At 49.8% G+C, this 258,093-nt stretch overlaps 11 protein-coding genes across 15 annotated transcripts; 8 read left to right on the top strand and 3 right to left on the bottom strand.

Annotated features, from left to right (window-relative positions):
- Positions 1–3,681: 3,681 nt before the first annotated feature.
- Positions 3,682–54,175, top strand: EBF4 (EBF family member 4). Its single transcript, XM_040981161.1, has 16 exons — positions 3,682–3,874; positions 13,353–13,509; positions 13,705–13,768; positions 13,910–13,965; positions 14,277–14,350; positions 15,293–15,361; positions 46,846–46,927; positions 47,644–47,761; positions 47,868–48,001; positions 48,100–48,226; positions 49,365–49,453; positions 49,555–49,620; positions 49,715–49,892; positions 49,964–50,149; positions 51,653–51,850; positions 54,082–54,175. The coding sequence occupies exons 1-16, from the start codon at positions 3,738–3,740 to the stop codon at positions 54,150–54,152; spliced, it is 1,806 nt and encodes a 601-aa protein (XP_040837095.1). The 5' UTR covers positions 3,682–3,737; the 3' UTR covers positions 54,153–54,175.
- A 9,714-nt stretch (positions 54,176–63,889) lies between these two features.
- Positions 63,890–70,304, bottom strand: CPXM1 (carboxypeptidase X, M14 family member 1). 2 transcript variants are annotated; one of them, XM_040981164.1, is made up of 14 exons: positions 70,071–70,304; positions 68,520–68,678; positions 68,238–68,347; positions 67,965–68,104; positions 67,784–67,874; positions 66,704–66,854; positions 66,526–66,614; positions 66,185–66,308; positions 65,900–66,096; positions 65,625–65,804; positions 65,470–65,545; positions 64,956–65,095; positions 64,339–64,441; positions 63,890–64,257 (listed from the first exon to the last, which is right to left on the bottom strand). In XM_040981164.1, the coding sequence occupies exons 1-14, from the start codon at positions 70,243–70,245 to the stop codon at positions 64,001–64,003; spliced, it is 1,992 nt and encodes a 663-aa protein (XP_040837098.1). In that variant the 5' UTR covers positions 70,246–70,304; the 3' UTR covers positions 63,890–64,000. The 2 variants fall into 2 exon arrangements, with proteins under 2 accessions (XP_040837098.1, XP_040837096.1); XM_040981162.1 differs by having other exon boundaries at positions 65,248–65,545.
- Positions 70,305–75,817: 5,513 nt separating this feature from the next.
- On the top strand, positions 75,818–76,440 carry CUNH20orf141 (chromosome unknown C20orf141 homolog). Its single transcript, XM_040981165.1, has 2 exons — positions 75,818–76,083; positions 76,203–76,440. The coding sequence occupies exons 1-2, from the start codon at positions 75,818–75,820 to the stop codon at positions 76,438–76,440; spliced, it is 504 nt and encodes a 167-aa protein (XP_040837099.1).
- A 560-nt stretch (positions 76,441–77,000) lies between these two features.
- On the top strand, positions 77,001–78,159 carry TMEM239 (transmembrane protein 239). The gene is made up of 2 exons (XM_040981166.1): positions 77,001–77,089; positions 77,677–78,159. Exon 2 carries the CDS (start codon positions 77,688–77,690, stop codon positions 78,144–78,146), a length of 459 nt encoding a protein of 152 aa, XP_040837100.1. The 5' UTR covers positions 77,001–77,089; positions 77,677–77,687; the 3' UTR covers positions 78,147–78,159.
- A 9,641-nt stretch (positions 78,160–87,800) lies between these two features.
- Positions 87,801–93,265, bottom strand: PCED1A (PC-esterase domain containing 1A). The gene is made up of 8 exons (XM_040981733.1): positions 93,023–93,265; positions 92,576–92,729; positions 91,736–91,815; positions 91,389–91,627; positions 91,133–91,283; positions 90,455–90,701; positions 88,524–88,799; positions 87,801–88,169 (listed from the first exon to the last, which is right to left on the bottom strand). Exons 2-8 carry the CDS (start codon positions 92,697–92,699, stop codon positions 87,931–87,933), a joined length of 1,356 nt encoding a protein of 451 aa, XP_040837667.1. The 5' UTR covers positions 92,700–92,729; positions 93,023–93,265; the 3' UTR covers positions 87,801–87,930.
- Positions 93,266–93,291: 26 nt separating this feature from the next.
- Positions 93,292–110,508, top strand: VPS16 (VPS16 core subunit of CORVET and HOPS complexes). 2 transcript variants are annotated; one of them, XM_040981730.1, is made up of 24 exons: positions 93,292–93,545; positions 104,019–104,107; positions 104,384–104,481; positions 104,566–104,694; positions 104,778–104,922; positions 105,014–105,129; positions 105,225–105,347; positions 105,476–105,531; positions 105,829–105,918; positions 106,032–106,126; positions 106,256–106,332; positions 106,774–106,905; positions 106,994–107,121; positions 107,239–107,274; positions 107,471–107,579; positions 107,748–107,882; positions 107,986–108,094; positions 108,187–108,284; positions 108,380–108,487; positions 108,796–108,873; positions 108,963–109,132; positions 109,213–109,309; positions 110,013–110,116; positions 110,226–110,508. In XM_040981730.1, the coding sequence occupies exons 1-24, from the start codon at positions 93,400–93,402 to the stop codon at positions 110,368–110,370; spliced, it is 2,613 nt and encodes an 870-aa protein (XP_040837664.1). In that variant the 5' UTR covers positions 93,292–93,399; the 3' UTR covers positions 110,371–110,508. The 2 variants fall into 2 exon arrangements, with proteins under 2 accessions (XP_040837664.1, XP_040837666.1); XM_040981732.1 differs by lacking the exons at positions 106,032–106,126; positions 106,256–106,332; positions 106,774–106,905; positions 106,994–107,121.
- Positions 110,509–115,435: 4,927 nt separating this feature from the next.
- PTPRA (protein tyrosine phosphatase receptor type A) lies at positions 115,436–226,655 on the top strand. 3 transcript variants are annotated; one of them, XM_040981734.1, is made up of 23 exons: positions 115,436–115,509; positions 150,012–150,084; positions 176,820–176,898; positions 177,379–177,720; positions 184,883–184,909; positions 193,501–193,585; positions 194,655–194,728; positions 194,934–195,070; positions 207,968–208,058; positions 209,785–209,861; positions 211,847–211,883; positions 214,722–214,819; positions 216,010–216,129; positions 216,770–216,936; positions 217,351–217,486; positions 217,949–218,098; positions 219,187–219,280; positions 219,597–219,673; positions 220,184–220,318; positions 223,571–223,696; positions 223,776–223,927; positions 225,705–225,840; positions 226,359–226,655. In XM_040981734.1, the coding sequence occupies exons 2-23, from the start codon at positions 150,049–150,051 to the stop codon at positions 226,431–226,433; spliced, it is 2,451 nt and encodes an 816-aa protein (XP_040837668.1). In that variant the 5' UTR covers positions 115,436–115,509; positions 150,012–150,048; the 3' UTR covers positions 226,434–226,655. The 3 variants fall into 3 exon arrangements, with proteins under 3 accessions (XP_040837668.1, XP_040837669.1, XP_040837670.1); XM_040981735.1 differs by lacking the exon at positions 184,883–184,909; XM_040981736.1 differs by lacking the exons at positions 115,436–115,509; positions 150,012–150,084; positions 176,820–176,898; ... (2 more) ...; positions 193,501–193,585; positions 194,655–194,728 and adding an exon at positions 202,893–202,986 and having other exon boundaries at positions 194,993–195,070.
- Positions 226,656–231,980: 5,325 nt separating this feature from the next.
- Positions 231,981–233,506, top strand: MRPS26 (mitochondrial ribosomal protein S26). The gene is made up of 4 exons (XM_040981167.1): positions 231,981–232,236; positions 232,317–232,463; positions 232,564–232,687; positions 233,116–233,506. The coding sequence occupies exons 1-4, from the start codon at positions 232,010–232,012 to the stop codon at positions 233,248–233,250; spliced, it is 633 nt and encodes a 210-aa protein (XP_040837101.1). The 5' UTR covers positions 231,981–232,009; the 3' UTR covers positions 233,251–233,506.
- Positions 233,507–242,470: 8,964 nt separating this feature from the next.
- On the top strand, positions 242,471–243,199 carry OXT (oxytocin/neurophysin I prepropeptide). Its single transcript, XM_040981168.1, has 3 exons — positions 242,471–242,590; positions 242,855–243,056; positions 243,144–243,199. Exons 1-3 carry the CDS (start codon positions 242,471–242,473, stop codon positions 243,197–243,199), a joined length of 378 nt encoding a protein of 125 aa, XP_040837102.1.
- Positions 243,200–245,626: 2,427 nt separating this feature from the next.
- LOC121157149 (60S ribosomal protein L13a-like) lies at positions 245,627–246,302 on the top strand. The gene has a single exon (XM_040981169.1). It carries the CDS (start codon positions 245,648–245,650, stop codon positions 246,257–246,259), a length of 612 nt encoding a protein of 203 aa, XP_040837103.1. The 5' UTR covers positions 245,627–245,647; the 3' UTR covers positions 246,260–246,302.
- A 3,662-nt stretch (positions 246,303–249,964) lies between these two features.
- Positions 249,965–251,674, bottom strand: LOC121157150 (arginine vasopressin). The gene is made up of 3 exons (XM_040981170.1): positions 251,507–251,674; positions 250,304–250,505; positions 249,965–250,194 (listed from the first exon to the last, which is right to left on the bottom strand). The coding sequence occupies exons 1-3, from the start codon at positions 251,624–251,626 to the stop codon at positions 250,013–250,015; spliced, it is 504 nt and encodes a 167-aa protein (XP_040837104.1). The 5' UTR covers positions 251,627–251,674; the 3' UTR covers positions 249,965–250,012.
- Positions 251,675–258,093: the final 6,419 nt, after the last annotated feature.

Below are 258,093 nucleotides of genomic sequence, written 5' to 3' on the forward strand. Positions count from 1 at the left end.
GTCAGGGGGTTTGAGAGTGCACCTTTGGAGGGTAGTTCTTGAAAGAGAGTTGGCTGGAAAAGCCTGAGTCGGGCCCAGCCATTCCCTCTGCTTGCTGGATCACCATTTGACCATGCCCTGAGACCCATTCTGCCACAGCCACCCTGCAGCGTCACCAGGTGGACAAACCAGTGGTCTCAACACCTACTCAGACTGTTCATTTGCCAAGTCAGAAGCCAAACAAGCCTCCTCCTTCTATAAGTAGTTTGTCTCTGGTAAAAAAAAAAAATTACAGTATTTTTTTTTAATTGGAAAGTCAGATACACAGAGAGCAGAAGAAATAGAGAGAAAGATATCTGTCCACCCATTAACTCCCCAAGTGGCTGCAAAAACTGGTGCTGAGCTGATCCAAAGACAGAAGCCAGGAGCTTCCTCTGGGTCTCCCATATGGGTGCAGGGTCCCAAGGCTTTAGACCGTCCTCTGCTGCTCTCCAGGCTACAAGCAGGGAGTTAGATGGAACGCGAGGCTGTGGGGATTAGAACCAGTGCCCACATGGAACCCTGGCGAGGACTCTAGCTGCTAGGCCACCGTGCCATGCCCACAAGCAACTTTTTAAAGTATGGCAGGAGAAAGGAGGATGTGTGGAGAGGAGAGCTGGGGACAGGGCGAGAGCTGAGGGGACTGCAGGAGACCTGGACAGCTTTCTCTTCTAAGCCAGAGTGCAGACCCATGAAGGGCAAGTTTTACTGCTTAAGATCCTCTCTGGAACCAGCATGGTACACAGCAGCTAATCTCCAGCCTGTGGCGCCAACACCCCATATGGGCACTGGTTCATATCCCATCTGCTCTATTTCCCTGTTTGTGGAAAGCGGTTGAGAACAGCCCAAAGCCTTGGGACCTTGCACCCACGTGGAAGACCCAGAGAAGCACCTGGTTACAGATGAGCTCAGCTCCGGCTGTTGCAGCTACTTGAGGAGTTAACCAGCTGACGGAAGTTCTTTCTCTCTGTTTTTCCTCACTGTGTGATTCTGCCTTTCAAGTAGATTAAAAACTTTTTTTTTTCAAGTTACTGTGTGGGTCCTGGGCTAGGGAGAAGGTTGCAGGAGCCAGCATCCTTCAGAGCCAGCCAACAGGTAGGAAAGTACTGGAGAGGCCTCCCAAGTCCAGGTCTGGTGGGCAGCAGATCAGGGGTCTTGGACACATCCAAGGATCCAGGGCAGCACAGGTGTGTGGGTGGCAAGGGAATGGAGAACAAGCAGCAGCAATGCAGCCTTGGGGTTGCTGGAGACAGGCATTCCCCCCCTCCCCAAGGCGTCCTTCCCCATTGACAGAAACCCACACTGGGAGTTCATGTCTTCCCAAGAGGGCCTCAGACAGTGTGGGCACGTGTGAGATCAGGGCAAACGGGAGAAGGGGCAGGTCCAGCAGCCCGGGGCCCACGGAGGACAGAGGAGACAGGGCGCATGCTGTCCACCTACATGGCTTCCTAGGTGCAGATGTGGTGCCGGGGGTGGAACGGAGGGAACGAGGCTGCAGGGGGGCTGCAGGGGGGGGGGGCTGCAGGGCTGAGGCTCCAGTGAGGAGACCATGAGGTCTGAGCAGAGGCAGGCAGGAAAGGAGCCAGCACTAAGCCCGGGACTGGCACTGCAGCATCCTCACCGGACAACTACTGTGAACTTGCTCCAAGACAGGGCGGGCAGGAATCAAAGGAGGAGGCAGCAGCAAGGCGAGGGTTCTTGTCAGGATGGGGAGATTTGCCACAGGAAAGAGACAGAGCTCTCAGGTGGATGGGTACAAGGAGGGGCAGAAGGTGGACTGCACAAATAGGCCCCACACCCATGTCCAGGGTGCAGGGAGAAGAGAGATACGTGAGGAAGAGACTGCATTTTCTGGCTTTTGTTAAATCTTGTGATTTGCAAGAGTTGGGCAAGGTCTCACATTCTCCGTCTGACCAGCTCCCAGGTGATGGCAGAGATGCTGGTGCAGGACTCCTAGGGCCCAAGGAAGGAGTCATCCATCCGGGTCAGTGTGGGGCAGGACACCAACTCCCCGCCGGGTGCCTTGCCTCTGAAGAAGGGAGCTGACAGCAGCAGGAAGGTGACCATGTGGGGTATCTGAGTGCAGGGCCATCACAGCGGGCCACCTTCGGGCAGTGCCTCGGCAAGGCTCTGGGCTCACAACCTGCCTAGGACGCATCAAGCCAGCATGTAAGGATGAGGCACAGAACGGCTCTGCCCCAGGTCAAGGTCAAGTGACTCCTGCTCTGGAAACTAATACAAGAGAACAGACCGGGAAGCTAGAGCAAAGATTGGCCATAAGCAACCCAGAGGTTCCTCCAAGGCACAGGTGGGCAGGGCCAGGCAAAGGCCAGGGATGGGGTATCGGGACAGGGGAGGCCCTCCGCCAGAGAGGGAGATTTGACGACTCCTCGGAGGGGAAACAGAGGCAGGTTCTCCCTGCCAAGAGCGGGCAGGAGAGCCCAGGCGGGGCGTAGCACACGAAGAGCGCAGCTCCGAGGCGTCAAAGTCAAGGGCTGATGCGGGATGCGGGAGGCGGGCGTCGGTGCAGGGGGACGGCGGGCACGGAGCACGGGGACGAGGTGACTCCGAGCGCTGCGGGGCGCGCTCCTCCCGGCCTGGGGCCCCGGATCCCACCGGTCCGGGGGTTCCTCCCTCGACCGCAGCCAGGCCGCAGCCCGCAGCCCGCAGCCCCCAGCCCCGGCGACCGACTCGCCAGGGTCCGCCCTGCCGCCGCGGCCCGAGCCCGGCCGCTCCTCCCCCGATGATGTCACGTCCCCGGCCGCCCCTCGGCCGGCCGCGCCGCCCCGCCCCCGCCGCCCCGGCCCCCCGGTCCCCTGGGCCCGCCCGCTGCCGACATCCCTCCTCCCGCCCGCGCTCCCTCCCTTCGGCTCCCGCTCCCCCGGGAGCGGCGGCGGCGGCGGCGGGATGGCCCGGGCCCGCGGCCAGGCCCCGGGGAGCGGTGCGCGTTGGCGGCGGCGGCCGCGGCGGGGCGGCGCGGGTGCCGGGCCCCGGGGGGAGTCGGCCGGGCTACTGCTGCTGTTGCTCCAGGTGTTGCCGCCCGGGGCTGCGGCAGGGCCGGGGCGCCGGGGCACGCGGGGCGCGGGCGGCGGCGGCGGCGGCGTCTGCTGGCCCGCCGCTGCCCCTGTCTTTCCCCGGGACGCGCGGCTGCTGCTGCTCCTGCCGCCGCTGCCGCCACTGTCGCCGCCGCGCTCACCGCCCGCAGCCTCCGCCTCCCGGATGGTAATCAGCGCCCCGCGCCGGCGCCGCGGGCGGGCGGGCGGGAGGTGGGAACGACGGTGGGGGGGTGGAAAGGGCGGGCGGTCCCGCGCCCCCGCCTAGCCCGTGGCAGCCCCCGGGGGCGCTGGGGGCCCCCCTCCCTCCCTCTCCGACGACCACGGCCCTGGGCCGCCACCAGAGCGCGCCTCTGGGGCGCCGAGCGGGTGCGGGCTCCACTCCCCGCCCTCCCCGCCCCGCTCGCCGAGCGCCCGCCAGCGCTCAGGCCGCGGGGGAATCCCTCCATCTCCCCGCCCTGCGCCCCGGGAGGGGAGGGGACAGCGGCGGCGCCGGCGGACCCGCTTTCTCCGAGGGAGCGCCCTAGAGGCGAGCGCACACTGAGCCGCCCGGACTGCGCGCTGCCTTGCGTTCCTGGAGGCGCCTGGTGCCGTCGGGTCGGGCTGAGCCACGACGCCCCCAGCCTCCTCTGGGCGGTGGGGGGCGCCCACCCACAGAGCGCCCTTATGTTCCCTGCGCAGGATGCTCTGGCCCGCGGCGGGCTGAGCCTGAAGGAGGAGCCGCTGCTGCCCGCCAGCCTGGGCTCGGTGCGCTCCTGGATGCAGGGAGCGGGCATCTTGGACGCCAGCACCGCGGCGCAGAGGTAAGCGCTTGGAGCGGCCCCAGCGCTCCGGGGCTCGACGGCTCCGTGCCATCTTCTCTCTCGGCTGCCTTAACCAAAGACGTGAAGGGGTGGAGGGAGCCCCAAGTCTGGATGGTCCCAAGTTCTCCCGCCCACCCCGTCCCGAGCGCCTGCGCTTGCTCCTGCCGCTCTGGGGCGGGGCTTCTGGCCGCACTTGCGGCTGGCTGTCCCGGCTCTGATTTTTGACGGCCGCGGCAGCAAACGCCAAGTGAGGCAGAGCATCCCAGGGTTTAGCAGCGTCGCTGCATGGGTTTCCTGAGCCGTGAGTTACCCACAGCTAGCAGCCGTCTACGAACAGCCAACTCCTTCCTGGGCAGCCTGATGCCTCTGCGCGACTTTCCCAGGAAATACCAGAAACGCAGCTACTGGGTCTCCTCTTCTACGCGCCTCATAATTGGAGAATAGGAGACTGTGGCTAGGGGCAGCATGGGGACAAGACGAAGTGGACAGTCGGCCTGGCCGGGACTGGGACTGGGTCAGGGCCCCGCCTCTCCATCAGGTGTTTTTCTGGTAGTTCTGTGGGAAGCTGGGAGCCCATGGGAATCTGGCACCCACGCCTATCTCCAGCTGACTCCTTTGCTTGGGAATGGGGCTGGGATGGACTCAGAATTTGGCCTTGACCTTTAGAAAGATTTGTTGACTCAGAGATCTTGTGTATCCAGCGCTCTGAGCATGGCGTCACGCCCTGGAGAGGGGCTGGGGCCCGGTGGGCACTTGCCTCCCTGAAGGGTGGGCTGCAGTAGCCTGAAATGATCCTGGTAGGGAAGTGCCAGGGGGGCCCACATTCACATCCCCAGTGGGCTTAACACCCAGCAACAGACACACTGTCTTGGTTTTTGAGGGGACAGAGAGAGAGGAAGAGTTTCTATCTGCTCTCCCCAGTGGCGTGGCATGTATCAGAGTGACCCACCTCAGAGCCAGGAACTTATTCCCAAGTTTCCCATATGAGTGACAGGGACCCAACTGCTTGAGTTGTCACTTGCTGCCTCCCAGGGTACATATGAGCTGGAAGCCCCCCGACAGTATCAAACTCCTGCTGTCCCTTAGGGGCCGTGGGTAGTCTGTTAGGCCAGACAGGTGCAAATGGAAGCCTTGTGTCTACCCCCACCCCCATCCTTTCACGGCTGCCAGAGGCTGGGCCCATTTGGGCTGTGCGATCTCTCCAGGGTGAGGAAGGGTCTTGCAGATGACTTGATTTCTGTAATTTTTCACCGAGGGGCGGGGAGAAGCTGGAAAAAAAAAATTGAAGACCAAATTCTACTTTTCTCGGATCTGCGTTTTTCTGTGCTTTCTTCCCATCCTCCTCTACTCTAAGTTGTTTCTTCTGTGTTGTGGCTACAGTTTGGTGCCCTGCCAGTCTTTCTGTCGGTCCTAGCCTTTTAGCTTGAGATAGTCCATTTCTTAAAGTGGACTCGCCTTCTTCCCCTGTCTGAGGGGGTGGGAAATTCCCTGAGGGTGGGGTGGGGGCCTGGGTTCTTGAGTTTCTCTGACCTTCCCTCCTTGCTACAGGCTGTGTGGGGTGCGGGAAGTGTGGGGATGAGGCCCCTGCGAGGGCCGGCCCCAGCAGCGTGGCCTCTGCCTGTGGGCTCTGGAGTGGTAATGAGGTGGCCAGACTGAGTCTCCAGGGCCCTGTTGCTGAGCCTCAGGGGCTTACCTTATTGTCGATGGGCATCCTTCATCCCTGGGCTGCCTGTCCCCAAGTCTGGTGACTCCTCAGTCTCAGGACTTGGAGTGGGAGTCCCCGTGTGTGTGGTTGACTGTCGCGCAAGCTCCCTGTCCTTGCCCCTCTTTCCTGGTCCCTCAGTCGGTGCTCTGCCCTGCCCTGCCCTGCCCTGCCTGACCCCCTCTCTGGGCCTGGCTTGGCTTCCTGCATCTCCAGGCTGCTTGGGGCAGGAGCAGCTTCTTTGCTGCCTTCCTGGTCTTTGTCCCACAGCCACTTGGTCATTGAGGTTTTTGGCTGTGCCCCTCTGGGTCCTGGTCCCAGCCTCAGTGCCCAGAGCTAGCACGTTCAGCAGTAAATCTCCTCCTTGCCCTTCACCTCATTTTTCCCTGGCTTGAAGATGCACTTTATCCTGGTTTATGGACTTAGTCTTCTGGCCTCTTTTCACTCCCCTAAAACTGCCTTCCTTGCATCGGGACCCAAAGCAATGTTGCTAGCATCCTTTTCTCCAAGTCTCCCCCACGATGAACAGTAAGATGAGGCCACACTTCTCCGATGTACAACACACAAGGCCCCCCACCGACCTCCCTTGCCATCCTGTGTGACTCTTAGCCTGTGATGCCAGAATTGGTGGCACTGACAGGAAGTCCCCTGCAACTACCCCCTTTCCCTTGGCACCCACACAGCCACTGAATAAAGTCACCAACCTCAGGACCCCTTCCCCACCTCAGCACCTGCTTGCTCTGTGCCCTGTCCAGAGGAACAGTTCCGTGTGCCACCTAAGGATGCTTACCTGAGGCCATACTGGGCTTCTCGGTCTACACGCTGAGACACGAGGTTGGTGGTTCAGCCCTCTGTTGTTCATAGCGCCCACAGTGGGACAATGAACATGGGCCAGAGAAAGCAGGAGGGCATCTCGGTGGCTCCCAGGCCGCTTTCTGCTGGGTTCCCATCTCCACCTTGGAGAGCTCCAGCATCCGGGAATTGGAGCAACCACTCCTCCCTGGTTATACAACTTGGCATTTTTGACAAACGTCAAGGTTTTACAGAAGGTGGTGAGGGGAGGACCCAGGAAATGTGTCAGGAGCAGTGGGAGGCTGTCCCAGTTGGAAAGAGAGGCCTGGGCAGAAGAAGCAGGGCATGGAGAGAAGGGACTACATTCGCTTACATTTCAGGCACCCAGGGAGGAAAGCCCTGAAGGAGGAAGGCAGTGGTGAGGGCTCTTCTGTGCCTGCCACATTCTCCATATCAGGAACAGCTATGCAAAGAGCCCTTGCTGGGACTGCCCCAAACCAAGGGGACTTGGTCCCTCAGTCCCATGGCTCAAACCCCCTTCCTCCTGTTTGGCAGGCTCAGTTCCAAAGCAGCTTTCTTCTGCGACACTTCCTAGGGTGGGGAGACCCTTGGTGGGCCCAGGCCAGCCTTCCCTCTAGGGTGGGGAGGGGGTTCCCTGGAAGACCGAGCCTAGCCCTTCCCCTGGAGCTGGTCCCAGCATACTCAGGGCTCCCAAGGAGCAGCCAGCAGGGGCTGCCTTTCCTGTAAGCAGCTGCAGGCTAACCTCCCTGCTAGGAAATGCTTTTGTTTGCTTTAATAATTAATAGCCACTCCTCAGCCTGGGACCTGGCAGGCAGGCCTGTGGGTGGGTGGTGAGAGGATGGGTAGAAGAGAAGTGGGGTGGGCAGCCTTTACGTAGATTCAAGAGCCGGAGGAAGATCTCTTCCCCCCTATCTCCTTCCCTTTCCATCTCTTTTGAGGCCCTGAGCCAGTTTCTTGGGGCAGGTGCACAGAGCCACTGCTGGGGCAGCAGGAAGAAGGGGTATGAAGCCTCCACAGCCCCAAAAATGCCCTCCAGCTGGGTCATTAGGATATAATCCCTTCCTCTGCCCATTTGGGATGTTCCTGGGAGCTGTGGCTTTTATCTCCCTGGATTACAGCAGAGCCAGTCTCTGGGTATGCCTGGGGTTGGACAAGACCAGGCCAATAGTGCTTGCTGGAGGCAGGAGTGCCAGGCCAAGCCTGACACACGTCATGAAGCCCAGGGGCCTACAGGGGAGAGTGGGTGAACAGCAGGGTGCTCAGGGGAGGGTGGCTATGGAGGAGAGGGATGGGGACAGCAGACCTGGGTGTCATAGAGGAAAGGGATGGGGACAGCAGACCTGGGTGTCATAGAGGAAAGCACAGACCTGCCACAAGACATAGGAGACGTGTATACCTCTGGCCCCTTCCACCTCCTGGCTGGGGGAGCACCAGCACTGAAACCCTCTGTACTGTGGCCTCAGGACTCACCCCCGCCACTCTTTCCCCCATCATCCCAGAACCCAGGGCCAGTCAGGCACCAGCCAAGGCACCGCTGGGGACCATGGGCTGTGGAGGAGGCCAAGAGTTAGAATTTGGTGAGTGAGAGAGAAAACAGAGAGAAGGCTTGGGTGGAGGGGCTTGAGGAGAAACGAGAGCTCCACCCTCTTAACAATTGTCCACAGGGGCAGGGGTTGGGGAGAAGGGGCTTGTTAAATTGCAGGCATTCGCTGAGGCTGTAAAGGGCTGTGAGCAGCCTTACGCATGGAGAAAAGAGATGACAAGGTGGCTGTGTGTGTGAGTGAGCAGAGGGGCCCTGGGGCATTCAGAGTCCAGCCACACTCTTCTGCAGCGCCCCCACCAAGGCCCCACAGGGATCCCTTGGTGGCCTCGTGGCCCAGGTGGGACCTTCAGGGTCGTCCTTGGTGTCGACTTGAGTGAATTTGCAGCACCACATCCAGGAAGCCATGCTTGCACCAGGCAGGTTTCCTTCCTGCAGAAAGTTCCTGTGCAGGCTGAAGCTCCCTAGTCTCCCAGCTGCTGTTCATGAGCTTGGGGTGGATTTCAGAACAGGGGCGAGGGGGAGTGGGTATTGCAAAAATGTGAGGGGGGAATGCTTTGTCCTCCCACATCTGGGCTCCTTGGTACAAAATCAAGGGCTGCAACATCTCGGCGCAGTCTGGGGGTTCCCCGGGAGAGTGTTTTGAATGTCTTGTTGACAACAATTATTAAGACAGTGAGAAATTCCATCATTCACTTCCATAAATGGTTGATGCGGCTGTTTTCATCACTACGCTGTGTGTTTTCTGGAAAAGATACTTGTGTGGTGTGCTTTGCTCACTAGTGGTGCTAAGTAGCAAAATGTTTCCTAATTATGAGTTCCAGTATGTGTGCGAGGTGAGGCGGTTCTTGGGTTTGCCATGCTGTCTGGCAGGCTGCACGGAGGCGGCAGCTTTGCTGCCTTCTATCTACCTCCCGTGTACGTCCTAATGCTGGGTCTGGTCATCCGTAGCTCTTCATGTGTCCCCAGAGCCCCAGCTCGGCTTCTCTTGCTCTTGCTGGCTCCCCTTGACCTGAGGCCTTATTCAGGGGGCCACAGGCAGCACTGCCCTCCTGGCAGGCACCCAGAAGCACCTGCTGAAACCACAGCCTTAGCAGCTCTCCGTGCTTGGCTGGAGCTGTGGGATAAATACTCTGGCTGCCTCACCCATCCCATGGGGATCATTTGGAGGAGGCACCTGCTCTAGTTTCCAGAGTTTCCTGTGGGATGGAGCTGCACCACACCTGGAGGGGACTTGGAAATATACCGCTTGTGGGCTGCCTTTTCACTTTCTTCTCTCCCTGCCCCTCAATGCAAGTAAACTGTGACTGTCTCAATCTGCCTCAGGGTCTGCTTGTGGGGAAACCCAGGTCCCTACCTCCATTCTACCTTCTCAATTGCTTTTAGATAAAGGATATACCCATCATTCCCCACACCACCCAGTGGGTGTTTTGGGCAGACCACACAGTCAGACATCAATCTTTGTCCCCATCACTGGCACTGAGCCAGTCTGAGAGTAGGCAGTACCCCCACCTCCCGCCTGGGTCCCACTTGTCTGCACCCAGGCTACACCCATCCAGGGCTCTCACTCTCAGACCACTTGATACTTCTGTTGTTGCATTTCTTGTTCCTTTCCATTCTTTAACCTTGGCCTGTTTTCTCATTACAAGAACATCAGCTATTCCCAGTGGGAGAAGAGCAAACCTTTTGGGGCTCGCAGTTCCATTCAGCGACCGACCGTTGATTGGTCACTGGTGTGGTTGGTGGGGGTGGGGGGCAGGCACTTCCCCACCTACCTGTCTTCTCTCCTTTGCCTCGAATGTCTTTAGAACAAAGCCTTCTAATTATTTTGCGTTGATGGCCTCAGCTAATCCAGCCACCATGCTCCATGGATGGGTGTGAACCTCATAGCACCTGCTACCCCGCCCCCCCCACCCCCCCGCAGCTGTGGTGGGGAAGGGCAGGTGACCCTCAGGGCTGTCTCAGGGTGAGGGGAGCTAAGCCGAACCCTGCAGGGATCAGGTCGCAGTCTGGTGAGGTGGTACAGCCCCCTGGTCCTGCACCTGGCAGCATTGCATGCTGCTCCATGGCCACCAAAGGCACCTGCTCTTCTCTGCCCACTCCCACCCTGTGCCCTCTCTCCCCAGTAATCCTCTCCTACCTGAGTACAGGACCTTCCATGAGAGCTTGGCTTGGGGCTCAGGCCAGACTTCCAAGGAGCCTGGCAGTAGCTGGGGCAGCCAGGGCCCCGGGGCTGGCTGATGTTTGCCAGTGGGTGAGAGAGGATACTTATATCAGGTGCTCTGCACTTGCCTGGGATTCGGCCTGTGGCACAGGGGTAGCACGTGGAGTGATCTGGGAGAGACTGTTATTTATTTAGTGTCCTGGCAAGGTGACCCAGGGGACCCTCCACAAGCCTCTGCCCTCCTCTTTCACTTACTTGGTGGTCCTGTTCCCCAGGTAGAGGGAAGAGTTCCAGGTTGGGTCCATTAGCATATTCATGAGCTGTAATCAGGGACCTGCTGAGATCCAAAGCCCTCTTTGGGCTTCCCTGCCTGGGGCTAGCTGGGGAGGAGGCTGGGCATGGTCAAGGTCCCTACTGGGGCTGTTGGCTGAGGGCAAGGGCAGGAAGCAGAGGAGGGTGGATGGAGCATCTGTGGTGAGAGAAGGTATGGTGGCCCTCGGTTTTGCACACTAGCTCACCATTCCCAAGGGCCATCCTTTCATGATGATTGTAATCTGCAACAGTAACACCCAGCAAGCCCCTCCTGCCGGCTCAGCTCAGGAAGAAGCAGAAGAAACAGTTGAGTGTAAATGCCTAGAATAATGACAGAATGGTGGCATGCCGGTGCTGAGTGCATGGGGGGGGAAAACTTGGGTGCAAAACATCTTGGAAATCCGTGCATGTAAGGCAGTCTTCCTAAAGCCAATGGAAAATACAGATTAGGGGCCCTGCGCAGTAGTTTAATGACTAAAGTCCTCGCCTTGCACACACCAGGATCCCAATATGGAAGCCAGTTCATGTCCTGGCTGCTGCTCCACCTTCCTTCCAGCTCCCTGTTTATAGACTGGGAAAGCAGTTGAGGAAGGACGGCCCCAAACCTTGGGACCCTGCATCAGTGTGGGAGACCTGGAAGAGCTCCTGGCTTCAGATGGGCTCAGCTCTGGCTGTTGCAAACACTTGGAGAGTGAACCAGTGAGTGGAATATCTTTCTGTCTCTCCTCTGTGTAATTCTGACTTTCCAATAAAAATAAATAATTCTTTTTTTTTTTTTTAAGATTTGTTTTATTTTTGCTGGAAAGGCAAATACACAGAGGAGGAGAGACAGAGAGAAAGATCTTCCATCTGTTGATTCACTCCCCAAGTGGCCACAACAGCCGGAGCTGCGCCAATCCAAAGCCAGGAGCCCGGAGCCTCTTCTGGGTCTCCCGCTTGGGTGCAGGTCCCAAGGTTTTGGGGCATGCTCACCTACTTTCCCAGGCCACAAGCAGAGAGCTAGATGGGAAGCGGAGCTGCCAGGATTATACTTGTGCCCATATAGGATCCTGATGTATGCAAGATGAGGATTTTAGCTGCTAGGCTACCCTCCGGGCCCAATAATTCTTTAAAAACAAATAAACAAACAGATTAGGAAAACCCTGCCTGGGTCCCAAAATGCTTCTGCACCAAAGTCTTCTGCTCTCTGAATTCCATTGTCCATAAACTTTTTGAAGCATCTTCATGTCAGTTGTCTATTGCTGCATAAAAGGGGCCAGAAATCAACAGGGCAGACATGTTGCATCCTGCAGCAGAGTTCCTGGGTTTGAGTCCCAGCTCCGGCTCTCAGTTCCAGCTTCCCAAAAAAGCAGACCATTGGGAATAGTGGGTGATGGTTTGGGTAGCTGAACCCCTGCCTCATGTGGGAGAGTTGGATTTGGTGCAACCCAGCCCAGTCACGGCAGTTGCAGATAGGTGGGGAGTAAATCAGTGGATGGGAACTCTGTGTGTGGCTTTCAAATTAAAAGAATCACTCCCAATGTTCAGCAAAAACTCGGCTGATGACTTGGGCCCACCCTCTAGGCAGGCATCACGCAAAGGATTGACTGGACTGGTGGTTGGGCTTCCCAGGGTGCTCCCAAAGGCCCCTTGGTGCTGGGTTTTGTCAGGAGGGCCTCAGGTCATCACCATGGGGCTGCTGGAGTGTTCTCCCAATGTGATAGCTGGTTTCCCCTTGAGGGACTGTCCAAGGGAAGCTGCCATGAGTTGGTGGTTGAACCTGGGAAGTCTCATGCTGTAGCATCCACAGAGTTGTACTGGCCATGCAGAGCAATCCCCAGAGAGCGAAATTGGCAAGGAGCAGGGTCAGGGTCTGCCTCCTGGAGGTTGGGCAGGGACTGGCTCCCGCAGAAGCAGCGGCCATTCCCAGGGCCTGCCAAAGCACACTTACATGGTGGAGCTGTACCTCCCAGCACATGTGGCTCCAGCACCCTTTTCTGAAGGAAAGGTCTGGATCAGAGATGAAAGGCCAACTCCTTCCTCATGGCTCATGAGCCCAAATGGAAGGGCATGGACTTCCAGTTAGAAACTCAGTTCTCCTCACTTCATTTCCTAAACTCCATGGCACATGGCAGTGACCTGTGCCCTCCAGGGACCGTTTCCTATGCTGTCGGCTCTGCCCTTTGGCCTCGTTCTGCGGAAGACTCTAGGGCAATGGGAGAGTGGCTCTCTGCACAAAGTTTCCCCCTCATCTGCTATGAAGAATTGGCTGTTTGCTTCATTTGTTTATTTAATTTGTCACAGAATGGCATCCTCCTGGTTCTGTATACCTGTCTCTTCTTGTTCTCTTTCTCTTGCTCTCATCCTGGCCTTGTTTCTGGGGATGGTGTCTGATGAACCAGAAGATAGCCCTGGACAGGGATACCCAAACCCAAGGTGCAGTGCTGGCCATTCATACACATCTAGCCCTGGGGAGGGCCTTCTGTGGCTTCAGCCAGAGCCCAGGAGCCAGCCTCATGTCTCAGCCTGTCTGAGCAGCCATGCTTATAGGCTCATGTAATCCTCAGCCATGGCCTGGGTACCATAGGATATTCCTTCCAGAGCCTTCCCAGTGCCCTTGACACCCTAAAGCCCAGTCCTGGGACCCCCATCAGTGAAATGGATTGGTCCCTATTTTGGACTTGGAGATCAAAAATGGAGGGACCCAGGAAAAAGAGTGGCACGGAGAAGAGGGGCCAGATGGGGGTACCTTTGTCACAGCACCTGCTGTGCCCCTTTAGTCCCAGGGGAACAGGCTGGGGCCGCTTCCATCTGTCCCGAGATGGCCACTGGACAGGGTGGAAAGGGCTGGCTGTATTTGATTTCCATTCCCCTGGGGCTTTGGCTGTTTGTGCGGGTGTGGCCGGAGGCATGGGGCCCCTCTTACCGAGGCCGTTCCGGTGGTTTTCCAGCTCCTTTCCTCCCGCAGTGGCGTGGGCCTGGCGCGAGCACATTTTGAGAAGCAGCCTCCCTCCAACCTCAGGAAATCCAACTTCTTCCACTTCGTGCTGGCCATGTATGACCGGCAGGGGCAGCCCGTGGAGGTGGAGCGCACAGCCTTCATCGACTTTGTGGAGAAGGAGCGAGTGAGAGGCTCATGGGCTTGGCCGGGAGGGAGGGACTCCCCCTTCCCCACATGCACTTTGGGATGGGCAATGGACAGTGGATGGGTGGGGAGGATTGGAGGCTGGTGAACGGGCATTGGGGAGTGTGAGGGAAGAGGTCTGGGAAGTTGGGGTACCCCTGAGCAACTGAACATCCTCTCCATCTTGTCCCTGCAGGAGCCTGGGACTGAAAAGACCAACAATGGGATCCACTACCGCCTGCGGCTGGTGTACAACAACGGTGAGCGAAGGCCACACCTGTGAGGTGCTAAGACCTGTGAGGTGCTAAGAACCTGGTCCAGGAGGGTGTGGGTGTGGCCATCAGCGCAGGCTCCAGAGGCTCCTCCCCTTCTAGTAGGTGCTCTCCCCCTTTCCCCCACAGGACTGCGAACAGAGCAAGACCTCTACGTGCGACTCATTGACTCCATGTCCAAGCAGGTGAGCCGGCCCAGTGGGGGCTGTGGCTGAACCATCCTTCTCTCAGATGCCAACTGCTGCTCAGTTTGAACATGCACCTGCCTTCCTCTCTCCTGTGCCCTTCGCACCACCACCAGCCCCCTCCAACCCCTGCTGACTAGCCCCCCAATTCCTGCTCAGTCCATAGCAGAATGCTACTGCAGCCCAAGGATCTTCAGGAGACCCTGGCTCAGACCATGTCCCTCAGCAGTCTGGCCCCAGGCCCTCCTGCCACTGCAGACCCACAGGCCCTGAGCCTCCTCTGCCTCAGCCTGTGCACGTCTCCTCCCCAGGCCATCATCTATGAGGGGCAAGACAAGAACCCCGAAATGTGCCGCGTGCTGCTCACCCACGAGATCATGTGCAGGTGAGGCCCTACCCCCTCTGGCTGCAACTCCCTCCTTCCCAGCCCCCCTGCTCCCTTGGGGGGAAGGCTTGTGGGGGTTGGGCAGGGGATTGAGGCTCCTGGGCACAGCTTGGCTGAGGAGGTCCTTGAGGCCCCATTAGCCTGGCCTGTTTATGTGGCTTTGCCAAGTGTTTTTGTAAGCACAGCCTCCTGCGGCTTCTGGAAGCTTCACTAATAAGGCTCGGGGGAAGGGCTCGCTGGGGAGGTGGGGGCAGGGTGGGCCAGGCAACCCCAGGCCCCCATGGATTAGCTCTAAGAGGAAACTTTGCAGCCAGCCATGGAAACCTCAAGGCAGCTAGCTCCTTGACAGACAGGGTGGCGGGTGAGGGATATGGCTCATAACCATCTCTTCCTTTACCCCTAAACTTGGCGTTTAGAGCAAGGTCTGCCTGGGTTGATGTCAGCTGTGCCAGGCACTTGAGGCCATTCTCGATGCCAGAGGGGAGCATTCAGAGCCCTGTGGCTGTGGAACTGGCAGCTGCCTTTAGATAGGGCTGCAGGGGGATCCTGTGGTGCTGGTCCCATGACGTGTCTTGTTTTGGATGCTAGGGACCTGGGCAGGTGCATGTGGGGATCTCTCCTGAGCTTTGAGCTGCCTGTCTCAGCTCTTTCTTGTCTGCTTTTTGTGCATGTGGGAAATCGTGCAGAGAGAGGCCCTGTTCATGGGCTCCGCCTGTCCTCTCCTGTATCTTCCAGAAGCTACACGTCTTTGGGTCTAGGGTTTCCAGCTAGCCCCATGCCCAGGGTTGGGCTTCACGAACTCAGCTGGGCCCTCCCCTGCCTTTCTGCCCAGGTCTCTGGAGGGGGCCCTGGGATCCCACAGCCGGGGGGTGGGGTGCCAGCCCCTCCCCTGGAGCTATCCCCCTCATGCCCTCTCTTTGTTCCTCCTCCTCTCTCCTTCAGCCGGTGCTGTGACCGGAAGAGCTGTGGTAACCGGAATGAGACACCCTCAGACCCAGTCATTATTGACAGGTACAGACCAGGGGAGGAAGCCTGGGGTTGCAGGCCAGGGCTGCTGGATTCAGCCTCACTTCGGGGGGGGGGGATCTGGGGAGGAGAGTACCACCTGTGTGGCTCTAAGTTAGAGAGAAGAAGCTGCAGGCACCAGAGAGACACTTAGCCATGGCTCTGGAGGGAAGACCCTGGGAGCAAGTTTCTGGAGCTGCATTCCCTGACCTTTGACCCCGACCCCTGACCCCCAAGGAGGAAGGCATCGAAAAAGCAGGGGGTTGTAGCAGGGGCTTGGGAGGGACAGAGGTAAGAAAGGGCCAGATGGCAAGAGGTGACCTAGCACCCAGGGTCTCAGGGCACCTGGTAGAAGGACTGGCACAGGCATTGGGAGAGTGTGGTCCCCTCTGCACCTGCACATTGTGTGGCTTGACTTTTGTCAGCATGTGTTTTGTTCACTGGGAATCTGGGGGAAACCTGGGCAGTTGCTAGGTGTCAAGGTCGTGTGCGTGAAGATGCAACCTCCCAGTGTGAGTTCCGAGTTTTTTGTGATTTCTTTTCAGATGGGGAAAGCGCACACCAACGGTGCAAAACACAAACCCCAGTGCCACACAGCCCACGTCCTCTTTCACCTTACTTTCTTGGGGGAAGGGGAGAGACGGTGTATCTTAGGTATCTTTCCAGAATAGAATGTCAGTCTTGCCTTATTTTCCTTTTAATACAGCTAACCTGCACAGGGTGCAAACATTCAAAACATTTTAAAGGGGTTGCAGTGAAGTGTCCTTGCCTCCTGCCCCAAGCAGCATCTGCTGTTGCCAGGTCCTTGTGTGTCTTTCCTGAGATAGCTGTACATTCACAAGGAGATGCAGGCAGATGTTCCTTTTTTATCAAAATGGTGGCATCGCAATCGCTCTCCTGTTCTCTGAAAAAAAAAAAAAAAACTATATGGGAGTTCATATCAAGATGCAGGAAGAATGCTTATTCTCATTTGCTGCCATGAGCTGCTCTATCATGTTGCTTCCCAATCATTTCTGTAAGCAGTTGACTGTCAGGAACATTTTGGCTGCTTTCATTCTCTTTCCAGGATCCAGCATTCTGCAGGGCGTGACTTTGTGTCATTTCACGCATGTGCAAATGTGTGTGAAGGATATTTATTACAGCGAGAATTACTGGGTCACAGGACATATGGGTCTGGGGTGTTGATGGTTACTGACAATTTGTGCTTCGTAGAGCTTAGGCCACTTGCCTTCACACCAACAGTTCGCAGAAATGTCTATTTTGTGCACTCTTGTCAGTTAAGTAGTTCATTTGTCCAACATAAGTTTTGAGCCTCATTACTGTGCCGGGGTCTGTCTCTCTCCACCTCCCTGCCACTCCAAGACCTTTATTTTGAAAGAGCTAGGGAAAGAGAAGAAGGGAGGGAAGAGAGAGAATGATTAAGAATCTTCTACCTGCTGGTTCACTCCCCAGATGGTTGCAGTGGCCAGTGCTGGGCCAGGCTGAAGCCATGGACTTGGGTCATCTTCTGTTGGTTTCTTGGGTGCATTAACAGGAAGCTGGTTTGGGAGTGGACAGTAGGACTCGAGCTGGCACCCATATAGGATGTAGGTGGCTGCTTTACCTTAAATGCACAGTGCTGGCCCTGTATGCTGTGACAAACAAACAAACAAACAAACAAAAAAAAAAACACCTGTATTCAAGGAACTACAGGTGGGATATAGACATGACCTGATTAAACAAATGCAGCATAGAGCCTGTCGGATGTTGGTAACAGCTGCCAAGAGAAATCAGTCCACCAAGGAAGTGGAGGAAGTGCTGAGGAGGGGTGTTGCAGTCCTGAGAGAGTGCAGGAGTGAGACACTGCTGCATCTAGGGGAGCTGGGCTGACGGGTTTCAAAAGCAGGTGGGTGGAGGGATGGGGATGGGAGACAGAGATGATGTCAGAGGGAGCGGGCTGCTCCTAAGGAAGACCTGCAGGGAAACACAGGCTATGCGTGGGTCTCAGCTTATCAGCCCTTGGGAAGGCTTTGGCTTTGACTCATGTCCTGGAAATGGAAGCCATTGGATGGGTGGAGGGGCGATTTATGTCTTGGCAGGGTCACCCCAGGCAGTGTTGATGATGAGACCATCATAGGAGGCAAGGGGGTGAATTTTCAAGCCGTGACAGTAATCCCGGTTCAAGGTGATGGGGTCTGAGCCTGGAGTTTATGGTGCAGGTCCTAAAAGGTAGTTGGGTTCCGGACACAGGCGGGTCTGATTTGTTTGGAGAGGAGAGAGGGAGGGAGGGAAGCAGGGAGGGAAGGGAGAATGAGGAGCGGGGAGGGAGATAGAGATGACTCCAAGATCATGGACTTAAGAGGCCTGAGTCTCCTGAGAGGGGAAGAGATTTGGGGAGGAGGAGGAGGAAAAGGGTCTGGCCCAGCTGTGTTTAAGACACTCTCCCCCAGGTGGGGATGCTGGGAAGAAGGCGAGAACTGGAGTGAAGTGCTCAGGGAAGCGGCTCAAGCTGCAGATGGAGATCTGAATTTTTTCTAGAAAGGCTTGGCCTTTCCTACTGATGCGCAGCACTTTTCTGTTCAAACATTCTGTGGATGTGGCACACACTTTTTTTTTCTAGTTGACTGTTTTAACTTAGGCTGTGGTGAAGTCGCCTAATCACTCCCTCTCTTACCTACTGCTTGTTATTGTTGTTATATGAAATATAAGGTTATTTTTAATTATGTTTTCTATGGTTTCTTCAAGTATTTTGATGACTGCTACTTACTTATTGATCCATTTGAAAAAAAATTTGGGTTACTGTCCTTATATATGTGAAAGAAAAGTATAACAAGATAGAAATACTGAAGCCTAAAAATCTACATGTAACTGTAAACTTGCTCACAAACATAAAATGGAAAGATTAAAAATGCCAGTAGGCCCGGCGCAGTAGCTAAATCTTCACCTAGCCAGCGTTGGGATCTTAAAAGGGCGCTGATTCTTGTCCCAGCAGCTCCATTTCCCATCCAGCTCCCCGCCTGTGGCCTGCAAAAGCACTGTACGATGGCCCAGAGGCTTAGGACCCTGCACCTGCGTTGGAGACCGATTAAAAACTCCTGGCTTCAGATTAGTTCAGCTGTGGCCATTGCAACCACTTGGAGAGTTAACCAGCTGATGGAAGATCTTTGTCTCTCCTTCTTTCTGTAAATCCGATCTACCTTCAAAATAAAAATAAATCTTTTAAGAAAAAAAATGCCACTAAAACCTATTTCATTTCCTTTCCACTGCCTACCTCTCTCCTAATGATAGACCAAGTTTGTGTTTTCCGTGATTCTGCCTTTTTTTTTCTTTTAAGATTTATTTTTATTAGGAAGTCAGATATACAGAGAGGAGGAGAGACAGACAGAAAGATCTTCTTCTGTTCGTTGACTTACTCTCCAAGCTGCCTCAAGGACCGGTGTTGAGCCAATCCAAAGTCAGGAGCCTGGTGCCTCTTCCAGGTCCCCCACGTGAGTGCAGGGTCGCAAGCCTTTGGGCCGTCCTCAACTGCTTTCCCAGGCCACGAGCAGGGAGCTGGATGGGAAGTGGAGCTGCCGGGATGCGAACCGGTGCCTATATGTGAAGCCGATGCTCTCAGGCAGAGGATTAGCCAGTTGATCCATCACACCAGCCTGTGTGTAAGTTTTCTCTAAAATATATTTTATTTATTTGGAAGGCAGAGTTACAGGAAGAGAAAGGCAGGGAAAGAGGTCTTTTTATCTGCTGGTCTGCTCCCTAGATAACTATAAGAGCTGAGTTAGAGCAAAGCCAAAGCCAGGGGCCTGTAAGTCAATTCTGTGTCCCTAATGAGTCACAGAGCTCCAGGTGTTTGGGCCATGTTCTGCTGCTTTCCCGGGCGTATTAGCAGAGAGCTAGATTGCAAGTGGAATGCTCTGAAATGGGATGCTGGCATCGCCAGCTGTAGTTTAACCACTCTGCCACTATACTTGTGCACTCTTTTTAGATTTATCCATGTTGTTGCATGTATCAGTAGTCCAATTCTCTGTACCGGTGTGTAGTATTTCATTGTGTGAATATGGCAAAATGTTTATTTTAGGACCTGCATTTATTAGTCTTAATATGGATAACTATCTTTTTAAATATTTGTTTGAAAGAGTTACGGCAGTGTGTGTGTGGTGGGGTGGGATTGATTGATCTTCTATCTGCTGGCTCACTTTCCAAATGGCTGAAACAGCTGGGGCTGGGCCACACTGAAGGCAAGAGTCTTCATCTGTGTCTCCCATTGCGTGCAGGGGCACAAGGCTTTGACCCATCTTCTACTGCTTTCCCAAGCCACAAACAGGGAGCTGGATGGGAAGTGGAACAGCCAGGACATGAACTGGTGCCCGCTGGGTGGTGCTGACGCCACAGGTGGGAGATGAACATGATACACCCCCATGCTGGGCCCTCCCTGTATTTTCTTTGGCAAAATGTCTGCTGAGATCTTCTACATATTGAGCCATCACACTAGCCCTAGTCTACATACACTTTAGATTAGTTTTTATGGATTGTAAGAAATCTGAATTCAAGGCACGTTTTGGGGTTGCTGGCAGATTAGCTGACTTGCTGGGTAGGCTGTTTTGCAATGAAGGTGTGGTTGTCCCCATTTTTCCCCACACTGTCTCTTTTCAAAAGCTCTTCTTTTCCCCTTCATTCCTTTGTCAAAAGGAATGGTCTGGGCGGTGTTTATCTCTGGACTCTATTCTGTTGCACGGATACATCATTTTGGCTTTTCTGTTTTCACCGCTATCGCTTCACAGTACTTCTTCAGTCAGGCAGTGGTGTCTCCCAAGAGTTGTGTGACTGCCTTTTATTTATTTATTTTGCATTTCCATAGGTGTTTAGGCATCAGCTTGCCAATTTCTGTATTTTATATAAAAGCTCACTAGCACCTTGATTGGTATTAAATTGAATTTCTAGAACAATCTGGAGAAACTGATATCTTAATAATATTGAGTGTTTCTTTGTTGAGCTAGATTTCCTGTTCTCTTAGGTCGGTATTTTGTAGATTTTAATACACCAATCCTTCGTATTTGTTCAGATTGACCCCTAAGTATTTCATTGTTTATACGCCATTGGACATGTTATTCTTAATTTCCACTTGTTTGTTTCTGTATACAAATGGCAGGGGCAGGTGTTTGGCATAAGAGCCAAGTCATCATTTGACATGCTGACATCCCAGAGCAGGTGCCTGATTCAAGTCCTATCCAGCTTCCTGCTAATGCGCGTCCTGGGATAACAGAGGACGTGGGTCCCTGCCACTCACACGAGAAACCTGGATTGATTTCAGATCCCTGGTTTCCACTTGGTACAGGCCTGGCTGTTGAGGACAATTGGGGAATGGAAGATCTCTGTCTTGTCCCTGTTCTTCAAAGGAAATGAAAATAAATAAATACAAAATTACTAAAAAGTCAATGCAAACCATTTTTGTATGTGTTGAGGTTACAGCCTGTTGCCTCACGAAACTTGTTTATTAGATTTCATAGACTAAAAGTTTTTTCTTTTTCATTTGAGACGCAAAGATACATAGAGAGGGAGATGGGAAGAGAAAGAGAGAGAGCTCCCTTCTGCTGGTCCTCTCCCCGAATGCCTGCCAGGTCCCCAAATGGCCTGGACTTAAAGCCAAGAGCCAGAACCCCGGGCCGGGTCTCCTGAGCTCTCACGGCTGTCTCCCAGGCCAGGAACCAGGGGTGGGCGGCGCCCAGGCACTCCGATGGTGGCTGCTGAACACCCACCCCTCCAGCAGCTGTTTAAATACTCCATCAGATTTTCTACACACAAATAAAGACACTTTTTTTTTTCCTTTTCAATTGGGCAGCATTTTATCTTTTTTGCACGTCTCTACCGCCGAAACTCATCATGACAGTTTTGAATAGTAGCAGTGAGGTTGGACGTCGTGTTTCTGCTCTGGGATGAGAAGCAGCCTGTCTCAGCATTGTCGATGATGCTGGCTGTTACAGGCTTCTCACACATGCCCTTTGGAAGTCAGAGGGAGTTCCCTACTGTTTTAAGGTACGGGTAGCTTTTTTTCAACACCAGTTGATTCCCAAAATGCCCACAGCAGGGGGTTTAGACCACGCCCAAACCTGGAGCCCAAAATTCATGTTGGGTCTCCCACACAAATGGCAAGGACTCAGCTGGTTGAGCGTCTTGGGAATGCAGCAGCAGGAAGCTGGAGCTGGGAGCAGAGCCAGACCCTGACCCCAGAGGCTCTGCCGTGGGACGGCAGTAACCCAGCTGCTGTAAGTACCCACCTCCCGTTTCCTTCTAGCTTTTGTCAGGAGTCACGGTGGAGGGCATCAAATGCTTTTTCTGCATTTTCCTACACATTGGAACAATCATATTTTTCTTTCTTTTTTTAATTTAATATGGTGAATGCCATTCATTTTGCAGAGAATCTCCACTTGACAATGGTATTTTTTAAATGTTGTTTAATTCAACGTTAATAACATTAATTAATTGTTAACATTAATGTTATTAATAACAGCTTTATTTAGAATTCCTGCTTCTATCATGGTGGATTTTTTTTTAAAGATTCATTTTATCTGGGTCAGGTGCAGTAGCTTAGCAGCTAAAGTCCTCACTTTGCAAGACCGGATCCCATATGGGCACATATTCTATTCCCAGCGGCCTCACTTCCCATCTAGCTCCCTGCTTGCAGCCTGGGAAAGCAGTCGAGGACAGCCCAAAGCTTTGGGACCCTGCACCCACATGGGAGACCTGGAAGAGGCTCCTGGCTCCTGGCTTCAGCTTGGCTCAACTGCAGCTGTTGCATCTGCTTGGGGAGTGAATCAGCACATAGGAGAGCTTTCTCTCAGTCTCTTCTCTCTGTATATCTGGTTATACAGTAACAGTAATAAAAAGATTCATTTTACCTGGAACATCAGAGTTAAGACAGAGTAAGAGAGAAATCTGTTGTTTCGCACCCCAAATGGCAGCAACAGCCGGAGCGAAATCAACCTGAGGCTGAGAGCCAGGAGTTTCTTCTCGGCCTCCTATGTGAGTGCAGTGGTCCCTGTGAGCCATTCTCCACCACTTTCACAGCCGAGGGGGCTGGATGGGAAGTGGAGCAGCCAGGACACAAGCTGGCGCCTATATGGGGTTTCTGGCGAAGTAAACCAGCGATAGAAGATGTCTTTATCCATCTTGCCTTTCTCTTTATAGTTAACTCATGGGTGGGCATTTGGTCCAACAGCTACAATGAGGGCTGAAACTAGCTCCTACCTTCTCATACAAGCATCGTTGGCCTCTCCTCTCAGCTCCGTATCTGAGGACGTCATCTTGGTAGCTAGAAGTCAGCCTTGGAGGACAAAGTGGATTTGAGAGGGGATGCTGACTTGGCGTTTGGCCCAGCAGGTTGACGCGAGTTAAGATCTCCACATCCCGTATCAGAATGCCTGAGTTGAGGACGTGAGTCTGGCTCAGACCCAGCTTCCTGCTGTGATACACCTGGGCAGCTCCAGGCAGGTGGGTCTCTGTCACCATGTCATAGATCTGGACTAAGTTCCTGGTCCCAGTCCTGGCCTGACCCAATTGTGGTCATTATGGACATTTGAGGAGCGAACCAGCAGATGGGAGCTCTGTCTCCTCTGTCTGCCTCTTCAATTAGAATCCCCATCAAATTAAAAAAAAAAATCCAAAATTTCCATTAATTTTCTGAAACCTCTTTGTATAGCAAAGAGGGCATCCACACTGTCAACCATGAATTTTTCATCTTCTGTAAATAGCTATAAACATTGACCAGCATGACTCTGATCTGAGACCATTCTATATCCCGTTTTTTTAAAGATGTACTCATTTTTATTGGAAAGGCAGATTATACAGAGAGAAGGAGATACAGAGAAAGATCTTCCATTTGCTGGTTCACTCCCCAAGTGGCTGCAACAGTCAGAACCAAGCTGATCCAAAGCCAGGAGCCAGGAACCTCTTCCAAGTTTTCCATGCAGGTGCAGGGTCCCAAGGCTTTGGGCCATCCTCGATTGCTTTCCCAGGGAGCTGGGTGGGAAGTAGAGCAGTTGGAACACAAACCAGTGCCCATATGGGATCCCCAGCAGATGCAAGGCAAGGACTTTAAGCACTAGGGTATCATGCTGGGCCTGATTTTTCTTGTTTTTAGTTGAAAGGCAGAGTTACAGAGAGAGGAAGGGAGAGACACAGATTTTCCATCTGCTGGGTCAGGAGCTTCTTCCTCGCCTTCCACATGGGAACAGGAGTCCAAGCACTTAAGCCATCCTCCAGCTTTCTCAGGTATTAGCAAGGACATGGATCAAAATGGAGCAACCAGAACTCGAACCAGCACTCACATAGGATGCTGGGTGTTGTAGGTGATGGTTTAACTTCCCGTGCCACAAGGCCAGCCTCTCTACTTTTCTTATTAAATGTAAATACTTGGTATTTGGCAACTTCTTTGCTCATCTTTTCTTCTTGCATCTCACCACTTCCTTTGGGGGTCATTTTCTTTCTAAGTTCCTTTAGTGAACCGTCTGTAGGTGCTAAACAATTTGTTTGCTTTGCTGTAAAAGCCTATCTGTCTCTACAAAGATAGCGTTCTGGGACTGCCGTTCTAGGCATGCAATTACCTTCCACCATGTTTGCTAAGTCCAGGTGATCATCATTCTTTCGTGGCAAGCCGACTCTCTGCTCTGGCCATATATGGAGCATCTCTCGTTCAGAGTCCCTCAGTTTCATTCGGAGGGAGGGTGAGGGAGCAGGGATCCAAGTACTTGTGTGTGTCTCTATGGTGCTGGTGTTTACTGGGATAGGCATTGTGACCAGCAAATTCAGCTTTTGCTTAGGACACCTGTATCCCATATTAGACAGCCTAGGATCAAAGCTCACCGCTGAGTTCCATCTAGCTACTTGTTCTCTGGGAGGTAGCAGGTGATGCCCTCGTACTTGGATCCCTACCCCAGATGAAGTTGCTGGCTCCCAGCTTCACCCTGGCTAGCCCCAGCAGTTGCAGGCTTTAGGGGAGTGAACCAACCAACGGAAGATGGATCGATCTCTCTGTGTGTTATTTCAAATAAACACCAATGAGTAAACATTTTAACCAAGTGAATTTGTGGTCCTACTTCTCTCTCTGAATGTAGAAGCATACTTCATAAAGTAGGTGCTTGGGATTCTGTATTCCACATTGGAGCACCTGGTTTAAGTCCAGCTCCTGTACTTCTGGTATAGCTTCCTGCTAATGTGTAAGTTATTAAATAATTGGGGTCCCTGCCATCATCTGCTGCTTTCCAAGGCCATTAACAGTGAGATGAATGGGAAGTGGAGCAACCGGGGTATGAACCAGTGCCCATATGGGATATCGGTGCCACAGGTGGAAGAGTAACATGCTATGCTACCAAGCTTACCCCTTTAAAGTTTCTTTATTTATTGTATTTGAAAGACAGAAAGAAAAGGCTCCCATATGCTGCTTCACTCGTGAAATTCCCATAAACGTCAGCAGGTTGACAGCTGAAGCCGGAAGCCAGAGGCTCAATCCAGGCTTCCCAAGTAGTTAGCAGCAACCTGGACTCTTAAAGACTCGCCTGTGACTGTAGGGTACACATTAGTAGGTAGCTGGAATCCAGAGCAGAGCCTGGACTTGAACCAGCCACTAACAGAGGATGCAGGCAGCCCTCATTGTAGCTGTTGGACCAAATGCCCACCCATGAGTTAACTATAAAGAGAAAGGCAAGATGGATAAAGACATCTTCTATCGCTGGTTTACTTCTCAAATGGCCACAACAGTCAGGACAAGTCCAGGCTGTAACCAAATCCCAGAATTCTATCCTGTTCCTCCACTTGGGTGGAAAGGACCAAGAATTTGGGATATCTTCAGATGCTTTTCTAGGCCATTAGCAGGATTGGATAAAAAGTGGAGCAGCTGGTACTCGGACCTGCATTCTGTAATGGGATGTCAGCATTGCAGGCATCGGCTTAACGTGCTTTGCCACGATGCCAGCCACAAGTAACTTTGTTTGATTCATCTTCCAGTTCAGTAATTCTCTCTTTAAGAGTATTTCATTTGTTGTTTAATTCATTCCATGGTCTTTTCATTTTAATGATCATATTTTTCTTTTATGGAAGTTTTATTTAAGTTTTTTTTTAAAGATTTATTTTATTTTTTTATTGGAAAGGCGGATATACAGAGAGGAAGATCTTCCGTCCGATGCTTCACTCCCCAAGTGAGCGTAACGGCTGATGCTATGCCGATCCGAAGCCAGGAGCCTCTTCTGGGTCTCCCACGCGGGTGCAGGGTCCCGAAGCTTTGGGCCATCCTTGACTGCTTTCCCGGGCCACAGGCAGGGAGCTGGATGGGAAGCAGGGCTGCCAGAATTAGAACCAGCGCCCATATGGGATCCCAGGCGTGCAAGGCAAGGACCTTAACCACTGCACCACCGCACCGGGCCCTTTAAGTATTTTTAAAATGTGGGCCCAGCGCAGTGGGCTAGCAGCTAAAGTCCTCCCCTTGAATGCGCTGGGATCCCATATGGGTGCCGGTTCTAATCCTGGCAGCTCCACTTCTCATCTAGCTCCCTGCTTATAGCCTGGGAAAGCAGTTGAGGACAGCCCAACTTTGGGACCCTGCATTCATGTGTGGGAGACCTAGAAGCTCCTGGATCCTGGCTTCAGATCGATACAGCACTGGCCATTGTGGTCACTTGGGGAGTGAATCATCGGACAAAAGATCTTCCTCTCTGTCTCTCCTCCTCTCTGTATATCTGACTTTGTAATACAAATTAATAAGTCTTTAAAAATATTTTTAAAATGTTTAAATGTGCCTAGTTATTTACATGATTTGCTGCTTATTTTTAAAATTAATTCTTATTTATTTAAGCTTTCTGTAGTTACTCCTCATTCAGTGCTTGGCAATTCCAGGTTCCTAGAAGCTTGTAGAGCTCTGAATCGGCTCCTCGTTGCTTTTGCTGGCTGCTTGTCTCTCTCTTGTTACTATAGTCGTGGTTTTAGCTCTCTTGGTTGAACCGTATCTGGGTCAGAACTGAGTATGTTTTCCTCGGAAGGAACTTGGTTGATCTGTTGGATCCGCAGTTGCTACCAGCCTGAGACCTTTCTAGATTCCTCAGAAGTCCTTCTCTTGGGTCTCCCTATTTTCCATCCCAGTGTTTATACCGACATTTGCCACAGACACGATCCTGATACTTGGGTTAGCTCAGAATTCGAGGTCCCCTGTCTGTTTTCAACTCACTTGTTTTTGTCATGTCTTTACTTTTCTGATGAAAGCCGAGGATCTTGTATTGGCACAATCCTGAAAAACGAAGCCCAATACTGGACTCTAGTCCCTGAGTCCACCTTCCTGCCATTGCAGACCCTGAGGGACACACCCAGATAGTTGAGCTCCGGCCACCCGCACAGGAGACCTCACTGGGTTCCCGGCTCTGGGCTTCGCCTTCCCGGTCATTGTGAACATGCGGGTGGTGAGCGAGCCAGTGGGAGCGCTCATTCTCTGCTTCTCAAGTGAATAAGCAAGAATAAAGAATTTGTAAAAGGAAAGTTAACTCTAGTGAAGGCAGGAAAATGGATCCACCTGTACTTTTCTCCTCATGTCTGCTGTGATCCCAAATGCCTTTTTGTTGCATGAGCCATCTTTTTTACACTAATTGGAAATATTCACACCATGGTCTTCATTCCTAAAAGTAGATGCGTATATTTCTGGACTTCTAATTCTTTTTCATTATTCCATCTGTTCTTGTGGTAACATAGTGATGTTCTAATTTTTGAAGATTTAAAGCACATCTTAATAACAGGCAGATCTAATTCCTTCTCCCCATTAGTCTGACATTGCAGAATTTTTCCAACTATTCTTATTTTTTTTCTTTTTTTAAATAAAAAGATCTATCTACTTTTATTGGAAAGGCAGATTTATAGAGTGAAGGAGAGACAGAAAGATCTTCCATAAGCTGATTCATTCCCCAGATGGCCTCAATGGCTGGAGCTGAGTTGATGATCTGAAGCCAAGAGCCAAGAGTTTCATGCAGGTCTCCCACCTGGGTGCAGGGTCCCACAGCTTTGGGCCATCTTCTACTGCTTTCCCAGGCCGTAAGTAGGGAGCTGGATGGGAAGTGGACTAGCTAGGATGCCAACTGGCACCAATATGAGATCCTGGCACTTGCAAGATGAGGATTTAGCCACAGAGCCATCACACTGGGCCCATTTTTTTTTCATATGAACTTTACAATTAGATTTTCAACTTAGACGTTATCATAATTCTTTGATGTCATTTTTAAACTATAAATATATATAACATAAATTTATTGTTTTTACATTTTAAAAATATTTATTAATTTGAGAGCTAAAGCTCCCATCTGCTGGTTCACATTTTAAATGCTCACAACAGTTGGGACTGTACTAGACATAAAAGTCAGAGCCAAGAACTCCAACCAGGTCTCCCAGGTGGCTGGCAGGCACCCAATCAGTTGAGCCATCACCGCTGCTTTCCAGGGTTTGCAGAAGCCAGAGACCGATCCTGAGAGCTGGCGTCAGGTATCGCACCTGGAGACTGGGATGCAGCAGTTCTAACTGCGCAGCTGCGCGCTTGCGCCCTTCCATCTTTAGGAGTGTAGCTCAGTAGTGCGGTGTGTTCAATGGCTGTGCAACAGACCCCAGAACTTTTCCACCTGCCACAACTGGAATTCTGCGCCCATTCAACAACTCTCCATTTTCCACTTGCCCTGGTAGCCACCATTCTACTGGCTATTTCTAGGCGCTGGACCACTTCAGGTGCCTGATGTAAGTGGTCGAGTACGTAGTATTTGTATGTTTGTGACGAGCTTGTTTTACTTTGTTTATTGTTTATTTACTTTGTTTACCTTGTTGAAGTGTACGACAGGCTTTCCTTCATTTTTAAGGCTGAATAATAGTCCTGTGCATGTGTGTAAGCGTATATTGTACATGCATCGTGTTCATGATTAATGTGTGGTCATTTGAAAACCTCAGGGGGTTTTGTGTGGTTTTTTTCCTTCTTTCTTGAGTACTGGAGTGATGTTGCTGTGAACATGGGTATACAAATGTCACTTTAAGGATTTGCATCCAAATATTTTGAGGGTACACCTGGAAGTGGGCCTGCTGGATCAGAGGCTGATGTGTTTCCAAGTGTTTGAGGAACCACCGAACAGCTTTCTGGAGAGGTTTTGCCGTTTGACAATTTTCAGTCCCACTAAGGGTGCACACTCTTCAGTTGCTCCACATGCTTGGCAAACACTTGCTAATTATCTTGTTTTAAATAGTAGTCATCCTAATGACTAGGAGGTGATGTCTCATTATAGGTTTGAGTTTCATTTTCTCTAATGATGTTGAGCACCTGTGTGAATATCCATTGAAGTCCTTCTGTCCATTTTGAAGTCAAGTTATTTGGGATTTTGCTGTCTTGGGTTGCAGGAGTTCTTTATAGATTCTGGACAACAGTGCCATATCAGCTGCTTGACTTGCAACTATTTTTCCTTATTCTACATGTTATCATTTTTATTAATTCTGTCATTTTTGTGGATGTTTAACTCAGATTAACCTAGGGGAAAATGAAGTCTTCTTGATGCTAAATCTTGAAGGTACTTTGTCCTAGGGCTGGCACCCATAGCATAGTAGGCTATGGTGCCAGCATCCCATGTGGATGCTGGTTTGAGTCCTGGCTCCTCCACTTCCAATTTTGTTCTCTGTTTATGGCCTGGGAAAGAAGTGGAGGACGGCCCAAGTCCCTGGGCCTCTGCACCCACATGGGAGTTCCAGAAGAAGCCCCTCAATTCAAACCAGCCTGACTGACAGCTGCAGGTCACAGACCCACTCTGGCGTCTGTTGCCAGGTGGCCCTTGTGGTCTAGCAGCCCCTCCTGCGCTACCTAACCTGAGCCTCAGCTGTAGCCCAGGAGCACTGGATGCTACTATTTATAATCTTCTAGAAGCAGAGCCTGAGGCTGAGAGGACTGTGTGCTAGGGATTTCCACAGGAGGAAGCCCTTGGGAGAGAAGGCAAGAGAGGCAGGGGAGGCATAGAGCTGGGAAATGGGATAATGCTGGATGCTGGAATCCACCCTGTGACAAAGAGCTGATCTTGCACCCTCTGGAAGAGTAAGTCAGCCTCAGGCTGCAGGCAAGCACTTCCAGGTGTCCTGCCTGCAGAGGGAAGTGTGACCCAGCAGCTCCATGATCCCAACAGGTGCACTGCCCCAGTAGTCTGGCATTGCCATTGACAAATCCTCGCAGACCTGATGGCTGAAAATTGAGTCTAAATCCTTCATAGTTCTGGAGACCAAAAGTCCAAAATGAAAGTGCTGACAGGGCAGGGTTCCATCCCAGGTGAGGACCCTAGCCCCTGGGAGCTGTCAGCCACCCCTTCGTGGCCGCCACACTCCCGTCTGTGCCTTGGACTGCTCAGTGCCGCTACCTCCTCTTCCAATCTCACTCTGCCTTGGTATTGTAAAAGATGCTGTTGCCAACTTTAGGATTCATTCAAATAGAATCTGTAGCTTAATTATATCTGCCAGGGTCCTGTGTTCCCATCGGATCACACTCACAGGTTCTGGGTCATGGGACCTGCCCACATCCATTGCGTGGTGTTTGGAAGACTGAGACTGGGAACCCTCCAGCGTGTCAATCCCAGATGGAAGCTCTGGAGGCCATTGCTGTTCCATCACTGTCCAGGAGGCTGGGAAGCCACTCTGTTGGCACGTGTAGAGTGCCCACGGCACACAGGGATCTGCAGACAGATGACAGTGGTGTGGGCATAGAGCTTTCTCTCATCCGCCCATCTCTGAGCCAGGACTTCCATCCTGCAGGCTGTTTCCTCTCCCTCCGACCCAGCCCGGCCACGGGATGGCACTTTACGAATTGGGGTGATCCCTGGAGCGGAGCCAGGGCTCAGCTGACTGGTCTCCCACTCTCTGCTGTGGGCATACCCACCTGCATAGCACAAGCAGGCTCCAAAACCCCTGAGGCTGGTTGAGGCTGTGGGATAAGCAGCTTGTAAAAACAGAACCTAAAGGCCACTTGTCACTTCTGCTCATGCCATGGACTACAGCTTACTGCAAGGGCTGCTGGCAGGGAGGGACTCTGACTGGGCATCCCTGAACCCAGGGGAAAAACTCAGGAGATTCTGACATTAGAAGAAACAGGCAAGGTGGGCAAAGGGACAGCAGGCAGCATCCTCACCACCAACACGCTGTCTGGCTCCTCTCCTTTGATGGACAGACCAAGTTTTCCTTTGTGGCAATTAGGTGCCCTGTCACCTGTGGAACTCCCTTTAGAAGTGGGAGCTGAAATCCAGCATTATGGTTAAGCTGTCAGAGTGCTGGTAGGGGTTCCTGCTGCTCCATTTCCCACCCAGCTCCCTGTCAATGAGCTGAGGAGGCAACAGAGGATGGCCCAAGGTCTGCTACCTATGCAGATCATGATGGAGTTCCTGGATTCAGCCTGGCCCAGCTTGGGATCAGGAACATTTTTTTCCCCTCGAGTTTTATAATTTTAGGTTTATATACATAATTGTTTTAAGTTTATTTTGTATATGGTATTATCCAGCTTTTTTTTTTTAAGAATTATGAAGGATTGTTTTAACATTTGCTAGAATTCACAATTAAAGCCATCTGGGCCTACGGTTTTCATCATGCAAAGAATCATGAATCAAATCTCTTTGTCATAGTTGTTTTCTGATTTTCTGTCTCCTCTGAGTCATCTTCAGTCATGTGTGGGTTTCAAGGATTTGGGTCACCCAGTGTTTACACAGTTGCTCGTAATACTGCCTTAGGATCCTTTTCATTTCTGTGGAGCTGGTGATGTCACCTCTTTGATTCCTGGTTTTGATCTTTTGAGTCATTTCTTTTTAAACCCTACTTAAATATTGATCAAATTTATTGATCTTTAAAAAGAATGAATCTTTTTTTCCTCATTGATTTTCACTTGTTTTTCTATTCTCTGTCCCTCTACTTCAGCATCACCAGTCTATGGAATTTCTTTCCCTGCTGTTTCCTTTGGATTTTGTTACCACTTGTTTTTCTAGTATTTTTTAAGGCAGAAGGAAATGTTATAGATTAGGGAGATTTCTTAACTTTTTACCATAGATATTTATTAGCCTTTCTTCTTCGACCAATTGGTTATTTGGAAGTGGATTGTTCACCTGTACATATTTTAAATTTGCTGAGCTTCCCTCTGTAATTGATTTTTAGATTTAATTCCATTGTGGTCATGTTATTTCAGTCCTTTTAAGCTCATTAAGGCCTTTTTGTGGCCTAACATCTGATCTATGCAAGAGAATGTTCCAGGTGTACTTGAGAAGAATATTTATTGTCTGTTGGGTGCAGTGATGACAGATCCTTTAGATCTGATGGTTTATTGTGTTGTTCCTTTGTTCCCTTGTTATCCTCCTTCTAGTAGTTCCATGTGTTGTTCAAAGTAGTGGGTTGAAATTGCTGACTATTGTTGAATGATTTGTTTCTTTCTTTAGTTTTATACTTCATATATTTGGGATATATTGGAGCTTTGTTAGTAGATACTCACGTTTCTGTTTTATATATGTCTATTTCTATTCTATATACATCTTTGATGCGTTAGCACTTTTCTCATACTATGTCTTCTTTTGTCTCTTCTGATGATTTTTGTCTCATATTTTGTGTGATGTTACGATAGCTACTCCAGTTCCCTTTTGATTAGACTTTTATGGTGTGTATTTTTCCATTCTTTAATTTTTAAACTATTTGTACCTAAGATGTCTCAAATAGATAGCATATAGCTTGTATTGTGAGTTTTTGTTGTTATTGTTATTTATTCATTTATTTTATTCAAAAGGCACAAAGAGACAGAGACATAGAGAAATAAAGATTTATTTATTTTATTGGAAAGTCATATACACAGAGAGGAGGAGAGACAGAGAAAGATCTTCCATCCACTGGTTCACTCCCCAAACGGTCACAAAGGCCAGAGCCGAGCCAACTCGAAGCCAGGAGGCAGGAGCTTTTTTCGGATCTCCCATGCAAGTGCAGGATCTCAAGGCTTTTGGACTGTCCCCTACCACTTTCCCAGGCCACAAGCAGGGAGCAAGACAGGAAGCAGGGCCACTGGGACAAGAACCAGTGCCGATATGGGATCCTGGCATGTGCAAGGCTAGGACTTTAGCTGCTAATCTACCACACTGGGCCAGAGAAGTGCTAATTTCTGATTCACCTCTTAACCTCTCCATGCCCACATCAGCTAGAGCTTGGACATGTTGAATCCAGGATCCTAGAATTCAATCTGGATCTTCCATGTGAATGACAGAGCCCAACTACTTGAGCCCTCCCCTGGTGCCTCTCAGGGAGCCCAGGAATCTGGAGTCAGGAGCCAGAAGCAGATTCTAAGCACATTCTTGTGGGATACAGGTTTCTGAAGTGGCATCTTCATCACTGTCAAATGCCCGCCCCTTTTGTTTGCTTGTTTTTATCCATTCTGCTAATCTGCAACTTTTAATTGGGAATTTCATCCATTTATATTTAATGTAATTACTAATAAAGCAGGACCTTTGTTAGGTGGGTTTTTTCGTTTTTGGTTTTGGTTTAGGTTTTTTTGTTGCTCCATTCTTCAAATACTGCCTTTTGCTTGTTGAGTGGATATTTTCCAGTGTACTCTTTTAGTTTCATTTTTGGTTATTTTCTTGTGGCTGCTGAAGGGTTACAATTAATATCTTTTTAAAAATATTTAGTTTACATGAAAGACTTACAGAGAGAGACAGAGAGAGAGAGGTATTTCATCCACTGGTTCAGTCTCCAAATGGCTGCAATGGTTGGGGTTGGGCTAGATTGAAATCAGGAATCAGGAGCTTTTGAGTCTCCATGTGGATGTAGAGCCTAAGCACTTGGGCCATCTGCTGCTGCTTTCTCGGGCATTATCAATAGGGAGCTGGATTGGCAGTGGAACAGCTGGGACTCTAACTTGTGCCCATATGGGATGACAGTGCTGCAGGCTTCACCCACTGTGCCACAGCACCAGCCCCTACAATCAACATCTTAATTTAAAACAACCTAATTTAGAGAGCATGAACTTACTGTCAGAACTGTCTAGCTCATTGTCCTCTCTGCTCTGTGAGTCACTCATTGTCAATCACGTTCTGTCTTTACATGTGATGGTCACACACCCCATTTTGTAATTAATGCTTTATCCCATTACCTTTCCTTCATAGACCTTATTTTCAGAGGAGTTTTAACTTTACAGCAAAATAAGCAGAAATTAAATTGTTCTCCTATAGCCTCTGCCCCAGTAATATACAGTTACCTTTTACATTAGGTAAGAAAACAAAACAATTATAAGAAAAAAATATGTTTATACTGCTTTCATATTTATCAGTGTGTTACAGTGTTTTTATTTCTTTGTGTGGATTTATTGTCCTTTCTTTCATATTGAAGGACAATCTTTAATATTTCTTCATAGGACAAGTCTGTTAATGAATTGTATTGGTTTTGTTTATCTGAAAATGTCTCAGCTTCTTAAGGTTGATCATTTTGTAAAAAGCGAAAGATTTATACGATCTGAAGAGAAACCAGAGTATAAGGTTGATCATTTTGAAATCAATACTTTTGCTGGATAGTTTCTGGTTGTCTGTGAAAACTTCCAGTGTAAGTTATCATCCCACTGTCTTCGGCACTCCAGTTTCTTTTCCTTTCTTTCTTTCTTTTTTTTTTTTTTTTAAGATTTTTTTATTGCAAAGTCAGATACACAGAGAGGAGGAGAGACAGTGAGGAAGATCTTCCCATCTGATGGTTCACTCCCCAAGTGACCACAATAGCCGGTGCTGCAGTGATCCAAAGCCAGGAGCCAGGAACTTCCTCCAGGTCTCTCACACTGGTGCAGGGTCCCAAGGCTTTGGGCCGTCCTCAACTGCATTCCCAGGCCACAAGCAGGGAGCTGGATGGGAAGTGGAGTTGCTGGGATTAGAACCAGCGCCCATATGGGATCCCGGTGCATTCAAGGTGAGGACTTTAACCGCTAGGCCACCGTGCTGGGCCATATTTTTATTTTATTTCAAGAGCAGAGTTACAGAGATGGACAGAGACTCATCCGTCATCACTCCTCAAATGCTGCAACAGCTCTGGTTGGGCTAAGCCAAAGCCAGGAATTTCACCCTAGTCTCCCTGTTGGTACAGAACCCCAGGGGCGTAGTCCATCTTTCACTGCTTTCCAAGGTCATTTGCAGGGAGATGGATAGGAAAAGCAGAGCAGCCAGGAATTGAACCAGCACCTTTTGGGGATGCTGGGGTCACAAGTGGCTGCTTGAGCTGATTAGCTGCAATGGTCACTCCCTGAGCTTCGTTTTCTGATGAGAAAAGATGTCAGTCTTATTACAGATGTCTTGTGTGTGCAAGTTCCCTCTGTTGCATTCCAGTTTCTTTATCTTTTGACAGAGTACAGTTGTCTCTGTGTGGATCTCTTGAAGTATGTGAGGAGTTCATTAAGTTTCTTGAATGTATACAATAAAACTTTCCATCAAATAGGAGATATTTTTGACAATTTTTTCTTTATAAAAATATGTATTTTGAAAGGAATTGTTTCAGTGTAGGTACAATTTCTATTGCCATTATTATAATTTGTGTCTATTTATTGATATTCTGTCTTTTTGGCGAGGTTAACTCAAATTTGTCTTAAAATTTTTAAAGGTGTATTATTTAAAAGGCAGAATCTCTCTCTCTCTCTCTCTCTCTTTCACATACACACACACACACACACACACACACACACACCTTCCATCAGCTGGTTCACCCCCTAACGGCCACAATGGCTGTGACTGGGCACATCCAAAGCCAGGAACCAGGAGCTTCTTCCAGATCTCTCACATGGGTGCAGGGTCCCAAACATTTGGGTCGTCCTTCACAGCTCTCCCGGGTACATTAGCAGGGGGCAGGATCAGAAGTAGAACAGCTGGGAACTCAATCCAAGTGCCTATATGGGATGCTGGCCCTGCAGACCACAGCTTTACCCACTTTACTTCAGCACCAGCCCTCTTGAATTCTTTAGTTTCCTTCTATAAAGATATTCATAAAAGCTGAATCAACATCTTCATCTGGAAGGTCTAACATCTGGGCTTCTTCCTATTGATTTATTTGCTACATATGGCCGTTAGCTTCCCTGTTATTTTGCATGTATGGTAATCATTTGCTGAAGAGAGGCTATTTTGATAGTCCTTGAAATCAGAGCTTCCCTCCAAATGGAGATGGTTGTTGCCTTTGTTTATTTAGTGCCTTTCTTGGATTCAGAAATTCTGTGTTTCTGGTCTATGTGGTCACTTGAAGTTTTAACTGTTAGCTTAGCGGGCAGCTCGGTCCTTAGATGCTTTGTAAGTCTTCATTTCTTTGGTGACAGGCCCCACGTGTGTTTGGGGACACACTCTCAGGGCTTCAGCAGTTTACAGCTCTGCCTTGCCCTGTCCCTCCTGAGGCTTTTCCCAGCCCTTCCACGATTACACGTGTCGCATCCTGGCACCTGCTGAGAGCTGAGCACTAGGACGAAGGCTTATGAGAAGTTTAAACAATGACTCCTACCCTCTTATGGAGCAGTTGAGCCATGGAGGCAGCTAGGAGCCATGGGCTATGGATGCTCTCTGGCAAATCATTGTGCCTGCTGCATGACCCTGGATGGAGATTGGAGTAGAGGGCGATGTTGTCAGTGACTGCTGAACTACCTGGCAGAAATGAGTTCCAGTGCACTTTTTAGAGGCAACTTAAACGCAGCACAAGCTAGCAAATGTGGCTCCATGAGAAAGGGTGTGGGAGCTACAGAGGGATTACCTTGCTTCCTAACCCCAAAGGGCAGTGGAATGTTCCAGTTTCTTACACGGCCACAAAACAAGCCCACCATGGTGGCCATGTCCTTCAGCCCTTCCCAGCTGGTTCTCTATGCCCACACTCACACCGCAAGCACAAGGACCTTCCTGGCAATTCCCTTGAGGGCCGGGCACCTCCCTGCTGGGTCACATGGAATTAAGGGTTTCCCTCTTGTCCCTCTCTTGTCAGAACCCTGAGCATTTGAGGGAGCGGGAAGCCAAGAGGGTTCAAGTGCTCCCCCATCTGCCCTGATGGTCTTGTAGCCTGAGATGTCAGTCATAAGGACAGGGGATCCCAAGGACCCCTAATTTAGAGCAAGGACTTATGGAAAGACCTCTGGAGAGCTGAAGCCAAGGAGTGTCCGCTGGCCTCCACTGAGGCAGGAGCAGAACTCTGGGTAGTGTCCCCAGAGAAACTGGAGGAAGAGGGTGGGCAGGAGGCAGCCTGGGGACCATGTTGGTGGAGGGTTGGCTGACTGTGAATGGGCTGTCTGCTGCATGAGTTCTCGAGAAAGTGGCAACTATCCCAGGTGAGGGACTCGAGCCAATGTGGGACATGTATGACTTGGAGCAAGGTCTCACTTTCCTTGGCTTTATTGGCAAATCTGTAAAATGACCCACTGATAACCTGGCTGGTAGGGAAGAGGGAAGAGAGGGTAAGGTGAGTTTAGCGCCCAGCATAACATCGGATTGCCCCCAGCTCTCCCTGAATAGGAAGAGGATCAGCTCCCTTTCTGCCTCTTCTCTGCCCTGGTTCACTTGGTCTTGCACCATCTCTCTTGTGACCCCATAAAAAAGGAGGGGAAATAGTCTCTGCTTTCGAAGACTGGCCAGTCCTGCTCTCCCAAGGCCAAAAGAATACCCAGCTTCATTCTTTCAGTCTCAGGGCTGCCACCTTGCCCTCTGCATGCCCATAGCATGCACGAACCCACCCCGCCACCAGAGCATCCGTCTGCCTGTCCATCTCCCTCGCCTCACCTTTCCTCCTCACTCTCCCCTCTCCTCCTCTCCCTGCTTCCCTGGGAGTTCATTATCTGTGTTTGCAGAAGACTCTGTGTGTGTGTGTAAGCATGTGCATGCTGGCACAGGGCGGGACATGTAACCTGAGGTCACCCTGAGCCTGGACTCTGTGTGTGTGTCCATGCGGGCACAGGGTGAAGGTGTAGCACTCAAATCACCCTCTGAACTTGGACTGTGTGTGTGTGTGTGTCCGGCCATGTGGGCATGGGGTGGAGGGTATAGCACGAGGCACCCCCTGAGCTGGGCTATGCGTGTGTATGTTCATCCATTTGGGCATGAGATAGGAGTTGTAGCAGCAGGCCACCTTCTGAGCCATGCTGTGTATGTGTGGGTCCTGCCATGTGGGTATGAGGTAGGGATGTAGCACTAAGGCCACCCCCTGAGCCTGGGCTGTGTGTGTGTATATGTCTGTGTGGGTCCAGCCATGTGGGCACAGGGTGGGGTTATAGCACCAAGCCACTCACTCCCTGAGTTGGGCTGTGTGTGTGTGTTTGTGTGTGTGTATGTGTGTGTCCATGCACACCAAGCCACCTGCTGAGCTGGGCTCCAATCCATCGCCACCATCCACTCACGTGCTAGGTAATCTCCCTCCTCTGCCTCAGGCCCTCAGTGGGGATGTGGAGGAGTCCCCACCGCTCTTTCCGGGCAGCCGGGGGCCCCTTGGCAGTCGCTCCACCCTCCTCCCCTTCTCAGACCCCATGCCCAGCCCTGAGGTTTGGAGAGCCTAGTAAGTGCCCTATCAACATGTTAATCAAATTACTTAGGAGCTAAAATTGACGCTGTTCATTAATTATACAAGATTATGCTAATTGTGCATGCAAATGCATGCAGGGGAACAGAAGGTGTTCAGGCGCATGGTGGGCCATTAGCATAGAGGATGGGGTGCGGGTGCATTGGCATGCTAATGTATGCGCTCGGGCTATTTATAGTGCCCCAGCCCATCTGCACTGCAGCCACCTCTAGCCTGGATGGGGAGCCTATGGGGAGGCCAGGTCCAGACTTGGCAGGTGGGGATGGCCCTGGGGACACTCTTAGCTGCTTCTGCACACCAAGACCAGGAGGCAGCCTGGGTCAACCCACATGGACCTGTCGAGGGCAGCGACTACCCCATTGACCTCTCTACAGCCTTGGCCCCGGGTTCCTGCTTCTCCCTGGGGACAACATGACCCTACCAAATGACACCATCAGGGTGGCACCCCCAGGAGATACCCCATTGCACACAAAGCCCAGATCCAGCATAACTTGTTACCCACCACCAGTCCTGCCACACTGGGTGAGTAAGCCATGTGTGCCATCACCCCTTGGCACAGCTGTGGTTTCCTGTGCCTGCTATGTCTCCTTGAGGTCCTCCAAGACCCAGTGCCCAAGGCCAAGTGTGAACTCTAGGAACCTTTCCCCCTATTCCGGGAAGAACAGGAGGCTGTTGCAGATGACACCTCAAAGGGGACCCTGCTATGCCCCCCAACCAGACAGTGAGCTTTCTTCTGCCTTACTGGGTTGTAACGTCCAGATCCGGTTCACCTCTAGATCCCCAGTGACTGGTGTATGGAAGGTATTAGCCACACTCTTTAAGTGGGCGTGTGGAATGATGAGCCCATGGATGGCCTAGCTACCTGCTTCCCCCTCTGTCCTTGACAAGGGGCAGATGGCAGCAGGTGACAGAGACTCTCACCAGTGTGTCCCACAAGGTGTCTGGTTTCCTCCATAGTTCCTGAGTTCTAGGGCAAATCCTGGAGGGGTTTCTCCCTCTACTTCCCCCTCTCAGGCCATGGTGTCAGTTTGGGACTTGGAAATACACGTCCTGTGTTACTCTGCGCTTGGCTGCTAGTCTCGTTCCTCCCCCAGGGTTTCTCGGGATCCTCTGTGCTTGTGAATTCCTGCCCCAACTCATGCATCTGTTCTCTGCATTGTCTGTTGACATGCACTGTCCAATATGACTCCCAAGAACTCTGTATGACATTTTAATTTGATAAATATTTATTTATTTGAAAGAGAGGTGAGAGAGATTTTCTACCTGCTGGTTCCCTCCCCAAATGGCCGTAAGCCAGGAGCTAGGAACTTCATCCCAGTCTCCCATATGTGTATAGGGGCCCAAAACCTTGGGCCTCTTCCACTGTTTTCCAGGTGTGTTAGCAGAGAACTGGATCTGAAGTGAAGCAGCAGGGACTCGAACTGGCATCCATATGGGATGCTAGCATCACAGGCAGTGGCTTGATTCATTATGCCACAACACCCCAACTACCCTGTCCCCAACGATTTAATCAAACGGAAATAAAATTTAAAATTTAGCTTCTCAGTCACCCTAACCACATGGCATGTGTTCAGTAGATGCTTGGGGCCAGCGGTTAGCATGCTGAAGAAATTTCAAGTGGATAGTACTGATGTCTAGATGCTCATTTCTTGCTTCCGGCACATTCCGGGATGGGATGTGCACTTGGGCTCGCCGTTCAGCTCTTTCTGTTACTAACAGCTTTCTCTCTGGAAAGTGGCCACATGGTTTCTAACCCAAGCAAGTGTCCTGTGGGAATGCAATGAAAGTCTCAGCTCCATGACCTGGTTTCTTAGGATGGGATTCCGAGAAGCAGAGCCGGAGATGAGGAGCGTGTGAAAGTGGCATCCTGGGGAGCTCTTGGGAGAAGGGGGTGAGGGAAGGTAGCAATATTGGATATGGGGAGATGGGTGAGAGCACGTGATAATGAGGTCATCTTAGGCAGAGCGTCACAGGGATATCACAGTGCCAGTGACTCCAAGAATGGGGGCGTCGCCTGCTCCTGTCTATGGGGCTGCTACACAGGGGGGACAGGAGAGTCCTTCTGGCCACTAGGGGAGGCTGGAATCCATCAGGCACCACCCTAATGTTGACTTGCAGAAAGTCAACCCGGCCGGTTGTCCTCTGCCCTGCACCACTTGGCTCAGTCACTGCCCGGTTTCCTCACTCCACTTCTGAGTGAAACCTGCCCCTGCTCGTCCATCCATCACCTGGCCCTGTGCTAGAGGAGTTTCCTGTGTGCTAAGGGGGGCGGGGACGTCTGGAGAGGCTCTGTATTTACACTCTAGTTACACCCCCACCTGCTTTTGCATCTGTGATTGAGAATATTCCACTGACCAGCGAGGTTTGGTTTCCTGTTACCTTGAGCAGTCCTCACCTCTCAAGAAAGGAACCACATTGACAGCAAGGTTCAGTTCTGGCTGTGGCCACAGGCAGGTGTGTGCCTGAACTCTTCCTAGCTCTCTTCCTGCATCTCTGGCCTCAGATTAATGAAGTGCCGTGCTCCGCCAAGTGCTGTGTGAGCTGGTAATTGCACGCCCAGCTCTCCAGCAGCAGCCTGGGATGACGCCTCCTGACACCACCCAGCCTGCGCACAGAAGCAGAACGCGCTAAGCAGTCTTGCATGCTACCAAAATGCCAGTGGCGTCCCTTAAGGTAATGAGCCCCTGGTGACCTTCACCCATGACCAGCGCTTGCCTCCTCTTGCTCCATTGTCCTGTAATCCCAAAGACCCCAGTGCGAGAGCAGCAGTCACAAGAGCCGGGGCCCCAAACTGATAGCAAGGGTTTCTGCTTTGTAACCCTGATGAATTTGTAACCTTGAGATCCCCGTAAATGAACCTCATAGTCCACTCCCCTAGGGCCACTTTCTGAGGAGGGCTCACTACACAGCCCCGCAGGGCCAGCTGTGCTGCTAGGGTGGTTGCCCTCTGACAGCCCCACTTAGCAGGACTTCTCCGTGACTGCTGTTGGCATCAGTGGCTCCTAAGACTCAAGTTCAAAGAATAGAGAGAAAAAAAAGATTCGAGTTCATATCCCAACTCCACCTTTTATGATGATGGTAGCTTATTGTCGCTCAGTTATCCAGATTTTGTCATTTGAAAGGTAGTTAGAGAGACAGACTGACTTCATTCTGCAGGATCACTCCATATATGATCACAGCCGGGAGCCTCCCACGGGGGTTCGAGGGGGGACCAAGTACTTGAGCTGTCTTCTTTCCCAGGTACGTTAGCAGCAAGGAATTGCATCAGAAGTGGAACCCCTACTCGGTGCCCCTATGAGATGCCAACATTGCAAGCAGCAGCTTAGTCCACCATGCCACAGTGCCAGCCTCCAAAGCCCCAGTTTTCTCATCTGATCACAGACCTATACCAAATTGGGGTTTCAAGGGCATTAGACAAGCTACTGCCAAGCAAACAGCTCAGCAGGTGTTTGATGGAACAGGCCTGCTTCATTCGGGTTTCGAATTTTTCGGGTTGGTTTGCGTGTTTACCTCCCTGGCATGTTTGGTTGTGACTTAGATGCTTGTGTTGATGGTGTTTCCTTCCCATAACTCTCATGGCAGCTTCTGAGACTTGACATGTCACTTGCCATACTTTCTGTGATGCCCAGGGGAGAGTCGATGCACCACAATAGCTTCACGGCCACCACAGGGAAGATCCTGCACAGCGCCCAGCCCCCTTGGCCTTGCCTTGCTACCCCCAGCCTTTGGCCCAGCCTGGTTTCCCTTGGTGCCTTCTGGCCCGAGAGGGCCGGGCTTGGAGGGGGGCTGCTCCGAGAACATTTTAAGGCTCATCAGGCTTGAGGGATAGAGTTCTTTCCTGTCAATGACATTTTCACAGAGCACACACTCGTTCCTGTGTCTGGTCCTCACGGGGACCCAGAACTTGGCTTCACGAACTTGGACCCTGCCTGGCTGCCTTCTCTAGGGGGAAGTGTCCTGCTTTCCACGGTTGCAGGTGTATTTGTCTGCCTCCACTCTGCCTCCAGAGCTTGCATGCCAGGCTCCTGGGTCCTCCCTGCTACCCAACCCCACTCAGGCCTCTCGCCTCTTCTTTACTCTCCCCATCTATTTCCAACAGCTCCAGGGCAAGAGAGGGGCTCAGCCAAGCCCCAAACCACTACCAGCCCCATGGGAGCCAAGGAGGGACCGGCACCATTCCTAGTGGTCCCAACTGGAACTCTAGGCCCACCCTTGCAAGGCAAGAGCCTTTTGGGACAAGTCACCTGTACCAAAGCATAACCTTCCAAAAGGAAGAAACAGGATTCCTTGCGAATTGCTCCAGAGTCTGAGCTGGAGTTTTTGGGTATTGATGAGAGAAGTGGTGGGAAGACAAGGGCAGTTTGAAGATGAGAGAGTGAAAAGAGACTGAAGTACACACAGGTTCATAGAACATGCATATTGGCTTTTTATCCCATTTTCCAGAAACTCTGTGAAATTCCTTCATATAGAGATAGACACAATGAGAGGGAGAGAGAAAAACTAGAGGGGAGGGAGGAGATAGGAGATTCCTGAGAAGTATTGGAGATTGCCAAGGGATGCAGCTGGCATCATGGTGCAGTGGGTGACACTGCCATTTGCAACGCTGGGCTTTTCTATGTTGGAGTCCCAGCTGCTCTGCTTCTGATCCAGGTCCCTGCTGAGGCACCCAGAAAAGCAGCTTCCTTGAAATTTCCTTGAGAGCTTGGACCCCTGCACCAACGTGGGAGACCCAGAGGGCACTCCACACTGCTGGTTTCAGCAGCCTGGCCCGACCTTAGCTGTTGCAGCTACTTGGGGCATGAACTAGTGAATGGAGGACTCTGTGCCACTCTGCCTTTCAAATAAAATAAATCTTTTTAAAAACCATATGTTCTTGGACCCAGCGCAGTGGCCTAGTTGCTAACGTTCTCGCCTTGCATGCACTGGGATCCCATATGGGTGCTGGTTCAAGCCGCAGCTGTTCCACTTGCCTTCCAGCTCTCTGCTTATGGTCTGGGAAAGCAGTGGAGGACGCCCCAAGCCTTGGGACCCAGCACCCATGTGGGATAACTGGAGGAGGCTCGAGGCTCCTGGCTCCTGACTTGAGGTTGACTCAGCTCCGGCTTTTGCAGCCACTTGGGCAGTGAATCAGTGGATGGAAGATCTTTCTCTCTGTATTGCCTCCTTTATGTATATCTGACTTTCCAATAAAAATAAATGAATGTTTAAAATAAACAACCACAACAACAACAACAAAAAACCCATGTTCTTAAAAATTGCCAAGTTAAACATCCAGCTAATTGATGTCCATAGGACAATAGAGTTGTAGCCCTTAGCACTAATGTCTCTATAAAACAAATGATTTATTCTCTCAGCAAGTATCATTTTCAGCTTATCAGTCTTCCACAAATCCGAGGCAGTTACCTCCCCAGAGTGCGATGACCTGTGGGTGGCTCAGTTGACTTGATACCCCAGATCGGCAGCAGCCAAGCCTCTAATGCAATGTGAAACTTTCTAGTAGCCACATTTTAAACCCCTCAAATAGATAAAATTGTGATAATATGGACTTAACCCAATTTGTATAAAATATTATCAACCTGTATCAATAGCAAAAAAAAAAAAAAAAAAAAGTTGTTTCACAGTGTTTTCTTTCCTAAGTCTTTGCAATCCGGTGTGTATGCTGTACTTATAGCTCAACTAGGCACATTGCAAAGGTTCAAGACCACAGAGTGGGGGCCGGTGCCCAACCTGTTGGATAGCACAGTCCTAGGTCATGGTTCTCCAGCTGCAGGACACCTGAGAACCGCCTGGAACGTTGGCGACTGCATGCTGCCTGACTCCCACACCCCTCAGGCTCTGATTCAGCAAGTCTAGAGTATGGTGGGGTCGGGAAAGGCATGCTGAACATCTGCCTTTCCAGCAAGTTCCTGGGTGATGCTGCTGCCAGTGTGGCCCCCATACCTTGACATCTACCATTCCAGGGTGATGATGGTAATGATAATGGGTAAGAAACAGGGAAAGAGTGAAAAAACAGGAAGACTGGAAGAGGAAGCTCCCACCCCTTTAGTTCACTCCCCAAATGCCTACCATTGCTAGTACTGGGCTGAGAACCAGGAGCCAGGAACTCCATCCTGGTCTCCCACATAGGTGGCACAGATCAACCCAAGTCCTTGAGCTATCCTCCACTGCTTCCCAGAGCCTGCGTTGGCAGGACGCTCGATTCAAAGTCAAGACCTGTGATCTGCTATGTGGGCATCCTAATCCACGCTTTTAACTGCTAGGCCAAACACCCAAAACAAGTGAGAGAGCAGCTTTCTTCACACCTCTCTGGCAGGCAGGCGGGTAGAACAGTGGGGCCTCTGCTGAAGGCTGGCCTGGCGCTCAGCCTCTAAGCTGGAGCAGCCTCGATCTCCAGGGGCCCCCTAAACCCCAGCTGGAAATGGGCTGCAGTGCCTCTATTAATGGCCTTGACTGTGAGTTGGCTTGGAGGTGAGCCCTAATATCCTGGCTTATACTCATTCATTAGTGGCCTGAAGACATGCCAGCCAGGCTCAAAGTCTGCAACATCCTGGAACAGGACAACAGCTATGGAGGTGTTGGCAGGGCCCCCAACCTCTCATGGGACAGAGCCTTGGAGCCTAGTATGTTCAGAAGAGGGCAGGTGGGGCATGTGAACTGCTGTGGACCAGGGGATGGATGACTGGGACTTGTCCTGAAAGGGAAAGCACAGGAGGGTGCTGGAAAGGCTGGCACCCTGCAGAGACAGGGCCCTTGGGGGTCGGACGTGAAGGACACCCTAGGATCAGGGCTGAGGGGCAGGCAGCCTTCAGTAGTGGCTGAGTCCATCCCACGTCACATGCTGAGTTGTGTCCAAGCCATAGCCCCATCCCAGAGACTCTTCCTCTGGATTCTGTAAGGCGTTCAGGGGTGCATGTTATTCCTGGGGGTATCTCCACACTTGTCTCTCGCCAGGGTGCCTGAGGGTTGGCATCAGGGCCCTGAGGACGTCCCTCCTTGCAGCACCTGGTGAAGGACTAAGCATGTGTTACTGAACATACAAGAACTGCTCTGCCCTGTGTAATGTGTCTGGGGATGTACTCGGTTATATATGAGTGTTGGACACATGTAAGGTGACTCCTGTGAGTGTCAGAGTATGTACACCATGGAGTATCTTCATGGTACAGAGGGTGATGGCCGTGGCATTGAATGTGAGGTCAGTGGAGTGTCTCCACTGTCCAGGGATACTGTTTGGGAGCACTGGAAGTGTTTGTATCTGGGGTGGGCTAGGGGGCAGTAGTGGCATCTGCCCTTGGTAACAGGGTGATATGTGTGTGTGTATAGTAGGGGTGCACTGTGTGGGATCCCTTGGGGTATCTGTCCTTCACAGCACCCTCTGGGACGTAGATGGTTTACAGTATGTGAAAACCTGGTCAGGGAGTTCACATTTTGGATACTATATCTGATGCCATGTCTAGAGGGAAAGGAACATAAAGAGAATGGGGATGACAGGTGCCATGGATTGAAACGGGGCTCGTGGACGTGTAACTCTGGAAAGGGACTGTCACCAGCTCTCTGTTTCAGGACCCACAGGGATCCTCTATTTGGGGTCGGGCAGGAGGGGAATAAATTTTCAGAGCTGGCATCAAGTCTTCCTGTGAACTTGATTTTTACCTTTGTAAACTTTAGAGGCAACTCCGGTGAATTTAGGCCCATAAGTGTGTGTGGCCCCTAAGTCACTACTATCTGTAAGAGTCAAGGGTCCACTCCCTGGCTTGGGACCCTTATGTGGCACATAGCATGCTAAAAATAACTCCCAAAGGGGTGAGGGTACAATAAGGAAGCTGAGAGCAGAGTTCAGGCAGCATCTTGGGCAGCTGTGGCACCTGCCAGAATCACCTGCCCCTGCCCCACCCCACCAGGCAGACTAGCCCTGCACTCTACAGTTTATAAAGGCTATCTCCTTGGATGCCCAAGTCCCCACAGGAGCTAGGACAGATACTGCTCCTGTTCTAGGCTTATTAAGAGTACAGAAGCTAACAGATTGTCCACGGCTGCCTTCTTGATGGGTGGGCCAGCCCCTGCCACCTGCCAAAAGAACATGAAGGACCAAGTGCTTGGAGGTCTCTCAGGAGCCAGCCTCATCATGGTCATATGTGGAAAGGCCGACAGAAGCCCCTGCTGTAAGCACTGGGTAGGCTGGCTGTGTAATTAGGTGTTTGCAATGTGGGTGATGGCCACATGGCCTGAAAAGAGAGAGTCTGTCCTGTGAGATAGCCTTTCAGTGTTTGCAGTAGCTGTATTCCAAGTGATCGTGTACAGCCTGCCATGGTGTGTTAACGCATGCACTCTAAGTGCTCCACACTCCCGTTTGTGCACATAACTGTGTTGGATGTGTTGGACTCACTGCCCGCAATGAGTCTAGACCGTATGTGGGATGGGTGTAGACCTGGTATGGGGTACGTCGTGTATGCATGTGTGATGGCTGGTTTTTGTAATAGAACATAAGACAAATCCAGCGTCTGTCTTGGAGATGCTGTTTTGGATGGGTCCATTGCGAGCTGTGTGAGAGCTGGGGTGCGGGGGGAGATGCAATATACTGCATATGTGGTAGGTGAATACTACAGCGGATACACAGGAGTAAGTGCATTTGCTGGATGGAGAGGTGATGGAAACAACTTGTAATTATATATGGTGGACATCGATGTATGATGAGTGTACACTGTGAGGAGAAAGCCCACCATGTGGTTGGTATCCTGAGTGTGTGTGTGAGCAGGAGGGATCTTACAGTAGTCATAGCAGTAGGTCCATTTGGTGAGATATCAGGCGCCTATACACACAAAGCATCATGGGGGTGCACCTGTATGGTAGATAAATGGCTATACTGGGAGGGAGGGCATGGACCAGAGCAGCTGCACTTTCCTCTGTCTCTGGAGTCCCAGCCCACCCCGAGCCCACCGACCACACTGTTTCAGGTTCTTCCTCAAGTTCTTCCTCAAGTGCAACCAGAACTGTCTGAAGAATGCAGGAAACCCCCGAGACATGCGCCGCTTCCAGGTGGGTTTGGAGAGAGGATGTTCCCCTCCGTCCCGCCCCAACCCAATCCAACCCATGAGAGTGGCAGGAAGCGGAGTGGAGGCCATGACCCAACCTGGACAGTACATCTCTGCTCCGCGGTAGGTCTCTGGGCCGGGCGCCAGCTGGGGGCGGGGCAGCTCCGTCTCAACTTCTGCTGGCTGCCAAGGGAGGCTTCATTAGAATCCCACTTAAGAAGATGCTAATTGTGACATTTTTACATGATTAACGACCCAGGTAATTTGCATAGTGTGAAGCCGAGAGCAGCTGCCCTTAGCACATCTTCAGCCTGCACACCCCTCCCAGGACCAGGGTAGTGGGAGATGGCAGCCCCTGCTTCCTCCCAGGATGGGTGGGGGGGGCCTTCTGCTGACAGTTTTTCTAACTAATATTATCCTCACCCTCCCCCCCACCCCAGCCCACCCACCCCTTTTCTTAGATCTAGCCTGGGGAGCTGTCAGCCTGGTGCTCCTGGGCATGCAGGCGCCACGGTCACTCAACCTGGACAGCCAGAGTGCCAGAGTTTTCTCAGGGTTCCTGGGGTGGGAGTGGGGGCAGTCAGTTCAGCTGGGGATGTCACCTGATCCAGCCATGTCCCACCCCCTTCCATCAGCTTGGGTGCAGGACTCAAGTTGTTAGTTCCCCAGCACAGTTCCCTCTCAGGACCCCCATCAGGCTGGCTGTGGCTCTTCGGGCAGGTGGTGGTGTCCACAACAGTGAGTGTGGATGGACACGTCCTGGCTGTGTCAGACAACATGTTCGTGCACAACAACTCCAAGCACGGCCGCAGGGCCCGCCGCCTGGACCCTTCTGAAGGTCAGGATGATCCCCCTACACCTGGCTCCGCGGGTTGTCCCAGAACCTGGCCAGCCTCACCTGGCTGGACGTGGTCCCCTCACCCGGGTCCCCTCCTGCTCCCCAGCTGCCACCCCTTGCATCAAGGCCATCAGCCCCGGGGAAGGCTGGACCACGGGCGGCGCCACGGTCATTGTCATAGGCGACAACTTCTTTGATGGGTTGCAGGTCGTATTCGGAAATGTGCTTGTTTGGAGTGAGGTGGGCTCCCCCTCTTGAGTCTCCCTGCAGGGCTGGGGACAGGACCCTCCCTCTTGCTGGGATGGGACCTGCAGGCCTCCTCTCTCGCCTCCTCGCAGCTCATCACGCCCCATGCCATCCGGGTACAGACGCCCCCGCGGCACATCCCCGGGGTGGTGGAGGTGACCCTCTCCTACAAGTCCAAGCAGTTTTGCAAGGGAGCCCCGGGTCGCTTCGTCTACACAGGTAAGGAGTCAGGCGGCAGGGGGGAACTGACAGCAGTGGGGCCACGCCCCCAGCCCTCCCACCTCCCATCCCTCCTGATGCGGGACCTTCTGTGACAATCTCTACCTCACCGCAGTCCACACCCACCCACCCCCTTGCTCCAGGAGGAAAAGGCCCTCCCAGCTCCCAAGAACATGCCTGGGCCACGTGCACACCTGCACACATGCACGATGCCAGAGTGAACATTGAATGTGGGGGTTCCTGGATCGTAATCCTCCATGCCTGCTCTGGCTGGCCCCTGGCAGGATCGTCGCTATCAACCCCGCTCTTTATCCCCATCCCCATCAGGAACGGGTGCTGGCTGGGCTGCACAATACACGCACCCCCTGGTGACCCTCGGGGCGCTTGGGTTTAATCGGGAGAGGCTGAGCAGGAGCCGAGGCCAGAGCGCAGGGCAGGGCGGAGAGTCCGCAGGAGCACACCAAGTTGAGCCAGGAGAGACAGTTAGACCCGGGGAAGGTAGGACCTCCTGGGAGAAGAAATAGCAGGTGGCACAAGACCGGAAATAAGTGCTTTATGCTGGGGGAGAGAAAAACCGAAAATGACTACATCTGGAGTCGGAGATGGGGAAAGTGCGTGTAGTGTTCCAGGTCGATGTCAGGCTACCCTGAGCGGGGCGGGGGGAAAAAGAAGAGGAGGAGGAGGAAGGGGCGTGAGGAGAAGGGCTTGGGTTAGGGGAGCCTTGTGGACTCCTCCTCCCCCGGGGACTTAGGAGATTGGGGGCGTGAGTTGCGTGCAAGCTGACCGGAAGGTACTGCTCATTTGAGACCTGCAGATGGAACCAGATACAACCAGAAAACTTGTTCCCCAGTCCCACCCCTGGGAGCACAGACGCTAATAACCACGCCCTATTTCCTAGCTGTCTTTTCTGCTTGCAAATGGGATTGCGCTGTGTGGGCGCTGATGCTTCGCGCCTGGCCGGGAGCCTGGCGCAGTAAGCGTGCGTGGAAGGCGCGGGGGACCCTCTCCTGAACTCACTGGCTGGGCGGGTTTGCCGGCCGTGGTCTGGGCTCGATGCAGCGGAGAGGGGCCGGGTGTCTACGTCCAAGCTACGTGGGGAAGGGGCGCGCCCCAACCCCGCCGCTGCTCCTCCCTCCAGCCCTAAACGAGCCTACCATCGACTACGGCTTCCAGAGGTTGCAGAAGGTCATCCCTAGACACCCCGGGGACCCGGAGAGGTTGCCCAAGGTACTTGGAGGGGCGGGATGGGGTGGAGTAAGGAAGGGCCCACCGCCCGCAGGGGCTGCTCCTCGGTCCCGCCGTCTCCTCTCCTCTCCTCCCCTCCCCAGGAAGTGCTTCTGAAGCGGGCGGCAGACTTGGCAGAGGCGCTGTACGGAGTGCCGGGCAGTAACCAGGTATAGCCCCATGCTGCCTCCGACCCTACGGGCTTTTTCTCACCTGGCCCCTGCAGCCAGCTGCCCGCACCTTGGCCGGCTTCTGTCTTCGCAGGAGCTCCTGCTAAAGCGCGCAGCCGACGTGGCTGAAGCCCTGTACAGCACCCCGCGCGCGCCCGCGCCGCTCGGCTCCCTGGCCCCGAGCCACCCACACCCCGCCGTAGTGGGCATCAACGCCTTCAGCAGCCCGCTGGCCATCGCCGTGGGCGACGCCACGCCGGGAGCCGAGCCCGGTGCGTGCCGCCGCCGCCTGCGCGCTGTCCTGTGGACGCAGCCCCGGCCCTGACCGCGGCTCTCCCCGCAGGCTACGCGCGCAGCTGCGGCAGTGCGTCCCCGCGGGGCTTTGCGCCTAGCCCCGGTTCGCAGCAGGGTGGCTACGGCGGCGCCCTCGGGGCTGGCCTGGGTTACAGCGCGCCGGGTGTGGCTGGCCTTGGAGTGCCCGGGTCCCCCAGCTTCCTCAACGGCTCCACGGCCACATCACCCTTCGCCAGTGAGTGTCCCCTGCCTGTGGTGGGTGGAGGAGACCCAGGGCCGGACCGGGGATAGCACAGAGGGGCTCAGCCCTAACCCGGGAGGTCAACTCTACCCTTGCCCGGAAACGTGCCCGGTCCTCCCTGTGGGTGACCCCTGGCGGATATTGGATCTCAACTCTACCCAGGGAGAGCCTGGGGCCAGAGTGATTGTACCTTTAGCTCCCAGCGCTCGGTTCCCCCCTGAAGCTGACTTTTACTGTAGGAAGATCCTACTACAAACTGGCAGAAGGAAAGGGATCCCCCCCCTCCCCCACTTGGCTGGCTTCTGCCAGAACTTTGGGCAGAGGATGGCGGCCCCTGGTGGAGGCCTGGAGGAACTCCGGGCTCTGGAGAGGCCTGGCGGGCAATGGGAGGACAGAACTCCCCCGCCTGCATTCCGAGTATGAGTGTCCAGATGAGGAGCTGTCCGACACTCAGCAAGTGGCTAGAATTCCCTGAACTCGTTATTTCTCGGCCGGGTGGGACCTGTAGCGTCCTCTGGCTAAGGGTGTTGGCAGGTGCCAGTATCCTACAGTGCATAGAGGGTTAGACAAACTGGGGAACCAGTGGGCTAGCCCTGCTAGTGGGTGCTCACTAGTGGGGGCAGCTAACCGCGGGGTGCATGGGCCTCTTGGGCAGCAGTAAGCATGGCCATCAAGGAGAGGGTGACCCATAAGGCTGATGTCCAAGGAAGCTACTTGCATCCCACCCCGGCCCCGCCCTGTGCCTGCAGAGGGAACAGCACCCAGCTGCACTTAGAAGAGAGGGCCGAGAAAGTGGGTCCAGAGGTGGGTGCTGAAAGATGGGGCCTGAAGCAGGGAGGCTCTGAGCCCCCAGTTCCCATATGGCCTGGCCATCAGAAGAGAGAGGTCCCTGCCCTTTCCTTTCAACATAACCCATGGGGCAACAGGGGGAAAATATCCAGGGCCCAGGCTGAGACCACAGGGACCCGTGTTAAACTGACACGGAAGGGAAAGGGGCAGAGGAACCGCTCTCTACAGGGGAAGTTAGGATGCTGCGTGCCCTATGCACCCCAAATGTCATCCCGGGCTGCTTGCTCTAGCTCCTCTGGGACCCCTGACTAGCCAGGTTATCTCTGGCACTCCAGGGCTCATTGTGTATCTAGGCACCTCCCAGTCCCAGGGGGCTGTAGTGGGAATGCTCACACACACACACACACACACACACACACACACACACACACACACCCCTCTTGCCACTCTGCCTTCCCGGGATGCCCTAGTCATCCTCTCTGCCCTGGGAAAGGGTCCCCCCATGAAGACAAAGACTGGCCCAGGACTCCCAGGGCTCCAGGCCAGCCCCAGCCCCGCAGCCTGCTCTAGTGGGGGATCAGAGTCTGGTGCCTGGTCAGCAGCCCCTCCCCAGGGGCCCCAAGCCGCTGCTCACTCTGGTGCCGTCTCCCTGTTGTGTCTCCCACCGCCTTCCCTGCTACACCTGCCCCTCCCCGCCCCGACCCGGAGTCATGCCCTCTAGCCCCCCGCTGGCGGCTGCCTCCTCCATGTCCCTCCCGGCCACCGCCCCCACCACCAGCGTCTTCTCCTTCTCGCCTGTCAACATGATCTCCGCCGTCAAACAGAGGAGCGCCTTCGCCCCCGTGCTGCGCCCACCCAGTTCCCCAGCCCAGGCCTGCCCCAGAGCCCACGGAGAGGTGCTTCCAGGTGAGTGGTCCATGCTTGCTCACCACGTGAGGCCAGCTAACTACTGTTTGCTTACCTGCCGCTCACGCTGGTCGATCAGTTCTTCCTGGAGGATGCCCAGCAAAAGGCTTAGCAGGTTCCAGCTGGACTGCACTTCCCTGAGCCCCAGCAAGCAGGGTGGTCACCACCCTGGATACCCCGCCCAAGGCGCAGGTCCCAGGTTGGACAAGGTCTGGAGGCAACCTTGCGGTCTGCGCGCCTGCACCATATGTTCACTAGAGGGCAGCACACACACGTTGAAGAGGCTGGGACCAGCTCACTGCACCTGCCTTTCCAGGCTGGCTGCTGTGGGGCAGAGCATTCCCGCCTGCACACAGGTGGGAAAGGCAGAGTGGATGGGAAAGGCGCTGTTTAGCAGAGATGACTGTCAGTGGAGCTGACTGAGAGGGGTCTTCCCCCAGGGGCTCACGGGTGTTTGGGTGCCTGGCACACAGCACCTGTCCAAGCAATGTGGTTGAATTAGTCTAAGACAGATTTTTTAAATACCACTTTCTACAAGCTTATTTGACAGAGAGCTTTCACCCACTAGGTCACTCCCCCCAATGGCCACATCAGCCCCTGGCCAGACTGGGGCCTGAAACCAGGAGCCAAGAAGCCAGGTCTCCCTGGAACTCAGTCCTAATAGCTGGTATTGCTGTTTCTTTTTTTTTTAAGATTTTATTTTTATTACTTTTTCATTGGAAAGGCGGATATACAGAGAGGAGAGACAGAGAGGAAGATCTTCCGTCTGATGATTCACTCCCCAAGTGAGCGCAACGGGCTGATACTATGCCAATCCGAAGCCAGGAGCCTCTTCCGGGTCTCCTACACGGGTGCAGGGTCCCAAAGCTTTGGGCTGTCCTCGACTGCTTTCCCGGGCCACAGGCAGGGAGCTGGAAGGGAAGCGGGGCTGCCGGGATTAGAACCGGCGCCCATATGGGATCCTGGGCGTGCAAGGCGAGGACCTTTAACCACTTGCGCCACCGCGCCGGGCCCTGGTATTGCTGTTTCTTAGGGGCTGCACGAGCAACAAATTGGGGTCAGGAGAATGAAGGGTAATGAAGCTAGTCTGGGATCTGGGAGGACAGCTAAGGATGACAAGGAGCAGAGACCGAGCAACTGGCCCTGGGGGCACAGGGAGCAGCGCAGCACAGCCCAGGAGCTTGAGTTCCAGGCTGTGCCCTGCTCTGCGTACACTGCCTGCAGGAACCACTCCTGCAGCCCCGGTGGGGTTTGAAGAAGGGCAAGGAGGAATGCCCCCTATAAAAGGAGCCTTGGGATAAGGGGAGTGAGCAGTGAAGGTAGGGATGTTAGGGCCTGCTAGCCAAGTGTTTTAGACAGAACACGCCCAGATACAGGCCCAGGATTTTACTTGTTCATGTCTGAGCTGTTCCAGGAGGAAGAGCATTGGTAAGGAGACTGTGTGGCACTGGAGCTAGGAGCTCCGGAAGGCCAGAATACAGAGCACACAGCTGGGGGCAAGGGCAGTGGTGCCAACAGCCCACATGGGCGTTGGTTCAAGCCCCGCGTGCTCCACTTCCCACCTGGTTCCCTACTTAAGTCCCTGGGAAAGTAGCAACAGATGGCCCAAGACGTTGGGCACCCAAGAGAGACCTGGAAGAAGCTCCTGCCTCCTGGCCTCAGATTAGCTCAGTTCTGGCCATGTGGCCATTTGCAGAGTAAACCAGTAGATAGAAGGCCTCTCTGTTTCTCCCTCCCTCTTTCTCTAACTCTGACTTTCAAGCAAAATAAATAACATCTTTAAAACAAAACCTACCTCCTGGGGCTAGCAACTGCTGTGCATCAGCCTCCTGCACGTTGGCGCCCGCCTCACAAAGCCCAGGCACAGACCTCGGGTTGCGGAGGACAGCTGCCTTACCCTTGGGGAGGACACACTTCTGTTCTGCCCCGTTTCCAGTTGTGGACCATTTGTTTTCACACAAGTGTGTCTGGAGGCCCACGGTCTGCATCTGCTGCCCACACAGATGTCAGGACTCCTGGGGTCTGGCCCCTTCCCCGCCCTCCCCTGCTTGGCAGGCTGCTGCCACCTTGCCACCAGCCCTTGGAAGGACACAGGCCTGGGCAGGGGAGCCCAAATCGTGGCTGAGCCACAGGGCTGGAGTACTGATGGCGTCAGCCCCCCGTGCTGTCCCAACCTGGAGAGGGCCAGGCTGCATGGGGCTCACAGCTCCTTTCTCCCTACCATTCTGCAGACCAGCCTTTTGAAGATTCTGACAAGTTCCACTCTCCAGCCCGGGGGCTCCAGGGTCTGGCATATTCCTAACCACGGTAGGTCTCAGCATGGCTTCTTGTTTCTCCAGCCTTGGCCTGGGCTGCCCATGGCAACGATGGGGAGCTGGGTCCAGGGTCTCCCCAATCAGGGCCCACCTGGACAGCTGTGGACCACACATAGCCCACCTCCCTGCCCCCACTGGCCCCTGGTAGCCAGCCTTCCTCCAGGATCTTCTTCCCCCTCTTCCTTCCTCTCTCCTCCTCCACCAGGACTGCAGGTGTTGACCACACTGAGCCCAGACCTCAGATTTGCATTGCCGTGGATGGCATCATGGATAAATCCAGGGTGGTGGCTGCAGACAGACCTCGACCCCTGGAGTGCCAGGGCAGGGGAGAGACCCTGCTGCCCGAGCTCCAGGTCCCTGTGATACCCCCAGGCTTCTGTCACCTCCCTGTCTTGGGGCAGGTCCAGAGCACACACTGTGCTGACAATGCTCTCGGCCAGAGAGCACTGGGGAGGCGGGTCGGAAGTGTGCAGGCCAGGGGTGGTGGTGGTGGCGAGGGGATGTGGGGAAGAGGACAGCTCAGGGAGAGGTGACCGTGAAAGGTCCTGCTTGCATCTGACCCATCTCCCCTGGCCAAGCTTCCCAGCTTCCCTGGGGCCCAAGCTCCCATGGAGCATGTGACAACTGCTCGGCCCTGTGGCTGTCCCTTCCACCCCTCAGGCCCTGTGCACCTCTGCTCACCGCCTCACACCTCCTGAGGGCCCAGGGGGGCATGGAGGATACGGAAGAGCAGGTGTCAGCCCTCCTGCATCTGGGGTCTCCCACTCCCCAGGGAGTGGTGGTGTCCCACGGATTCTGGTGCCCAAGGCCCCACTGCCCCCTGCCTAGGGAGGGGGGCTTCATATTCTGCTAATTTTGGAGCAAGCAACAATAAAGCAGATGCAGGTGCCTGCTTTCTTGGTGTGGGTCTGTTTTTTGTTTGTTTTTGTAACATCACATTTTGTGAGTCTACCTTTCTAAGCGGTTCTGCAGCTCTGGGGTGGGGGGACACAGGGGAGCTGCCAACTGTGCCCCCCAGGCAGTCTTTAGACAGTCCAGGGGCTGCACTGAGCTATCCTTTCTCGCTTCCATTGGCTCTCAGGTCCTAGGCTGGGAAAAGCAGAGCAAGCTAGCAGGTCTGAACGCCCTCTCCTACCTCCCCCCCTCCCGGCCCCCGGCAGACCCCACCCCAGGAACTGGACCAAGGCCACAATTTGGCCACCCAGGACTTAATGCTGCAGCCAGGAAAATGCTGCTGGGAAACAGGACAGAGCACATCCAGTACTTTCCAAAATGTAGAGAGGGACTAAGCGATATGAAGCCTCAAGCAGGCCACAGCTACCACCCATCATGGGATGGCAGGGCTGCCGGTGGCTCCCAGGGCAGCCTCCCAGTCCCCCTCCCCTGACGTAGGCATCTCTGGGTTCACCTGCCTCAGAATCAGTGAGGGAAAGAGGCAAGCTTCTTAGAGCTGGTCACCACCCACCCAGTGCCCCCCACATTCAGCTCCCAGCACTGCCCAGGGCCCTCCAGGCTGAGCCCGTTAGAGGGCTCATTCATCCTGGATATGGGCATGAACAGTGGTCACACCCTGGCTCCCCGGCTGGGTGAGGTGCTGACAGCAATACAATGAGATGTGACATCTGACCTCCATGGTCCCACAACCCTACTCCTGGGAAAAGCAGAGCAAAGCTGCTACTGGAAGCTATACTGCCCTCTCCTTTGCATGTACACACACACACACACACACACACACACACACACACACACACACACACACACACAATTCCAGGTGGGCTGTAGATCAAACCAGACATCTAATAAAGCACCATGCTTTTAAAGATAGACAAGCAGGGGCCCGGCGGTGTGGCCTAGTGGGTAAAGTCCTCCCCTTGAACTCCCGGGATCCCATATGGGCACCGGTTCTAATCCCAGCAGCTCCACTTCCCATCCAGCTCCCTGCTTGTGGCCTGGGAAAGCAGTTGAGGATGACCCAATGCTTTGGGATCCTGCACCCGTGTGGGAGACCTAGAGGAAATTTCTGGCTCCTGGCTTCAGATTGGCACAGCTCCAGCTGTTGCGGTTACTTAGGGAGTAAATCATCAGACGGAAGATCTTCCTCTCTGTTTCTCCTCCTCTCTCTATATATATAGCTGACTTTGCAGTAAACGTAAGTAAATATTTTTTTTTAATTGTCTTGTTGGGGCTGGAAAGCTCAACAAAAGGGGCTGGTGTGGTCGCTCACAGGCTAATCCTATGAAGAAAACTGATGAAGTGACAGTTGAAGCCATCACCAGCAACACTGGCAATGCTGACATCTCCCATGAACACAGGTACCAGGAGTCCTGGCTGTTCCACTCCCCATCCAGCTCCCTGCTCAGGCACCTGGCAAGGCAGCACAAGATGGCCAGGTGCTTGGGTCCCTGTCATCCATGTGGGAGACCCAGATGGAGCTCCAGGCTCCTGGTGTCAGCCTGGGTTAGCCCCAGTAGTTGCAGCTGTGCGGGGAATGAAACAGCAAATGGAAATTCTCTCTCCCTTTGCCTCTCTCTGGAACCCTGCTTTTCAAATCTTTCAAATGTGTGTTTATCCATTCATTCCTTTATTCATTTATTTCTTTTAAAGGCAGGGAGACGGAGAGCTCTCATCCACTGGCTCACTCCCCGAACACAACAGCTGGGAGTGATCCAAGCTGACACCAGGAGTCAGAAACAACCCACCTCACCCACACATCATCAGCCAACGCCTCCTCTGCCTTCCCTACAGCCCAGGATGATGGTGCTGCATTGCCAGCAGACCCACAGTCCTGGGTGGTAGGAACCCGGGCTTGCAAACCCACTTGCTGTTCCCAAGAGCATGCATTATTACAGGGAGCTGGAATGGGAAATGAGCCCAGACTGGAATACAAGCAGGGTGATGTTTTCCAGGTGTCCCCAGCAGTGTCTTCAGCACTATGACAAAGACCCTCCTCTTTGTCAGATTGCAAACCGTGACTTTAACTGCCTAAGTATGTAAGTTTGTCTGCATCTTTCTGACAGGGTATGACAGTTGCTAACAGATAATCCTGTTCTCTGCCTCTTTCTCTCTCTCCCAGCCTTGCAGAAAGCCCTCACCCCTCTCTCCTCCCCCTGGGAAGCTAGGTTTCTGAAAGCAAAACCGAGAGACCCACAGACCGCCTGGGTACTGTGGCCTACTGCGCTGGTCTCTGCCATAGCGTAGGAACACCCCTCTCCCCGCTGAACTCTAGCTCCAGGCTAGCTCTCATGAGTCATCTGTCCACCCCCACCCCCGTTCACTTTCCCAGGGTCAAGGCATCCAAAGCCACCTTGGTAGGCTTTGTGACCTACCAAGCAGAGTGACCACCCCTAGCCTGGCCAGGTCAGTGGGTGCTGGGTGTGGGAGCAACAGGAACATTGGGAGGGCGGGCTGAGGGGTTCCCTCTCTCCACTGCAGATAGAATGGAAGTGAGTTTGTGACTTTAAAGAGGCAGAAGAGGTTCCCCAGTGGGGCAGTAATGGCCACAAGAGCTACAAGACTCTACGCATGTTCCTTTGGACCAATTCCTTGAGTGGGAAGCATCCAAGCATCATTGAATGGAAGGGAAAACGCTCTCAAATAACAGCTCTGTCATTCCTTGGGGCCCAGCACATGAGCATCTTGCCTTTCCTGCCCTCTGCCCTGCCAACTGGGCTGTGAAAGCTGCCCTCAATTCACCCTTGGCTTGAGCCACGGATTGCTCCAGTTAGGCTGCCAGGGCTCCAGGTAGCTCGCCTGAGTCTGCTTTCCAAAGCGCTACAAAACAAAACCAAAAAAGCGCCTTGGGGCCCAGCACTGTAGCATAGTGCCTAAAGCCCTCACCTTGCACACAGCAGGATCCCGTTTGGGTGCCAGTTCATGTCCCAGCTGCTCTACTTCCCATCCAGCCCTCTGCTTGTGCCTTGGGAAAGCACCAGGGGATGACCCAAAGCCTTGGGACCCTGCACCCAAGTGGGAGACCCACAAGAAGCTCTTGGCTCCTGGAATCAGATTGGCTCAGCTTGAGCCATTGCAGCCACTTGTGGAGTGATCAGTGGAGGGAAGGCGTTTCTTTTTGTCTCTCCTCTCTGTGGATCTGACTTTCCAACAAAAATAAATAAATGTTTAATTTAGAAAGGAAAAAAGCCCCCTAGCCAGGCTCTACCCAACACCCGGGCTGCCCTCTCCCTACCTCTTCATGCCCTGACCTGCTCACCCAGCACTCAATCCACCTTCGGGTGGGGACTGGAGGAGCCAGCTCCTTTCAGGGCTGGCACTGACCCAGGGCCAGACCAGTTTTGACTACAGTGGCAAAGGACTGGTTTATCTGGGCAGCTTCCCAAGGAGCCTTCCTGGAACTGGGCCGAGAGCTGCTCTTGCCAAAACAAACGGCGGCTGCCAGTGGGACGCGGCGGATGGCCGCTGAGCAGACCCAGGCCTGGCAGGCCTGCAGCGCTGCCCTGGCTGGACAGAGCCTAGCAGTTCCCCAAGGTCACACCAGGCCTCAGGAGCAGGTGCCAAGAGTTGGCTAAACAAGCATCTCCCTGACTGCTTGCTGGTTTAGGAAGACAGGGACATCCCCTCTCTTGGTTCCATCTGAAACCAAGAAACCTGCCATTAAGCCTCAAGGTCAACAGAATTTCTCCAAAACCACTTCCCCTTGGCAGCACAAGGTGTCAGAGAGAGCGCTTCAAAGTATGCGTGCCCACACGGGCGGGAGTTTGCAAAAGGAGTGTCTAGCACACGGGAGAGTGAACCCCTGCAAGGCTCCTCTGTCTCCCACACAGCCCAGAAGCTGAGGCTGCTGCCTTGCCACCAGGGCCATGGTCCTTCAGCGCTTACCCAAGCTTGTGAGGTTAGGTGGGCTTCCCTACAAGCAAACCCAGACATCAGGAGCACATCAAAGTGCTCCTTGGAGGAGGAGGGGATAGGACAGGGGAAAGGGCTGGGCAAGCACATGCTCTTCAGGGAGTACTGTTCTTTGAGGACCCTCCTGGCAGCAAGCACATGGCTTTGTTACTCCAGGCCAACCAGTGTGTTGGTTGCGGCTGCCAGGGCTGGGTGAAGCATGGCACCTCCTGCATAAAAAGGGTGATGCAGCAAAGGGCAGTCCAGGGCACACAATTCCGAGTCCAGTGAGCGAGAAAGGCAAGGAAGTAGGAAGCTGACAGTGTGGGAGCAGAAGGTGAAAATAAAACAGAGGTATAGCACGTAGAGCCTCCACTGCAGTGCCAGCATTCCATTAGGGTGCTAGTTCGAGTTCCAACTGCTCCACCTCCAATCTCCTTGGGGCTGTGGCCACCAGCCATCCCAGCCTGCTCCTGCCTGTGCCGCCCCAAGCTCCTGGTTGCAAAGCGATGGGCAATGGACAAGTGCTGCTCACAGTAACAGTGACACAGTCTGCAGGAGGTGGCACAGGACCTTTCCTGCCAAGATCCACACACACTGAGGTCTTCCTCTGCACTACACTCAGAGAGCCTGGAAGAATCCCCGAGCCTCACTCTCCAGGTGTCAACAAAGGTCAGGCATCACCACCTTTACCTACCTGCGCTGCTGCCCCACCCAACCTGATTCTGAATGGTGTCGGAGAAAAGCCAATTCAGAAAGCTCTAAATTGGGGCCAACACAATAGTTCAATTGGCTAACCCTCCACGTTTTTTTTTTTTTTTTTTTGAGAGCTGGGGTCCCATATGGGTGTATTCATGTCGTGGCTGCTCCACTTCCTATCCAGCTCCCTGCTATGCTAATGGCCTGGGAAAGCAGTAGAGGATGGCCCAAGTCCTTGGGATCTTGTACCCACATGGGAGACCTGAAGAGGCTCCCAGTTTCTGGCTTTAGATCAGCTCAGCTCCGACTGTTATGGCCATTTGGGGAGTGAATCAGCAGATGGAACAACTTTCTCTCTTCTTCCTTCTGTAAATCTGCTTTTCTAATAACAATAAATAAATAAAAATAAAAGTGTCAAGTAAGACCTGGAGTCTTAAGACTTAATACAACTATGCTGTAATCCTAAATCACCTGTCATGCCCCAAACCAGGAAACTTTCAGACCAAATGAAATAATATACTTCAGCATCTACTGGCCTAGATGACAGAATCAACCAGCAGGGACAGTGGTCCAGGCATGCTGACCCCTCAACACTGTGAATATGCTTAAGATGAATGGAAAACATTGACCTTAGCAAAGAAATAAGAAAGGAACCCAGATAGGTTTTTTTAGGATTGAAAAATACCCTAACAAATCAAAAACCCAGTGGATAGTCTGACCAGTCAAAGGGAGGAGCCCCTGGACTCGGCAATGGAATAATCTGAAATGGCCAAGCCTCTACAGAGAGAAATCAAACTGCAAAATCAATCAGGAGTCTTGTGGCGGGTGTGTGGCCTGACCATGAGGGCTCCAGCTGGGACGCCAGATCCCATGTCAGAGTGCCTGGCTCAGATCCCAAATAAGTAAAAGTTTTGTGTGTAAGAGTGTGTGTGTGTGTGTGTGTGTGTATGGCTTGTTTATTTGAAAGGTAGAGTTACAGAGAAAGAGGGAGAAGCAGAGAGAAGGATCTTCCAGCCACTGACGGGTTCTCTGCCCAAATGGCCACAACAGCCAGAGCTGGACCAGGCTGAAAACAGAAACCCAGAGCCTCTTCTGGATCTCCCATGTGGGTTTATGGGCCCAAGCACTTGGTTCAGCACTGTGTTGCTTTCCCAGGTACATGAGCAGGGAGCTGGATCGCAAGTGGAGGAGCCAGGATCTGCACCAGTGTAATACCTGCTTAAGCCACTTGTGCCACCATGTTAGTTCCTAAATAAAAATCCTTTAAAAATGTTGATTGAGGGCCCAGTGCAATAGCATAGCGGTTAAAGTCCTCGCCTTGAATGTACCAGGATCCCATCTGGGCACTGGTTCTAATCCTGGCAATCCCGCTTGCCATCCGGCTCCTACCTGTGGCCTGGGAAAGCAGTTGAGGATGGTCCAAAGCGTTGGGACCCTGCATCCGCGTGGGAGACCTGGAAGAAACTCCTGGCTCCTTGCTTTGGATTGGCTCAACTCCAGCCATTGCAGCCACTTGGGGAGTGAACCATCAGATGGAAGATCTTCCCCTCTGCCTCTCCTCCTCTCTGTATATCTGCCTTTCCAATATAAATAAATGAATCTTAAAAAAAAAAATGTTGATTGAAAGAGAGAGCCTTCAGCTTTGTTGGAGTTTCAGGAAAGGAGGCGGGGCAGAGCAGAGGCAGCGCTAGAAAAACCGGAGGCTGAACACCTTTGTCACTGGTGCACTAACAACCCCAGTACTGATGAGCCCCCCACACTGAGGAGCCCCCCCTCACTGAAGAGGCCCCTCCCACACTGGGGAGTCCCCCTCACTGAGAACCCCCCTATTGACAAGCCCCCCTCACTGACGAGTCTCCAATGAGCCCCGATTTCGGTACCCCAGCTCCCTTCTCACACAGTGGTACCTGAAGGACCCCTGGCTAAAGAGCGCAGCCGGAGTGAGCTCGTGCGGTCCCAGCCTCCACCCTGTCCCCCTCCCCGCTTCCTCCAGCACACAGACCTTGGGAGCGACGGCTGGGTGGGCTCCTCCTCCAAGCTGCCTGCACCCCTCAGACGCTGTCTCACAAGCTGAAGACCGCTTCTGTCTTCTTCACAGGTCCCAGCTCCAGTGGGTTACATCTCAAACCCAGCACATGCGATAGCTTTGTGCCAAACAGGAAAAGGTGTCCTTTCCTCACATTCTTTAGAGTATTTTATTGGGGCTGGTGTGGTGCATAGCAAGCTAATCCTCTGCCTGTGGCACCAATATCTTCTATGGGCACCAGTTTGAGTCCCTGCTTCCCATCCAACTCCATGCTTGTGGACTGGGAAAGCAGGAGAGGACAACCCAAAGCCTTAGGCTACTGCACCCACACGAGAGACCTGGAGGAAGTCCCTGGCTCCTGGCTTTGGATTGACTCAGCTGTGGCCATTGCAACCACTTGGGCAGTGAACCAGCAGATGGAAGATCTTTCCCTCTGTATCTCTTTCTCTGTAAATCTGCATTTTTTGTATGTGCTTTTATTTATTTTTTTTAATAAATCTGTATTTCCAATAAAAATAAATAAATCATGGGCCCGGTGCAGTAGGCTAGTGGCTAAAGTCCTTGCCTTGCAATATACTGGGATCCCATAGGAGCACTGGTTCATGTCCTGGCTGCTCCACTTTCCTTCCAGCTCCTAGCTTGTGGCCTGGGAAGGCAGCTGAGGATGGCCCAAAGCCTTGGAACCCTGTCCCTACACGATAGACCTGGAGGAAGCTCCTGGCTTCTAGCTTCGGATCAGCTTGGCTTGGACTGTTGCGTCTGCTTGGAGAGTGAATCAGCAGAAAAGAATACGTTTCCTTCTCTCCTTCTCTCTGTAAATCTGACGTTCCAATAAAAATAAATAAATCTTTTAAGAAATAATTCAATAAAAAATAAATAGTAAAAACCAACTTTTGTATTCAAGAAGAGAAACCCATGCAGGTGCAGGGTCCCAAGGCTTTGGGCCATCCTCGACTGCTTTCCCAGGCCACAAGTAGGGAGCTGGATGGGAAGTGGGGCTGCCGGGATTAGAACCGGCACCCATATGCAATCCCCGCTGTGTTCAAGGCTAGGACTTTAGCCGCTAAGCCATCACGCTGGGACCTGAATCTTGTACTTTCTAGGTGAGTCTGCAATCTAGCCTGACAGGACTTGCCCCCAGTCCCAGCACCTGCTAGCCAATGCTATAGCAAAGCCAAATTAGCCCGCACCATGGCTCCTGCACACACCAGTGGATACGGTTAACAAGCCCAGACTGGTTCTCCCCCAACCCAGTTCACATGCAGGCCAGTGGGTTTTGCAGTCCTGCCCCACCTAGTCTGCCCCAGTCCTAGGTCTCATACTCACCAGCGGGAAGAGTGGCCCAGCAGGGGAGTCCTCGTAACCCACCCTACCTGGCTCACCACGCCCCGAGTCTTACACACGCTGGTAGATGCCACGGCCTAGTCTGGAATGTCTTGCCTCACCTTGACATTCACCAGCATGTGCTGCAACCTGGTGTGGCCCGGTTTGCCCTTACAGCCAGCTCATGCTGGTGGGTGCTGCATCCTAGCCCAGCCTGGACTGCCACCAATCCTGGCTCTACTATGAACTGGCTGGTGTTGTGCCCCACCCCGGCCTGTTCTATACCCCATCCTGGTTCTCACGTCTGCCAGTGGGTCTTATGAACTGGCTCAGCCTGGCCCAGCCCCAGACTTGAGCCATAGTATATCAGTGGGTGCTGTAACCTGGCCTGGTCTGTGCTTCTCCCAGCCTGGGTTCCTGCACTCAGTAGAAGGAACTGCATCCTAACAGAGGATTTCCTCAAGATCTTCTATCAGGTCACCTCCCAGTGACAGATCTCAAACACACTGCACACTGACGCGGGTCTCCATTGTGCTCCTCCCTAATGTGCTGCCCTGCCACTCTCTGGCTGGGAGCCCCGGGAGGTTGGGCAGGGCAATGAACAGGCACTCAGAGAATCGAACAGCCTTGTAGTGAAGCCTGTAACCGCTGTGGGGCAGAGACCTCCGTCCAGCGTTGGGTTGAAGAGCCCAGGGAGATCCTCTCACCACATCATGTGGCTAGAAGTCAACTAAGAGTCTGCAAGGTGTGTGTGCAGAGCAGGGACCGGGGAGGTGTGCTGAGGCCTGCCCTAGGGCGCGGGGCCGGAATATAGAGATGCCAGCAAGATTGGCACAGGCGCCAAGTAGCTTTAATGAGCCTGAGCACCCCGCTTCCCCAGATTTGTCCCCCTCTGTTCCATTTCAGTTCCGGCAGGTCCAGCCTGCCCAAAGTCCTGGGGCGCTTTCAGCCCGAGCTCTCAGTTCTCCTGCGTCCTCTCAGCCGCTCCAGGCGCCTGCGCAGGTCCGGGGGCAGCTTAGCCCCTGCTGCCAGCAGCTCTCGCAGTCTCTGTTTGGGGGTCTTGGTAAGCTGGAAATTACAGGGAACAGGGCCCTCTTCAAAGGTGACCCGGCAGCTGCGGGTCACGGAGTGGTAGCCCTCAGCACTGGCAGTCACCATATAGTCCCCTGGGGTCAGCAAGCGCCAGTAATCTCCGCCCCACGCTGTGGAGATTGAAGGGCAAGGTCAGGGCCACTGGGCTAACACCAACCCCCACGCTTCCCTCCGCCCTCTCCCCTACACACCCGTGGTGACGTCATGGTTGATTCCGTCCACAGAGATGACTGCATCCGCGATCCCGAGCTCTGTGTCCTTGTCCCGCACAATGCCCGCAATGCCCATGCGCACCTGGCGGGGGGTGGGAAGCTTTTGAGTGGTTGTCTTCCGTGGGAGGAGGGGCTCAGCTCCCCTTGTAGCACGTGGAGGAGCCAGTCTCCTACCTTCCCAAGTGACAGCACTTCTGGGAAATCCCATCCCAGCTGCTAAATCACATCTGGAGTAGTGGGAAGACAACCCCAGCCCCTACATCTTGGGGCCTGCCCAGGGTCCAGAACCCTTGGTTACGCTCAGGGGCCCCGGTTCCTATGGTCCCTATGCCAGGGTAGCTGCTGCTCCTACCCAATGTCATTTCTGAGGACAGAAGCTCTAGGATGCCCCGTGGGGGCCACTTCCCCCAAGCTATGTCTATCTGACGCTGCCTTGCAGGCTGACTGGTCTTCCCATTCTAACTTTCCAGGGACAGATGGGAGTCAAGTGTGGCCTGTGGCATCATGGAAGACACACACCAGTTGGACTCCCACCCGGACAGCCCCTGGCAGGAGCTGCAGCCTAAACAGAGACACCCAGCAGCCTCGGCCCCCACCTGCTCCAGGTAGGTGAGGAGGGCGTCTTTATTGTTCTCCCACTCTTGTGGCAGCTCGTTCTCATGAGGGAACTTGTCACAGGACAGCTCCACGGTGACCTCAAAGCAGTTGGTGTGTAGGTAGCTGAAGTCATTCATGCCTGGGGAACCAGAAGGCGCAGACTAGAGGTCCCACCCTCCCAGTGCACTCCTCTGGGAGACACTTGGAACTGGGAGCTGACACCATGTTGTGGGCGGCAGGAGGGGGGTCAGGGCAACAGGGGCAGGGCTGGCTCATGCCCTGAACACATACTCCCAGGCACTGTGTGCCAGTCGGCGCCATTGATGACGTTGCCATGCAGGGTAAAGTCCTGGCTGTGGCAGGGCCGGCGATCTGTGTCCTGCATGACCCGGTTGGTACCAGCATACACGGTGCTGAGCCAGCGGAAGACAGCATCGTCTGCTGTGGGTGTGAGTTCACGGGCAGCCCATGGGGTCCGAGTCATGTCAAATGGGTAGGACACCACAAGCTCACCCCCATGCAGGTTGGCACTGAGCACAAAGGGGATCCGCTTCATCCAGTCAATAACTGCCCATGTCTCAGGAGCCACCTGCAGGGGAAGGGGAAGCTCAACAGGGGTGGGAGATGGTCCACCCCTCTGGGTCCCCTCCTCACCCCAGAAAACTCACAGTGGCATTGGGCAGGGTGTAGTAAGTAGGCAGTGGTAGGTGATGATTGGGGACGGTATGGGGTACCAGCCCATCATCCTCTGCTTCCCACAATGGGGTGTTGAGGTCAGCGAAGTTGTGGTTAAGATCAATGCCCTGGTAGGTCCAGCGGCCCTCTGCCCAGCCCACCAGCTCCGAGCCCTATCAAGGGAGAGGTTTGTTCAAGCAAAGCAGGCTCCAGACACCAGAGCAGAAGGGGCAAGGTAGTTCCTGTGCCAGCTGGCCAGCATGCCTACCCGGCGGTAGGCAGTCTCATAGCCATCAGGGTTCATGGAAGGCAGCAAGTGGATGCGTGTCTCGGTGAGCAGCCGGGTCACTCGAGGGTCGCCCCGTAGGTACTCCTGGCACAAGAACTGCATCAGTAGCAGGAGCAGCTCCCGTCCCAGGGCCTCATTCCCGTGCATGCCGGCCACGTAGCGTACCTCAGGCTCTCCTAGGGGACACACAGCGTAACTCACGGGTGCCTCCAACCAAGACCCTGCCCTGGGAGGGACCCCTCCCCAGCCCACCCCTGCCAGTACCCAGCTCATGTTCCCCAGGCTGGTCTGACATCTCCATCACATACAGCTTCAGGCCCTGGTGGCTCTTCCCGATACTGTAGATGCGCGTGATGTTGGGACATTGTTCGTTCACCTGCTTCATGAGCTGGTGGGGGAGGAGGAAGGACACAGGACAGAGTGACCAGAGGCTGAGACACCCTGTGGCCATGGACATACTTATAACTATCAGAGCTGTGGGGGCAACATGGGATGGCTGGGGCAGTGGGGGCAACAACAGACAGGGAGGTAGGGGAAGGTCAGAGGAGTGGTTCCATTACAGGCATGGGGTAGAGTTTAGGAAAGGAGGGCACGAGTGCTCTGACCTTCCTCATGGCCTTGTAATCGTGATGCCGGAAATCCAGCAGATCGGTGGATACCGCAGCAGGGGCCTCAGGGAGTAAGTTGTTCGGGTCTGGTGGAATGGGGGAAGAGGTGGTCTGGGTGAAGGGAGAGTTCCTGATAAGGATGCACCTGCCTACACAGCCTCTGCCCAACACTCACCTGACACTGGGCAGGCCAGGATCTCTGCCCGGAGGCAAGGTGAGCCTTCCTGGAGCCAGGTCTGGGGCAGCAGACGAATGAAGCGAGCCACCTGAGGCTCAGGAAGGAGGTTCAGTACAGGAGTTTCGGGGTCTGAATTGGCAGGAAACACCTGGAGGAGGGGCACCAAGTGCTTGGTCAGGACCGGTCGAACCCCTGCAGTCTGGCCAGGAACGGGGAAACTCAGGTCCTTGAACACCTAGTCAAACCTTCTGTAGTGGCCCCAGCTAGAAATCTGTACTCTGCATCAAACACAGACACTGGCCATGACTCCTGCCTATGGGCCCCTTTCCAGCTGGGTCACAACTCCTTGGACACAAGGCCATGCAACACAGGAGCAGTCTGTCCTCAAGCTGTCCAAAACCCTCTACTGCAGCCTAATGCAAAAAGGGGTACAGGATGGGGCCAGTGTAGTGGCGAATCAGGCTATTCCTCCTGCCCTATGGTGCCAGCATCCCATATGGTTGCTGGTTTGTCTCCTGGCTGCTCCATTTCCCATCAACTCCCTGCTTGTGGCCTGAGAAAGCAGCAAAAGATGGCCCAAAGCTTGGCCCCTGCTCCCACGTGGGAGACCCAGAAGAGGTTCCTGGCTCTTGGCTTCCTATCAGCTCAGCTCTGGCTGTTGTAGCCATTTGGGGAGTGAACCAGCAGATGGATCACTCTCTGACACTCCTCTCTGTGTAAAAATCTGCTTTTCAAATAAATACAAGTAAATCTTTAAAAAAAAAAAAAGGCGGGGTGCAGAAAATGGCAAAGCCAGAAGTCCCACAGTACAAAGGACCACAGTCAGAGGGCGCTCCAGCAGGAGCTGCAGCACAAAGCGGGACCTGCCAGCAATGGAGTTAATGGAAAAGATGGATGCAGCGGTATCCCAGAGCAGCTGGGCTCCTGAGGCTGCCTGCCGGGGTGCCAGCTACCACAGATCCTGACAGACATCATTCTACTCCTAGGATGCTCAAATGAAGTCCTCATCCTTGTCCCAGCCCAGCCAAGCCCGTGACTCCCAGCACAGATGGCCCTGGCTGTTATGGGCACACTCACCGCGTCCATCCCACTGCTGTGGTTCTTGCTCGCCCACCAGGTACGACTGTCGTTGCTGAACTGGACCTTGTACGATGTGACCCAGTCATACCTTACAGGAGAGGTGGGGAGACATTGTTGGTGCTCTCGGGGACTCCTGTGTCCACAGGGGACTTCCCAGCCTGAGGCTGGCCTGCCTCACCTCCACACAGAGTTCCTGCCCTGTGTGATGACGCCAGAGAAGCGGCTGAGGGTCTTGGCATCCACCTGAAGCCATGGCTCACTGTCCTGCTGCTCGGCACACCAAGCCCCGTCGTAGAGATCACCATCCTCCAGGCCAGACTGTGGCATAGGATTTGGTGGTCAGGCCCAGGTGGGATGCCCTCCAGGACAGAAAAGATGGTCCCAAGAGTTTCTCTGCCTCCTTCATCCCGCCCACCCCCAAAAGACCCTACTTGGTGCCAGGGCTGCCAACCTGGATGTTAAGCCGTCCTCGGTGTGGTCCAAGACCAAATGATTGGCTGCTGGATGCCTCGAGCTGGCTGTCTGAAACTCGCAGGGACTCCAGACCTAATGGGGGACAACCTGAGGCAGGGACAGGGCAGTGAGAAGCACTCACAAGGCAGTCAGAGTAGCCAGGAAGCTGAGCTCCTGTGCTCGTCCAGCAGGGGGAAGGCCTGCACCCATGAATATTAAGAGCTTGAGGGGGACGCACAGGTGCAGCAAGGCCCCGGGGTACCTGGTGCCCAGGATGTACCTGGTTCTGGCTTCCCAAGAGAGGGGAGGGTCACTGCAGGCCTGGCAGTCCCAGAAGGTCTGGTAGTCACTGGGTGTCTGGGACGAGTTGGTTTCTTTCGCTTCTTCACCACGACCTTCTTTTTGATGACTCGAATCCGGATGTGCTGGTCTAGGGTCCCTGCAGCAGAGGGAACAGGCACAGCCCCAAGGGAAGCAGGCATGTTTTGAAACACCATTGGAAGGGTCTGCCCATCCAGGAAGGCAGATAAGACCCCAGCAAACTCCGGCAAGAGACTGTAAGTGCCTCAGCCTGCGGCATGAGAGATCTGCAAGCCAACCTCAGCCTGCTTCGTCCGTCCCACGCTTGGCTCCTCCTGGATTGCTAGACTCAGCTGCGCACTGAGACAGACTCATCTCTCACCCTCCACCCTCACAGACAGCCACACGCAGCCACTGGGGACAGTTCAGCTGCATTTGGTTGGTAGTCCCTGTGCTTCTACACCAGCTGTTCCAACCCCTACAATACCACCCATCATCCCTAATTCATTCATTTATTTATTTATTGTTTCCTTTGAGTGTTCACCCAGAGTCCTTTGGAGATGACTTCTGTGGCTCCATCTAGGAGCCCTATTACACCTCAGGATTTGCCAGGGTACCAAGGCCCTGGGGGTGGGGCTGGCACAGTCTTGCTCACAGCAGGGGCTGCCAGGTCCCCACAGCAGCCTCCAGACTACACTGCATCTTTTGCCATCTGGCGTCCCTGTGCCTCTGCCCATGCCAGCCCCTTCCTGGCGACTCTCTCCCTGGCCACTCCTCCTGCCCAGTGCTTCTGGGGCCAGCTGCTCATTCCTCCCTAGAGGCCCTGGGCTGCTTTCTTCCTCTCCCACACCGAGGTGGTGCAACCTTCTTCCCTTCCTCTGTCCCCTCCCCCTCCAGCCCTAGCTCCCAGACCCTCTCCTACACAGCCTGGCTTTGCACCTCCTTCTGACCTCTTCTTGGCTCTGGCCTCAATTTCTTCAGCAGGGAAGTGGCGGGGAGAGGGCTGGGGCTGGAGGAGCCCCAGTGCACTGCTGTCTGTCCTGGACTGCTAAGTCCCTCCCCTTGGAGCTGCTGAGTCAGCAGCCATTGCGAGTGTCTGAGTGTGCATGTGTGAGTGAGTGTGTGCAGCTGGGGAGGGGGCGCCCCGCGGGCTGGGGCGAGTAATGCCAACTGTGTCCCCGCGGGCTGGGGTGAGTGATGCCAACTGTGTCCCCGCGGGCTGGGGTGAGTGGTGCCAACTGTCCGTGTATCTGTGTGTGCATCTCTGTGTGAAAGAAAGAAGCTGTGTATGTGTGTGTACCCGTGCGCACGCATCTGGGGAAGGTGCGCCCCACCGCCTGGGGGAAGTGGTGCCACTCTGTCCGTGTATTCCTGTGTGAATCTCAGAGTGCATATGTGTGTATGAGAGAGAGGGAGAGAGAGATGTTTGTGTGTGAGGGTTGGGGAGGGGGCGCCCTCCCGCTGTGCCAGGGCCGGAACATCGGGCGGGCAGCCGATTTGCCCAAGAAGTGGCAAGGGCTCTGTGGCTCACCGTTAGCCTTCTCCGTCGGCGGCGGCACCGGGCTGCTCCGAGGGGCGGGGGTCGAGCCTGTGGCTCCGGTGGTCGTGGGCGGCGCCAGATCCAGCCCGGGGGTTCCGGACGCCCCTAGCCCCTGGCCGACCGCTGGCGCGCAAGCGGCCAAGGCGAGGAGCAGGAGGCCCCGCATGGCTGGCGTCGGGGCGGCGGCAGCCGGTGGGTCTTCTCTTCCTGCCGGATCCGCGCAGCCCCCCGCCCCTTCCTGCAGCCTCCGCCCGCCCACAGCTCGCTTGCAGGCCTAGGACCTGGGATGAGGGGCGGGCCCGCCAGTGGGAGAGGGTGTACCCCGGCGGCTGCTCGGGCCTTGGGGACCCTCCCCCGGCGCCCGTGCAGCGCCCTTTCGGACCCGGGCTGCTGGCTTCCCCCGTGTTCACTTTGGGCCAGCTGCAAAGCCTCGCACTTATATGCATCCCACGAGACGGTGGGTCCTGCTGTGTGAGTTCCTACCGGGCGCTTTACCCGGGTCCTCCCATCGAACGGGTAAACTGAGGCTCGCAGCGGTCATCGAACTGGCAGGGTGACCAAGCTGAAACTTGGGGGGAAGGAAGCCACGACCCGAAATGGAAATCCGTCCAGGGTCCCAGCACCCCGCCGCATACCGGGGAGTGATTAGCGAGTCATGGGGAAACTGAGGCAGCGGGAGGGCGGGAGCTCCAGGAACACCGAAGGACAGCCCTTTGGGCACACACCCCCCAACTCTGCCCCGAGACCGTGCTTCCCCTCCCCCACGCGCGGCCCCGCCTCCCGCCCTGCGGCTCCGCTCGCCTGACTGCCACGTTCGGGCTTACATAACCGGGAAGCGGGGCCAGAACCGATACCCGGCGGGGCTGGGCTGGGAGGTGGTGGCCCGGGACTGGATGCGCCCCCTGCCCTTCCCTTCCCTCCCCTCAAGGAGCTGGCGGCCCTGGGTCTCCGTCCTTCCTTTGGCCTTAGGTAACCCCATCGTCCCTGTCCCTCCGAGGGAGCCCTTATGGGAGGGTAGGGGTGGCTCTCCAGATATAAGAAAGCCCATACCCTGCGTGCCTCTGGCCAGAGTCTGATCTTTGTTGCTGTCCCCACGGAAGCGACACCCAGAAGTGACCCCGATTCCTCCCAAGCGCTAAGGGGGCTGTCTGCAGAAATCATTCCAATCACCACCACCCACAACCCCTCCAATCAGTATGCTAACCCGAGATCGCAGGGTCCCTAGAAAGGAACATCGGGGTGGCTCTCCAGGACCGGGTCGATCCCTTCGGGGACACAAGTCCTGGAGCTCTCCCCTCCTGGGTGCCCCAGGAGAAGTCCTCAAAAGGGAGTCGCGGCTCGGGGCGCATGCGCTGCCAGCTCCCTCCCTGGAGCTCCGTGTCAAGTCCAAGGCACAGGCGAGGGGGACACAACGGGAGCCACGCCGGAGCCGGGAGCGCGTGGAGGAAAAGCAGCCCAGCATTGGACCGAAGGAGGGAGGCGGCGGCTTGGGCGGGTCCAACCTTCTGCCACCGCCCAAAAGCTGTCACCTCCCGGCCTTGGCCCCTCCTCCCAGGTGTGAAGAGGCCAGGCCAGCACAAGGAATCGGACTCCGGAGTTCCTGACAGCCAGAGCGTCCTCCAGGCGGGAAGCAGCCCAGTTGCATTCAGTGTTCAGTGTTTGCTCACCTTCCAGCCTATTGGGGACCAGGTTTTCCGCAGCCTTCTCCCTCCTGTCAGTTCTCCTGGATGCTTTGCCCCTGGTAACACCGGCCTTTTAGCTTCTCCTGCAATGCAACAACCCCATCTAGCCTCCAGTCGCTGCCCTTGCCCACGGAATCTGAGCCCTGGAGGGTCAGACGTGCCTTGATTGTCTCCTGCTCACAAAGCCTTCTTCTTTTAAAAGATTTATTTATGTTTAGTGGAAAGGCATATTTACAGAGAGGAGAGACAAAAAGATCATCCATCCACTGGTTCACTCCCCAAATGACTGCAACAGCCTGGGCTGAGCTGATGTGAAGCCAGAAGTTTCTTCTGGGTCTCCCACGTGGGTGCAGGGTCCAAGGCTTTGGCCCGTCCTCTGGTACTTTCCCAGGCTACAAGCAGGGAGCTGGATGGAAAGTGGAGCAGCTGGGACACAAACTGGCATCCCTTTGGGATCCTGGCATGTGCAAGGGAGGATTTGACCACTAGGCTATCGCACCAGGCCCCACAAAGCCTTCTTAAGACCCCTGGGACTACCGCAAGCTCTGCCCCACCATACTGTTCTCTGCCCCTTTCTCCACTGAGTCTTCAAGGCGTTCAGCATTACCCCAGATGCTCTTCTCTTATTCCCAGGCCCTGTCACCTGTCAAGAGGAAGCTCCCTTCTCCAAGAGGCTCTGCCCCTACACGTTCATGACTGCACCTAGAACAGCACCTAGTACCGAGTTAGTGATCAGAAAGTCTGTGTAGATGGGCAAGGTTAAAAGGCAGAAAGGAGACTGAGATGGGAGCCAATGTTGGGGTCTTTTCATAAGACCCCTACTGCTGGAGCTATAGCTGTCCAGAAGTGACCCACAGTTAATTATTATACTAGTGTCCGGCTGCTGGAAACTCCAGGGAAGATAATAAGACCTACAGGTGCAAGCCACGGTCAAGCTAAGCTTGACGCAGTGCATGCCAGTGCCCCAAAGCCTTTTGTCTTCATGGAAAACTACGTCAGTAAATGGTCACAAGATAGTTGAGGTCGGGAGTCGTGACATGGGAGCTAGACTGCTCGGCACCTGTGGCTCTGCGTGGATGGATTCAGTGGCTGAAAAACAAAGCCATAAGTCACCATGTGTGTTTCAGATTGTTCTTATTGATATCCTGCATTACTGTATTGTCTGATGTTCTCCACAAGATCTACACTCACGGGGTCTTCTCTTTCACTTTTCCTCCTGCCACTATGGCAGGGGGTAGGGTCATTTCTATCTCAGAGCCCTCTCCTGTCACTAGGACGGGAGTCTCCTTTCTCAACTTTTCTAATAAATCTTTTTTTAAAACTAAAAAAAAAAAAAAATCTACACTCACTAGTACTATAGCCCCAGCTTTCTGGAGATCACAGTGGTACTGCATGGTCCAAGGCCCCCAACACAAATCCTGTGTTTTGGCACAGATGGTGGTCCTTGACCCTAAGGGAAACAGACACTTGTGTTAGCAAAATCCCACCAGGACTTCCAGGTTAGTCCCCAGGATTCCAGCAAGGGCCAAACTGCTCTTGGCAATAAGTGAGCTTCGCTTACTGAGTTACTGGTCCCCCCCCAAACACACACCCCGAAATTGTGAGTGGTCAACGCTCACAGGTGGCGGTAGTCTCGTCCCCAGACAATGCCCTCAGGAGATAGGAGGTCTGGCACCTGGAGGGCCACACTTCTCCAGCTGCTTCCCTCCCTGCCTCCACCCCCTTTGGTACACTTGGCCTTCCAGAGCCACCCTGCAGCTAAGAGCACATGCTAGCATGGCTCCCTGCCTGCGCTGGCCTGCCTCCCTCCTCGCCCATCATTGAAAGCTGTACTCCAGAGAGTGTTCCCGCCATAAATTATGTGTATAACAATTTCCAACACAGGCTCTGTTTTCAGGAATTGGGACCCAACATCTGGCATAGTGCCTGGCACACAGGAAACAATAAAATGATTGTTGAATGAACAGGGAACTGAGAAAATCACAAACTGAATTCTTGCAGGAATGTGGGCAGAGAGTCTGGCACACAGGAAATCTTGAGAGAGGTGCTCATACCTGCTCCTGCCACGCCTTGCCATGGCGGGGAGCTTTGCTGCTGTGAGTAGGACCCTCAGTTCTGTGTGTGCAGGAGTGCAGTCTTGTGGATGCATCCAGAATTGATCAGGGCCATGGGGACTAGCAAATCTTAAGCCTCTATGCTAATTTGCTCATTGACAAAGATTCTGGGAACTTACACAAAACAACAGTGTTGCTGTCAGAGCCTTTTTCCCCTGGGATGAATCTACGCCACAAGTCCAGTTGCTGGATAAGTGACAAGATTGGGGCAATGGTGCCAGGGACAGTGGCACTGGCTCTGTGGATGGTCAAGCCATCGCCTAGGCAGGCCCTTCTGGAGCCAAAAGGCAGCCTGGTGCTTGTTCCACCTCTCCCTCCCTGGTGGTTGAGCGGCCACTGCCTCCCTTGGTCCTGCCCCCATCAGTTCTCCTTCAAAGTATGATATGAGGACAAAGTGTAAGTTCTGTGAATTCTGACTCATCCTCATTCTTGGCTCATAGGTCAATGAGACAGAGACAGACTGGAAGCTCTGCAGGCATCACCCTCCGACAGATTCCCAGTAGGGGAGGATTTCCTTCCCAGGTGGTCGTCCTTGCATTCCGTGTTTATTTTCCTTACTTTCGTTCTCAGCAGGTGTTACCTGGTTTTACATTGCTATAGCGAAATGCCTGGGGCAGACTAACTTTATAAGGAAGTTTATTTAACTCATAGTTTTGGAGGCTGCCAATTCATACAGAAAAGTGAAGGCTCTGGCAAGGACTTGTGGCACATCATCGTGCACCTGCTGAAGGAAGCAAACACATCTCAAAACAGGAAGCCAGAGAGAGACTAAGGTCAGGCTTGGGCTGTATAGGGATTTGCTCTCAAAGGGCTCACTCCAGGGCATGTGAGAGAGCAGTGGTCCCCTATGACCTAAGCACCTCACTTCTTTTGAAATTATATAATTTCATTCTATTGGAAGCATAGGAACAAAGATCTTCCAGCTAACTAGCTGATTCCCTCAAAAACTTGCAACTGCCAAGGCTGGGCCAACCTGGAACTCAATCTGGGTCTCCCACGTGGGTGCCAGGGACCAAAGTACATGAGTGTCACCTGCTGCCTCTCAGGATGCCCTAATAGGAAGCTGGATCAGAAACCAAGTGGCTTGGACCCTTACGCAGGCACCCCAGTGCAGGTTGTGGGAGTCCCAAAGCAGGGTGTTAGCCACTGCATGGTCAACCACCTTGCCTGAGGCCTCACCAGTTAGAAGCTCCCACCACCTTCCCACAGTGCCACACCCTGAAAACCAAACCTCTCCCCTCAACCTACCATAAGCAGTGGGGGGGACGTGAAAACCAGACCCAACCCATCACTGAAGGTAACCTTAATTTCCAGTATAGGGTTATTATATTGTAGTCCCCTCCCCCTCCCCCCATTTCGGGAACTCCAGGGTTCATAACACCTCCCACAAAGCCCCTCCTGCCCCCACCAGGAGGAACACGCTTCGGGCGCCCAGCCCCCGGTGACTTCCTGGCAGAGCTAGTCTCTGCAGTCCATGGTCACATTCCTGCAAGATTCCCACAGGCACCGCACCCATCTCAGGAAGACAGCTGGGGACATGGGGCTTGTCTTGCTCTGAACACCTGGCTCCCTGGGAAGAAGATAGTGTGAGGGTAGAGGAGCAGCAAGACAAGAGGGTGAGCATTCATTCTCTGAAGCTGCCAGCTTCCTGGCTGATCCTTCTCAGGGCTACCAGATGCTGGCTGAGGCCAGGATAGCAGGGGCCCACCTGGTGACAGGTCACAATGGCCTAACTGTAAAGTCCCCGGAATGGCTGGTGAAGTGAGGAGTGGTGTGAGCAGGGCTCCGTGGGTGAGTGGGGAGGGAGACATTCCCGAGGAGCCCAGCTCCCCACTCTCCAAGCTCCGCCTTGAGTGTCAACTGGGGCCCTGCCCCCTTCTACCCTCCCCACACCCCCACTCTCCTCCAGCCCTAGCTCTTCCCATCACCTCCACTGCCCTCCATGACCCAGCTCTGCTTACGCAGCCCCAAAGCCCTAGCAGATGCACCCCTTGTCCCTGCCAGGGTCCTGGGTGCTGGGGAGGGGCCGGGGAGTGCAGTGTGGGCACATATGTCGTGTTGGGAGCCCAGTTGGCCCCGGCTCCTGGACAGTGCCCTAGGGCTGGGCGCGCTGGGGATGACGGTTTGTGTCATCTTTGCCATGGTTGGCCCGGCCTTGCTGCTGCTGCTGCTGCTCAGCAGCTTCCTTGCCTTTGACTTGCTCCACAGGTAAGTAGGGCAGCAGCCGGGCAGGTGGACAGGCAGGCGGGCAGGTGGACAGGCAGGCAGGCAGTGAATAGGCAGGCTGGGGATTGCCCTCGCTGAGCTGCTAACCTCTCTCCCTGCAGGCCTACAGACCCCACCCTGCCACAACAGCGACTTCTCATCAGGGACCAGAGTCAGGGAGCTGGTGAGGGTCTGGGATGGCAGGAGACTCATCTCCACCCATCGGGGCCTGCTCCCACACAGCTCAGGACCCAGGATGCACTGCTTGTGCTGCTCATGGGGCTGGGGCTGCTCCTGGTAGCTCACGGCATGCCCTTGACTTTGCTGGGCCTGGCTTTCTGCCTTCACCCTTGGGCCTGAATGCCCTCTCAAAATAAACTGTCTGTCCAACCTCCTCCCTGCCTCGATCCTGAGCCATGGCATAGGTGGGGACAAGAGAGGGGCAGGGAGCACCTTCTTCCCATCCTGACCCTTGGAGGACCTGTGGTCTCATGCCTTCGGGATTGGCCCTCTGGATGTGAGTCTTGGGGCTGTAAGAGAAGGTGGGATCCCAGGCAAGGAGCTCCAGGGTGGGGTGCATAAACCAACTCAGAGCCTGGGAGGCACCCTGCAGGCCTCCTTGCTGTTGCTAGAGAATGACAGTCCCAAGAGAAGGGCTTGCAGTGGAATGTGGAGGTACTGAAGTCGGTCAGCCAGCAGAGAAGAGAGGGAGCAGACAGAGACAGGGCTTCCTACAACAAAGCATATGGAGTTGCACCACATGGTCCTGGTTCGGCCAGACTTCCTTGACAACCTGCAGGCTCCACAGGGAGGGACTCAAGTGAGTCCATGCCTCGCAGTGACTCCTTCCTCTCTTGAGGGGACCCCACCCCACCCCACCCCAGCCCGGGTCACAATGGGGCTCCCCTGGGGAGGGTGGGGATGTTTCAGAATGGGGAACTAGGATCCGGCTGCCAGGTCGTCCTGAGTGTAGCAAGAGGCAACATGACTTAGCAGGCTCTGCCCACAGGTAAGTCCCAGCCCCCAGCTCAAAGCCCCAACCCAGCACCCTAGTGCACCTGCATCCCAGGGTCTTGACCCATGCACCCCAGCCCACTCCAAACTGCCCAGCGCCCTGACTCCTGCACTCCAGCCCACTCAGAGCCCAGGGCCCTGACACCTGTACCCCTGTCTGCCCCAGTGACTTGACCCCTGAACTCCAGCTACCCCTGGCAACCTGACCCCTGCACCCCAGCCTACCTAGGGCCCTCACCCCTACACCCCAGCCTGCCCAGGGCCTTCACCCCTGCACTCCAGCCTACCTAGAACCCTGACCCCTGCATCCCAGCCTGCCCAGGGCCCTCACCCCTACACCCCAAACTGCCCAGGGCCCTCACCCCTGCACTCCAGTCTACCTAGAACCCTGACCCCTGCATCCCAGCCTGCCCAGGGCCCTCACCCCTACATCCCAAACTGCACAGGGCCCTAACCCCTGCATCCCAGCCTGCCCAGGGCCCTGATTCCTGCACTCCAGCCTGCCTAGGGCCCTGACCCCTGCATCCTGAGTCCCAGGTATCTCCAGAGCAGCTCCTGCAGCTGGCCTGGTCCTCCCCACAGGTGCACCAGCCATGATGCAGCCGCCGCGAGTGGAGACTGACACCATCGGGGCTGGCGAGGGCCCGCAGCCGGCGGTGCCCTGGTCAGCCTGGGTCACCCGGCAGTGCTGGGTGCACTGGTGTGCATGCCATGTGCCCCGGAGCTGGGTACAGTGGTGGTCCACATCAGGCTGGCGGCGACCACTGCAGCGTGTGCTGTGGGGTCTGGAGGGCATCCTTTACCTGCTGCTGGCACTGATGCTGTGCCATGCACTGTTCACCACTGGCTCCCACCTGCTGAGCTCCCTGTGGCCTGTGGTGGCCGCTGCGTGGAGCCATCTGCTGCCGGCCATCCTCCTGCTGCTGCTCAGTGCCCTGCCTGCCCTGCTCTTCACAGCATCTTTCCTGCTGCTTTTCTCCACACTGCTGAGCCTTGTGGGCCTCATCACCTCCATGACTCACCCAGGCTACACTCAGGACTTAGACCAATAGAAGGGCAACCCCATTCGCTGCCTGTGTCTATTGAGCCCTGTCCTATACTTAAGGCCCCGGGGTAAGGGAGGAGAGTGGAAGCAGGGCCTACCTGCTGTGACAGGTCCTGGGACTCCAGCCCTAGTGTGGGCCGTGGCACATGTAGTGTGGTTGGAGCCAGCAGTTGGCCTGGTCCGATCTGGTCCTATCTTCGGACACTTTCCTCAAACTGGTACTGCAAGTACCTGGTGTGAGGGCCAAGAGGGGACAGGACAGATGGCTTAATCAGGGGCAGAGTTGGACTAAACCACCAAGAGCACCATCTGAATGTGGTGACACTGCTGGGGAATCGTTGGCAACTGGCAGCATCTCTTCCCTCCCAGGTGTGCAGTTGGCTCAGCCTCAGACTCGCTGAAAACTGCTACCTGATCTCAAGCTTGTCTGTCATTCATCCCAGTCATCCCCTCTTTGCACTCCTAGGGGAATAGCGGCCACTCCAGAGCCCTGTTGAAAACAAGCAAGCTGGGAGAGGGCTGGCTGGAACCCCAGTGAGAACTTTCTGCCTACAGTTCCCTGCCCTGTCCTGACTTCCATGCTACCTCTAGCTTCAGTGCACAGCCATACGTCTGAGAGGTGGGCCAAACAGGGTGTAAGTTTTCCAGAGATAAACCTCCTCCCTTTCCCAGAGCTCTACAGTGTGATACAGAATGTCCCACAAGAAGTTCTGCTTGTCCCACCCACCCAGTGTGCAGCTCTGGCCAATTAATTCTTTTGAGCAAGTGAGATTGATTGATTTCCCATCCTTTGGCTCACTACATGAATGCCCACAACAGTTGGATTTGGGCTAGGCTGAGGTAAGGAGCTGAGCACTCAATCTAACTGTTCCATATAGGAGTCTGCAACCCAAACTATTTGGGGTCATTACCTCATGTCGCCCCCACCCCCGCCCCTGCCAAGGTGTGCTTTAGCAGGAAGCTGGAATTGGGACTCCAACACAGGCATTCCAGTATGGGATACTTGACAAGTGACATCTTAACTGTCATACCAAATGGCCGCCCCTTCAACACACCAACATGACTGCTTTCCAGCTCCATGGTCTTGATTGAAGTTGCTAAGGTTTCCCAAACTTCATTTTCCTTGAGAGTAAAACAAAGGCAAGGGCACTGATTTTAGGGTTCCTGGCATGCAGTGAAGGGCCTGGTCAGGCACCCCAGCACCACACATGAGAGCTATGCTGTGACCAAGCCATCATAGAGATAAGTCAGGCTCCAGAAAGCCATTTGGCAGACCATTTGACTCTTTGACCACCCTCACAGGCCACTAAAAGGAAAAGCCACAAGGCTCACTGGAGGCCCTGGCCCCTCCATGCCTGCTCTCAAGAGCTCCTGACAGAGGGAGAGCCCAGGGCCAGTGAATGGGGACCAAGATGCCTGGCCAGATATACTGCTGACATCTTGCATTCCCAGCTAGGGACATCACTCGAGAGCCTTGAAGCCATCCCTGTTGAGGGAGAGAGGGGGTTTGGGTCCAAACCAGATGCGCTGGGAGGCAGGTTGAGGGCAGGAGCAAAGAGAAGGCTTCTTCTAATCTCTACACCCTCTCTCCCTCCTGCTATAGCATCAGACCAGAGAGCAGACAGGGGACATCCCAAGCCCTTGGAGGGCCTCGCTCCTCCACCTGTCTGAGGACCAGCAGCAGTAGAGGCTTTTCCTAGCAGCCGCTGAGACACACAGTCATGGGTCCTGCCCCACATCTGCTGAAACAGCCTGTGCTTGCAAGATTCCCAGGAAATACACAGCACATTGACTTGAGAGATGGGAGCCTCAGAGGAAGAAAATAATGATGATGGCTGTTATCTGTGGGTGGGAGCAGGGAGATGGGAAGCGTAAGATGCTGGGGGCAAGATCTGTGGAAAGGCAGCACTGGTCAGGAGGGGCACAAGCCACGTGGGTCAGATTTAACACCTGGGAATTGAGCAACAAGAAATGATACAATTATTTTTTGCACAAATATAAGATGCATGACAGTAAAACAAGACATTTCCTTTTTTATGTCAAGATCACACAAAAGCAGAAGATAAACAGAATGGAATGGACACTCGGGGTGTGGGACTCAGATAAAAGGGGTCTTTAAAGGGGACAGATGACATTGCCATGACTCCCAGAACTCCTTGAAATGTACACCAAGCCATCCATTGGGGCCACCTGGGGAATATACCAACAGATGGAAGACCTGTCTCTCCCTCTCTTTGTAACTCTGACATTCAACTAAATTTTTTCTTTAAAAAAAAAAAAGAGTATTTGTTTTTATTGGAAAAGCAGATTTACAGAGAGAAAGAGAAAAAGATCTTTGGTCTGCTGGTTCGCTCCCCAAGTAGCCACAATGGCTAGAGCTGAGCTGATCCAAAGCCAGGAGCCAGGAGCTGCTTCCGGGTCTCCCACATGGGTGCAGGATCTTAAGGCTTTGGACCTTCCTCCACTGCTTTCCCAGGCTGTACACAGTGAGCTGGAAGGGAAGTGGAGCAGCCGGGACATGAACCAGTCCCCGTATGGGATCCTGGCGTGTGCAAGGCAAGGACTTTAACCATTAGGCTATCACGTCAGACCAGGTAGTTAACTTTTATCTAGTTAAAGCAAGTTCCTTACCACACTTAGTTTACTAAATATTTTATCATGATTAGGTATTGAATGATAACACTGCTTTTTCCTCCTATATTATGAGGATTGTTGGTTGTCCTGCTTCATTTTGTTTGTACAGTAAAGCACATTTTGATTTCTTATATTAAACAATGCTTATGCTTCAATATTAAACCACTCTAGCATTCCTAGGTGGGGGGAAGCCCTGAGTTTTCTTAATTGACATAGAATTCAGACACATTTTATATTAATGTAAAATTGTAAGTCTTGTGACCCAGCACTGACAGTTAAAGCCATCTCCGCTCTCTGTAACTCCTTCAAAATAAACAAGTGCTTGGGCCCTTGCATCCATATGGGAGACCTGGAGGATACTGGCCTCAGCCTGGCTCAGCATTGGCCATTGTGGCCATCTGAAGAATGAACCAGCAAATGAAAGACCTCTCTCTGTAACTCATTTAAAACAAATCTTTAAAAAATTCTCAAGTGTCTGGCTCAAAAAAATTGATGTGTGTGTCTTCCTAGGTCAATATAGAATTTTCCCATCAACCTTGAAAATTCCATTATGACACATCTCAATTAATACCTTCCAAAGTATTACTCTTTTGACATCCAGCTCCATAGATTAGCTTATTCTTGAACTCATTCAGAGCAAAAACTACCTAAAGAAATGCTCACTTGTGGACTGGCGTTGTGGCTTAGTAAGTAAAGCTGCTGCCTGCAACACTGACATCACATATGGGCACCAGTTGGAATCCCCACTGCTCTGCTCTGATCCAGTTCAGTTTTTTTGTTGTTGCTTGTTTCTGTTTTTTTTTTTTTTTTTTTAAGACTTCTCTTTATTTGAAAGGCAGAAAGAGATCTTCCATCTGTTGGTTCACTCCCCAAACAGCTTCAATGGCTGGATTTGAGCCAATATGAAACCAGGAGCTTCTTCCAGGTCTCACACATGGGTTCAGGGGCCCAGGAATTTGGGGATAGGGGATGGTCTTTTGAAGATGCCCTGGACACCTCAATGTAGGAAAGAGTGTTCTGAGGGTGTTACTTGAGTGGTTTTAATAGCTCTGATATGATGGTTGGCTTACTTTAGTGCATCCACAGATGTAGGAACATGGTGCAAAGCTTGGCCAGAAGAGATGTCCAATCTGCTCTGCCTTCTATCTTCTAACGAGGTAGTTGACATTTTCTGTTGGCCTAGATGAGCTGGCCCTCATGTCCCCTGTGTGCATCTGAACATCTGTCCACAGACATCAGCAACTGAGGAAGCCCAGTCCTGACACATGTACTTCAAGGTTGAACCACACATCCTATGATTTTCCCTGTGGCTGGGGTTTGAGTCCAGCGGTATAATTGAAGAATTTCTCACCCGGGGTGACCTCAGTTTGACTTTTACGTGGACCAGCCAGTGCAGGATTAGGTTTGGTCTTTCAACCTGCTCTAGCCAATGAACATATTGATGGATGCAGCTTAGTCAGTTTTGCCTCAGCCTCATATCTCACACAAATGACTCAAGCCAGCCAGTCTGCCACAGACCTGGTCCTCACGAGTACCAATGGGTGCCACGGCCTAGTCAGGGCAACCCCCATTAACCTCCACCTTTGTGCATGCCAGTCTCTGCTGCAGGCTAGCCTGCACTAGCCCACATCCCATGCAGCTCTCATACACACACCCATGGGTGCTGCAGCTTAGCTCATAGCCCACCTTGCTTCCAGATCTGGCCCTTATATATGCTGACAGGTGCTGCAGCCTTATTTAGCCTGGCGCACCTTCAGCCCTGGTTCTTATGTTCACCAGTGACAAATACAGCTCAGCAAGGGGAGTACCCATAGTTCCCCTGCCAAGCTTGTTCCTGAACCTGGATCTTGTGCCTGCTAGGGGGTAATGTGGTCCAATCTGACATAACTCATACCCAGTCCTGACCTTGCCAGCTGGTGTTGCAGCCTAGCTCAACTGGCCCATACCCATTCTGGTTTTCGTGCATGCCAACAGATGCAGCAGCCTAGTCGACCTGACCCGCCTCCAGACTGGCTCGCCCCCAGCTCTCATTCTCACCAGTGGAAGCAGAAGAGTAGGTTAGCAAATTTATGCAGGCCTGAACCAAAGTGACTCCATTTTGTAACCGGATTTCATATTTATATATAAGATTAGTCAAAAATTATTTTCATATGTATATGCAATGGTTTGGGAACTTTTTTCTAAAGATTATTTTATTTGGAAAGTCAGAGAGAGGGAAGACAGAGATATTCTTCATCCATTGGTTCACTCCCCAGGTGGCCATAATGTCTAGAGCTGGGCCAATCTGAAGCCCAGCCAGGGGGTTCTTCTGGTTCTCCTATGTGCTTGCAGGATCCTAAGGCTTTGCACCATTCTCTGCTACTTTCCCAGGCTACAAGCAGGGAAGTGGATGGGAAGTGGAGCAGCTAGAGCACAAACTGGTGCCCATATGGGATATTGGCATACAAGTAGAGGATTAACCAGTTGAGCCATTGTGCCAGTCCCCCAAATTTCTATTCTTTTTAAGATTTACTTATTTTTATTGTAAAGTCAGATATACAAAGAGGAGGAGAGACAGAGAGGAAGATCTTCCCACCAATGATTCATTCCTCAATGACAACGGCCAGTGCTGTGATGATCTGAAGCCAGGAGCCAGGTACTTCCTCCAGGTCTCCCATGCGGGTGCAGGGTCGCAAGATTTCGGGCCGTCCTCAACTGTTTTCCTAGGCCACAAGCAGGGAGCTGGATGGGAAGCAGGGCTGCCAGAATTAGAACTGGCACCCATATCAGATCCTGGCATATTCAAGGAGAGGACTTTAGCTGCTAAGTCACTGCGCCGGGCCCCAATTTTCTATTATTATTGCTCATTACTAATACAGGAAAATGAAATTAATTTCTTTTGTATATTAACCTTGAATCTTAACCATGACCAGGCACACATTAGCTAAATTTCTAAATTCATGTGTTGGTAGCTTTTTAAAAACCATTTAAAAAAGACTTTATTTTTACTTAAAAGTCAGAATTACAAAGAGAGAGACCGAGATCAATCTTCCACCTGCTGGCTCACTCCCCCAGTGGCTGCAATGTAGCTGAGCCGGTCTGAAGCGGAGAGCCTGAAGCCTCTTTCTCTCATGCGGGTGCACAGATCCAAGGCTTTGGGCCATCCTCTGCTGCGTTTCCAGGTCATTAGTAGGGAGCAGGATGGGAAGTGGGACAGCTGGGACATGAACTGGTACCTAAATAAGATTCCAGCACTGCAGTCCAAAGATTAGCCCTCTTTACCACCATTTTACAGCTTTCATTGGGCTTTCTACATAGGTGATCCTGTCATCCGTCAAGAAAGGTGGTTTCCCTCTTGCTTTTCAGTGTGTATGCCTTTATTTACACTTCTGTGTGATCACAGTGGCTAGGACGTCCAGCACAGTGCAGAACAGAGGAGCGAGACGTGAATGCACTCGTTTCTGAGCTTGGAGGAAACCTCACCTCTCAGTGTGAGGTCAGCCAGGAGTGTCTCGTGGACACCACGTCTCATGATGAGAACAGGTCCTTTCATTCCTAATTGTCTGAGAATTTTTATCAGCACGGATATTGGGTTTAGTCAAATGCCTTCTTTGCTATCTTTTGAAGGGATCTTAAAAATTTGTCCTAGCTTGATAATATGATAAGTTACACTAGTTGTTTCATGAATGTTAAACTGGGGTGTGCTTGGTGGGGGCTATTGAGGGTTGTCCCAACTAGACTGTGGTACTCCCTGGCATGCATTAGGACTCAGTCTGTGGTGGGCTGGCTGCTGGGCTGTAGCACCTGTTGGTTTGGGTGGAACTCATCAGGCAGCTGCACCTACCAGTATTTGCTTTGGCTGTTCCAGGTTGACAGACTGAACCTGACCCTGCACTGGCTGGTGCCCATTAAGAGTCAAGACTGAGGTCACCCCAGGTGAGGTTTCTTGGGGGACTCCCCTGCTAAACTGCCAGACTTGGACCCTGGCCACAGGGAAAATCACAGGATGTGTGGTCTGACCTAGGAGTGCATATATGAGGACTGGGCCTTTTCAGCTACTGATGTTTGTGCAGTGGACAGCATGCCCAGATGCCAACAGGGGACGTGAGGGCCAGCTCATCTAGGCCAGCAGAGGAAGTCGAATGCCACATCAGAGGATACAAAGCAAACTAGGTTGGACATCTCTTCTGGCCAAGCTTTGTAGCATGATCCTGGGTCTGTGGATGCACTAAGGAGGTGGATTTAGTCAACCAACAGATCCTGAAAAGATTCTCTTCATTCTGGAGCAATGAAACCAACAACTTCTCAGAAGTGTCAAAATCACTCAAGTAACATCCTTGGAACACTAGGGCATCATCAAATGACCACATCCCCGCCACTGGTGTTGATGTAGTTTGACTGCAAGGAGTGGCCCCCTCCCACTTCTCCCTTGCAGATACAGGAGAAAAGAAAAACCAAAACAAAACCATTTGTCCCACTCACCTTCCTTCATACTTGACTCCCACCCCCACATGGGTGGGATCCCTTTTTACTATATAAACAATATTAAAAAGTAAAAACAAAAACACCAAGATTCTTTGGATTAGCAGGCATCATGGTAAAATTCTTATTAAGTGATAGGTCAATGTTAAATGTTGAGACAATAGCTTGTTTTGTCCTTTTTTTTTTTTTTTTGGTTAAGATTTATTTACTTGAAAATCAGTTACTGAGAAAGAGAGGAAACAGAAAGTGATCTTCCATCTGCTGGCTCACTTCCCAAATGGCTGCACTGGCCAGGGCTGGGCCAGGCCAAAGCCAGCAGCCATGGGCTTCTTCTGGGTCTCCATGGAATTAGCAGGGAGCTATATGAAGGATTATATTATTGTAACAATATGGGGAAAATCAGTGGGGGGAGGGGAATTTCAGGGGAGAGAATCCTAGACTCTACGGAATTGTATCATAAAATTCAAAATTAAAAAAATAATAAATAAATATACTATCAAGAAAAAAAAGAAGCTGCCTCCAGGAATGCCAGCATTCCCCTATGAGTACTGGGTAGAATCCCAGCTGCTCCACTTCTAATCCAGCTCCCTGCCAATGTGCCTGGGAAAGCAGCAGAGGATAGCCCAAGCACGTGGGCCACTGCTGCCCAAGGGGGAGACCAAGATGGAGCATCATGCTCTTGGCTCCCACCTGGCTCAGTTCCTTGCCTTTGTGGCCACTTGGAGAGTGAACCAGCAAATACAAGGGGATGGACAAACTCTCCTTTTAAATAAATGCATACATCTTCAAAAAAAAAAAAAGAAGTGGAGCAACTGGGAGTCAGCTCAATGGCCTTTACCTGTTTATGCCACAATGCTGGCCCCAAGTTTTGGCCTATAAGCAAATATGGGACTCACGTAAGTGGAACAACATAAGATGTTCACACTTCACAACAAAGGCCTGGAAACAATGTAAATCAAGCGATGACTGCACTAAGGCTGCTTTTAAGTTTCATTTTCCCCAGTTATGACTGAGTAAAATCTGTAACAGAATCAAAACTTTTTAAGGCTTTTGTATTTTATGCCTATATGACCATAAACTGAAATTACCTCCTTTATTTTACTCTTAGGATAAATTTCACATTTAAAGAAATGATGCTATCTTAGTGAATCTGAAGCCATGTAGGACAATCTAAGGACAGAGGTCTTGAAAGAGAATAGATGTTATAAAACCTGTATGTAACACCAGCACAAAGTGCGTAAAAACCAAAAACAAAGAGGTAGAAAGTGGAGAGACTAAGCATAGCAAACAGTCTCCAGGATGCTATAGAATGAGAGTTCTAGAACTGGGATGTGCTTTTAAGAGGGGAAAAAAGCCTTGAACAGGCCTGGTAGGCAAGATGCCAGAGAGAAGGCCCTGTGGGGCTGGGAAACTCCTGCTGCCTAACAAATTAGTCTGCAACTTCGAGGAAAAGGTTGCTGGGGAGGAAAGGCAGGCAGGAGTGAGGAGGGACTGGGCAAGCTGGTGAAGCTCAAGACAAAGTGGAAACCGGCTGCTCCAAGGACAGGATTCTGTTACTGTGAAACAAAAAGTATACTTTTGCCAATCTTCCCTCCCTCAATACAGTGCCTGCAGTGTTCTCTTCCGCTGAAGCAGCCAAACCTCTTTGTTTCAAGTCTCTCCCAGTATCTTCACACACTCTCAGCAGGCTTCCTTGTGGAGGCTTTAAACTCACTATGCCTTTACCAGTTTCCTGGCACCAGTGGGTGTTAGCAGCTTCCTTTCTTCACATTTAACCTAACAGACCACTGGCCATGGTCGACACCATTCTGATGTCATGCTCTGTCTCCTCTCATGAGATGCTATATTCTTTGCTGAGGTAAAATTTTGTGAGTACAGAGTACGCAGGAGCTGCGCATCCCTCACCTCCACCCACTCCACAAGGTTACTTAATGGTCTTCACGTTACCTAACTGTCCTATTCCACATTACTCCTCAGTCACTGCCAAGCTCCACCTTGCACTTCACCCCATTTTAGTCAAAGAAGCTACTGGTAGGATCGTGACCCACCTGTCAGAGCCGAGCTCCTGCCGCTCCACCCCATCCCTGTTTAGCACCTACCTTATTCCTTCTCCTCTAGTTCCTTGGCTGTCTCCCCACCCCCAAAGCTGCTGTTCTGTGTTCACTTTGCTCCCACTGATCAGTTCCCACTTCTCGTTGAGTTTCCACCACTTGCTCAACATCCCCTGCAGACCAAGCATTATGCAAGATAAGGCACATGTCTTTCTCCAGGGCCAGAGGAATACTCAGTGCACACACAAACCCACGAGACTAGCAAGTACCCAGATCCAAAATTCCACAGATAATTTCAACTCAGTCTTTTTGTTTAATCCCAAAAAGCTGCTGACAACAGGGGACCCCACCCAGATCTACGTCACGTACACAAGTTCTGGCGAGGGTGGAGAGCAGTGAGATAGCATGAGAGCACATTCAGCGATTCCCAAATAAGGGGGGCTCAGAAGTGCAAGGCAGCTCTCAACACCACAGTTTGGGGGACCCACTCCCTGACACAGAACATGTCACTCTGCTCATCCATGCCTTTATTGGTAATAGCAATGGGTAAGAACAATGCCAGGTCCAGCAGACAGCCTGGCCCAGTGCCTGGGGTGGTGGGCAGACCCTGCATGGCCACCAGCACATCCCAATCCCAGGTCCAGGCTACCCAGGCCAGGTCCCGGAATGCGCAGACCATCTGTCCAGTTTATATGCCTGGATCAATTTGTCTGAGTGTTTGGGCCGCTGCCTGCAGTGCACCCCAATCCTTGGCACCTGGTAGGGACTTCTGGGAATGCAGCGTGGCATCCCCCGGTGGACCACTGGGCCCCGGTGCTGAGCCTGGGGGCCAGGGACTGGAGACGGCAGGAGGCCAGGCATAAAGTTTACTCCAGGGCCACATCCTACAAAAGAACCAGCCATCAGTTACCATCAGAGCGGGCTTTGGCCTGGGGTGGGGAGCAAGCTCTGCTTTCAGGCAACTCCTCTCCTTCATGGTAGGTTTCTCTGGGCTTCAGCTCCCCCATCTGTGAAGTAAGGGTTACCTCTTTCCCATCGTGCAGACTGGGAGACTAATGAGCATAACCTGACTGATCAGTCTACACGTGCCATACCACATTGGGGACTGCTGTGACCAAACACATCTTGGGGCACAAAGGGTTATCCAACTCTTCTCCATTTGTCTGGGAAGGAGGTTGGGCTGAGGAAGGTGTAGGGGAGGCTGGGAGAGGTGTGCGGGTAGCTGCAGAGACACCTACCGAAGTGGGGTGGCATCGAGAAGTCCTCCATTGGTTTAAAATTGAAGAATTCATGGGGTGGGAAGGTCTGGCCTGGGAAAGGGGGGGCATCCTGGGGCAGGGGGGGGAACAGGGGAGGTGGCGAGGGTTGAGGGAGGGAGTATCGGAAAGATATGGGGGGAGGAAAAGGAGAGGGCAGGGGTAGGGGCCAGGCCAGCTGCTCCCCGAAGGCTGGGGGGTGCTTATGGCTCCCCTGGAACGGATGATTCGTCTTGGGCCAGTCCTCAATCCACGGGTCTAGGAACGGGATGGGTGTTTCAGGTAGGTCTGGGCAGCCAGGCTGCCCTGAACTCTGACCATTCACACTTGCGCAGTTCACTCCTGCATCTCAGAGAACTGGGCCAAGAGGCCGGAGTACCCAGCACCATCTCCCCAGCTCATCGTTCCTTCTCACTCATGCCACGCCCAAGGAGGGCTGCTTCCCTCTTGCCTCTCAGATCTCCCCCTGTGCTGACCTCATCCTCCCTTCCAGAGCTTTCTGCCTTCATCTGCTCAGCTGGACATAAAGACCCCGCCCCTTCCTTCTCCCACTAGTGTCCTTTTCCGTCCTCGCCTCACAAGGAAGCTTTTGCCCAGTTCTCCCATTCCCTCACTAGTTGCTCACTGCCTCTTTGACCCTAATCCCGTGTCCTCAACACTTTTCCTACTGTTACCGCTCCCTGAGCACTTCCATAAACCTCTTTCCTCCCAAGTACCCTGAGATGGCCCACGGCCTTGCCTTCTTGAAGGGCCTCTCCCTTCTCCCTGTGCCGTCAGTAGCTCTTCCTTCCAATCCACAATGTGAGCACTGTTCTGCTCTCTCCAGCCTTATCTACACCAACACTCTTGGGCTTCGTCTCTTGGGTGCCACTGACTTTCAAAGATCTGCTCTGACCAACCTCACCAAGTTATCTTTGCACACCAAATCCACCCTTTCTTTTCTCGTCCCCAATTTCTGTGGCTCCGGCTGCACTTAGAGGGCCTAGGCTACCACAAATCAGCCTTCCAACCTTCAGCAACCCCTTTCTTAGCTGGAGATCGATTTTCTCATCTAAGGAATAAGGAAAGTAGAGCACTACTGGATCAAAATCCTGATTCACCAATTCCTGGTCACCAAGTCCTCGAGCTCTGCCTCAGTGAGATTCCTGCTCCTCTGTGTCACTTGTGTTCCCTGTAGGCACTGTGCATGCAGTAGCAATGCCAGCCACCAGGGTCACAAGGGCTGATCTGGAAACAAGGAAGGGAACTTGCCCAGGGGAGCAGCTGACAGGGGAACCATTGGCCACCATGGCCCCTCTGGGGGCATGCAGGGACTGGGAGGCGGACTGGGAGGCAGACTGGGAACCAGATGTCACAAGCAATAGTGCCCCCAAACAAGTAGGAGGCTGTAATCATTGACTTACGAGATGGGGCCAAGGGGAGCTGTACCTGTGCTGACCGGTGACCCCGGGATTCTGAGACTTGAACTGAGGTGACTTTTGAAGGTTGTCTGTTGGGCCCACCCACAGAAGACTGACCTTCTAAGTACCCCTAGGATACATCTCTGTGCTCAACAGGCCTCCAGTCAACCATGCGTCCCCAATCCCCCAGCTGATGGGCTTCTTTGCTTCTGCTAAAATGCCTGGGTCTCCCTCTGTCCACTTACACATCTCTATTCCTAATCAGGAGCACCCCAATTTTCCATTCACCTTTGGAGCCACTAGATGTGCTTGCTTATGTATACAAAGCAGACTAAATGGCCAGGTCGCAGAGAACTGGACTAAAATATCACTCCTGTGACCTAACCATCTTCAGGGAGTGCAGGGGGAGCACTCAGAAGTCCTCACAGCTCTTGAAGGGATCCCAACTCTGCCTTGTGACACTGCAGGAGCCCTGGGAGCACAGCCACCCTTCCCCCATGGGGCAGGGCTCACCACGGGGACTGCCCCGCTTCGGCAACTCCACGCCCCAAGCATCTGCCACATGGTTCAGCAGCAGGTGTGAGAGGTGGCGGTGTGCATGCTGGTCCCAGTGGACACCGTCTCGATGCCTGTGTCGTACTGCATGTCGGAAGTGAAAGTGGAGGTCCAGGACATCGAAGCAGTGGTCCCCAGCCAGGGTGGCGCTGTAGAAGTTCCCTTCAACCACGTCCCGCCGCAGAGTGCCCGCAAGGGGCTGGAGCTAAGTGAAAAAGGACAGGGTCTGGTGCCACCGCTCAGTGGCTAAATCCTTCCCTTGCATACTCGGGATCCCATATGGGTACCGGTTTGTGTTCCGGCTGTTCCACTTCCCATCCAGCTCCCTGCTGTGGCCTGGGAAAGCAGTAGAGAATGGCTCAAGGCCTTGGGACCCTGCACCCACATGGGAGACCTGGAAGAAGCTCTGCGCTCCTGGCTTTGGACCAGTTTAGTTTCAGCCATTGCAGACACTTAGGGCATGAACTAGTGGACAGAAAATCTTTCTCTTTGTATCGCCTCCTCTCGGTAAATCTGCTTTCTTGATAAATAAATAAATAAATAATAGAGCCATAGAATGAAGATCAGGCAAGGGGAGTCTCCTATATTCCAGCTAGCTGCACCCACTGCCCAGCCTGAGGGGCCCCAGGCACTTGCCTCTGGCAGGAGGAAACCCCCAGTGATGCGCTTTCCTAGGGGCATTGCCATATTCCACACCAGCAGGCAGGAATCCGGCAACACCTGGTCCAACCGCACAAACACTCGCTCCAGATTCTCCCGATAGCTCTCCATGGAACAGCGGCCATATCTGTCCGAGAAGGAACAGGGTGGGCAAGGACACGGGGCGCATGGCCTCTAGGCCATTCCACCCCCACCCTGCCTTAGCCAGCATCTTCCTGTCCCCACCCCCAACCTGGAGAGATCCCAGAGGCAGGAGTTGATGATGACCAGGTCTGGGGTGGGCCCATATGTCAGCTCCTCTAGGATGTCCTCCAGGTACTCGGAGTAAACGCGGGTGAGGAAGTAGAAGCGTACAAGGTGGTGGCCGGAGCCCGAGCAGAACTGGCGGACCTCGCGGTACTGTGTCCCGTTATGCAGCTCGCCCAGCTGGCCCCCGGCCACCAGCTGGTCCTGTTCAAAGCTCAGCTCCCCCTGCCCCCCGACCCCGTCAGACCCAGGCTGGCGGGTGGGGGGTGAAGACCCTGCCAGGCTGGGGTCTGTGCCCGCCCACCATGGGCCTCATTGCTCATTGTCTCTCACCTTGGCTTTCAGCTGGGCAGCTGTGAGCAGGGAGTCTCTCTGGAGCAGAAGCACCAGGTCCTTGTACACAGCCCGCTGGACTGTGGGGAGACGGGGACCCCCCCCCCCTAGGTTGAAGACACCTCCCCTCACCCCAGCTCCTCACCCGTCCAGGCCCCCTGCCCTGCACCAGCTCTGCACAGCTCTGACTTTCAGGCAGGAGAGAGGATGAGGGCAACAAGCCCTGGAGCTGAGCGGGCACTGGGACCCAGCATGTGAAGCTAACACTGGGATCACTTCTCCTTTAAGTGCCTGGGAGGCACCTGCTGGTGCACCTGACCCAGTTTTCTGATAATGCACCTAGCAGACAGCCCAGGATGGCCCAAGTGCTTGGGTTCCCATCAACCCCATGGGAGAGCAAGATGGAGGTCCTGGCTCCTGGCTTCAGCCTGGCTTAGCCCCAGCCACTGAGGCCACTGGGAGAGTGAACCAGTGGATGGATGATCTACTCCTCTTTCTCCACAAAAATAAAAAAATAAACGCCCAGGGGCTACCTCTGTTACATCTAGTATGCCCCTCTCTTAGTTGACTTGAATATACTCAGTAAAATCAAGATCATTTGGCAAAAGCTGGCCAACCCACCAGGGAAACCCAAAACACAACCCACTGTTTCCATGAGGTGAATTACAGGGGAGGGAGGGTGGCCGATGTAAGGCAGGTAGGGAAATTTAAAGGGAAAATCAGCCAGATTAAAGCAACTCAGAGGGTGGGAAGCAGTCTGAAACAGAAGGCAGCAGTCGGAACACAGGAACATGGGTGTGTGGACCAGGAGGCGTCATGCTGGGGCAGAGGGACACTCACTGGAGTCCCCCAAGATGACCACGAACTTGTTGTGCAGCAGCTGTTGGACTTCCGATGCCTGGAAGTGGACCATGGCACTTTGCGAAGGGCGGCGCGCCTCCTCCCTCTCCAGACAGAAGACCATGCTGCCAGCGAGGACGACGACGAAGACGGGCTATGGGGAAAGGCCATTAAGCTGCGCCATGGCAGGGACTCCGGGCGGTACGGCGCCATGGCCAACCTCCACCGAAACCGGACCCGTGCCAGTCGTTCCTGGGCTGTTCAGGGTCACGGGGCAGAGTCGGCGGCACAAGGGGGCCATGCGGACGCTGGCACCGGAGCTGGCGGGAGGAGGGCAGCGGGCCCGAGGCCTCCGGGGACACCGAGGCGCTTCCCGCGCGGCGCCGCCCTGCGCCCCGCCACGTGCCCGCCGCCCCGCGCATGCGCCCGCTCGCAGGGTCCCATTACCGCGTCTCGGGGCTCTGCGCAGTTCAGGCGCCAGCAGGGCGGCCCGGCCTCATGCTCCCGCACCCTGTCGGGAGGCCAGTCGGTTCTGCAAAGCCTCCGCCCCGCAGAGCCCGTGCGTCCCGCTTAGCCGTCGGAGCGCAGCCTGGGACCCGGCGCGCTCCATGCGTGCGTCGCGAGTGGACCCGACGGCGCCGCTCACGGCTCTCACTTCCGGTCACCCATGTCCTGTCCTGCGCGACCCCCAACGCCCCAAGAAGGGCAGGCAGAGAGGGTGGCTATTGCGTTGGGGAAGGACTCTGGGACGAGCCCACCTGGGAAAGGGAGGCAAATGCGGCTGCCCAGAGTAATGATGGCCGCTCAGGCGGCGTCGGCACGTGATGCGGACGGGCGGAAGCGGAAGTGCCAAGCTGAGTCCCGCAGCCTGTGGAGGTGGCCTTCTCTGCACCGCTTGGCCGCCACCCGCACCAGCTATGGACTGCTACACGGCGAACTGGAACCCGCTTGGGGACTCTGCCTTTTACCGGTGAGATGCGGCGCCCTCCCGCCCACGGCCCGGCTTACCCGGCTCGCCCGTCTGCTGGCGTTCCCGGGCCGAGCGGCCGGCGCCTCTTCCCTGAACCTGTCACTTAAACGCACGGCGGCCTAGGGTCGGAGCACAGGCTCCTAGGGAGGAGGCCCGGGTCCGGGAGGGATGCTGCGATGGCGCGCAGGGAGGCCGCCTGCGGGGACCAGCGAGTGCCGGGGCTCCTGCCGCAGAATGCGGCTGGACTCAGCCCACCCGGGCGCTCCGAGGGGGGCGGGGCCGCGCGGCAGGCGGGCCGAGTGACCGCGCTTTGCAGAGTCCCAAGTCACAGATCTTTCCAGAGTGCAAACCCATCCCACCAGGACTCCGGGGAGGACCTTTCCAGTGGCTTCCCCCTTCTGTAAGGCAGCAACTGCTCGTGGATCCTGTCTCCGTCAGTGGGCCTCGCTTGTCTTCTGTCTGCCCCCGATTTGTGTTTTAGCTGCATGAAATTGCAGAGTTCTGACACAGCGTGAGCTTTCATGGGTCCCTGTGTGTGCAGCAGCCTGTAGCTCCTTCGGGGAGCACTGACATTCCCCATCTTGTCTCGCCCATCACGAGTTCTTCAGGATCTGGTTCATGGGCTCCTTCCGGAACCTTCCTGATCATCTTTCCTGTAGAATCCTTGGGGGTTTAGAAGACCAAGTGCGGAGGTCTGTTAGGACGGTGCAACAGGCTGATATTTGCACAGCTTTCCTCTGCTAACCTTGCCCCACTGGGTGGCTCACAGCACGGTTCTGGCCTCTCTAACTCGAATGCATAATTATAAGCGAGCTTGCTCCACTGCAGTGGAAATGCTTGAAGGATAGGTGTTGGTAACTGCAGCCCAGTGGTTTTTGAAAAGCATTTTGTTCTTTACAAGGAAAGATCATGAAAAAGTTCACTTTGGTGTCTTTGTGCTAATGAAATTATAACCTAGTTTCATTCATATCTTAACATTTTGAAGTGTAGTTTTTGAGAGCCTTCTCAGCTGGGCGATGCCTTGTGATGATTTTGAGAGGTCTGTTGACTTGTTACTAATGAATCCTTAGGAGTATGCCTGCACCATGTGGAAGGGATGCAGAACCCTAGTTAACAGTCAGTAGGAGGCAGTTTCACCCGTGTTGGTGCTGAGGCAGTAAGAGCTGACGAAAGCGCCGTGGCCGTTGGTGTGCACACACCAACTAGCTGACACGGCTTTTTGGTTTTTTGACTATTCACTTGTATTCCTTTCAAAAAATATCTGTTACCTACCCAGGTTTGTTCAGATGGGAGCGTCACGAAGGCAGCATCCTTGCCACGGAGCTGCTGCTTAGTGTATCAAGGTTTAGCTGTGCCGGTATCCCAGCAAGGTTTGAAAAGAGCCTACGTGCTGAGTGCAAGCCCTAGGAAGGACCTGGACTCCCGACCTACCCTGCTCTCCTGCTGGAGAGGAGCAGGTGTCCAGGCCTTGCGCTGCAGGACATTGGTGCTGGCCGGGGCTGACAGATCCTGAGTCCTTCTTACACACTGGATGCTGAGCACCTCCTGGGTGTTGACATGCCGAGGTCTCAGCTGCCTGGGCGTTACCCACCCCGTCTTCCGGATGGAGGAGCTGAGACACGGAGGCCAGGTGAACAGCTGCAAAATGGGAAAGCTGAGATTTGAACCCAGGCAGGCCAGCGGTAGGTGTGGTTTTTTTTTGTTTTTTTTTTTCTAAATAGAAAAATGTAGGAGCATCTTGTAGTTGCTCCATCACAGGGGAAATGCTGGAAGGACGACAGCTGTTTGGCTCTGGTCCTGTGTGTACATAGTCATGCTCAAATAAGGAGAGGACGATAAGAAGGTGGTAAATGGTCTGCCTGCCAGGGTTGCTTCATATCGGAGACAGTGTTCTGGAGAACTCTATGAATCCGGGAAGGAAGATGACGCAGTGCTGACCAGTTCTTAGGGGCATCCATTTTTTATTCTAAACACATAAATTGGACTAGTCCTGTTAGTTAATTTGGCCCAAACCTTTGCCAGGCTGAGCATCTATAACAGGCATAGACCACCTTCCCTAATGAAGCTTGCGGCCCACACAGGAGACAACTGACCACTACACAGCACTAGGTCGTCACTGTGAAGGAAGGATATAGGGGCATACAGCACATGGCGCTTGAGAGGTCAGAGGTAGACATAACGATTGCCAGTCCAGGGGATGAAGAGAATGGGGTGCAGGGAGAGGGGAAAGAGGAGAACTTATACAAAGGTCCTGGGGCAGGAGGGATGGCAGCAGGAGGTGAGATGAGCTTGAGGCCCTTGTTGTCGGGGTCATTCCCTTCAGGGCCTTGCAGACCGCCTTTGGAGGATAGCAGGCAATCTAAACTGAAGGCTCCTGGCAAAGGCTTGCTGTCATTGAATTACAGAGCATGGGAGCAGTGTTTGTGTGTTTGAAGGTCCTTCTAGAGACAACAGGGAGAATAAGTGGAAAGAGCAGCAGGAGAGGCTGATGGGGAGCCTGGAGGAAAGGACCAGGGGAAGCCTGAGGGTCCATGGGCCCCGAGGGGCACCAGGGAGGTGGCAAGAGGCCCAACTGAGAGCTGGGAGGGGGAGAAAGAGGAACAGAGAATCAAGGAAGCCACGAGGATTTGGCTTAAAATCTAGAGACATGGGAGGGAGGGTCTTGATTTGGAACACGTGAAGTTTCATTTGAGACCTGTATTTATGGTAAAAGAGCGGTGAAAAGAGGCGTTACATACATGACATGTCCCTGAAAGCACTTACAGAAGGCCATCTAGTACTGATGTTTTTACTTTGTTTTGCTTTTTTGTAAATGTGAACTTTTTTATAGAAACTGATTTTTTAAAGTTATTTAATTTTTTTTATTGGAAAAGCAGATATACACAGAGAAGGAGATATAGAAAGATCTTCTGTCCACTGGTTCATTCCCTAAGTGGCCACAATGGCCAGAGCTGAACCAATTCGGAGCCAGAACCAGGAGCTTCTTCTGGGTCTCCCATACTAATGCAGGGTCCCAATGTTCTGGGTTGTCCTTTGCTGCTTTCCCAGACCACAAGCAGAGAGCTAGAAGAGAAGTGGAGCCGCTGGGCCACAAATTAGCACCCATATGGGATCCTGATGAATGCAAAATGAGGACTTTAGCCACTAAGCTACCATGCCAGGGCCGTAAGTGTGAACTTTTAACAAAATTGTGGATTGGGCCCAGTGCGGTGGCCTAGCAGCTGTCTTGAACATGCCGGGATCCCATTTGGGCACAGGATCTAATCCTGGCAGCCTCACTTCCCATCCAGTTTGTGGCCTGGGCAAGAAATCGAGGATGGCCCAAGGCCTTGGGACCCTGCACCCGTGTGGGAGATCCGGAAGAAGCTCCTGGCTCCTGGCTTCAGATCGGTGCAGCTCCAGCTGTTGTGGTCCCTTGGGGAGTAAAACATCAGACAGAAGATCTTCATCTCTGTCTCTCCTTCTCTCTATATATCTAACTTTGCAATGAAAATAAATATTTTTTAAAAAAATTGTGGATTAATGTTTATCCTCTTAATCATTTTTGATTATCTGGCTCAGTGGTATCAAGCCTATTCACAATTGTGTACAACCAATTTCAAACTTTTCATCTTCCAAAACTACATTAACTACTAAGTAGCCCTTCTCTTCATCTGTCAGCCCCTGGGAGCCTTCTGATTTTGACTACTCTGGGTACCTCATGTAAGTGGATTCATAGTTTTTGTCTTTTTGTGACTGGCCTGTGTCACTTAGCATAGTGTCTTCACAGGTCATCCATGTTGTAGCATGTGTCAGAATTTCTTTTTCAAGGCTGAGTAATATTCCATTGTGGTCTGTATACCATATTGTGCTGGTCCACTGACCGGTCAGTGGACCCCTTGGCTATAGTGAAGGATGCTGCCGTGGACACAGGTGTGTTCTGGTGGCTCTTGAAAGCTCTGCCATCCGCCCCCAGAAGTGGAGTGGCTGGACTGTGGGATGCGTCCTGTCTTGAGGCACTACTGCACTGTCTTCCATAGTAGCTGCTGTGCTATTGTACATTCCTAGCAATGACACCTAAAAGTTCTTTTGTAGCAGCTTTTGGAGACAGGCTGGAGGCATGGGTATTTCAGGAGTGATGGTGGACTCTGTAGGACCACCAGGGGTCCTTCCTGAAGGCTAGGCGTCATGTGCCTCCTTCCGGGGCTCTCCTCTACTCACACCTTGATGAACCGGGCTTCTCCAGCAGCCACGGATTCCTCCTGTGCTTCCTGCAGGGGCTGGCACATGGCTGTCCAAACAGCATCGGCCTGATAACTTCTGCGATTTGCACTGTGGGTGCCAGGGAGTGGAGGAGAAAGATGTGGCTGGCCTTGCTGGTTGTGGCCATGGCCTTTCCTCCCCCAGACCTCACTCCCCTGCCCTGCCGCCCTCCAGAGGCTGACCGACCTGACCTACACCGATGCTTGTGATCCCTCCTGGTGGGCGTGTCCCTGAGCTGCACCTGCAACCACGGGGCCTTCCCAGCCACACACCCACCCACAGGACCCCTCGCCAGCTGCGAGGACAGCCGTGATCCTTCAGGCGCTGTCTGCCTTTCCCCGACAGCCTTCTGCTTTGTTCTCCAGCTGCAGTTGCCTGGCCTAGGACATCTTCCTTGCACCAGCCCTGTCCATCCCTGTGCCCAGGGAGCGGTGTGCTGCTCTGTGGGTCACTGAGCAGGCAGGTAGGGAGTGCTGCTGAGCCACAGCTGCCAACCCCAGACAACGTCAGCCAGGCTCTTGCAGTCCCGACGTGGGAAGTCAGCCTCCATCCACACGCCCCAGGGCTCTAATTTTTAAAACCACCTGCAGGAACAGCTGTGGACATTGACAATATTTTGGAAATTCTGAAAGGTCGAAGCCTCTGTCAGAGCTCTCCTTCCAACAGCTGACTTCAGCTGTGCTTCCTAGATAGCTGGAAATGATTCCATGGCAGGGCCTGAGAGTCCCCTGACCTAGCTCACCTGCGGCCCTGGCCTTGGCCCTGCCTGTGCTGGCAGCCTGTGCCAGCACACATGCCCTCCTCAGCACAGGGTTTCTCCAGCTGTCATGAGGATCCTTTCACTGCATGCAGGTTCCCAGGCCTCCATGGCCGCTGGGGTGATTCTTGGGAAGTGTGTTTATACTGAGGCAGGCATCCACATGAGTCTGCTGTGGGAATGTGTGAGGAATGCTGCCCTGTCTTATCTTCCACAATCCCCACCCCTGAGTGCAGGAATGTAAATCTCAAGTTTATACACAGATTTCTCATCCTAGCAAAAGGCAAAGCTTCCATATCCCACAGGGCACTCTTCAGTCCATCTCTCCACCTCCGGGTAACAGACTGAATACTTCCATCCAATCTTGCTTCATTTTCTTTCTTCCCACTGGCGACATTGTTCTCAGTGACATCTGCTGCTTGCAGCGGACACACCACAGGCCCCCTCCGAGCTGGATCCATGGAGCGTTGGCCAGAAAGGATCCACGGCCACTGGGCAGCCAGGAAGCAATTCGCCTGGGCACAGATGAGGCTTGTGAGAGCCGCGGCTGGTGTCAAGTGAGTGGGCTTGCCACCAAGCCGGGGCAGTAGTAGGAGTGAGCATTTTCTGTGTGGAGACAGCCACGAGAATGTGGTCACCTGCCCAGGCCCACCCAGGCTGAGGTCATCAAGGCCTCATCAGGCCTTCTGGGCATGTGGTTAGAGCAGAACACTGGCCGCCAGCGCTGGGGGTCACTTGTGCCTACACCGTCCTTACAGCGCCCTCTACTGGGGATGCTCCTCCTGCTTGCTGCTGGGCTCTCAGGGAAGGGGGCTGATGGAGCTGAGGCATTGGGGTAACTGGCATGGCCCACCTTTTGGCTGCCCATCTTCCATAAGCACCCTTCAGCACCCGTTGGAACTCCTTTACTACCCAATAGTTGTTTCCCCTGAACAAGCTGCTGCTCTTAAAAGGATTCTTGCCAGTGGAGAAGCTGTGCAAGCTTCACAGTCGCTTCTCAGAGCATTGATTGCCCCTCACATTGGGTCACTGTTCCACTGACATCTAATTCCACTGAATTAGAAAGTTAACTTCTAACTGAGTGTAAAGTTAAAATGGGCAGCAACGAGAAGATAATGGCTAACATATACATAAAAACATACGTGTGACAGACGTGGAGGAATTACCCAGGGCGATTACAGTCTTCATTTCTGTGATTGATCACAAGTCATAGATGAGACCACAGCTTCTTCAACTCCCCATCCTCAGTAACCCTGCTGGGGCCTGGCGTGGTAGCCTAGCGGCTAAAGTCCTCACCTGGCGTGCACTGGGATCCCATATGAGTGCCGGATCATGTCCTGGTTCAGGTGTTGCAACCATTTGGGGAGTGAACCCATGGATGGAAGATCTCTCTGTCTCTCCTTCTCTGTAAATCTGACTTTCTAATAAAGATAATTAAATCTTAAAAAAATAGTCCTACCATCAGGCAGCTCCCCCACTGCTGTGGGTCTTTGTAACTGGTGGATGACCCAAGCCTTGGTTACTCAGTTATTCCGCTTTTTGTTGTTTAGCCGCTGAGGTTCTCACTGGCCTTTACTTTCGTGCAGGCGTGGAAATATCCGGTGGTGCCCTCGGGGGCCTTCCTGGCTTCCACACATGCCCCTCACCTCTGTCATGTGGCAGTAATTCTATTTTCCCTTTGTAGTCAGCCAGTGGTTGGCCCCGATTTTTAACCCTGTTGGTTTAGTGGCATGAGGAGCCCAGCAAGGTAAAGTGGCACTCTTAGGTTCCAAGTCAGTGAGTCCAGTGTCTCCTCTCCTAGGGGAAACCTCTTCACCTGCCAGACCAAACTCTTCAAGCCGACGGATCTCAAAGTGACTGGGATCGGAAGTAACCCTTTTTGTGAGATGGTTACTCCATGGAATAGGGTGGGGAGCCCACCCCACTTGCAGCCATGGACCCCAGGTCCCATATACTATAACTGTGGGAGACACAACACCATATAATGGCCCTTGTAAGACAATGCTCCATCCCAGGGGGTTATCTCCCACCTGGTAATTTCAGTTTAGCCCTTGGGTGGGTGCTGGTGAGTGCCTGGAGTACATGATGAGGATGGTGGATTCTGTGGCCTTAGGTTTACATTGGTACCTTCTCTCTCTCTCTTTTTTTTTTAAGATTTATTTATTTTTTAAATTTATTTTTAATTGTAAAATCAGGTATATGGAGAGGAGAGACAAAGATCCTCCATCCGATGATTCACTCCCTAAGCAGCCGCAACAGCCAGAGCTGAACTGATCTGAAGCCAGGAGCCAGGAGCTCTTCTGGGTCTCCCACACGGGCGCAGGTCCCAAGGCTTTGGGCCATCCTCGACTGCTTTTCCAGGCTGCAAACAGGGAGCTGGAAGGGAAGCAGGGCTGCCAGATTAGAAACGGTGCCCATATGGGATCCCAGCACAATCAAGGCAAGGACTTTAGCTACTAGACTACCAGGCCCCCAGATGCATAAAGTCTATTAGAAACTTGCCCCTTAATTTTTTAGGGGTGCGGGTGGGGAAGAAATACAAATCTCTTTGTCCTGCCTAACAGAGGCTGCCCAATATAATCAGCCCGGCCCCTGAGGGATGGCACTGAACTGAAGCCATGTGTTGGTCTCTGCTGTTGGCACATGAAGTACCTGCAACATTGGCCAGGTCATCCTTGGAAGGGGGGGCCTCCAAGGCATCTGTGCCAAGGGAGATGTTGCTGAGGTTTTCCAGCCAAGGCAGACCAGTGTCCTCAGAGACAGGAAGGCAAGCTGTTTTCCCTGGGAGGAGGCTCAGAATGATGTGAGGCCACTCTCAGTGTCACCCAGGTCTAACTGGATCTGCCTGCCACGTTTCAGGATCGCGTTGTTTCCTTTTCAGTAACTTCTCTTTTATATGAGAAATGGCATGTCCGTGAATTCAGCTGTCGCAGTTCAACATCCCGCACCCTTAAACTTTGAATTTTCAGCAGTAGCAGCTGTGAGTTTAGGGCCTATGAAATCCTCTTTGGGATGTTAGAGAAGCTTTCTGCTTCTCAGCGTATGGCAGCTGAAAGTTACGGGACCTGAACTCATTACTTTCTCTTAAATATGTAAATACATTCAGAATTGTCTCCCTGGAGCAGGCACTGCTTGCGACACGTGCATCCTGTATCAGAGCTGGTTAGAGTTCTAGCTGCTCCACTTCCACTCCAGCTTCCTGCGAGTGCATCCTCATGGATGGTGGTTCAAGTGCTGGGGCCCTTGCTGTCCGTGCAGGAGCTCCAGGTGGAGTCCCGCGTTCCTGGCTTTGACCTTTCCAACTCTGCTTGTTGAGGGCATTTGGGGAGAACGCCTTCCCTCTCCCTATCCCACCTCCCTCCTTTCAGTCATGTGAACTTTTAAAGAAAAAGAGAAACAGCCCACCTCATACCAGAGTCCTTGTCGTCCCAACTGCCTTGGAGTTGAATGTAAAAGTCACTCCCAGAGACACTTCATCACAGTAAACTGCAGTCTGATACATTGTGATGCTACCGCATCCAGACTCACTGGCAGCTCTCCTTGTGCAGAGAACGCAACACCAAACCAGTTCCCGCATTCCGTCTGCCGGGGGCCATCACTGGGAACTGCCCTCTGTTCCTCGGCCGAGCCTGGATCTACTCCACAGACTTCAAATGGGAAAGTCAATGTAAAGAATTCCTGTGATGAAAGAGCATAAGCCATAAGCAAATTCCAAAGATAGCCCCAGGAGGAGGGAGAATATTGAAGAATGACAGACTTGGGAGGGGCCTCTCCCTAAACTGAGATTCAGAGCTCATTGGAGACTGGTTGCAGCTCACTGGACAGCAGAAAAGGTGGCCAGTTTGCCCAGGCCAGAATTGGTCTACATAGGACAGTATTGGTCACATAGGAAGCTGCAGTTGGTAGCCCCAGGATGTGGGTGTGCAGTGGAAGTGCAGTCTGTGGCAGGCAGAAGACTGAAACATTTGCTGTCTGTCAGGCAAATCGCAACCTGTGACTGGGTGAATGGAGTGGCAGAGGAAGTCAGCGGGAACAGACTCAGCTGCAGGCGGGTTGCAGCCTGTGGCCAGACGTCTGGACGTGTGGAGGAAGTGGGGTCCTGTGTGGGCAGGAAGCCTGGAATGCCAGAGCTGTGCAGAGCCTGAGTTATCTAGCCAGGGCCCTCCAGGCACGTGGCTGAGGCTTAGCCCCACCAGCCTTCCACCTTCCCTGGGACAGGAGGACTCCTTCGCCTCGGGAGTGTCCCTCCAGCGCCCTCTGCCGAGAACACTCTACATCACACCCACTGCAAAGGAACTTAGAGGGGGTGATGTTAAAGAGTTAGCACAGGACACGTACTGATTGTAGGTGAATTTAGAACATTTGCATAGCCTTTACTGATTGAAATACCTAATGTGTAAATCCTAAATCCAAGGTGCACCAAAGACAATTCAGGATAGTCCAGAAGTTTTGGATTTCAGATTTCAGATTTGGGATGTTTCTGCTATAGTAATAATCTTGTTCTTTCCCCCAAAATAAGCTTTATTCCTTTTTTTTCAAAAATATTTTTTTGTAGAACCAAAATAATTGTGTATCAAGTAGAAGGTGACGGTGGGCATCTTCCTAACCTTCAGCGAGAAGGAACTACAGGCTGCAGCACTGTCCTTAAACACTGTCGTGGCTTCCTAGCATCATGCCCGCTCCTCTGTGCCTTCTGCTGCCCCCTTTCCCCTGGCTTTGAAACATCAGATGATGCCATGCCTCATGCCCCCTCTTCTGTCTTCCTTCGTGGTCCATGTGCGTCCCCGATGGCTTGCCTCACACCATCTCCTCCGACTTCCCTTGTGGTCCAGGTGTGTCTGACAGCATGCCTCACACCATGTCCTCCGTCTTCCCTTGTGGTCCATGTGCGTCCCTGACGGCATGCCTCACACCATCTCTATCTTCCCTCATGTCCCGGGCACGTCTCCGACACAGTCACCTTGAGCCTGCTGCTGATTCCCCCCAACCCCTTGTAAGTCAGGCCTCCACAGTTGGGCGCCTCATGGGAAGAGCCTCTCTAACTCAGCACCTCCAAAACTCAGCTGGACTCATGGCTGTAAAGACCACAGCCCGATTGGTGGTTAAGAAAGGCTCCTGTCCCAGAGAGGCACATTCTGAGGGTCTTCACTTTGGCTAATGCTGGCCCAAGGCAGCCAGCCCACCTTAGTTTTCTCTCAGTTGGTGCCTTGAATGTTGGCCGCACAGCCTGCCTTCCTCAGGAGCTCATGTACATCTGAGACACCAACCTCAGAAACCACAGCCTTTCCTGACAACCAGTTTGTTCCCTCACCTGCTGACTCTAGGCACCTATGGGAGCCCCTGGCCCAGAGGCCTCCTGCCTTCCTCCCTGATCCTGCTTCACCACTGCCCCCTGGAAGACAAGCAGGCGCTTTAGGAATTCGGCTGGGGCTCAGGGCACCAGGGCTGATCTCTGCTTGTCTCTGTGTGGGCAGGAAGTATGAGCTGTACAGCATGGACTGGGACCTGAAGGAGGAACTCAGGGACTGCCTGGTGGCTGCCGCACCCTATGGGGGTCCCATTGGTAGGTTACTGACTGCTAGTGCATGCTATGGGACAGTGGGATGAGGCTATTGCCCTCGATTTCTTGGGGCGGGGGCTGCCTGTCAGGTGCTACTTGCTGCCAGTCCCGTGCCCCCAGTGGTTCTCATGAACCCTTCCTCATGTGGCATGGGCCTGAACAGGTAGTCTGTGAGGCCAGACCCAAGTGGCACACGGTGTTCTGGCTGAGGGCCCTAGTCTACCAACACATGAGGTGGTCCTAGGGGTGTTGGACAACAGGCCTGTTCTCAAACCGCAGCACTGCTCAGGAACCCCTGGCGGAAGGAGAAGGCTGCCAGCGTGCGGCCAGTGCTGGATATCTACTCTGCTTCGGGCATGCCTCTGGCCAGCCTGCTGGTGAGCATCTCGGCTGGCCTGGGGACTGGGCACTGGGCACGGCCCCTTTGGACAGAGCATGGTCTCAGGCACCTGTCTTTGCAGTGGAAGAGCGGGCCCGTGGTGGCCCTGGGCTGGTCAGCGGAGGAGGAGCTACTGTGCGTGCAGGAAGATGGTGCAGTGCTTGTCTATGGGCTCCACGGCGACTTCCGGAGACACTTCAGCATGGGCAACGTGAGGACCCCCAGCACCTGGGAAGGGAGGTAGAATTTCAGACCGTGTGGCTCCCTTGACCCATGCATGGCCTTTCTCCCCAGGAGGTACTCCAGAACCGAGTTCTGGATGCCCGAATCTTTCATACTGAGTTTGGTTCCGGGGTGGCCATCCTCACAGGGGCCTACCGCTTCACACTTAGTGCCAACGTGGGTGACCTCAAGCTCCGCCGGATGCCCGAGGTGCCTGGTGAGCTGACTGACTAAGATAGCCACTTTGTGTGTGGCCTCAGACTGTGGCGCTAATGGAGGTCCTGAGGTTATTTCCTCCCCACTCCCAGGTTTGCAGAGTGCACCCTCCTGCTGGACCACACTGTGCCAGGACCGGGTGGCACACATTCTTCTGGCCGTGGGGCCTGATCTTTACCTTCTGGACCATGCCACCTGCTCCACCGTGGTGAGTGGGAATGAAGTAGAGGGGTAGGGGCAAGCAGTGGGAAGACTCTGAGAAGTCTCTGTAACTGTGGTCCTGCCTGCCTCCATCCGCCCCAGACGCCCCCTGGCCTGGCCCCTGGCGTGAGCAGCTTCCTGCAGATGGCCGTCTCCTTCACCTACCGACACCTGGCGCTTTTCACAGACACGGGCTACATCTGGATGGGGACCACATCACTTAAGGTATGAACCTGGGACCACTTGGGGCACCATACCTTGTTTGGGGAAGGTCTGTGGGAGGAGGCAGGGGACTGTTTCCTCAGATCTCATGACTCCTGGGCCAGCACCATGACGCCCCTGTACCCTTTCAGGAGAAGCTGTGCGAGTTCAACTGCAACATCAGGGCTCCCCCGAAGCAGATGGTCTGGTAAGACACGCGGTTGTGGTGCCAGGGGTGGGGCACCACATGCATGCAGCCTTGTTTCCTGGGAAACCCTGGTTTGTCCTGACTCCTGCCTTGGCTCTTGCCTCCTCTGCCAGTACCTGCTTGGCCTATATGGGCCACAGCCGCCCTTGAGTGGTCTGGCTGCAGCTGGAGGAAAGAAGCAGACAGGTCGGTATGTGGTCAGAGGAATGGACTGCAGGGCTGTTCCAAGGCCTAGGGATGTCAGTGGTGATGTGAAACACAGGCCTACGGGTCTCAAATGTGTGCTGCTGCCTGCAGGTGCAGCCGTCCTCGTAGCAAGGAGAGGGCCGTCGTGGTGGCCTGGGAGAAGCGGCTGATGGTAGTGGGTGATGCACCTGAGAGCATCCAGTATCCTTGGAAGCAACTTGTGGGGTGTGCAGTGGGACGGACGGAGGGGGTGGGGTTTGTTACTTGCCCTGCTCCACCTCTGGGTGCTCGTAATAGCCTTGACTCAGGCTCAGGTTCGTGCTAGATGAGGACTCTTACCTGGTGCCCGAGCTCGATGGGGTCCGCATCTTCTCCCGCAGCACCCACGAGTTCCTACATGAGGTTCCAGGTAACACAGGTTCCTGGGCACATAGGATCCAGCTGCTCTGGGCCTGTGCCCTAGGGCAGGGGTAGGAAGTTGTGGCTGGATTGAGGGCTTCTCTGCTCCCACCCCCCATCACTAACTCCCTCCACACAGTGGCCAGTGAAGAGATCTTCAAAATTGCCTCGATGGCTCCTGGAGCTCTGCTGTTGGAGGCCCAGAAGGAATATGAGGTAAAACCCTAGGCCTTTCTTCCCCTTCCCCTTCCCCTTCCCTACCTGCCTACTCCCTGTCCCTGTGTGTGTGGGCACAGCCATCTGTCAGGAAGAGCGGTCAGGACTGACAAGACACTGGGATGGACTGGTGGGAGATGGCTCCGCTGGACAGAAGTGATTGGAATGTCCTTCATCTGGTGTCGGGAAGGGGCAGAGCGTCCTCATTGTCCCCAGCCAGTCACAAGACAAGTCAATGCTGTAGCTGGGAGTACTAAAGACCCTCCTCCCAGGCAGTGTGGGCTAAGGTGCAGTGGTCACCTTAGCTGGATCAGGCGGGCTAGGAAAGATTTGGGTCCCTGTCTGTGTAGCCTGTCTAAGCCATCCCTGAGGAGCTAGGGGCCAGGCGCTGGAATGGGCTCCACTCGGTCCTAACACTGCATTCCTGGCCCTTTCCCTTAGAAAGAAAGCCAAAAGGCGGACGAATACCTGCGGGAGATCCAGGAGCTGGGGGAGCTGACTCAGGCAGTGCAGCAGTGCATCGAGGCTGCAGGGCACGAGCACCGTCCAGACATGCAGAAGAGCCTGCTCAGGGTTGGCCTGGAGGGCAGGGCTGCAGGGTGTCGGAGAAAGGGTGTGATGAACACGGGGCAAACATCCATTGCCCTCTGGCTTCTTGTAGGCAGCCTCCTTTGGAAAATGTTTCCTAGACAGATTTCCACCTGACAGCTTCGTGCGCATGTGTCAGGACCTGCGAGTGCTCAATGCCGTCCGTGATTACCACATTGGGATTCCTCTCACCTACAGCCAGTATCCTCATGCATGACTGGAGGGTACTGACAGCCAGGAATGGCAGGGGAGGGGGCTGCAAGACCTCGGCACAAAGGGCTAGTGTCCAAGCTGGATCCTTAACCAAAGAAAATCCAGATATAAGCAGCTTACTATCCAGGTGCTGTTGGACAGGTACAGCAAGCCTGGGGATGCTGTAAGGAGGCCCATGGGTGGGCCGGCAGTATGCCTTTGGTGGGGTCAGTGGTCATCACTGCTCCTGACCTGTCTCACCTGTCTCTGGGATTTAGGAGTCCTGGGATACAGACTGGGACCACTCTGCCCACTTGCCCCGTATGCTTTTTTTTTTTAAACCCCTCTTGCCTCCCAGACTGGTGTTGCGGAGGCTTTACCCACTGGCCATCCAGATTTGCGAGTACCTGCGCCTTCCTGAAGTACAGGGTGTCAGCAGGATACTGGCCCACTGGGCCTGCTACAAGGCAAGCACAAGGGATGAAGTGCAAGGGCATGCATTGGATTCTGGGCACTAGTAAAGCATAGAAATGACATATGGAACTAAAGGGAGAGTGGGGTCTGAGCCAGGGCTTGAGGGAGTGAGAGATGGTAGCTAGGGGTGTTTATGGCACCATTCCTCCCCCAATCTGCAGGTGCAGCAGAAAGATGTGTCGGATGAAGATGTTGCTCGAGCCATTAACCAGAAGCTAGGGGACACACCTGGTGTCTCCTACTCCGACATTGCTGCGCGGGCCTATGGCTGTGGCCGCACAGAGCTGGCCATCAAGGTGTGAGCGCCCAGGCCTCCCCAGACAGACACTTATTGGCTCTTCAGGGGTGTTTGAGGGGCCCACCCTAGACCCTCCTCTTAGCCTTCTCCCTGCCCCACAGCTGCTGGAATATGAGCCCCGCTCGGGGGAGCAGGTACCCCTTCTCCTAAAGATGAAAAGGAGCAAATTGGCACTGAACAAGGCCATTGAGAGCGGGGACACTGACCTGGGTGAGTAAGGTCTAGATGAGGGCAAAGCCCGGGGCCCCTTGGCTGAGCAGGAGACTGGACTGGAGTGCCCACCCCACCTTCCTGCCCCACAGTGTTCACGGTGCTGCTGCACCTAAAGAATGAGCTGAACCGAGGAGACTTTTTCATGACCCTCCGGAACCAGCCCATGGCTCTGAGTCTGTATCGACAGGTGTGTGTAATGTGTGTGTGTGTTGGGCGGGGCGGCCAGGGAACTTCCTAAGCCCTTGGGGTAGCCTTGCTGACTGCTCACCTACTGTGTCCCAGTATTGTAAGCATCAGGAGCTAGAGACATTGAAGGACCTCTACAATCAGGATGACAATCACCAGGAACTGGGCAGCTTCCACGTCCGAGCCAGCTACATGGCAGAAGAGGTCTGGAGTCCATGGGGCGAGTAGGGGAACTGTGGTCGGGGCCACTGATAGGTTCTTCCTCCAAGAGTTTAGGCCTTCATATTTGGTACATGCCACATCTAGTCCTTCCTGTTGAGGGAGGGTGTGGAAAGATGGACGCCAGGGTGGGGGTTGGTCTTCATGGAGCAAAGAGCCTACTGGGACATCAGGGCTCTACATGTAGTGGGTATGGCTGCTCCTGATGGCCCTGGACACAAGGCTCAGGGAGGCCAGCGATGGGGAGCCAGGGTCCCATGCTCTGTGAACTCAGGGTTCCCTGGTCTTTGTAGCGGATCGAGGGCCGAGTGGCAGCTCTTCAGACAGCAGCAGATGCCTTCTACAAGGCCAAGAATGAGTTTGCAGCCAAGGTTTGGCCCACTTTTCTCTAACAGTCTCTATCCCTCCCTTGCTGGTCCTCCCTCTTTGCACCTGTCATCATCACTTTCCTCATCTCCAGGCCACAGAGGATCAAATGCGCCTCCTCCGGCTGCAGCGGCGCCTGGAAGATGAACTAGGGGGCCAATTCCTAGACCTGTCTCTGCATGACACAGTCACCACGCTCATCCTTGGTGGCCACAACAAGCGCGCAGAGCAGCTGGCACGTGACTTCCGCATCCCTGACAAGAGGTAGTGGGGGCCTACGCTCTGTGTAAGTCCTCAGATAACATGCCTATCTTGCAGCACCTCCAAACCCAGCTTTCCTGCAGGCTCTGGTGGCTGAAGCTGACTGCCCTCGCCAATCTAGAAGACTGGGAGGAGTTGGAGAAGTTTTCTAAGAGCAAGAAATCACCCATTGGCTACCTGGTGAGACGGAATCTACTCTCCAGCCACCTACAGTGAGGGTAGGGTAGTCCTGGGGAGGGGTCAGGCAGGGAGCCAAGCAGGATGGCCCACTCGTGTACTGTTCAGCCATCCCATGTGGTTCACAGGTACTTCCTGTGTACACACATTCATGGGCAGACACAGTCCCCTGCTGGGTGCATTGGAGGCTGATCCACATCCTCCTCCAAATGAAGATGCCAAGCATCTCCCAAAGAAGGCCACAGGGCACTCAGTGTGCTCGGGGGAGTGTTCTGTTTGAGCCGGAACCGGAAAAGGCCTGAAAGGAGGCAGCTGTGAGGCTGTGCAAACTAGTGAAGGAATTTGCTTCCTGTGGCAGGTGGTCCTGAAGGTGGAGGGTAGGTTTGAAAATGGCAGTCATGAGAGAACACATAGGACTTGAGAGCACAGGTGGCAGAAACACCTGTCGTGTGGGAATATGGTGGATAGAGGGTAGAAGCTTGGGAAGAGCTGGTTTTGATGCGCTAACAGGTCTTCTGTGAAGGCTGTTTCTGCCGTGAGAGTGGTGAGCTTGTTGACATGCAGATGGGGGAGGAGGGCAGGAATCATACATCCTGACAGGTTCATAACATATATGTGGGTTGTGGGGTTTTTACCCACAAGACAGGAGATGGGAGGGCTGTGCCTTATCTTCTTCCTCCAACTCTTCCTTCCCTCTCCTGCCAAGCCTTTTGTGGAGATCTGCATGAAACAACACAACAAATATGAGGCCAAGAAGTATGCTGCCCGTGTGGGTCCCGAGCAGAAGGTTAAAGCCTTACTTCTCGTTGGGTGCGTCACCCGAGAGCCCTGTGGGTGGTAGGCAGCTGAGCCAGTGGGTTAGACCCCATCTGTGCTCTCAGGCAGTATGATGCAGTCTCCGCTCCTGCTCCAACCATAGGGACGTGGCCCAAGCCGCGGATGTGGCCATCGAGCACCGGAATGAGGCCGAGCTGAGCCTCGTGTTATCCCACTGCACTGGAGCCACCGATGGGGCCACAGCGGACAAGATTCAACGGGCCAGGGCACAAGCCCAGAAGAAGTGAGAAACCCTGCCTGCGCTTCACTCTGAGTGAGGGGCTCCTTTCCATGCCCTGCTGGGCTTGGTAAAAGAGTCACTATGCAGTAAAGAACTGATCTGGGCAAGCAGGAGGGCTGGTTGTAAATAAAGATGGGACACTTGAGGCTCTTCTCTTCTGTGACCCCACCTAAGCAGAAGCAAGCTTGAGGCAGAAACACCTAGGCACCATACCACACCTCCACGTGTGTGCATGGTGGAGCTGGAGGTGGGGGCTTCTTCAGCCATTCTCATGGAGACCCAATTCTCTGAAGTTCATTGCCCAGGGAGATTTGGGAGAGAAAAGGCACAAACTCCAGCTCTGACTTCCCATTAACCGCACTGAAAAGAATTACATGTGTACACATACACACACGTGTGCCATGCTAACCCCCTTACCCTTGTGACTTCATTTATTCTTCATGATAGCCCTGTGAGATAGGTAACATTGCTGCATTTGGTGTTAGGGCAGCTTGAGGCCCAGGTTGGTTGGTAACAGCAAACGGGTGGCAGAACTGGCATTTGAGCCCCAGGGGCCAGCTGCCCTAGCACCAGAGTGGGTGTATGAGCAGAGGAACCCTAGGCAAGGCTCTTGGTTGGATAGGACTAGTGGGAGGCCTGTGCCCGGTGTGGGTCAGAGGAGGGGCTTTGGGCTCCTTCCCCACTGGAGACCTGGTTCCCCTGGCCTCCTCTGCAGGGCCTTGTGGCCCTCTACCCTCCTTCTCCAGCCTGCCGTCCACACTCCCGTGGGCCGTGGCCTCATGCCCCTTACCTATACCCAACACAGGGGGCACTGCCTTTTCCTCATGTGGTCCCCTTTTGTCAGGGAGGAAACTGAAGCCCTGAGTGAGAGCAGACCTCCCCGGAGTGTCACACCCAAAAGGCCAACTGCTTTTAGAAAGGGAGATTGAGGACTCGGAAAGTGCTGCTTTTCCTATCCTTTTTCCCTGTGAAGATCCTCTAAGAGGTCATAAATCGAGCCTGGCACGATAGTGTAGCAGCTAAAGTTCTCACCTTGAATGTGCCAGGATCACATATAGGCACTGGTTCTAATCCCGGCGGCCCTGCTTCCCATCCAGCTCCCTGCCTGTGGCCTGGGAAAGCAGTCGAGGACAGCCCAAAGCCTTGGGACCCTGCACCCATGTGGGAGACCCTGAAGATCAGGCTCCAGGCTCCTGGCTTCAGACTGGCTCAGCTCCAGCCATTGCAGCCACTTGGGGAGTGAACCATCAGTCGGAAGATCTTACTCCCTGTCTCTCCTCTCTGTATATCTGCCTTTCCAATAAAAAAAATAAATCCTATAAATAAAAAGAGATTATAAAACAACCATTTGTTAACTCCATTTATTATGCAGGTGAAGAAACCAAACAGGACACAACAGGGATGGTTTGTGCTTACTGATGTCTATAGCATCAGCTGCAAAGCTCAGGGGTTGGGAATGACTTGAAAGCCAGGAGCTGAACCAGCTGAAGTCTTGCTTACATGGCGGGTGGTGGAGCTGACTGTTCATCACCTCTCAGCCAGAACACCCTCACAGCCCAGGGCCAGATCCCAGGGACAAGCAGCCCAAGAGGGAGGAAGCAGAATCTTCTGTTTCTCTGCTTCTTTTTTTCTTTCTAGATCTACTTATTTATCTGAAGACCAGTTAGAATCTTTCATCTGCTGGGTCACTCCCCAAATGGCTACAATGGCCCAGAGCCAAGCTGATCTGAAGCCAGGGGCCAGGAGCTGCTTCCATGTCTCCCATGCTGGTTCAGGGTCCCAAGGAATTGGGCCATCTGCCGCTGCTTCCCCATGCAATAAATAGGGAGCTGGAAGGGAAATGGAGCAGCTTGGACATGAGGTGGAAGACCCATAAGGGATCCTGTGCTTGGAGGTAGAAGACTAGCTAGTTGAGCCACCATGCTGAACCCAGGACTTTTTTTTTTTTTTTTCAAATTTTAACTGACCAATTGAAACTAGTGTCAGATGTGTACATTAGAGGATCCCGAGCAACCTTGGTACCTATAATGGTAGAACTGGGACTGGGGCCAGAATTACGGGGCTGGGGACAGGGAGCTCTTAGCAGTTCTCCTAGTTTGGGATGTCAGTGGTAGCACAGGGCCCAAGTCTCCTTGTCTCTCATTTGCTTCAACTTTCTTGCTGTATTTTCACTGCAGCACTTGGAAAGCTTTTTCTGCTCACTTATTGTCTCGCTCTCCATCTGTAATATCCAGGAACAGCAGAGGTATCTTCTTCGATGGGGAAGGAGGCCCCTGATGGGGAAGGGACTGCCTAAAGAAACCAGAGTCCTTGACCCCCATCCTCCAGCTCTGCTTCCAACCTAGGCCTTTGCTCACGGAACCTGTGACTGTTGGGGCACCTGTGGAGAAGGTGACAGGTGTGCCTACTTGTGTGTGCTCTCATGGGCCAGCACTAAAGCAGAGCTGGGACTGACTGTTGTGGGCTAAGGAGTTGATTAGTGCTCGTTGGGATGGGCAGGAACAGGAACTGGGTTTGTAGCTAAAAACACCTAGACTAATTGGACTCATCTGTATCCAATATCCTGGCTAAGTTAGGACTGGAGGAGGTGGGGGAAGAATATATAAGGAGAGGTGAAGGAGCAATAAAGAGAGACTGCACAGGACTTCCACCATCACTGGTCTCCTGTAGCTGCTTCATCCCCAGACCTTCTCCCTGTCCACGTAATTGGCTCTGCTCTGTTGGTCAGAGCATACAGCCCCCCACGGGTGGGCCCCCAGGCATAGAAAGCCTGGCTCCCCTCCTTGATTTTGGCGACAGAAGTCAGGAGCTCTGGACATTCCGAGAGGTAAGTTAGACTGGGGGTGCTGGGCAGGTCTTCACAAGCAGGTGGAGATGACGAATCTGTTCTCTCCCAATGGGAATGCGTGGTTGCAGAACTAACTTCCTAGGGTCTCTGGAGGTGAGAGGGGTCACCCAAGACCCGCCTCCCTTGTCAGAAGGCCTGTGCAGGCCCTGCAAACACACACACCCTCTGCTCCCCATCCCCCACCAATGCGCTGACCACAGTGCTGCTGTCTCCGGGGGAGAAGGAACTTGAATTTCCTGAGCATGGCTGGCTTGCCAAGCCATGTGTGCTTGTAGTTCTCCATCTAGTTCCAGCAAAGAGCGGCAGAGGGAGGCTCTGGTCACCCAGCCCATGGTGGGCTGGAAGCCCAGGGTTCTATGAGGACCACACCTGGGTGCAGCATTGCCCAAGGGTGCCCAGATGGAGCTGGGGTCCTTTAGTGGTCTGAAGGACTAACACACATTATAAGATTTATTTTGATTGTATCAGAATACAAGTAGCACATCAAATCCTTTCTCTTTTGTTAGTATAAACTACAAAAAGAAATTTGCTGGAGATTGGCTCAATTGTTAATCCTCTACTTGCAAGCGCCAGCATCCCATATGGACACCAGTTTGTGTCCCTGTCTGCTCCACTTCCCTGCTTGTGGCCTAGGAAAGCAGTAGAGGATGGCCCAAAGCCTTGGGACCCTGCATCCTCATGGGAGACCCAGAACAAGCTCCTGGCTCTTGGTTTCAGATTGGCTCAGCTGCAGCTGTTGTGGCCATTTGAGGAATGAACTAGAAGTTGGAAGATCCTTCTGTCTCTCTACTGTGTAAATCTGCCTTTCCAATAAAAATAAGTCTTTAAAAAAAAACCCAACAGAGAGTGTAGTAGGTTAGATGTGGATACAGTAACACTGAAAGTGGGGTTTGGTTACCCGGGTACCTGCTGCACCCACAGTCATTATTTGGGAAGAGGGGTTGGTATTTTGGGGCCAGGTTTTTCCCTTGGCCATTTTGTGTGCAGGAGTTGAAGGGGATGTGAACGTGAATGCTGGCCATGTTTATAAGGACTCTGGCCTTGCCGCAGGGGGCTTCACAGGACACCGGCCTGTGGCCTGTGTGCCGCTGGGCGGCAGTGTCCATCAGGCAGCCCTGCCTCTCACCTCCCTCCCCCACCTCTGGGCTGGCCCTGCGGGAGATCCACCGGGAGAACTCCAAGGAAAACTTCCCCATCAGGGAGAGGCAGCCCTTAGCCAGGCTGGCCGGGCCAGCATTCCCAGGCCTCCGTTTCCTGGGCAGAGGGTGGCAGAGGGTCCTCTGGAATCTGCCAGGACACAGGCCGGTGTTGGGGGATGCACGTGGGTGGACAGGGAGGAATGTTCTGCACCTGCCCCTTGGCAGATGCATCTCTGGGTTCCCGGTGCACTTTGATCCTGCCCTCCCCTGCGAAGCCTCCCGTAAAAGCACCTCCACAGAACACCACATGTTGCGCCCTAGTACGTGCATCTGCTGGGGGTGGGGAGAGATCCTCGAGGCCTGGGTGGGGATGGCGTGGGCTGGCTTGAAGTAAGGCTGGGACCTGTGGAGCCAGGCCTGTTTTAGGCGCCTGACAGGTTCCTATCTCCTAGCAAGATCCCTGGTCCTCAGAGTAACTTGCACCAATGAGGCTAAATGGGAATCACGTGTGGCGTGGGATGTGCAGTGCCAGACCACCCTCTGTCGCTGAACGCTGGTGTGGCTTGTGTAGGGCCTCAGTCTCCACATCTGTAAGTTGGGAAGAACGCCTATGTCTGGGGCCCGAGGAACCGTGGAGAAACCGGAGGCGTCCAGCAAGGTAGATCCGGGATCCAGCTTTTCAGACTGAGTGGGTGGCCGTGGGGGCGAACTGGCTGGAGGGCTTTGGGCGAGCTGGGAGGACTGGACTCCGCGCCCCACGGCCCGGCGCGCAAGGGTGGGGCGCGCGAGGCCCGGAGACACCCGCTCGGCGTCGGCCAACCAGCGCCTGCCTCTGAACGGCCAATGAGAGCGCGCCTTACAGCCCAGGCCGCGTCGGGAGCGAGGCTGCGGCGAGTGCGGCGCTGACAGGGACGCGCGCGCGCACGCGATCAAGCTCGGACCCCGGGCCGCCGCCGCCGCCATCACCGCCGCCCGCCCAGTCGCCCCTCAGCCGCTTCCCCTCGCCATGGAGGCGAGGCCGCCGCCGCCGCCGCGGGACTGCCAGCCGCGGGCCGGGCGGCGGCCCTGAGGGCGAGTGGCGGGCCGAGACGCCGCGGCGGAACCGAGGCGGAGCCGCCGTCCCCCCAGTCCCCAGCGGTCCCGCCCAGCGCCGGGCTCGGTGAGTGCTCGCGGCCGCCGCCCGGGGTGGGCTCCGGAAGGCGCGGGGCGGCTCCGGGGCGCGGTGGGAGGGGTCCTCAGCCGGATCCCTCTTTCCCAGGTGGATTCGCTTGGGCTCGGTGCCGTCGGGTCGCGCATCCTTGCGGGGTCCGCAGGGGGGAGGGGTCCCCGGAAACGTGCGGGACTGGGCGACCACCCGTCTCGACTGCCCGGGAAGTTTGCGTGTGTCCTTCTGGGGCCAGGCCGGGGCGCTGCGTGGTTGATTCTGAAAGGACCGAATGGAACGGTGAGATTAGAATTGCTCCGTTCCAATTAATGGGAGGAAGAAACTCCCGGTTTGGAGAAAATTCACACTTGGCGGTGGCCAACTTTTCTTTTCCTTGAAATGCTCCCCGATCTCCTGCGGGTCCCCGAGTCCGCTCCCTTTTGCAGCCCATTCCCAACTGTTGAAGCGTCTCAGAAGGGATACAGGTCGGCTCAGAGCTGCCCAGAATGCACAAATAAGCGATTTGGGCACGCAGGCCTTTAAAAAATGCTCAGTAAATTAAAAATTAAAAATTAAAAAAAAAAACTTAAATCAGTTCCCAGTTGCATTTCCTAAAAACGAAAATAATAAGGGCAGAGCTGAGCCCCGTGTTGAGGGTATTTTATTTTTTAGGAGATGAGTGATTTTTCTGGGGCGGGAAAAGCAGAATGTTCAAGACCATCGTAGGAGGGTGCTGCTTCTGAAGCCAGGCCCCCATAGGATGGGGATTGCACATCTCCCTGGAGAGTGCTCTGGCTTGCCACCTGCTAGCTTGTTGAGGCAGTCCAGGATCCAGAAGATGGTGGGTGAGAGGAGGATTGACTGGGAAAGGGCCAGAGCATCTTCCTGCCTGGCCACTCCTTTCAAAAACACAGGTCTGATGCTGTCACTTGTTTACTTAAACTCCCTCGCCTTCCTTTTCCCATGGGATGTGTGGAGGCCACAACGCCCTATCTGGTCGTGCAGACTGGCTTGCCTCTACTTACCCCTTTCCTCGTGGTGTCCTCCTTCAGTCCTCCTTCCCGACATCCCTACATTTGGCCTGTTCCTCTGAGCACCTTTGCCTGCCAGGCTCCGTCACTTCTTTGAGAAGCTGCCTGGGGGACTCAGAGAATTCCTCCCAGTTGGACGGCCTGCTTGGGATGTGTTCTAAACCTTTCCGGGTCTCAGATTCCCTGTCTCCACCTTTCCATGCCACCTGTAAGTAGTCAGCAGGAACTGGTAGGTGTCATGTCCTACTGGCCTGACACCTGCTTTGCTGTCCCTGAAAGACCGTGTCCTCTGCCTGACCAGGGTGGCTTGGCTGAGGGGTGCGCTTAATAAGGCCTGTGGGAGTCAGGAGACTGCTAGCTGGGCGCCTCGGAGCCGCTCGCTTCCTGTCTCGGTGAAATTGGAGCCAGGAGCGCCAGCCTGCAGAAGTCCATTTCCGCATCTCCCATTTGCCAGGCCCAGTGCTTGGGGTCCAAAATGCAAGGGAGGAGGTGGTATCCTCGCCTTTGAGGGGCTCACAGGGTAATGCTGCCAGGGAGATAGGAACAATTACACCTTGCAGGGACTGTGGGAGCGTAATAATAATAGCTCTTGTCTTATATTGTCCTGCGACAGGCTGCTTAATAAATATTTTCTGATAATTTTCTCACTTCATCTTTTCAGTGGTCCTGTAGGGGCTTACACCTCCTCTGTAGGGCTGGAAATGGAGGCCACAGGGTGGGCAACCAAGGAAGAGTGAGGATTTGAATCCTGGCAGTCTGTTTCCAGAACCTTTGCCAGGCTCTACCCTCCCTGGGTGGTAACCAGCAAGCCTCGGAAGAAGGGAGGGAACAGCGCAGACAGGCTGGAGATAGAGGAGCCCACTGCTGTTGGGAAGCAGGGCAGACAGAGGTTGAACAGAACCCGATTGGGTAGGGGTGGGGGTGTGGGAGAGGAGGGCAGTGTGTGCTGTGCTGGCGTTGGGCAGTGGAGAGCCACTAGAGGATTTCATGGAGGTCGGGGGACTGCAGCTGGCTGGGCTTTGGAAAGGTTACCAAATCCCCCCAAAGTAGGATGGGATCCTTTTAAACCCTGAGGAGAATGTAGAGGGAATCCTATTCAGTGAGGGGAAAAGACCATAAACGGATTTGGGAGAAAAATGTCCAAAATGCAAAGGAAGTAGATCTCCCTCCCTTCCCTAGCCCCGGGACTGCCGGAACTCCCAGCTCACCAACCTCCTCCTGAGGCATGGCTGAAGTTTCTGGTTTCTGTGACCTTACAGTGACACTGTTTCTTTATCAACATGTGCCTACCTGTCCTTCCTCCTCTCACCATGGCGCATACCAGTCACCCATTATTCTTCTTAGCCTGTTAGAGACATGAGTCCTTATTAGTCTGTGTGTAATTCATTCTTACATGTTGACATTCTCTTACTTGTTTCAGTCATTTGTATCTAGTCTTCAGGTTGAATAACATATAACTTGTTTCTGGGTTCTCTCCTTTACAGCGATACAGTGAATATCCTTGTACGTACTTTGTTACCTGGCCATGTATAAAGTTATCTGAGCAGTGTAGCTTTGGAAGTGGGATCCCTGGGGTAAAGGATAGGTGTAAAATATATAGTCCAGTTACCCACCCCTTCAAGAAGGATGTACCAATTTTAAAAATTTTATTTTTAAATGTTTGTTACTTAAGTTAGTCTGTGCAGGTCTGTGAGTAGGATGGAGAGGGATGGGTGGGAAGAAGGTCAGGGAGAGAAGAGACCCCGCCCTTCCTCCTGTGACCTGTAACTGCACAGGGTGGAGGGGAGATACTTTGCTGCTCCTTGCTGCCAGATCACATCAGTGCCAGGGGACAAGAGATAGTTCCCTGATGTTGGCCCAGGGGTACTGATGGGGGAAGGGAGTAAGGATAATGTTCTGAGAGTGTTACTTGAGTAGTCTTGATTTTCTCTTTAAAAATACATATATATGTATTTGTAGGGCAGAGTTACAGGGATTGGAGAGGGAGGGAAAGAGATCTTTGATCCATTGGCTCACTGCAAATGGTTGCAACAGCTGTGGGTAGGTCAGGCTGAATTCAGGATTCTGGATTGCCGTCTGAGTTTCCCACGTGAGTGGCAAGGTCCCTGATCCTAGTGCATCTTCTGATGCACTCCTAGGCACATTAGCAGGAACTTGGTGAGGAAGTGGAGCAGCCAGACCTGGAGTCAGTGCTCATATAGTTGACCAGCATCTCAGCTAGCAGCTTAACTTGCTGTACCACGACACTAACCAGCCCAGATTGTACAAATTTGTCCTCTCGTCTAAAATGTGTCACTCAATGGATTTTCCTCAGAGAGTTCAAGAAGATCTGGAATGCTTTTCCAGTTTGTATGTGTCGACTTTTCCCCAGGCCTCTCCCACTTGACAGGGAGATGTTGAGCCCAGAAGGATTAGAGTGACTTGTGCAAGATGACCACTGTGGGTGGTAATGGGTTAGTTTTTTACAACTCTGATATTTATATTTGCCCAACACCTTTCACAGGAAGTGCTCGGCGACGATTTGTAAACATTGTTGTGTTATTTTCTCCATCTTCATGTGGAAAAAATGAGATTCAGTGGAGTTTGAATTCTAAGCAGGAAGCTGGCCAAATATAGAATCTTGTCTTTTTATATCGAGTGCAGTAACTAATAAATGTTTCCAAATGCCAAAGCTGAAGAAATATTATTTTTAGTGAATCCTAGTGCAACAAAAATAACAGTAATACAGCACTAGCTTAATGAAATGAAACAGCAAAAATCCAATGTTAATATTTATTCTAATGTGTTCTCTATAGAAAAGAAATACATTAAATGTATAACTTATTTTAATTTACATTCATTTGTGTCAGTCTTGCAGACTTCTGTAGTTTCTCAGTATGTACAGAATGTGATTCAGAGGTTTTGAAAAGCATAACATTTCTGTTTATTCACCTGTGTGTTTTTGTTATTTTAAGTTGCAATATATATTGCATGCATTGACACCCATCATTTGTGTAGTATTTTTTTATTCTTTCCTGATAAAAATGGTATTTTGGGGCCTGGTATGGTGGCTCAATGGCTAAATCCTCACCTTGCAAGTACCAAGATCCCATATGGGCTGCACTTCCCATTGAGATCCCTGCTTGTGGCCTGTGAAAGCAGGGATGGCCCAAAGCCTTGGGATCCTGAAGTCATTTACGAGACCTGGAGAAAGCTCCTGCTTTCCTATCGGTTCAGCTCTGGCCATTGTGGCCATTTGGGGAGTGAACCAGCGGATGGAAGCTCTCTTCTCTTCTCTTCTCTTGTCTCTCCTTTGTCTAATTCTGATCTGCCTTTCCAGTAAAATAAATAAGTCTTTTGTTGTTGTTGTTGTTTAAAAAGGGGATAATTTTATAAACCCGATCATCCTTTTTCAGCTGCTTCTTTCTTTGGGATTGCCTTGGCCTCGTACCCTTAGTGTGGTCTCACTGAGTCAGAGGATGCTGTTCCAGTGCCAAATTATTATCTGGAGAGGTGGAACTGCTTTATGACACCATTAGAGTTTGTGGGAGCCTAATTCCTGACAAGCCAGCCAGTGCTATTTAAGTAAAACCTAATACTTCAGTAACACTGCATCTCTCTTAAATTAATAATTTACATTTCTTCAGAAAATCACTGGTAGCTCATTTAGACTTTCAGATTCAGTGCTATTCAAGAGTGATATCACAAAAGCCAACTTGTGGTGTGGTTGATGATAGAAATAGTGTGGAAGTTTAGAATGGGATCACAATAGTGTGGGTTGGAGGACTGGATGCGATTCAGCTAAATGTATCGGGCTGTGTGCCAGGAACTGAGATACCCCAGAGGAGGATGTGATGTCTGTCCTCAGGGGACTTGGGGTTCGTGCAGCAGACAGACATTAATCACCTTATGGTAATTACAGATCCGATGGATGTGATCAGAAGAAAAGAATGGGGTGTCTTGGGAACACCAGACAAGTTCAGCAGTTAAACAACACTTGCAAAGACTCGGTTCTGGGAAGGCATTTGGCGGCCCAGGCAAGCGCTTCTTTAACTGAAATGTGCACAAGAGCCATCTGGGAATTTTGTTAAAATGCCAAGTCCTGATTCAGTTGGTCTAGGGTGGGACTTGGGATTCTGTATTACTGAGCAGCTCCTGGGTGAGGCAGATGCTCCTGGTGGGTGGGTCACACTTGGTGCAGCAAAGTTTAAACAAAAATTTGGTTAGCACCTGAAGCTAACCAAATGTGGCTGAATGTGGCAAACAAAAAGTGACAAGTAGCATGCAATGACGTTAAAGCAGTCATTTCCACTTTAGATTCACCTGGGGATTAGCACAGGAGTTCAAAGCCCCCACGCCCAGACTCCCAGTAATTGGTCTTAAGTGGAGGCCTGATAATATGTTTTTAACTTCCTAGGTTGTGCTAATGTACATCTAGGCTTGAAATACCACCTGACTGAAGAGGTGGCAGCTGAGAGCCCATTTACCTGAGTTCCTGCCGTCCATGTAGCAGACCTGGGCTGAGTCCCAGCTCTGTGGCTTCACTTGGGCCATGCTTGTCTGTGAAGACATTTGGGGAGTGAACCAATAGATGGAGGATCTTTGTCTCTGAAATTCAAAGAAATAGACAAAAATAGAAAAATAAGATAAACTATATAGTTTAGAGGTTGTTGGTGGTTTGTAGGTCATGGAATCTGAATATGATTACTATAGTACTTGGAGCAGCCTGAAGCAAGAGTCCACTGTGCAGTTAGAAGGTTCAGAGTCATATGTTGGCTTTCAATGAATTGTAGTTTTCATTCAATTAAACTAAGGCTTACAAAAGGCACCTGCAAAGAAAGTCCTAATAAGGCCAGCACAAGCGGAAAACAAGATGGCAGAGCTTCTGGGAACTCTTGGTGGGCTGGTAAATCAGATAAGTAAGGTCCTGGCGTGGGCACTGGGCCTGGTGATTAAGCCACTGATTAAGATGCCTGTGTCCCTGCTCCTGTGCTGGCTCCAGTTCCTGACTCCAGCTTCCTGCTGCTGCAGAAGCTGGGAGGCTGTCAGGATGGCTCAGGTAGTTGGCTTCCTGACACCTCTAAGGGAGACTACTGAATTCCCCGGTTGGGCAGCAAGGCAACAGATGGGACTTCTCTCTGAGTCCCTTTCTGTTTCTTTAAAAAAAAAAAAAATCTGCCTGCCTTGTCCTTTTTGTCGCTCTCAAATAATTATAAAATAAAAATCCAAGGGCTGCCATTGCAGCATAGTGGGTTAAGCCGCCACTTATAATTCAAGCATCCCCTATCAGAATGCTGTTTCAAGTCCCAGCTGTTCTGCTTCCAATCCTACTCCCTACTTATGGACCTGGGAATACAGTGAGTCCAAGTGTGTGGGTCCCTGCCACTCACGTGGGGAAACCCAGATGGAGTTCCAGGTTTGTGGCTATAGTGTGGCCTAATTCTGGCTGTTGCAGGGATTTGGGAAGTAAACAAGATGATTAAAGTATTTTTCTGTCACTGAGCCTTTCAAATACATATATATATTTAAATAGAATTTAGTAAGTTATCTCAGTGGGAAAGTATCAAGAAGCATGTATGAATAGCACTTATATCTTCTGTCATTATTGGGAGTCTTGCTGGAAGAGTATTTTGATCACAAGATATTTGATAAAAGAGGAAGATGTAACAAATACTAAGACAAGCTTCTGGAACAGAAAAAGTTCTGGAAGAAGTTCTGTGTTCTGCTTCTTACCTTGCTTCTTTCCTTTCCTTTCTTTCTTGCAGAATTACAACAGAGGGGGGCCTGGACCATGGTATAATAGGTTAAGTGTCTGCCTACAGTGCCAGCATCCCCCATGCGCACTGGTTCACGTCCTGGCTGCTCCAGTTGCCATCCAGCTCCCTGATGTGGCCTGGAAAAGCAGCAGAAGATGGCCCAAGTCCTTGGGACCTGCAACCATGTGGGAGACCTGGAAGAAGCGCCTAGCTTTGAACTGGATGAGTTCTGGCTGTTGCAGCCATTTAGGGAGTGACATCAGCAGATGGAAGATATCTTTCTCTGTATATATAGATCTGCCTCTCAAGTAAAAGAATGCATAATTATATTTTTAAAAGAATTACAGCAGAGGAGATAAATATCTTTTCAATGATATTTAGAATTATAGGCCTTTTACTTGAATGCTCTAAAATTCCACTAACAATGATGACAATGATTACAACAATTATATTTAGGGCTTTCTCATTCATTTTTAAAAAGATTGATTTATTATTTTTATTGGAAAATCAGATTTTACAAAGAGAAAGAGTGGACAATCTTCCATCCTCTACTCCACTCCCCAAGAAGTGACTGCAGTGGCTGAAGCTGAGCTGTCCGAGGCCAGGAGCCTCCTTTGGGTCTCCCTCGTGGATGCAGGGTCCTAAAGCTTTGGGCCATCTTTGACTACCTTTCCAGGTCAGAAGCAGGGAGCTGGAAGGGAAGTGGAGCAGATGGAATACAAACGTGTATCCCCATGGGATCCTGGTGCATGCAAGGTGAGGATTTAGCCGCTAGGCTACCACACCAGGCCCAGCTTTCTCATTCTTATGAAAAAGACAAAAAGGCATATACAATTGGCAGGTCCTTCCTGTCTGCACTCCTGCCAAGGCCCGCTTAAACAGAAGCAAAACCAGTATAATAGATAGGAAATAATAAGTCAGGAAACCAAAGACATTCGTTTATCAATAGATACTATTGGAAGTCACAGAAATGTTGCTGAAACGTGGGTAAACAGTATGTTAGAACAAATTTTGCATTGTGGGAGGTTTACCATACAAAGTCCAGAAGGTGCTAGCGTGCCTGAGTATTGCTAGATTCGCTTAATAGGTGAGTTCCAGAAGAAAATCTTTTGTAAGCTCCTAGAGAAATAGTTAAATTAGAGAAGATTTTTTTAAAAAATTCATTTGTTTGTTTTTTAAAGATTTATTTAACAGTCAAAGTTACACAGGGAGACAGACAGATCTTCCATCCACTGATTTTTTCTCCCCATATGGCTGTAGCAGCCAGGATGAGACTGGGCGGTGGCTGAGCCAAAGTCAGGAATTAGGCCTACTCAGGAGAACTCAGGCACTTGGTCCATCCTCTGCTGCTTTCCCAAACCTTTGCAGGGAAATGGATTGGAAATGGAATAGCCAAGACTTGAGCTGGATCACATTCAGGTTGCCATTATCGAAGGTGACTATTTAACTTGCTGTGCCACAACACTGGGCCTTGTTTGTTTTTAATTGGAAGGCACAGAGACAGAGATCTAGCTGTTGGTTCATTCTCCACATGCTCACACTGGTGCAGCCCTAAAGCAGGAGCCAGGCTCTCAATCCAGATCTTCCATGTGAGTGGGAGGGACCCAAGGCCTAGAGTTCTCACCTGCTGGCTCCCCAGTGCACATTCCAGGCAGCTGGCATCAGATGCAGAGTTTTGAACGCCTGGCACCTTGATATGGGGTGTGTCCATTCCAAGTGTAATGTCTTAACCACTGCACCAGCCTTCCACCCCAGAAGATTTCATCTTAATGTTAAATGATTGCCCTGGTGAGAATACTGGTGTGTGAAATAATTGACCAAGTGTTAACTAGTAACAAAGCAGCTGCTTTGAATGAATGAAAAAATGAAAGCCATTCATTGCCTCTTCATGGGCAAACTGTTGAATCAATTTGTTTGTTATCTTGTGGTAGGATTCTTGATGTATGCTGTTTCTTTTTAAAAATGCCAACTTTTGTGATTATAATAGCAAATGTAATCTAGAAAATTAATATCCTTCATCTGTCTCTTCAAGTAAAGGTTTATTTTAGCATTGAACGAGAAAATAATTACATTTTTCTTAGAAACAAATGTGTTGTGAGAGCATTTTCCTTGCTTGTGATCTTTTAAAATAATGTTTATTGAGATACAATTTATATACCATAAAATTTGAAATGTATGATTCAGTGGTTTCCCAGAGCTGTGTGGCCATCATCACTCTCTAATTAAGAACATTTTCATCACTGCAAAAAGAAATCCTGTATCCAGCAAATTCACTCCCTGTACTGCCCTCCCTCCAGCCCTGGCAGCCACTAATTTTTTCTGTGAATTTGCTTATATTCTGTACATATCATATAAATGGAGTCATATGATATAGCTGAATTTTTAGCATATTTTGGGGGACTCATCTGTATACTGTGTATCTCTACTGTATTCTTTTTTTTGACCAGATAATAAAACATTCCATTAGATGGAGATACCATGCTTGTTTCATCCATTTATCAGTTGATGGGCATTTGGGGATGTTTCTCCTTTTGGCTAATGTGCATAATGCCTCTGTGAACGTTGGTGTACAGTTTTTCTTGTGGATTTGTGTTTTTGTTTCTTTAGGCTATTTACCCAGACGTAGAACTGCTGAATGAAATGCTAACTCTAACTTTTTGAGGAGCTGCTAAACTCTTCTCCAAAGTGGCTACCATTTTCCATTGCCAGCAGCAATGCACAAGGGTTCTGGTTTCTCTGCATCCTTGCCAAGGCTCATTATTCTTTTTTATACTACAGCTACCTCACTGAGGGGTGAAGTCATAGCTCACTGTGGTTTTATTTGCATTTCTGTGAAGATTAATGATGTTGGACATCTTTTTGTGTGCTTATTAGTCGTTTGTACATGTTCTTTGGAGAAATACCTATTTAAATCCTTTGCCTTTTGTGAAATTTAGTTGTCTTTTTGTTACTGAGCCCTTGTATTCTAGGTATAAGTCTTTCATTAGGAATATGCTTTGCAAATATGTTCTCTCATCTGTGGATTGTATTCCATGCTGTGGACATATGTATCCTGTATATGCATTATCCTATATCCTGTATGGAGTAGAATTGCTGAGTCAGATAGTAACTCTTTGAGGATCTGCAGCTGCACCATTTTACATGCACATCAGCAGTGTGAGAGTTTTTGATTTCTTCACATGCTTATCAGCACTTGCTATGGTGTATCTTTTGAACTTTACTCATCCTAATGGTGTGAAATGATACTGCATAGTAGTTTTATTTGCATTTTCCTGATGGCTCATGGTCTTGAGGTTTTCTTTCATCAAAAAACAAAACAAAACAAAAAACGTAATTTTACACATTAAAACCTTGGAAGAATGTTTTTGTAACCTGATAAAATCTCCAAATGCATTTTTTTTTTAAAGATTTATTTTTATTATTTTTTCATTGGAAAGGCGGATATACAGAGAGGAGAGACAGAGAGGAAGATCTTCCGTCCGATGCTTCACTCCCCAAGTGAGCGCAACGGGCCGATACTATGCTGATCCGAAGCCAGGAGCCTCTTCCGGGTTTCCCACACGGGTGCAGGGTCCCAAAGCTTTGGGCCGTCCTCGACTGCTTTCCCAGGCCACAGGCAGGGAGCTGGAAGGGAAGCGGGGCTGCCGGGATTAGAACCGGCGCCCATATGGGATCCCGGGCGTGCAAGGCGAGGACCTTTAACCACTTGCGCCACCGCGCCGGGCCCTCCAAATGCATTTTTAAAAAAGATTTATTTCTTTTGAAAGAGTTATGGGGAGAGAGAGAGAGGTTTTCCATTTACTGATTCACTCCCCAAGTGCTCCACATTGGCTAGGGTGGGCCAAGCTGTTCACTCCCCAAGTGCTCCACATTGGCTAGGGTGGGCCAAGCTGAAGCCCAGAGCTTTAGTAGTTCTTCACATGAGAGCAGGGACCCAGTAGAACACCTTCCTCTGCTTTCCCAGGTGCCTTAGCAGGGAGCTGGGTTGGAAGTGCAGTAGCCAGGATTTAAACTGGTGCCCATATAGCACTGATGCTTAATCTTATATATATTTTAAAAAGATTCCAGGGCCCAGCACGGTAGCCTAGTAGCTAAAGTCCATGCCTTGCATGTACTGGGATCCCACATGGGCACCAGTTCATGTCCCAGCTGCCTGGCTTCTCATCCAGCTCCCTGCTTGTGGCCTGAGAAAGTGCTCAAGGAGAGCCCCAAGCCTTGGGACCCTGCACTCGCATGGGAGACCCGGAGGAGGCTCCTGGCTTCGGATCAGTTCAACTCCAACCATTGTGGCTGCTTGGGGAGTGAACCATTGGACGGGAAGATCTTCCTTTTTGTCTCTCCTTCTCTCTGTACATCTGACTTTCCAGTAAAAATAAATAAATAAATCCTTAAAAAAAAGTTTTAAAAAAGGATTCTTTTTTTGGAAACAAGCATGAAGTATTTGTGGGTGAAATAATGTGATATCTGGATTTTGCTTTAAAGTAATTCAGTGAGTTTGGAGCACTATAGATGAGATAATTATTGAAACTAGGTAACAGACGAGAGCTTGTTATCATGTTTTTTCTACTGCTATGTATGTTTCAAAATTTCCGTAATAAGTTTATAAAAGGAAAAGTTTTCCCTGTAAAGAGTATTTGTGGATTCCAAACATGTTTATCATAAACTTAAAAATTTGGGGCCAGTGTGGTAGCATTGCAAGCTAATCTGCCTGCAGTGCTGACATCAAATATGAACAAATATGAACATAGATAGGTTCAAGTCTCAGCTGTTCCACTTCCTATCCAGCTCTCTGCTAATGGCCTAGGGAAGCAACATAGTGTGGCCGAAGAGCTTGGGCCCTTGTACCAATGTGGGAGACCCAGAAGAAGCTCCTGGCTCCCAGTCTCAGATTGGTCCACCTCTGTCCACTGCTGCCACTTGGGAAGTAAACCAGCAGATGGAAGATCTGGCTGGCTGTCCCTCTTCTATGTAACTCTGATTTTTGAGTAAAATAAATAAAGTCTTAAAAAAAAAAGGAAGAATAGAAAGCAAAAAAAAAAAAAAGATGGTAAAATCTGACATCTGGTTTGTTTTCAAGCGTATCTGCATAGGGGAAGATGGGTATTTATTAGCCAAATCTAAAGTAAAGGGGAACGTTTGGTATTATTGCATTGGACAAAAGAATAAATAGCATCAAAATGTAATGAGCCCAGCCTACTAGCAATCCATCTTTTGCATCCATGTTTCTTTTTGGCTGAAAATAATTAGAACCAATTGACCTGAAGCCAGACTTGCAGATATTCAAACATAACAGACTAGCTGAGTACACCTGCTCTCTGACCTGGGATGTAGCCATCCCATGTGGCATTTTAACAAGCTGCGCCTCAATGCCTGCCCACAGAAATCTTTTTAAATGTTGTAATAATCTCGTAGTAATGCCAATACCATTATTGATTGTGATCATTATTTTTTATGAGACAGAGAAACAGACCAGGCTTCCCTCCCCTAGTTCATTCCCGAGATGCCTGTGATACCTTGGCTCAATATGAAAGCCAGGGTCACAGTCCAAATCTGTGTGGGTGACAGGAACCCAGTTTCTTAAGCCACTGCTGCTGTCTCCAGGGTCTTCCTTAGCAGGAAGCTGGAGTCAGGGGCCAGAGAACACGGGTTTATGAGCTGTCATTTCAGCTTTTTTTTTTTTTTTTTTTGAATGAGAGAAATGACAAAACAGAAAGATGCTGTGTCTCTTTTGGAGAGTGAAAGAGCACTAACTTGTATTTACTGGCTCACTCTGCAGATAGCCTCAGTGAGTCAAAGCTGGGAGCCAGGGATTCAGTCCAGGAACCTCAGTGAGAGCCCTCAACACTGAATATCAAACCCAAGCCCTCTGACGTGTGAGTCAGGCATAACTAGGCCTGCACACCAGTTCTTTCAGGGGGAACAGTGAATGTCTTAGAACCTTCCCACGCTGCTCTGGGTACAGTGCTGCTGATACATGAACGGAAGGCATTACTTTTACTAATGGGTGATATCAGTGCATTTACAGTGTTATATTAAGCTGCGTCAACCAGTGTTTGAAAGCTAATTGCTGGATAAGCTGTTTGTCAATCAGTATTTGAAAACTCCTTGCGTAGTTTACAGCAGTCAGGTTTCAACTTCTTCCCACACACAGAAGCTCAGTTCTTCAACAAACAATCATCTCTTCCCCCAAAACAGAAATCTGGAACTATACTAATGCTTCTGTTGCTGAAATACCGTCTCCAGCTCCATCATCATTTCCCCCTACCCTAGAGCACTCTGGGCACCATTATCACTAGCCATCTTTGCTCCAACAGCCATGGGAGAAGTCTTGGTGCTCTGCCCATTCCATGAGAAGCAAACTTTTTTTTTTTCAAGATTTATTTATTTTTATTGAAAATCAGATTTACAGTGAAAAGGAAAGACAAAGATCTTTCATGTGCTGATTCACTCCCCAAGTGACTGCAATGGCCAGAACTGAGCCAATTCGAAGCCAGGAGCCTGGAGCTTCCTCCAGGTCTCCCACACAAGTCAGGGTCCCAAGGCTTTGGGCTGTCCTCAACTGCTTTCCCAGGCCACAAGCACGGAGCTGGATAGGAAGTGAAGCAGCTGGTACATGAACTGGCACCCATATCAGATCCTGGCACATGCAAGGTGAAGATTTAGCCGCTAGGCAACCATGCCGGGCCCATCAAACCTTTTGACTGCGTGTGCACCAGTAAACAGTGCAGGGCTGTTTAGAAGCCAGTGAGAAATGTTGCACCTGTGGGCATTGAGGGAGTGGAATAGCATATTGGGGCAGGAGGGAAACGACTTCTTTCTCTCTCATTAATTATATCAAAAATGCATATATTAAAAGGAACTGGAGACAAAGCTACATACTTGCTCTGTGTGCATGTCAGCAGTTAGTCACCTCTGAGAACTCATTTCTCTTTGATAAATTCATTTTAGCTGTGAAAAATCCGAGTAAAAGGAACTGGGTAGCCTGAACTTGGAGGGATGCTTTGGCCTCCCTGGCTACCCTTCCCATGGATCCTGTGATGTGAGAGTTCCTTCCACTTCCTCGCAGTGAGGTGAGCCCCTGAGCCCGTGCTTTTTGCCTCTGCCTGCTTTAAGACCATGGCCCTCCAGTGCCCCTGCTTACTGCCTGGTCCTGCCTGCTTTGCTCACAGGCTGGATCACAGGGTCTGCCAGCCAGTGGCTCTTTCTTTCCCCAGTCTGGTGTGTCAGCTAGAATAAAACCTTCAGCAGATCTGAAGCTGTCGGAAGCCATCCGAGCAGATCCCACCTGGCCCAGGGACTTACTGCCGGCTGATGAAAGTCATGAAGCGTCCCTTTTCTTCCTGTAACTTACTCCTGTTTAGTGTGAATTGTGACAGTGCTGTGAAGCTCTGAGGAGCTTCATGGTAGTGACGGGCTTGGAGGAGGTTAATTTGAAAAACCATTTTTAAAAATCATGTTTAGTTGTTTTTAATTATTGTATTTTAAAGACAGAGTTACAGAGAGAAAGAATGAATGATTGAGACACTTCTATCACTGGTTCAATCCCCAGTGGCCCAGTTTGGACTGGGCCAAAGTCAGATGTCCCACATGGGTACTGGGGCTCAAGTACTTGTGCTGTCCTGTGTTGCTTTGCCAGACACATGAAGCAGGCAGGAGGATATGGACTTACGTCGCTATGGGATGCCAGTGGCACAGGGGGTGAGTTATCCCGCTGTGCCACAGTGCTTGGGGGTGAGCAGTACCTGTGAAACCTTCCTGAAAAGTTGCCTGCCTGTTTCATGTAAGAGTTGCTTAAGCTTGACATTTCCAGTAAGAGTTTTGTGTTTGTCAGGGGAGTGTTACTGAGCAGGTTGAGATGTGCTTTATTCTTTTTGGTGCTAGGGCTGGGCGGGTAAGAGGAGTCAATCCGTTGTCCCTGGTGATAATGGAAAAGATTGCTTATATGTTCACACTTATTCAGTTAGTTCTCAGAGGTCAGATTTTGTAGAGCCAGTAGTAGTTAACGGATCAGCTCAGTTTTGTATGTCTGCAAGGTCAGAGGAGGCCTTTGGTGTGCTGTAGGGGTTACTTACTTAAAATTACTTGAGTTTCAGTTCATGAAGTGGCAAATTGAAACTCAAGTTTATCTTTAGTAGTAGGGTTATATTTTTGTAAGCATAGTAATTTTATGTGGAAATAAGAGCAGAAACTTCCTTTCATTCTTTGATTGAATGTTAATTTAAGCTTAACAGATTGAATGCCTCCAAAACCCGTACTTGATGAATTAAATTTTCTTAGAATTTTACAATCAGTCATCTAACAGTCTGTCCCTGACAGGTTAAAGTTGCCACCTTAAGAAACAGATTCTTTTTTTTTTTTAAAAGATTTATTTTTTATTATTTTTTATTGGAAAGGCGGATATACAGAGAGGAGAGACAGAGAGGAAGATCTTCCGTCCGATGATTCACTCCCCAAGTGAGCGCAACGGGCCGATACTATGCCGATCCGAAGCCAGGAGCCTCTTCCGGGTCTCCCACGCGGGTGCAGGGTCCCAAAGCTTTGGGCCGTCCTCAGCTGCCTTCCCGGGCCACAGGCAGGGAGCTGGAAGGGAAGTGGGGCTGCCGGGATTAGAACCGGCGCCCATATGGGATCCCGGGCGTGCAAGGCGAGGACTTAACCACTTGCGCCACCGCGCCGGGAAGAAACAGATTCTTAAGCAGTTGAGCAATCTGTGATAACAGGAAATACAATTCGGAAACACGAACAAAACAGATTCTCTTAAGATGTCCAGTGGTTTTCATTAGATGTTTCTAAATTCACAATACTTTAAAAAACTTACATACTGGTATCCCTTGTGGGTACCGGTGTAGGTTCTCGCTGGTCCACTTCTGATCCAGCTCCCTGCGACTGTGCCTGGATAGGCAGCAGAGGATGGCTCAAGTCCTTGGACCCCTGCACCTACATCGGGGATCTGGAGGAGGCTCCAGGCTCATTGCTTCAGACTAGTCCAGCTCTGGCTGTTGCAGTTATTTGGAGAATGAACCACTGAATGCAGTTCTCTGTGTTTTTCTCTTCTCTCTGTGAATCTGCCATTCAAATTTAAAAGTCTTTTTTAGAAAAAAAAAAAAGGGTGGGGTGGGGTGGGGAGGAATGCAGCACAGTAAGCAAGTACCTAAAATCTTCGCCTTGCGTGTGCCAGGATCCCATACGGGTGCCGGTTCATATTGCTGGTCACTTTGCTTACTATCCAGGTGCCTGCTTGTAGCCTGAGATCGTGGTGCAGGACAGCCCAAAGTTCCTGCGTGGGAGACCTGGAAGAGGCTCCTGGCTCCTGACTTTGGATTGGCTCAGCCCTGGCTGGTAGTGCCACTTGAGGAGTGAAACAACGGTTAGATCTATCTGTCTCTCTCCTCTCTGTAAATCTGCCTTTACAATAAAAATAAATCTTTAAAAAAAAAAAACAAGCAACATATCCTAAGCAAGTGAGTGGCCTCGTGGTTATGACATTGGTTGAATATACATCAGAGTGCCTGTGTTCAGCTCTTGCTGTGACTTCCTGATTGCATTTGGACGAGAAAGCAGAGGGATGATGTTGGGCTGTCAGGTGATGTGCTGGTTAGGACACCTGTGTCTTAAATCGGTACCTGGGGGCTCTGCCTTCTAATTCCAGCATCTGGCCACTGCAGATCATGGAAGACAGCGACGGTAACTGGAGTAATTCAGTTCCTGCCACCCACATGGGAGACCTGAATTAAATTCCTGACTCTGATGAGTGATAACAGTTTGGTTTGCATTGTCCTCTCAGGTAAAACAAAGTTAACAGAGACAATTTATTCAAAATAAAGAAAAAGTTGGTCCTGGTATAGTGGCTCAACGAGTTAATTCTCCACCTTCAAGCACAGTTGTCCCGTTTGGGCACTGGTCATATCCTGGCTACTTCACTTCCTATCCAGCTCCCTGCTTGTGACCTGGAAAAACAGCAGAGGTTGGCCCAAGTCGTTGGGCCTTTGCCCCCACAAGGAAGATACAGAAAAAGCTCCTGGCTCCTGACTTTGGTACAAATCAGCTCTGGCCTCTTTGACCATTTGGGGAGTGAACCAGCAAGTGGAGGATTTCTCTGTGTGTCTCTCCTTCTCTCTGTAAATCTGCCTTTTGAATAAAAACAGATGATTTAAAAACAAAAACTTTAAAATGTATATCCTAAATCTAATTCAAAAGTATTGGTAATATGAGTTGGATACATCTTTTAGTTACTTGCGTGTTTCCACCTTGGGTTATAACGTCACACAGTTAAGGAGTGTAGTTTCGCTATTTCAAAGATCCAAGATTTTTTGATTGAAAATGCAGTTATTTATTGATGAGAGATCCAAGATGGTGAAAAGGGAGCTAAGGATTCTATACATATTTTATAGATAATTCTACTCAAAAGATTCCCCTCCTCATATAGGATTCCTGGCTATAGCATCCAGGGTTTGTTTCATAGCCTTCTCTTGTACATCTTCTTCCCCCAAATTAACTTTTGACCAGATTTTTCCCCCAAATTAAATTCAACTTGTGTTTCCTTTAATTCCTTGGAAGGAAAGCTCTGCAGTTATTTTGATTTGGGAGTTGGTTAGAGTGGGGTTCATATCTCATGCTTGCCATGCTTTGAGAACTTGGGTATGATGCTTAACCCTTCTGAGACTCGGTTTACTCACCTGGTAAATGGGGTCAACAATATGTAGGACACTTACTGCATGTGTGTGTTGTAAAGATTAGTGCATGTCAGCTAAACACATAGTCAGCTTTCCAGAAACATCAGAAAATAGTGCAATGATCTTAATTATACCCTTCTTCTGTAGTAGTTGGTTTTGGGATACAGTAAGGCTGAATTATCACAGAAAACTTTTTCTGGCTCTCCCACACAGGTGCAGGGTTCAAGGCTTTGGGCTGTCCTCCACTGCTTTCCCAGGCCACAAGCAGCGAGCTAGAAGGGAAGTGGAGCATCCAGGACACGAACTGGTGCCCATATGGGATTTAACCACTTGCCATCTCGCAGGGCCCAACAGAATGGTTTAGTGGATGGAAACTGGAGGGCATATTTGCATCAGGCCAAAGCACCCACCCATTGGGAGACCTGGGCTGGCCTAAATCGTATCACCTGAGACCCTCTGACACACTCAAAAGCTGGGACTAGGGGACATACCTGGCTGGGGTTAGGCTGTAGTATCTGTCTGTGACTGTCAGAGCAGGGGGTGGGCTACATAAGGCAGGCTACGGCACCACAACACAGGGACAAATTCTGTCAAGGAATTGTGGGCTCGCCTCTATGAGACTGCAGCACCTGCTGGTTTACACAGAGACCTGGGAATGGTGATGGGCTGAGTCAGGCTGGACTATAAAAGGCACCAGACAGGAACCACATGGCACTTATGGCAGTTGGGGCTGGAGGAGGCTGGCAGGGTTAGGCTGCAACATGGGCCAGCACATGCAAGGGCTGGGATTAAGGGCATACCATACTAAGCAGGGTGGTAACATTCACCAGCACGCATGGGATCCAGGTTTGGTAGCAGGCTCCCTAGGAGAACTTGGGGATCTTCTTTCCTAGGCCACAGCTGCTGGTGAGCACAGGAGCCACGGGGCCAGCATGATGAGGCTTATTAGAGTTCTCCCTGCTAGGCTGCAGCATCTACTGGGGTGCATGAAGAATGAGTTTTTGATAGGCTGACTGGACTGGGCTACAGCAACTGTTGGTTCAGTTCACGTGAAATATGGGGCTGGGGGCCCGGCGCGGTGGCGCAGTGGTTAAGGTCCTCGCCTTGCACGCCTGGGATCCCATATGGGCGCCGGTTCTAATCCTGGAGGCCTTGCTTCCCATCCAGCTCCCTGCCTGTGTCCCGGGAAAGCAGTGGAGGACGGCCCAAAGCTTTGGGACCCTGCACCCGTGTGGGAGACATGGAAGAGGCTCCTGGCTTCGGATTGGCATAGCATTGGCCGTTGCGCTCACTTGGGAAGTGAATCATCGGACGGAAGATCTTCCTCTCTGTCTATCCGCCTTTCCAATAAAAATATAAAATAAATCTTTAAAAAGAAAAAAGAAATATGGGGCTGGGACTGACCAGGCAGCTGCATCCACCAGTATGTACATTGGCTGGTGCAGGTGACAGTGAACCTGACCCTGCTCTGACTGACACACATAAGTCAAGACTGAAGTCACCCCAGGTGAGGTTTGTTGGGAGGCTCCCCTACTAGACTGCTGGGCTTAGACCCTGGCCGCAGGGAAAACCACAGGATGTGTGGTCTGACTTTAGGGTTCATGTTTTAGAACTGGGTCTCCTCAGTTGCTGATGCCTATGCAATGGACAGCATGCCCAGAAGCATACAGGGGACATGGTGGTCAGCTCATCTAGGCCAGCAGGGAATGTTGACTATTTTGTCAGTTGCTGGAAAGCAGAATGGGTTGGAGCCTATTCCTGGGTCTGTGGCCACAAAACCTGGAGCTTGAGCTGATCTGAAGCCTGGGGCCAGGAGCTTTTTCCAGGTCTCCCACGTGGATGCAGAGTCCCAAGGCTTTGGGCTGTCCTCCACTGCTGTCCCAGGCCACAAGCAGGGAGCTGGATAAAAAGTGGAGTAGCTGGAATATGAACTGGTGCCCTTGTGAGATCCCTACTCATGCAAGGTGAGGATTTAGACACTGAGCCATTGTGCCAAGCCCCATTCTCAGCCTTTTGTGTCTCATCATATATGCATCTGTGCCTGGGTTTCAACTTTCTTGATAGTTAGGATAAAATTTGTCCCCAATACAGATCTAGGTGATAACAAACAACCCTCTGGCCTTCCCCATTGGGTTGTTTCTTGGGCTCCTACCACAGGCTCAGAGCTGACCTTATGTTCCCTTAAGCTGTATTATTTTTATAATCACTGTCTTGATGAATGACACAATGCAGTGATGGAAACCAGAAACTTGGATGTTATTCATTTCATTGGTGATAAATTCCTCTTTCTATTACACTTTGTAGTATTTCTCAAGTCTGCCAGTGTCCTCTATCTGTCTTGTGCCTTAGCTTAGGTTTTTCTACTCAAAAGATTGTTGGAGATTGGTTATCTGTGCATTATTTCTTGTGCCAAGCCATTGAGTGATCACTGCTGCCTTCTGACTTCCTGATCTAATCACACCACCCCTGGCTTTAAGAGCTTGTGTTAAGATCCAGACATGTGGGAGCAAGCTTTTCTGATTCAGCTCATTTGATTCTTTCTAGCTTATCTTCTGAGCCCATTGCTGATTGACCAGGCTGTTTGCCTTAGGCTGGACCCTCTATCTCCCTGCTTTTTTTTTTTTTTTTTTTAAGATTTACTTATTTTTATTGCAAAGTCAGGTATACAGAAAGGAGGAGAGACAGAGAGGAAGATCTTCCGTATGGTGATTTACTCCCCAAGTGACTGCAATGGCCAGTGCTGTGCCAATCTGAAGCCAGGAGCCAGAAACTTCCTCTGGGTCTCCCACATGGGTGCAGGATCCCAAGGCTTTGGGCCATCCTCGACTGTTTTCCCAGGCCACAAGCAGGGAGCTGGATGGGAAGTGGGGCCACCGGGATTAGAACCGGCACCCATATGGGATCCAGCACATTCAAGGCGAAGACTTTAGCTGCTAGGCCATGGCACCGGGCCCATCTATCTCTCTCCTTATCTGACATAATTCCTTGGAGATCAGCTTGTTTGAGTAGCATATTATTTCTGACCGCTGCAATTAAGATCCTGCACTGGTTCTTTTTTTTTTTTTAATTTTTTATAATGACTACATGGTTGATCAGGGTGGGAAGGATCAAGATTTAGGGAAAATTGGGTCAACTCATTGCTTCCAAATTTGCTATTTCTTCTTGTTGTTTGTGGGAGAAGGGGAGAGACAAATGAGGAACCACTCGTGACTTTCCTCATGTCCCAGTTCCCAGCGATGAGGAACTGCCATCTCATATCAACTTAGAGTCTCAATGTGTACATATTCCAAGGGTTCTGTCCAAGTGGTTTGGATAGTTCTAGAATGCTGCCATTTTCACTGATCCAAGGATGATGCTACCTTCCCAATGCCTATTGGGTGACATAGTTGTCTGACAGGTTTCTGTAAATTTAGTTTCGAAGTATTTTATACTTACTAATTTATACAAAGTATTCATTTGGTGGCGATACTTTAAAATTTTGTAAATAGCTCATTTTTCATCATTTTTGCAGTTGCTAGCGTTAGCATCCGTTTGTGATTCATGCCTGAATCAGTTATTACAGTAGTGGTTAGCAGATGGTGAATTTAAAAATTTTTCATTCCTTCTGCAATCATCATTTGGCATTTCATTATATTAAAAACCTTTCTGTCCCCCACCTTTTTTTTAAAATCTTTTGAATATGAGCAGTTAGCCTAGTGATTTATCAATTGTCAACTATATCAGGGTGCCTGGGTTTGCATCTTGGCTTTGCTTTTGGTTCTGGTTTTCTGTTCATGCAAACCCAGGGAGGCAGCAGGTGATAGCTCAAATACTTGGGTCCCTTCTACCTACTTTGGAGACCTGGATGGAGTTAGCAGCTTTGACCTGGCTCAGTCAGTGAGCCAGTGATAGGTGAACTGTCTCTCCTCCTGTGCCTCTCAAATTAAATAAATAAAAAATCTTTTAAATATATCTCTGTGGATTCACAGATTCCTATTTTACTCATTTTTAACATGTATTTTTATATTCATACTGTCCTAGATTTGACTGATGGGAACCCTTTCAAGTTGGTTCCTGTGTCCTTTTTTCATGCTCCCATTGTACTTTTTTATATATATTAATTTTTGGCACAAGATTTTCTGTGATCATCCTGTACTTTTGCCTTCTCAGTCCTGTAATTAACCATTGTAAAGGAACTCCGGTTACTTTTATTTGAAAATGCAATTTGAAAACAAAATCTGAGCTTTTTCCATACTCTTTAGGCTCTGTGGACAGTTTTCAAATACTTTTTTTAATGTGCCTGGGATTTAGATGTAACTGCCAAGTGATGACGCAGGGATGTCAGTTCTATCTAAGATTGACTTCTTAGAGTTCTTCAGAAGCAAACATTGCCCACCGTGCTATCCGGGACCACGTGGGGAAGTGCTGGAGCTGGCCAGCAGTCAGCCGAGGAAGGTGTGGTGAGAGCCTGATTTCCAAAAGTCGCTAGGAACGGGTGCCTTTTACTGATCAGAGAGTGACACGCAGATGTTGGAGTCTGGTTGACCATGAGTTTGTCCTATGCTTTCATGGTGTCAAATGGTCAATTGCAGAAGGTCAAGAATGGTTGTTAACAGGTTGTTAATGGTTGTTACATTGTAGTGTAGCACATAAAGCTGCCACCTGTGACATCACCATCTCATATGAACACAGGTTGATATCCCAGTTGCTCTACTTCCAATCTAGCTCACTGCTAATAGTGTGGGAAAAGCAGCAGAAAAGGGCCCTGCTACTCGCATAAGAGATCCTGCTGCATCTTCTGGCTTTGACCTGGCCCCAATCCTGGCCGTTGGAACCATCTGGTTAGTGAACCAGCAGATGGAAGATTTTTCTCTGTGTGTATCTCTCTCAAATAAAAATATATATATATATATATATTTTAAGAATGATTACTGCTGCAGCACCCATTGATGTGTGTGAGAGCCTCCTTGTTTGTTGAAGCCAGTGTAGTAGACAGCATGCCCAGATGCATGTGGGGGACATGACAGCTCATTGAGGCCTGCATAGGACATCAGGTACCTCGGAGGATAAAACAAATCAGACAACTCTCCCAGCCAAGCGCTCACAGCAAGTATCTGTGTGAATGGAGGCTCTAGGGTAGACTATGTCAGCTAAAGGACCTTGGAAGGATTCCTCAACCTTGGAGCAACAAATCAGTGCATTTCAAAACTATCAAAACCACTTGAACAGAGTCCTCAGAACATGCTCCACCTTCCAGACCATAGGATGACATCAATACTCTGTCCCGCATCCCCAGGAACTGATGCTGTTAGGCTGCTGAGAGCGGCTCTCTTCTCTTCTCTGCCCCCCATCCCCAGGTATAGGAAGAAAAAAAATTAGAAACAATTGTCTTTTCTACTACCCTATGCCTTGGTCCTCACCACCCTGATCAGTGGTCCACATGGATACACATCCTTCTCAACTGTACAAACAAGATAAAAAATAAAATAGATTTATTTTTTTAAAAAAAGAGCATTACTCATATATATGTACATTATGTATGTACATGTATGAATACTATATATTTGCTGGTAATTTCTTTTTTAATTTGTAATAAGTACTTTATTTTTTATTTTTAAATTTTACTGGAAAAGCAGCTCTACAGAAAGAAAAAGAGAGACAAAAAGATCTCATCTGCTGAGTGGATGAAATGGCCAGAGTTCACTCCCCAAATGGCCTTAATGGCCAGAGCTGAGCTGATCGAAGCCGAGAGCCAGGAGACTCCTTCACATCTCTACATGGGTGCAGGGACCCAAGGACTTGAGCTATCTTTCTGATTCTTTCTGAGGCCATAGGAAGGGAACTAAATAAAAATGGAGTAGCTGAGCATGAACTTATGCTTATTGGAATGCTGGCACTAGCTGGTGGAGGATTAACCAATTGAGGCATCATACCAACCCCAAGTGTTTTTTTAAGACTTATTTATTTTTACTTGAGAAGCAGATTTACAGAGATAAAGATCTTTCATCTACTGGTGGTTCACTCCCCAAATGATTGCAACAACCAGAGATGAATCAGTTGAATGTCGGGAGTAGGAGTGGGTACAGGGGCTCAAGAATTTGGACCATCCTCTGCTACTCTCCCTGGCCACAAGCGGGGAGCTGAATGGAAAGTGTAGCAGCTAGGATAGGAGCCGGTGTCCACATGGGATGCTGATGCTGCCAGCAGAGGATTACCCTCTTAAACCATCGCACTAGCTTGTCTGTAAGTTTTTGTTTCCTTTGAAAATAATTCTAGTCCAACAGCACTGGGTTTTTCTTAGTTATTCCTCCTCAGTGTTTGTTTTCCTTCTCAGACACTGAACAATCCAATTCTATGATCTTTTTATGCCATTCTCTCATAAATAACAATCTCCTGACAGTGGCAGTTACCCGCTTGGCTCTAGCCCCATTGAATGTACTAGCTGAACATCCACTGAAGTCTGAGGCGCCATTTTTATGTGCAGATATTCCTCAGTTTGCATGGTTCAAATATTTGTGAATTTTTGTTACCATGGTTTAATTAAATAACACCAGTTCCTAAATAACAATTCATAAAATGTAAACTATAACTTGTGATCAGAACAGCTTTTCCAGGCTGGGCAATTTGGTAAAGTGGTTAAGTCGACTTGCATCCTACATCAGAGTGCCTAAGGTTTTTCGTTTGTTTGTTTTACTATTTTTTAAAGATAGATGTTTACAGAGAGAAGGAGACACAGAAAAAGATCTTCTGTTTGCTGGTTCATTCCCCAAAAGGCTGCAATGGCTGGAGCTGGGCTGATCTGAAGCCAGGAACTTCTGGGTCTCCCATGCAGGTGCAAGATCTCAAGACTTTGGAACATCCTCTGCTGCTTTCCCAGGCTATGAGCAGAGAGCTGGATGGGAAGTGGAGCAACTGAGATACAAACCCTTGCCCACATGGGATCCTGGTGCTTGCAAGGTGAAGATTTCACCAGTTGAACCATCGCACCAGCCCCAGGAGTGCCTTGGTTTGAGTCCCACCTCTGCTTGCTGTCCAGCTTCCTGTAAATACGCATAATAGGAGGCAGTGGGCAGTAGGTACATATGTGGAGACCCAGTATGAATTCTGGCCTCCTGTCTTCCCCTTAGCCAGATTTGTGGGCATTTGGGTAGTTAAACCAGCAGATAGAAATTCTTTATTTTTCCTTCCTTTCATCTCCCTGATTCACATTAGGTAAAACTAAGTGGATTTTAAAAGAAAAGGTCAGTCTCTAGATTTAAAAAAATTTACTCTGACTATGCAATGACTGATTGATACCTTTCTAGACATCATTGAATTGGAGCTAGCCTAATTTTTACTTCTTGTTTGAGGAAAATTACAGTCTCTGCTCTCAGCTGAACTTTTACAAAGCTTTGCATTTCCCTCTGTCAGTTCCTCTTGGAGTGGTGGGTGGGGAGCAGAAGGGAGGATATGTACAATAATGTATTTTTAGTTCTTTTGAACAGAGGGTTTGCTTCAGCCATTGCTATTGATGGCAGGAAATATATTTATAGCTCCAGGGAAGAAGGGGTGTATGAGTTCTGGTTTAAGAAAACCTGGGAGGCTGTTACTTTATATAATTTAATAAAAACTCATTTGCACTTCACTGTCTTAGAAACATACTTTAGATGAGTGAACCTGCAGTTTATAAAGTGTAAATGTTTTGGTAAATTTATTTAATCTGCTCCCTAATTTGTAAAAATTTTCTATTTTTAAAAAACTTTTTTTTGAAAGGCAGAATTACAGAGAGAGAGATCTTCCATCCTCTGGTTCATTCCCCAAATGGCTATAACAATCTGAACCAAAGCTAGGAACCCAGAGCTTTTCTGAGTCTCCCGCATGGGTTCAGGACCCAAGGACCCATTTTCCGCCGCCTTCCCAAACCATCAGCAGGGAGATGGATTAAAAATGAAGGAGCAAGGACTTGAACTAGCACCCAAATAGGATACCAGCGTTGCAACAGCAGCCCAACCTGTTTCACAGATCTTGTGGTTGAACATAAAGATGTTAAGATGGTGCTATACATTGTTCCCAATTAGTTGTTCATAAATTATTGCTGCTACACCTCCTGTTGTGATTCATTTAAAAATCGAAACCAAAACACTGTGTGTGGATTGTAAGGTAACTCTTGGTGAAAGCAGCTCACTGAACACTGAGCGCCACATGACTTTCTCACAACTTCAGTTGGGATGAAACTTTTGCCTGATTATCCTGTGCAATGGGCATATTCAACACAAGTTAAATTATTCTGAGGCTTGCTTGCTTTCTTTTTGATACATTCCCTTTTTTAATTGAAGGGAGCAAAGAATTGGTTTCCAAGGATACGCCTTCTTGCTTGCACTGGTCTCAGATTGATGCAGTCATGGAAACCAGGCAATAAACTCCTTCTTGGCAGCTGCCGGCACTGGTCTGCTCTTTTCTTTTAAAGGCGTGAGGCTCTTTAATAATGCATTGTGGGAAGGTTGTGCCAGTTGATTCCAAATCGTTCTAGAGGGGGGGTTGGAAACATTATTGAATACATTCAAGTGATTCAGTCAGTTGTTTTCAGGTTGCTGAGCAAAACTACAGTGATTGAACTGAAGATGCTTATGTTTCATGTAAATAGAGAAGCTAAAAATACATAGAACAGTGTTTAATCCTTTTAAAGAATATTTTGAAACCTTCCTAATTATAATTGGAAGATTTTGTTTGTTTGTTTTTAACAAGACTTTAGAATGTTAAAATTGTAGATGTGCTGCGCCCGGCGCGGTGGCGCAAGTGGTTAAGGTCCTCACCTAGCACGCCCGGGATCCCATATGGGCGCCGGTTCTAATCCCGGCAGCCCAGCTTCCCTTCCAGCTCCCTGCCTGTGGCCTGGGAAAGCAGTCGAGGACGGCCCAAAGCTTTGGGAACCTGCACCCGCGTGGGAGACCCGGAAGAGGCTCCTGGCTTCGGATCGGCATAGTATCGGCCCGTTGCGCTCACTTGGGGAGTGAATCATCGGACGGAAGATCTTCCTCTCTGTCTCTCCTCTCTGTATATCCCGCCTTTCCAATGAAAAAATAATAAAATAAATCTTTAAAAAAAAAAATTGTAGATGTGCTGAGCTTATTTAGTGCAGTGAGAACAATGAAGGTTTTCAACTGGCTAAAGTCAACTGCTTATGAAATGTGATAGGAAATTTCGTGTTCTTTCAAACATGTGAGGATTCTGAAGCTGGGCTACCTGTGTTTGGATCCCATCTCTGCATCTTGTATTCTTGGCCAAGATATATAATCTCTCCTCATTTCCAAAGTGAGGGATAATCATGGCATCCACTTCATGGAGCTGTGGGTGAAGCTGAACCAGCTAAGGTAATATTCCTGATTCAAAGGGAGCAACCAGCAGGTGTTGGTGCTGCACATATATAACAAAAGTAAAATTATTGTTGAAGTTGTAAAGATTGAAAAATAAATTCAGAGATACTTGTACTTCCATTTATTAAAGACCTTTTTGTTAAAATAATATATATTTGGAAGGCAGAGAGAGAGACAGAGACAGAGTTCTCCCATCTGCTGGCTCACCCCTCAGATGTCTACCACAGGATGGGCCGGGCTGAAGCTATTGGCTGGAAAGTCAAAATCAGGACCTTCTACGTGGGTGATTTGAAGTAAAAGCTGCTGTCTCAGAATGCACATGAGCAGGCAGCTTGCAATAGGGAGCACAGGCAGGACTTGGATGCAGGTACCCTGATATAGTTGGTGGCACCTCAAGTGGCATCTTAATTGTTGTGTGAAATAGCCATCTCTGAAGCTTCATACTAGCAGAATTAAAAAATTTTTTAAATGATAAAAGGGAGCACAGATTAACCTAATTCACATGCTTGCAATAAACTATGCAGGAAAATTATACAACTTCATGGAAGGATTTTTTAGAGGGTCAAACATTATAAAGGTATTATACAGATCAGACACTTAAAGGTATTGTACAGGTATTGATGCTCCCCATGGGGCTGGCATCATGGTAGAGTAGGCTAAGCCTTCATCTGCAGTGCTGTCATCTCATATAGATCCGTTCATGTCCCAGCTGCTCCATTTCCAGTTCAGCTTCCTGCTAATTGCCTGGGAAATCAGCAAATGATGAGCCAAGTTCTTGGGCTCTTACATCCCCGGGGGAAGACCCAAATGAAGCTCCTGTCTCCTGGCTTTGGACCAGCCCATCTCCGTCCATGTGGCCATTTAAGGAGTGAACCAGGCATTTCAGTCTGAGAAGTAGAAGTCACTGCTCTGGCATGGTTGCTAGGCCAGAAGCCTGCCTCTCAACACTATTTAAATGGGGTTGTTGGGGTATTTGGCCACACAATGAAGATCCTGCTGGGTTGTCTCACATCAGAATGCCTGGTTTGAATCTCCGCTGTGACTCCCAGTTCCAGCTTCCTGGGATGATGGTTCGAGTAGTTGAGATCTGGATTGAATTCCTGTTCCTGGCATTTGGGGAGTGGACAAGTGAATGGGAGCGTGAGGGGTGTGCGGGGGTGTGCGCACACATGCTTCTATTTGTCTCTGATCTCTGCCTCTCAGGTGAAAAATTTGTTTTCTTAATTTTTGATAAGAGCTTTGTTATCTGTGAATAGACATAGTTTTACTTTTTCCTTTGAACTTCGGATGCCGTTTTTTCTTCTCTTGCCTAATTTTCTGGCTAGGACATCTAGCGCAATGAGGAAGGCAAATATCCAGAGCAGTGGAGGATGCCCAGAGCCTTGGGACCCTGCACCTGCGTGGGAGACTCGGAAGAAGCTCCTGGCCCCTGGCTTCAGATTGGTTCAGCTCTGGCCATTGCAGCCACTTGGGGAGTGAACCAGTGGACAAGAATATCTTTCTCTCCATCTCTCCATCTCACCATCTCTCCTCCTCTCTATATCTGACTTTCCAATAAAAGTAAATCTTTTAAAAAAATTATTGTATGCAAGTCTAAAGGATCTCAAATAGAAGATAGGCATCTTTTTTAAAAAATTTGATAAATATTTATTAAAAAGAGAGAGAGAACTTACATCCACTGATTTACTAATGTCAGGAGTAGGCCTACCCCTAAGCAGAACTCCATGTGGATCCTCCATGCTATGTTGGTGGCAAATTGTTCTTTTTTTTTAAGTGTTATTGTTTTATAAGTCTTCTTATGGATATATGTTTTAATAAACTCTAAGGGTTTTTCTCAGAGAGTTTCAATTTATATGCTCTTCCAGTTTCTCCTAATATTCATGAACATTTAATAGTACCAATCAGGATTTTTTTTCTATTATAATGAATCATTTGTGTTTTACTATTATAAAATGCCTCCTTAAACTTTTTTTAAATTTTTATTTTGATTTTTAAATTTTATTGTGCAATTCTGCATAGTCTGAGATTCACCTTCCCCCAATTTCCATCCTTCTTAACCACTTTGTCCATTTTTTCTGGGATTGTTTTTATTATTTATTTATTAGTTTTTTTAAATTATTATTATTTATTAGTATTTCCTTATGCTCAAGTTGCAAAGGTTCTTTTTTTTTTAAGATTTTGGGCCCGGAGCAATAGCTTAGTGGTTAAAGTCCTCGCCTTACACGCACTGGGATCCCATATGGGCGCCAGATCTAATCCTGGGCTCCCTGCTTCCCATCCAGCTCCCTACTTGTGGCCTGGGAAAGCAGTCGAGGATGGCCCAAAGCCTTGGGACCTTGCACCCGCGTGGGAGACCTGGAAAAGGTCCAGGCTCCTGGCTTGAGATTGGCACAGCCCAGCAGTTGTGGCCACTTGAGCAGTGAACCACCGGATGGGAGATCTTCTTCTCTGTCTCTCTTCCTCTGTATATTCACCTTTCTAATAAAAATAAATAAATCTTTTAAAAATGATTTAAAATTTCAAGACCCAGAGGAGACTGATCAGCTTTTTCCAATAAAATCTGATCTGGCTTACCAGTAAAAAATAAATAAATTTTTAAAAGATATATTCATTTTTAATAGTAAGATTTACAGAGAGAATGAGAGACAGAAAGATTTTGCATCCACTGTTACTCTTTTTTTTTTTTTTAAAAGCTAGGAGCCAGGAACCTCCTCCAGGTCTCCCACGCAAGTGCAGGGTCCCAAAGCTTTGGGCTGTCCTCGACTGCTTTCCCAGGCCACAAGCAGGGAGCTGGATGGGAAGCAGGGCCACCAGGATTAGAACCATCGTCCATATGGAATCCCGGCACGTGCAAGGCAAGCACTTTAGCCACTAGGCTGTTGCGCCTGGCCCTGCATCTACTGCTTCACTCACAAAGTGGCTGCAATGGCCGGAGCTGACCCAACCTGAAGCCTGGGTCTTGTTCCGTGTCTCCTGCACGGAGATATTTATTTGTATTTTGAGAGAGAGAGAGCTGTTGGTTCACTTCCTCAGATGCCTGCAGAATCCATGGCTGGGCCAGGTCAGGGCTGGGGACTAGGAATTCAGTTCAGATTTCTGTTGGTGCCAGGAACCCAGAGGCTTGAATTTCCACTGTTGCCTCTCAAGGTCTACATTAGCAGGAACCTGGAATCAGGAACTGGAGCGTGGGACTCAAGCCCAGCTATCTTTTATGTGGAATATAGATGTTCTCACTGGCATTGTACTGTCTAGGCCAAATACCCACATCTTATATTCTATTTCTAAGTGACCGCTCCTCTAAAATCTGGGTCAGTAGTCTGATTTTCCTGTCTGCTTCTTCAGGAAGCAAAAAGTCAAAAATGCGGTGACTCGCAAGACCAGTAATTGCTGTAGCAAGGATGGGATTTCCTGTCAGTGACGCTCAACAGCGGGAAGTAGGGCCATGACAGTAGCTTCCTAATTTGTGACCAGATTTTGTTTCCCATCTTTGAGGTAAGAGCCTCTACTATATCAATAAACTGTTTCTTCCAATTTTTATACAGTGATTGCAGAGCTTTACTGGTTGTGTAGGTTGGGCCATTCTTAAGTTTTATAACCATGTGACAGTTATGATCCGTTTAAAACAGGACTTTGAAACTTTCCATTTGATTTGGTTTCTTGTGGCTGTTGACATGCACACAGGCTGATAGGCCTTATTCAGCAAGTGAGTGAAAGTACACACTTTGGGATCATAAAGTTTTGCTAGCTACCAAGTGTTTGTGGATATCTTTATCTTTTAAAAAATAATATTTATTTGAGAGACAGAGAGAATCTTCCATCTACTAGTTAATTCCTCAGATGGTAAAAGAACCACGGGCTCAGCTAAGCTGAAGCCAGAAACCAGGAACTTGTATCTCTCACGTGAGTGTCAGGGGTCCAACTACTCAGGCCATCTTCTTCCACTTTCTCAGGCTCTTTACCAGAGGGCTGTATTGATAGTGAAGCAGCCAGTGCCCATTGTGAGATGCTGGTGTTGCGGGCAGAGGCTTAGTGTGCTCTGCCACAGTGCCTGCCCCCTGGGTAAGTTATTTATTTGCTTTGTGCCATAGTTTCTTCCTTTGTAAGATCTTCAAAATAAAGTAAATTTCCTGTATCTGTTTTGAAGATACAATTAAATAATGTAGGTTATACACAATGCCAACATAAGTTCTTAATAACTGGTAGCTATTATGAAAGCTCTGATCCTTGTTGAGTTAGTGTTTGATGTGTTCTGATTGTTGATAATGGATAGTCATATCCTGTACTGGCATATTCCAGTATTTTACCAAGTTTGTTGTCTCAGAGATTCAGTTAGACAAAGTAGAAGAAAATGGAAACTGGTTACAAAGTATCGAATTTTTAGAATCAATATTACTTGTGTTTAATAAGGAATATGTTCCTTTTCTGCTTTTTATCTAATAATGCCTTTTTAAATTTTGTTGTTTTTTTTCTTCTCTCTTTAAACTTTACTACTAAGGTCAAGGAAAAGCTAAACTAAAAACAAAAATTAATAAATTATTGATTTATTTATTTGAAAGACAAAGGAACCAAGGAAGGAGGGAGAGGATGGGGAGAGAGAGAAAGAAATCTATCCATTCATCCACTAGTTCTTTCCCCCAAATGGTCACAACAGCTAGCCCTGGGCAAGGCTGATGCCAAGCACTTAATCTGGGTCTTCCACATGGTACAGAGGCCCAGGCACTTGGACCATCGCGTGCTGCTTTCCCTGGAGCATTAGCAGGCAGCTAGATTGGAAGGAGAACAGCTAGAATTTGAACTGGTGCTCATATGGGATGCTGGCATTGCAGGTGGCAGCCTAACTTACTACATCACAACACTGGCCCCAGAAGCCATCTTTTTAAAATATTTTCATTTACGTAAAAGGCAGAGTGACAAAGAAAAGGCATATATAGAGAGAGTCCTTCCATCTCCTGGTTTGCTCCCTAATTGCCTGCAAGAGCCAAAGCCAACAGCCAAGAACTACATCTGGGCCTCCCAAATTGGAAGCAGGGACTCAAGGACTTGGCTGATCATCCACTACCTTGCTTGAATGAAAGATCCAGACTTGAACCAGCACTCTAGTAAGGGCTACAGGTGTTCCAAGTAGCAGCTTAACCCACGGTGCCACACAATACCTGTTACAAAACCCAAGGTTAAAACTAAAGATTCAAATTAGTAGGATATACAGTTGCCTTTCTTAGCTTTAGCATTTCTTGTGCTTTGAAGCTGCAAAATATTGTGAAGAAAACCTTCTTGTAAATTGCATGTAGTGTTCTAGGCATTATCTGCTGTCTCTCGGACATGTTATCAGGAAGCTGGATCAAAAAGCAGAGTAGCTGGGACTCATACCGGATATGAGTGTCCCAGGCTATAGCTGAACATAGAACTCATCATGTGTAAGATTTTTTTAAAGGCTTATTTATTTATTTACTTACTTATTTTAATGGGGTTTTGTAAAGTTGTTTTTTTTTTTTAATTGGAAAGATTTACAGAGAGAAGGAGAGACAGAGAAAAAGATCTTCCATACACTGGTTCATTCCCCAAGTGGCCCCAATGACCAGAGCTGAGCCAGTCCAAAGCCAGGAACCAGGAGCTTCTTCTAGATTTTCCATGTAGGTGCAGGGTCCCAAGGCTTTGGGCCATCCTCAACTGCTTTCCCAGGCCACAAGTGGCGAGCTGGAAGGGAAGTGGAGCAACCAGGATATGAACCAGCATCCATATGGGATCCTGGAGCATGACATACAAGACGAGGACTCTAGCCACTAGGCTGTCATGTTGCACTTGGACACTTATTTATTTTTAAAGACAGATTTTACACAGAGAGAAGGAGAAACGGAAAGGTCTTCAGTCTAACTGTTCACTTGCCAGATGGCCTCGACGGCCAGAACTGAGCTGATCTGAAGCCAGGGGCTTCTTCCCAGTCTCCCGTTTGAGTGCGGGACCCAAGGACTTTAGTCATCCTTCGTTGTTTTTTCAGGTCATGAGCAAAAGGGTGGATCAGAAGTGGAGCAGTTGGGACATCAACCAGCTCCAATACAGGATGCTGGCATTAGCAGGTAGAGGATTAGTGTGTTCTGCCACCATGGCAGCCCAGATAGAAAGGTATTTAGGATTTATTGTTTGGATGGATTTGCTAAACTAAAATATATTGAAAAGTATAAGCATTATTGAGAGCTTTCAATTTGAGAAGAATTGTAGTTTGGAATATTGGTATGAAGTGTGTCCACAACCTGTAATCACATGAGGTCCTCAATAGCCTTCAGTTAAATTTTCTTTATCCTGACTCATTTGAACTGGAGACCATGGTCTTGTCTGTATCTGACCCACGTCTTGCCTGTTTCTGACCACTGCCTAGTGTGTTTGGTGAGCTGTGAATGATTAACTCCATAGCTGTCCAAAGGGGTCGGGGAAGGTAATAGTGAGAAGGAGGGTTCCAGAGCCTGGAGCCTGACTGACGAGGTTCAGATTTGGATTCTGCTGTTTATCTTAGATTTGGGACTTTGGGTAATTCTCAACATTGGCTTACTTAGGAGCAATAATATGAGGATCTTCTAAAAGTTTGTGGGAAGTACATATTATAAAAAGCTATTGCATGAATTTCAGATTTTTTTGCACCAGAATTTGTTTACTTTTTAATTTCATTTTCAACAACCTTCTTGAAGTCCCCTCATAGAATCTCTTGAGTTATGTAAGATGGAGCACCTAAAGGCATTTTCTTTGAAATGACCCACTGCATGTGCTTAAACACTAGGTATTTTTAAAAATTTGATATTTGGTTATTTTGGTGTTTTAGGAATTATTAGAGTAGATGAAAGCACTTTTGCAAGAGAGAAAATGGCCTTAATAGAGTTATAACTTAGCCTGGGCCACTTAGCTCATGCCTGGCAGAGATCACGCCTGAAGGTAGGTTTTTTTGACCAAATGCAGGGGTTTGGGCCTTGGCATTGGTGACCCTTGGAACCAGGTAATTCCTTGTTAGAGGTACTGTTTGTGACAAACAGATGTTTTGCAGCATTACAGACTGCTACCTGCCAGGTGCCAATAGCTCCTAGAGGCCTCCTCCCGGTCGGTCACTGTCACAAGTCACACTGTCTTCAAGCATTGTCCAGGAGTGTGGCTTCAGAGCCGGGGAGGGCCTCTCCAGGGCCGCGCTAGGAAGGCCTTGTCTCGCTGCATTCCTGGGCGTGAGCTCTTCAGTGATCCAAGCTCTGTAAGGTGGCCCTTTGTTCTGTAGCTCCTGGAATTCTGAGCACAACTCCATGAGATGTTGGAGTATACTCCTCAGAACAATAATGTTTAAATACAGTGGTTCTTGGGCCAGGCATGGTGGCCTAGAGGCTAAAGTCCTCACCTTGAACGTGCTGGGATCCCATGTGGGCACCAGTTCTAATCCCGGCAACCTCGTTTCCCATCCAGCTCCCTGCTTGTGGCCTGGGAAAGCAGTCAAGGATGGCCCAAAGCCTAGGGATCCTGCACCCGCATGGGACTCCTAGGGGAAGTTCCTGGCTCCTAGCTTTGGATCGTCACAGCACTGGCTATTGCAGTCACTTGGGGAGTGAATCATTGGACGGGAAATCTACCTCTCTGTCTTTCTTCCTCTCTGTATATCTGACTTTACAATAAAAGTTTAAAATAAAAATAAAATATAAAATATATAAAAAATAAAATTAAAAAATATATATATAGCGGTTCTTACAATTCTAAAAACTTTTACTCTTTTGGTTACAGGTGGCACAACTTAAACAAAGGTATTTATGGAATTCCAATGAATAGTGATGGAGATGCAGTTCAAATAACTAAGGTAAGAGAAATAAAACCAGAACTGTTAGGGGTTTGTCAGCCACGTCAATGGCCTCACAAACTAAAGCTAAAACTAAGTTCTTTGTAATCAGTTTTGTCACCAAGTTAAAATATAAGCTTTTTAAAATTATTATTACTAAAAATATACTTATTCTTTAAAATGATCATCAGTCAGAATCAAAGAGCTTTTGTTTTTTTGAATCAAAAATTATCGGAAAGGCAAATCTGATTTATGCAGAGGAAAGTCAGATCTTCCATGCATTGGTTCATTCTCAAATGGCCACAACAGCCAGAGCTGAGTCGATCTGAAGCCAGGAGCTGGGAGTTTCTTCCAGATCTCCCACCTGGGTGCAGGGTCCCAAGTCTTTTTGGCCATCCTCTGCTGCTTTCCTAGGCCACAAGCAGGGAGCTGGATGGGAAATGGTGCCCACGTGACATCTCAGCACTTGCTAGGGAAGGATTAGCTAACTGAGCCATTGCACAAGGCCCTGATACACTCTTTGTTGGTTAAGCTAGAGCTTCTGTAACATGGCACAGATGATCTCCAACCTCTAGGTAGAAATGCAAACCTGCACTATAGCCTAGGAGACTAATTGAAATTGAACATACAACTGAATCCTATAACCCAGGAGTTCTATCTACTCCTAGGTATTTACTGTTGAAAATGAAAACTTTTATCTGCACAAAGACATGCAAATGAATTGTATGTAGCTTTACTTATGATAGCCAAGAAAAAATACTCAAAACCTAGCGAATAAGAGATGAACTCTGATGTATTCATAGAATGGAATTGTATTCAGCAGTAAAAAGGAACAACTAATATTTGTTTTTTTTTTTTCTTTTTGGAACAACTAATATTTAAAACGTACATTAGTGAAAGAAACTAAACATACAAAAATAATGTGGGACCTGGTGTGATAGCCCAGTGGCTAACTTGTCTTGTACACACTAGGATCCCGTTTGAGTGCCGGTATGTGTCCCAGCTGCTCTACTTCCCATCCATCTGCTTGTGGCCTGGGAAAGCAATGGAGGACGGCCCAAAGCCTTAGGAGCCTGCATCAATGTGGGAGATCCAGAAGAGGCTCCTGGCTCTTGGTTTCGCATCAGCTCAGCCCTGCTTGTTCATTGCAGCCACTTGGGGAATGAACCAGCAAACAGAAGATCTTTCTGTGTCCCTTTCTCTCTGGAAATCTGCCTCTACAGTAAAAATGTATACATCTTTTAAAATTAAAATTTTTTTTCTAAGCAGATGTGGTTACTGGGACAAACTAGAGTTTGATGGTAGATCAGTAGTTGTTCTGGCAAGAGTTGGGGGTTGTGATGGAGGGAGGCATTCTAGGACCTCGACAGCACTGAAACATTTTTTTGTGTGTGAATATGAACATACATACTTTTTTCTCTCTCTTCCTATCTCTTTCTCCTTGTGGTAACATATACCTAACATAAAACTTATTGTCCTGGTGCCAACATTTGCAGGTAAAGCTGCCTGCACTGCTGACATCCCAAATGTACTAGTTTGTGTCTTGGTTGCTCCATTTCCCATCTAGTTCTGTGCTAGTGACCTTGCAAAGCAAGAGAAGATGGGGGTACGGCATGATGGTTCAACTGGATAATTCTCCACTTCTAAATGCTGGGATCTGATATGGGCACCGGTTCATGTTCTGGCTGCTTCACTTCCCATCCAGCTTCCTACTTGTGGTTTGGGAAAGCAGTAAGAGACGGCTCAAAAGCCTTGGGACCCTGCACCCCTGTGGCAGACCTGGAAACGGCTCCTGACTCCTGGCTGCTGGCTTTAGATCTGCTCAGCTCTGGACGTTGGGGCCACTTGGGGAGTGAGCCAGCAAATGGAAAATTTTTTTCCTTGTGTTTCTCTCTTTCTCTGTAGATCTGCCTTTCCAATATAGATAATAAATCTTAAACACAAATCGGGAAGTATTGTGTTGTTTTGGAAGAGGTTGTGTAAAACTGGCATTTTTTGATCTAGATATTTAGTAGAATTTAGTAGAATTTGCTAGTGAAGCAATCTGGACCTGATGGTTTATTTCTTAGGAGTTAAATATTTCTTTAAAATTTATAGGAGTTTTGGTAGTTGTGACTTTCAAGAGTTATTCCAGTTGGCTGCATTCTTGGATTTTTGTATGTGAAATTATTCATAATACTCCCTTTTCTTACTAATGTCTGTGGTATCTGTAATGACATCTTTTTTAAAAAAAGTTTCAAAGGTTAATTTTATCAGCCAAAATATGATCTGTTTTGATCAGTGTTCTGTGGACACTTGAACAGCTCATCCCATCTGCTTTTGGGTGGAATGTGGCAATGTCAGTTGGTTAATGGCTGATGTCCAGGTTTTTGTAGTTTTGCTGATTTTCTCTGCAGTGGTTCTGTGAGTTTTGAACAAATTATTGAACTGCCAACAGTAATTATTGATTAGCCTGTTCCCCTTTAAGTTGTGTCAACTTCTGCTTCTTATGTTTTGAAGCTCTGTTCTTTCATGCATGCACATGTGGAATGTCTAGGTTTGGTGAGTTGACCCTTTCATCATTATGTATCATCCCTCCTCATCCTTGGTAGTTTTCCTTGCCCTGAAGACTGTTTTATCGGTTATTAATTTATTCTTTTCAGCACAGCTTTCTGTAAGTTAGTATTTGCATGGCATTTATATATATTCATGTTTTGAAAATGCATAGGCTTTAAAAAGCAGTTACAGATTTGAGGTAATGTATGGGAAATGTATGGGAAAATACAGGGTTCCCCTCTGAATCCTAATTTCCTCTGTGATTTGCAACTTCTGTTAGTGTGATGGGCATGATTGAAATACTTCCTTTGTTAGCCCTAGCAGGTGTGGGCCATTTTACAGCCAGCACACTCACTTGATCTGGCCCTGCCAAGGCAGCCACAGGTAAGATTAGAAAATCAGTCAATCTGTAACAGGCTACATTTTCAGTTGATAGGTTTTGTTTGCTTGTTTTTAACGATTTATTTATTTTTGTTGGAAAGTTGGATTTACAGAGAGAAGAGACAGAGAAAAAGATCTTCCATCGGCTCGTTCACTCCCTAAGTGGCCACAATGGCTGGAGGTGAGCCAATCCGAAGCTAAGAATCAGAAGCTTCTTCCAGGTCTCCCACAGGGGTGCAGGGCCCAAGAACTTAGGCCATCCTCTACTGCTTTCCCAGGCCACAAGCAGGGAGCTAAAGGGAAGTGGAGCAGCCAGGGCATGAACCAGCACCCATATGGAATCCCAGCAGTTGCAAGACAAGGATTTCAGCCACTAGGCCACTGTGCCGGGCCCTGGAAATTTTTTAAAATATATATAACTAAAACTAACCAGTGCTGTATGGGCACCAGTTTAAATCCTGGCTACTGCACTTGCAACCCAGCTCCCTGATAATGCACCTGGGCCAAGTTGATAATTTTGTGTGGCTTGTGAATGATGTTACAGATATCCACATAACCCTTAGCAAAAAAAAATGTTAACCACCCCTGGGCAAGACAAGGCTTTTCTTAGTTCTTTTTTGCCTGTGCTCATTGGTGTGTTGAGTTGTGGGTCACTCCAGAACTCAGACTAGAACGGATTAGGAGTTATTCCAAGCAAAACAGAGAACAAGGAACTTCTGCTGGATTGTCCTTGTATCCCGATCCACCTTCCCTCTTAGCCAGTCTACTTTTCTCTGACTTAAAAATCTTATTAATTGCTTTAAGATTTTTGTCCATAGTTTTGGTTATAACTAGTGGGAAGAGTTAAGGTAAGATGTTTAATCAATTTTATTCTGAACTATAAAATCCATTTGAACTTTTAGGTTTTTTGTTTGTTTATTTGTTTGTTTGTTTGTTTTTTGAGAGACACAGTGAGACAGATTCCATCTGCTGGCTCACTCCCTGAAGGTCTGCAACTGCCGAGGTTGGGCCAGGCTGAAGCTGGGAGCCGGGAGCTCCATCCAAGTCGCCCACATGGGTGGCAGAGACCCAACTACTTGAGCCATCACCCGCTGCCTTGCAGGAAACTGGTTCAAGGACAGAGTTGGTGCTTGAACCCTTGCACCACTTCCATTGTAGTGTTAAATTTTGAATTTCATACTTAGTTTCACTCTTTTTTTTTTTTTAACCTAGGTGTTTTTTTCTGAGGACACAGTCATTTCATTTCCGCATAAAGGCATGGCGGGGAGATAGGAGGGTGTGTTTCCTGATAACTATCTCAAATTTTCTTATCCTCTTAGCTGAAACTTCTAGAAACAGAGACTGGCTTGTTGCCCATGGCCAGATTCCTGCCTGTTTTGATTTGGCAGACGGGCTCAGAAAGGTTTTTCTACTTTTCAGTTGTAAAAAAATTCAAAAAGTATAGTTCATGAAAATATATGAAATACAAATGTGTGACTTGAGATGTCAGTGTTCATAAATAAAGTTTTGCTGGAACAAGGCTGTACTCATTTATTTATGTAATTTTAATGGATTCTTTCATGGTGCAGCAACAAAAGTTGAGTAGTTGGCACCATCGCCTGTGGTAGGCAATTAGCAAATCATAGTGGTGGCAGCCAGCACGCTCTTCTTATCCTCCTTAATTGACAGTAATTTCGCTTTTTGGTATGTTACTGGCCATTATTTCAAAATAGATTTTCCTCAGTGAAAAAACTCTTTAGTTTCTGGTTTCTAAGTATTCCTGAGCTCTTTCCCTCACAGACCTGGTTCCTTTTCTGTGTCCACTGATTGGTGCCATGGCACCTGCTAGGCAAGTCAGAGGCCCAGGAAGATACAGCATCTGGTACTTCTGTCTCTCTCATCCCAAGAGTAAATCCACTATAAAGTCCAGTTTGTCTGCTGTTGGCTTTTCCCGCACTCCTCTTTATCCTCTACATCTCGGCTCGGAAGTGAGTATATCAGGGAGACGCCCACTGTTCCCTGATGAGGTCACATTTTCTTGTATTGAGAGTTCTGTACTGTTCTGTCCCCTGTCATGATTTCTGTGAGGTGATTGGCATCAGTTTTTTTTTGCTACTAGGCTTGTACGCTCCATGAAGGCAGGGTTTTAATTGGTTATTTTCTTTCAAAGCTTCTCAAATAATAAATGCTCAGTAAATTTATTTTCCTGGTTATCACATTTTTTTAAAGATTTATTTTTATTGGAAAGTCAAATATATAGAGAGGAAGATCTATCTGTTGATTTACTCCCCAAGCGGCCACAATGGCCAGAATTGAGCCGATCTGAAGCCAGGAGTCAGGAGCTTGTTCTGGGTCTCCCACATGGGTACATGGTCCCAAGGTTTTGGGCCGTCCTCGACTGCTTTCTCAGGCCACAAGCAGGGAAGTGGGGCTGCTGGGATTAGAACTGGTGCCCATATGGGATCTTGTAGAGTGCTACCCTGCCAACCCCAACACTTTTTTAAAAAATGTTTATCTATTTTTATTTGAAGGCAGATTTACTAAGAGAGAAGAGATAGACAGAAGGTATTCCACCCACTGATTCACCCGCCAAATAGCCTCAACAGCTAGAGCTTAGCTGATCTGAAGCCAGGAGTTTCCTTTGGGTCTCCCATGTAGATGCAGGATCTCAAAAGCTTGGACCATCCTCTGATGCTTTCCCAGGCAGCAGAGAGCTGGGTCAGACATGGAGCAGCCAGAATAGAACTGGTGCCCAATATGGGATGCTGGTGCCACAGAATGGAGGATTAGGTGGCACGTTTTTTAGGTTTTCTACCATTGCTTGGGTTAATGTGGCTCTTTAGATTTTGAATTTTTATAGAAAGCTTATTTATTTGAAAGGCAGAGCTAGAGGAAGAGATAGAGAGTAAGAGAGGTCTTCATCTTGTTGCACATTCCTCAAATTATCGCAACAGCCAGGGCTTGCCAGGATAAAGCCAGGAACCAGGAGCTTCATGCGGGTCATTCACATGTGTGGCAGGGGCCCAGACACTCAGCCGTCTGCTGCTGATTTTCCCAGGCGTTAGGAAGCTGGATCAGAAGTGGAGCAGCCAGGGCATGAGTCGGTGTCCTGCGGAATGCAGGCATTGCAGGCAGCATCTTAACTTGATACTCCACAGTCCTGGATGAAATTTGTTTTTAAAGATTTATTTTTATTTTTATTGAAAGTCAGAGTTAGGGAAAAACAGGGAGAGAGGCCTTCCATCCACTAGTTTATTTCCAAGTAACCACAATAGCCAGAGCTGGGCTGATTTTAAGCCGGGAGCAGTGCATGTCTCCCGTGTAAATACAGGGGCCTAAGGCATTAGGCCATTCTTCACTGTTTTCCCAGGCTTATTAACAAGGAGCTAGGTTGGAAGTGGAGCAGCTGGGATTTGAACCACTGCCCTTATGGGATGCCAGTACTGCAGGTGGAGGATTAGGTTGCCACACCCCTGAACTGACCTCAGATTTTAGATTATTTTTGTGAGGACTTTTATTAATATGTTTTCTTAATAGACAATATATTTCTCAGTAGACCTTACCTGATCATATTATATAATGTAAACATGATGCGTTTTTTGGCTAAGATTTTAAGATTTTACAGTTAATGAAATATATTCTTGATCTGTTTGTATTTGATTTGAAAAGCAGAGAGACAGGAATAGATACAAATCTTTCAGCTGCCGACTTATTCCCCATATGTCTGCAACAGCAGAGACCGCCAGGCTGAAGCCAGCAGGTAGAACTCAGGCAGTATGTCACAGTCTGCGTCTCCTGCATGGATAACAGAGACCTGAGTGCTTGAGCCATGACCTGCTGCCTCCTGAGGTTAGCATCAGTGGGAAGCTAGATGGGGAGATGAAGCTGGGCATGACACGTAGGCACTCTTGACACAAGATTAAGGCGTCCCAAGCAACATCTTAGCCATAACACCAAATGCCCATACCCTTCATCAGATTTTGACATCAGCATTATGCTAGTGTTTTTATAGTTTATTTTATTTTCAACTTTTTTGTCTTTATGGTTAAAATGTGTTTCAACAACCTATAGTTGGAATTTTTCTTTAGTGGTTACCTCTAAAGTTATATAGCCTAAATTTATCACATTAATATAATTAGTATATTCAAACATGGGTGCATATTAGACAATTTAAGTATGTTAGAACATTTTAACTTGATTTATGCATCCTGCATTTGTTATATATTTAATACATTTTAAGTTTCATAGGGTACTGTTACTTTTGTTTTATATGATTGATATTTATTTACATCTGTCTACATATTACCATTTCTACTTTTCGTAGCCCTTTCTGAATCTTTCTGGGATTATTTTTCTACCTTAAGAAAGTTCTTATAATCTCTTAGTGCAGGTTTGATAGTAGTGGATTTTGTTTAATGCTTTTGGTCTGCAAGTTTTAAAAATTGCACCTTGAGAGTTCTTTTTTGAGAATCTATGTACTGGTTCACTCCAGTGTTGTAGTGGCCAGACCTGGGCCAGACTGAAGCTGAGAGCCAGGAATTCAATCTGGGTCCTTGCCTTGGGTGGTAGGGACCGGGACCCAGGTACTTGACCATCGCCTGCTGCCTCTCCAGGCTCACACTTCAGGGAGCTAGAAGCACTAACAGAACAAAGACCTGTACGCAGGCACTCCAGTATGAAAATATAGGCATCCCAAGTGAGATAACCATGAAAATGTGGGCATCCCAATTGTGGTAACCATGTAAGATGCCAGCACTGCTCTCTTTCTCTCTCTTTCTCTCTCTTTTTTTTTTAATGATGTTAACCTAGTTGATCAGGTTGGTAAGGGTTGAGGTTTAGGGGAAAGTAGGTGAGACCATTATTTCCAAATTTTCTTTTTCTTCCTCCTTTATCTGGGGAAAGAGGGAGACAAGTGGAGAAGCCACGCCCAGCCTCCCAACAGCCCCACTACCCAAGAATGGTGAATAGCTACCCATATCAATCCAGGGTCCCCGATGTGGAACATGCTCCGAGGGTTCTGCCTAAGTGGTTTCGATAGTTCTAAATTGTTGTCGATCTCGGTGATCCAACGATGAGGAAATTCTTCCAAGGTCCATTGGCTGACATAGTTCCCCTTAGAGTCTCCATTCACCCAGATATTTGTTGTCGTCACTTGGCTGGGAGAGTTGACCAATTTGTTCTGCCCTTCTTTCTTTGCTGTGGTACCACATGTCTTCTGCATACCCCAATGGGCTGCCAAATCTTCCATATGCTTCTGAGCATGCCATCCACTGCTCTGTCTTCTCCACTGAGGAGGCCCAGTTTTGATACGTGCACTCTAGGGTCAGTACACTGATCCTACAATTCTCTCTGTGGTTGGAGTTCTGAGTCTAGCAGTTCACCTGGGGCGGGGGACAGGGAGTATCCTCAAAGAAACCTTGTTTGAGGTGATCCCAGACTTGACTCTTGTGTGTGCTTGCCAGTATGGGGTCTGGCTCAGTCTGTCACCCACATCAGTCTACACAATCCAGCCTACACAATCCAGCCTGTAATTGCTGGATCAGTTCTGTCCCCAGGTCCATTTTTTATGCAAACCAATACATGCTGTGGCCTAGACCCACCCAGCCCACTACATACTTGGCCCTTATGTATACCAGCAGGAGCTGCAGCCTAGTCGGAGCAACCCCCCATTTAACTCCCACCAGGCCCACCACCAGCCCTGGTTCCTGTGCTTGCCAGTATGTGCAGTAGACTGGTCCAGTCTGTCCCACATCCCATTCAGCTCTTGTATACATCAATGGGCTTGGAGCCTAGTTCATCCCAACCGACCTCACTATGCGGCCCACACTCATGCTGGCATCAAGCACCATCTTAATCACCACACCAAATGTTATCCCTCACTTAACTTTAGTTTTTTTGTTTTTTCATGTACTTATTTGTAAGGCAGAATGACAGAGCTAGAGGAAGAGACAGTGATAGTAAGATTTTCTTCCAGTAGTTCACTCCCCAAGTTCCCACAACAGCCTGAGCTAGCCAGGCCAGAGTCAGGAGTCCACAATTCCATCTGGCTTTCCCACTTGGGTAGCAGTCTAGTTGGTATACAAAATTAATCATTCCCAAGTCCAACCCACAGTTCTTTAAACCATACTTAATCTCCAAAAAGATTGATAGAATGATAGAACTGTCCCGTGCATAGCAGAAATGCTATGTAGAAGAAAATGCAGTCTTTGAATGAGGTTTATGCTTCTTGATATCCTACAATTGGATACTGTGCCATAAAGTTAATAATGATTAAGTGTTATAATCACCTGTTATGTCTAATTGTTTTTCCTTGAAGAAATTAATTTTGTCTCCATTATTTTCTTTATTGCCAAGAAAGCATCCCCAGATTGGTGGTTTAGAGCAAGAAACCTTCTCATTGGCTGGTGATCCCATAAATCATCATTGTCTGTTTGGTTATCTGGTTCATCTGCTAATCTTGACCAGAGTCGTTCTTGCAGCTATAGTCAGCTAGTGGTTCATCTAGAGCTGAGATTGTATGTCTGCAGTTAAGTGTTACCCCTTAAAGAGGGGAGTCAAGACTTTTCATGTGATGTTAGCCATGATCTTTTTATCTAGGAGTCAAACTCCATGTAGGTTGAATCATTTTACCGTGTTCTCCATATATTTTTTACCCCATGTTTTGTATTTTTGTATGCTTTAGCAACTTTCTACTTATTCTAAATATTTCTTTTTAACCTATATTCCAGTTCACTAGTTCTCTCTTCAGCTATATTTATCTGCTTTTAAGTCCATCTGTTGAGATCTTTATTTTAATTATTATACTTTATCAGTTTCAGAATATAATTTTTTATTAAAGATTCATTAATTTGAAAGAATTGCAGGGGTGGGACAGGGGGAGAGATAGAAAAATATTCTTGATCTGCTGGTTCATTCCCAAACGGCTGCAGCAGCCAGAGCTAAGCTGATGGAGAGCCAGGAGCTTCTTCTGAGTCTCCCACGAGGGTACAGGGGCCCAAGGACTTGAGTCTTCTCTCTACTACTTTCCCAGGGCATAAGCAGGAAACTGGATCAGAAGTGAAGCAGCCGATACAGGAACTGTACCTGTATAGGATGCCAGCACTACAGGCAGAAGATTATTTTGCATGGCCTCTAGATCCAAGATTTCTGTTTGATCTTTTCTTTGGATCTGTCATTCCATGTTTTGTTGTTGCTGTTGTTGTTGTTGTTGTTGTTGTTGTTGTTGTTTAAGATTTATTTCTTTCTGGACCTGGCATGGTAGCTTACTGTTGCAGTCACTGGAGGAGTGAATCATTGGATGGAAGATCTCCTCTCTGTCTCTCTTCTTCTCTGTATATCTGACTTTGCAATAAAAATAAATCTTGAAAAAATAGGACTGGAATAAATTTTTGTTTCATTTATTCTTTTTATCTGAGAGGCAGATTGATAGAGAATCCTCCATGTGCTGGTTCACTCCCCAAATGGCTTCAATAGCCAGAGTTAAGCCGATCCAAAGCCAGGAACCTAGAGCTTCTTCTGGGTCTCCCACATGGGAGCAGAGGCCCAAAGACCTAAGCCATCCTCCATTGCTTCCCAGTCTGTAGGCAGGGGGCTGGATCGGAAGTGGAGCAACTGGGACTCAAAACTCCCATCAGCACTACAGGTGGAGGATTAGCACACTAAGCCACTGTATCAGATCCCATTACATAATTTTAATTGCACTGTTTTTTTAACTAGAATGTGTGATCTTGTGACATTTTTCTTCTACAGATTCTCATGTTGTCTCTGTAAGAAGTAGACACTGTATTTTTGTTTTCACATTTTTGAGAGAGAGCAAAAGAAAAATAAACCTGACTTTTGCTAGTTCACTTTCCAAATGCCACCCACAGAGAAAGCTGGTCCAGCCCAAAGCCAGGAGCCTTGCACTCCTGGTTCTCCCACCTGGGTAACAGGGACCCAGGTATCTGAGTCATCTGCTACTCTCTAGGGTGTGCATTCGCAAGAAACTGGATTGAAGGTGGAGTCGTGGGGACTCAGGGCAAGCATTCCAGTGTAAAATGTGGCATCTTAAACCACTGTGCCAGACACCTGGTGGTAAACACCATAGTGTTTTAATGTTTAATACCTAAGACGAGATAATTTTCTAAAGATAATTTGTCACTAGGGATCATTTTATCCAGTTCAGAATTGGAATACTTCGGGCCCGGTGCGGTGGTGCAAGTGGTTAAGGTCCTCACCTTGCACGCCCGGGATCCCATATGGGTGCCGGTTCTATCCTGGCAGCCCCACTTCCCTTCCAGCTCCCTGCCGGTGGCCCCGGAAAGCAGTCGAGGACGGCCCAAAGCTTTGGGACCCTGCACCCGTGTGGGAGACCCGGAAGAGGCTCCTGGCTTCAGATTGGCATAGCATCGGCCGTTGCGCTCACTTAGGGAGTGAATCATCGGACGGAAGATCTTCCTCTCTGTCTCTCCTCTCTGTATATCCGCCTTTCCAATTAAAAAGTAATAAAAATAAATCTTTAAAAAAAAAAGAATTGGAATACTTCCCAGCAGTGACATAATCTGTACAGTAGCAGGTCAGTTCAGCCCAGACCTATTACCCTAATACTTGTGCGGCACTTTGCTAGAAACTGTGCGACCCTATGAACAGAGCAGATGTGGCTTTTGCCCATGTGGAGTACAGTTTTGAGTATAACTGGAGGATAAATACATACAATAAATGAAGTTCAGTGAGAGCAGTGAGTAAGAGGACGTGAGAGTGGTTCTGCTATAACTGACTGGAGCAGTTTTCAGTTATAACTTGACGGATGAGAATCAGAAGCAACTGCCAGTATGAAGAGTGGATGATGACCACTAGAAATATAAGGGATATTGGAGGGAATAAGATTTACAATTATGTTAATGAGTTCTTGGGCATAATCAACGCCTCCTGTGTTTTTCCCCCATTTCTTTTCAGAAAAAATAGTGGATTTGGATTTTAGTTACTTTAGGCTCTAAAGCAAGGTCTGTGGTCTTAGACTAATAAACTGATTCTTCATTCAGAAGAAGAAAGGTGAAGGAATGTGGAAATGGGATGGGAACGAGGCAAAGCACATGAGGAAAGATGCTCTGTTGAAAATCTTCTCATTAGTGTTTGCACATCTCAGTGCCTGTAGAAGGCGTTCTGGAAGTGCCTGTGGATTCAGCAGAATGAGAACAGGCCAGATAAGTTTTTAATGAAAGAAGAGAAAATTTTCTTTCTCCTGTTGAAAGGAAAGGTAGTAAATGAATCAAAGTGAAGAAAGATACTCATTGGCCTCCTGGATGGAAATAGCGCATTGACTAAGCCTAACTGTTGGCAGCAGAGAGAGGGAGCTGAGAAAACACTTTAGAACAGCAGATTCCAGAGGGCAGGAACTGCTGCCCACCCCTGGCCTGAAGCGGGGAGCTTAGTGGATCAATGAGCACATCAGTAGTTTCCTTCTCTGCAGGCACCTGCACTATCATTACCTGCAGGTCAGGCTTACATCTGTTTGCTTTATATGGAAGACAGTAAAAAACTGTTCCTTTCCTAATATTAGCTCAGCCCTCTGGTCTTACTGATGGATTACGGAACTTAAATTCTCTCAGAACATGTTACACTGAGGAATACGAGAAGGATGATTGGAACTCAGGAGTTATACTTACTATATCTTCATTTTCCAACTATTAAGGTTTTCTTTTTCTGGAAAGACTAATCTGGAATGAGAATGAATTCTCATCAGTAAAAACTTTTAAGTAGGTCATCTGACTTTGCTTTTGTGCTCCACATTCACCCTGGCTATAAAAGGGCCATTCATGAGTTTTCTGGGCTGTCATCATTGCCAGATTCTCCACAGGCATTGTGAAAGAGTTGAGCTGCCTGCCCTCCCCCAGCCTGGTTCATGGATGCTTTCGTAGAGTACACACTGGACTATGTTTAGCTCAGCAATAATCTGCAAACACTGAATGCGTGAACAGACCTCCTTCCAGAGAAGAGCTCTCAGCATTGGTTAGTGTCCAAGCCGTACAAGTCAGTTTCTGCCAGTATAGAATAGATATAGTGACTGATTTTTGCCAAATTATTAGACCAATGTTTAAGGCATGTTTATATTAAAAAATAATTGTACATGAAATTTGTAGATGATTTCTGCCATTTCTCCTTGGATGCGAGGTCAAAGAATGCTTCAAATAAGATAGGTCCTCTTTTTAAAGCAAGTTAGTGGACACTGAAATAGCTTTTTCCCATTTTGACTGTTTTGACTGTAGGACTAGAGGAATAAAACAAGCCTGAAGTTTTGGAAGGACAAGCTGCATGGGTTGTACTTAATTGGTCAGGGAGGGCGTGGGGGGGGGGTTGTAAAGGTTTTCTGCTTTACTCCTTAGGAAAGTGGGTCCCACTGATATCTTCCGTCTCAAGGCATCTGAAACTCTCTGGGGTAGCTGTGTTCACTGATATTTTTCAAGGATTGCAGCCCATTAGCTGTATGGGGTTCCAAACACTTCTAAACAAATTGGTCTCTTAGGGCTTTTCAGGTTGCCTGCCAGGTATGACTTGTTCTCCATATGACTTGTTCTCTGACACCTTCCTGGGTTAGCCACTTAAATCCTTTGTTTTATCTTCTTTGCTGTCTGCCTTCCTTTCCTTCAGTGCTAAGTTCTGTGATTCAGCAATACAACTTTTCATTTAAGTGAGGACTTTAGCTACTAGGCTGCAATGTAGGGGGTGGGGAGGTCCTATTTTTTTCCCCAGATTTTATTTTTGTTTGAAAGGTGGAATTAGAGAGGAGAGACTGAGCGAGAGATAGTCCATGTACTAGTTCATTCCCCAAGTGACCGCAATGACTATATCTGAGTCAATCCAAAGCCAGAAGCCAAGAACTTCCTCCAGGACTCCAATGAAGTTGCAGGGGTCCAAGGACCTGAGCCGTCCTCTCCTACCGTCATAGGTCATAAGCAGGGAGCTGGATTGGAAGCAGAGCAGCTGGGATACAAACCAGCAACCACATGGGATGCTGGCGCCAAAGGCAGAATCTTAGCCTACTCTGCCAGTTGCACCAGGCCTGCAAATGTTAACTTATGATTAACACGACTTTCAAGGGGGTTTTGTGTTGTTTGCTTGTTTTTTATTTTTTAATTCCTCCTGAGTTAATTTTAAGTTCTCTTTTGCTGGAAATTTATCTGAAGTTTTCACGTTTGCTTGTCTACGGCTGTTGAAGTTTTGCATATTTAAAGTATAAAATCTACTATTTGCTGTGTGTATAGAAGTGAAATTAGCACCACAGTTAACAAAGTGTGAATAGATCCATCATTCTTCAGTTTTGTGCCCTTTGGTAATCTCTGCTTGCCTTTGCCTACTCCTCTATCCCCAATCACTGATCTGTTTTCTTATAGGTTAGATTTGCATTTCCTAGAGCTTTATACAAGGGGAATCCTGTAGTATTAAACATGTTTTTGATGCTTTGACAGGGCTAACCAGTTCCTAAAAGGTAACTCATTTAGTAGGGGCCTTTGAAATGCAGACCACCCAATCCATAGCTCATTTCCCAGCTGTCTCCCTGATCAGATTCTCAGGGACCTTTCACATCCTGGATCACTGCCATCTGCTCCACCTGCCATGTTTACCTTCAGACCAACTACTATGCAACTAGGGATAGTGCTATGCTCCTGAACCCACTGCATTTGTTTAAACTAGACAGTTCTGGATTTGCTCACCCTACCTCATCATTCCTTCTCTTGAAACCACAATTATACCCTCTATCCATGTTTTTGCTCTGTTCGCTCTGCCTTGTTACCAATCCTGGTGTCTTCTCATCTGGTTTCTGTGTGGCATGCCACCCACTTTCCTCTTGGGAACTGTGAGTGAATGTCTTTCCAGTAGCAACCACCTCCTAAACTGTTAACCTCACTATAGATAATTAATAATAAAGTCTATGTTAGCATCCCATATGAGTACCCATTCTAGCTTCAGCTACTCTACCTCAGATGCAGCTCCCTGCCACCTCTGGGAGAGCTGGATGGAATTCTGGCTTCTGGCTTCAGCCTAAACCATTTCTGGCCATTGCAGTCCTTTGGGGAATGAGCCAACCAATAGGTTGATCAGTCTGTCTGTCTCATCTTGCCTTTTGAACACAAATGATCTTGAAAAAAATTTCATTAATTTGAAAGAGAAAGTGCACACTACCATCCAGCAGTTCACTCCCAAATGCCCACAAGGCCAGATCGGGCCAGCTGAAGCAGGAAAACAAAGAACGCAGTCCAAATCTTCCATGTGGGTGGCAGAGACCCAGCCACTTAAGCTGCCAGCTGCTGCCAGGATGTGCACTAGCTGGCAACTGGGATCCAGAGCCGGAAGCAGGTACTCAGTTCAGGACACCAGTATGGGATACAGGCCTATTAACTAATGCCTAAGCCAAACATTTAGACCAAAACCCGTGTTTTAAACAAAACCAAAGAAAGGAAACAAAAGTTTTTAAAAAGCAAAAAGGAAGCAAAGAAAGTAAAAATATACAAATAGTCTCTTGCTTCTTTAACTTAGCATAATTATTTTGAGATACATTCCTGTTGTTGGCCATAACAGTGCATTCTCTGAGTAGTATTCTATTATATGGATAAACTGAAATAGATTTATCTGTTTATTCATTCATTGATGTATATTTGGTCACTTTTAGTTTTGGGATATTACAAATAAGACTTCTGCAAACCTCAGTCTAAGTTTTTATACTTAATACATTTCCTGTTCTTATGAGTAGTTATACAGAGTGGCTGGTCATTTGGTAAGAATATATTGAAAAATGGTTGTTGTAACTAATGCCACTCTTAACTTTGGGGTACGAATATTTGTTCAAATCCTGCTTTCAGTTCTTTGAGTATATTTATTTTCTTTCCTTTTTTAAAAGATATATTTTATTTTTATTGCAAAGTCAGATGTATAGAGAGGAGGAGAGACAGAGAGGGAGATCTTCCATCCAATGATTGACTTCCTAAGCCAGGAACCAGGAACTTCTTCCAGGTCTCCCACACAGGTGCTGTCCTCAAGGCTTTGGGCCATCCTCAACTGCTTTCCCAGGCCACAAGCAGGGCGCTGGATGGGAAGTGGGGCTGCCAGGATTAGAAACAGCGCCCTTATGGGATCCTGGTGCGTTCAAGGCGAGAATTTAAGCCAGTAGGACACAGCGCCAGACCTCAAGTATATTTCCGAAAGTAGAATTTTGAGTCAGATACTAATTCTGTATTTAAGGTTTTAAGGAATTGCTATACTAGTTTCCATAACAGCTATACCATTTCACATTCCCACCAGCAGTACACAGGATTCCAATTTTTTTGTCTTCTTATTTATGAATTTATTTGAGATAGTAAGAGAGAGAGAACTTTCATCTGCCGGTTTGCTTCCCAAATGCCCACAGTGGCTAGGACTGTGCTGAGCTGGGAGCCTGGAACTTAATTTAGGTCTCGCATAAGCAGGAACCTAATCCTTAGCTGTTCATTCATGGAAGTGAGCTGTTCTTCAAAGCCACTGAGCCTACCAGCATAAGGGTGCTGGTCTCTTTGTTTTGAACTTTTCCTATATTGCCCTGCCTTTCTCAAAGGAAGACATCCCTGGAAAGCTAATGTCTGGGCCTTCAGAAGCTTCCTCACTGGCAGCCGTTCTATATGGACTGCTCCTTTTCCACTCACCAGCACCCACCTATTTCTGTCTCCTGTGCTTGTCAGATGTCTCCTGCCTGGCCTGCTCAGAGCTGCTTTTGTCTCCTACAGCTGTCCTCTTGGCTTCTTGGCCTTCTGCCTGACTCCCTTGGCAGCTGCTCTGTCATTGGCTGTCTGCCGTTCTGCCCTGCCTCCCCAGGTGCAGCATTACTGTGGTGCTGTGCATTCTCCACTGAATCGGCAGGCATTGCACCAGGTGCCCCAGACTAGTCACCCCTGAGCTGTTAGCCTTGTTGTTCACTGAAATCAGACACCTAGGCCTTCCTCGCCTCTGGCTTCTCCTTAAGTCATTGGTTCTCATCCTGTGAAATTTCTTCTCCATATCCTCTGTGTATCCCTGCTCTGCTATAAGTACTAGACTCCTTTTGAGGCTTAAGTCACCGTCTTTATCTCAAACCCAGCAACTGATCTCCTACTCTAGTAGTTAGTGCTTCTAAAATCCCGAAGTGTTCTGGTAAGCCATCTTGTATTCATCCTTCCTGTGTTGTCACTTGCCCCATTCTTGCATGCCTGCCTTTTCACATTGAATGTGTAGATGCTTACTCAATTCTTGCTTGATATTGAGCTATTTGTGGTTCCTGAGTCCAAACTTCTATAAGCAAGTCCACTTGCTTTAACTGTTCTTTATCCTTCCAAGTGGAGCTCAAGCATCACCTCCCCTGGAAATTCCTTGTCACCCTTTCGCTAACTCACTAACATTCATTGGATCATGTTTCTTATGGCAAATGGAGACTCAGGACCTGATTGAATAGTTCATTTGTAGCTCACTACTGCCTGCTGAACTCCTTGATGAGCTTTGGAAATTTGAAAGCCCTGAGACTGAATACCAGTAGTTACGTATTAGACATATGGCCTTGAGCAAATTCCTTTTTAACCTGGGTAATGTGTATCTTCATCTCTAGAATGGAAAAACAGTATTTTTGTAAGATTCTGATGAAGATTAACTAGGCTCAGGGTTATATAATGTCTTTTAGGAGGAGCCTGGCACGTAGCAAGCAACCAAACGCTGTAGTTACAGAAAGTTTTTGTTCTGAGTACTAATAATATACAGGTATTGCTGATTGAGTGAACAGTTAGCTGACCTGATGCCTTTTCCCTAGGTCAGGAAGCCTGAACACCTGGAGGAGCAAGCCTAAGACAGGGCTGAATGTGTGCAACCTGTCCTGGGTTTTGCACACTCCTAGGAGACAGGCTCAGTAAGGTGTGAACATACATTTATCTGGAATTTTGGGAAAATTCCGGAAGTGAATTTATTGAAAATCAAGATGAGTACTCGTGGGAACTAAATATATGAACATCAGTGCTTGATTAACCTGAGCATATATATATATATTTTTTTTTTCTGAACACATATTTTTAAAAACCACTTCTCCTTTAGTTAGAAATCTGTAAAATGGAAGCAGTTAACAGTTAGTTTTAGTTTGTACCATGGAGGCTAGCTGTTTCTTCATTAGTCTCTAGACCTTTAAAGCAGGAGTGGAGAATCTGTTCTGCCCAGGGCCATCTGGGATTTATAACATCATTTGCAGGCCATGGTTTTCAACTCACCCTGCTAGACATTTATTGAATGTTGAATTTTACCTGTGGTTGCTCTGACAAGACTAGATCAGATGATTGTGGCCTTATATGGTCAGCAAGCCAGACCTCTCTGGAAAGTTTAAAGGATCAGATAATGATAAGTCAGATAATCCTGAATTTGAATTCCAGCTGCACAATTTACCAGATATGTAACCATCACCCAACTTGTTATCTGCAAAATGAGAACACCTCCTTTGAATAGTTGCTGTTGAGATTTCACTGGAAGAAGATGCACAAGTATGGCAGTAACTAAAGCCAGCATCTTGGTCATGTTGTACCAATAATAACAGAAGTGAGATTAACTTTGAGTTGGATACCTTAATGGAAGCTGTCACAGTCCAAATCTGGAAACTGGAGTCTGTGTAAGCTAGTCGTGCTAGTGGTGATTTCATAATGTAGATCCTTTAGCACTCTTCTCTTGAGTAAATGTGACCAGAGCACCCTCATCAATTCCTTTCCTCAACTAGCACGTCATAATGTGAGTTGACCTTACTCCTTGTGAGCATCTGTATCAGGATTGAGATTGGTTGTGTTTATTAGAAAATGAAGTAGGTTGTTTCCTCAAATATACAAAAAATGAAGATGAACAGGACTCAGTTTGACAGTGTCATCAGAAACCTAGTCTCTAGCCTCTGTTCTGCTATCTTCAAGGTCATCTGGTATCCAGAATGGCTGCTGGGGCCCTAATTGTCATTCCCAAAATTCCAGATTACAGGAAGGAAAAATACCTTCCTGGAACTTCAAAATATGCTTTACTTTCCGGCTCCTTGGTTAGGATGTACTGACCTGTTTACCCCTAGCAGAGGAATGAGCCTGGTCTCCTTAGGAGGCAGTTCTCCTCTCCTTGCCCTGAAGGGAGAGGGGCGTGGCACTCTTAGAGCTTCGCAGTCCCTTGACAGCAGCTGCCTGTGTCTGGACAGGTCGTGTTACTCTTGGACCAGAAGCTAAAGGAGCTTTTAACAGGTATGTGTGTACCTGTGAACAGTTCCTTTAACTTGGGCGCAGTATACATATTGCAGATAACTTAACTCTGAAATGCATGTGAACAGGTGTAATCGATTTTTCATCGACAGCCAAGGTTTCTATAGAGATATTATGTTGTGGGGACAAGGAGTCATGACTAGACAGACTCAGACCTCCAGCTGGACTTATTGCAGGCTTCCTGTCTTCCCATATGTGAGGAGACACAAATGAGCAGAAAAATGGGATTAAGTAAGAGGAATGGTGTCTGCTTACACATGAGTGCGGGCCAGGTTAAGGTCGTTCTCTTTATAGGGTGAGGAGTGTGGTTCAGGACCAGACCTGATGAATGTGTAAAGGAGGCAGGGTTTGAGGTAGAGCTGCAGTGCTCATGGTGGTTCCCAGAAAGGTGCCCTGGTGTCAGTGAAGTTTAGATGCATGGACAAGGAGTGAGTGTGCCAAATTTTCAGTCATCTTGAGTCAGCATAGAATGAGGTGCACTTTGGGTGGCGCACACAGCTGGGGTGTTGATGGTCCCTAATGCAGTGTCCTTCACTGCCAACTCACCACTTTACCCTGCCCCACCCCAAGTGATGCTTGCTAGGAGGTATATACTGACACCACTGTCAGTGGCATGTGGTTGGTGAGGATTTGAGATGAGGGGGCGGATGTGACCAGCCAGCCAGCAGCGGATGTTGTCCACCGTCTGTGTCCCTTCTGTGTCCCTTGAATCTGCTAGTCTGATTTTGACTGTAAGAACATTTAGGGAATGTCCTCGTGCCTTCTCTATCAGGAACCTTGCTCTTTATCGCAGAGCTTTTAAGTATTGCTAATGGCATCTTGGTTTTTGTCATTTAAATGATAAACTCTGTTCTCTGAGCACTCTCATTAAAATGTGAAAGAAATGACTTTTAAAAAATAAGAGATGCTTTTGTAATGAAATAAAGATTATATATTGGCCCGCTGTCTGGGTGTGGTGGAATAGGAGAGAACAAAATGCGCCCCCATTGTGTCCCGTCTGTCCGGGAGCTGCCGACTCCATGACTCATCGCCCAGAGCCTCCCTCCTCAGCTGCTCACTACGCTCCGTCAACGAAACATCATGATTCACAGGGGCGTTTCGAAAAATAAACGACTATAAACTTGAATTTTTTGCCATTCTTTTGGCTTTCCCGGAATATATAATTCTATCTTTACTTTCAGGCCACTGTTGCCTAATGGAAAATGATGTATAGAATAGGGAAGGAAACAATACGTAATCAACTCTTAACAAAGGCAAACAAGACTTAAATAACTGTGGTACAGCTGAATATGCGGCTACGGAAAATGTTAGCAGAAATACAGGCTACAGACAGCATCTATAATATCCTGCTTAACGCTTTTTTTGTGTGGCATGCTGGTGTAGTACAGGAAATTCAATAAAATATAGGAGGAAGTGTTTAGTACTCCCTTGTGAAATGGGACTAACGGTGGGAAATGAGACATGTTTTCCTGGGAGTTTGTTTGTTTGTTCACTTATTTTAATAAGTATGCCTGATTTTAATGTATCTTGCATTTAATTATGGGAGAGGAGAAACAGTGACTTTTTTTCATAACAAATAATGTTCTAAGAAGTGACTTTGAGGCAGGTTAGCAGCATCGTAACAGAGTAGATTGAGCCTCCATTGCAGGGCCAGCATCCCATATAGGCATGGGTTCTAGTCCTGGCTACTCCACTTACAATCCAGCTCTGTACTTATGGCCTTGTAGAGCATGGCCCAGGTACTCGGGCCCCTGCACGCATGCCCCTCCCTCTCACTCACTCTGTATTTCAAGTAAATATGTCTTTTAATTATTTTTAAAATCACATTACAAGATTCCTTTCACAGTAGTGACATAAAATGGGATTGTGTAAGACAAAGAGCAATACTTTGAGGAAAATAGAACCTTTAATAAGTAAAGACAATACTGCAATATAAAATTCAGTAACTTAGAGCCTGGTGCAATAGCCTAGTGGCTAAAGTATTTGCCTTGCATGAGCTAGGATCCCATATGGGCACTGGTTCTAATCCCGGCTGCCCCACTTCCCATCCTGCTCCCTGCTTGTGGCCTAGGAACGCAGTCAAGGACGGCCCCAAAGCCTTGGGACCCTGCACCCACATGGGAGACCCAGAGGAGGCTCTTGCTCCTGCATTCAGATTGGTTTAGCCTTGGCTATTGCAGGCACTTGGGAAGCCTTTCTTAAAAAAATAACCAATCAGTCAAAAAGTACTTGAGTATAATATTCAATAACATGGGGACCAGTGTGGTAATGTAGTGGATAAATCCTAACCTTGCAATTGCTGGGATCCCATATGGGTGCCAGTTCATATCCCGGTTGCTCCACTTCCCATCCAGCTCCCTGCATGTGGCTTGGGAAAGCAGTAGAGGATTGCCTCAAATCTTGATACCCTGCACCTGTGTGGGAGACCTGGCAGAGGCTCCTGGCTTTGGCTCAGCTCAGCTCTGGCTCTTTCAGACATTTGGGGAGTGAAGCAGTGAATGGAAGATATTTACATGTCTCCTTCACTTTTAAATCTGACCTGCCTTTCCAGTAAAAATAAATAAATCCTTAGGGAAAAAAATGATTCAATAACTTGGGGTTGTCATGTTCCAGCTTCTCTGCTTCTCATCCAGCTCCCTGATTGTGGCCTGGGAAAGCACAGCGAAGGTTAAGCTAAAACGGTGGTACCCTGCACTGGCATGGGAGGCCAGAAAGAGGCTCTTGGCTCCTGCTTGGGTCAACTTCTCTGTATCTCTGTATCTTTCTCTCTGTATCTCCCTCTGTCTATAGATCAGCCTTTCTAATAAAATAAATATGTCTTTTTAAAAACTGAATGTTTGGGCCTGGTGCACTAGCCTAGCAGCTAAAGTCCTTGCCTTGCACATGCTGGAATCCCATATGGGCTTCAGAAGCCAGGAGGCAAGATCTTCCTCCAGGTTCCCCATGCAGGTACTGGGCCCTAAGGCCATGAGCCATGCTCCACTGGTTTCCTAGGCCTCAGACAGGGAGCTGGATGGAAAGTGCAGCATCTGCAACACAACCATTGCCCATACAGGATCCCGGTGTGCAAGGCAAGGATCTAGCCACTAGGCTATCATACTAGATTCTTATATCGGTTCTTAATACAAGTCTTTCTCTACACATGCTTTTGGTTCCTCTCAGGTAAATTTATTCTCACGTAATTAACCTGAATAACAAAGCAGGTGTACATTTAGCTTTGACAGTAGTTGCCAAAGAGATGTTTTTAATGAATTTAAACAACCCCCATAGTGGCTGTTTAATAATCACCCCAGTATTAGGATGTATGCACAGGATCCCAGCATCGTGCAGATGGCATTCTGGCTGGCCTATGTTCCTCTGGAAGTTCATAGTACTATTTTCTGAGTTCCAGCCTTTTGACTATCTGCATAAAAACAAGGCCTTTGGGCCCAGCATGATGGCCTAGTGGCTAAATCCTCACCTTGAATGCACTGGGATCCCATATGGGCACCAATTCTAGTCCTGGCAACCTCGTTTCCCATCCAGCTCCCTGCTTGTGGCCTGGGAAAGCGGTCGAGGACGGCCCAAAGCCTTGGGACCCTGCACCCACGTGGGAGACCTGGACAAAGTTTCTGGCTCCTGGCTTCAGATCAGTGCAGCTCTGGCTATTGTGGTCACTTGAGGAGTGAATCATCGGATGGAAGATCTCCCTCTGTCTCTCCTCCTCTCTGTATATCTGACTTTGCAATAAAAAAAAAATCCACAATGTTTCTATCACTTTGAGTCACTATTTCTGCCTCAGTGGAACTCTGAATACAACCTCTCTGTATTTCCCTGGTCAGCTTTTGTACCAATTCTGCATAACAGTGATGTCAAGTTTCCCCACTCCTTCAGCTGTCCCCCCATCCCCACACCCTTGGCTGTTGGGCTCGCTCAGACTTCCAAGAAAAGAAAAGCCAATGGACTGTACCATTCTGACAGCCAGTTCCATATCCAGAACTATCCTCCTTTTGTACAATTTCTCCTAAGAATCTCTGTCCCTTGGAATCTGGCCTTGTTGATATCCTGCCACCATCCCCAGCTTTAACTGCAGTATTTAAGCACTATTAAAAATTTCTCAGAAAACTTTCTTTGCATGCACATCAGTCATCATTCTACTCTGCTCATAGCCAAACTTCTAGAAAGAGTTGTCTCTATGGCAATCTGGTTTCTTCTTCCACCATTTCACTTAAACAGCTATCTCTGCACTAAACCATGACCTCTTTTTAAATATCTGCAACTTATTCACAAAGATTCACCATGCTGGGCCCCTGTTTTATTTTCTTAAGCAGCATTTGGCAATACTACAAGGCTGCCAGTTCTGGATTGGATTTTTTCCTATGTTGGCATACCAGCAAACATAGTTAGGTTAACACCAATGTCTCTTGGTTTTATAGAGAGAAAAATGAAGACAGAGCACAGATAATTAGAACAAAGGAAATTAGAGAGGAGTTGAAGGGACTGGAGAACTGGATGAGGTTAGAAAACAGGTGTAGCTGGTATCACAGAAGACCTGCAAGCATAGAATGTTTGTTGGGGAGAGGGTGGGTTCATTGTGATAGTTTTTCTGGGCGATGACAACCTGGAGTGCAGCCATTGATTGTTGTGGGTGATCTGAGTAGGGTGGAGGTGAATGAGCAAGTCAGGGAGCTGAAAGGCTGGCTGATCCAGATGTGGCTTGTGTCATCTGTGAAGTCAGCCAGGGGAATGTCAGGCCTTGGAAAGAGGAAGAGAACTGAAGCCACGGGTGGTTTTCACTGCCAGAAAGTCCCAGAGAGCCTTCGGGAGCAGGAGTCATCAGAGCAGGTGCCGGGAGAAGTGGTTCTGCTTGTGGTGTCCTACAGGAGTGAGAAGGATTTCTACCCTGTTTCCTGCCAGGGAGCTCTGGGATACTCTTGGGACCTTTGGAACAGACTTAGACCAGAGAAAAGGAGTGAGAACAGGTGTGGTTGCAGATGAGTTGCAGGGGAGGGGGTTGTCAGGAAGTCAAACTAGCTTGCTTGAGGGTTTTGATCTGAGCAGAAGGGGGGACTTCACTGTGGTTTTCCTGGCTGTACCCTGTGGCTGGTGACATGGATGTGAGAGCTCTTCTCCGCACCTAAAATCCTCTCCATCTTTCATCACTGTGTGTGCCTTCTGTTTGCATTCTCTCACTTCATGTATACCATTTTGCACATTATGTTTTTGTCTGAGTTTTACTTTCTATTTTTATGTTGTGTAATGAAACCTGCTTTTTTAACTTTCATTGATTTTTATTTGTAAATACGTGCTACTTATTTTAAAATGTAGAAAGAAGACTGGTAGTATGTATTTATTTTAGTATTTCTAAAATCTAGAAAGAAGGGCTGGCAATGTTGCAACACTGGCTTCTCATATCTGTGTACCAGCTCAAGTCCTGCTGCTCCATTACCCATCTAGCTCTGTGATAACTTGCCTTGGAAGGCAGCAGAAGGTGGTTCCTTCGCTTGGGTCTCTGCCACTCACATAGCAGACTCCAGTGGAATTCTGGGTTCCTGGCTTCAGCCTGGACCAGTCCCAGCTATTGTGGCCATTTGGTGAGTGAACCAGCAAATAGAGGTTTCTCTCTCTCTTAGGTCTCCCTCTGCCTTCCTTGCCCTTTTCGTTTCTTTTTCTCTCTCTCTTTCTCTCTCGCACTATAATTTAAATAAATAAAAATAAATTTAAATTAATTTTTAAAGATGTGGTTTTTTTGTTGGGGAAAGGCATATTTACAGAGAAGGAGAGACAGAGCAAAAGATCCTCCATCTGCTGGTTCATTTCTCAATGGCCAGAGCTGAGCCAATATGAAGCCAGGAGCCTTTTCTGGGTTTCCCCTGTGGGTGTAAGGTCCCAAGGCTTTGGGCCATCCTCTACTGCTTTCCCAAGTCACAAGCAAAGAGTTGGGTGGGAAATGGAGCAGCTGGTGCAAGAACTGTTGCTCATATGCCATAAACGGAGCAGGATCCTGGCACTTGCAGGTGGGGAATTAGCCTGTTGAGCCGTTGCACCAGTCCCAATTCCTTACTCTTGTGGAGAGAATTGTGTACACTTCCAGTTTGGGGTTATGGTCAGTTGTGAGTTAGGTTGGATTCTGTCAGTTCTGCTCAGTATTAATTCACTATCCATATTTTTCACAGGCTTACTATAAAAGTCTAAAAGTCCTTGGTTTAATGATCTCTGCTTAGGCAGAATAGAGAATTGGTCCCATCTAAGGAAGCTGTACCTGAGGAAGGGCACCTGTGAAACCCATCACGCTGCTCAGCATCACTGTGCTACCCATGGCAAAATGCTGGTATATATATGAGCCACCTGTGTATCTCTCTCTCCCTACCCTCTGCTTCCCAGAGATTTTCATGTGCCCCTTGGGGAGGCTTGTCCTGCTTACTCTGGAGAAAGACTTTGGTACTGAGTTACTTCTAGATTGTGAGTCTCGTGAAAATTAAGCTTGTGAGCTTATGCTTGCCTATTGTTTCTCCAGTATCCTGCTCAGTTTAGGGCACAGAAATATGAGTGGGTGAGTGAGCCACTGTTACTGGCAAACTCTGTCCTCTCATGCAGCTTGGTGTAGGGTAAAAGTTGTAGTGTATTTAGTGTCGTCAGCCTGCCTTCTCCATACCTCCTGCTATGAAGACTGCAAAGCTGCACATACAGTGAGCTGGGGAGTTTGAACAGAAATACCACCTGACTCTCCCCAGAGCTGCAATCTGGCACATGGATTTTTTGTGAAGTTTTTCAGGTAATTGTAAAGTACAGCCAAGGCTGAGAATCATGGTTTTAAGAGTATGTTCTTATAGACTTTTTTTTTTTTAATATTTATTTACCGATTTGAGAAGTACAGAGGCAGAGAAAGCTCCCTTGCAAATGCCCGTTAATTACTGGGCCTGGGCCAAGGCTAAAGCTGGGAGCCAGAAACCCAATCCAGGCGTCCTTCATTGTGGCAGAAACCCAGCTACTTCCGCTCTCACTGTTGCCTCCCAGAGTCTGCGTCAGTGGGAAGCTGGAATCAAGAACTGAAAGTCGAGCATGATACCAGTATCACCTGATGCGTTCTGCTGGCATTTTAACTACTACACCACCAAATACCAATTTCGAGATCTATTATTACTTGTATAGAATTCTGTTAATGTTGAACTCCGGGAAATGTGTGTGACAGGATCCCTCCCAAAAAAACATTGGTTCAGTACCTACATTTTAGTAACACCTGGGAAGGTTTTACCCAAAGTACTCTTGGTGAATTGTTCATAGGAACTTCAAGAGCTGGCATTGTAGTCCACAGGTTAAGCCACAGCTTGCAATGCCAGCATCCCTTATCAGCGAACCAGTTGCACTCCTGGGTGCTAAGGCTGTTTTGCTTCATTCCAGCACCCTGATAATGCACCTGGGAAAGCAGCAGAAGATGGCTCACATACTTGAGTTCCTGCTCTCCATGTGGGAGGCCAGGAGGGAGCCTTAGTTTGGCCCAGACCAGCCATTTCAGTCACTTGAAGATGAACCTAATGTATGAAAGATTTCTCCCTCCCTTTGTCACTCTGCCAGTCAAATAAATGAATCTTTCTTAAAATTAATATAGTACCTCATCTAGCATGTTTGTTTATTTTTCAGGTCAGCATGGGTTCCTGGTTCGTTCTAGTTCTGCTTGGCAGTGGTCTGATTCATGTCAGTGCCCACAATGCTACCACAGGTAAACTGTCCTATCATAAGGCCAATAGTGGGAATAGAATTTTGTTTTCACAAAATTTAATGATAGGAATTTGACTAATACATTTTTTTTAAAGAATAGTGGGATTTTACTCAAGTGATAGTAAAGTATGTATTTTTAGAAACCTTTGAATTGTATTTTATGCTCAGTGTTATTTTACATTACTGTATACTATTTTAAATAAAGAAATTATGTGGGTTTCCTGCCAAGTAAAATAAATTGCTTCTGTTTCAAACTTTGTTAACTCTGATCAACTAAGAGGTCTGTTTCCTCCTTCCTTCATTGTTAGTCTTTGGAGAAGTGAGAAGGGCCTGGCATTGGATAAAAAATGTACAAGAAGTTGAGGGAGACAGTCTTTGGTGTCCGCATCTTTAAATAGTTTGTCAAGATTTACTGACTTGTGTCTCTTGTTTTTTAAGCTTCATGTTTGTATAATATTGCCTTATTGTTTGGTTTTTGTAGTTTCACCTTCCATAGGAATTACGAGATCAATTCAATCATCAACAGCAGAATCAGTTAAAGAAGAGAACAAAACTTCAAATCCAACATCTTCAGTAACTTCTTTTTCTGTGGCACCAACATTCAGCTTGAATCTAACTCTGGGACCCGTCTATGTAACCACCGTCAATTCTTCAGAGTCAGACAATGGGACCACCAGAACAGCAAGCACCAGTTCTGTAGGCACGACCAGTTCGCCAAATGGAACGTTGCTTCCAGACACCCCGTTTGCAGATGCCCGCACCGAGCCCTGGGAGGCGAATTCCAGCACCGCAGCAACCACTGCCGAGACCTTCCCTCCTTCAGGTCAGCACACGGTCTGTTTGCTCTGCCTTTTGTTCCAGTTTATCCATCCTTTATTCTCTTTGTCTCTTATGGCCATATTCTCAGAAGTAACAAAGCAATGAAACAGATAGAAGAGATTCTTAGAACTTTCTGATTAACCTAGAATTAAGAAGAAAGGAAAGGGGCTGGACTTGTGACATAGCAAGCTAGGCTGCCACCTGCAATGCCAGCATCCCGTATCAGGGAGCTGAGTTTGAGTTCCAGCTGCTCCACTCCCAGGAAGGTGGAGAAGGAAGGTAGGCGGAGGAAGGACCAGTTATTGGGCTCTTGCCACTCACATAGGAGACTAGATGTAGTTCTAAGCTCCTGGCTTTCCGCCTGATCCAGCATCTTGCCATTGTGGCCATTTGGGGAGTAACTGGCAGATGGAAAGATTCTCTCTCTCATTCTGTAAGTCTTCCTCTCAAATAAATAAAAAGTATTGAAGGAAGGAAGGAAGGGAGGTTGGGAGGCAAGCAGGCTGGCAGACTGATTTGGAGAAACAGGTCGCAATACCTTTATTTTGTTCAGGGCCTTAGCCCAGCCCTCTTATCTCCTTGAGTCAGTCACTGGACTGAAGTATAAGTGATCCAAGGATAGAATCAGAGACCTGGATCTGAAACAGGTATTGAAGGAAAAGTTCTGACCTCTGAATCTCATGTTCCTTGTCTGTAACAGAAAATTAGAGGTTCCTTCTAAGGGCTTCTCCAAAGAGTAAAGAAGTGACCATTCTCCAATTGCCGTGCAAATGATACTCCCATTCTAGCAAAAATCAGTGTTTACTTTTCCGTGATCCTATCCCCTTGACTGAAGTTTCTTCTTAAATTCCACTAAGTGGGATTAACGTGAGGGTCAAAAGATGGGGGAAGGAACTCACTCTGAAACTCCTTGCTGCATTGCAACTCATTTGGTTCCCACGGATGGCAGTGCTAGCTATGCTTTACAAGTCAGACTCTGTGCTCGCCTGCTTCTCTGCCACCAGAGCGATTTAGCATTTGCAGTTAAGAACGCAGTCTGCAGAGCCTCCTTACCTGCTTGAATCCCAGCACTGCCATGAATTAGCCATGTGACCAGCTTCATCAGTCTGCACCTCAGTTTCTTCATCCGTGAAACAGCAGTGAATGAAAGTATTAGTTTTCACTTTACAGAGGAGCTATGAGATTAAGCAAGTTACTGTGACTAAAGCACGTACATATGGTCCCCACGTAAGATAAGCACTATTTTTAAGAGTTGACTCTTAGTATATTTTTTTAATTTGGAAAATCAGATATACAAAGAGTAGGAAAGACAAAGGGGAAGATCTTCCATCCAATGATTCACTCCCCAAGCAGCCACAACGGCTGGAGCTGAGCCAATCCGAAGCCAGGTGCCAGTAGCTTCTTCCGGGTCTCCCACACGGGTGCAGGGTACCAAGGCTTTGGGCTGTCCTCAGCTGCTTTCCCAGGCCACAGGCAAGTAGCTAGATGGGCAGCAGGTCAGTCAGGATTAGAACCAGCAACCGTATGAGATCCCAGCGCATTCAAGGCGAGAACTTTAACCGCTATACTATCGTGCCAGACCCAAGTATTGTTTTATTGTTTTCAAGTACTGATCTGACAATCCCCACTAAAATTTATGGGATACTTAGAATGTGTAAGACATCCTACTATTTTGGGTGGGATAGAGGAATGCAGACAAATGGTGTTTGATATGTGCTTATGATTTCAAGTTGATATCAGCTCTAGCATAGTACCACACCTAGCACATTGCAAAAAGTTCTATAGAATAATTCTGTGAGGTAAGTTGTATATTATATTTTTTAATGTATTTTTTTTTAAAGATTTATATATTTTTATTGGAAAGGCAGATATACAGAGAGGAGAGACAGAGACAAAGATCTTCCATCAGCTGGTTCATTTACCAAGCAGCCACAACAGCTGAGCTGATCCAGAGCCAGGAGCTTCTCCTGGGTCTCCCGTGTGGGTACAGGATCCCAAGGCTTTGGGCTATCCTCTACTGCTTTCCCAGGCCACAAGCAGGTTGCCGAAAGGGAAGCAAAGCAGCTGGAATATGAACCAGCATCCATAAGGGATCCCGACACATGCAAGGCAGACTCTAACCACTAGGCTACCATGCACTCTATATTACCTTTAGCAGGTGAAGAATTTTGATGAAACTGTCATTTATGGAGTGCTTTCCAAAGTGCAGGTCATGACCAATTCATAAAATCAGTTTAGTGAGTATCACTAATGTGTTTTGTTTTAAACGATCTTACTACATTTCTGTTCCTTCATATTACATATGTAATTTTGAACCCTTTGCTTTTCATACACAACGGAATTTTGTGTTCATTTTAAAAAATATCTTATTTATGTATTTGAAAGTTGGAGTTGCAGAGTGGAAGAGGGAGAGATAGAGATCTTCATCCAGTGGTTTACTCCCCAGATGGCCACCGTGGCCATGGCTGAACCAGTCCAAGCCAAAAGCCGGGAGCTTTTCCAAGTCTCCCATGTGGAATAGCAGTCCAAACAGTGGGATCAGATGCTGCTTTTTCCAGGGCTATTAGCATGGAGCTGGATTGGAGGAGGAGTGCTGGGACATGAACTGGCACACAAGAGATATCAGGCTTTGCAGATGTCAGTTTACCTCCTATACCACAACACTAGCCCTTGTGTGTGCAATTTGAGTAACCTCCTACAATGCGTGTCTTGCTGTGGGTTATGTCCATTGCTTTGGAAGGAAAAGTGGAATAATTTGTGCACTGCTTAGAGAATACATGGAAAAAGTAAAACTAACCCCTGCCTGCCTGACTGCACAGCCCACATTTGTACTGTGCATGAGGTAATGATGGACAGGTGTCCTCTTTGAACAGATTCTTATTTAAGACTATAGATGTTAATATTTTCTCAAGATTTCCAGTTTGGCAAGTAAGAAGTTAGGCTACTTCTCATTTTATGATCTTTCCACAATGCTAGTAAGGAACTTAGTTTCTCATTAACTGCTATACACCCAAATGATGCCATAGCTAAGAATCCAGTGCATTCCTGTCAGAGCAAACGTGAGACTGCGTTTATTGACAGCTTGTATTAGAGATCAACAAAACAGAGGAACTGTTGTCACACATGGGATTTCTGTCTCAAATCCCACATCCCACTAATCATTACCAGCTTCCCAGTTCTCCTGAAATCATTGTATAATAATTTTTGCTTAAATCAGAATTTGATATTTTACATTATTATGACTGTGAGATACTGCATATGAATAGCTACACATTTGGTGAGTTTTCTTCCTTTGTTGTGCATTTCCTGTGATATTAATAGTTTCCTGTTTTATGTTTCTATTTTCTGTTATTTCTTGCTAGCCATTTCCCTCATTTTCCAGAATATAATTGCACAGAAAGCTGTCAATACAGTTTTCTACAAAGTCAGACCTCTTAGCTCATCTGTTAGTTCAGTTACCCTGAAGAATTCCCCCGAGCCTGCCATCATCCTGTGCTAGTCTAGACTTGATCTCTAGGACTGCTCCACAGGTGTCCGCCTGGGTGCTGTCACCTGGACGTTTGGCTGTTTGCTGGCTTTCAGGTTGTTGCCTTTGGAGCCTTCTCTCAGAATTTGGTGGAGCACATCCTCCACCAGCTTCTGGAGGGAGGACTGTGTGGGAGGCAGATTGCCTGAGGTCTCACACGTCTAAAAATATCTTGAAGGTTGTGTGTAGAACTGAGGAAATCTTTTTCCCCCAGAATTTTTTCAAATATTGTCCTAACTCCTGATTGTCAGACTTGGAGGATTCCACTGCAACCCTGATTCCTAAGCCTTTGTGTACTTTTTAGAATCTTCTCTTTATCATTAATACTAACTGGAAATTTCATGGGAATGTGTCTTGATGTCGGTCTTTCTTGTCTGTGTTTTGGCTACTTGATAGGCTCTTGAAGCTGTGGTCCTTCACTTGTGAAAATGTTCTTATATTTGGAATTTTCATCCCTATCCCATTTTCTCTAACCTTTTCTGAAACTCTAACCACTTGTATGTTGGACATATCATGAATTAATGATTTCTTTAATGTTGACCTTTGAGTCTCATATTTTTAAAGTTTCTTTGTTTGAAAAGCAGAGTTACAAAGGAAGAGGCAGAAAGACATCTTCCATTCCTTTCTCCTTTTAAAATACCAAAAACATATCGATTCTTTTTCCTTCCTCTTCTATTTAGACTACAAATTGCAAATATAGTGTGCTCACTTCTCCCTATCACTCCTATCATACTTGTGCTGTATTTCAGTAAAGAGCAGCTTTATTGTGTGGGGATGCTCTAACGGATTTATCTGGTCAGCCCTGTAGTGGGTGTGAAGGATGTCTTCAGAGTTTTCTTATAAACAGAATGTCATTTCAAACACATTTGAGAATGGTATTAGGACAAATTATTTTAAATACACATTTATAAGTTGATGGATGTTGACAAGTTTCCCTCTTTACAGAAGCATATTCCTATTAGTGATGTCAAACACCTGTCTTTCTACCCTTTCTTCAGTACAGTTTATCATCAAACATTTGGATCTCTACCAATATGTAGTAAAAAAAAAAAAAATCTCAGTGTAGCTTTAATTTGCATTTCTTTGAATGAGGCTGAACAGCTTTTCATATTTTGAAAATCTGTTTTCATGAACACCGTTGATACTCTTTCCCCATTACAAGGATATCAGATTTTTGTGATTCATTTTCCTTTTATGATTCCTTTCTTGTATTTGTGTATATATATATTTGTAAATCTATGATCCATCCAATTCATTCCAATTGAAAGTGTGATCTATGGATCCATTTTTCTCCAGATGGCTATCTTGTTGTCCTGGCTCCACTTAGTGAACCATCAATGTCTTCTAATTTGAAATCCTACCTTTATTATGTATTAAAATTTTTATACATTTAGCATCTCACATGTTATTTGAGTATTTAGAGGCATTCTTGTTGTTTTCTGTTGATATTCTTCTCTGTCTACAAAACTGTTATAGGAGCTTCATAAAATAATATCCAGTAAGGCAAGTCATCCTTTGGTAATCTTAAGTTTGCTATTGCTCTTTGATTATTTTTCTTAACATTCGAATCAATTTGTCTAGCTGGATAAAATAGTTTTATTGTTCTTATTACACATATGAACAGAGTTGAAAGACATCTTTAAAATATTGTCCTCTTTCCCAAGAAGGTTTGTATTCCAAATGTTACCCTGGTTTTTTTTGGTAATTTTCTGTTGTATTTTTGTTCGTGTAAGTGGAGTATTCCAATACACCTAACCAGCTGCTGCTGGGAATATGAAGCCTATTGGATTTTTAACATGTAGTTTCTACTAACTGTCTTAGCAAGTTGTGTTAGTGCTTGAGGCACTAACTGATAAATTCAACAGTTATCACAAGCCATCAGATCATTTCATCTGCAAATATCCTCCAGATCTTTAGACTTTATTCTTTCTTCTATTTAATTGCATTGGTGAATAACTTCAGAGCACATTTAGGCAACAGTCTTATCTTCTACCTAACTCAAAGCAGGATGCATTGAGGGGGATTCCATTATTCATGGTGTTAACTTAAAAAACATGCTTGTCATAAGATATGTCAATTTATACTATTCTAATGAGAATTTATTTCTAAAGTGAGTATTAAATGTTACCAGTTTCCTGTTCAGCAAAATCTGTGAGATTCAAAATCTCTCTTGATCTGTTGTAATGATTTGAACTGTGTACATTCTCCAAGCGTGTTGATGTTAAAGCATTCTTTTTAATGAGCTGTTGCCATCTGCATATTATTTTATTTTGGATTTTTTTCATTGACATTCACAATTATTTCTAATTGAGAATGGTCTGTGTTTTTCCTTTGTGATGTTTTTGGTAAGTTTTAATTGTGACTGTTACACTGTGCTTCATGGAAAGAATTTATAAATTAACAGCTTGTACCTTATTCATAGTTTCAGATTTATTTGAATGAATTTGAAGCAAAGTTATCTTTTATTATTGGTTGATTTACTGCATAGCTATGAATAATTTTTATTCAACATTTTTTTCATATTTTTGGTCAACTGGCCATTTTGTTTCACAGTTTATTGCTTTATCTTGCAAAAAGCCCTACTAGTGTACATTTATTAATTCTGGTTTTTATTTTCCTGTATCATTGATTTCATTTTCTTCTTTTTCTTTCAGCCTTCTTTAGATTTATTTCGTGCTATTTCTGTCTTCTTGAACTAAAACTTAATTTTGTATACTTCATTGTCTATAGTTAACTAGCATATTTAACATCATGAATTTTCCATAAGCATGACTCTGATCATGTCCTATATATGTTACCCTGTAGGTAGCTGTGTTGGTTAGAGTGAATTCAGCCACTGAAACATTGGAGAGTTCATTTCCTAAAATATGGGGCTGAAAGTTTCCCACACTGCCGTACTTCATACTACATTGGTTGAAATGCATTACATGAATACACCCCACACAAAGGAGTTTCAGATATGTACTCTTTCACTAGACAGCTTTGTGCTCCACTGAAACGGGATCTATCGAAGACGAGCAGAGTGAGTGCAGAGTGGGGGAGAGCTTGACAGGTTCTACCATACTAGTGTTTGATCATTGCTGTTTTTAAGATTATTTTTCTATCTTGATTCTAATTTTAATTTTCACATGTTTTCTGCATTAGTTTCTAATTGTACTGTGCAATGATAAAAGAATATTGTATTGGTTATTTTATTGCAGATTTATAAGATTGTGTCAATATTCCACAGTTCTTTGAAAACAGATACCCCTGTTAGTTTATAGAGTGTGGTAAACATCAATTAGGTTTAATTACCTCTTGTTATTTCAGTGTTTTATATACTGATTTAGCTTTGCCCTTTGTGTTTTAATGATCCAAAAGATGTAAAGTCTTCTAACATATATTTTCATTACTCTTTACATTCTTACCCTTTTTGTAAGTACTGATGCTATATAGCTTATATGCTTAGAGTGAGACCTGACCACAGACTAAAATGCTGTGAGTGTGTTGCTTCCTGGTTGTGGGAGGATGCCTCATTCTAGCTCCAGCATTCTGAGGGAAAGTGTCTGTATTCCTGGAGTTTGTTTTGTTTTGCCTGAATCGAATGGTAATGTTTTTCTTTAACCTGAGTGAATGTTTCTGTTTTTCGCTTATTACACAGGTAATTCCGACTCGAACGACAGAAGAGGTGAGCCACTCACCTTGTGTCGGTTGTCTTTTATATAGAGTACAGTGCCATCCATGTGTCTCTGCTTAGTCTGTGGTGTCCTGTGCATCTGTGGCTATGTCGTTTGTTTCCTTTCCCTTAAGTTGTTTTCATATTGATTTCCTTGAGAAGAATAGTATGTAGTCAGTGTGATTTTGAATGTAGATTATAGGTTCCAGCAACTTTTAGCAAGTAGTAAGCTATATATTTAATTAACTTATTTGAAATGTAGAGGGAGAGACAGACGGACGTAGATTTCCCATCCTCTGGTTCACTCCCAAGTGGCCTACAATAGTTGGAACTGTGCCAGGCTACAGCCAGAAGTCAAGAACTCATTCCAGGTCTCCCACATGGAGACTGCCAACAACTGAACTGCTTGAGTTGTCACCTGCTGCTTCTCAGGGAGCACATTAGCACAAGAGCAGAGGTGGGACTGGAATGTGTCTGAAATGGAATGTAGACTACCATTTGGTGATACTATAATTTTATACATTGTAGTTAATTTCTGGGTTCTAGGTGCCCATATGGGATGCTGACACTGCAGGTCAAGCATTAGCCTGCTGCACCATTGTACCTTTCCTGTATCATGTGTATTTACATATTTGTATAACCATCCCTTTTCAGAACTTTGTATCATCTTGAAGTCAAACTTAAAAAAAATATTAAAGAATAGGGCCCAACATGGTAGCCTAGTGGCTAAAGTTCTCACCTTACAAGCACCAGGATCTTGTATGGACACCGGTTCATGTGCTAGAGGCTTCACTTCCCATCCGGCTCCCAGCTTGTGGCCTGGGAAAGCAGTGGAGGACAGCCCAAAGCCTTGGGACCCTGCACTCATGTGGGATACCCAGAAGAAGCTCCTGGCTCCTTGCTTCAGATCAGCTCAACTCCAGCCATTGTGGCCACTTGCAGAGTGAATCATCTTCCTCTCTGTCTCTCCTCTGTGTATCTGACTTTGCTATAAAAATAAATAAACCTTTTAAAAACATATATTAAGTAATAACTTTCCATTTGCTCCTTCTCCCACCTCTCAAAAACTTCTGCTTTTTGCCCTATGAGTTTGTGAAATCTAGGTACCTCATTTTAGTGGTATCACACATACAGAGTTTTTCTAATTTTTTTAAGCTTCATTTATTTTTGCTTGAAAGGCAGATTTACAGAAAGAAGGAGAGACAGAAAAATCTTCCACCCGCTGGCTCACTCCCCAGATGGCTGCAACATCCAGAGATGAACAAATCCTAAACCAGGAGCCTCTCTGGTCTCCCATGCATGTGCAGGGTCCCAAGCAATTGGGCCCTCTACTGCTTCCCCAGGCCACAAGTAGGGAACTGGATCAGAAGTTGAGCAGCTGGGACTCGAACCGGTCTCCATAAGGGATGCTGGCACTTGAGGGTGGAGGATTAGCATGTTGAGTTAGAGCACTGACCCCTTCCCTCCTTTTATAAAGTGTTTTTGCTAATGTGGCTCAGGGTGATTTGAGTAAGGTGTGGGAACACATTAAACTCAACCTGGCATTATCTCCTCCATGCATCAGAGTTGGTAATGACTGCTCCTCAGTTGTTACCGGGAGAAATAAACTCTAGACAGAGATCTGCACGCAGCAAGCTTAGAGAAGAAGCATTTTCTCCCTGTAGCCCCTGTGAGACTGTGAGTGGTAGCAAGGCTGTAGTGGGTTCCAGGCAGTCAGATCATAGGCATCAGAGGCTCATAACCCTGAAAGCTACGGAGCTGGAGTCACTGAGCAAGTACAACCTTTGCCCTGGACCAGTCTGCTGTCTTAAGCCAAGAGCAATTCTGAAGAAAGATGTGGCTAGTGTTAGCCACTAAGCATCTGAACAGTAGAGAGAATGGTTCCTTGTTCAGAAGAGGAATTGGTGATTGTTGACTGCAGTTCCCAGGAAGTCTGAACAAGATAATATTCCATACTGCTATTCATAAATAAAGGATTTTCCCATCTAGGAAAATATTGCTGATTAGTTTTGAAATGTGAGGGTGCTTCTAAAAGGGTGGAATTGGGCTTGTCACTGTAGCCTAGTGACTGAACCCCTCACCTTGCATGCACCAGGATCCCACATAGGCGCCAGTTCATCTCCTGAATGCGCCACTTCCCATGCAGCTCCCTGCTTGTGGCGTGGGAAAGCAGTCAAGAACGGCCCAAAGCCTTGGGACCCTGCACCCATGTGGAGCCCTGGAGGAAGCTCTTGGTTCTTGGCTTCTTATGAGCTCAGCTCTGGCCATTGCAGCCACTAAGGGGTGAATTATCAGATGGAAGGTCTTTCTCTTTGTCTCTCCTCTCTATAAATATGACTTACCAATAAAAATAAATAAATATTTTTTAAAGGGATGGAATTAAAAAATAAACTTATTTTGGTGTAAAATTTTTGGAAATCCATTTATGTTGAGGGGTGTTCTTCAAAAAGTTCATGGGAAGTGCGTATTATGAAATAACTTGTGTAAATTTTACAACTTAAATGGTTGCTACTGGGCCAAGAGGTTCGTCCAGGTCTCCACAAGAGTATAGGCCCAAGCACTTGGACCATCTCCCAGGAACATTAGCAGGGAGCTGGATCAGAAGTGGAACAGCCCATATGGGATGTCAGTATCACAGTTGGTATCTTAGCCTGTTATGCCGCATTGCAGTCCCCCTCCACAAATTTTTCTAATTAGTCTCATATTTATTAAACCTGGGAAATGACTGGATTATTTGGAGAGTGTAATGTTTAAAAATGTTGACTCTGGAGCCAGACAGTGTGAGTAGGCAACCTAACCCTGCCATTTACCAAATGAGTGGGAAGCTATATAGCATTCCTATGGTTTATCTCACTGTCTGAAAAATAGGAAGCAAACTTTCACTCATAGGGTTGTTGTGTGGAATGAAGTGATGCATATACAGTGTGGAGGACAGCACAGAGCAGTTGCTCAGCAAGTGTTAGCTGTCACCTTCACCATCCCACCAGCCCCTCCTGTTACCATTGCTGGAGAGTGCAAGCACAAGGAGGCCAGGCACTCACAGGCCTCCTGGTCTCTGTGTGCAGCTCCAGGGACCGTCCTCTTGTACCACACCACCGTAGCCACAGACACCAGCTCATTTTCTGCCCTTCACCTTTTGAACAACATCCTGAACAAACCCCTGGCATGGGTCATTATACTATAACCACTTGGTTATTTCTTCTTGTTGTTGTTGTTGATTGCAATGAGCTGTTCACATGAAGACCTTATCACTGATGTTTGGTAAATAACAAGAACACAAGATAAAACCAGTTATCCCCATGCTATTCTAACCATAAGTAATCATTTCTGTAATTGCTATTTAAAGACCAGAAATAGTGTATTAATATTTAAAGAAAGGAATTTATGAGCTAGTGTTCTGGAACCACTCAGGGCAAGTCATCTGCTAAATGCCAGAGGATCTTAAAGTTTCTGTTCACACTTTGTGTCATCTGGATATGCTTTCCCAACTTTTATCCATGTCAATATTTGGCTAGAGTTGAAGTCTAGACAGAGTTGGCATTCTTGTTTAAAGTTGTATTTTTAGATCATAGTGGGTGGCATTGTTGTAAGCTCCATTTGTGCTGATTTTTCCCAACTCTTTAATGATGTATTCATCATTCATTCAGTACCTGATGATGCTCAGGATGCCAAAAGGAAAAATAATACTTCCTGTCTTAAGGAGGAGACACATAACCAGGAAGCAAAGTGCACCCCAGGTACATGCTGTTGGATGCCCCACAAAAGTGTTGAGAGAAAGCAGAAGACATACTGTGCCCAAGGAGAAAGAAGAGGACACAGAAATAAGCACTGGCAGTTTGGGTGAACATGAGGGCACACAATATAACAACAGACATACTAGGGCAAAAGCAAAGGCATGAAAGAGCAAGTCATGTGTTCGAAAAACTGCATTTAGATACCTATTGTTGGAAAGGGGTGGTGACAAATAGGCATCCATCATCCAAGACCACCATTTACTGTTTTGAAATGCCTGCTCCCTGTCTGAATCTGGAAAGTGAAATTATTAGAATGGGAGTTGGGGGAAAAGTGGATGGGTAACATTGAATAGGTCAGTGTACCTGCCTCACACTCACTGCATCAGCAAGTCTAGCTTCCCAGAGGACCCTAGCCAGGACAATTCTAAACAGGTGATACACCTGTACAGTCTGGGAGGAGCTCTAGGAAGATGACTTGATCCTCAGTTTTTCTCCAAGTCTAACATTTGATCAATGGAACTGTCAAGTTATCTCCTGTTGACTATATAAATCTGAGTCTCCTTCCTTCACGGCAACCTGAGGACATCTTTGCTACCTGCATTGTCTTCTGGCTGTATTAAAAACAAGGATGTGGAGTAAGCCTTTGGCACACCAGCTAAATTGCCAGTAGTGGGTATCCAGATTTGAGACCTAGCACCACTGTCCATTCTAGCTTTCTGCTACTATACACCCTGGAAGATTCAGGTGATTGGATCTTTGCCACTTGTGTGGCAAACCTGTATTGAGTTTCCAGCTTCTGTCCTTGACCTGGCTCAGCCGAGCCAGCTAATAGAAAGTCTGCCTTTCCAATAAATAAATAACCACTGGTGTGATGGAATTGGTGTTTGGCACAGTGGCTGAGCCATCAGTTGGGACACCACCATCCCATTTTGGAATTCTTCATTGAGCTCTTTACTCTGTTCCTGATTCCAGCTTGTTATTGATGCTGGTGGCTTACATGGTAAGACCGGGATTGAGTTCCTGGCCCCCAGGTATTTCTGAAGAGTTATTTTATTGTGTTACTTAGGTTCCCAAGGTTACAATTGTTCTTGGTATTTGTGAGTTTTGCCCAGAGCATTAAGTTGCCTAGAATGTGCTGACAGTTGAGTTTCTCTTCAGGAGTATCCTAAACTAGTATCATAAACACCACTCACATTTTCTTGTTCTTACGGCCCAATCAGCAAATGGTCGATGGACCTGGCAGCTACATGCGCACAACAGACACACACCAGGAAGAATTCCCTACCCCAAATGCTGTTGGTGTGAGGTTGAGAAACCATGATGTAGATGAAAAAAAAAATACACAATTGGCGTATAGTGGCATTTGTTTCCTATCATACTGAAAAATATTGCAAATATACTTGCAGCTCACACTTTGTAAAAGAAGTCTTCATCACTCTCTATGACAAACCCTGCACTCTGGAAAGAGCAGTGTTTTTCTAGCTAAGTAATAATGGAAAACCACAGCTGGTCACTTAGCCTGTGGGTTTACTGACCCAGGTGGCAGGCCCTCCTTGCTTTAACACTTTCCTGGTATCCCAAGTCCCATTTTGAATCCCCAGTCCAAGTTAACTCTGAGCTTGAGGTATTCCCTCACCCAGACTGGTAAACTAGAAGTAGCCAGGACTAGAACCATGTCCATATAGGATGCTGGCACTATGGGTGGAGAATTAGCAAGCAAAGCCACTGTATTAGCCCCTGGAACTAACTTCTCAGCTGGAAGGTTTTTGATTCCTGTTGATCCCTTTCAAAGAAGCTGATTCCCGTGTGTTTTGTCCCCATCAGAAATCACTACGAGGTTGTGGTCTACATGTGTCATCTTTTGTTGTCTTCCAGATATGCTATAGATGCATTGTAATTTTTATATTCTGTTTTGATTTGGGGGGAGGAAGACATAAATGTATGGGCTCAGCTCACTGTTTGGATACATGTCTTTCTAATTATCTCCTTGTATAACTGGTACACAGCCATCTGTGATTGGGATTTAACAAATTGCCAAAAAATGTGTTATTCATTCAACATAATCCAGTATTTGTATAGTGCCTGCTACGTGTGAGAACCTTACTGAGTTTTAGGTGCACAATGAAAAGCAAAACAGATCTGTACTCCTTTTCCTTGGGGCATTTTTGTTATAAAGTAGGGACATTCATTAATCAAATACAATCAAATAAAGGCATACTTCCAAAGTATGAATGGTGTTACCAAGGGAACTTAGAGTATTCTAGGAAAATAATAAAGAAAATAAAACCAGTATTCACTGAGTGCATAACATGTGCCAAGAACTTTACAGAATTGATCTTATTTAATCCCTAGAATAACTCATTTTAGAGATGAGGAAACTAGGATCCTAACTTAGCATTAAGAAGTCATAAAAGCCTGCTCTTGGAAAAGTGACAATGGGTATGTAGGGATTGGCCAAGCAAAGAGTGGAAGAAGGGGTGGGATTCAGAGGAATGACTTGCGCAGAGGCTAAGCATGGGTAAACGCCCCACAGGATACTCCAACACTTGCTTCCTTTGAAACCGAGAGGAGGGGTAGCAAATGGGCAGAGAGAGGTCTGACCAAGCAGTGCAAACGTGGGAATGGCTGGCATATTATTTTCCTTAGGCATCTATCTAATCGCATCAACCAGATAGAATTGTAGAAAAGAATGCCAAAGACAGAGCCTTGAGGAGTTCCCACAGTGTGAGATTTGGTGTCAGATGAGAAACAGGTAGCCAGGGAAACAGCTAGAGCGGCCAAGAGATAGATAGTCAGAAGGGTGCTTTGTTGTGGAAAGCAAGAGCAGAAAATGTTTTAAAACGGAAGGAATAAACAAACCAGTTTGAATCTTCGTTTTCAGAGGAAAGCCACACAGAGTATGTTGAAAAATTACCGTCAACAAGAAGCATAATGTAACATTTTCCATGTTTTAAAAGCCAAACTCTCCTCCCTGCGCATCCCTCCAGTTGCTGATGCATTTCTCTGTGCCCCATTTTGGTAAAAATCCTCAGAGGAATTGTGTCATTACTTTCTCCTCTGTAACTTCGTTTCATTCCGTTTAGGTTTTCTCACCCCACCTCTCGCTGAAACCACTCTTGAAAAAGTCACTGATAGCTGCCATCTTTACAAATCCAGTTTCACCTTTGTTTTCATCTTAACTTGATCAGTGTTTGAGTTGAAATACTCTCTCCTGGTAAAGCTGCTCTTGATTTCCATGATATTCTAGATTACCTCCCACTTCGTGCATACACAGTATGTAGTGTTTCCCATCGCATGCAGAGCCAGATCCATTCTTAGTATCATAACCTATTGAAAGCCTGAATGTCGTGAATCTTGCCACATCTTGGACCACACTGGACTTTGTGTGAGTTCTTGAATCCTCCAAGGGCCATGTGCTTGCTATTCCCTGTGACTAGAAAGCTATGTACCTGGGTATTTGCATGGGTCAGCCTCTTTACATTGTTTAGAGCCCTGCCTACGTATGGCAGAGATCTTCCCAAACTATGCTGTTACTGCTCCTCATCCAGCCACATTTTATCTCCTTTACCTTGCTTTTCTTCTTCACAACACTATTCCTACCTGAAGTTAAGTGTCTGCTTGGTTTATGAAGGTGTCCTCCTCCTTCCTGCAGAATATACTGACTGACTTGCTTAATCACTTCTCTGTTCCCAGTGTCTGGAATAATGCCTGACACACAGTTTCTGGCCCTTAAATATTTTTTCAAATGAATACTGTTAAAAGGCTGAATCAATTCAGATGAGAATGGAAATGTTTTCACTGGATTTGGCAGTATGCCATTTGTAAGTGTCTTTGCTGAGTGCCTTAAATGGATCATTGAGGGTGAGAGAGCAAATAGATTAAGGAGAATGGGAGGTGCAGAAGTAGAGCAAACAGGCTAGACAACAGGTTGAAGTTAGCTGAGAAGTGAGACATGAGGCTGGTAGTAGCTAGAGGTCAGTAAGATCCAGAAGGCAAATCTTGGAGGTGACAGTAAGGATGTAGTCCAGGGGCCCAGGTGTCAAGACTGACCTTGAGATGGGAGGGGCATGTCCTCTGTGGCAAGTGAAAAAACAGGAAGATAGTTATAAACTCCAACTGGCTGTGTGTACTTCATAGCAGGGGGTGTGAATAGAGGATGAGTCCGTGTCTACTCTGCTGCTGAGAAGCGGAGCTGGTACTGGGTGGGAGGGGAGCCAGGCCCTGTCGAATGGAGAGAAGATTTGCTGTGTCTCCAGGCCATATTTTTCTGTACCTGGGGTCTTGACATTGGTGACAGAGAAAGGAGAATGTGGGATGTGATAGAAAGGAGCAACCAGCGGTTTTTAATACCTAGTGCCTTAAGGATCTAATAATACCTACTTGTTTTAATCAGAAATTATCATCTCTGTGCCGGGAAATAATTTAAGTTCCTCTAGCTGGAGCCCAGTGATACTGAGAGTACAGTGTTGGCACTATATCCCCAGTCTGCCGTCAGCATTGGATGTATAAGAACATCCATATATTTGAGTGCCTGTTACATGCTAAGTACTTTATCAGGCTCTGTAGCAGTAAGGGAAACACAGTGCCTTCAAAGTTTTTTCCTAATGCAAGGGGATGAGTAGATGGATGTGTGGTGTGTGTGGAGGAGGTAAACATCCCACCCTAAGTTCCATGTATCTCCCACTGCATCCTAATGGCCTGGGTGGCTGTGGGATGTGTACGCTCTCCCATTTCTCTGTGTGTCTCCACATGCTGCCAACAGAAGTATTGAATGAGCTCTTCTTCCTCATCAGACTGTTTTGCTGAGTGTTAGCATGTGCCCTCTGGTGTACAATGTAGTAATGTCATATTCTGTTATCTTGATTTCAGATGAAACACCAATTATTGCCGTAATGGTGGCCCTATCCTCTCTACTAGTGATCGTGTTTATTATCATAGTCCTGTACATGTTAAGGTAAGCATAATGCTGCTTCTGCATTCTCTTAGACTCTGTCTTGGTACACCCAAGGTCTCAGTAAGTCCACACAGTAAGTCCTCTGCTGTGTACTGCAGGGATAAAAACAATGAGTAAGGTAAAGGGAAATGACTCATTATAGTACCAAAATTAAAATTTTACTTAGTGCTGATTGAAAAGCACTAGGTAAGTCTTCTTTAGCCCTGATCCCTCCAGTTTGCTTCCATTAGTACAGCCTAACCCAGAATGATAGTCTGGAGATTGGGAGACAAGCCATGGTCTGTGACTGGAGTTTCTGGAGCTTGCACTGTAACCAGGTGGAAGCAGCTCCTAAAAGGGCTAGAGTAAAATAAGAGGTAGGCTCAACAAATGCTTGCTTTATTTCTAGTTGACTTTTTGTCCCTAGTCCTGTTTGGGACACCTGTCCCTGGAGTGTGCTGTTGAACCCTGTGAGTTAAGTCATCCAGGGTCCTTTCGATATTAGCACCCAAACAGTGAGCGGAAGCAAAAAGGAAAGCTGTGGAAAGAAGAGGGCAGCGTATTTGCTCTCTGCTTGAATAACACGGCTAGCCTAACAGCTTCACTTGCTTCCTCTGCTCTGTTCTGCAGAGATAAGTAGTACCTTTGTGCACCCCCTCCAGTTTGAGGTATGTCTCCAGATTTCTGCAGGCGACTTATAGCCTAGCCAGATCTGGGTTCCATCCCCCACCCCATTCTTGAGCTCTGAGCTTCTCCTTGGAGCTCCCAGTCTGCACTGGGGAAGTACTAGGATTTTTATTTATCTGATAAACAGCTTCCAATATCCCCTGACTGTGCTACTTTCTCATATGGCTGCACCCTCTAGTAAATTCTGGAATTGGAGCTGCACAGAGGAGCCATGCAAGCTGGGGTGTCTTGCTGCCATGGCCTGGGTTGGACTCTAGTACATGGAGGGCCAGTGGGAGCATCCTGCAGTGGCAGCTTCCACAGGATGTGCTGTGCAGAAAAACTCATTGACTCACATGAATAAAAAAAAAAGTTGGTCTCTGTTGCCTCTATGTTGAGTTCTCTATAAACAATTTCTCATTAGGTTTAAGAAATACAAGCAAGCTGGGAGCCATTCCAATTCTTTCCGCTTATCGAACGGCCGCACTGAGGATGTAGGTAAGGCCATATATTAACTTTCATGGGGAACTTTCATGGAATAAAACCAATAATTTAGGGGTCCCCCCATCTTTTAAAAGAATTAAACTGCTGAAGGAAGAAATTTAAAAAGAAAAAAGTTTTTAAGAAAACCTAAGAAGCTTGATCCAGTAGTTAACTTAGTCCCCAGAAACAGCTAACTGACCATCCCCCTTGTCCACTGTAGAGCCCCAGAGTGTGCCACTTCTGGCCCGATCCCCAAGCACCAACAGGAAGTACCCACCCCTGCCCGTGGACAAGCTGGAAGAGGAGATCAACCGGAGAATGGCTGACGACAATAAGCTCTTCAGAGAGGAATTCAATGTGAGTTCTCTGACGAAGCTGGTGTATCAGCAGGGAGGAAGGCAGACCTAAGGTCAGGCCTTCAGAGTTGTGGGGTCACAAACAGATTTCTGTTGATTGAGAGGTGAGAAGTTTTTACGAAGTTCATCTCATTTCCTTTCTGTTGGATTACAACAGAAAAAAAATTTTCGCTTCACTTCCCTCCTCTACCTTTCCATCCATTCATCTGCTTTTCACATCTGCTGCTCATTTGTTGAATGAACACTTAATCCAACATCTAATATATGGCATGTAATATTCTAGGGAAGCCAAAGCTTCAGCCCCTGCTCAGCAAAGTCAATGTCCAGCAGGGAATCCTCACAAATAGGAGCACAAATAACAGCTTGAGTAGCGGTAGAGAACACGAAGGACTGGTGAGCAGGTGACCCTTAGCATCTGTAGAGTGGGCTGTCAGGGTGGGTCAGTGTGGAAGATCAGGCTGTTTCAGAGCACAGGCCTCAGCTTGGATGTTGAAATTCACATATATGTATTTATAATGTATTTCTTTAAGAGAAAGCACATATATATCACTGGTCTATTGCCCAAATCCCTACAGTAGCTAAAGCTGGGCCAAGCCCAAAACCGCAAGCCAGGAAATCAGTCCAGATCTCCCACATGAGTGGAAGCAACCCAACTACTCAGGAGCACTGGCAAAAAGCTGGAATCAGGAAGCAGAATCAGGCATGGAATCCAGGTACTTCCATATGAAACACAGGTGTCCTGACCAGCAGCATTTTTTTTTTTAAGATTTACATGTTTTTATTGGAAAGTCATATATAAAGAGAGGAGGAGAGACAGAGAGGAAGATCTTCTGTTCACTGATTCACTCCCCAAGTGGCCATAACAGCCAGAGCTGAGCCAAACCGAAGCCAGGAGCCAAGAGCTTCTTCAGGGTCTCCCATGCAGGTGCAAGGTCCCAAGGCTTTGGGCCATTCTTGACTGCTTTCCCAGGCCACAAGCAGGGAACTAGATGGGAAGTGGGGCTGTCAGGATTAGAACCAGTGCCCACATGAGATCCTGGTACCCATGTGGGATCCTGCTGTGTGCAAGGCAAGGACTTGACCCACTAAGCTATCATGCTGGTCCCCTGGCCAGCATCTTAACTGCTAGGCCAACATCCACCCTGAAATTTGCTGGGCTATGTTGTTTTGTTTTTTATGTAGCTCTCCCAAGGAAGTAGAACGTGTTTGTCAGCCATCAGTTGGTAATCCCAGATCAAAAGAGCTTTCTTGCAAAAGAATTGTTCTGAGACCTAATCATGGGAAGTAGGGGTAAGGAACATTCCAGGGTTTGGAAAACAGCAAGTACAAATTGTTAGGAATAAGGGTGATTAAGAGAAGGACACATTCAGAAAGTTACAGAAGTGCAGAATGGTTGAAGGGCAGAGACTTAGGGTATTAAGGGTGAAAAGCCATGGACCAATCTGGTATATATTTTGAAAAGATAAATATAGTTGCTGTAAGAGGAATAGCTATTGGGGCAAAGTACAGTTGGAGACTGTTTCAGTTGGTAGGCCCAAAGTGCTGCAACAGGCACACAGGGGCTGCATTGTGCCACAGTGGGTTAAGCAGTCACTTGGGGCATTCACATCCCATATCAGGGTGCCAAAGAGCAAGTGCTATCAGTGCTTCCAAACTAGCTTCGTATTACTGCAACTGGGAGGCAACAGGTGATGGCCCATGTACTCGGGTCCCTGCCATTGACATGAGAGTTGTAAGTGGAGTTGCTGGCTCCTGGCTTCCACCTAGTCCAGCTCCAGCTGTTTGAGTCATTTGGATAGTGAACTAGCAAGTGGAAGGTTAGTCTCACTTGCTCACTTTCTGTCGCTCTGCCTTTCAAATAAACAGAGAAGTAAATAAATCTTTATAACAAATACTAGTGAAGTACCCTAAAATGGCAGGGATTTCAAAAAGGGAAATGAATTTAAAGACATGTTGAAATTAAAGACATAGTTCTAGAATTGACTGAGTCATCAACTCAGGTATTGCTCAGCTGTTTCCTTCACATCTTTATGCTGAGCCGTGTATTAGCTGTGCCTCCTGAGGTGACTGTCCTCAGGAAGCCAAAATGGTTACCCCACATCTGGACATCACATACAGAAATAACAAGGTCCAGGGAGAAAAAGATTGACTGTTTCTTCCTTTTATTATTGAGGAAAATTTTCCCAGAATTTCTAGAGACTTCTTACCCCCTGCTCCATCTTAAGTCAGTCATAAGCATTATCATGCTACTGTTTCTGTGAAGTGAGTTCTTTCTTTGGAGAGGATATTCCTCAAAATCCCATGATAAGGTATTGCATGAAATCCCTGGGTGGTGGTAGTGTTCTTAAAGGTGTGATAGACAAACTTCTGTATTGTAGGGAGAGACATTGGCTTTGCTACCACAGACTCAGTGTTCATGGGTTCACTGAGCCCGCACTGGGGTATGAGGGAAAGGACTGACCCACACATCTTGGGTCCTTAGCAATACCTGCAATCTAAGAAGCATAAGTATTTCCTGCTTCTTGTTCCTGTTGTCCACTGCCCAGACCAGTTTAAATCCTGACCTCTGGTGAGGCAGATAGTATGGCAACTTGGTTGAAGTACAGTTTACTGGGAGGATTTCTCTCTTAAACCTATTTAGAGTTGTTAGTTCAGTAAGTTAACCCCACAACAGCCTCCTGAGCAGGGCCAGGATGCTTCATAGAACCATTTGTGCACCAGCTGGACTTTTCTCTAGCTCATAATTGATGTCAATAGGAGAATCAAAAGTGACTGTCAAAGGAGTGAGTTTTGTGGCAGGTGCCCCACTTTGAACTGATGCTGGGACCCTGCTGGGCATATCCAGATATATGTCTTCTGATTCTCATGATGCCTAATTGAAGTCGCTTGGTCTGGGCACCTAGTGTCTGTGATCAGGCTTACTCACTTTACATCCCAATACAAAGCTAGCTGTTTAGTCCTGCTGATGGACTCATGGTCTGGGCTGTTCACTGTGGTTCTCCTGTTTAGCCTTATCACAGACATCTTAGAGCCCCATAGAATCTATCAGAGCCAGCTTCTGCATGGCCTGCATACAACTGGAGAAACTTCTCTGTTCAGATCATTGAGTAAATCTGAGGTGGTCCCACAGGTATTACTCTTCCTTCTTAGCAGGAGGGGGACATACATTGCAGGAGCTATTTTGGTGTGCTATAGACTTTTGACCTTCAGGAAGTGTTGCTGAGTAGCAGGCCACTATATTTTTATGTCTAGCGTGTACATTCCAAGATAATAACTTCTTGTTCTTTGAGTTCTGTCAACTTAATATTGCTAATGTAGTTGTCACGGTGATGTCCTCTGAAACAGAAAAATCCTGATGATTGAGACCCAGCACAGAGAGGTGAAAATGATTTATCACCAAGACTGTCCCTGCCATCAGAGAGAGAAACTGCCCACCTTAAAGAGAATATACAGTTACAACATCAGTAGCTAATGCTAGTGGTCATTGTACATTCCATTGCATCACTAAATACAGAGATGTGAATGGACTATCTCTGCTTCTGCCCTGCATCTTGGGACTTAGCCTTTTGGTGGAAAGAGAGCACTGCTCCAGGAGCTTGCATTTGCTCTTTCTGTGACGGTCCCTATCCAGTGGGATGCATGTGAGTATTCTGCTGTTTGGCAGATCCTAATGTGAGGCCAGTTGCAACCAAAACTCCTTCCTTTGCCTGGCTTGCAGAAGTTCCATTCTCACCAGCATGTCCTAAAGGCCTTCTAGGTTCCCAGGAATTAGTTAGCTCAAAGCCAGAACCCAGTAAACCCCAAGATGCCTTTCCATTTACCCAATTTGTAGTTACCTTGGCAGAAGCCTTCAGATTCTTAGGGAATTAGGGGAAGATGTGGAAGAAGTTCATAGTGTGTGTTGGTGTGCTATTGCTGGATTCTTTCTTACAGGTGCCTGCTTCCCCCCTTTACTTTGTGAGTGACTTGGGGTCTATAAAATGGCCCATCCTTAGAAGCTGGATGGTAAGGTCACCTCTAATTCAGTTACCTAGGAGCTGTGCCCTCAGCTGAGCTAAGCTGGCAGCTCCCATTTCCATTATTGACATTTATTTAATGACATTATCCCCAACCAGAAATGACAGCAACGTTGTCATTTAGTGCCCCTTTAGTGCCCCTTCCCTACCACTAAGTTCACAAATTTTGTAGTATAGTTTTCTTCATGAAAGCAAGATGCAGTGGAGCCTAATAGAGATTTCTGAAAGTGGGCTTTCTCCAGATTCACTCCAAACTTCAGCATCATTTCATTTGTCCCATTTAAAGCCCTTTCACATGAACAACCTGAGAAGGATGCACATTCTATTGACTTTAAACTCGGCAGCCAGTGAAATTCTGAAGTCTTAACATAAGGCTTGGCAAAATGCCTAACAGTCCTAGAAAGGCCCCAGGTCTAGGCTGCCCCTGGGGGATAAACGTTGGAGCTGGACTGTTCTTATTTTGTTATCAAATATTGTCAGAAGCAAGCCTGCTGCTTGGTTCAACGTTTCTCATCTCCTGGACTCCCTCACCCTTTTACTGCCAGCTGGCACACATCGTAGGTAATCGCAAGCAGGAACTAACGTAGCAGTTGTACAGCGATGAGCACCTTGCTGTTTCCAATCCTAGAAATTGGTTGATGGTCCCTTTCCTTCTGCCTGTACCCAGTAATAGGTTCATATCACTCATATTTCTCCCAATGGTCTCAACCACAGTTAACTGCAAAATAAATTTAAGGGGTGTTTCTAAAACAAGAGAAGGCAGCTACACTAAATTAAGCAAAAAATAAACAGAACTATTGATTGGAAAGATTGAGGGAGCCAGCTGGATCAAAAGGTGAGCCTGAAAACCAAGCCTCAGGCAAACTAAGTCTTTTCTTGGTGCTCTGTAGTGCCGCTAGGGAAGATCTTGTTTCTTCATAGTTTTCAGAATCCTGGGAAAGGGAATCTGGCCCAGGTGGGGAAGTATGGCTATGCTTAGGTCAGCCATGACACAGCATGCCATTCTTACCACTTGGTGTCTGCTCTCATAGAATAGTGTTTTTACCATCATCAGGTCAGGAATTAAGATTCAGACAACTGGCTCAATTGGCTAATCTTCCACCTACAAGCACTAGCATCCCAGATTGGTGCCAGCCAGGTCATGGCCGGTTGCTCTACTTGCCATTCAGCTCCTTGCTGGTGGCCTGGGAGAGCAGTAGAGGATGACCCAAAGCCTTGGAGCCCTGCACTCACATGAAATACCTGGAGGAAGCTCCTGACTGCTGACTTTGGATCAGCTCAGCTCTGGCCTTTGCAGCCACTTGGGGAGTGAACCAGTAGATGGAAGATTTTTTCTGTCTCTCTCAGTATATCTGCCTTTCCAAGAAAAATATATAAATCTTTAAAAAAAAAAATTAAGACATCAAAATGGAAAGCAGAGAAAGCTGATAGATTCTGAAAGTGGTGAGTTGGGTCACAGGTAGAGAATTTTGCATTATTATCCAGATTTTGTGCTAACCTGTGGGAATTTAAACAGTACAGCAGAGAACACAGCAGTTCACAGGATGCACATGGTCTGTAGCATGGAAAGAGGATCAGCTGCATCAACTACTCGGGAGAGTATAGATTAAAACCAATTGATTTGTTCCTATCAAATTAGAAAATGTTTAAAGATGGATATCAAAAATAGGCTAAAGAAGGGGGGATAGCAATATTCTTGTACACAAATTCAGGGAGCTTAAATTGAAATAGTGTTGGAAAGGTGATTTAATACTAGCTATTGAAACTTAACATGTTTCCTAATGTTTCTAGGATTGGGTCTGCAGGATAACCTCTGTATATTTGTAGAAAGGTGCTCATTACATTGTGGTTTATAATAATGAAGAATATTTAAAGCCAAGGATCTACCAAATAGTAGAATTATTATATGAGAAATCATTTCACAGCTTAATATACATAGCATAATCCCTTTAAAATTACTTAAGAGACCAACAGCTCCCATCCTCTGGCCCACCCCCCAAATACACACAACAGCTGAAGCCAGAAGCTAAGAGCTCAGTTCAGGTCTCCCATGTGGGTGGCAGGGACTCAAATACTCAAGCCATCTCCCACTGCCTTGCAGGAACCATGGCACCAGGAGCCAGAGCTCAAGCCCAGGTACTCCAGCATGGGACACAGCATTCCAGCTGGCATCTTACCCACTTGGTTACATGCCTACTCTTAGAATACGATTTTTGTTTTTAAGAATATCTAATGTATAGGTATATTAATGTATCTTTTTAAGTCTGAGAGTGCCAAGAACTGTGAACAGGGACCTACCTACTAACAGGGTGGAAGATAGAGGGACTGGAGTTTTCTGCCTGGTTATTTGGCTTTCTTTTATGGCAGACATCCTTTTTAGATGTTTTTTCAAATATAGGTCGTTTTTAATATGGGAAATAAAGCTAATTGGCCTTGCTGTGTGTTAGTGGGTATATAGCATCTAAAATAAGGCAGCTGCTGTCCCTGGTTTGAACTGTGCCAGGAGTCTTTTGGTAACATTGCTGTAAAAGACCTTATCACTGAATGGGGTGTTGCTCTGCAAAGAAATGGGAGCATGGCAGTGAACAGCTGAGGGAACAATAGGCATGTAGAACATGACAACTGTTTTCAGTGTTGTGCAAGCCAAAAGGAGAGACTGTGCAGCACTCCTGTGAATCCTAGCACAGGCAATGGCCTTCATCCTAGAGTTACAGCTAGAATTTTTAATTCACATTTGTCTTAGGAAGAAGCACTGAACTTGTTTGAAAGAAATACTTTGAAAATTCACCGACTGAGGTCTCTAAAACATGTCCAAGTTATACAAAGAAAAAAGTAACAATAAAATTTGCTGAGGAAGGGATATGTGAGAGGGAAAGAGGAGGAGCCAGAGAAAGTAGTCAGTCTCTGTGTGTGTGAGCCGTGGCGTCCTTCCTGAGGACTCCACATCTTTGCTGTCAGTTTACATCCAGAAACAGGATGTGTATCATCTGATGTTAGCACTGAGGTAGCATCTGACTTGAATTAGGAGGGAGAGCCTCTACGTTGAAGAATTGTCACTGAATAAATGAATCGAAGTCCACTGTGCTATGGGAACTGTCAGGAACGACATTGGCAAGGGCAAGTGCCAGAGAAGGTGCCAGCTAACAATCGGGCTTATACTACTGAGTGTTAGGGATATCCAAAAGATTTCATGAATTGGATGTGAGGTCCTTTCAGGTAGATTTATTCCAGGAACTACTTTGGAAGATAATAAATGTTCTGTCACTGCACAGTGTTCAGGAACAACATGGAGACTTGAGTGGGAGGATTTGGAAGGGATGCAGATGTCAGAGTAAGGTTCAGTGCTGTGCTGGAGTCCCCAGGGAAAATGGATGAGGAAAGAAATGGAAGGTGTGAAGATTGCAAAGGAAGAGTCAAGCTGCAAGTTTTCATTGCAGGAGAGTATTATCTTCAGAAAAACTTGTGAGCTCATCGGATAAGTTATTAGGACTGACAAGTTATTTTAGCAAGGATGTAAGAAGGAAGCAGCATAGAAATTGACATATTTGTATATGCAAACAAATAGAAAATCTAACAATACTTTTCAAAAGATGCTATTTACAAAAGCACCAACAATATAAACTACCTAAAATGAATTTTGCAAATATTTTGAGCAAATTATGGAAGTGTTTCAAGACATTAAATGACTGAAGCTTGAATTAGTGGTGAGATAGGCTCAGTGGATTAGAAGGCTCAGTATTATGAAGATGTCAGTTCTCCCCAAACTGATAAGTAGATTCAATGCGATTCCAATAAAAATCCCAACAGGTTTTTTGTGGAACTTGACAAGCTGATTCTAAAATTTATATGGAGGAGAAAAGATGCAAGAATAGCCAAGACATTCCTGAAGAAGAAGAACAAGGTGAGGAGACCTGCCTTACCAGATAATAGTTATTTTAAAATTTTTAGTACTTAAGATAGTTTTGTATTGGCACTGGGATAGACATGTTGACCGACGGAATAAAATAGCCCAGAAGCAGATCCACATGTGAATAGAAATAACCACTGTTGCCCTCTTGGTGTGGATAAGGATGGCCTCTACAATAAACAGGGAGGGGCAAGTGGGCAACCCTGGGGAATAGATGAATTTGGAAACTTACACTAAACCCAAAAAATCACTTTCATTTGATATACAAACACCAAAACTTAAAAGACAAAATGATAAAACATAGGGAGCGTAATATGTAGGAAGGTGTTCCAGCAAGAAAGGATTTCTTAAGACTTAAAATGTTGGTAAAAAGGAAATATTAGTAAATTTGATTTCTGAAAATAGATACCGTAAAGAAAATGACAGGACAGGTGCAGACTTGTTGAAAGATCTTTGTATTGGGTTAACTGACACGAGGTAAATATCTAGAGAATAGGAACAGCTCTTATAAATTAATGGAAAGATAAAATGATAAAATTATTTTTAAAAATTAATGAGAAAAGAATCCAGTAGAACAAGGCAGACACTTGACAAGATACTTCACAGAAGTGGCAGTCGTTTCTACCAATAACTGTTATTACTCATTAACACGTATAATCAAATAGATGTAAACTCAAACCACATTTAATATGCTTAAATAGTAAATGCTTGATAAGGGTTCAGAACAGATGCCAGGAGTGTAAGTTGGTACAAATACTTTGAAAACAAATCTGTCTGTGTGTGATAAGGTTAGAGAGTTCCATACCTGGAATTCTTGCAGATAAGTGCAAGAAGCATGCACAAATTTATGCTCAGAAGAGAACTGTTAGCTGTCACAGCACAAATCAGGCATCAGTACATGTTGATACTTATGTCAAAATGGAGCACTACAAAATGGTTCACATAAACTTGAACTACAGGCACTATAACCAGAATAGCTTAAAAACATGACGTTGACCCCCAAAACAGCAAGTCACTGCTTGTCTGTGTTCCACTTTTACCTGGCAGTAGACTCAGCAATAGTGAGATATTGTTGAGGGACACAAAATGATGGTACAACTAAGTTCAAGCAAGGTGGTAATAAACAAAATTCAAAGACAACTTCTAAGTTAAATTGGATATTGACTCACTTTTATAAAACGTGTGTGTGTATGAGAAAATTTGGTGGGATGAGGGTGATAATTTTAAAAAATTATTTTGAAAAAACAGACTGTACTTAGCCTTGGTTCCAGTTAAAACTTAAGAGAAAGATGGTGTTTGTTGCCACCTAGTGTTTGTAGAAAATATAACGTCTTCTAAGCTTCTTGGGCAGCGGCTCTGTGCTAGCTCACAGGCCTGGGTTTCTCAGAGCAGGACGAGAAGGAGTTTCCTGCTTTCCTTTCTGCTTGAGAATCGTCAGTCTGAACTTGTACAGCCAGCACTGTGTTCTGCAGGGCAAGCACTATCTTTCCTCTTGCTGAACAGGGGCTTTTGTTTCTTACTATTGCTTTCAAGAGCTTTAACCCTCCCTCCACCCCCAATGGAGCCCTACGTTTGGTTTGGTTTTGCCACAAAGACCAGGGGAGTAAGGATGCTGAGAAGACCCTGCGTGGTGGAAAGCTGTGAACAGCTAGCCTACGCCAGGGCCGAGGCAGCAAGCCGTCCATGCGTACTGATCTGTGGCATGGTATCTGTTCTGTGTGCAGGAGTGCAGCCCAGGAAATGCTTTTCTCTCCTCTTATGTTGGTTTCTTCCTGATGAAATAGCATAAGAACCTCCAGGGTTTAGACTCAAAAGGAGCACATGGGCTTGCCCTTCGGTCTTTCACAGTAATTTCTCCTACCACAGTCCTGATTATTCTCAGGAAAATATTTGCTCCTATTTTTAGATTTATTTATTTAAAAGAAGAGATCTTCCATTCACTGGTTCACTCTCCAGATGGCTACATTGGCCAGATCTGGGCCAGGCTAAAGCCTGGAGATGGGAATTCTGAATGTCCAGGTCTATCAGATGACCAGAAGGGACCCAGATATGGAGGCCAACTTCTTGCTGTCTTCCCAGACCTCTGAACAGGAAACTGGATCAGAAAGAAAGTAGGTGAGACTGCAACAAGTGCCCATGTGGAATGACAATGGCACAATAGCCTAGTGGCTAGATCCCTACCTTGCATGTACCAGCATTCTATATGGATGCCAGTGTGTGTCCCAGATGCTCCACATCCCATCCAGCTCCCTGCTTGTGGCCTGGGAAAATAGTCGAATATGGGCCAAAGCCTTAGGACCCTGTACCCATCTGGGAGACTCAAAAGAAGCTCTTGGTTTGTTCCTGGCTCCGGATTGACCCAGTTCCAGCCATTGTGGCTACTTGCGGAGTGAAGCAGCAAACAGAAGACCTTTCTCTATCTGCTTCTCTCTGTAAATCTGCCTTTCCAAGAAAAACAGATAAGTCTTTAATAATAATTTTAAAAATAGTGGCTTAACCCTCTGTGCCACAACACCAGCCCCTTTTCATTTCTTAAAGCTCTGGCCAGATGATTCCTTTTGGGCTGACGAATTTTTTCCCTTAATTATCTAAGCAGAACGCCTGGAATCATCATTCGTTCTTTTCCTCTGTTCGATCTACCTTCTGTTCATCTTTTCTCCAAATCAGATCATCCCAGCTGCAGGGTGGAGCTCAAGAGCATCCTGTACCAGCACCTTCCCAGGCTCCCCTACCTGCTCTTGCCCCTTTCCCCCTAGCAACCAGTTACTCCCTAACATGTCAACTGGACCATATCAGAAACCTTTGCTGATTTCCCCATGCACTTTAATACCCCAGCCTTACTCAAGGACCTGTGTGGAAATATATGAGCTGCTCTTGCCCCACTCATCTTCCCCCTCTTCCTTCCAGGGGCTGTGTTTACTGCCCCTGTGGTGCCAGCCTGCCAACTCTGGGACATTGCAGATGCTGTTCTGCCAGCTCTGCCACCCTCCCTTGGGGAGGCCCCCCACCTTCTCTGCCTGTGGTCCCCTAGAGTCTGTCTGTTCTCCCATTGCATTTGTCCTGGTATGGAGTTCTGTGTGTGTTTGCTTGTCTAATGCCTGTCCTTCACCCACATGTTTGTATTGTGTACAAGGGCAAAGCTGTTTATGTTTGGTCACCCTTTTGTAGCCGAGGGCCTCATAGACACAAGTGGGTATTTGTTGACAAGATGAATGAGAAGTTATTGTGAATTGTTTCCCTCCTGCTGCTCAGTACTAAGGGGCTCCCCGTTTGGGGCCATTCTATACAATGATAAAGCAAATGATTTCTTTTTTAAAGATTGATTGTTTAATTCTGAAAAGTCAGCATTACAAACAGGAAGAGACAGAGGAAGCTTTCATCAACCGGCTAATTCCCCGGATGGCCACAAAGGCCAGTGTTGGACCAATATTAAAGCCAGGAGCTTCACCTTGGTCTCCCACAGAGTCCAAACACAGGCTGTCTGCAGCTGCTTTTCCCAGGCCGTTAGCAGAGAGCTAGATTAGAAGTAGGGCAGCTGGGGTCGACACTACAGCCTGGCAGGTCAAACTGCGGCCTGCAACTGCTGCTCCACTTCTGATCCGGCTCCCTGCTAATGTGCCTTGGAAGGAGCAGAAGAAGGTTCAGGTCTTTGGGCCCCTTCATCCATGTGGAAGACCTGGAAGAAGTTTCTGGCTCCTTGCTTTGGACCAGCCTAGCTCCAATGGAGTTGTTTGGGTACTGAACCAGTGGATGGAAGATCCTTCTCTCTCTCTCTCTCCCTCCCTTTTTCCTCTCTCTCACCCTAACTCTTTCAAATAAATAAAATTTTTTTTAAGACAGAACAGCCAAGACATAAACCAGCACCCATGTGAGATGCTGATGTCACTGAGAGCAGCTTAGCATGCTCTGCCATAACACTGGCCCCAAAGTAAATGATTTCCTTAGAATAGATTCTCTGCAGTGGAATGACTAGGTCCAAAAATATAAACATCTTTAAGGCTTGTAAAACATTTTTCCAAATCACTGAACATAAAGTTATGTCTACAGGATGCAGCTGCTGGCTCCTGGCTTCGGCCCTGCCCAGCCCTGACTGTTGCATGCATTTAGGGGGTTTACCAGTAGATGGAAGATATTTCTCCTCCCCCTTCTTGCTCTGTCACTCTGCCTCTCTTATAAATAATTTTTTTTAATGTCCATAGCAGTTTCTAATCTTTGTACTTAAGTCTGGTGCAGAATATAAACATTTAGCAGAATATTAAAAAAATTTTTTTTTTTGCCTAGATTGAAATTTGTAACTGCACCCCTTTTTTGCTTTCTTGATTTTGAATATACGGAATAGAAAAACAGGTCAAATAATAAAATTTACTTCCCCATGCTGATAAAGCTCACTTGTTGAATGCTTATTCTGTGCCACAACAAAGATAATCTCTTTACCCATTTATGAGAATTTGACAGTTGAACAGATTCACTAAAATCCCTCTCACTTCAAATCATGTACCTCCCTGTGCTAGCTGATTGACATTTGCTCTAAAACCATAACCAATTTAATGTGGCCCTACCCAAGCCGCCACTTCCTAACTGCTGCACCTCTATGGATGCCTTCCCACTCACTCACCTGCCAGTCCTTGCTTCCTTGCCTTGTGATGCTGTTAGGGGCTGTGACCTTGTATAGCTTCAGTGAGAGCCTAGAGCGTTTGGCCCTCCAGCACCCTCTTAGGAGGTGCTGCCTGAGATATGTCCTCTCTGCCCAGTGGTTAGGGCCACAACAAATGGCCTGTTTTCAGAGGTGATCCTCCCCGGCCCACCATTGCAGCAGGTCCCTAAACATGGACTGGCCTTGAGCATCCTGTGTTTATAGTGGCAGGAAAGGCATTCTGTCTCCTGAGGATTCGTTGTGGCTAGAACTGGCTGCAGCAGGTTGTATGGTTGTGTTTGTCCCAGTTGATAACACCTTGAATTTCTCTTACCCTTCCAGGCTCTCCCTGCTTGTCCTATCCAGGCCACCTGTGAGGCTGCTTCCAAGGAAGAAAACAAGGAAAAAAACCGATACGTAAACATCTTGCCTTGTGAGTGTTTGAAGGGTTTCTAGAAACCTAACCAGATTTCCTGAGGATGGGAAGGGTCTTGCTGTCAGTCACACGAGGGTTGGTAACAAGATAGGGTTGGGGGTTTGGAGAACCTTTATGATTCCCAAAGTAAGCCCAGGATTTTTGTGGCAGGCTTCCAAAGTTTATAGGGGCCAGAGAGAGCAGCTTCACCAGGACAGCAGGAAGTGAGTTAGAATGGTGGTGGTGGCAATTGTAATGGTTTTACATAATGCTCATTGAAACAAATTCTAACCCACAGTTCTCCGTGACCCCCTCCTCAGTATTAGCCACTGTTGATTATTTGATCTAGAACCTAATGAGCATTTTTCTAGGACAGTTGTCTCAAGAGTGGGATGCAAATCCAGTGGGGAGAGGAGGATGTTTGAACTTTGGTTTATTTATTTATGAATGACAGAGAGAAACAAGTATGGCCCAGGCTGTGCTGGGGCAAAACGAACAGCCAGCAAAGATATCCAGGTCTCCCCTGAGTGGCAGGAACCGAGTTCCTTGAGCCATCACTGCAGCCTTCCAGGGTGTGTGTTGGTGTGAAGCTGAGGTCAGGAGCCAGAGCCAGGAACCAAGCACAAGCTATAGCAGACATCCTAACTACTGTCCTGACCTTGCTCTATTTGGTTTGTAATTCGTTCTGTTATTTATGAATACATGATATAGTAGTGTTGTGTATAATTTATCAACAAATGGAGCAAATGTTAGATACACCTGCTAATTTTTTTTTTTAAGATTCATTTGCTTTGAGAGAGTTACGGAAAGAGGGAGAGCCAGAGAGAAAGAAAAATCTTCCAGTCTCTGGTTCACTCCCCAATTAACCAGCCAGACTGAAGCCAGGAGCTTCACCCAGGTCACCCATGTGCAAGGGCCCAAGGACTTAGGCCATCTTCTACTGCTTTCCCAGATGCATTAATAGGGAGCTGGAACAGAAGTGGAACAGCCAGCACCCCAACTGGTGCCCATATAGGAGACCAGCATTGTCAGTGGTAGCTTAACCTGATATACCACTACACTGTTCACTCTCCTTCCCCCTGAAATTTTGTTGGAGTAACAGACATTTACAGATATTTATGTCTTATATTTATGTGCATACACACCTGTGGGTATGACTGTATATTACATATATTCAAATACATGTTACAGATATTCAAATATTATACGCCTCACTGTGGTATTTCTTTTATGGCATATATTGTCAGTCCATCTGTCAAGAAACACTTTCTAGGGCAGGTGTTGGTGCAGGAGGTTCAGCCCCTCAGGATGCCTGCATCTCATATCAGAGTTCCAGCCTCACTACTCTGTGCTTCCGGTCCAACTTCCCACCCGTGTGGCTGGCAGACAGCAGAGCATGGCCCAAGTGCTTGGATTCCTGCCACCCACATGGAGATCCAGATGGAGTTCCTGACTCCAGCCTGGCCCAGCTCTGGCTGTTGCAGGCATTTAAGGAATAGTAGATGATCTCTTTCTGTCAGTGTGCGTTTCAAATTTAAAAAAAAAAAAAGAGCACTTGGAGTATTTATCCTTTTTATCAACTGTTAGTCATCCATATTGTGGATATTTAACTAGTACCTTAATGATATTTGATGCGTTTCCTGACTTTTTTTTTTTCTGGTAAATAGTATTCATTAGACTGCACACATGTCTCAGCTGTGAAACAACATTGTAATTTATTGATGATAATTTTTTTTTCTCCTAGATGACCACTCTAGAGTCCATCTGACACCAGTGGAAGGGGTTCCGGACTCCGATTACATCAACGCTTCATTCATCAACGTAAGGGGCTCAGGCCTCCCTTATTCCCTCTGTGATCAGGGGCTGCTGTCTCTTGGCACCTTCTCAGCTGCGCTTTAGGACGGATGTTTATCATTCTCAAGCTTATCCTGAGTGATTTGACTTTTTAAAGGTGTTTCCAATGCATTTATCTACCTGGCCTTCATTCCCAAAGCTTTCCCATGCAGAAATCAGAATCTAATTGTGTATTGTTCTGTAATAGTCAGTGAGTCCTTTATTGAGCTTATTCAGATACCAGTGAACAATAGCGGGCCTAGCCCTCAATAGCAAAAATAAGCAAGAACAGCACCAGCACAGAAGAGGAGCATTTGTGCCTGTGCTTTTTAATTCATTGGGAAGGAGCTAAATGCCTTTATACCAGTCCAGGATTGGATCACATGCTTACATCTCCTCTGTAGTCACTGGTTAGAATAGTGACTCTCATGGTGTGCCCATCTGAGATCAGGGAGTGGTTATCTTCTAAGCCAGTAGAAGGTTAATGTCCAAACTTAAGTGTGGTTCTAATGGCAAGGAAGAAAGAAAGGGGAAGAATGACTGAAGTTAGTTCACTTCTGTGGGGGTGTACAGCCCCTCCTAATGGAGAGGATGCAGGAGCATTTTGGTGCTGACTTCCCAATGGGACTTCGATGCTGCTTGGGGTCCACGTGATCCTGTAATAATTTAGTAGTGACTTCTCATAGAGCAGGAAAACGACATGTGCTTAATGTGCTCTTCAGAGAACCATTGCTTTCTTGACAGCTTTATTACCATAAGCAGCATTGGGCATCCTGAGTTAAAGTCCCTGTTTCTCTCTTAACTAACATTTGCTGCAACTTAAAAAATTATTTTTTCAATGGAAGTTTTAACATGTTTTCCTCTTGCTGACTTTAAACTTTGCTGATTTGATTGGACTGGAATAGGAAGTGGTTTCTCGGAGTTGGACCCCTTGCTTTGTCACAGCCGCTGCCTTGCAGACTTGTGTTTCTCATCATTGCTGTGGTGTGACTGTATCCCATCAGTGACGCTGCCTGAGAGAGGCAGAGGGGATTTATGGGCCTTAAATCAAATGATTGTTCCCTTCCCTAGGACTTCTCAGGTGCACACTACATTTAGACAAGTGAAGTTGAAAATATGCACAACCAGCAGCGCATTAAACCTCCACTTGTGTGTCAGTTTCCCATATGGGTATTGGTTTGAGTCACAGCTGCTCCACTTCCATCCAGCTCCCTGCTAACAGCCTGGGGAAGCAGTGGAGCATGGCCCAAATGTTTGGACTCCTGCCACCCACGTGAGAGACCTGGAAAAAGCTGCTGGCTCCGAGCTTCAAACCATCCTAGCTCCGGTCATTGGGGTCATTTCAGGAGTGAACTAGCAATTTCTCTCTCTCTCTCTCTCTCTCTCATTCAATCTAAATAAACAGATAAATAAATATTTTTTTAAAAAGTGCAACTAGAACAGAAAAGATTGAAAAGAAAAGGAAGGTTAACTACAAAGTACCCATTTTTCAGAAGGTCCTAGCATCTGTAATGGAGAAGTTTGTTGTCAAGCACGGGAGCTGTTGCACTGCCTTCCCAGCTGTTCCTAGAAAGTTTTTGTACCTCAACAAGTAAGAAAATAACCCAAGTGTGCTTCCCAGGGAGGCCCTGCTGCTTCCCTGGGACACCACATGAATGTTTGTCTTGGCAGGTTCTTACCCCTTCACACCAAAGCCTGCATCATCAGGTGCTGATGCGTGTTAGAAGTATGTTCTAGCCTAAGACGCTTCATCTTTGAGAAGGCCAGCTAGAACATGGGAGCTTTGTGATCTTTGATTTTTAAGTACAAAGCTAATCCCCCAGGAATTTCTAGAATGGAAATTCTTGTTGATTGCTTGGACCAGTTCACAAGGGAGACTTTGTTAACTGATTTGCAATTCACACTGGAAACTTTAATTCCTATCCATTTTTGGTTTTAACTCTTCTTTTTTTGCCTTATTCTCTCCACCCCAGGGCTACCAAGAAAAGAACAAATTCATAGCTGCACAAGGTAAAAATGGCTTCTTATTCTTGGGCTTAACCATGATCACAAGGTGGGCCTAGGTTGGTTGTTGCTGTTGTTGTCTTTCTAAATGTTAACTAAATTAATCAGAATGCAGTAACTTTTCTGTACTCAAAATGGCTGAAAGAGAGCTGCACACACACAGTGGCCTAATGAGACCCTGAAAGAAGTGTAATCCACCTTACAATGACTATAGAAGATGTCCACGTGTATTTGTATATTAAAACAAAAAGGCTGAAAGAAAGCTGCATACACACACTCACCCCACGCACCCACCCACCTACCCCACTATGGCCTATTGAGATCCTCTGAGCAGAACTGAAATCAGCCTTCAGAGAGGATCTGCCACCTCCTGGGGGCCAGCCTGGCTCTCCTGCTCCAGCTCTAAGGCCTGAGCTCCACTGTGACTTGCAGATTAGTCTAGGGACAGGGGCAGAGCATGGGCACAGTGTCATGGTCCTGGACTTGTTCTGTACGTGTTTCCACAGCCTGCCATCCTAACAAGTCACTGCTGTCTTGAAATCCCAGAAAAAAATAGCTAATGTGTGTAGCTTTAAGAAGTAATTGAAGGGGCTTGGTGTGATGGCTCGATTGGCTAATCCTCCCCCTTCAGTTTACGTCCTAGCTGCTCCACTTCCCATCCAGCTCCCAGCTTATGGTCCAGGAAAGCAGTGCAGGATGGCCCAAAGCCTTGGGACCCTGAACCCTCATGAGAGATCCCAAGGAGGCTTCTGGCTCCTGACTTTGGATTGCTTCAGCTCTGACCGTTGTTGGGAGTAAAGCAGCAGATGGAAGATCTTTCTCTCTGTATATCTGCCTTTTTAATAAAAATAAATAAATCTTAAAAAAAAAAAAAGGAAGAAGAAGCAGAAGTAGTAGTTGTTGTCCACCAAAAGTGACTTATACAACCATTCAATGAGTATCTGTGGAAGTCTAGACTGCATCTTATGTGGCAGATGCTGGTCTGAACAAGATACGGTCTCTGCCATTTAAGAGTCTAATTGGTAGGGGAAAGTTTACACCAAATTAATATATTACCACAATTTGGGGAAGTGGCTGTATTTATTACCATAACCAGTAACCACATTTGGCTATTAAAAATAAATGTAAATGAAATTTAAAATTCAGCTTATTGTGCTGGTCATACTTTAAGTCTCAGTAGCCACTGTTGCTAGAAGCTACTGCATAAATGCAGAGATAAATGGGGCAGGCAGGGGATCCACATGGTGGTATACCAGGCTAATCCTCCACCTGTTAGCGCCAGCATCTGATACAGACACTAGTTTGAGTACTACTTAATGGCCTGGGAAAGCAGCAAAAAGTAGCTCAGGCCCTTGATCCCAGCTTCAAATAAGCTCAGCTCAGCTCTGGCCATTGCAGCCATTTGGAGAGTGAGCAACCACGTGGTTCTCTTTCGGTTTCTCTCTGTTTCTCTCTATATATGAAATATTTTTTAAATAAAAAATAACCATTTTAATTTTTAAAAAAGGACAACCTGGGAGAGCCTCAGATCCTTCTTGCCCTGGTGGTCTCCCATGGGAACCTGGCTGTCATATCAGGAGGCCCATCTTTTTCTCTCACCGTGTCGTTGTCTGTCCCTCAAGGCCAAACTGCGACACCACCTACTCAGTGATGGCCGTGGCACCATCAGTCACGAGTGGCATCTTTCTGTTTGCTTTGTTGATAGCACTAAACTGTGTGTTGCATGAAGGTCACCTGTGACTTCCTGAGAGGCCTTGTCACTCTGTCCCATTCTCTTGAACCTGCCCACGCCACCTCATGGCCTGAAGCTCTGCTCCAATTTTTTCCTGACATTCAGTTCTCTTGATTTTCTTATTTTCTAGATTTTATTTTTCTGACTTTCATTCCTCATTCTACCTGTTAAAAATAGCTTACTTCCTCCCCACATTGGTTGATGACTCCTTGCTTGGAACTCTACCTCTGTCTTTTATGGCCCCAGCACTTTCAGTTCTCCTGACTGCCTACCTGTGCCTTGTCAGTCTCCTCCTCGGACCTGACTCTGTTTGGATTTTATTTATTTTTATTGGAAAGGCAGATACGATTAACAGAGAAATATATCTTGTATCTGTTGGTTCACTCCCCAAAGGGCCGCTACGGCCAGAACTAAGCTAAGCCAGGAGCCAGGAGCTTCTTTTAGATCTTGCACGTGAGTACAGAGTTCTAAGGCTTTGTAGCATCCTCGACTGCTTTCCCAGGCCACAAGCAGGGAGCTGGAAGGGAAGTGAAGCATCCAGACCAGCACCCAGATGGGATCCCAGAACTTTCAAGGTAAGGATTTAACTATTGAGCTATCACGCCAGGCCTGGCTACTCTACTTCTGAACCAACTCTCTACTTATGGTATGCAGAAGTAGCAAAGGATGGCCCAAATCTTTGGCTTCTGGCTCCTGGCTTTAGATTGGTTCAGCTCCAGCCATTGTAGCCATTTGAGGAGTGAACAAGTGGATGGAAGATATTTCTGTCTGTCTCTTCTCTCTGTAAATCTGTGTTTCCAATAAAAATAGAGAAAGAGAAACACTTTGCTTGTCATGTGGCCCATAACATAGCTGTTCAGTGAACGGGCATGATTCCTGGTCCCAGCAATAATGTCCTTGGGAAACACTTTGCTCTGTTTATACTTTGACAGCCTCCTGACCCCAGCCTGGCACATGGATGGTGGATACATGGAGAACAGGCAGTAGGCACCATTCATGAATGAATGAATAGGTGGATTTCTGTGCTTACAGAAATGCAGGGTGCATGTTCCCACTTCCTTAGCGTCCTTCACTTTGATCATGGTTTTTGTCTTTGCTTTTGGTTACTTTAGGACCAAAAGAAGAAACGGTGAATGATTTCTGGAGGATGATCTGGGAACAAAACACAGCTACCATTGTCATGGTGACCAACCTGAAGGAGAGGAAAGAGGTGGGTGAAGAAATTCCATAGGAAAAGAGGGGGTGCCGTGTGGATACTTTTTGTAACTGCCGTGCTGGTAGGTCATCCTGACAGGCACAGGCCGGTGTGTCCGCTGGGTCTTCCTCAGGCCAGAAGCCTCAGGAAAACATTGGGGATTTGTGTGGGACTCTGTCATTCCTTGTGTCTGATCACCAGACAGTTCATGCTAGTCCAAAACAACCTAAAGGCAGACTTGGGCTACTAGTTAAAGCAGAGCCACTGAAGGGTTTCTCTCCCCTGGCTTCACTAGTCCTTCAGTCCATGGCTTCCTGTCCCACCTCCTGAAGCCTTTGGGATGTATCCTATAGTCCGTGAACAGAGAACGCCATAGGGTGCAAGGGAATCTGGGCTTCACAATGACCCCAAAGGCAGCTTTGTGACTATTGCTTCTCATCTGGTAGTTTGCCAAGGCCATGCCTACCCTGGCCAGCTCATCACTGGTTCTCAGCCAGCACAGTCCTGGGGCCTGAGGAAACCCCTGAGGATTTGTTAGGGCTGGTCTTTCTCAAGGATGGGCCTGAGTCACCTTGATCATCATCCTGGGGCATTTCCCCTAAACTGTGAATTGACAGCATCTAACCCAGCACATTCAGATATGTGATATTTTTGTACTTAATATTTCATTTTTATTTTAGAATCCCCCCAGAACTTTGTTGCTGGTCAGCATCCCACAGTGCCTAGATGGTATAGTGCCACAGTTGGGCATTAGCTTCCTCCAGTCAGACTTCTGGCTCTTGGAAGCTATTTGGGGTACAGGTGACAGTGCAGGCCATCAGCCTCTCCTGGCCGGTTTACCTCATTCCAGTCCTCATTCCATTTCTTCATGGATGCTGGTTTCTGGTGTGCAGACACCTTACCCCTGTAGCATCACTTGGGACACTGTGGGAGTACAGACTTCAGCAGATAAGTAGCTTCAGATTTGCCCTAACTGAAGAGATAGGGGAGGAAGAGATTGAGAGGTGTGGAGCTGGGACTATGTTATAGTGAAAGTGTGCTGAGGAATTCAGGAAAAACACAAACAGGTTAACTAACTCCAGATTGAGAGAAGAGACCATAGGCTGCCTGAGTCTTTAGTCTGGACTTTGTGGTCCCTTCCCTGCAGACCCTTTGTAGGCCAGGGCAGTGTGAGGTCATCGGGATGAATGTCTGTTTCTTTCCAGTGTAAGTGTGCCCAGTACTGGCCAGACCAAGGCTGCTGGACCTATGGGAATATCCGTGTGTCCGTAGAGGATGTGACTGTTCTAGTGGACTACACAGTACGGAAGTTCTGTATCCAGCAGGTACTGTCTCCTACCTCCTGTCTGTCCCATTTAATGTGCTGACCGCTGAACTGGAAGGAACAGCCTGGATCGTGCCCCTCTGTCTCAGAGCTGTCAGGACTTGCTGGGTGTGTAGTTTGTTCACCTTCTGAAATCAGAAGCTGGGCTGAGGAAGCTTTTCTTGTCAGAGCTAAGGGAGCAATGTGTGGTCAGGACTTGGAGAAGTGCCTGTTGAAGTGAGGCTTAAAGTCTGTAGTGTGACCGAGGGCCACAGAGGGAGTATCAGGAGGTGGCAAGGCCTCCTTTTCTACTCCAAATCCACCTGGCATCAGAGATGTGGTACCTGCCCCGGGCCGCCTCAGGAACCTGGAGGCTCAGTACCTCAGCAAAGGTCGCCTTCAGCCAAGGGGTGGGATGCTGTGAAAGGGAGGACCTGCCACAGGCAAAGAGCCCTACAGGTCACCTCCAACCCTGCCATTTATGTCTGAGACCTCTGTACTTCATTGTCCATATCTGTAGGCCGGCTCTGTGTATTCTCTGTCCACACTTGCAAAGTCCCTCAGCACCTCCCCTTGTCACCAATGGCCACAGCTCTCAGCCTTCCTCCCCTGCTGCCATCCCTGGGCATCAGGGCCAACCACAGAATCTCCTCACTTCACAGGTTGGCGATGTGACCAACAGGAAACCCCAGCGCCTCATCACTCAGTTCCACTTCACCAGCTGGCCAGACTTTGGGGTGCCTTTCACCCCAATCGGCATGCTCAAGTTCCTCAAGAAGGTGAAGGCCTGTAACCCTCAGTATGCAGGGGCCATCGTGGTCCACTGCAGGTCAGTGTAGCCTGACCCTTGGCTCCCCACATTCTGCCCCATGTGACCAGAGCAAGGGAACAACCGCGGGGCCCTGGCTGCGAAGGCTGGCACAGAGCAGACAAGCTGTGAGGGCCACAAGGCTAGAGATACTCCAGTTCCAGTGTCAGGGAAGGATCTGTCTTAAGGAAAGAGAGCTGGGCCATCCTCTAAGCCTGAGAGTCAGGAACCCAGGAGGTGGGGCACATGCTGAGAGCTGAGGGACAGGCACTCAGGACATGGAGGGGATGTTGGTTCCAGGAGAATCCCAGCTCTGCCCCATTCAGAATTAGCATGTAGAATCCTGGAGACCAGGCCCCAGCCTGTGCTGCCCTCCCTGTGTGCTTCCACAAGGCATGCTAGGCACCCTAGTAATACCACTGCTCTCTACCACAGCGCGGGTGTAGGGCGCACAGGGACCTTCGTCGTCATTGATGCCATGCTGGACATGATGCACACAGAGCGGAAGGTGGACGTGTATGGCTTTGTGAGCCGGATCCGGGCCCAGCGCTGCCAGATGGTGCAAACAGATGTGAGTGGTCTGGGGATGAGATAAGGGCGGAGGCTTTCCAAGACCAAACACTGGCCCACCTCAAGGAGTCTCAGCCCCTCAGGTTATTTGAAACAAACATACTACTGGGTAATGAAGAGCCCTTAAAATGGCATTAAGAAAATGGGTGCCAGGCAGCTCAGCCATGTCCATGAGCCCCAGAAACTGGCTCTAAGCCTGGGACCCAGCCCTGCAAGGGATGCCAGGTCATGACTCCTGCAGGCTGGGGAGGCTTCAGTTTCAGAAGGCTAGATTGGTCTTCTCCAAACATCCCAGAGCAGCCTAGGACCCTCCCTCCTGTGCATCATCAGTCCTGCTGCGCTGAGCTGGGCAGTTAGAGGGAATCACGTTATCCCTATTAGAACCAAGAGAAGTGAGCCAGAGTGGCCCGGGGAACAGTGGGCTGGCATGGCACTGAGAACTCGGGCCTCTCTCGTATATCAGATGCAGTATGTCTTCATATACCAAGCCCTTCTGGAGCATTATCTGTATGGAGATACAGAACTGGAAGTGACCTCACTAGACACCCACCTGCAGAAGATTTACAACAAAATCCCAGGGACCAGCAACAATGGGCTAGAGGAGGAGTTTAAGGTAAGTTGAAGTGGACACCGGCCTTCAGGTGAAGGATGCTTAGGATCTGGGGCTCCCCCAAAGCTTGGCTCCGGGGCAGCAAACGGGTCCTCTACTGGCATCTGAAGAGATGGCTCCTCACACACATTGCGGCCTTCTCGACTTGCCTGAGCATTGGACTTACTTGGGTTTTGTTGGGACTTGAGGAGTATGCAATAGTTTTGTTGTGGTGGCGGTGGTTTTCTAGCCCTTCAGCCCTCCTAGGCCATTGCACCATGCAACAGAAGCCTAATTTGTCTGTAGGGGCAGATAATAAAATACTTCAGTGCTCGCTTCAGCAGCACATACACTAAAATTGGAACAATAAAATGCTTGTTGAGGGTTTGCAGACCACGTGGTCTCTGTCCCAAGTACTCACACTGCTGTTAGAATACAAAGGCAGTCAGACGGTGCACAGGTAAATGAGCAAGGAGGGTTGAGAACAACTTGTCTTTCAGGCACCGGCCAGAGCTCGCCTGCAGACCTGAGAGTGCTGATGTTGCAGCATGCCCTTGGGTGGTGGCCATCAGCCCACCTAGTGTGTGTGTCACAGTCTCTCCCAGAATCCAGAGCTTAAGTTGGGTTCCTGGGGGAGGACCACTTAGGGCAGTGTCCCAGCTGTCACGTGCACAGGTTCTGACACAATGAGGCCAGTGCTGCCTATGTATTGGCTGCACTTGAGGGTAGCTGGGTTGATAAGGAGCCTCAGTCGGGATTGGAAGATGCCCTTTTCAATGATTTTTTTCTGCAGAGTCTGAGGTGGCCTGTAGGGATAGAGCAGCAAGGCAGGTGGGTGGGTACACTCCACCTTCAGAGCAGAGGTTACTGCTCCAGAATCATACAGTTCCAGGCTAGGGCAATCTAGAAGGGTCCACAAAAGCCTGGAAGGTCATGATTCCAAGACAAAAGAAACCATGTCCTGACAGGAATACAAAGAAGTGAAGTCAGGGTCCTGAGGAAAGGAGCCGCAAGCAGCTGGAAGACCTGGAGGCACAGGCCCAGTGCATGCCAACACTAGCCACATTTAGTTACTGAGATTCATAATTTCTTCCATCTCTTTGCCAATTCAGAAGTTAACATCAATCAAAATCCAGAATGATAAGATGCGAACCGGAAACCTCCCAGCCAACATGAAGAAGAACCGAGTGTTACAGATCATTCCATGTAAGAACCCTCTCTCCACCCCAAGCCTACTGTCCTACCCCCAATTCCTTCCTTCCCTTCTACTCCTCAGACACTGATTCATGCATGCCTTGCAGGCAAGTTGCACTCCCTTTTAAAGCAGTTCTTTACTGGATTCTTGAAATAAAGGAGCACAAAAGCCTAAGGCTTGCTCCCTCCTGACATACCCGTGAATATGAAACAGTCATATCCTTGCCCAGCTGGGCATTTATCTGCCTGGGGTCTGGGATGGGAGCAGTGGGAAGAGAGGAAGAGGATAGCCATGATGGTGAGCCACAAGCCACTGTCCTTCCTACAGATGAGTTCAATCGAGTGATCATTCCAGTGAAGCGGGGCGAAGAGAACACAGACTATGTGAACGCGTCCTTCATCGATGTAAGTTGCCAGTGATTCCCTGAGCTCCCAGCACCCCGTGGAGGTGCGGCTAGGCTCGCCATGCCTTCCTCATACACCTGCTTGGAAGGATCATCTTTGAGTCTAGCATGGAACTGTTACCTACCTGCCAGTCCTTGTACTGCTTTCTGTCCACGCCCAAAGAGCAGGAGGTGGAGGGAAGCGGGGCGTGTGCCAGTGTAACACCTAGAAGAAGAGGTTCCTAGTGCAGTCCACAGCCAAGAGGCTGACAAACTGCTCCTCCGTACTCCTGCTCTCTGCAGTCTAGCTCTCTACCTTCCCCTCGCCTTGCCTCACGCCCACGGGGACCAGCTTGTAACAGAGTGTCTGACCCTGGCCAAAGGAAAGTTCCACCTTGGTTGGGTTTCAGCTTCAAGCAGTCCCCAGACCCTCCTAGCACCCTCTCCCACTGACTCCAAGACAAATCTGTTTTTTCCACTAAGCTCTCCCTCACTAACCTCCCTCCCTCTTGAATTGACCTGGCCTGTGCAGGGCTACCGGCAGAAGGACTCCTACATTGCTAGCCAGGGCCCTCTTCTCCACACCATTGAAGACTTCTGGCGAATGATCTGGGAGTGGAAATCCTGCTCTATCGTGATGCTGACAGAACTGGAGGAAAGAGGCCAGGTGAGTTGGGAAAGGTCCCAAAAAATGAAAGATAGAAATAGCATGCAAAGTTGGTTGTGGAGGCCAGAAAATGTTCGAACATTTTCATTATCATATACTGTCAGTGTCCAAAGCACTGTTTCCAGACAAGATTGCCCAGGTATTGTTGTTGGGACAATCATTAGCTTCTACAGAACTGGAAAAGCAGGGTCTGCCATGAGGATGCAGGAGCCCAAGCACTTGGGCTATTTTCTGCTGCCTTCCCAGGTACATCAGCAAGGAGCTGGATTGGAAGTAGAGGAGCCAAGACTCAAACTGGCACCTATATGGAATGCCAGTACTGCAGGCAACAGTTAACCCACTACACCACAGCACCAACCTCCGAAAGCTATAAGCCATAGTGTGAACTGAAACTTTACAAAACCAGTTAAAGAGTCTTTCACAAATCCCAATTTGTATTTTTTAAGTTTTTGTTTATTTCTTTCCATTTATTTGAAAGAGATATCTTCTGTCTGTTGATTTACTCCCCCAAATGCCTACAACAGCCAGGGCTGAACCAGGCTAAAGCCAGGAACCTGAAACTCCATCCTTGCCTCCCATGTAGGCGACAGGGATCCAAGTGCTTGAACCACACCTGCTATTTGCCAGGCTGTGCATGAACAAGAAGCTAGAATTGGGAACACAGCAGGAATCAAATCTATGGACTTGATATAAAAAGCAGGGTATCTTAACTAATGAACCAAATAACTACCCTCAGTTTGTTTTTACTTTTTATTTTTATTGGAAAGACAGATATACCAAGAGAAGGAGAAACAGAAATATCTTCTGTCCACTGATTCACTCCTCAACTGGCCACAATGGCCAAAGCTGAGCCAAACCAAAGCCAGGAGCTTCTTCCAGGTCTGCCACATGGGTGCAGGGTCCCAAGGCTTTGAGGCATCTACTGCTTTCTCAGGCCACAAGCAGGGAGATAGATGGAAAGTGGAGCAGCCAGGATACAAACCAATGCTTATGTGAGATCCTGGTGCATGAAAGGCGAAGACTTAGCTACTAGGCTATTGTGCTGGGTCTGTTTTTTGTTTGGCTCAATGGCTAAATCTCACCATGTGCCAGGAACCCATATGGGCGCCAGTTCGTATAGTGGCTGCTCCACTTCCCTTCCAGCTCCCTGCTTGTAACCTGGGAAAGCAGCAGAAGATGACCCAAAGCCTTGGGACCCTGCACCCACGTGGGAGACCCAGAAGAGGCTCCTGGTTCCTAGCTTCTATCAGCTCAGCTCCATTGCAGCCATTTTGGGAGTGGGCCAGCAGATGGAAGGTCTTTCTCGCTGTATCTCCTTCTCTCTGTAAATTCACCTTTCCAATTTAAAAAAAAAATCTTAATTTAGAAAAATAAATTATTCATTTATTTTGTTTGAAATGTAGTTAGAGAGAGGAATCTTACATCTTTTGATTCATGCCCCCAATGGCCACAGGCATCACTGGACGAGGTTAAAGCCAGGAGCCAGGAGTGTCGTCTGGTTCTCCCACCTAGGTTCAGGGGCCCAATTACTAAAGCCATCTTCCACTGCTTTCCCAGGCACTAGAGCAAGAAGCTAGATCAGAAGTACAGCAGCTGGGACACAAACCAGCACCCAAATGGGATGCTGGCATCATAGGTAGCAGCTCAACCCCCTCCACCATGATTCCGACCCCTGGTGGGAGACTGGTAACAAGGCACAGCAGTTAATCCGCCACTTGGATGCCCACATCTTACATCAGAGTGCCTGGTTCAAGTCCTGGCCACTGCATGCTTTCTATCCAGCTGCTTGCTGGTGCTCCTAGAAGGCAGCAGATGGTTTCTGCCACCAACATGGGAGACCTGGATTGAGTCACTGGCTTCGGCCTGGCCTGCCTCTGATGTTGCAGGCAGTTGAGAAGGAATTTTGGAAGAAAGATCTCTAATAATTTCTCTTTCTCTTCCTCTCTTTTTCCTTTTAAATAAATAAGTTAAAAATCCTCCAGAATCGTGAAAGCTATGACAGCAGTGTCCCAGGGCCCCTGAGAATGCACACTTAGGAAAGAAGATGTCCCAGAAGACCCAAGCGATGGGCTTTTTCCCAGCCTCAGCCCCCATAACTTCAGGTTGGGATGGCATGTCCTGGCCGTCCTGTAGGGTATTGAGCCACAGCTCTGTCCTCCCAAGGCCAGGTGCCAATAGCGGGCCCCCGCCTCAGTCATGGCAGCCAAAAGCGTCTCCAGGGACAGCCATGTGGCACAGCACCTGAGCTACTGCTTGGGGTTCCTGCATCATATCCAAGAGCCTAGCTCCAGCTCCCTGCTAACCATGCACAGCCTGGGAGGCGGGGTCCCTGCCAGCCACTTGGGAGACCCAGGTGGAGTTCCTGGTTCCATCTTGGCCTAGCCCTAGTTGTTGTGGACATCTGAGGGATGAACCTAGAAATCAGAGACCCTTGTCTGTCTCTGAGCCATTCAGTTAAAGAGAGTTGTTTTTAAAAATCCTCCAGTAAAAGTGAGGGCACGTGAGCAGTTACTGCAAGCCCAAAGCAGAGGTTGCTTCGGCAGCAGTGCTGGTGGCCTGGGCTCAGCAGGCCGTGAGCAGGGAGGTGGGGAACCAGCTGGAGAATGAAGATGGCAGCCACTCCTGCCCCAGTAGATTAGACACGGAGAGTTTTATACTTAGTTCCTCCCCATTTTGTACTTGCAAAGTTTACTTGCTCACCCTGATATTTCATTCTACCAAGCCTTTTTATTTCCTATTTTGGTCATAAGTCCGTCCCTCCCCCCCGTGGCTTTGCCCTCTAGAAGTGCACACCTGAGTAACAAGGCCACCTGGGAAGTGAGCCCCTCTGTGAATGGCAGGGGGGTGCCCTCTCTGCTGTGGTGCACAGGGTGGAACAGTGCCCGAGGTACAGCTCCCTCCCCTCACCCTCACCTTCCAGGTCCAGAAGCCAGCAGAGGCTGGGACAGTGAGCACACAAATCTTCTCAGGCCATGGTCCTACAAGATGTGACCCAGCAAACCACTCCTCTCTGTGCTGTCCCTTAGTAGGCTATTCCACACCTGAAGAAAAACCCACAAGCCTAGGGGCAGTGAGGAGGAGTGTGACCGCACATCCATGAATCCTCTGCCCATGGGCTGAGCCTGCTGTCAGCTGACAAAGCCTGCTCCCTGCTGCCTGCCACTATGCCCCAGGCCTCTCAGAATCTTCCTGCTCTTCCCTCTCCCACCAATTCCCATCACATCTAGTGTGTATTCCCATTTGTCCCTCCAGGAAAAGTGTGCCCAGTATTGGCCGTCTGATGGGCTGGTGTCCTATGGAGACATCACAGTGGAGCTGAAGAAGGAGGAGGAATGTGAGAGCTACACCGTCCGAGACCTGCTGGTCACCAACACCAGGGTAAGGTGCACCAGGGATGAAACTTCCTTGTGGGCAGCAGGGCTGCCTGCCCGGCCTCCCTGACCTCTTGCCTCCACAGGAAAACAAGAGCCGGCAGATCCGGCAGTTCCACTTCCATGGCTGGCCGGAAGTGGGGATTCCCAGCGACGGGAAGGGCATGATCAGCATCATTGCAGCTGTGCAGAAGCAGCAGCAGCAGTCGGGAAACCACCCCATCACTGTGCACTGCAGGTACGGCCCCCAGCCTGCACAAAGCCATCTGGCACAGCACATTGCCCAGTGCTCGGCAGTTACCCTGATGGTCAGGACAGGCTGCGCTATAGATACTGAGCATGGGGGCCTGGCCTCCATAAGCACAGGGAAGAGGAAAAGGCAATTCTTTTGAAAACACATAAAACAGAGAGGACTAAGAACATAGCAGGAGAGAGAAAAGTCAAGAGTGTCTCCCAGGCTTCAGTCTGGGTCACTGGGAGTGGCTGGTGTGGCCAACAGAGGAAAGAGGGTGAGATGCTTGTGTTGAAGGAAAGGTGAATTTTGTTTGGGGTAAACAGTTCAGGAATGCAGTCTAGAAAAAGGTAGTTACTGGGTTTTCCTTGAAGTTGTTCCAAAGATTACCTGTACTAACTTTCCGTTTCCTCTCCTCCACTCCTCTCCCAAGCTCATTCCATCTACTCTTTCCCTACCACCTCTCTCTCTCTCTCACTCTCTCTCTCTCTCTCTCTCTCTCTCTCCCCCATCCCAGACATTGCCACTGCTCCTGTCAAAGCCCACTGTGGCCTCAGTAGCTGAAGCCAGTCATCCTTCTCTGTCTCCTTCAGCACACACAGCTCATCACTCATGTCTCAGGGCCGTGCTCTCAGCATATCTTCTCTCCTGCGCCTTATGCTCATTGCCTGTTCCTTGTCTCCACTGCCGATTCCTCCCCATCAATGGCTCACAGCCCTGTCCTTTACCTCTTTTCTGTCAACTGCCAACTCATTTAGGTGAGCTCATCTGGTCGCAAAACTTTAATACCAAGCCCGAAATATACAGCCAGCTCACCCTTTGCCTAAAATCAAGATTCGTCCATCTGCTCACCAGCTTGTCTGCCTTATGTGCAGTGGACATCCTCAGCTTGCAGGGTCCAAGGCAGGACGCCCAGTCTTCCCAAGCCTACCTGTGCACAACCTTCCCCAGTGCAGTGAGCCGCCTCTCAGTCACTCATCACATCTGATCCACAGTAGAACATGCTCTAGCTGCCGGACTCTCAGAACCCATGAGTTTGAGTCCCTCTCTCCACCATCACTGTCCAAGCTACCATTGCCTCTCCTGGTATCTGTGGCAATGTGCTCTACACAGAACCCTGAGGGAGCCTTTCTAACCACGTCTCACCATATCACTCCATTACTTAGCATCCTAACAATGGTTTACAGAATCTATTGGACCTACAGACTCCCTTCCAGGCCCAGTGGGTGCAGAATGGGGCTGGCTTTCTCCCCAGGACTCCAACTCACCCCAGCTCTCCTCCCCTCCTCTGCCCCTCACATCTAGATCCTTGCACCCTGCATACTCACCTGTCTGGGGCCCAAGATGTGCACCACTCAGATGCCCACTAGGCCTTCTCTACCCTCCTATGGGTTAGAGAGGCTTCCTTCCCCAAAGTGCCTACCTAGAATACCTGTTCCTCTTTTCTTCCCCACCAGCTGTCTCAGCCCCTCCCGTGGGGCAGCAGGCAAGTGAAATGGCTGATGAAAGTGAACAGGGTGGATGATGTCAAGGCTGGAGTGTGCATTCCTCATACTGGGGAAGACAAGGGAAAGCATGAGAAAGAATCTACAAACACGGACCAGTGCAGAGGGTAGGGTTGGTCAGAGAAAAGGAAGAGAGGACTCGAACTCTAACCTGAGCCAGCAGCTGCCAGGGAGGCCCAGGGACTGCAGGTGTGCTGCCGCCTTGTGCTGCATTCCCACAGGACCCTCGGCAGCCCCATGCTGCCTCTGCGCATGCTCAGTATCCTGCTCTGTTGCAGCGCCGGGGCAGGACGGACAGGCACCTTCTGCGCCCTGAGCACGGTCCTGGAGCGTGTGAAAGCAGAGGGGATTCTGGATGTTTTCCAGACCGTCAAGAGCCTAAGGCTGCAGCGGCCACACATGGTCCAGACACTGGTATGTGCCCTGTGTCCTTGACCCACACCCATCCTCCGTTAGGGCCAGCTGAAGGAGGGGACACTTCACAGGCCCCTGGGGGTCTGCCGAGATGCCCCAACAGTTGGGAATGCTTTGCAAGGAAAATGGGAGTGAAAGCATAGTCCGTTTCACCAGTGGGATGTGACAGGCCAGAGACAAGTGCCTGTTAGCCCTCGGGGGGAGAAGGGGACGGGTGTGCCTGACTCCTGACAGCCTAGCTGTCCTGAGGCTTCCCCGATACCATTTGATGGGAGAAAAAGCTAATTTTCAGAGGCTTGGGGGAAGAGTCAAGGCTCAGAGCCGTAGGTAACATTGCCACCTATGAGCCATGATGCCGTGAGGGCCCGCTCTGGCCACCACCTCCCAGCCTCATGTTCTCCCGGGACTAGCGCCGTCCCAGTCTGAGTCCACAGGCATTTGTTTGCTCCAAGTCTGTTAGTAAGCGCGGTACAACATTTGCACCTGTAACCCTGGCTTTACTCACCTTCCATCCCCAGGAACAGTATGAGTTCTGCTACAAGGTGGTGCAGGAGTACATCGACGCATTCTCAGATTATGCCAACTTCAAGTAACAGGCGATGAGGTCTGAGGACAGGAGAATTGCCTTTAATATTTTGTAATATTCTGTTTTGTTAATATACCCAAAATTGTGTATATATCTTATAACGGTTTTAGAAATTGGTACATAGGCTTCTATTACCTGTTAGGTGGAGATTTTATATGTAAATGTGTTAGCACTGATAGTCCTTTTTCCAATGTTTTATTGGGGAATTAAATAGTGTGATGTTTGGATTGATACTGTGAGATCCTCAGCCTGGAAATAGGGCCAGCATGGCCCCTGGTTTATACATCTTCACCTGAAAAAAAAAGAAACAAAATCCATCCTAGGCGGCTCAGCGCCAACTAAGAAAAAAGCACAAAGTTTTCAGAGCTCTTGAGGAGAGTGGTTGTCCCAAGCCCCCCAACCTCACCCTGCCCTCCCTGCACTGTAAATACCCCTGCCCGACCCCCACGCGACCCTCATGCCCCCGGACCGGAGCGAGCGGGATGTCCGGCACCACACTCGGGTTATCAGGTAATAAAGCATTGCCCCTGAGCACATGGCTCTCCTGTGTCATGGGGCAGTGGGACACCAAGCGAGACCCTGCCTGTCCAGCCCAGTCCTCCAGCTCAGAGCTTAAAAAGGCAGGGCTCTTTCTTTCAAAGCCCAGCTTCAAAGTGTTGGGTCCCAGCTGCCTGGGAGGGGTGTGAGGTTCCTTCCTGCGCTTTCTTAGGTGCAGGGCCCAGGCTGGGATGGCTGGCTTGGCCAGTCCAACCTCCCTGTTCCCTGGTGCTTGGCTACAAGGCCACTTCGGTGTGTCACTCTATCCAGGCTACACTTCCTGTGTGTCCCCAGAGCCAGGACTTGGACCTGTCTCAGAGCCAGGACAGCAGGAACCTTGGCTCCCATCTTGGAGTAGGGTGAATGTTTCTCTGGTAGCAGTCCATGGCGAGGATGTCCTGCTCACACAGCAAGTGGGTCCCTGCCATGGCCCTACTCTGTCTGGGAGAAGCAAGGAGAACAAGCAGCTTCCTTGTTGAGAACAAGCAGAAGTTGTACTTTTCATCCCCCAATGTTCACAGGTTTAAGAGAGTGTCAAGAAATGTAGGGCCTTACTGGGAGGGCCTGCCCACTGCCCACTGCCCACTGCCCCCAGCCTCGTGAGGTGCTTATCAGGGAGCAGGAGGGCGACCCCAGCCCCACCCTGCAGCTGGCAGAGGAGAGCCCAGAAACCCATGGCCCCAAGGCCTTCTCACAGAGCCAGCAGGCTCGGGGTCCTTAGGGCTCTGGGGGTGAGAAGCAACACCCCAGCCTGGTCCAGGGAGACATACTCAAAGGTTAGCACTGTTGGACTTCTTGGAGGAAATGGGACTGGAACTGGGCCCCAGGGCTGCTGGGGATGGAGATGAACAGACCTCCAGAGTGTATGGGAGTAAGAGGGTATACTGAGTGGAGACCAGCAGGAGGCCAGTGAAGGGCAGGAGCCTCCCTCAGGGAGCTTGCCAGAGAGGAGATGAAGTCGAGTGAGGCCTCTGATCCTTCTGTGGGAACTAAAGAACTCCATGAGACAGTAGGTTCAGTGGCCGGTAGTTGAAAAGGATAAATGAACTAAGCAGAAACACTCAAGTTTCTGATGAGGGACCCTGTGTTTGGGGGAGTAACCCTGCCTCTTCTGCCTCTGGGTGACCAAGTCCAGGCAGGTGCAGGAGGATGGGATTAGGCAGGCAGACCACTTAGAGAATGTACAAGTGGGGCCACAGCTTCCTCCTGTGCTAAAGAGAGATGGAGGAGAGTGAGCAGGCTGCTCACCTCCTGGTCCCAGAGCAAACCTTTTTGTTGATGTTAAGATGTATTTATTTCAAAGGCCGAGAAGCAAGGAGCGGGAGGTCTTCCACACACTGATTTACTCCCAAATGGTCACAACAGCCAAGTCTGCTTGGCTGGATCAAAGCCTGGAGCCCGAGTCTTCATTCTGATCTCCCACTTGAGTGTCGGGGCCCAAGCCCTTGAACCACCCTCTGCTGCTTTCCCAGATGCATTAGCAGAAAGCTCAGTCCGAAGCAGAGTAGCCAGAACTCAACCTGGCACTCTACTGTGGGATGCTGGCACCACAAGAGACATAACCGCAACAGGCACCAGCAGAGGCCCAATGAAAACATCCTGGGGTTCACAGGGAAGGGCAGGGGTGACCCTCCATCCAGGGCCTGTCCCACCACTCCTGCCTAGAGCTAGTGTTAACTCTGAAGGAGGAGGCACAGCCAGGACACCTCTTAGCGTTCTCCTCAGGCATCCGCCCTTCACACCCACCCCCGCACCTCCCAAGGTTGCCATTTCCTTGGTCAACACCCCACTGGGTGACACAGGTTCTCGTTCAAAAAGTGCACGTCCTGGAGAGCCCAGGTTCTTCCTGTGTGACAAACTTGGTCCAAGTCTAAAGCACAGGACATCCTTGTACAGCGGGCTAGGCCACAGCTTGAGAAGCTGCCAGCTCATTTTCAGAGTGTGGGTCAGTGTCCTGCTTCCAGTCCAGCTCCCTGCTCGCGCATCCTGGGAGACAGCAAATGATGGGCCAGCCACGCGGAAGGCCTGGATAAAGCCTGCTGACCTGCAGCCCAGGGCTTTCTGTCACAGGTATTTGGGGAGTAAACCAGCAGATAGAAGGGTGTGTGTGTATGTGCGTGCGTGCTTCAAGTAAATTAAATAAATATAGACATATGTTTATTTAAAGTCCTAGCCCTCTATCCCCCTCATTTCCTTCCCACCTGCTTGGTGCCAGCTCCACATGTCCACTACCTCTCATCCGCCAGCTCCCCACCTGGCATCAGTGACATGCTCTGACTTCTTGCCTTCAGCTGCTCCTGAGAGATCGGGGCTCTGGCTCTGTGTAGCCCCCCAGCTCCAGATGCACTTTCTCTCAGGACTCACACCCAGCTTCTCACCTGTTCCTGTCCCTCTGCATCTGCCTGCACATGACCAGCCCCTGCATCCTTCCGGCAGCCCCTCTCTTCCCACCTCCATTTTACTCCTTCACTTGGGGTCCCTCATGGCTATCAGGCCAACCCACCAGGCCACCTGCCCAGGGTCTCTTGTTTCCGCTCTCTTGTCTGTTTTCCCAGCGCCAGCTGGAAGGTTTGAATCTTCCACAAGGAGCAGCAGCACAGGGCTGAACAAAGGGAAGGGAGGGTTAAGGGGCTGGCCGGGAGGGCCTTCTGACACTCTCTAAGTTGCTGAGCATGTTGCCGGAGGGCCTGGAGCATTCCCTGGGAAGCTGGGTCAACCTTGGGTTTTTGAGGAAAAGCCGTAATAAAATTACAGTAAAAATTAAAGACACCCTAGTCTTTTAGAAATGCCAGGATATTGGATGAAGCATTTCGTCTACCCAACCAGAATGAAGCTGATTCATTAAACTCAAGAAAGGTTACCCTCACCAGGCCACAAAAGCGCATGCTTTCCCAAAAATCACTGGTTAACAAAATCAACATATTTCCCACAATTTCGCCAAATGTAGTGGTTTCAGGTCCCTGCTAATAAGTTTGGACATTCACAGGGATTCCATGTGGCTAAAGCCCTGGGGTCCCACCCCAGCTGACACCTCCATCCCCCATGTCTGTCGCAGACCCTGACACACCTGCCTGCCCAGTTGAGACTGGTCAGTGTGATGCAGAGCCTCTTCCTGGCCCCCACGTTTGCTCTTAAGCCCACACACAGGGTTGGCCTGTTCACCCTGTCAATAGGCCTCTGTCCCTGGACGCCCCAACAGCTGCTGGCAATGCTGGAAGGCCCAGAGTTAGCTACGTCTTAAGTCCACAGTGGTCCTGTGCAGACCATGGGGCTAAAAGGGAACTTTGATGGTCAAGATTGTTCCATCCCCTACTGCTAGCCCCAGAGCAACTGTACTGTCCCCTCAGCCAGAGCCCTCAGGGCCAGCGTGGAGGGGGGAGTGGCACTCTGGAGGGAGTCGGCCCTGATGCTACAGTGATCTGTGCCGCTTTGTAAACGAGCATCCTCCCCCAGACCACCAGGCAAGCTGGCAGAGCAGGGAGTGCTGTGCAAGTGGGCAGGGGCTGAGCTGCTCTTTCCAGGATGGGCGGAGCTCCCTGGTTGATGAAGCCCTGGGCTCTGTGACCTGAGTTTGGCAACCACCTGGAGGAGCCACCTAGGCCACAGCCCCCTCCCCTTTCCTAGCCCTCCACCACAAGCCACACCCAGAAAATTGCTTTCCTCTTCTCTCCCCAGCTACTCTCCCATCTGCCCTCATGCTTGCCATCCCTAGCACGGGAGGATCAAGGGGTAGAAGTGCTACACATGGGGTTGGTATGGAGGCAAAACAGACTAATCCTCCACCTATAGCACCAGCATCTCCTGTGGATGCTGGTTGGTATCCCTGCTGCTCCACTTCTGACCCAGCTCCCAGCTTATGGCCTAGGAAGGCAGCAGAAGACCTTGGGCCCCTGCATCAACATGGGAGACCTGGAAGAAGCTCCTGGGTCCCAGCTTAGATCAGCTCAGCATTGGCTGTTGCAACCATCTGGGGAATGAATCGGCAAAGAGAAGACTTTCATATCTCTCCATCTCTATCTCTAAAATCTGCCTTTCAAATTAAATAAAATGCTTGGGGTTTTTTTAATGCTACACATGGGGTAGGCACAGTAGTGGGGCCATTTCGGGAGTGAACTGGCAGATCTCTCTAGCTCTTTCAAACAAAAATTTAAGAAAAAAATAAGTGCTACACATCTCTATCCCCAGTTATGGCAGAGGCGGCAGGTCACACAGAAAAGGGCAGGGAGCCTGGTGCTGGCTGCTGGAGCACTGCCCTGGCCGTCATCCAGGGCACATTGGCCTGCAGTCTGCACCTGCTCCTGCAGGACGTGGCCAGAAGCCCTCGGAGCTGGCAGGGCTGTCAGCCTCCATTTCCCCGGCCCCAGAAAGCTGTTCCCTCCCCTGGCTGGCCTGGCATCCCTCAGGGCTTAGAGGACCGAGCCCTAGGGGGCACCGGGGCACCAGGATGGCCCCTGGAGGATAGGAAGGGAGCTTGTGGCAGCTTCCAATGCTCACCAGCCTGCGTGGGAGGAAGAAGGAGTGCCTGGGGTAGGAGGAGCCAGCGCAGGCTGCAGCCTGGGGTCCATTCTGAGGAAGGTAGCCCCCTGCACACTACCAGATCCCGGCGCCCGACCCGGGATCCGCCCCAGTACCCCAGCTGTGCAAGCTCCTCCCCACGGCACGCAGGGCAGGGTGCCACCTGCTGTTCTATTTCCCAGTCGAATTTTGCCAAGTCTCTAAGTCACTCCTGTTCAGGTGTGAACTCAGGACTGTTAGAGGACACAGGTCACTGGAGGTCCCCGCTGGGTCTCCCACTCCAGCGGGAGGCGGCTGCAAACCACCCTCTCCCACCCGCGCTGAGACCCATCCCGGCCTTGGGAGCGGGAGGGCCAGCGGGGCGGGTCAGCCGGACCCGGGGCTGGCCTGTGGTGGGCGGGGTCACCGTGCGCTCCGCCCCCGAGTGGGCGGGCCTAGGGAAGGGGCGGGAGCCCGAGGACTACCGGTCCCAAGGTGCCCCGCGCGCGCCCGCGGGCCCCGGCGGAGGAGCGGACCGAGGGCGCCGGGATCATGCTGCGCTCGCTGAGCGGCCTGGGCCTGCTGGGCGCGCGGGCCCCGGGCCGGTGTCCGGCCCCGCCGCTGCTGCTGGTGCCCGCGCGCGGCCGCAAGACCCGCCACGATCCGCCGGCCAAGTCCAAGATCGGGCGCGTGAACATCCCGCCGGCGGTGGACCCCGCGGAGATGTTCGTGCTGACCGAGCGTTACCGGCAGTACCGCCAGACGGTGCGGGCCATCAGGTGCGTGCGGTGAAGGGGAGGTGGCGGGGTGAGCCGGCGCGGGCAGACCGGGTACCGACTGGAAGCGTGTGCCCGGCCAGGCTGGAGTTCGTGACCGAGGTGCGGAAGAAGATTCACGAGGCCCGCGCGGGGGTCCTGGCGGAGCGCAAGGCGCGGGAAGACGCGGCCGAGCACCAGGAGCTGATGGCCTGGAATGAGGCGGAGAACCGGCGGCTGCACGAGCTGCGGTGCGTGGGGACGCCGGGCGGGCCGGGCGCGGTGGGGACGCCCGGCTGACCTGGGAGAGTCCCCCGGCCAGGCTCTACCCTGACCTGTCACCGTGCACAGGCTAACGAGGCTGCGGCAGGAGGCGCTGGAGCAGGAGCAGCGCCAGGCGGAGGAGCAGGCCCGCCAGGCCCAGGAGGCGCGGCTCTGGGCGCAGCTCAAGGAGCAAGAAGTGCTGCAGCTGCAGGTGCGGCAGGAGGCCGGGACAGATGGGTTTAGAGCAGGAGGGGAGTTGGGAGAGGGGCCCAAGGAGATTGCAGAGATCCCGGGGCACAAGGGACACAAAGCCATGCCAGCACACAGCGAGCCGTGTCAGCTGTGGGAGCTCCAGGAGGAGAGAGTCCACCAGCAGGCCCGGGATCATTAGAGGGTTGGGAATGCCAGACCACAATTGGCAAGAGCCAGATTTGAATGCAGCGAGACCCGTTAGGGGTTACCTGGCAACTGCATTTGGAAGCTTGAAGTACAGTAAAAGGCAGGGAGGGAGGCGGAGATAAGTTTGAGAGAGCTTCAGGAGGGATTTGGTGACCTGAGGGCGGAGCCACCACCAGCGGGCGCAGTGGACCAGCGGCGATGCCCCGAACCCCAGTTCTCTTGCCTCTTCTCTCTCCACAGGAAGAGGCGAAAAACTTCATCACCCGTGAGAACCTGGAGGCGCGTGTGGAGGAGGCGTTGGACTCCCCTAAGACCTACAACTGGGCTGTCACCAGGGAGGGGCTGGTGGTGAGGCCGCAGCCCCCCGGCTCCTAGAGCCACAATGAGGACACAGTGATGCCCCACATACCCGGTTGGCAGGGCCTTGGAAGGAGGAGCCTCTTCCCAGCAGGGCCCTCACCTCCCACTATCTGTGGAACACCTCAGGGCCGCAGTCACACAGAGGCTTGCACTGGGCTGCAGGGCCATCCCCTGACTGCCGTCCGGGCTACTGATTGGAGAATTACAAGCCGTAGCCACATGTGGTCTGCTGTCCATTCACTTTTTGTAAATAAAGTTTTATTGGAATACAGCCATACCTGTTCAATGACTGCTTTCCCATGGCAAAAGCAAGGATGACTCATTACAACAGGGGTCGAGTGACTTGCAGAGTAAACTGCTTGGTGGTTTTATAGATGGGTGTGCCAACCCCTCAGCGACATACTAGCCGGCAACCAAGGGCCAGGGTCTCATGTGTCCACCACCTGGAAGGTGGAGACCCTGTGTTTTCCTGTGGCTCTCTCCAGTGTCCCCCGACTCCCCTGGGGGTGCTAACTCCTTCAGACCAATTGCCACATCTGGACCCTGTGGACTGTGGGAGCACTTGTGGCTGACGCTGACGAAGATGCAGGAGCAGGTGGAACTGCAGCCCTGTCGGATGCTTAGTAACATCAGGGGCCTAGCACCTGCTCCTGCCCCAGGCAGGCACTCCCGACAGCCACAGCCTCCCAGGGCAGGGCCCAGTGGAGGACCTGCTCCCCAATGTTCAGCCTGAGTTTCAGGGGAAGAGTTGGTGAGGACACCCTGTGGTGTGGGTCATGGTCAGGCAGTGTCCATAGCCTCAGCTCACCCTCGAAAGGAGCTGGCCTTGTGGGTGCAATGGGCCCCATGGTCCCTTATGGTAGAAGCCCACAGCAAGCTGACCCTTGGGGACAGCCCGGGGCAGAAAGGCCAGTCTTTGTCATGTGTTCCTTCCTCCACCCCCCCTTCTACATCTTTGTTTGACTCCGGGTTTTGGGAGTCACATCCCAGGCTTTGGAGGTGACATCCCCTCTGGGCTGTCCAGTGTGCCACATGGGGCTGTCTCCCCTTAGTACTTGCCACCTGCTGATGGCAGCTGGTCGTGCTGATACCACACTTCAGCCCCTCTGCTGCCCACTGCAGCCGTCTGGCTGGAACGAGCCTGAGTCGGCAGCTTGCTGGTACCTTTAGGGTCTGCTCAAACCCAGCCGCATCTGCACCTGCCTCTCAGAGATGCTAGAGCGTGTGCGACCAAGTGGGCCAGCAGCTGGTGTCCCTGGGAAGCCAAGCTGCTGGACCTGGTCTCGCTCAGATACTCCAGGCCTCTTGAGGAGCCAGGAGCTGCTACGGACAGCATGGGCACAGCAGTCCTGCTGACCACAGCTTGGATGGCCCGAAGCATCCTCCCCCATTCTGGGCCCCAGGGCTACCTTTGACACAAAATGCTTTCGCCAAACTAGGAGGAGGCACAGTGGGGTGGGGTGGGGGAGGTCGGGGCTCACGTAGGGGAGGGAGGTTCACTGACCCCAGGAACTTCCCTGCGTGGGCAGTCTCCATGGGATTGCTCTGTCCTGTTAGCTTTCCAGAGTGGGATAGGCAGCCTGCCGCAGCTAGGATGGATGGGTCTCTAGTCCGCAGGAGAGTCTCACCTGGGCTGGTGTAGCCACCGCCCTGCTGCCAGTTGTGGGCAGACAGCTGGAAATGGCTCACATGGGTGGGAGAAGAGGAATGCAGGGACTGGGTTAGTGGGCATCAAAGAGACCATGCCATCTGGTGCAGCCTGAAGGAATGCCCCTATATTTCCTCCAGGAACCTGCATGGAACGTGCATGTCCTGTCTTCTCTGAAACCATGAGGCAGGTTCCCCCCCAAATCTACCCTGTGGTTATTGTTCAAACTCTCCCAAGCACAGAGCTGAAATCTCTTCAAGTGCTGACACAAGAAGTCTGACTGGGGAACCTTTCTCCTCCAGCTGTAGGAGGAGCCCCCTGCTGGGCACTTCAGGGAGCGTTTCCTCAACACAGGCTGGGGCACAAGCCTGGAGTCCAGCTGTGTTGGACTCCTCACCGTGGCACAGCCGGTGGTCACAGCCAGAGCCCGGGGGGGATGTTGTAGCGTCTGCCACTGCTGCTAGGCTGCTCCTTGGGTTAGAAGCACCCCACATCAGAGTGCCTGGGTTCAAGGTCCAACTACTCCACTTCAGCTCCATCTGCTGCTAATGCGCTCCCTGGGATATGGGATACGGCAGGTGACGGCTCCAGGACCTGGCGCTCTACTGCCCATGTGGGAGGTGTGGATGGAGTTCCGGCTCCTGGCCTTGACCTGGCTCAGCCCTGGCTGTTGACGTTTGGGGAGTGTACCACAGCATATAAGATCCTTTCTCTGTTTCTTTGCCTTTCAAATAAAATGCAAATAAATAAAACTTTAAGTGAGGGCCTGGAGCGATGGCCTAGTGACTAAAGTCCTCACTTTGAACATGTCAGAATCCCATATGGGCGCCGGTTCTAATCCCGGCAGCTCCGCTTCCCATCCAGCTCCCTGCTTGTGGCCTGGGAAAGCAGTTGAGGATGGCCCAAAACCTTGGGACCCTGAAACCCATGTGGAAGACCCAGAACAAGCTCCTGGCTCCTGGTTTCAGATCAGCTCAGCTCCAATTGTTGTGGTCACTTGGAAAGTGATTCATCAGACAGAAGATATTTCTCTCTGTCTCTCCTCCTCTCTGAATATATGATTTTTACAATAAAAATAAATTTTTAAAAATTTTAAGTAAAACTAGAGAATGACTTCACACACATCAAACAATTTCCTGCCAGATTGTTCATTATGAGTTGGGTCGTCCACATTGCATATCAGAGTGCCTGGGATTAAGTCCCGCCTCCACCTCTGCTTCTGATCCAGCTGCCTTCTCATGTGCCTGGGAAAGTGGAGGGTATCCCATGTGCTTGGGCCCCGGCCCCATGGAGGAGACCCAGATGGAGTTCTGGCTGTGGTCTTTGGCCCGGCCCATCCCTGCCAAACACAATGCTCTGAGGGCCAATGTCCGCTGCAGCTCCCCCTGTTCTCCAGCAGGGGGCAATATCAGCAAGATAGTAACGTGCCCTCAAAAATGGATTTGTGTTGGTGAATTTGACAACACTGTTTTAAGAGGGAGGCAGAGCTTAGCTCTGAATCTCTCGGGCTGTCTCCCCTGAAAGCACACTGCCCCCTAAGCGGCCGCTTCTTTCAGCTGTCATATCTCCAGGTTGAGTGGAAGTTGACTACTTGGTAAACGCTTCATCTTAGAACAAGGCCATTTCCCAGCATCATGGCCGTAGCTTTTCCACCCAGGAGGTCAGACAACTTCCAATCCCCTGCTCCCTCGTCAGCCCCTGGCAGCCCATCCAGCTTTGAGATGGGACTGCTGTGGGTACCTCGTACATGGGTGCCAGTCTTAGATATCGCAAGCATTTGAGGACTTAAGCAGGAGACGAGGTCTCTTCCCGTACCACCTTTCTCCTCTTCCCTCTCAAATAAACAATGTAAAATAGGGGCTGATATGATTGCTCAACAGGCTAATCCTCAGCCTGTGGCACTGGCATCCCACATGGGGATGCCAGTTCGTGTCCTGGCTACTCCACTTCCCATCCAGCTCCCTGCTTGTAACCTGGACAAGTAGCAGAGGATGGCCCAAGTCCTTGAGACACTGCACCTGTGTGGGTGACCAGAAGAGCCTTCTGGCTCCTGGCTTCATATCAGCGCCTTCTAGCTCTCCCGCTCCCTTTCTGTAAAATCTGCCTTTCCTTTTTTAAAATGGCAGTGCGTCATGGGCCAGGTTGGGCCGCAACACCAGCCAGTTCACATTAGGAATGCCAAGGTAAAGCGAGCTGTGTTAGTCTGGAAGGTAGGTGCCAGGTCCGTTAGCCCTAGGGGTGGGGGTTCCAATGAGGCCTGGATCCTTGGCCCTACCAGTGCAGTGGATGCCAGGTCCTTAAGCCCTGGGGACTTTGTAGGGCCTGTGTTGCCTGGCCTGGCTCCCTGGGCCCACTGGCACCGTGGGTGCCTTGCCCATGAACCCCGGGGACTGGGGTCTGGTGGGGTCCTTGTGCCCACCTGCACGGTAGATGTCAGACCCATGAGCCCTGGGGCTGGGTGGGGTCTGGCGGGTCTGATTGTATGGTCCAGGTCCCTGGGTCCACCTGCACAGTGGGTGCCTAGTCCATCAGTCCCAAGGACAGAGGTCCTGTGAGGCCCTGGTCAGGTGGCCTGGGGCGCCAGTGGCACTGGGGGAAGCTCACTGGCCACCCAGGGGCACACTTGTGGAGATTTGTTGTGTGGGCTTGCAGGGGTCCGGGCGATGGCACAGGTGGGGGGCATGCGGGGCCTGGAGTCTCACATCCAGGACTGGTGATCTGACAGTGGAGTTCATGTGTCACAGCTTGGCCTGCTCATGGAAAAGACAGAGCAGTGGACAGCTGGCGCAGCCCTCACCCTTGGATCAGCGAGATAGACAGCATTTCAAACCACTTGGGCAGAACCCTCAGAGCATGCGCTGTAGCTGTATTGGGGACCCTGGGTTGATACTAGGTGGCCACTCCCCATCACTAGATACTGGGACAGTTGGGAGGCTGGGTGTGGCTTCTCCCCTTAGGGAGAAGAAATTGAAAATTTGGAAACAACGTTCACACTCACTTTTCCCTAACCCTAGATCCTTCCCACCCTGATCAACTATGTAAACATCATCAAAAATTAAAATTTAAAAAGTTTTTAAAAATAATTTTAAAAGAAAAGCATCCTGGGTTGGCATAGCCCTGGCAACTCGTGTCCTTTCCTCTTGTGGCTGCTGCCCCGCTGTGGCCTTCACCCTGCTGTCCTGTGTCCCCATGCTGGCCTCGGCCCAGCCTCTCGTCTCTGTGCTGTGATCCGCAGAGATATGGTGAGGTTCCTGGCCCTGCCGCTGGCCACAGTGCTCCCAGGAGCCTCACTCAGCTTGTCGCCAATAGAGCAACGTGTGTCCCCTTTGACCCTGGAGGACATCCGGGGCTGTGTTCTTGACCTAAGACAAGATCAACCCAGAAAAGTTCTCGGTAAATTTCCATTTTATATAAGACCTGGGCTTAGAGCGTTTGGAAAGTGGAGATTATCATGACTGCGGAAGGTGAATTTGGGTTTGAGATTCCTGATACAGACGTGGAACGATTCATGTGTCCACAAGAAATTGTAGACTACACTGCAAATAAGGGGGATGTTTTTGGTCTGTATCATAAAAATGATAATAATTTTTTAAAGTTAAAGAAGACTGTAGGAAGGTGCTCGCACAGAAAAAAGGGATTTTTTTTTTAAGATTTATTTATTTATTATTGGAAAGACAAATATACAGAGAGGAGGAGAGACAGAGAGGAAGATCTTCTGTCCGATGGTTTACTCCGCAAGTGACCACAATGGCTGGAGCTGAGCCAATCCAAGGCCAGGAGCCAGGAGCTCTTCCGGGTCTCCCACGCGGGTGCAGGGTCCAAAAAAAAGGTGAGGACTTTAACCACTGCACTATCACGCTGAACCCCCCACCCCCCAAGAAAAGGATTTTATGAATGGAATTAGCAGGTGCCTTTTCTTATCACGGGAGGATCTGGAACACTTGGTCAGGGCGTTCTGGCATCTCACTGGCTTTGACAGAGCGATTCAGACTTGTATTTAAATTAAGTGTTTTGCCCTTTGAAAATGAATTTTTTTTTTCATTTCCTGATCTTTATTTTTATTTTCTTTTTTTTTTATGATTATTTTGACATTTTTAACATAGTTAATTAGGGTAAGAAGGTTCAAGGGTATGGAAAGTGGATTTATAGTATGTTTTCATATTGTTCTTCATGTTTTAAAGGGGGTTATTTAAGGGGAGAAGGCCCCACCAATTTCACCCTCCCAGGTCCAGATGTAGGGCATGCTCTGAGGTTTTGTCAGTGGTTTTGATATTGCCAGTCATGAATCGTGTCAATTTCCATCCAAAGCATATGAGATCTTGAAAATCAAATGATTGACATAGTCTCATAGCTGAGAGGGTTGGTTGACTGTTCTGTCTTTCTTTTCTTTCGTTAGGGTTCTGAGTCCACATTTAGTTTAGGAAGGGAAGATTCCAAAGAAATTTTTGTATGTGCTAACAAGTACATGGCTGGCACGATATCGCTCAATCAGTGGTGGGTTGCTAGTAGCTGGGTTGGTTTGTTTTCACTCCGACTTCCATGGAACATGGGTGTTGCAGTCCAGTGGTTCTGAGAATATTGGTCATCAATAAACCAGGGTGAGCTGCCGCCTAGGTTGGACGCGACACAATCAACCCAAGGCCAACTCCCTACCTGGGTTTGCCTTTAAGTGTAGCAGTAATCCAAGTCTGTCCCACACCCCTTCACCAGCCGCTATCTTAGTTATCTTAGTTTTTTGTCCTGGAAAGTGGTAACCAAGAGGGGATGAGCCATATTTCCTCCAGGCTCTCCACTCCAGATTCCAGTGATGCTGCGTCTAAGCCCAAACACCCTTGCCATGTAATTTTGCTTGCACAGTAGGAATAATCCGCGAGTCGGCTTTTCCCTGATTGGTCGATGAGGCGCACGCGTGTGGTAGTCTGCCTAGTCTGGTCTGCCCCCATCCCAGCCCATGCTCTCCTGCGGAAGTAGCTGTCCTGCAAAGGAACCCTCCCTTATTCCCCTGCCACAAAATCTTAAAAACAGAACAAAGCAAAAAGCCAAGGAAATGTCTCTTTGGATGTTCACTTGGCTCCTGCGTCCAACTCCTGTGTGTGTCAGAGGTCACCCTCCCGGAGCTGCCATCCCCACCCCACCAGGGCGGCCAACAGACCCTCCCACTCGGCACCCAAATGCTCCGTGGCTCACCCCTCCCCTCCTCCAGCCACACGGGGGCGGTAGGGAGGCTTCTCCGTGGGGAGCCTTGCCAGGGTCAAGTACTTGGCTGTTTAGTCCAGGGAAGGCAATGAGCTTAATGAGTGAGAAGTGACTGGTTGCTGATTCATAACCCAGGTCAGCCTGACCAACTCCTCCGTGCTGGCCAGCTCACACTGGTGATGCACAAGGTTCTTTGACCTTGGCCCAGTGGGCCCAGTGTTCCCCGAGCAGGGTCAAGAGCAGGGTCAGGGCTGGCCCGTGCTTCTCTCCCAGAGCAGAGGAGGCGGGAGAGGCTGGAACTGGCTCTTCTGTGTCCAGTCTGTCTGTCACTGGCTCCCACTCCTGCTGCTACAGGTATAGTTCCCCCGAGTGGCAGCTGGCCAGGTGTGCGTCAGACCTGATGGGGACAGAACTCTGGGTCCCCCATCTGTGGAAGGAAGGGGCAGGAGCAGCAGGGTCCCAGACCTCAGCTGAGCTCTGGAGGTTACTCCTTCAGGAATGTTCTATGCTTGGGCCAGAGTAGATGGACCAGTCACAGGACACAGCCCTGGGAGGGCTATGCCTCCCCGCCTGGCACAGCACAGACCCGGGTGGGAGGTGCCTTGTTTTATTTTTTTAACAATTTATTTATTTGAGAGATAGAATGAGACAGAGAGAGGGAATTGTCCACCTACCGGTCCACTCACCAAGGGGCACAACAGCCAAAGCCAGCAGCCTACTGTGCCATCTGGATCTCCTATTTGGGTGACAAGGGTCTGAGTACTGGAACACTGTCCACTGCTTCCCCAAGTGCATTAGCAGGGCACTGGATTGAAAATAGAGCAGCCAGAACTGTAGATTAATATGGGCTACTGAGTATGACAGGCTGCAGGTTAGCCCACTGTACCACATGCTGGCCGAGGGGCACCTGAGCCGTCCATGTGGACTCATTCCTCACGGGACCCGCAGACCATGCCTCTTCCGCTGAAGCAGTAGTTTTCATTTGTTTTCACTTTGAGTCATGGTAAAATGTGAGCATCTCCCTCTAAAAAAATTTTTTTTAAAGATTTACTTATTTTTTACTGGAAAGTCAGATATACAAAGAGGAGGAGAGACAGAGAGGAAGATCTTCCATCCGATGATTCACTCCCCAAGTGACCACAACGGCCACAGCTGAGCTAATCTGAAGCCAGAAGCTTCTTCCGGGTCTCCCATGCGGGCGCAGGGTCCCAAGGCTTTGGGCCGTCCTCCACTGCTTTCCCAGACCTCTAGCAGGGAGCTGGATGGGAAGCAGGGCTGCTGGGATTAGAACCGGTGCCCATATGGGATTCTGGCGCATTCAAGGGAAGCACTTTAGCTGTTAGGCTGCTGTTCAGCTCCCCTCCCTTTTTTTTACTTGAAAGAGTTACAGAAAGGAGAGACAGAGAGAGATACAAAAGAGAGAGCTTCCATCCTCTGGTTGACTGAGCAAATAGCTGCAACAGCCAGAGCTGAGCTGATTTGAAACCTGGAGCTTCTTCCAGGTCTCCCACGCAGGTGCAGTCCACTCGACAGCCTAGGCCTTGAGCCAGCCTCTGCTGCTTTCCCCCGTCATAAGCAGGGAGCAGGATCAGAGGTACAGCAGCTGGCACTCTAATCAGTGCCCATATGGGCATACTGGCAGTGCAGACAGAGGACTAGCAAGCTATGCCACTGTGCCAGTCTCCCACAGCAAAACAAAGACATGAGGTACCAAACATACATTTATTTCCAGGTGGCATTGTGGAGATGTCGCTTTAATTGACATCACCAATCACTCCCCAATGACAATGAGACCTCCGTTCTGCAGAAGCCTTTGCAAAGGTGGGGTAACAGGTAGACGTGGCCTACCCCCTCCCAGTGGAAGGGGAGAGAAAGTTTTCCCGGGGAGGGTTAGAGAAAGACATAGGCATCCTTCCCCCTCCCCCACTGCAGGTGCAGGGGAGTGGGATGGGAAGGTGGGCTCAGGAAATTCCCCACCTAGGAACCACAGAGGCGTGTTCCATGCTGGCCCAGAACTGAGGGTCCACCAGCCCCACCCGCCTCCCTCTTTCCTGTACTGGTAGGGCAGATAAACTCCGCGAGTGGCAGCTCCCACCCCAATCCCAGCCTGAGCGCCTCAGGCCACCGCTGCCTGCTCCTTGGCCCTGCAACACTCACCATCAGTGCCCCAGCCCATTATCCCAACGCGGATCCTGACCCAGGCCCATACCCAGCAAATGAGAGGGCATGCGGCGGGCACACACAGCCTGACCGGCCGCGCCCCGGGCTGTGACCACTCATCCAAGTGCCTTCTTTGAAGGACTCGGCCAACCCAGCGCCTCGGGGTATAAAGGCCAGGTCCGAGAGATAGCCACCAGCCGCTGCCAAGGCCCCGACGCTCCTGCACGCACCATGGCCGGCCCCAGCCTCGCCTGCTGCCTGCTCGGCCTCCTGGCGCTGACTTCGGCCTGCTACATCCAGAACTGTCCCCTGGGCGGCAAGAGAGCTGCGCTGGACCGCGACGTGCGCAAGGTGAGCGCTCAGGGCCCAGCCCCGCTGTGCTAGGTAGGTGGGGACTACAGGCACCTGCAGCTCCCTTCCCTGCGCGCCCTGATCTCGCCGCTCCCCTGGGGAAGCCGAGACCCTGACCACGGTCCAGGCCCAGCCGTCTCCCAGTCCCTCGGTCCCTCACAGTCACCTCGGCCCTCCTCCGCACTCGCCAGTCCCGCGCCCCAGCCAGCACCCCCATCCCGCCCTCGGCCACCCCGCGCCTCAGTCACCCCGGCCTCTCCGCAGTGCCTCCCCTGCGGCCCCGGGGGCAAGGGCCGCTGCTTCGGGCCCGGCATCTGCTGCGCCGACGAGCTGGGCTGCTTCGTGGGCACGGCCGAGGCTCTGCGCTGCCAGGAGGAGAACTTCCTGCCGTCGCCCTGCCAGTCGGGCCAGAAGCCGTGCGGGAGCGGGGGCCGCTGCGGGGCCGCCGGCGTCTGCTGCAACGCAGGTGAGCTGGACGCGGGGCGCGGGCGCGGGACGGGTGGGCCCGAGCGGGCTGCGGCCGGGTCGCCCCTGACCGCGCGTCTCCTTGCAGATGGCTGCCGCGTCGACCCCACCTGTGGTCTCGAGGCCGCCTTCCCCGAGCGCTGAGCCCTGACGGCCCAGACACTGCTGAGGGGCTCCTTGCTCCCCTGTTAGCACCCACAGCAACAATCAATAAAATAAAATAAATCAGATCTTCTTCCTTCAATTCGAGTTGTGTCTTTGTATTGGGGAAGGGGCAGGGTGGGCCTGGGTGTCATTAAACTTGCGGTTGGGAGCGACGGTAAGGTAGGGAAGGAGAAGAAGAAACTTCGTCCGAATTGTCGAATTGTCAAGCCAGGTCCCCATCCCCACAAAGGGAATGAATTAGGGAGCATTCAATGACTATGGACCCCAGGAAGGAGTCCGGGGCTGAGCTGGCCTGGGAGGAAGGGGCTTGTGGACACAGGTGCTGAAAGTCTCCAAGGAGCTGGACTCGGACCCCCAGGAGGCCACCAGGCAGGAACTGGCCCCCAGTCAGCCCTGCTCCTGGGAGATCTCTTTCTCTCTTTATCTCTCTCTCTCATTCTGACTTTCAAGTACATTAGTCATTTTTAAAGTGCCAGTTGGGGACCTGGCACAAGGAATCAATCAATGGTTAAACTCTCCCCCTGCCAGCACCAGGAACCCACATGGACTGGGTTCATGTCCCAGCAGCCCTGCTTCCCATCCAGCTTGCTGCCTGGGACCCTGGACCTGCGTAGGAGACCCAAAAGAAACTTCTGGCTCCTGGCTTTGGATCTGCTTAGCTCCAGCCATTATGGCCAATTGGAGAGTGAACCAGCGGATGAAAGATCTTTATCACTCCTCTCTGTAAATTTCTTTCCAATAAAAATAAATAAATCTTAAAAACAAAAACAAAAACAAAAAACCTTGCTTCCACCACAGCAGTGCCTAGATGGGCTTAGGGGACCTGGGGATCTAAGTTGGGGACTGATGGAGAGGAGGAACTTTGGCACCTATTTGGGTCCCAGGTGGGCGGACCGAGAGCAGGGTGTTAGGGCCCCAGGCTGGTATGCTGGCATGGCGTGCTGGTGAACTAATTGGGCTTTTGGACTCGTTAGCATGCTTGAGTCCCAGCTGGGCAGAGGGGTAGCATCCCAGGCTGCCATGTGTGCCCGAAAACTGGCTCTGGGATCCCTGGTGAGCGGGCAGGGCTCAAGGCCAGCACACCACCCCTCCAGAAGACCACCTGAGGAACCCATGTGCTCAGGGACATGGGGGCTGTGAATTTATCGGGGAAGGGAGTGTGGAATATGTGGGAGGGAGTGCAACTGAGGGAGTATGTTGCAGGTGAATGACTCCCGGGAGACTTCTGCCGACGAGCCCAGTGTACCCGCAGGTAAGCAAGGGGGCTGAGGCCGAGTGGTTTGGAGGAGAGAAACTGGAGGACCTTTCTGGGTCAGACAGATGCACCTGCCCATGTGGGAGACCTGAGCTAGTTAGCATCAGCCACCCAGCAGTAACCAGCACCCACTGGCACGTGCTGGGGGCCTACCTGGCAGGGCTAGATCATAGTATCCACCAACTGAGCCATGACACTAACCAACAAGCAAGAGAACCACATCTAGGGTCAGATTCTGTGGGGGATGTATGGGTTTGCCTCTGTGAAACTGCAATATCCACTGGTTTGCTGAAGAGCTGGGGTGGATGATGGGCTGAGCTAGACTTGACCATGGAACCCTCTGACACTTGTGGGTACTAGGGTTGGGAACAGGCCAGGCTGGACCAGGCGGAAGCACCCATAAGCACACTGAGGAATAGGGTGTGGGGTGGGTCAAGCCACAACATCCTCTGGCACACACAAAAGCTGAGACAGAGGGGACAGCCTATGTCAGATAAGGACCTAGCACCCACTGGCACACGTGAGCCCTGGGTCTGGGAGTGGACCTGATACAGGGAACTGGGGGAACTCCCACTGCTGCGCATGTGGGTCAGGCCTGGGTATTGGTCAGGCCTGGCAAGACTGTTCCACTTGTCAGCAAGCATGTGGGCCATTTAGACCTGTAAGCTACATTTGTTAGAAGTTCAGCTTTTTGATGAGGGCACACTGCTTGGCTGGGGTGCACTTCAAGACACGTCATGGCTGTGAGGGGCGCGTGGAGGTCTCAATGGGCCAGCACGGTGACCTTGCTCACTGTAGGAGCCGAGGAGGGGAGGCAGCCCGGCTCCTGCCCCTAATGGTGCAGGTCAAAGGATTGGCAATTACACAGGTCATGTTCCCTGACTTCAGCGCATACGATTACAGATGCCACAATGACCAAGGAGCTTCCCCGTGTGGCTGCATTCTAAGCAGCAGTTACAGACAGCCCTTGGGTTAGCAGGGCAACCCCAGCGAGACTACGCAGCAACAGGCAAGTGGAATCAGGGGTGGGTTCTCCAAGGCAGGATCCAGAGGGGAAACATGGGGCTTTAGACCAGGAACAGAGAGCAAGAAAGGTGTGTGTGTTTCCTTTTAGCTTTTTTGTTTTGTTTTTAAAAGGTAGTTAGTTTTTTTTTTCCCGGCGGCTGCCGAAGATGGCGGAGGGGCAGGTCCTGGTGCTGGATGGCCGCGGCCACCTCCTGGGCCGCCTGGCGGCCATCGTGGCCAAGCAGGTGCTGCTGGGCCGCAAGGTGGTTGTCGTACGTTGCGAGGGCATCAACATCTCTGGCAATTTCTACAGAAATAAGCTGAAGTACCTGGCCTTCCTGCGCAAGCGAATGAACACCAACCCCTCCCGGGGACCCTACCACTTCCGGGCCCCCAGCCGCATCTTCTGGCGGACCGTGCGAGGCATGCTCCCCCACAAGACCAAGCGTGGTCAGGCCGCCCTGGAGCGCCTCAAGGTGTTTGATGGCATCCCGCCCCCCTACGACAAGAAAAAGCAGATGGTGGTGCCTGCAGCCCTCAAGGTCGTGCGCCTGAAGCCCACGAGGAAGTTTGCCTACCTGGGACGCCTGGCTCACGAGGTTGGCTGGAAGTACCAAGCGGTGACGGCCACGCTGGAGGAGAAGAGGAAGGAGAAGGCCAAGATGCATTACCGCAAGAAGAAGCAGCTCATGAGGCTACGGAAACAGGCCGAAAAGAACGTGGAGAAGAAGATCAACAAGTTCACAGAGGTCCTCAAGACCCACGGCCTCCTGGTCTGAGTCCAATAAAGACTTTGTTGCTCAAAAAAAAAAAAAAAAAAAAGGTAGTTAGTTACCTTAGCGAGATACGGTTCGCTTCTCAGGTGCCCACCGTGGTTGTCATTAGGCCAGACTGGCACCAGGAGCCAGGATCTCCAGCTGGGTCTCGGTGAGAGGTATGAGGATACAAGCACTGGGCCGATCACTTGCTGCCTCTCAGGATGCGTTAGGCACAAGTTGGGTTAGATGCACTGAGGGCTGTAACAGTGCCAGGGGATGCCAGCGTTCCAAGAGGCAGCTTAACCTACACACACACACACACACACACACACACGCACATTTTTTTCTAATCAGCTAAATACTGACGTCAAGAAGTGCTGCAAAAAATTAGCAGAGAAAACTCAAAATACACAAAGAAAAAGCCAGATTGTTAGCACTGAAATTAATTTCACACTTGATCTTAGCCAAAAGGACAAGAAGCGATAGGACTAAAGTTAATTTAAGAAGAAGGGGAAGAGGTGCTGTGTGATGGTATAGCAGCCTAATTCTGTGTCTGTAAGCCCTGGCACCCCGCATGTCCCAGCTGCTCCGCTTCCCATCCAGTTTCCTGTTTGTGGCCTGTTTACAACCAGGTGGTCCCAACTAAAGACCATTATGCTCAGTGAAATGAGTCAATCACGAAAGAGCAAATGCCATATATTCTCTCTTATATAAGAAAACCAACATGGAAAGTGTAACTCCAATAGTCCAATCCATACTGGGTTTTTTTTTTTTTTTTAATTGTTTGCTTGCTTTTTTGGCTGTATCCCATGTGTTTTGATGTTTTTAATTTCGGTTTGGTTCATTCCAAATAATCTCTTTTCTCTAGTCGAATTCATCACGGGCTCATGAATTACACGTTGGCATCATTTTTCCCAAGAGACTTCTGTGTTTCCTTTGTGTCACCCATGTGTTGGTTACTCAGTGGTGCGTTGTTGTTTTTTTTCCTCTCATGGTACTGTAATTTGTTTGTTGATGTTGTTGTTGATGTGGCTGTTCTAATTCATACCAGTTGTTGACCTTGTTTCATGGCTTCTCACTTATGGTAATGTATAGTGATGGAGTACTGGGGTCTATCCTATACAGACGTCAGGGTATAATGGAACATGCATCCCTGCATCCAGACGGAAGATGGATTCCCAATGAAACTGTTGGACATGTGTAGACAATGCGATGCTGGACTGTCTGACATTGTCTGCACCAACAATGTCGGGGTACACTTAAATAAAAGACTGATAGAATGATGATTCCTTATGAAGGACTACACCATTGTAACAAAATGGGAAAAATCTGATGGGGGTGGGAGTTTGGGGGAGGAATCCCAGCCTACACAAAATTGTACCACATGATTCAAAATTCAAAATAAAAATTTATTTTAAAAAACCAAAATTTTCCCACAATAAATATTTTATTTCAATGTAAAAAAAAAAGAAAAAAGAAAAAAAAAACCGCAGAGGCAGATGTTTGCCTAGCAATCAAAACACCAGTGGGGACCCTCAACTCCCATAACAGAGTATGAGGGTTCAAGTCCTGACTCGGCTGCTAATTCTGGCTGCTGCTAACCAACATAAACCCTGGGCGGTGCTGGCAAGGGAGCACTAAGGAGATGGTTGGGACTCCAGAAAACGCAGGCGCCTAGGCGCGGCCTCTGCCTAACCCTAACACTTTTGCTGGCGGGGTGGGCGGGGGAGCAGGAGCTCTCTGTGACTTTGGGGCTCTTGTCCCTCCCTAACTCAGCAGCTGCGACAGGGGACTAGAGGACTGGGCTGAAGAGCAGGAGAGTGTGGCTGGAGCTGGGAGACGTTACAGGCGAGGAGGAAGCTCGCGTGCAGGCGTGGGGCGGATCTGGTCCTGAAGCGGCCCCAGGCTCCCGGCCAGCACCCGGCAGGGGAGCGCCACTCCCCTGCAACCTGGGGGCAAGCCCCATGGGGCCCTAGCACTGCCTCTATCCGCCCCTGGCTACATTGTCACACTGGGCACGGCCACGCAGAGCCTGCGGGAGCCAGGTCAGGGGTGAGGGCAGGAGATGCCAAGCCATGGGACAGTGACCCGGAGCCGGCGTGGCACCGGCCCTCCGCCCTCCCGGGGCTGCTGGTCCTGAACGGCTGGAGTCCCGAGGCTGAGCGCCACTGTGCCAGGATGCCATGGCCAGCGCTCAGCGCCTCTCGGCTCTGCCTGCGCTCCCTTCCGGCCTCACAGCTGCCCAGGATCCCGGACAGGACGCAGCCTCCCCTGGCACCAGGACCGGAGCCAGGAAGTTTACGGGTGCGGCGAACAGAGGGAGCAAGGCGAGGGAGAATGGGAGGTAATGCGGGGGGGGGGGGGGGGGGGGGGGGATGGAGACGCCAGCAGGGACCAAGGGGTTGCAGGGGGTACCCAGGGCTGGGAGGGCAGAGGCCGAGGGCTGGCGGTGCCTTGGCCGGGGAGCCACAGGGATCAAGGGCAGGAGGGGCTGTGAGTGTCCACACACACACACACTTGCCATGTTGCACTGCGGGTTTCTTCAAGTTCTCTCCTTCTTTCTTCCCTTCTCTTAACCTTGCTTTCTCTCCCTCCCTCCCTCCCTCTCTTCCTTCCTCCCTCTCTTCCTTCCTCCCTCCCTTCCTTCCTTCCTTCCTCCCTTCCTTCCTTCCTTCCTTCCTTCCTTCCTTCCTTCCTTCCTTCCTTCCTTCCTTCCTTCCTTCCTTCCTTCCTTCCTTCCTTCCTTCCTTCCTTCCTTCCTTCCTTCCTTCCTTCCTTAGGCAGCGACGTTAGGAGAGCTACAGAACGGTTGAGAGAGCGCTTCACGCCACTGCTTCACTCCCCAAGTGCCGGCAGTAGCCAGGGCTGGGCCAGGCTGAAGCCAGGAGCCCAGAAGTGGGTCAGGCTCCCCGCCACAGGTGCTAGGCACGCACTTAGCGGAGCCTCCTGCTGCCCCCCCCCAGGGTGTGCATGGTGAATGAGATTTAGGGCTCCAGCTGTGCGGTGGCAAAGGCCACCCCTCCCCTGCAGTTCTCTTCTGAGCGATTCTGAGAGTGTGTGTGGGCAGGGGCAGGTGTGTGGATCCAGTGCATGTATGCATATGTGTGGTGTGTGAGTGCATGTGTGTGCGTGTGTGTATATGTGTGGGTGTATTTGTGTGAGTGTGTATATACGCATGTGTGTGTGCGTGTGTGTATATGTGTGGTGTATATATGCGTGTGTGCATGCATGGGTGAGCACGAGTGTGTGTGCATGTGTGTATGTGTGTTTCTGTGTGTGCAGGTGTGTGTGATAGTAGCTGGGGCTTATACCCGGCTCCTCTCCTGAGCCGACAGAAGGTGGAGCTCTCTCCATCTGCTTGGCCTGGCCGACACCCGTCCCCAGCCCACTCCCGGTCCCTCCCGTGCACCCTCGCCTGGCCGGGTCCCCAAGGATGTCTGTGCCCCAGTCTCCTGGGACGAACAGGAGCACAGACAGTCCATTCAGTCTCTCTTTTCCATCTGCGTCTTTGCCCTCCCTCCAGCCCTCTGCCCCGGGCGCCTCCCCCCCCGCCCCCCCAAATCCAGCCCTCCGGCCCTTCCCTCCTCCGGTCCCGCCCACAGCACCTGTCCCGTGTCTGGGACGGATCTGTCCGTGCCTCAGGTGCTGGGACTGGTCGGGGCGGAGGTCCGCACTGCTCCCCCTCCCCACCACCAGAGACGGACAGGACGCCTGGGTATGTTCTCAGAGGTTTATTTTCAGGGTGGCAGGTGCAGATGGCTGGGCGGGACGCGATCAGTAGCCGCCGGGCTGGGCGGGCTGGGCGGGCTGGACGGGCTCGGGCGCCCCGGCCAACTGCACCAGCCGCAGCAGCAGGGCCCCTGCAGGTGCGTCCAGCCGCGTGGCGTTGCTGCGGTCGCCGGCGCGGGCGCGGCGGGGAAAGCTCTCGCGGCACTCGGGCTCGGTCACGCAGCTCTCTGCGGGGAGGAAGGCGTGAGTGCTGGTGCCGGGGCTGGAAGCGGAGGTGTGCAGCCCCCGGTTCCCCGCCCCGCACCCCGCGCCCCTCCACTCTCTCCCGGGCCGCACCTGCGTTGCAGCAGATGCCGATGGCGGCGCAGCGGCCCCCGCTCCCGCACGGCTTCTGGCCCGACTGGCAGGGCGACGGCAGGAAGTTCTCCTCCTGGCAGCGCAGAGCCTCGGCCGTGCCCACGAAGCAGCCCAGCTCGTCGGCGCAGCAGATGCTGGGCCCGAAGCAGCGGCCCTTGCCCCCGGGGCCGCAGGGGAGGCACTGCGGAGAGGCCGGGGTGACTGAGGCGCGGGGTGGCCGAGGGCGGGATGGGGGTGCTGGCTGGGGCGCGGGACTGGCGAGTGCGGAGGAGGGCCGAGGTGACTGTGAGGGACCGAGGGACTGGGAGACGGCTGGGCCTGGACCGTGGTCAGGGTCTCGGCTTCCCCAGGGGAGCGGCGAGATCAGGGCGCGCAGGGAAGGGAGCTGGCTCGGCCAGCCCGGGCGTCAGGATCTAGGGGTGGACTCTGGTGGTCAGCATCCTCACCTCGGGCTGCGGTGGGGTCTCCCAGAGAGGGCCTAGATCCTCAGCTCTGGGAGGGTTGCTGGTGCACCGGCCCCGTCCAGCTCCCCACCCTCCCCGGGACCCGGGTTCGCACCTGACCCCCCCACCCCCCTAGGCCTCTCCTGCCTGCCTTCTGGCGGCCCCTGGTGGGCAGCTTCGACTCTCTCGGACCTGACCCAGCTGGTGGCCTGAGCCCTGGCCGAGGATGTGGAGCCTAGGCCCTCGGTGCCCAGGGCTGCCCAGCTTCTGGCTGTGGGACTGTGCACTGGCTCCAGTAGGAGCCCTTGGGCCTGGGCAGAAGGGAGCACGGAGCTCCACGAAGGCTGCAAAGGGCACAGACTAGATGTGTCTGACTGGGCAGAACCTCCCAGTAGAGGGCTGGGCTGGCAGAAGAACCTGGAGCAATGCCTGTATTGTGGGGTCCAAGGCAGAGAGAGCTGGAGCTGATGGGGGAAGCTTCTAACACCAACTCCAAGCCATCCGCACCCAAGGACCCTGTGGGCATCCTGACCCACCTGCTGGGGTAGCATCTCACCTTCCTGGGGATAGGGGTCCAGGAGCCCCTGCGAGTCCGCTTTGTCTGCTTGTCAGCTCGTCCCCTCTACCACCCTGTTGGCCCCTCTGCCACCTCCCCTGAAAGCTGCCTTGTCCTCCAGTACCCCTTTCCCAGCTCCTGCCCCGTGGTGCCAGTCCCGGGGAACTGCCTGCCCCGAGGTACCTGTCGCAGCTCCATGTCAGACGTGGCCCTCTTGCCGCCCCGCGGGCAGTTCTGGAAGTAGCAAGCAGAAGTGAGGGCCAACAGGCCCAGGAAGCAGGCGGGCAGCACAGTGTCAGGCATCCTGGAGCACGCAGGTGGACGTGCGTGCAGCTCTGCTGGCGGGCTCTGCGCTGCTGCCTCCATCAGCTGCCTATTTATGTCTGCAGGTGTTCCCTCCGAGGCGACGTGGCTGCCCCCCCATACTCCCCAGGAGCCCATGGCCGCCAAGTCCCAAGCCGTCAGCAGTGATTCAGGCGTCAAGGGACACACGTGGGCCTGTCTGTGCAGGGGACGGAGAGGGAGGGCTGTGGGCTGTCTGGCTGTCATCTGTCGGCTGCGGTGTGACAGGAGCTGTTGTGCTGCGACATTCGGGTCTCAGGGAGAAACCATCTGTGAGCTTCCTGGCTGCCTGGAGGGGCATGGGTCCACAGTCATGGGAGTGGGAGAGGAGGGGGAAGGGACCTGCATGGGAAGGTCGGTACTGTGATGGGTTGAGGGACCAGGAACAGCCCCTATATGCTGGAGGCAGAGGGCTGCATGTTAGCTGTGCAGGAACGGAAATTCACGCCTGCAGCCTCGTGGATGACACAGCTAGGCCAGGGGCCACAGGCTACACAGTCAAAGAACATTGTTCCCACAAGATGGGGGTGGCTGGCTTCTGCGGGAGCTCCTGATACCCTCACCCCCCGCACCCACAGAGCAGGGTTCTGGGGAACTCAGGGACAGCATCTTGGCATAACCACCCCACCCCATCTTTTCTTGGAACATGGGAGGAGGTGCAACAGTGGGGAAGCCAGAACTGCAGGTGCAGTAAAGGTCAAAGATGGGGGTAGAGCCCCCTGAGACCAGATAGCCTGCTGCCCAATTCCTAACCCCCAGCAGAACCATGGTGTGTGGGGACCAAGGCAGGCACCATCTGAGGCAGGGGTGGCAGTGGGTGCTGGGTCTCTGGGGAAGACAGGACAGCCACAGTCAAGTGGACACAGCTGGAGAAAACATCCTTGGCTGGGGGCCGACCCCATAGCTCAACAAACTAATCCTCCACCTTCAAGTGTCAGCATACCATATGGGCGCCGGTTCTAATCCCGGCTGTTCCACTTCCCATTCAGCTCCCTGTTGTGGCCTGGGGAAAGAAGTAGAGGATAGGACCTAGCGGCATGACCTAGCAGCTTAAGTCCTCGCCTTGAATGTGCTGGGATCGAAGTAGAGGATAGCCCAAAGCTTTGAGATCTTGCCCCTATGTGGAAGACCCAGAAGAAGCTCCTGGCTCCTGGCTTTGGATCCCCTCAGTTCTGTCTGTTGTGGCCATTTGGTGCGCAAACCAGCAGATAGAAGATGTTTCTCTCTGTCTTTCCTTCTCTCTGTAAATCTGCCTTTCAAGTAAGTATAAATCAAAGAAAGAAAGAGAGAGACAAGCAGGGAGGGCTAGAAGGAGGAAGGAAGAAAGAAAAGATCTTTGGCTTCTGACAAATCTCAGGCCACTTTGGGATGTGCTTCGCCCCAAGATGCCACTGGGACACCCATTTCCGGTCTGAGAGCCTGGGCTATCCTAGGGAGACTGACAGGTTCTGATTCCCGCTTCCTGCCAATGCAGACTCAGGGAAGCAGCAGCGACGACTCCCCTGGGGCCACCTGCACGGCTCTTGGCTCCAGCCAGGCCCAGCCCTAACTGTTCCAGGCATCTGGGAAATGAACCAGTAGTTGAAAGATCTGTCTGTCTCTCCACTCCTCAAATTAAAAAATGAAAGTCAGAAATAATACTGTTTTAATAATAACATTATTGTAAGCAACAAAAAAGTTTTAAATGGAAAGGACCACCAGAGCAGTCCTCTGGTCTTGGGCCCAGGCCAGCCCTCTGCACCCCTACCTCTTGGGCCCCAAGGACTCTGGGGACCCCATCAAGGCTCCGAGGGTCTGGCAATCCAGCAGGGAGCCTGCCTGCTCAGGCGTGCGCTCCAGGCCTCTGCTGGCCATCCCTCTGGCTGTCCTAGGTAGACCGAAGTTGTTGGCTGGCAACAGCTCAGGAGAGTTCATTCCGAATAGCATTGCACGGCTGATGTTGTCCTGACATGTTCCGTTGTTTATTCCATTGATATTTGAAAGGCAGATAAGCAAGGATCCCCCATGTACCAATTCACTCTGTAAACACCATCAACAGTCAGGGCTGGACTGGGCCAAGAGCTCAGAACTCAATCCAGATCTACCGTGTTGGTGGCAGGGATCTAAGTACTTGAGCCATCACCTGCTGCCTCCCAGGGTAGGAGCCGGACAAACAGTCTGGACCTCAATCTGGGGCACTTGGCTATGGGGTACAGGCGTCTCAAGTGCCTCTGTGCCAAGTGTCTTGTCAATCATCCTTAAAATATGATTTACTTGTTTATTTGGCAGAAAAAGGGAGGGAAACACACACAGACATAGTTTCGTTTGTTGGTTCAAGCCATAACCAGGAGCCTAGAACTCCTCCAGTTCTCACACGAGGATGTAGGCACCCCAAGACTCAGGTCATCCTGCACTGCCTTCTCGGGGACACCAGTGGGGAGCTGGATCAGAAATCAGGTGTGGCATGTGGGTATTGCAGGTGGCAGCTAACTCACTCTACCACACCAGCCCCCATATGTTTTTTTTTTTTTTTGAGGGTTCAAGAGCTTTTCCAGGGTCAGCAGCCTCTGGGGTCAGCCCAGGAAAGCTTCCATGGAGGAAAAAGTACAACCCAAAGTCATTTCAGGGCAGGCAGAGGGGGCAGGGATGGGCTGTTGGCTTGATGGCAAGCTGACAGGGCTTGGCTGCCTGGGCCGGGCCACCCACATCCTGACCAGCCCTGCCCACGAGAAGCATCATTCCGATGCCTGTTCCCATTCCAGGAGACCCCAAACCCCACATACACACACAGGCCAGCGCGTCTGCTTCCCCCAAAACCCACTTCTGAAAGCTGGCCCTGGTTAGGGTGGTCCATGCTGTGCTGACAGGCTCACTGGTCATGTAGCCCCAAAGCACCCCACCTGCCTTAGATCCATCCTTTCCAACACCCCCTTTTCCTAACATCTCCGACCACAGAATAGGATCTAGCTCCTCCTCAGCCAGACGAACCCTCTGTTGGCGGTTATTGCCGAAATGTCAGGTAAGTCAGGAGCTAGCCTGCAATTACCAGCTCTGAGCATTTTCTGGAGCATTATGTAATAGCCTTGAGACAACACATCTTCCCTGGATGTGGGATCTGGGAGCCTGCCACTTCCTTATTCTAGAAGGCCTGGCTACTCCCACCACTCCCCCAATTCGCCTGGCCAGCGCAAATGCTACTTGATGCTCCCTAGCGATCATCGCTGGAGCATCTCTCACCCGTACCTCTGTCATTCTACTCTGCATCTGGCTTGATGGCTTTACAGCACCTGGCACTGTAACCTGCATCAGTTCATGCATCATTTGCCATGAGTGCGTGTGCATACGGATATGTGTGTGCACGCATGCTGTAGTGCTGGTCACCCCACAGTGGGTTTTCAATGAGCTCTGGCATGAGGGAGAGCAGAGAGAGGAGCTCGGGGTCGCAGTGCAGCTGCGAGGGAGTCCCCCTTGCCGGCCGGGTCACTAACTGGAAGTACTAACTCCATCTCCTCCCCCCTAGCTGAGATCTTACAGAACTTGGAGGTGATCTATGAAGGATTAAGATTCTCTGCACCGTGAGATCACAGGGGCGGGATGGAATGGTGAGAGGGGAACTGAACGAGGTGGGGAGAGGGGGATCTCTATACCTACAAAATTGTGTCATGGAAAATAACAATAACAATAAAAAATCTTAAAATGAGATTTTTAAAGCTATATATAAATTTTATTTTTGATGATGTTTACACAGTTGATTAGTATAGGAAGGGTGAAGAGTTAGGGGAAAGTGGGTGAGAACATTGTTTCCAAATTTTCTTTTTCTTCTTGTCTTCATCCCAGGGTCCCTGATGTGGCGCATTCTCCGAGGATACAGCTCAGGTGCTTTTGATAGTTCTGAGATGCTGTTGATTTCATTGCTCCAAGAATGAGGACATCCATCCAAGGTCCATTGGCTGACATAATCCATTCACCCAGATATTTGCTATCAACACTCGGCTAGGGCAGATGACCACTTTATTCTGCCCTCCTTCCTCTGCACTGGTACCCAAAGTCTTCTGTTGGACCCAATGGGCTGCCACACCCTCCATGTGCATCTGGCATTCTGTTCACTGCACCAATTTCAGCAAGTGAGGAGGCCCAGTTCTGACACATGCACTCCATGGAGGAACACAGATCCTGCGATGCTCCCCGTGGTTGGAGTTCTGAGTTCGGCAGTCCAGTTGGGAGGTCCCTAAACCTCCCCTGAGGTAACCCCAGACCTGACTCCTGTGTGTGCTAGCAAGTATGGGGTCCGGCTCAGTCCGTCACCCACATCCAGGCTACACACACACTGATAGTTGCAATCACTGGGTGAATTCTGTCTCCAGCTCCATCTTTTATGTAAACCAACAGGTGCTGCAGCTCAGCCTAACCCTGCCCACCACACACTCAGCCCTCATGAGTAATGAGATTCTTTATAATCCTTACACAACAACCTGGTGGGAACCTCCAGATTCAAGCACACATCTCAAAATGTTTTTTTTTTTTTAGCTTTATTTATTATTATTGGAAAGGCAGATATACAGAGAGGAGGAGAGACAGAGAGGAAGATCTTCTGTCCGATGGTTCACTCCCCAAGCCACTGCAATGACTGGAGCTGAGCCAATCCAAAGCCAGGAGCTATTCCGGGTCTCCCATGCAGGTGCAGGGTCCCAAGGCTTTGGGCATTTCTCGACTGCTTTCCCAGGCCACAAGCAGGGGAAGGAAGGGTGGGATGGGAAGCAGGGCTGCTGGGATTAGAACTGGCACCCATATGAGATCCCAGTGCGTTCAAGGCTAGGATTTTAACGACTACGCTATCGTGCTGGGCCCTAAAAATGTTCTTTAAAGTTCATCTTAGGACTTGTCCTGGCTTCTCACTTGTCTCTTCTAAGATCTTGTTCACAGTCCCTTGACCCTGCACATGCACAGATGCTGGGACAACCAGAAAGAAATGGAAGAACACGAAGTGGCTGAAGTTGGGGGCTGCTTCCCGAACCCCACCACGGAGGGGCCCAGGGGCGACAAGGGCAGGGCCGGGAACCCAGCCCGGTTGTGGGGGAAAGAGCCCCAGCCTGGCCCCTCTGCCAGCCCGCCCCTACTGCTCTACCCCTTCCCAAGGATCGAAGAGCTCAGTGGAACAAGCTCCGATGTGAGAGGCTGGATCTGATCACCAGCTCCCTGCAGAAGTTACCAAAACTTCAAAGAGGTTCAACACTGAAAACCCTGTTAATGAACTTCAACTTGAATATCTCAGGAAAATGCTAAATAAGCCAGGGAAAATATTTCTGACCAACGACGTCCTAGGTTAAAAGCCAAACAGCAGTAGGATGGATGGGTCTGCTTCTAGGGGCTCCCGTTGCAGGCAGCTCCAGCCCCGCCCGCCCCCCAAGTGCTCCAGCCTGCTGCACCTGCTGGGAAGAACACTGACCCGCGCCAGGGAGCTGACAGATGTTGCTCCCCAACGTGGGCTGGCAGGAGTCAGGACTATTCAGATGCCCCACCTCCACCCCATCAAAGGGACATGAAAGTCTCCTGGGTGGGGCACTCGGAAGTGAAGTCATCAAGAAAGGCAGGAACTCGGGGACCCAGGGTCGAGCACAAATTGGATGGCATAGCTAGGGCGCACGGCCGGCTGGCTCTGCCGGCGCTAATGAGGTGTGCTGTGCCCAGACTGCTAAGAGCGGCATAAGTGCAGCCTCGCGGGCCCTTCGGGTCGACGCCACCTAGAGTCCGGAATCACTTAGCGCCGTCAGCCCAGCGGCGCTGGGGAGGGAGGCGCACACCTCACTCAGTCCACAGAGGCCGCCCGGCCTCCACGCGCCTGCCTCGCACGGCCTGCCCTGCGGGTGGAGAAAGTTCCTGGGGCGGCGGGGGGGGGGAGGGGGCAACTCGTCCAGGCCTGGCAGTCAACGCTGGCACCAGTGAGCCCCGCCCTTGGCCGCCACTAAGGGGTGGGTAAAACGTCCTGAGAGCACCCCTCTTTGACTCTGCGCGGGGGGTGTGGCTCCGAGGAGTGTCCCATGTCCTTGCCTGCCTTCTCAGGGCTCCAGGTACACGAGGTGCCATGGGTGAGGTGGGCGCACCTGGTGGCAGCAGCAGGTAGAGCAAAAGCAGTGGAGGAGATCTGGGGTCTGCACCTCCTCATCTGGTACCTCAGGGCCCAGGTTCCCCACTCCAGCTTTGTAGTGTTGGGTCCCTGCCATGCTCGCGGGAGACCCAGCTGGAGTTCCAGCCCCGGGTCTCAGCCTGCTGCAGCCCTGACTCCTGTGACCACTCCACACACACAGCTTCACACCAAGTGTGTCTCCATTTCAAATAAAATGAATGTAAATAGATTTTGTTTTATGGGTAAGAGTCTTGCCTCCCTTTAAAATAACTCCCAAAAAGTTATTTTTATTGGGAAGGGAGATTTACAGAGAAGAGAGAAAGAT

The sequence above is a fragment of the Ochotona curzoniae genome, unplaced genomic scaffold (assembly GCF_017591425.1).
Source record: "Ochotona curzoniae isolate NIBS_2020 unplaced genomic scaffold, NIBS_Ocur_1.0 contig_3520, whole genome shotgun sequence".
NCBI classification, from domain to species: Eukaryota; Metazoa; Chordata; class Mammalia; order Lagomorpha; family Ochotonidae; genus Ochotona; species Ochotona curzoniae.

Excerpts from the sequence above, each read along its gene's own strand:
- EBF4 (XM_040981161.1), top strand. The coding sequence starts at position 3,738 with ATGTTCCCTGCGCAGGATGCTCTGGCCCGCGGCGGGCTGAGCCTGAAG. Across the intron at positions 49,454-49,554 it reads ACCCGGAGAGGTTGCCCAAG|GAAGTGCTTCTGAAGCGGGC; the intron begins GTACTTGGAGGG and ends TCCCCTCCCCAG. Across the intron at positions 50,150-51,652 it reads GGCCACATCACCCTTCGCCA|TCATGCCCTCTAGCCCCCCG; the intron begins GTGAGTGTCCCC and ends CCCGACCCGGAG.
- CPXM1 (XM_040981162.1), bottom strand. The coding sequence starts at position 70,245 with ATGCGGGGCCTCCTGCTCCTCGCCTTGGCCGCTTGCGCGCCAGCGGTC. Across the intron at positions 68,679-70,070 it reads GCCGACGGAGAAGGCTAACG|GGACCCTAGACCAGCACATC; the intron begins GTGAGCCACAGA and ends CCTCTGCTGCAG. Across the intron at positions 64,258-64,338 it reads CAACCATGACGTCACCACGG|CGTGGGGCGGAGATTACTGG; the intron begins GTGTGTAGGGGA and ends CAATCTCCACAG.
- CUNH20orf141 (XM_040981165.1), top strand. The coding sequence starts at position 75,818 with ATGACCCAGCTCTGCTTACGCAGCCCCAAAGCCCTAGCAGATGCACCC. Across the intron at positions 76,084-76,202 it reads GCCTTTGACTTGCTCCACAG|GCCTACAGACCCCACCCTGC; the intron begins GTAAGTAGGGCA and ends CTCTCCCTGCAG.
- TMEM239 (XM_040981166.1), top strand. The coding sequence starts at position 77,688 with ATGATGCAGCCGCCGCGAGTGGAGACTGACACCATCGGGGCTGGCGAG.
- PCED1A (XM_040981733.1), bottom strand. The coding sequence starts at position 92,699 with ATGGTCTTCTGTCTGGAGAGGGAGGAGGCGCGCCGCCCTTCGCAAAGT. Across the intron at positions 91,816-92,575 it reads GGTCATCTTGGGGGACTCCA|TCCAGCGGGCTGTGTACAAG; the intron begins GTGAGTGTCCCT and ends GTCTCCCCACAG. Across the intron at positions 91,628-91,735 it reads CTGCCCAGCTGAAAGCCAAG|GGGGAGCTGAGCTTTGAACA; the intron begins GTGAGAGACAAT and ends GTCGGGGGGCAG.
- VPS16 (XM_040981730.1), top strand. The coding sequence starts at position 93,400 with ATGCGGACGGGCGGAAGCGGAAGTGCCAAGCTGAGTCCCGCAGCCTGT. Across the intron at positions 107,275-107,470 it reads ATCCAGGTGCTGTTGGACAG|ACTGGTGTTGCGGAGGCTTT; the intron begins GTACAGCAAGCC and ends CTTGCCTCCCAG. Across the intron at positions 109,133-109,212 it reads TTCCGCATCCCTGACAAGAG|GCTCTGGTGGCTGAAGCTGA; the intron begins GTAGTGGGGGCC and ends GCTTTCCTGCAG.
- PTPRA (XM_040981734.1), top strand. The coding sequence starts at position 150,049 with ATGAATAGTGATGGAGATGCAGTTCAAATAACTAAG. Across the intron at positions 217,487-217,948 it reads GCCAGATGGTGCAAACAGAT|ATGCAGTATGTCTTCATATA; the intron begins GTGAGTGGTCTG and ends CTCGTATATCAG. Across the intron at positions 219,281-219,596 it reads AGTGTTACAGATCATTCCAT|ATGAGTTCAATCGAGTGATC; the intron begins GTAAGAACCCTC and ends TCCTTCCTACAG.
- MRPS26 (XM_040981167.1), top strand. The coding sequence starts at position 232,010 with ATGCTGCGCTCGCTGAGCGGCCTGGGCCTGCTGGGCGCGCGGGCCCCG. Across the intron at positions 232,464-232,563 it reads CGGCGGCTGCACGAGCTGCG|GCTAACGAGGCTGCGGCAGG; the intron begins GTGCGTGGGGAC and ends CACCGTGCACAG. Across the intron at positions 232,688-233,115 it reads AAGAAGTGCTGCAGCTGCAG|GAAGAGGCGAAAAACTTCAT; the intron begins GTGCGGCAGGAG and ends CTCTCTCCACAG.
- OXT (XM_040981168.1), top strand. The coding sequence starts at position 242,471 with ATGGCCGGCCCCAGCCTCGCCTGCTGCCTGCTCGGCCTCCTGGCGCTG. Across the intron at positions 242,591-242,854 it reads TGGACCGCGACGTGCGCAAG|TGCCTCCCCTGCGGCCCCGG; the intron begins GTGAGCGCTCAG and ends GCCTCTCCGCAG. Across the intron at positions 243,057-243,143 it reads CGGCGTCTGCTGCAACGCAG|ATGGCTGCCGCGTCGACCCC; the intron begins GTGAGCTGGACG and ends GTCTCCTTGCAG.
- LOC121157149 (XM_040981169.1), top strand. The coding sequence starts at position 245,648 with ATGGCGGAGGGGCAGGTCCTGGTGCTGGATGGCCGCGGCCACCTCCTG.
- LOC121157150 (XM_040981170.1), bottom strand. The coding sequence starts at position 251,626 with ATGCCTGACACTGTGCTGCCCGCCTGCTTCCTGGGCCTGTTGGCCCTC. Across the intron at positions 250,506-251,506 it reads CTGACATGGAGCTGCGACAG|TGCCTCCCCTGCGGCCCCGG; the intron begins GTACCTCGGGGC and ends GCCTCTCCGCAG. Across the intron at positions 250,195-250,303 it reads CGGCATCTGCTGCAACGCAG|AGAGCTGCGTGACCGAGCCC; the intron begins GTGCGGCCCGGG and ends TCCTCCCCGCAG.